The sequence below is a fragment of the Cebidichthys violaceus genome, unplaced genomic scaffold, assembly GCF_023349555.1.
Source record: "Cebidichthys violaceus isolate CVI_PGR_0920_01 unplaced genomic scaffold, fCebVio1.0.p SCAF_39, whole genome shotgun sequence".
NCBI classification, from domain to species: Eukaryota; Metazoa; Chordata; class Actinopteri; order Perciformes; family Stichaeidae; genus Cebidichthys; species Cebidichthys violaceus.
Genome location: NW_027176583.1, coordinates 1,320,148 through 1,602,472, shown reverse-complemented (window position 1 = coordinate 1,602,472; position 282,325 = coordinate 1,320,148). Strand labels below are relative to the sequence as shown.

Here is a 282,325-nt window from a genome sequence, read left to right as displayed (position 1 = left end):
TCTCTCATAGACATGTATTCTGCATCCCAATAAACAGCAGCTTTAAGAAGAACAGGGCTGAAAACAGTGAGGTCAGCAGCTCCTTCTTTGTCACTGTCACTGTTAACAGCAGTGAAAAACAAGCATTTAACAAACAAACAGGTTAAATCACTGAGTGTGGCTCTGACTCTTCTCTCCTACCTTGTCCCTTTTAGCTCGAGCGTATCATTTCATAACATGTTTGAAAGGGTTTATTTGTTGCTATGGTTTTGGCTGTTACTTAAAATTCAGAGGCAGAGTGAAAGTGCTGTTTCCATTCCTGCCTCTGCAGCGACGAGACGAGCCTCGCTAGAGGATAGCATGTACAGATGTCAAACACTTGACAATCCTGCCTTCCTCAAACACGCATATATTACAGTAAAGTAACTGTACTTTACACACACACACACACACACACACACACACACACACACACACACACACAGACACGTATAGCACACCACTTTCAAATATAATTGCATATGTTGCGACATATACTGAATCTCAATAGTTTTGCAGTTGTTCTAGGTGCTTTACTGTACCACAGAAACACTATATGGAAGCAGCAGCACACAGACTGACACAGAGATTAAGACAACATATATTTCATGGCTTTTCATGAGCGCTGGATCAAATCCAGCCTCTCTTAGTTTGCTCTTTCCACTCTGTTACATCTGCTTTTTGTGTCCCTGCGACATGAAATAGACTTCAAATCTTCTTTCTCTATATTTTTAAGATGACTTCCACAATTCTTCGAGCTCAAGAGTTTCTCTCTTTTTTTTTTAGCATGCATGCATAAATCTATATGACGGATATGCTATCTAAAGAGCTATGGCACAGAGCTGTTTGATATCAAAACTAAAATAGATCACAATGAGCGTGTGTTCACAAGATGGGACATTTAAGTGTCAGTACTTCCATTATCACCGTTATTAGTCTGCATGTGGTTTGCTCTTTTTCCAAGAGAGTTTTTATAACGGGGTTTTTTCAGGTGAACCGTCTGAATTTGATGAGTTTTTGGAAAGCCTGTTTGAACTCATCGTTGAATACGGTGTAGATGACAGGATTGATGAGGGAGTTCAGGTATCCCAGCCAGGTAAACACATCAAAAAGCACGGGATCGAACCAGCACTCTTTGCATATGGCCGTGACGAGCGTGCCCACGAAGAACGGCAACCAGCAGACGATGAAGGCGCCCAGGATGATGCCCAGCGTCTTGGTCGCTCTCCTCTCCCGAGCAGCACACAGACGCTTCCTCTCCAACACGCTGTCTGCCAGCTTCACTTTCACACTGTTCATGAACAGAGGCGATCCTCCCGCTCCTCCTCCCCCACCTCCCGCATTGAGGGAGTGTAGGTGTGCTTCCTGGTTGGACGAAGAAGTGAGAGAACAGAGAGAGGAGGCCGCAGAGGTCTGAATGAGCTGCGCCGTGGTGAAACGTTTTCCCGAGGACGACGGCGTCTTGAAGATGCGGGAGCGGGCGGCGACGTAGATCCGTCCGTAGAGGATGATGAGAAGCACCGTGGGGACGTAGAAGGCGCCGAAGGTGGAGTACAGGGTGTAAGAGATCTGATCTGTATTCACCATGCACTCCGTCAGCTCCTCGTGGGCTTTGGCCTGCCGCCAGAAAAGTGGAGGCATGGAAATCGATATGGAGATCACCCACACCACCCCAACCATGATCGCCGCCCGGCGCATGGTGCGGCGTTTTGAGTACTCCAGGGCGTCCGTGATGGCCCAGTAGCGGTCCAACGCGATCACGCACAGGTGCAAGATAGAGGCCGTGCAGAAGGTGATGTCAGACGACAGCCAGATGTCACAAAGGATCTGCCCCAGAGACCAGGTCTTGCTGACGGTGTAGACGATGCTGATCGGCATGACCAGAATAGACACCAGCAGGTCGGTGACGGCGAGGGAGCCGATCAGGAAGTTGGCCGGCGTGTGGAGCTTCCTGGTTAGAAAGATGGTTGCGATGACGAAGGCGTTTGAGAGCACGGTAGCCAGGGTGACGACGGCCAGCAGTGCAGACAGGGAGATCTGGAAGCCGAGCAGCATGGCCTCGCTCCAGGGTGGAGGTGTGGTGTAAGGTGTCTCTGAGTAGTTGCTGGTAAAGTAGTCCAGAGAGCTATTACCCAGCTCCATGTCTCCTCCGCTCCTTCTCAACCGTTCTCCCAGGTCTGAACCGGCCTCACCGCGTCAGCTCAGGCATGGCACTGGGCCGGCTGCACAGTGGCGCGGCACTGCTGGTTGTGGCTGTAGCAAATGCAGAAGCTTGTTTCATATTTATACCATCATTTCATATCAACCTTCAGCAAACATCTAATTCCATCTAACGCTCCTGTAATTGAAGCCGGATAATTTGTCCATCTCTTCCCTCTGATATTGATTTGCCTTACAGTAGTGTAGCTGCAGGAGAGACGAATCCTAATTGGTATTCATACCGGCGCTCCGTTTCTCTCTTCCCAGTGCTCTTATCTCATCTCCAACCAGCAGCACAGCTGGCAGCAGCACCTTCTGACCAAACTTCCTATCAAACGCTTTAATGGGCTCCTCCTTTACGGTGAAGCTAAGCGGGGAGCGGCGAGTAGGACGACGTGACGACGGACACACAAGGTTCGCTCCTATTGTTCACACGTCCACGGGAAGCCGTCTAAATTGAGGTTTTGTGCTGATACTCGGCTGCTTGTCGTGTCTTTGATGATTTGAACGTTGCAGTTACATGATGCAGACGAGGAAAACAACACCAGTTGTATCGAAGTTAAGAATGTCAGTGGTAGCGTCCGTACAGCAGAGCAAAGGTTTCGTCATGAAGCGTCCTCTGCAGCACGTTCAACCTAGGGGAGACAAACGAGAGAGAGAAATATGAAAGAAGATTAGTTATATTCAACTTTAGCATCCTCCCCTCCCCCATACTGAACACATACACAAACAAACCTCCTACATCACAAAGCCCACACACAAGGGGCAATAAATGCAGATGAACAACCCGTAAACGCAGCATTATGACTTGATACACGGACTGAACAGCCACGCGATTTATTAGGTTAAATATAAAACAATTCACCAAACGTTAAGCAGTCAGGTCCCAACAGTTTGCTTTGATGATAACAGAACAGCGGGGCTTTACGGAGGTATATAATGAACATCGACTCTACACATGAAAGCAACTAATACAATAATATCATTCCACATTATGGTGTGAACGAGTATTCAAAGCCCACACAAAGCTCGTTAAACGTGTTTGTCTCATGCAGATGAACACAGATAGACTTTTGGACCGCTGACACATAAACTCAACTTGCTGTTATCGGTGCTCAGAAACACAAAGAGACGCTGAATGTTGTTGCCTCCAGGTAACAGAACAAGATCACAGGTTGGGGAGCTGACTCACTTTGAAGTACAATGAAAAGAGAAACAGTAAGAAGTGAAATGTGGAAATGTGGTATCAGGTCCCAGTGGGGATGAGGACTGTTAATCACCGCATAAGGCAAGTCCTCCCTGCAGCTTTCCATCTATACGTTGCTTTAATGTATTATTTAAGAGCGGCAGCCACTTAAATCTCAAAGGAAGTAGTACAAAATACGTATATATTGAGTGGCAGTATCTCAACCCGCTGACTTTACCCAAAATATGAAGTTTGTGACGAATGGTGAATGCTTTACTGAGTTGTTGTCTATATGTTATATATGTTATGTATGTTATGTGCACTTTTTCACGGGAAGAATTTACACAATTTCATTACTTGAAAAACATTTGTTTGGATGTTAATTATGTCCTCATGACCATTTTGTATTTCACACATCAACACGCTATGAAGTGACGCTGTTTGCCACAGTAATTACAAACGTCTGCTTCTTCACGGTCCACGCGACATTCTGCCGCCGCGTTAAGAGAGTCGAGGCTGATTTCTGTGTGTTTGTTCCTGATACAACTCCGCAAATCACCTCCATTAACTGGGTGTTGATTGGCAGCTGGGCTCTGGAGGGGGATTATTGTGCCTCGGCTGTGACAATAAATATGCTTATTAAATAGTAGAGAGCAGCCTCCGCTCAGCACGCTCATTGACAGACTCTCAGGTGGGCTTGAACATTTCTATGAACCAAACTCAGTTAGGGGGCTTTTGTTCTTAATGTGCAACGTTTGCTCCTAATGACGGTGACTCTTGAGGGTCATAAATTAATCCAGTACAATAAATATATACCATGGGATATGACATGTTTTTAAACTTCAAAAGTTAACAAGACTAAGAGTCTTCAGCCGTTCTAGCAGCTCTTCACGGCTCTTCTTTGACACAGTGGTGATTTGAGCCGATAGAAAACCAACAGAAGTATATATATATATAAAACAGTATATACTGTATATATATATATATATATATATATATATATATATATATATATATATATATATATATATATATATATATGCATATGTTTTGCCTCTGCTTCGTCCAGCACCATGACATTCAAATGGCCGTGAGGTTGGACATACATCGACACTGAGCGCTGGTCTAACTGCTGATCTGCAGTTCAGCTCTCCTGAATTTGAATGACGCTGCAAAACAATCACAGCTTCTACTCGTCAGAGCGCAGCGGTCGTACCGTCGTACAGCGTCTCCTGAACCATGTGCTTCGGTCCCGCACTGCTCGGTGAATGTGTCCAACAACCAGGCCGGGTTCTTACAGAGGATCAAGTCCCTTCCAGTAGGTTAACGTGTGTTTACGGCTCGTTATTTGTGTTGCAGATGGTTATTATTGATCGAAATAAACCGATATGTAACCCAGTCCATAATGAGAGTGATGGGAAGACAAGGCTAATGGCATGAAGGCAATGACGTATGCTAAATGGAGAGTATATATTAGTTGTTTTTCTTCTCCATGGCTCTTCAATTGACTTTTTGTTAGACAACGATGTCAATGGCTGTAAATTGACGTGAATCTTCTGTGCTTTTTTTTCTCCAGATAGAAGTTAAAGTACCACAGCTGCAATTCAGTGCTTACAAGAAACACATTTAAACATGGAACAGCAGCAGTACAGGCCACGCTGTCCTGACCTTTGGCCTCTAGTATTTACACGTTTGAAGCCAAACGGGAGACGACCCTGCTGACATCACAATGACCTCAGACTTTAGAGAGCTCTCTCCAGAACCAAAAATACATCATGCAACTGTTCTTCACAGGCTGTATCGTACATCCACAGCCTGTTTATGATAAGTGGACGTAGTGGTCGTGACAGCGTCCACTTCCACTGGTTTGTGAAGAGCAGCTTTGAAGCCTCTGAAAACACTCCGTGAAAGAGTTAAAGCTGTAAAACAAAAACACGGACAACACCGTGGTAGTGACCCGTAATCACAAGACAGCCCCGCCCTGAAGCTTCATCGTCAAGTTCACAGCTTTCACTAAATCAGAGCATAATGTACTAAATGAACATCATGCTGTATTGAAGAAGACTGTAAACTAGAGATTGAGACCATAAACTCATGTTTACAATGTTTACTGAGGGAATAAATCAAGAGAGAAGTAGAGTCATTTTAGACTAAACTTCTATACAACCAGAGGAGTCGCCCCCTGATGGACACTAGAGAGAATGCAGGTAATAGACACTCCCACATCGACTTCACTTCTTAGAAGTGCCGGTTGGAGTAAACTGAACTTCTTGTGTAGAATCCGTGGAGTGCCCCTTTAAAACTCTAGTGTGTTGTGTTGTAGATTCCAAGAAAAGAAAACTTCAACTGCTGATGTGTTAGAGATGTAGCCACTGATGGGTGAAGCGTTACACAGCGCAGCAACCTCACAGTCCCACTTCACTGCATCGGCGGAGCAGGGATTGGTTCGTGCACAGAGCGCTCAGTCATCGTGTTGTCCGAGTGAGAAGAGTGTCGTGGACGTCGTGGACTCATTCATTCATTCATTCATTCATTCGTCTCTGCAGCAGCATGCTGGATAGATGACAGCTTATCTGTTTACACATCCAACAAGTCAAGGAGAAGGCTTATCTCCTACGGGTCTGGTTTACAGCACAATGAGGTAATGAGCTTCATAATGAATGTTTGAGAGGAAAAAGATTTTCAATCAACAACAGGCCTCGACCGTTTGTGTGAAATATATTAGCTTCTACATCTGGCTTTAAAATTGAAGATCTACAGGGAGGCATCTCTCAGCCCAATGGGGTTTAACATTATTCAAGAACAATGTAAAATAAAGTGGTTATAATGAAGTAAACTCACAATAATAACAAGCACAGAACAATCTGAACTTGTTGATGTAGGTCATGACGAAGGGCAGAAGTGGGCCTCATTGCATCACACATCCATTCACCACAAATCCAATTCAATCCTTTCAGGCTTGGGCCAAATCCGAGCAGATGCTTCGGTGTGAGCGGCAGCCTGTTTGTTGGTCTGGGAGAAACAGTGGGACCCTCTGAACCCAGCAGGCCTGCAAACACCGCATGGCCCCACTGGAGATAGGCTAATTGATTTAGCTCAGAGAGCTACCTCCTCTGTCAGCCAACGTCTGGTGTTTACTCAAGCTCGTACTAAACAGTAGGTGAGCAAGCATGTGTGTGTGTGTTCTGTGAGTGTGTGTGTGTGTGTGTGTGTGTGTGTGTGTGTGTGTGGGTGGAGGAAGTTTACATAGATAGGGAGGTTGGGGATTGATGATGGAGTTAATGGAAGAATCCTTATGGAAGGAGTCGTGGGAGCAGACTGTTGGAGCTCTACAGTGAATCATGTTGTAAACCGTGTTTCTTTTGTCAGATCAGCTTCTAACAGAAACATGACGTTCGTCATTCTTTGTGTCCGCCCCGTTTTTAAAATAGGATTAAGGATCATTTGTGTTTTGAACATAAACTCTTTGATTGATGCTGTTTTAAGTTTGTTTTTAAGTTTGTTGTGTTTTTGTGCGTTTGCCATGTTGACCAGGATGCAAAAGTGATTTAAAGGCTCAATGGGATTGTCCTGATACATAAAGGTTAAATACATTTTTATTTTTTGTATTCTGTCATTGGTGCGAGTGCTTTGAAAAATGTTTCTGCCCTGGGTTTGGCCTCTCAGGCTTCTCACAGGTGGCCTATCGTTTTGATGAATAGTCTTTTCGGCTCAGGACGGTTCCTTACAAAGGCGGCGCCGTGATAAGAGCTGGGTGAATTCTCTAAATGTTAAGGAAAGGTGCTCCGATGCTTCCTTGCTTATCTCCTCCAGCATAGGGAACATGGCATCCTTTATGAAAGGAAAGGAGATGATTCTGCTCCATAATTCCTTATGGCAACAACACTTAAAGCCACACACCATCTACACTCACTGTCTAATTTTACACCGCGGGTAGATTAAAAACATCCTTCTGTTGTTTAAATCAGCAAAAGAAATACATTTGTACAATGCAGTTTGCTCAGAACAACGCAGCTCCTGAATTATAGAGCTGAGCGGCATCATCTGTGGGAAAATGAAATGATGAAATATAGATTAGTAGGAATATTTGAGCAGTCAACATGACTTCAGAAGTAATATCTATCAAAGTGCAGCCTAAAGGTTAAGGTGCATACAATAAATAAAATCAAATAAAAAAGCATCAGCCATTCCTCCATGCTGTGCAGAATAACAGAAACACATTTCATGAATGGTAGTGTGCATGAATCGCAACATGCTGGCATGTCGCGCTGCAGTTCAGGAAGCAGCGAATGTAATCCCATTATTTCCGGAGGGCTCGAGGTTTATCTTATCTCCGCTGTTTGCAGCTGCCTGCGAGCGCAGAGAGTAGGTGTTCTGTTAAAGCTGCGGGGGCTGCACATGTGCACAAGCTTCCACATGTACAATTCCACATGCATGCAGCATCTGCACCACCCTCCAGCAATCTCCTGTCACACACACACACACACACACACACACACACACACACATGAATGTATGCATGGACAAATGTAAAACACCACACAATGAATCCTCACAGGAGACTCGCTCTGGAGGACACTAAAGGAGCGTCACAGGTTCCTGTTGATTGATGGTGACTGATTCCTGTGTCGGCAGAGTGAAGCGTCTCGAGTTACCCAGCGACAGCCACAGCGGTCCGCTCAAACCTCCGCTCACAAACCTCAGGACTCATTACAGAGGCTGGGCAGGATAAGCCCAGATCTCCTGTAAGCCGATAATTAAGAGGTTTCACAGCAGCATGTTTCAAAAGCACATTCCACATCATTTCTGTCTAGAATAAACTTCATGGACACATCAAGGCCTCCTACTGCACGGGAAACCTTCCCACCACTGTTTTTCTGTATTAACATCAGTCCACAGTAATACACTCTTGACCCTGAAGAGGAACAGTCCAGTGCAAATCTAGGACACCTGAGAGGTCCTTCTTTGAGAGTGGGCCTGGGACGAGCTGATGCTGAGCTTATCTGTCACAGCCGGCTGTGTGTGTGTGTGTGTGTGTGTGTGTGTGTGTGTGTGTTAGGAGGTGAGAGAGACACAGACAGGACAAATGAGGATCTGGTTTAGATCTGGGGAGATGATGAAAGAGCTTGTGATGAGTATGGTTTAACAAAACAAAAGATATGTTTTTGGTCGTCTGCTTGGAACCTGTGATCTTGTGCAGGATCATAGTTTTGCAAAATGTACAAAATGACTCCAGTACGATAACATTCTTGTCCTTTTTCCACATAAAGTAATTTGATTTCCACCCACTGTTGACAGCAAAATAAAACCAAACTTCACCCGTAACAAACAATAACAGTAACACTAACGCTGGAAACGTTCTTTCCCCAAACTGACTCACAGGAGATGACTCATTTCAACTCTTGTACCGATATTTAACATTCTAATCTAATCTAAGTAAGACAGCTGGAGTTTTACAATTCTTCCACTTACAAAGTAACTCTATCCACACAAACTTCTTACGTTTATTTGTGGTCTCCCAGGATTTCATTGTGTTAATATGTTCAATGCATTTTGATAGTCAGTTAATGCAAAATGACACAACATGGATGTGAATTGCACATTTTCATTAAAGTTGTTGCAGACTGTTTCATGCTTTCTAGAGCCGGAGCTCCCATCATTAATCCTGTTTACGTGGGGTAATTAAGTTGAAATCAGGGGCATTGACCCAGAATGCACCACTTCAAAAGGAATCACTTCGAGTCATGTCATAACTAAAATCATAATCATTTAGCCGCCACTTTCGGGGGGAAATCTTTTGAGAGTTGCTGCTCTTTTAATATGAAGACACATACTTTTCCTTTAATACCGTCAAACTGCAAATTAGATGAAAACTAGCCTGCATGGCTAAATCTGGCACATTTAAATGATGTTAATTAATGTGCATTTTCCTTTCTTAAATAAATTAAAATAAACATAAACCTGAGAAGAGCTTTCAGAGAGCAAATGCTCTGAACTTAAAATGAGCAGCAGCATATCAATGAATGTATGAAGTGACCTTAATATATTAGGTGTGAACTAATCACATTACGTCACAGTGACTTGATCACTTCATGATGCATCCTGCATTAAAGCAGCATGAGTCACGCATTAGTGAAGTCTGTTATTATAAAGTGTTACCGACTCAAATGTAAAACTGTTGTTTTGTGAATATCGCTGCTGAGCCACAGAAGTACACATTCACACTGAATCACATGAAACTAAAGACGTCCACTCCAGCAGTCTCTGTCCTAAAGCCGACATATGTAAATGACAACACATGGAGTCACCATGCCTAATAGATGCATTAATGCCACACAATGTCTCCGTGGATCAGGGGAATAATGAGGAACATGGTTTCAACAACTATATCAAAATAATTTGAAGAGTGTGAGTGAAGAAGCTCTGCGGTTGGTGTTTATGATTGTCTTCTATGTGTGTGTGTGTGTGTGTGTGTGTGTGTGTGAGTTATGAAGGTGAAGTGGAGGCGGTACGACTGAAGTTGAGAAACAAAGATCCATCCAGGAGACAACAGCAGATGTTTGAGTAGAGCGTTGAAGAGCACGACATTAAATCAGGGTTCAGTTTTCCCAGAATGATGAGAGTGACGATACAAAGATGAGAAACAAAGACACGGTTACTAAAAGCAACAAAGTAGAAACTGTCTGACAAAAAGAGCAACGCATGAAGACAGGGAGCAACGTTTAAGGAAAATAAGCAACAACAACCAGAGTTAAATATAAAAGCCAACACAGGTATGCTGTGAAGTAGTTTGACTAATGTTCTGTTTAATTATAAAGAATATCAGATGTGTTTTCTGGAAGCACAGCCCAGTAGAGATGACACAAGAAACCAAACAATATAAAGTGAAATAAAGAAGATGTCAGTTCAACACAGCGCCTCTTTACAAGACGGGGACACAATATTTTGTGGACTATGATTTGAACATATTTGTAAGTAATCCGTGAGAAAATACCTTTTCCTCGGGACATGATCAACAATGAAGTTTCGGTATTTGGGAATGTAAGTTTCAAGACACCAGGCTGAAAGATACTACAAACCAAAGAGAGCTGTGTTCATAGTCTCTAGATTTAAAAGAAGATGTTCCTCCACTGATGCTTCAGACGTTTGACAGCAGTGTCATTAACATGGCTGAGAACACATTATGCTTGACATGGCCGAGGGTTAGCCTGTACACTGAAATTGGACCGTGGATTGAGCCCTGCAGCTCTGTGCATGTTGTGAGGAAAATGAGCTGCAGCGGCGAGAGATTGTTCTGTAGCAACAGCAGCAGATGATCCGGTTCAGAGTGATCTCAGCAGAGACATTCACATGTGGGTTGATTTGATCTTGTGCAGCTCGTGCACAATCTTATCAACCCACTGTATGGTTTGTGCCAAGGACACACACTTCTGTTTTTTTGTGCGCCGTAAACACGATGGTTATATCTCCAGGCATTCAATTAAACTGGAGCATTGTTAAAGGATTAACATTTAACAGTAAGCCAGCATTTACTGACATCAGAAGGTAATCAGGTACTTTTAAATATATATGCAAAGCTCTAAAGCCAGAATTGAATTACTTATGATGTTATAAAGCAAAAATCAGCTGGAGAAGAAGTGCTCTTGTTATGATTGTTCATTGTCATGATTGTGACAGACGCTGTTATAGATACAGAGATTCATTATTGTGTGCAGGTTGCTGTAACTGGAACGCCTTTATGCACTGTAACCACACTGTAACCATGCTGTAACCACAATGTAACACTGTAACCACACTGTAACACTGTAACCACGCTGTAACCACGCTGTAACCACAATGTAACACTGTAACCACACTGTAACACTGTAACACTGTAACCACACTGTAACACTGTAACACTGTAACCACACTGTAACCACGCTGTAACCACAATGTAACACTGTAACCACACTGTAACACTGTAACCACGCTGTAACCACGCTGTAACCACAATGTAACACTGTAACCACACTGTAACACTGTAACCACGCTGTAACCACGCTGTAACCACAATGTAACACTGTAACCACACTGTAACACTGTAACACTGTAACCACGCTGTAACCACAATGTAACACTGTAACCACACTGTAACACTGTAACCATGCTGTAACCACGCTGTAACCACAATGTAACACTGTAACCACACTGTAACACTGTAACACTGTAACCACACTGTAACACTGTAACACTGTAACCACACTGTAACACACTGTAACACACTGTAACACACTGTAACCACGCTGTAACCACACTGTAACCACGCTGTAACACTGTAACCACACTGCAACCACACTGTAACCACGCTGTAACCACGCTGTAACCACACTGTAACCACACTGTAACCACAATGTAACCATGCTGTAACCATGCTGTAACCACACTGTAACACTGTAACCACGATGTAACACTGTAACCGCGCTGTAACCACACTGCAACCACACTGTAACCACACTGTAACCACACTGTAAGATCAATTAAAAACTACAGTCCTTTTCTGGGACAGGAGTTAATGTTTTAGTTGATTTTATTAAAAATAGTAAAATTATTGCTGTTCTAATAGTGGATTAATGAGAATTTTGAATATCTTCAGCAAGTGGGCAGTACGGGTTCAGGGCTCGTTGGACAGTGTTGCAGACAGCTGCAGTGTTCTCTGAGATGGTGTATTGATTGTATTGTCAATTAAGCAGGACGGATCCATATTGAATCGCAGATCCCCAGAGCAACTGTGAGGAAGTCAATTTGTAAGTAAAGAGAACAGAAACTGACATCTTGACTCTGACTTTGGTCAAGTTTCTGACAGAGAAGAGGAACGTCAATTAACACAAGGAGCTGCTTTTAAAAATGACAGCGGGGCGCTTTCAGCTTTGAGGATTGACTGAAATATAACTATATATATATATATATATATATATATATATATATATATATATATAAATAAATATAACTCCAGACTTTGAAACCTCGGTTTAAACTAAAACAGAACAAATGAAGCGGTCAGACGCATCAAACAACTCTGCAGCTGTCACTGACGTGTGATCGGAGCAGAGCTGTGCACGGTGACACAATGACTTAACATGATTAGTCCATGACTAACAAGAGAGGTGGTCACAGTCACACGGATATTAAACGGATGATATGACAGCCTTCAGGAGGTGAGTCAGATGATGACACGTTCACCAGAAAATCGGGAATGCCACAAATTCTCTGAAGTCACCACTTAACCAATTTGTTGGTGTGAGTGGTTCTGGCCTTTGTCTTAGGTCTTGATGCATCATTGTCGAATCTAATTCTGCATTTATCAAACTTTTATTATATTTTACAACAAAATATAAATATGCATTCTCCCACACAAAAGCAATGATCTCCATGTGGCATCCAAAAGAGATGTTTTGAATAACACTAATGCTTAATGGGAAATATTCTCCTAACCATACAATTTAAAAGTTGTTTAATTACAACGTGTGAATCAGTAGATTGGTTCGTCTACAGTACAGATACCTGTGTGTCTTTTTGTGTTTTACTGCCTTGTGGTACTTTCCTCTCTACAGGGTTCAGTCAGTGAACAGGCTGCTGCATCAGGAGACGCAGCTACGCCTCCCATAACCGGCTTTAAGCGCTGTAATGGAAACAGGCATCTTTCAACAAGTAGTCGATCTTGAAACATTGACCACTAATGGCCGGAGTGGCACAGCTGCTGCTGCTGCTGCTGCTGCAGTAGTGAGGGAGTGAGGAGTACATCATTTTCATGATAATTGCCAAATTGTCATGATCTATAATTACGACTTTCATCTGGAGAGCCCGATCTTCGGATTCAGTGCTAATCATATGGGCGGCCTGCTGTAAATCAGTCAGAGATGGAGGGATAGGGCAATGGAATAGAGATAATGTGAGGAAAGGAAATACAAAGAGGAAGGTAGGAAATGAATTGAGGAATGCTACAACAAATGAGAGAAAATAAGAGAAAATCACAACGGTCCCTCACAGAGGTTAACATCACCCAGAATAGAAACAAAGCAGGACTAACATTATCCTGAGACAATGCTGAAACAATAGAAAAGGAAGAAGAAGAGAGAAAGGGAAGGTTTATTTTGTGAGTGAAAGACTCCAATCCCATGTGAATAATCCTGTAAACCCGATGGGGTTACCACTGATACCGTCTCAACTCTAATGGACTCCTTTAATTCCAGTGTAAAGAAAACTCACAGCAGCATAACGTGTGACAGGAGAGGATTGATGAGAGGAGTGAAGCCCATAGAGACCGGTCTACTGTACTGTACAGAGCTGAGCCAGCGGCACTTTAAAACACCGGAGCTTCCATTTTGAGTATTTTCATATTGTGAAACTCAAACCAAATAACTTTCTCAGTGCACGTGGAAGTCAACATCAAACAAGGTTAACACTGGATTCATAAATCAAAATAATAAAAATAAATATTAGGAGTAGGAGTCATTTTTGAGAGTTCAATGATTCTTCTTACGACTGCACTTTTCTTGCCAAAACTCTCAGATTTCAGGGTTTCCAAAAGCAGCATTTGAATCTGCTGGCTGCCATTGATCTGAACTTCACCTCGCTGCAGTGCACAGCGTGTGATTATAGAGCCAACCTCAGCCTGGAGTTCAGCACAGTGGGAACGTTTTGGACTGTTGGTTGTACATTTTAAAGAAGCCTGTTTAAAGCCTGGTTGAAATGTTTCTCAATTTTCTGACACTTTATAAAAATAACCTTAATTGATAATGCAGCCAGCTGCTGGTGGGACGCCTCCACTGCAGAGCACTGGAGGATGGTGCTGCTGGTATTTCAGGGCTTCGGGTTTAAAGCTGGAGTTCAGTGGAGCGATCTCCTTTTATCAGCAGCTTCCATGACTTCTTGGTTAACTCTCTAAACTAGCTGCTGTGTACACACTACCTCTAGGATGCTACTTAGTTGTTGCTCCCTTCCTTTCCTTCTTCATTACCTTGCCTCCTCATCACTGTTTTCGTGTAGCTCTCCATCCCGTGGTTCCATCAGAACCAGTCTTCCCAATCGGCCCTTCCAGTGAGTTCATTAGGAACTCCCGTCCAGGCAATACTCATTTAGATCTTCAGCAGCTCTTCCCCTGATTCTCCATCGTCTCCAGCTTTAGATGCATCTTCCTTTATCACTCGTTGCATTACTTCCCCCTGAAAATGGTGAGATGGGGTCTAATTACCAACCAACACATACAGTATCTCTGTATCACATGGATTCACATCTTTAAGTAAGACTCTCTATTGATTCCAAGTTATTGGCCAGAGGTTTAATGAGGATTCCCATGATTGTCCTTCCTCGTGTTATCCGGTGTTAATGGACCTTTTCCTTCTGCTTCGTGGTCTTCACCGTCTTTGTTTCTGTACGGATGGCGTGAGGCCTCGGTGCTGCTGGTTTTATGACTCACAGCTGGGTACCTGAGGACGGTGACTGGTCCTCTGGATGCCGCTGATGATCGGTGTTATGTGATGATACTTTCCTCCACTTGTTCTTCTCAGTTCTGTTCAGTTGCAGCTTTTGTTGCCGCTGCTTCCCAAACCTTTTGCATGTTTCCGTTGCCTTCCTTTCATCGGAGCGCGCTGTCTACGGCTCGCCAAGTGCATCCGTTTACCGCGTGTGTTATTGCTGCTACGGCATAATAACACAACGGTTTTAGTTTTAATGGTTGTGGCAACTGTAAGTAATGCTGCGCTGAGACCTGCTGTCACGGTGTCTGATAGCTTCTCACTGAGTTTAGAGCTTTGTCTGATGGTAGTTAGCTCTCTCATGTCAGCAGTTGGGCCAATTAATGAGTACGGTGTCCGTGTTCGTCTCGTCTTCCTCATTGCACTCCCACTACCTCCTGGTCCTTAATGTAATATTGACATTTCCTCGGCACATGATTACAAAGATATGTAGCGAGGCAGAGTGTTTTACAGCCGAACGGTAAAGTCTTCTTCACAGTCGCTGCCCCACCATCTGCTCAGCTTCACATGCTGCACAGCTCTGTAAACAGTAGTGTGCAGAACAAACCGCGCAGTGATGACACTGTTGAATTCACTCGAGTGTTTTACTGCGTTCGCTGTTATGTCTCCCGAAAAAAAAGCAGCATTTCGGTTCAAGTAACAAATGTTGAGATTGTGGAATGAAGCTGTAACTCATCTGCATGCATCTGCTTCTTGTTCTCGTCTCAACACAGTGAAATACCTCCAGTCACGCTAAACTCCCAGCATGCATTGCCAGACCCAAGCAAACATACAATAATTAAGTTGAATGATGACATCACATCTAAATTTAAATCTCCAATGAACACTTCCTTTTATTCCATCCATGGAGACAACATGGAACCTTTTTAAAGAACATGTTCCTCCCACAATCACAGCATAAGTCTGTGTGAAAGCAGCACACAAGAGGTGCGCTATATCTTTATGAAAACGTGCACATCTGAGTTGAAATCATAACCTGTGAACGAGGTAGTTTGGCATGCAGATGAAAGGCGTTTCAACATTTCCAAAAAGCTCTCTTATTGCTGTAGTGCGCCATGCCTGCCCCTGATGTAAACCCACAAAGTAATGGACTCGGGTGTCAGTATGTGTTTCTGTTCATGTCGGTTTTAAAGCGAGGCTGAGAGTTTGTATTGTCCTTCGTCTTATACATCGCTGACTCTCAGTGATTGCCCAACAGTGGGAGTGTTTCCTATAGGAGCAAAAACAATGTGACTCCAGGCAAGTGAACGCGAGAGAGCAAATCAATGGGGATATGATTCGTACCCCTATATCCTCTTCTTAGAGAGAACGGTTGTATTATCATGCTATGCACTCTTGAAACCATCGGGCATAAATTGCTTCTTCCTACATTAATTATTAAACACAAACGTTAGACTTTGCCTAATGAGCTCCGAACCAGTCCTCTTTGTGATGTGCCCCCTCATGCCCCAGATGAGGGCAGAAAAGTCCTCCATCATCATATATAAGAACGTGATATATTCAATAGCACCGTAATGTTTCAGCATCGTTCACGTCTACAATGTTTAATACAGCGTTATTGTTAAGTATAGGGAGAGGGTATGGCATGATAGGATCAGGAGGTGATTTTACATCTTCTGTCTTCAGTCACACCCTGATTGTTAAAGTGCATGTGCAGAGGCATGTGTGTGTGTGTGTGTGTGTGTGTGTGTGTGTGTGTGTGTGTGTGTGTGTGTGTGTGTGTGTGAGAGGGGAGAGAGAGGGAGGGGACGGGAGAGGAAACTGCCTGAGTGAGTCTCCCGACGGACTGGAGGTACATTGTGTGCTCAAAGATGCTTTTCATCACAGCATCGTGATGGTGATTCCCTTTCATTTTGCAGAGCATCTCTCACATCAGTCAGCTACTCAAAGCAAAAATATGCAACACTCCCCCCCCCCCCCCCCCTCTCTCTCTCTCTCTCTGAACACAGCCTGAGGTGGGTTCCTGAAAAGCTGGAGAGCACAGAGGACAGGCCTATTTTTTACAACTTGAAATGGACTTTAATGCTCCTCCTCACCACTCGTGGCAAAAGCAGCATCTTCTCATGTTATTCAAATAATTGAATTCCTTCGAGTGAGGATGGTCAGACAGAAAAAGAAATGATGAAGATTCTGAGAACATGAATGTTATCATACTCTCTTACATCTCCTTAAGCACCACATTGCTACAACATGTTTTTGTATTGCCTCCCACAAAAAGCCCAAAAGGCGTATTACTTATAACCAACATCACCATGTTGCTCCACTCTCCTGCCCTGCGTGTGCTTAATGGATTCAGCTGCTTGTGCCACAACTGTGCTGGGTTGGAAGAAAACAACTGTAATATAATGTGAGCACCATGGCCAGTCACCTCTCCTACCAGCATGTTATACAGTCATATAGGAACTCAAGCCTTATGATTCAATTAAATATGCTTTATCATAATATAAGCTCCTCATCTGCAAAAACATTGAAAAACACCAAGTCAACAAAAAGACCTCGACCTTCATATTATCTTTAGAAATCAGGGAAAGATAAAGAACCAAATTATAAAGCTACATAAAGCTGCAATCAGTGAAGAAGTAACATGAGATAAAATAATGATAATATGGTTACATGATTGTATGTATTGGGTTTTTAAAACATAATGTGATTCCTGCATCCTCTAGCTCTTTACTCACCCTGTAAATCACACACACACACACACACACACACACACACACACACACACACACACACACACACACACACACTGGGGGCTTCATGCAGGTTAAGACGTATTGTTTTCCTCATGTCTTGCACTTCATAACACGTTTGAATCCATGAAGCTTGTGTTGCTTATTCCCCTTCAGGGACTAGTATCGAGTCTACCGTCTCATGTTGTGACATGATGTGTTCTTGTTGTTTGATCTCTCTATAATATATTATAATAGCCCATTTCAACCTGTAATGGTTGCGATAGTTCAGAAAGTGAATTATTAAATTCCACTCCATTGCGCTCTCAGATCCGTGCGTAATGGAAGCGAACACGTACAGATGGTGTTTATTTATTTATCTAAAAGAAGAAAAGATGGATCAAAACTTACCATGTTTTTCCCTCATTTGACGGATTTCTCTCCACTGTTCTTTATTTAGAGGAGCGGAACCCCAGCAGCGGCGTTGCTCCTTTACGCGCGTCCAGTCCAAACAAGCAGCACACAGCCTGGCTCCGTTCAGAGGGAAGCGGCGGGCGATCCGCTTCAGTAGATGCTGCTGCTGTAAGTGCTGAGATTGCTTCACGTCTCATCTGAAAGGTGGAGCGTGTCGGTCTGTGCAGACACACACAGAACAACAAGTTCTCTCAGGTGTCCCGGGAAACTTGAAGCGACTCAAAAACGATGACGTTCTGCTTCAAAAACGTCTTTTTCCAGAGTTCAGCGTGTGGAAGGTGTAACCAGAGTGCTGCCGGAGGAGCTCCATCTGATGAAGCTCATTGTGAGTTTTCTTCAGCAACAATTAAGCCCCCTCCCCTCCCGTCCCCCCCCCTAGGGGATGACATGGGGGCTTCCCGGTGCTGAAGCGATCCGCTCCGCTCCGGAGGAGATCACGGAGTCGTCAACAAGTTGCATTAAAATCTGCGTTTTCTGGGAGGTTGTGATGGGACTGGCTGCTCTGTGCGCACTGCCAGTGGATGCAATGGACGGCGACCACAGGCGTTTGTTTGCAAGTAAGTCAGTGGGAATCTCTGACGGTCCATTTCTGCTTACTGTATACAGGGAAGAGGTTCTCAACATAGGGAGCAGGGATCTCCCGCAGACCAATGGCTGTTTAAAATGGTCCCACAGCAAAATGAGCAGCTTACATTCTGTTTAGGTCACCATTTAAATATGTATGATCATTTCTTAAAGAATATAATACTTCTAGTCCAGTATTTAAAAGGAATTCTGCAGCTGAAATCAGTGTTTAGGGAATCAAACTCTGACCCCATGGAGACTTATGGAGACTTAAAGCTTGGTTGTTAAATGTGGCCGCTGTGATCATCTTGGATTCAAAGCAGGATTTCAAGTTTACAGAAGTACAAAGTATTAAAAAACCATAATGCTCAGACTCGGTATGACTCTTCTGTTCTGTCTAAATCTGCACCAGCAGACCTTTGTTGAGTTTGTTTGCATGCATTGGTTTCATTAAAGTTTCATGACTTCTGAACCCTCGTCCACACACACACACACACGTCACACTGCTATGTCCACGCTGGCTCGATGGGATTCCCGCTGTGATGCTGAAGCTGCATACTTTGGGTTTGTAGTTTTGCATGCGTCAGTAACACACATACTGCAGCATGATTACACATCAGTAGCAGTCTCTCTCTATTGCACCGTAAACAAACATATCAAATGAAGGTTTAGAATAGTATGTTCAGAGGAAGACTAAGTCACAAACGGATGTAGATTAAGATCAATACTTCCCGACACATTAGTCTTTGTATATTTGAAATATTAACTCTGCTCCGGCTGTTTGAGCAGTCTAACTTTTATGCCAAAAATATGCCACAGATTTAAGCAGATATGCGGAAAACTGCAACTTTCAGCTGATATCCCTTCCTGCTCTTCTTGAGGTGGGGGCGGTTCATGAGACTGCAGAAACCCGGTTGTTGACGGCTATTTGCCAGCCCAGCTCGCCACTTATTTCCAAAAGTTGAGGGAAACACCTGCAGCGAGAAACCTTAGACACGTCGTCGATGGTGAACCCACATCTCAGCCTTTCTTATATCAACTGCGCCACACTGCAGATTTCACTGAGATTTCAGCAAATCAGCAACAACAGCAGCTGCCATAAGAAAACCAAAGCCTGACCCCTGGGGAAGAGGCTGACAGAGTGTTCTGAAAAACATGGCTGGAGTTGTGGATTAGAGATCACCCGTTAAACACCTGAGTGGAGCACTTTACAGGACATGTCTCCTACACAGACCGGCAAGAGAGAGACTCCAGGTGAAGCTTGAATGTATTTATTCAGCATTATGTCACCGTGTCTGTTATTGACGACACTGTTAAACAGGAGTCACCACCTTCCTTCAAACGGACATTTCCCATTAACCCTAAGTCATCTTCCTGCTCCGTCATATCAGTGAATTCATCTCAAGAGAGTTCCCTGAAAAGCTCCACTTTCAAGTAAGAACAAAGTGCCTTCAAATTATTTTACATGCTCCACACTGGTTCACATGAAGAGCGCTGCTGTTAGTTCATTAAATGCTTTGATTAAACTACTTTTTCTCTCTCCCATCTTCTGTATGTTTTATCATTAATTGAATCAATAGCAGCTCCTTGAACGCTAATTAACAGGCTCTTCATGTATAGAAAACGCTCATCAAGACATGGAGCACATCACTTTCTCACACACACACACACACACACACACACACACTTTAAGGGCTGTTTTAACTGCTGGACTTAGAATTGACAGATCTGTCTTTGATCCCATCGTCTCCGTCCTCAGGAGACGGAGCGTCCACGAGGGAGTGAAGCACAGTTTAGAGTTTGAAACACGTCTCTCTGAATCGAGGGTCAGAAATGTGTCTGCGTTGAGTTTCTCTTTGCGACGTTCTGATATTTCACTTAAAGGCTCAATCAATGAGTTCTTAAATATTATTTTAGTTTTATTCTTATTCTGCAGACAACTGTGTCGTTTGCAACACTTTGACGAACTGCGACACCAGAAGAGGTCATTTTGAAGATTAGTAAACGCTGGACGGGTCGACTGGAACCGACAGACACAAATACATCACATGATCACATCCTGTTCCACACCTGACAGCGACCTCCAGCTGTGTACGAGACAGAATCACTTTGTTATGAACCATCAGATTATGTGGTACTTCAGTTATGACCAGACAGACTTATAATAATAATATTTAATAATAGCATTATGGACCTGGTAAACATGGATGTCATGTCATTCAGTACCATTCTGTCCAGCCTCAGGTCACAAACCTGTTTACAGTCGTTACACATTCAATAAAGCATATTTACCTCCTCGTCTCTCTGGGTATTCTACACTCTTGATATTGAGTTGACTGAAGAGAGGCGACAGGAGGAAATAGAGACGCAACATGAAGAGCTCCTAAAGCCCGTCGTGAACCAGCATCTCATCCCTCAACAGGGCCGAGTGGGTCGGTCGGTTCTTCCGCTCCACCTTTAGAAGAATGATATTCTGTTTTTATCGTTTCACATTCCAGACCACCGCTGGGACAGTTTAATGAAACTCACTAAAGAACTGAGTAATCTTTGAGAGAAAGAAATGAACGCTTGAAGAATGCAAACACAACGTTCACACTCAAATACCGTAAACGGTGAAAACAGCAGGTGACCGTAAACACTTAGTGGCTTAGTGGGCCGTGAAGCGGGACGAGTGTGCACATTATGGTCCGATTCATCAAGAAGGACCCAGGTATCTTTATGGCCTCTAACTCACAGCCCCTCCCCGTTTGTCAAGCACAGAACAAAGGCCTTATTGTTTCATCTTCATATCCATGAGACAGAAACACACACCTCAGGATTAATAACGCCGTACCTTAAACACATTAAACACATCACAGTTTTGTTTGAAGTAAACTTCAAGCTGACATCCATAACTTTCTAGATGTCGTCTACCTCTGAACCCTGCGGTTCACTACGGATCACTGCAAAAGCATTTTCAACAGCACTGATAGATATTGATATTCAAAACACGGATACCTGCTTTAGAGGATAACTTCGGTATCTTTTAACCTTATTTTACCACGTTTTTGTGTCTAAGTGGGGACAATTATCTGTCACTCAAAAGAGCACAGTCAGCGTGATCCAGTAATGGTTTCCTATTTATTTGAACCCAAACAACCATCTGTTCCCAAACCTAACTCTGTAGTTATGTTTCCTAAACATAACCAAGTTCTGTTGATTCAGCTTAAGTTGAAACTAAGTAGTTTATTTTACAAAGACTGTGTGCGTGTAATGAGCAGAGGTTACCACGCATCGCTGGCTTTAGTAGGAAAACAAAACGAGGAGTAACTTTTCATAATCAGGATCTGAGGACACGTTGTCTCTTTTTCTTAGTGTGTCATGTGACTCGTTGACAGAAGACAGTGAGTGAGAGTTGTCGAGAGTTTGTTGTGTTAAAGTAAAGATAAGATCATAATTATTGTCCTTGTTATGCTTAGACGAAGAAAACAACATGTGGGATTTCTAAAGATCAGTAAAGTGTTTTGATGTTTGTTTGTTTAGGTTCAGATATGAGTGAGAATGATTTCAGTATTCATCGTTTTCACTGGTTCACCTTGAGGCTAACGTGTCAGTTTTACACACAGCCCATCATATCATAAGAGGTAGAATGTGACTTCACTATGTATTTGAGATGTCGTGTATATTCACGTCTTCAGCAGGAGGGAATGAGCTGTGAGTGAACCGTGGTACAGGAGTCATTCACTCAATGAATGACCGCAGTGAGTGCGATGGAGGCTCGACCCTCATCATTCATCATTAAAGTTAATAGAGGGAGAATTACAGCTCACATGCTGCACAGTGTTTTGCTGGATACCCATTTATCCAGCAGTCTGCAGGAACTGAAGCTATAGAGCGAGCGTACAGATCAGGAGCTGCACCGCGAGGAGAGGGTTGATTTTATAGACGGATCTGATCTGAGAAGAATCTCCTCAACAAGTTCAACTTATCCGTCATCATGGGGTTTGCTGCTTTATTCTGTTTATGCATAAGAGACGATGATTGATACACGTTGAGTATTGCGTTGCTGTGAGAAGGTGGAACAACTCATGTAATCCTTCTCTCTGCATGCTTCAACGTGTGCTGCTGCTGAACGTGATAAACAAGCGATTAGTATTAAGAGACACACGTTGTGTCTCTTAATTTTTTGCCTTTTCCTTCTTGCCAGCAAGACAAATTAAAATGTCTCTTTAGCTCCCAGCTCACATGCTTCCTGCTCACTACCTCACAACACAACACAACAGTGATGTTCCTTTAGGAATAAAAACAAAGTTGCTTTTCTTTAGAGATAACCCAGAGGCGATTTGGCTGCAGAGCTGAGTTTTATTTGCTGATTGCTCACCGTGAACAATCTTTGCAGCATTTGTGAGGTACAAAGGCCAAAGTGATGAGATAGAAAGGCAAACATCACAGCAAACAGAGGGAGAGACGCTGAAGAGAGGCACACAATGCAGCAATGCTATGCTCACAGTCAGAGAACAATTATGAGATTATACAAGCGTGTTCATTTCTCTTTAAGCCATAACCTCGGGGATGTTGTGACGTCCAGACTCTGCAGCCTTCACGCGACCATTAGAGGCTCCTGACTGTTTCAGAGCTGCTTTAATGTCGTTATAACGTTGTACAGTTGTTGTCTCTGCAAACCAATTCACTGACATTGAATCGGTGTTCTTTACTTCAGGGTTTTGTCTTGTTTCCAGATATTGACACTCATTTGAAATGCTTGAATAATAATAATTAAGACTAATTCTTGAACAATCATCTCTTTCTGCTGACATCATTATTGTCTTGGTTAAATAAACATATGCTTTGAAGGCTGAATTTCAGACTAAATGACTAAATGACTTCTAAATGTCCGAACAGTGCTGCAACAGAACCTGCTGAGCAACAGAACCTGCTGAGCAACAGAACCTGCTACCAGGTAGCTATGAAAAGTGTAAACAGCCTGCAGGTAAATATATATGCTTATGCATGTTAGTTGCACTGAGTAAACATGTTTATGCAAGCACACTTTTCGAATGACAGTTGAGTGAAGAACAGACATCGCTATATAGTCAGGTACAAACAAGACAGAGCAGGTGAAATGGCGCTTCATCCACACTTTGACTTTGTTGGGTTTTAAAGATTCAGCTGCAGGTCCTCACCCTGAGAGCTGTTTCAGGTCTGACTCGCGAGTCTATCAGAGCTGAGGTCTGTCTCAGGTGTGGCGCTGCAGAACCAGGAACAGATGACATGTTGCCAATACGACGAATGATTGAGAACGTCAGCCGCAATGTGACCTTGTTGCCTGAGACACTTACAGGACAACGTGATGGAATCACAGACGCTGCGACCGCCGTGCAACGACTCCCATCCAAACAGTTGAGGGAGTTTTATGGCAATTGTGAAAACACTGGATTCATATAATACTGACATTTCAACCAAAACTAAATCTTGAAGTCACAAACCGGCTGTCAACAAGAAACGCAGCAAACTCAAGCAGACACCAGTGTACTGATAACTAATTCATCGCAGACTGACTCAGGTGATGTCGATAATGCCCCGACCTGTAGACGCCGTCTTCTTTACCATCTGGTGTATGTGTGACTTGTTTTACCAGGTCGTGACCTTTCATATCGATGGCCTTCAGCCAGCTGTTAAAAACACTCTGCAGGTGATTTTGTGTTTTTTACTGAGCAGGCTTGCTCTGCTAGAATATACGAATATAAAGAAGGTTGATGCACACAAACTGACATTTAAAAAATAACCGCGGCTCAATACAGCTCTGTCTGACTTCAGCAAAAGTCAAACCAGCCAGGTTAACAGAAAACACAACAATGATCCAATGTGATGGATGTTGTGCATGTAAGCAGATCATACTGTGTGTAGTATCATCACTCCATCAGTCATCATTGTAGCAGAGCGTGAAATAAACCACATCTACAGTATGAATGGATGCTCAACCCTTCTAGAAACGGAGTTCATAAGCTGCTGATTTGCAGCAGCAAATATTGTTTTGTGAGAAACATAAAGCCACTTGAATTATGTGTCAATGTGACAAAATGTTCACCGACAACATATTTGTTTTCCTGCAACATCGCAGCAACTGTGACCCACGCGGACCCTCTTCCTGCTCGTGTGCGTATCAAACAAAAGTAGCACCTCCTTCACTACAAAACAAGGTTGCCAGGGAACAGAATCCAGCAATAGTTTATTAACATGATTTCTAGCAAACAGAAGCTGTAAATGTGTGTTGAATTTGTGAACAGGCTGTTTCGTGTGAGGAAGGATTCAGAGAAGGTGGTGAGCATTAATGAATTGTCCAACTAGATCATGTAGTGATGCGACAAAGGTCGGGTTTGACCCAAATACACGACCCAGAAACCAGGCAAATCATAAATAAAGTCAGGAGTTAGTCAGGAAACCAGGTTCAGGCTTCAGAGTAGAGCAGAAACACTCAGAGAGGAAGACAAACGACAAACAGAACAGGTGGAAACGGGCTGCTTTATATACTGCAGGGCTGATGAGGGAAGTGGGAACAGGTGAGCAGGTGATCAGGTGATCAGGTGAACAGGTGATCAGGTGATCAGGTGAACAGGTGATCAGGTGATCAGGTGAACAGGTGATCAGGTGATCAGGTGATCAGGTGAACAGGGTTACAGGGAAACGAGCAGACTGACTAGTGAATGAATGAAGCTGGTGTGACACATCAGTTCTATCTCTTGTTGTAAACCATTACAGGTGAGTCAGTCTAACCGGCTCAGTGTTTTGGTATAATAATACAAACACTTTATCATCAGCTTAAGTGCCTTATAAGCAGCACTTATTCTGCAGCTCGGTGGTCGACCAGCGATCAATAATCAGTTTTCTAAATAATAAAAACTAGAGATCACAGAGTCCCTTAAGAGTTTGTGTGCTGATGAATGCAATCAAAGGGGCCAACGGTGCAATACCTCCACAGTGAACGGAGTCTGGACCCTCCCTGATCTGTTTCCAATGATGTGCCACTAATGAGTATTCTTTCGCCAAATGGATTATAAATAACTGTAGCGGTGTCCCATTAACTAAACCGCTCTGAAGTAATGAATATGTTTTATTAGAGAGCTGGGTGAGAGCCACAGCTGCAGTATTAGTCCACTCCACTCTGCTAGGAAAGCTCCCTCACCACCCTTAAACTAGACACGTCTTCAGATTTTGTGGAAAATAAAGTTGCACACTACGATCTTCTCTGTAGTTTTTTGGGGAGACTCAAACACACAGATGGACACCTGTGTGTGTGTGTGTGTGTGTGTGTGTGTGTGTGTGTGTGTGTGTGTGCTAGAAACCTTCATCTCTAAGTTATGCATGAGTCTAAATCCCAGTGGGATTCTTCCCCCCGTCCTGCCCCAGGATAATGCCGTTTCCACATGACTCACCTGTCCGATGCAGTTAGCGCAGGTGAGTCCACTCGCTCACACACACACACACACACACACACACACACACACACACACACACACCACACTTAGGCATTATTTAAGTCAATCTCTTGCTCTTTCTACAGTCGTGTTGTGGAAATGATGGAATCAGTATCGGCTCGTTAATCCTAACGCCGGTCGCCTCCGACAGCTCCGGGAACTCGGCTCCTCACCCAAAGGTCTGTCAGTTCAAATCCCGCCAAGCAGGCCGACCTTTAAATGCTGACTGTACACCGGAGTGGAGGTTAACGCGGCCAACAGTTCTTGCTAAGATCCGTCCTCGGGGAGTGTGTCGCAGGGAGCCGGAAACCCTGTGAGGGATTGTGAGCCAAAGATACAGGAAGTGTGTGTGTTTGCGCCCGTGCTGCAGCTGTTTACACGGTTGTTATCTCGGAGCGAGTTTGCTTCTTGAATTTCTTCTTAGTGATCAAAAGATGTCGGCGTCAGCATCCTGTACACACTAAATGTACGGTCTTCAGTTATATAACAACTAACAGCAGCAACAACCTGCTGATCTAAACAGCGCTGCTATCGGGCGACTCACCGGGGGCAGCGCGGTCCGTGTGTGTTGACAGTTTGTGTATTGGATTCAATCCTACAGTGACTCACTCTGTCCTCTCGAGGTTAAAGAGGTGTAACGAGACAGGACCTCCGGCAGGCTGGTTAGCGTGCTCGTTTCACTAGATACCGCTGTGACACAATGCAGCGGCATCTAGTGAAACGAGCAACACAATGCAGCGGCATCTAGTGAAACGAGCAACACAATGCAGCGGTATCTAGCGATATATAGCTAACTCCTTCATAATGAAGGCCTTAGATGAGGACTGAAACATCGGTGTTGGTGTCAAAGACAGCGCTCCGCTATAGAGCCACAGAGCTCCTCGACATTTGGCATTTAGATGTTTGTGGATTTTGCACACTAATGCCGAACACAACGTCATATCATATCAACAAACGGCAACACATCGCTCACAAATTCTCGAAAATCCATCCAACCCAGCTGACTGAAAACACAGGCTGAACAGATCAACACACATCTTCCAATTTAGGCTCTCCTGACTGTTTGGAGAGACACAAAACACCGACAGCCGAGTGTTTACCCAGAGCAGATTGTTTCTGTAAATGTCCTGCACTCACCGCTCAGCCCAGTGCTGTTCACTGATATAATGAACAGCTGCTGACACACACACACACACACACACACACACACACACACACACACACACACACACACACACACACACACACAGCAGCAAGGAAGGAAAACAGCCAAAATTACCGTTACATAATTTCAGCTGTGACTAGGTTTTGCAAAAATTCTGGGAATATTCAAAATGTCGTCGTTTCATGTTTCATCCTTGTTTGTCACTGTAGCTTTAGTTCATGTTGTGTTAACAGTCTGTACAAATGTTCATGTCAGCAGAATGAGATTAGTTAAATTAAAAAGGTAATGACAACCTTCTGTTTTCATCAGCAGACCCAACATCCAATGAGTCCGTGTGAGCTCAAATTAATACGATTAACAGCGTCTCTTCATCTTCTCTGCACTGCTTTCCTTTGAGACGGAAACAGGCTTTAATCAGTTTGATTAAGTATTGAGTATTTGTGGAATCCGTGCAGATATTTAGTAATATTCACGTCTGTGAATACTGTGATTATCCTGAATAATACTCAGGATCGCCTGGAGGGAACATTCTCGTGACGTTCTCAAAATGTGGTCCAAGTGTCCGCTTGGACACGAGGGCGAACTGACGTCCATCAAATTCTCATGAACGCGATATCTGAGGAACGCTGTTGTATTTTGATTCTTCAGATTTGGACAGACATGGACGTAAACATGCGGCAGTGAGGCGGTGCCTCTGCTGTAGCTGGATATGGACTTACACTTCTTTGTTGGATCAATCAAGTGTTGGTTTAGTTTTTAATGGGATTTATTGACTATAAGAAATATATGAATCACCAGCTTCACCATTTAATACTAAAAGCAAATATGAACTCTTTATTTAAAGGGCTTTGGAGAAAGGAAAGACAAGCTCACTCCCTGTTTAACACTCAAATTGGTTCCCATAAAGATAGATGAATAAGAGACTCACACACACATACACACACACACACACACACACACACACACACACACACACACACACACACACACTCACACACTCACACACACACTCGGGAACACGTTTCACTGCCTCGGCTTGTGGTGTGTAACCTCCTGTCATGGCGAGTTTGGCTCAGAGCTGAAGATCCGAGTTCAGGAAAGTGTCAAAAGACGTTCACCGTTAAATGTGATATGTGAGCACTTTAGAGATGATCGGTCGTTTTACTTTCTAACCCTCATCAAGATGAAATCACAGATCCGTCGTGACGTTACTGGAACACCTTCCTCTTTTCATCCACTCGTCAGACGCGCTTTGGTTTGAACCATAAGAGCCACTAGTGTTATTAGATAATATGTGTTTGTAGATTTATAATATACAGGTATGGATGCTGGAGCCATTTTGATTGCTTCCTCATTTTAGCTCATGGCTTTAATAAGTAGAGGCTGCAAACCTGAAACAAAAGCCATGCATCCAACCCCTCAACAAGAAACAAGAGGAGGGAGGTCTCCAGGAACGTGCTTCAGTCGTGCTTTCATGTCGGCAGTGTGAGTTATGTTTCATGTTGTCCGGGGAAATATCCGAGAAAATGCTGACAGCAGAATCAGCACATCAGTCATGTGAGTTACAACGTATTAGTTCACATCCTAAAACACCAGCCCAACATGTTTACCTCACAGTGTCGATGTGCAACACGTCCTCCTCCACACTCACAGGGCCGCACGCTCAAACTGAGACTTTATGAATGAGTAATTACCGCTTATTGTAACTCCCTGATAATGTGCTGCTGGCACAGCATGCAGCTGAGAGCATCGAGCGAATAAATCATCATGTGCATCCCGAGATTATTCAGTCTGATCCTGCAAAATACAGGAGAGAGAGAGAGAGAGAGAGAGAGAGAGAGAGAGAGAGAGAGAGGTAGAGAGACGGAGAGAGAGAGGTAGAGAGAGAGAGGTAGAGGGAGGGAGAGAGAGAGAGAGAGAGGGAGAGAGAGAGAGAGAGAGAGAGAGAGAGAGAGGGAGAGAGAGAGAGAGAGAGAGAGAGAGAGGGAGAAAGAGAGAGAGAGAGAGAGAGAGAGAGAGAGAGAGAGAGGGAGAGAGACAGAGAGAGAGAGGTAGAGAGAGAGAGGTAGAGGGAGGGAGAGAGAGAGAGAGAGAGGGAGAGAGAGAGAGAGAGAGAGAGAGAGGGAGAAAGAGAGAGAGAGAGAGAGAGAGAGAGGGAGTGAGACAGAGAGAGAGAGAGAGAGAGAGAGAGAGGGAGAGAGACAGAGAGACACAGAGAGAGAGAGAGAGGTAGAGAGAGGGAGAGAGAGAGAGAGAGAGAGAGACAGAGACAGAGAGAGAGAGAGAGGGAGAGAGACAGAGAGACACAGAGAGAGAGAGAGAGAGGTAGAGAGAGGGAGAGAGAGAGAGAGAGAGAGAGAGAGAGAGAGAGAGACAGAGACAGAGAGAGAGAGAGAGAGAGAGAGAGAGAGAGAGAGACACACACACAGAGAGAGAGAGAGAGAGAGACAGAGAGACACAGAGAGAGAGAGAGACAGAGAGACACAGAGAGAGAGAGAGAGAGAGAGAGACACACACACAGAGAGAGAGAGAGAGAGAGAGAGAGACAGAGAGACAGAGAGACACAGAGAGAGAGAGAGACACACACACACACACACAGAGAGAGAGAGAGAGAGAGAGAGAGAGAGAGAGAGAGAGAGAGAGACACAGAGACACAGAGAGACAGAGAGAGCATAAGAAATATAGAATGCAACAGGAGGTGATGGATTGATGGATGGCATGAGGGAATAACAAACGGCATTTTCCATCAAGGAGCCCAGAGACTTATTATAGAAGCAGTTAAAAGCTAGAGATTGAAATATTAAATAACAAAAGACAGTGTTTAGTTCATAATTATGACAATAACTATCTTCACACCTATGTTTTAAGTGAGGAATACCTCCAGCCTGGCAGGCTGTTTAAATAAAAGATGCATTCTATATTAAAATAGATAGTTTAATATTTCACTTCCTTGCTCTCTGGTGATTGTTTGTCCTCAGCCAGTGAGCATCAGTTCCTGTCTGTCCTGAGCACGTCCCCATGCTGTTTGTGACTGCAGAGGGACATTTACACACATTTACATTCACAACACTTTGTTGAATACTGTAGAAAACTTTATGGTAATAATTCTACATTCGAGCTGTAAAAAGTACCACTAACCACAGTAGGGGAAATAAAACTTTCCACAGAGGCTCACTAGTCAGTGCTTAAATTGGAAATTAGAATGCAGAGTTATATTTTTAGAAAAACATTTTTTTTTATTGGTAACAGAAGAGGTGCCAGATTCTACAAAAATGTTGTTGGTGCTGGTCCCAATCGAGAAAGGTCCAAATCGTGTTCTGGCATGATCCGGCACAGATTAAGTCCTGGTCTCGGTCCACATTATTTCTGAGGAAGTGAGCCACCGCAGGGACCCGGAGAACAAACAGAAATACAGCTTCATCCTCTTCTACTGAAGGCAATATGTCTCTGTGTGTGCCGCGACTCAATCAGACTCCTGGGAATGAAACCATGATGAGAGTTTTCTATTTTTCCTCAAAAACATATTTTTGATCTCAAGGGAAACATGATGTGGTGGAAGTTTCTCCACATGATTCCGATGCAAAACCTCTGAATGAGCAGAATCTGATTAGATTGAAGGCTCAACATACTGAGTGTCATTACTGTGAGGCTTCACTCCCTCGTGTCACGGTTGACTTTTGACTAACAGATCTGAAAAGGTCACATCTCCATCTCATCAGGAAGCGTATTTCTCGTCACACTCTTCAGACGTTACCGCTCTTCTAATGTCTCCATCTCCTTTGACCTCCTTTACTCGTTTCATTTCGTCACGTTTTTTTCTATTTCTTTGATTTCTAATTTTCGGTGTAAATCTCTCTTTTCTCTCTGTCGTCCTCTTCGTTCTGTCTTCCTGCGCTGCATTGAGGCTCGATGCGGCGCGGTGTCACATCACATCGGTGAGTCAGCTCGGTCATGCGCCTCACGTCGGGGATCTCCACGTCTCCCTGCGGTCCCCCATCAGCCGGGCTGTCTTGAAGCTTAGACTTAGAATCACAGCACAATGACGGATGAATTAGTTCAATTCCACCAACAAACTGTCTCCTTCAAACGACTTCAGAAGGTAATCACACTTGTAATTTGGAGTCATACAACGCAAATTACTGGTTTTAGTGCGCAGCGTGTAATTTCAGGCGGTTATATTTGAGCAAATCCCAAAGTGACTTTCATGCTGCTTTGCCTGCTGTGATGGATATTGTGGGATTCACGTCACTGGTCATTTGATTTGGTGCTCTGTGCCGCCAAATACTGTCAGCAACCTAAGAAAGTCCTCCAAGGTGTTATTTGTGTTTTAAAAAACAGCTTTTTACTGTATTTTTCTATTAATTAAACAAGACTAAGGCTGCATTCAAGCATTCAGTGGAGGGTTGTGTGGCAGTGTGGGAGTGTCACTGCAGTGTGGGAGTGTCACTGCATTGTGGGAGTGTCACTGCAGTGTGGGAGTGTCACTGCAGTGTGGGAGTGTCACTGTATTGTGGGAGTGTCACTGTCACTGCAGTGTGGGAGTGTCACTGTATTGTGGGAGTGTCACTGCAGTGTGGGAGTGTCACTGCATTGTGAGAGTGTCACTACAGTTTGGGAGTGTCACTGTATTGTGGGAGTGTCACTGCAGTGTGGGAGTGTCACTGCATTGTGGGAGTGTCACTGTATTGTGGGAGTGTCACTGTATTGTGGGAGTGTCACTGCAGTGTGGGAGTGTCACTGTCACTGCAGTGTGGGAGTGTCACTGCAGTGTGGGAGTGTCACTGTCACTGCAGTGTGGGAGTGTCACTGTCACTGCAGTGTGGGAGTGTCACTGCAGTGTGGGAGTGTCACTGTATTGTGGGAGTGTCACTGTATTGTGGGAGTGTCACACCAGCGTGCAGCTGTGTATGATGTCAAACGTTAGCATGTCAGCATGCTAGCGTTTGTTAATTGCCATTAAATATGTTATCCAAACACACATTTTGAGCTGATCATGGAACTGGATGAAAAGTTGAGGTAAAACCAAAGTAATTAATTCATCCAGTAATCACTGACTGACAAATAGACCACATTTCTATGCGTTGATGCAGACATTCATACATCAGTATATGTGACTCTACTCCTCTCCCTTCATTTCCCCTGAAAACACATTTTCCCACCTTCCGTTCTCACCTTCCCTCCGTTCCTCGGTGTGTGCAGTTGTCGGTGAGATGGTGGGAGGCAGAGTCCTCCGTAGGTGAGCGCTTTGCTCTGTCAGCCTGATCACTAATTCAGTGAGATCAGAGACCAGCGACAGCCTCTGTGTGTCAGCAGCAGGTCAGAGAGCCGGAGAGGCTTTCAACCCATCGCCCGTCCAACAACTGCTATTGTTTTCAGAGAGACTAGTTTGCACACACGATTCATCCGAAACTTACAGAAAGCTCCTGATAGTCATAACCTCCCACGTTTATTCATTATGGTATATACAGTATATATATATATCTATATATATATAGATATATATACCCTGCAATCGAGGTGGTGGGGATAAAGGTTCGTGTTCAGTGTTTGTTGAATATAATCGGTGTAATTAATGACGTGAAAGAACGCAAAGCAGCAGAAGAAAACTGTTATTTACTGTACCTCCATATAGGTGTGATTTAAACCACTACATAAAGTGAGCAAATAAACAGGAGAAGGTCTGAGGGGAAAGACCTAAAAAGCTTCAAAAACTATTTTTTATTTTCATAAATCATTACTCTTAAACTAATTCTGCACCAAATATTCAGGTTGTGCGTCACAGATTCACATCAGGATGGCTGCAGACACAGCTGATTATGTATTCATACTTTATTTTCAGATCATATCTCAAAGATGGACGCAGTGGGACGTTGTTATTGAGCCACAAAGAATGTGTTCCCCTCGTGTCTTTTAACAATGACTGCTATCTTAGCAGTAGTAGTTTACAGTCAGATAACAGTCACATGAATATGTTCTGGCATGCATGAATGCATTGTTTTAGAAGGCAAAATCAAGTTTAAGGCAATAACAATAACTCATTATACTCAAATCTACTTTATCTTATTGTTTCTTTTTAAACAGAGCATGTCAGATGGTTCTTTGTGGGAAGGTATTATCCTGTAGCTCTCAGTCTTTTACGTTTCTTATTCTGACGGCTTGTAACTGTAAGAAACAAAATGTACTTCGGTTCCTTTCTCCTCTCCTCTCCTCTTCCCTTTAGTCTCCACTCTCCTCTTTCTTCCTCCGTCCCCTCAAGACAGAGCTGGAGCGTTAGTGCGAGACAGATCCCCGGTTGATGCTGAGGGCGGTGAAGTCACTTTAGAGGTTACCTCCAGAGACGAGGAGAACAGGGGGAGGTCGGTGTTACTGCTGGCAGGTTGCAGTGGGAGGGATGCGGCTCCCAACATCCCCACTAGAAGCTGACTGAGACCTGGAGCCGTGGCTGAAGGCGGTGAAGACAGCTGACGTCTTCAGGTGACGGGAGACGTGACGGAGCTCCATGTTACTGCCGGCATTCTGCAGGAGGAGGCATGACGGCTCACGATTCATCCTCTCAGTATCATCCCCGGAGTGTGACAGTAAGGCAATGAACGTAGATGTAAGTAACGTCTTTTTGAACCAGCTTATTGAACTGATTGGTGTTCAAGCTGCCGTAATGTCTCTTAAATGATTTAAAGGCAAAAATGCATGTACGGTTGTCTATAAAATAAAAAGTACAAATCCCAGTTGGTTTCGTTTCTCCAGCGTAATCTACAACTCATTGGGACTCGGAGCCTCAGTTCACAGAGCAATGCAGAACAGCTGACTCTGCAGATGACTGTGTGAAAGCGGCTGATGCAGTGAATGCAGTGAACAGCAGAACTTGAATGAAATCAGCCCTCCTTTAGGGGGATTATGTTCACCTGCTGTACAAACAAGGTGTCAACTTTTCTCTTTCATGTCCCAATAGAACAAACAAAGAAAGAACAAGAAGACAATAAGAGACTATGGAACGTTCATGTGGCAACATTAATCATCTTAAACAGAGGAAAAGCACATTTAACTAGCCAACGAATGACTTTCACTCCACAATATTTGCTCCCGCTCCTCAAAGAGATTCAATTTCTTCTGCAGCACTGCAGTGAATCCTTCTTTCGTTGCAGCTTTTGAAGATGCTACTCCTGTAACTGAACGAGAGTCTTTCAGCATATTGTCAAACACACTGAGTGAGAATAAAAGTGACTTTTCTTTCAGTGTAATCGTAGAGCGTCTTTGTTTGCAGCAGAATGGTTTGTCTCTGTTCTCTCCCCAGCAAACACCGACCACACACCAGAAAACACACTTCTTCTTCTTCTTCTTCTTCTTCTTCTTCTACTTCTTCTTCTTCTTCTTCTTCTTCTTCTTCTTCTACTTCTTCTTCTTCTTCTAGTTGCTCTGAGCCGTTCGTAAATCAAGACTTACCAAGATGATTTTTAGATCAACAGCATATGAGTCATTTAGCATCAGGAAGGTTTTCAAGAAGCCACATTACTGATGCATTATTGCAGTGACAGTAGGATTAATAACCAGAGCCTCATACGTATTCTTAACCACACTCTGAGTCAGGACACACAACAGACACAACGCTCCTCGTCGAACACAAGAGCCTCGCTTCTTTTATAAGTTATCTTTCTGAAAATCTTCCCCGCTTTCAGCAGAATTCACACACGTGTGCCGCAACCCTGTGACCTCGCTCCTGCCTTTATCTGTCCGATGAAGGGGTCGATGTGGTTTCTGCTGTCTAAGGCCCCGCCGGGAGCCACTGAGGAATGTCAATAGTAAGCTGTGTTGGAGAGTCACTTCAAGATCAAAAGACTGACCCTGAGCCACACAAGAGCCGTCCCCTCGCCGGCTCTCGGGGACTCCAGTCTTGCGACTCAATGAATACAGATCATTTCGTTGAGCATTGTCCGTTCTTCAACGTATTTAGCCGAGTCCGACGCTCGGCTAAATACTGCAGGCGGTGAGGAGGGAGCTGAGCCGGACATCAAAGCTCTCAATTTCCCGGTCCCGTTGTTCCGACCCTCACCTACGGTGCTGAGCCCGTGGTAGAGACCGAACAAATGAGATTAAGGACACAAGCAGAGTCGCTGCTCCTTCGCGTCAAAAGCGTCCAGCTGAGGAGGTTCGGCGTCTGATTAGGACGCCTCCTGGAAGCCTTCGTTAAGAGGCTTTCTGGGCACGTCCAGCTGGTAGGACGCCAGGCTGTAGACCCGGCCAGGCTGTAGACCGAGGAGATTATATACCTCGTCCGGCCTGGGAAAGCAGCGGGCTGAGGAGAGGGACGTCTAGCAGCCCGCTCAGTTTGCTGACCCCCGTGACCCGGACGGATGAACAATTGTCAACGTGATAGTTTTGCACAAAAAAGCGATCGGCACGTGAGACTCTTTCACGATGGCTGCAGATTAATTATCAGAATCAGTAATTGAGCGTTAACAGTTGACTGAGCCGCAATTATAGTAAGCCGCAAATAATGATCAAAGAGAGAACTGGACGTGGTGTATACTGTAGGTCTGCCAGAAGCTATTAGGTAAACTCTGATTAGATTTCACTGTAATTACTGGTAATTTATTGAGGGACCATCCGACAAATTATGTGCGCTGGTCAAAGTTGCCAAGTCCGCTCAGAAACCACCTCTTTTTATTTGTCTGTACATGTGTGCTGCAGGGACTTCTGCACACGTGTTTGTTGTTCAGTGCTGTCATCTCAGTCACTGTGAAAATGTATGCAAATCAAAGTTATGATTAACCACACACCCTGGAAAATAGCTTTGAGCGAGCAAATAGCCTCTTTGATCCACACATTCAGCTGTAAATCACTGAACGTGCTTCAAGTGTGAAGCTAATCCACCAAGGTTGGGATCCTTGCGGTCTGAAGAGTCCTTTTCAATTTGAGCGTCCTCTGATCTGATCTAACGTAGCGGGATCGAAAAGCCATCTCCTCTGCTTGCTCTCCTAACAATGCCTCCTTTACGGCACAGACGGCTCTCAGCAAGACCCACAGTAATGTGAGCGGTTTTGCTTTGGGAGCAGTCTTAATGTGCTCGTCTTTGCCTTTGAATCAATATTTTGTGAGAAGACTCATGTGACCTTTAAATAAAGGTGCCTACAAGGTTTTATTAATAGAACAACGCTCTAATTTGGTCGCGTCAGTAATATACATTACAGTGGTGTGAGAGAATTGGAAGAAATGCCCCAGTTGCACCAACTTCTTCAGAAGCTGCCCTGAAATGTCTAGTAGAGATAAATCAACTCAAGGTCCACTTACTCTCTCGTTGTTGGAGTTTTTAAACCAGATCTCACGGCCCTCAGAAGCAGAGGGAGTCTGCTCAGTTGACAAAGAACCGTAGATGTTGAACTTCATAATTGAACAAGGACTATTCATCAACGTTGACTTTACGAGCAGTAGTCACTGTGACTACGTCCACTTCTTAAAACCAGAGGAGCTTGAAGAACGCTCTCCACAGAGCTGCAGAGTTGTGTGTTTGTGTTCTTGCTTCGAGCGTCTCCTTTCACATTATATGTGTAGCAATTTGCCATCGTTAACATAAAAATGTTGCTTACAGAAGCTTTAAAGCTTTCTTGCTTTAAACAATCAACGGTCTTCCCTTTTCAGGCGGCCTCTCATAAATCACGAGGAAATGTATCTTCAACTTGTGCGATTTCCCCTCGAACAGAGAATCTCAGCCGTCATCATGTTTGTGGAGTCATCCCACTGGATTAGTGGATTTAAAGGAAAGACGCTCCAGAGGAGTTCAAGCGTCTCTTCCGGTGTGCGTCCTCCTCGAGTGCAGACTGCAGAGTTACACAGCGGTCATAAATCAGTCAGGATGGGAGTGTTAGGAGCCAAGTCAGCAACAAAACCCCTCAGTGCTCCTAGAACACCACATTATATTTACCTCCAGAGCAGAACAGTCTAGTATGTGTAATGGCTATTTTCATAAGATAACAAAAACAGTCTTCAAATCCACACAAAGCCACAGCTTAAAGGCTGTTTTTAGGCCCTAAGAAAGAAGAATACATTTCAGTACATTAGTGTCACATTTATCAGATGTTATTAGTTTTGTATTGAATGATATCTTTGCATTTGAAGTACTTATTGGCTCTTCTGTGGAGCCTGCAGTCATCAGAGACAAAGATGTAAAATCTCAAAAACCTTCCACGGTCATCACGGTGACTCATTAAAGGAATCGATCAGCACAAGAAGTGATAACAGCACTTTTGAGAATTCACTGGTAGACGACAGTTTAGCATAAATATTATATTCCGTATTGATCTAACAGTGTTGTTAGTGTTCAGCACCAAGAAGGAAGCTAACTAAAGTTTCCATATAATAATCCATCAGAAGGTAAGAGTGTTCATTTTGAACACGCGTTTCTGTAAAGTGTACTGGTGGGCCTCAGAGCGCCCTCTAGTGGGCTACGGAGCTACTTAAACATTGATTATCTACATTCTTTTGGTGATATATACAAAAACATGTTTTGATATATACAAACATTATACAAAACATTCAATTAAAACACACAACTATAATGACATGTTTGAATATCACGACACATCGTCGGGTGAAGACGACGTCTGCTCCGATGCAGTTTCACAAAATGGCCACAAAAAATAAAAGACGACTTTTTGCCGTTAAAAGCTCCAAAGCGTGTGTTGGAAACACCTTGAATTCATGGTGGCGGGCGGTGATGGGCGAGAGGAAGACTTCGGTCTGAACAGCTGACTGCGGTACGACACTTTATTTATCTCTGTTCTTTTTCTTTCTCTTATCTTTTTTGGAAAGCTGCAGTCCTCAGAATTCTTCCGACAGTCAGCTTTACGGTTGAGAAGCTCTACGCCGTGAAGAGTTTCTTCACGTCACGGCTGAAGAGGAGGCTGAGCACATCTTAGAGTCACATCACATGTTCAGTGTTTCTGACAAACACGTAGAATCAGAAGAAGGAATGAAACGTTCACTTTTCGTTCACCTTTCTGCGTGTCGATGAGCTCTCCAACCTTCGCTGAGTGGGCAGGAGGCACTTGTTGATCATCTCTACGAGTTAAAATGTTTCTCCCAGACTCGACTACTGCGACGCACTTTATTCTGGCAGCAGCAGGCGAAACATTCAAAGACTGTAATTAATACGGAACGCTGCTGCCAGGCTTCTAACTCGTACCAAGAGAGGTGACCACAGCACAGCATATATGTATATGTATATATATATATATATATACATATACATACATATATAAAGTTATTATTATTCAACCAGAAGACGTCCATGCTATGTAAGTGTTGATTGGGCCGTCCTGAGCCAAGTCATCACCACAGCTGCTGTTCATTCTAACAACCTTCTATCAGAATCTCACCACTGCTCCAACAGCTGATTGCCAAATAGACTAAAACCTGAACTCTCTGTTTGGACACACGTCGTATAATTCATTCTGAGCTGCAGCGCATCAGAAAGACGCTCGTCTCAGCGTCCTGATGAAGTGGAAGTCAGATGTGAGTCACAGACCGTCCGGCTTCACGCGACCTGGTGGGACGACCTCAGAGTATCTGTCACATAACCTCTGCTCTCTCACAGACAACGTCACGGCGTTATGCTTCATCTCGTGTTTGAATCAAGAGCTGCTGCTCCAAGTTTAGACACTTGTAAAGACCAGCGGTGCATCTTTGGGGAGCAGGAGTCTGATGGAGGCGTCATTAGTTGTGCAAGTATTGGTATGAGACAATTCAACCAATAGTTGTTAAAACATTCCACTCAGAACCACACGACCCCGTTGTGTCTCCAGAGGAACAGTCAGGGCATCAGGTCATGAGGAGGCATCCTCTGTGGACCATGAATCTACAATGAAATGGAATGATAAATGATAAGATGGTCTCTTTGGTAGATGGAGCACATCCCATCCTGTAATTGCATTAAAAGATAATTCGACATATTCTCCCCTTCAACACATATTTAAACCTCTTTTGACAGCTGGGAGCTGCTTGTACTGTGTGCTTTCTATGACGGAGGCATGGTGGGAAAAGCATATGCATTATTAATGTGTGAGAGGTGAGAGGGTATAGACACTGCATGAATTATACAAGATGTTATTTGAGCTGCAGTCAATCATGTAAAAGTGGTTCTTTTGAAGCCCACGCTCAGTAACAGTAGCTTTAGACACACATCATCTTCCCTTCATGAGAACATCTCCTCACAAAGATGTATTCAGGAAAAATGGAATATATATATATATATATATATTAGTATTCCATAAGACTTTAATACTCTGGTATTTCCAAGTGTAGTTTAGTTAAGTAGTGCATCAGTTCAAGTGCATCCAGAACATGAAAGCTTCCGAAGAGCAGCTTTTGATTACAACCCAATCAATGAGGTCTATATCTGAAAGATTAAAGAAATCAGAATAAGAGATATCTCCAGTACTGCGTTTGGGTTTTGTTGTTGGTCATATTGGTCATGTGTTCTAAAACACCTCAAACATATCTTTGACATTTCTGTGCTAATTGTCCGTCACACATGGCGTTATCACTGTATTACCGTATACGTGATGAGCTGGAATAGGACCGTGATATCGTCCATGCTGATCCGTGGTTTCTCCTCCACGCGGGGAGGAACGGCATGAGCCGAGACATTATGAGACATTTGGGCAAATCGTGGAACACATTATGCCGGAGAGCAATCAGTGTTCATTCAATGTTAACACTTGAAACCGTCGTGTAACATCTATGTTTTATTGATATCAGCGAATGAGCAGTAATGAGAGCCGGAGGTGAACCGGCTGCTCGTTCTCCTGACAGGCCTGGAGCCTGGGGACATGGAGGAGAGGGAAGCTGCCTCGTTTCCACTTTAAGCCAGAACACGATGTCTGGAGAGTTGGAAAAAAGAACGGGGAGGCCCTATTTCACACTTTCACATAATGTGGCTTCATTCCAGCTCATGCTCCTGTATTTGACAACAAGTAGGGTGAGGAGACGAGTGGTGAGCAAAGGGCAGAACTCCTCCACACATTTCTAATTTTCTCATCCGTACAGTATAATGAATCAGATGCTGCAGCTCTGCGGCGTATATATGTTCACCCACTATACGTCCACTCCTCCACATACAGCACATGCAGTGCTCTGCATGCTTCCATAGAGGACACAATGTACCGTTTCTGTGTGGTCTGCACTTCAGCACAGCACTGGTGTTCCCGTTACGTCAGAAGATCGTCCCCGAGGTGGACCAGCCTCAGCTTGTGTCCAGGTGTCGAGCTGCTCCTCTGGCTGTGCTTCTCTTAACGCCTCAGTCGCCTTTTCTTTTTCCTCTTCCCCACAACACACCGCAGACTGTTCAAGCCTTCGGAGTGGACCGCAGAAGCCCCCTGCATCTAACCCCCACATGGCACGAGTCCACGTCTCCAGCTGCTGCGGTAGCAGTCGCTGTCCAGCAGCTCAGACCGTAATCGTAGTTCACTCAGACGCTTTCTGCTCCAGCAGGACAACTTGCTTCAATCCATCAGAGCTGTGTTTGATGTGGTTGTGAATGATATCTTTTGGGGGAAAAGTGGACCCGATTCCTCCGGCTTATAAATACTTAACAGACTTGGGCAAAAGTCAGGACAGAGACCTTTTTTTTTTTACATTTAGGATTCCATACAACTCAATAATGCAACGACTGACTCCTCAGCGCCGTCAAGATGAAAGTTAATATTTTAAATCTCTGCAATTTCGTGACGTTATACTGGCATCATCTCAGGTGTACCAGGTGTGTGTGTGTGTGTGTGTGTGTAAAGGGTGTAGGCTAAAGCCTGGTTCCCTGCCTTGGCTTGCATCTACGAAATCCTGTCTATTGGATATTGAGTCTGTGTAAGACTTCAGCAGAACACTCGGGCACCAGGTAGACTGGACCCTCCCGGATTGCCACCAGGTATGTTTCGGTAGTTCAACATTCTTAATAACTGAATGAGCCAACATGCGCTCGGAGCAGGTAACAAACACAAGAAGAGGAAGAGACAAACAGTGCTCTCCTGTTGCCAGATGTAAGTCTGCTCTTCGACCTGCGATTTTCCCGCAAACCGCCGTTACTCTCAAGTTGCATTGTTCCGGCCGCTCTGAGAAAACTCTGACCACATCGTGACGTCTCTCCGCTCAACTTCAGCTTGTGGAGTATATGGAGGAAGTGTAGAAGAAGTTCAGAGGTAAAACCAGTCCAGTCCGGTTCCTTCATTTCTTTTCCTGCCAGTAACCACAGTTAGTGCCTCATCAACGCTGATGTGTGTGTTCCTCTTCTTGTTCCCCGCAAACAGAGGAGCCTTCTCCTGATTGATCGCCTTGAGTTTGGGGTTTTACTATATTAAAGGATCAGTCTTTTCTCTCGTCTCTTCCTCCTCTCATCCCTGTCAGAAAGCAAGTTGATTGTGTTTCCCCAGTCCTCCTTTAATCTCCCAGCCATGAGATGGAGGACGTGCTACCGTCTAACACTCTGGAGGCAATCTGTCAATTCAATCCCCACCAACAACCTGTGTCTCTGTGTGTGTGTGTGTGTGTGTGTGTGTGTGTGTGTGTGTGTGTGTGTGTGTGTGTGTGTGTGTGTGTGTGTGCACACTACGTCTGTCACCATTGAAGTGTGTGAGGCCACCCAGGGTGGTTCTCCATCTCCTTTCACGCTTCCGTGGGTTTGTCTGCCGGTGAGGCCGCTTTGCTCCCTGCCTCACTGGTAGAGTACCTGTGATAAGCGTCCCTACAAGAGGTTACCGCTGCAGATCAGGACCAGGATCATTACTCTACACAGAGGGATGACATGGGAGCGGGGAATTAATTCAATCTCAGCAAAGAGAGATCAAAATCTGAAGCTGTAAATGTTGTCGTCAGGATGTCCGGCCCTGTGAGCATCGGCTCCTGACGCGCTGAACCATGGAAGTGAGTGAAACGCTGCTTTTAAAGACATGTTGTCGTGACTGTTGACGTCAAAGGTGAGCATTGTTTCTTAGCATTAGACGAGAGAGCGAGGGCAAGTAGTGAAGGAATCAAGGTAGCAACTAGCATCAACATACTGTAGCATGATGTAGCAGCTAAAAGAATCATCCATGTTCCTCTGGAGACAACACACACCGAGGTGTTTGCCTCATGATAAACCGGAGTTTGAGTCCGTTACGTGTGCCACATGTGTTTAATCCCAGCAGTAATCATCTTCATGTTACTGGTTTATTTTTCCATCCACACAGAATGCTGCACTGTGGACGTTTCATGATAGCATGCTCATCAAATAAGTCCATAAGTCAGCAGCTATTATCTGCTGTGAATGTGCGGCCGGGCGTCCCGCCAACGTGGTTCTGTTCTATTTATCTACGCAGTAATACCGTGCTACTGAGCGGGGGGGGGGTATATATGAGCATCTAAAATTATGCATATACATTATAGATTGTATTCACCGTGAGGCCCATCAGTCCATACAGATTACATTTTAAGCCACACAACGTCGTTGTGCTGTAAGCTCTCACGATGGCGAATAAATTGTTCTGCATCCGTTCACATGAAGGTCCCCCCCCCCCCCGCCCCCGCCTCACTTTCACAAGATTGGTAAATGATTCAGAGCTTAATGTCTGTCATGTGTTCATTTGTGTGTGTCTCCAGGCAGGCATACAGTCTATTTACAGTGGAGTACACCTTTTTATTGTATAGCAGCTGCACAGCAAACCTCTGGCTGTCTTGAGTCTCTTTATTTTATTACAGTTGATTTATCTTCCACTCCTAACAGATTTATAGACGGCAGAGTTTCAGAAATCTGTTACTCCTTTTCAAGAATTACAACCCTTTGAGTACATTTCTGTGTGTTTGAGCGTGCTCATGTATTAAGCTGTCACACACGGGGATTTATGGGTGTGAGGCTCGTACAAAGGCTCCGGCTGAAGATGTAATTCGTGGCGAGCAAGTTTATGAATGACAGCTGAGACACTGTCCTCTGTGCCCGAGTAACACCATGCAGGTTATCGTCCGCTCAACAGTCAACGTTCATGTTTTGATGACGTTGTTACTGATAAACACAATACATTTACAATGTTTAAATTTAACGGGTAAACAGCAGAGCGGGAATGGAGCAGGGACGAGTTCTGGCAGACAGACAGGAAAGTAGAGAAGGACTTAGATACAGGTTCATGTTCAGACAACAGGGTTCAGGTTTCAGGGTTCAGAGGCTGCAAATGAAGACATAAATTATTAAAGGAGTCACTAAAGACTCGAGGCTGACGAGGGAAAGTGGAAACTGAGAGTGGAAGATCAAGTGATGTTAAGGAAGAAACATATTTAATCAGTCCGTCTACAGTACTTCTATGGTCACGTTGTTTCTGATTTATATTTCTTCATATAATGAATACATTCTGTACGATGTCATATAGTTCAAGATACAAACGGTTGCATCTCTGCAGGTGAAAGAAGATCTACAGTCTGAACACATATCATTTCTTTGCAGGCGGATTAGCGAGGAAACGCTGTAATCATACTCTGATCAATAAGACAAACATATATCTGAGGTCAGGACAGCTGCAAAGAGTCTCAGCTGCATGAGCATCTAGACCTGACGGCTGAAATACAGCTTTGTTTGGTGATGTGATTCTATGTGTGTGTGTGTGTGTGTGTGTGTGTGTGTGTGTGTCTTCGCCTGCTACATAACCCACAGACAGGAATAGTAATGAGTGAGTTTGACCTCTCGGCTGACAGGTCAGCATAAAGCCGGCTCAGTAGCGCGAGTTCTGCAATGTACGGTCCTTTGAGCTCCTGTGCAAAAATAAGTTTCTGCTGGAAATGTCACGTCCTGCTGCTGATGTTTATCTCCGGATTGCTCCACAGCAGAACAGCGTGCATCCCCGGCTCTTCTTCTGTCTCGCTCTCTTAATTCAGCTTCGGATGCTCTTCAGTGTTCTCCTCGTGTGTTTGACAGCAGACCAGTGTCACGGAATGAGACAAATAAAGACATGGACATGTCTGTGACTCCTTTATGATGTTCTCATGTACTTTACTTGTTTTACTGTACGCAGCATGACATTCAATGTGCGTCTGCATTTCATGAGTAGTGAATATCTGCAGAAGGGAAAGCAAAGCCCTCCTACAGTTTCACAGACTCATGAACGCCACAGTGAAATGAACTAGAAATAGTTTTTCTGTAAAATAAGTAAACAACAAATATTACTTCATGTCAATTTTCAGCACCTTTTGACATTTCTATACATTCAAAAATGAATTTCATACTCCATACAACACACTCATAGTTTGTATAAAATAATTATTTTACCTATTTTAATGTTGTTTCTTTAAATTGCTGCACTGATCATTCCTTACAGATAGAGAAGCAGAGGAGAGAGTCACCTGTGAATAACGTTTTATTTGATTTATTCTCTATTCATCATCATTTATCATGGATCATCTCTCTTAACTGTTGATCATTGAAACAGGAACTCATCTCCTCTGTTCGGTTCTTTAATAAAGTTGAAGAAGTTTATGGTGAAAGGCTGAATGAATGCAGCGTCGACCTTTATGTTATTAATCGTAATCCCTTCAGGCAGTTGAACTTTTCTCCTGCAGCTGAGTGAAACTTGCTTTAATTATTGCTTTTTTGGGGGGAAATATTTAAACTGTATTTTTGCTGCGACCTCGTCGTTATAACCTTGATTCACAGAGAGAACTTAAAAACAGCATCTCTGCAGATATGTTTGAATTCCTGCTTCGCTTCATGAATGCAAACCCAAACAGTAATGAGTCTCAGCTATTATGCTCCTCTTACGTCCATGTATCTCATAATCAGGGCAATTTCACGCATAACTAACTAGATGCGTCTCCGTCGAGTAGCGCCGTGATATTGATCACAGATTAAGTAGACGTCACCATCGTCACCATCATCACCATCATCACCATCGTCACCATCATCACCATCGTCACCATCATCACCATCGTCACCATCATCACCATCATCACCAGCCATTAGTTTGGTAACAGTGTGTCGGCTCGCCGACCTCCAAATGCTTCTGATTAAGTAAACTAGCGTAGCTAAATGAAAGCAGATGAATCAGTGTTGAACCATGTGACTGTGACTCTCTGAGGCTCACACATAGAAAGCATTTAGCTCAACATGCAAATCACTCTCACTCTCGCTGATAACGCTGTAAGTGCATGCATATCTTGTGCATTACAAAATAAGCATGCACTCTGATGATACTGTATGTTTGTCCCTGTCGTCATGAAGCTCAGACCCCCAACAACCCTCTTCTCCTACAGAGTGTATGACAGCGTCTAAATGGCCCCGCTCAGTTCTATGCAGCAGGAAAGCATTCAGCGCTTTTACATGCAAATTGTACATCGGAGGCATTCCAGCGTTCTGCTTATGAGTTGGCACAAACAAACAGTGTATTCTGTCCACTAGAACCAGGACGAGCCCGGTGCCAAACACGGCAGTCAACACACAGAAGCGAGCTTTGATTTGGCAGAATGAAGAGCTTCCTGTGTGGTTGGCTTCACACCTGGTCGACTGTTGGGGCCGGTCAGCCTCCCAGCTGTGAGCTTGTAAATAAAGGTGATGATAACTATCACTTTATGTTAATTCGTGACAGGTATGCGACGACAAGACAAAGCAACATTCGGACTGTTTAAATGAACCTCTGGTGCGGTTCCTTTGGGCAGTAACGAACGCAGTAATCGTGCTCCGACGCGGACCAGAACCAGTCTGATCCCGCCTGGTCTTGGACCAATTCAAAGCGAAACCCCTTGTGCTGTTCGAATCGCAGTCAGAACATGATCCGACCCAATTGCAGGAAGTGAACCCAAATGCAGGTTATTGCAGGCTGCCTGCGCAGAACATTGTTGATATGGAATCAATCAATGTTCTCAGAGCGGAGCGAGGAGCTCATGCTCACACCGTCGAGACGCCTCAGCGGTGAAATTAATTCACTGCGCATCACATTTGAATGCGGTGGGAAATTAAAGGTTGTACACATCATCTAGCTTCTCGGCTCGTCTTCGCTCTCACGTTAATACAAGAAATTAATTTCTGAAAGCGTGTTTTTCTAATTCCCATCTCAAATTGCTTCGTCTGATTGCTTTCTCTACGTGGAACAGATGCTGACCTGTCGTCACGTGCACAATCATCTCACGACACATGCAGAGCCCCACATGCCTTTGTTCATGGACTCAGCTGTGTGTCGCATCAATACCGGTCCTGATTCTGTTGTTCTGACATGGTCGGACACAGAGGTCCATGTGCAGAACAAAGCTATTAGCTCTGCCTCATGAGTCCACATAGGTGGAGGCAGGAACAGTGGACCTCATACGATGAACATGACCCCTGTGGCAGATAAAGCACCGTTCAGATTGGTACATAGGGAGGTTAGTCGTCTAATGGACTCTGTGTTCAGGTAGTGTTCTGAAGTTCTGATGACAAATGATCGGAGGAATGAAACATCAGAACAGACCAGAGGAGGCCCGTCAGTCTACAGCCAGCAGCAGGTTTGCAGAGAGGTAATATATGGAACATCTTATTAGGAGGAGACGCTCCTCTGGGAAACCTCACTCAGACGCTCGGCGACGGTTTTGAAATGCAGAAATATGGAAGGTTGTAAATTTGCTGACTGGAGTCTGAGCAAAGTAGAGAGGTGCAGGAGAGAGATGGGAACATAAGGGAGAGTGTGATACAGCGAATCCATGAAAGAGTTAATGGATCGTCTTTTGCTTCTTGTCATCTGCCTCACAATTCTATTAAAACACCGTCATACGATCACTTGATGTTTATGTATTTGTTTCTTTGATTTCGGGGCAGATGATCACTTTCATCACTTTCTTAAGTTGGATTGGTGAACATGTAAGCAAAGAGTTGGAAATCCCCAGCTCCTCCAGCCCACGTTGACGCGTCCTTGAGAGAGACTTAACTCGTCACGCTCGTCTTCGATTTCTGCCGATAAGATGAAGAGGTCAAATCCATCAGAGTGAGTTAAGACGCAGCCGCGCGCAGGCGGCCATGAATCAAATCCTGGCCTGTAATTAATAAAACAGGAGGGGTCGTATGTAAACATCACACTGCAGGGAGGTGGGGAGGTGTGTTTAACAGCTGGATCACAGTCGTTAGATCCCCTTTAAATAAAGAAGCCTGAGGGCTAATATGACGTGTTATTACTAAGCTGTCACATTCAGCCTGGAAAACATGAACTACGTTTCTCCTCCTGCTGCGAGGGACGGGCCAACACCAGGGAAGTGATGACAGACAGTAGGTGAAAGAAATTAAAAATGTCTACCGCACAGAATCACGTGGGTGGATTAATGAGCAGATGTACCGGGCCCAGGCCCACATAGGGCCCAAGGGGTCATGAGTGCCCTGGTTCTGAGCCTCTGTTTTAAGGGTCTTCAGGTCTGTTGTTAGAAAGTCAATCAACGACCACAGAGACACAAAACAACCACAAAAAGACACAAAACGACCACAGAGAGATGCAAAATGCTGTGTGTAGTCGTTTTGTGTCTTTTGTAGTCTTTCCCAACCTTCCCATCCTTGGTCTTTGTCTTGACATCAAATGACAGGTGGAGCTGGAGGGAGTTTCCATTTGACTTCCTTGATTTCCACATTCCCTGGGAAGTGTCTCAGTGTTCTCTCTTTTACACATAGTCAGATTTTAAATGTCTCTGCAGGGCTGACCCCTTTTTTTTCCGGCGGGCTTGTCCCACTAATAGAGCGCTACTTCTGGGACCGCCCTGGGACCCGGCTTTTGTTCTGAATCAAGATCTGCACATCACACGAGAGGAGAGAGAAGAAGACAGGAGGAGGAGGAGGAGGAGGAGAGTGGTGGCTCTGTGTTCCTGAATGACTCGTTGATAAAATAGAAGAGCGCTTCTCGTGTCAGAGAGTCAGACAGCCTGGAAGAGAGCAAATCAGTCAGGAGCAAAGCAGCATCCCTGAAATAATGAAAAAGAATGGATGAAGAGGCTCTCCTGTCTTCTTTTCACACACACACACACACACACACACACACACACACACACACATTCTCATTACCTGTTTGCTCTCCAGTCAGACTGAGTAGATGACAGTGAACACATCATGGTTCAGGGTCATGTTGGATGTGGACTCTCATCCTGCAGAGTGTTTCCCTCTCTATGCATGGATACAGTACAGTGACTGAACTGTCCGTCCATCAGTCTGTCTCTCTGCAGGTCCTCGTACTTATTCAGGCTAAACGCTAACAGGCAGCAGCAGATTAAGTGAATTGCATTGGAACAATACTCCATAATAGACTGTAGCTGTATGCCGCCGGTGGGGTAGCACCCCCCCCTACCCCCCCACCCCCCATTATACAGACAAGTGGAGCAAGTCGCAGGGCTGCGTCAGCACCATTCAACCGCTTCAAGGTACAAAGACCTGCCACCACAAACAGAAATAGAGCTGCCGTGAGGAGAGATGTTCCATGCAAATGTGTTTCCTCGGGTGCAGTGAGAGTCCAGGAGGCGTAGAAAAGGACGATTCTTCCTGAAGGAGGAACATTTAAATGGAAAGACATGGTCCAGAGTCATTCATCAGTCTTTTAAATGAAGTATTTTAATGTAATTACAAACCATAATCCTTTTAGTTGCACTGAATGCAAATATGCATCCCTTACATAACTTAAAGTGATGAGCGTGGCCTGAATGGAACATTTATCTCTTTAGTTAGTTAGAGCTTTAACTCCTTTGTTGAGGTTTTAATTAAATCAGAAATAATTATATATCCTTGTCCAAAACGATGGGAGGAGCTTCAGTCCTCCGTGAACCTTGAACGATATTATCACATCAATGAAGGGATGGATGTTCTCACCTACATCTATACTTCTCATGCATGTTCTGGCAGCATATTGCAAATCACACACACAATAAACTTTATTGGTAAGAGCAGTTAGTAATGGGTGATTACCACACAATCATGTGAATATACCAGAGCGGGTATCACTGATATTGATGTCGACACAGATACATATTGATCTACTTCCATACATGCAGTATGTGTGCATAGAAGGAGAGTCCATCTACAGGTGAGATCTGTTTGGTTTAATCCATCTGACTAGATGAGAGAGCTCCGTTCTCCTGCGAGTCGACGTCACTGAACACGTCGTAGACGTTGGAGGTAAGAACTCCGACAGGCTGGTCTTTGTTCCCAGATGGAGGTTGTCTTCACCAGGACACACACACACTACACGGGATGAAACAAAGACATACTGTTGTTCTCAAAGCAGCACATCTCTTCAGGAGATACTTGTTTCACCAAAGCAATACCTCAGATTTCCATTTCAGGTAACAAAGTCAAACCGTCAGCATTAGCTCTAACGAGCGAGGATGCTGATGCTGGATGTCTTCAGATAAAGAGGAACATATAAACCAGACCTCCTCACTAGAGACGTAGGAAGAGGAGCTTTATTGTGAAGGCTCACCACTGTGAATGCAGCTGAGCCAAGTTGGAAACGTGGAGGAGATTTAAGCCCAACGCTTTAAGAAGAAGCTCCGACATCCCTCTGATCCAGTAGGAAGGTGTGGAGCATTTTCCAAGAGCAGTGGAGTCCAAATCAAATTGTAGGAGGATGTTTGCATGAAGGACAGAAAGAGATTCCTGCCAGGTGAAATGATGGGAGGAGCTTTAGATTCATCACATACTGAAGCATGTCTGTCTCGTCAGAAGTGTGTACCTGTGCATGCATGCATTGATGCATGTAAGTGTGTTGTCAGCGCGTGTGTTTAGACGTTCGTTTTTTCACCCTCTCTTCTTGGCAGCGCTTCACCTCGAAATGCTATTAACTTCCTCTGAGCGCAGCTATTCATCATTTGTAAGATTTCCACAGGGTGTGTTCTTTTTACTTTTTAATCAAGGGTTGGATCCCACGCTGAGAAGCTTATTCAGCTGTGAAACAAAAGCCCCGTCGTCCCCGGCTAACGACACACATCCTTAACAGAGAGAGCCGCCCGCTGACGAATGAGCTCAGCTCCAACACCAACAGGACGGACTGCTGACAAATGAGCACAGGGACGGACATGAGAGAGAGAGAGAGAGAGAGAGAGAGAGCAGTGATAGACAAACGCCAGCCGGGTCCAGAAAGACCAGATCATCATCGGCAGTCCCTTCATACACCAATGCTTGTTTCTACTTGTGCTGCAACAGAGTAGCAGGGTTTGCAGATTACTATTTGAATGTAATGGAGTGTTGGAATCGGGGCTGTAACTAACTAATGAAGGAAGATAGTGATCACCATTACCCATCGGTAATGTCTTGAAATGACTTTTCTTCGCCGTCCAACGGTCCGAAACCCAGAAGGTGTTACATGTACGATAACACATTAGCAACACCGCTGTAGGGACGGCCCGAAAAACCCTTGACAAATACTGAATTGGATGGATCGGCATGAAGTTCGGTGCAGAGATTCATGACGCACACATGATGCCCCCTGATGACTTCTCCACGAGCTCAACCATGAAGATAAAAACTAATGTTTGTCCAGTACTTTCACCAACCTGACGATACTTTGTGCTCACGCAAATTTGAATCATCGGCAATGTTCATACGCTAACAAGCTAAACTGAAATACTGACTTTAATATGAAGATTAATAAACCTCTTGATTTCTCATTTAATAACTGGAATCACATTAACCGGATATATCCGACACCACGCTAAGACCACTGAAGATGAAAAGACGAATCGACTATCATTCCTGTTTCTTCATGATTTACAATGAATCAATTTAAATTGTTGACAGTTAATTGATATCAATGTAACAACTAACAGATGTAAACAGTCTGCTGTGGGACCTTAATTCAGTGTTAGCCTCAACCTGAGAAACAAATGTCCGTCATGTTTGAGCTTCACTCGCGTGCGTTCATTGGCTAAATTGATCCGATAAATGGCGGGTCGTTGGTTCCATCCTACCATCAGCCCGATCGATGTCTCCATTTATTCAAGTGTCAATAGGCAGACGATAATAATAGTGTCTCTTGATCATGCATTTCCCTGGTGAATTCATAGATGTACGGCTGTTGATGGAGCACTATAAGAAACTATAAATCCCGTCTTCTGGCTTTGAAAAACGTTACCTCAGCTTCAAGTCATCAAGGCAGTCAGAGGAGCCGTCTGAGCCGGAGTCTGACGAATGGAGCCAAGGCCTCCGGTGGCTGTAAGTCATGTCTCGTGGCAGCTTTGTCGTGCGAGACAGAAGATCTCAACTGCTCGTGAGACGGCGAGACCGATTCACTGAACGAACGCGTCTCAACGTGTCGCCGAGCGCAGCAATCAGCGGTGGCTGGAAATTTACGACACTTGAGAGAAGAAGAAGAAACGAAGGACATAAATGATCATATTTCATGTTGTTCGGGGGACTCGGATCATGGCGATGATATGTTATGGTTTATTTTATCTCAGGATAGCAACTAGTCCTCTAATGTGTTGTAATGGTCCCATGAAGCACATGAGTGGTTAGTGATGTGCAGAGAGAGAAGGGACTAAAGTCTACTATATTCACGTTTTATTTAATACTCGTATTTGTCCTTTACTAAAGGTCCGCCCCAATTCCATTTGATCTTTATGCTTTTATCATTTATCTGACATCATTATTAACAAATTGCAGATTGAGGATTTGATATGAAACACATGCAATCAGCTCTTAATGCATAAAACTATTACTGTATTAAAAATGTGACGTTAGCTTCTCTTCCTCCAGCTACACTCGAGTAATTTATTACTTCAAGAACAAACTGATAATTATGCGTTTAGTGTATGTTGGCTTAAAACTTATACTTGATACTTCTAGTGCATTAACTTAAGTTCAGTGTAGTTCTCCAGTGGACCATTCATCTGAGTTTCTGGCCTCCTGACCATTAGAAATGCTATATTTACTATAATATCAATCCAGAGGAAATATCGCACAGTTTACAGGACGAATAGCTCGTTGCTTGAACTTTTAAGTTACAGTGAAGTTGTTTTTGTAGACCATTGCTACGGACAAACCCTTTAATTTACCTCCTGTGTGAGTTCACTGTTAATAAGAAAGATAAGTAAACCAGTGGACAAACACAGACGCAGCATCACTACAGTGATAAGTGACTGTACGCTAATCTAAAGCTGGAATGATGAAGCAGAAGGTCGTGGAGGGTGGATTGGGTGCAGCAGCAGTAGAAGCTGTGCTCTAAAGGTATTCTATCTTTTTCATATTTTCTGCACCTCGTGCTTTTCTTTCCACTTCGCTTCATGAAATATTTATTAACTTTGAAACAACAAGCAAACTTGATATAAGCACATTCCAAATGGCAACGTGACGGGATGAGAATGAGTGCAGTGTACTGTATATATATATATATATATATATATATATATATATATATATATATATATACACACACACGGCACAGGATGTCTGCATGCAACATTTATCAGTTCATAGAGCCTGAAACTGAAAAATCATTTAAGTAGCTGAAGTTGGAAGTGTATTGCGTAGCGTCAACCCACTGTATGATTAAACTACATTACAGCCGTACTGATGCCTATAGCTGCAGTAATGGACAGACTGCACCAATGTACACAGTCAATAACATCTTACGCCGTGAATAAAAGCCTGCTGGTCCATTTCCTGTATGAGCTATGTTTTATTTAACAACCAGAAGCATAAAGTGAAGCCTCCTGCTGTGCAGACAAAAACATGCAACCGAAGACTACCACTAGAACGAGGGTCGAGTCAAAAGCAATGTGTTGTTTGGACGCAGACCCTGTGAGATGCAGAGTCCTGGTCTTTGATACGAGACACAGTGCTGCAGGACTTGTTGCTGTTTAGTCACGGTGTCTGTTTTTCCAGAGGCGTTGTCTCGTTTGTGTTTAATTCCTTCAGCAGGCAGAAGAGCAATGCTGGAACGCTAGCGCAGCTATATGCTGCTCCACTAATTGGGGAAATGAGCAGCAGGTGAGTGAGTGAGAGTGTGAGTGTGCAGCACAGGTCAGGTGGTGGAAAGAGCAGGAGAGGGGTTACTGCAGAGCAGGGGGGAGGGGCTGGATCTGGATTCAGAGCGACGCGTCGAACAAACAGTCTGTTTTTGTTTCTCACCGAGTGAAACGAGCTAGAAGTGTTTCAGTGGCAGCCATAATAAGAGCTGGTCAAATGATCTAAATGCAAAGGAAAGGTGCTTTAATGCTTCCTTTCCTATGTCTCCTTCAGCATCGGGAACACTGGACCGTCCTGTACTGAAGGAAAGGAGATAAACGCCGTCCCACAATTCCTTGCGGCCACATCTAGGTGTCAATAATCTCCACTGTTGCCGTTTAATTGTACATGATCTCGTGATTGATTCGTGAACGTTATTACAGCTGGCTGTCACGTGTGGTCGATCCACTTGACCTTTTGACAATTCAAGTCAAGCTGAGATTTGAAAGCTTAAATATATAAAAATATGTATTAATGTGACGCTGCAGATATTGTGCATATTTGACCATTATTCAGAGGAGACAAGCTTTAAGCCTCTGGTGACTTGTTAGCTATCAGACTCTGATTCACACCTTTATGTCCCAACTGTAACGCCCTTCTCCTTGGTCCACCCATGGGGGGTTAAAGAGACCACAGTACAGTTTGTCCAGGATCCACATGCGGTCCAGGGAGCACATCACCCCAGTTAAATATCACATTTGTTTTAACGTACTCCTCCCTGTTTATAAATCTCTTCACGGCTACTGTACCAATCCAATCTTCTCCATCACTACACACCTAGTCGCTCCCCCCCCCCCCCTCACACACACACACACACACACACACACACACACACACACACACACACACTTTGAGTGACGGGGCCTTCGGCGTGGCTGGCCCTCACCTCTGGAACACTCTTCTTCAGGGTTGAGCACATCTTAAAACTCACCTTTTTAAATTAGCCTTCCCTGGTGCTTCATAATGTGATATTATCTCCACCAGAGTATAAAGGGATCTGTCGTGCATGTGTGTGTGTGTGTGTGTGTGTGTGTGTGTGTGTGTGTGTGTGCGCACATCTCTTTGTGTTCATTTCTGTCTGCATGCTCAACGACCTCTTGTGGTTGCGATGACTCACACGTTCTCAAAGCACCTTGTTTGATTTATTTCCATTGACTGACCGCTGACTCCTCACTCAGCTGAATCAGCTGAAAGTCAAATCGGACAAATATGCAAATGACGTGTTACGTATTTGCTTCATTCGCGCCGCCCCACGCAAAACTGACATCCACTCGCGTCTTTGCACGGACTTTATATGCAATTGAAAGCGCATGAAAAGTTTGCGTCACGCTTTGGAAACATAATCCTGCATCTGTGTCTCTGAGTTTGGGCAGATTTGGTACAATTACAAGTGTGTGTGTGTGTGTGTGTGTGTGTGTGTGTGTGTGTGTGTGTGTGTGTGTGTGTGTGTGTGTGTGTGTGTGTGTGTGTGTGTGTGTGTGTGTGTGTGTAGTCCCTGTAACACCTTCAGAGCTAGAAGCTGCAGTAAGATGTGCTCGATCTAACTGGTCTTGGTAGCTGCAGCTACCTGTATTATAGCCTCCTAGCACCTCCAAAAGATGTCTGCGGTTTATTAAAATGGTTTAATTTTGAACATTTAATTGAGTGTGTTTGTGAGAGTGCATGCATGAGTGTTCATGAGGAGCTGTTTGTTCCCGCTCCGCTCAATATCACTCTGCTGCTCAACTCAACCATAAAAATAAGTGCGTTGTTTTTTAATTGGGCCGTACCAATTGTCCTTTTATTTACATTTGAAGCTTCTGTTGAGGTTTTTGGATGAATGTCTGTCATCATAAAAGATATCTTCAAACCCATCTCACTATCAACAGAAAACCGTCTGTGTGGACCTGCAGGAGAACGAGGGCTCGTCTGGGAACGGAGAAATGCAGTGAAAATGTGATGCAGGCATACATATTGTAGCAGCGGGCGTCGTCGGTAATCCTTCAATCTAAATCTAAAAGATAAATATTTTCCGAATGGTGCGTCGCCTTTACTCAACAGGCTTAATGCATTTGGCAGATTTACATCAGAATCCAGCGCTGCACATGGAAATGACGTGACTTTTCCTAAAATCATCTCTGCTTTGTAATTAGTGTTTGGATGTTGTCGATGAAAGCCTTTTTCTGGACTCATTTCCAGTGTGTATTGACACGTGTGTGTGTGTGTGTGTGTGTGTGTGTGTGTGTGTGTGTGTGTGTGTGTGTGTGTGTGTGTGTGTGTGTGTGTGTGTGTGTGTGTGTGTGTGTGTGTGTGTGTGTGCAGGTGTGCACATGGATGTGTGTGCATTAGTGTGTGTGGTCTGTTTACTCCACACCGGAAATTAACTGACTGCTGATCAGCGGACCTCCAGGAAAGGGAGAGATGAGCGTCTTATTAAAGATGTGTCAGAGGCTGCAGGTGGTGGATTCAGAAACACGTGAGACTGACGTGTCTTTGCCATTTCAACGTTTAAAAAATACACATTTCTCACCTTTTTTGTTCGTCCACGTTTTTTGTGCGTCACACTGATGTGATCGCCTGTGATCCGATTACCCACCAGGGCAGGAATGAAGTCAGCTATCTGCAGCCTCACTTCACGGCTCGTCTTTCAACAAGGACAGCTGGCTCCTGTTATCAAGCTGGAAATATACTCTCTTCCTCTGGAACCTATACAGCAGCAGCTAATGCAACCCGTTACTGTTAACTCAATGAAAGCAGCTTTGCAGCTCTAGCACCACGTCTATCTATCTTGACTCTACCTCCTCTCCTACTATTATTTTTATCTAACTCTATTACAGGCTTGATTCCTCATGTTGTGTGGAGACTCGGATGCTTCCCAGAGAAACGGTCATGGAAGCAGCTGTGCACTGCTCTTTGGTGAAGTTAACCAAACCGACAGGACTTGAAAGGAAAGGAGAAACCTCGTTGAGTCCTTTGTGAAGGCGCTGATGATGCTCACTACAACTCTTCATCATGAAGCCTTCTGGAAGTCCTACAGCTTCTGCTGGACAAACGCTTATGGATTGTAGCTCAGCATGTAATACCGTACTCCCTCAGACCCGAGCTGAAGCTCTAATCAAATCATGAATTATTCATAAGAAGACAACAGCAAGTGAAGGTTACCTCGGCTCTCCATGACGTACGCGTGATGAGCACCGGAGCTCCTCAAGGCTGCGTCGGCTCTCCTCTTCTTTTCATATAAACGTTTTTAAATGATTCTATAAAAGCAGCACACAAACAACTACACACTATTTTATTATTTATGATACTGCCATGCTCAGTTTAATGACAGAAGGTTTAGACGTGGCTGTGGACAAGTTGTCATGTGTCATGTTACGGTGATGGGAGGATTGACATGGTTAACCCTCTCTCTCCTGGCCACAGGAGTGCGTTTGAATTCAGTGAAGATGGACCTTTATTTCTATGCTTAGTAACATGTGGATAACAGCATGAATACTGTCAATACTGTCAATACGTGAGAGTCGACAGCTTGCACCACATATTTTCTGTACCAAACATGCAGCGGTGCAGGTAGAGCGGATACGTTTTGTTACTATAAAAAAACTGAATAATCCCAAAAAAACAAAAGAGAGCAATGCAAGAGAGCGGATGAAGAAGAAGAAGAAGAAGAAGGTGAAGGATGAAGCCACACAGCCGTGGGGAAGCTCGGTGGTTTCTCTGCGGTTACAACCTTTACGTAGATATAGATCTGGGTAATGACTGAAAGGAAGAGATGGTGAATTTAATGAGCTTTCTTCTCACAGAGACTTGAGCTCAGATATCAGGGGGAACTCTCACCACTCGCTGCATGTTAAACACAACCAGTTGAGACAGTTTGGGAACCTGTCGAGGTATTCCAGGCATGCCCGGCGGAGAGAGAAGACCCCAGGGCACTGTGCACACACTGGAGGGATTTCATATTCCATCTACTTAAGAGCAGCGTAGGATCCACCGAGAGGAGCGGACTTTACATTTACCTCACAGCCGAAGCAGCATAAAGGACAGACGCAGCGACACACAGGTTTAGAAGCATCGCGCTTTAATGTCGAGTTCATACAGTTCATAACATTATCTTTATTTACTGGTTTACTAGCACATAAATGTCTATTTCCATTGATTATTATCTACTGTTTTAAACAAGTAAAGAGTGAACTTGGACACGCTTTGAGACAAGACTAAAAACATTTTAATTTGTCAAAACCAGAATCCGACTTTGTTTCTCTGTTTTATCTTATAAAATATATCATGTCATAGAAATGTGCAGATTTGAAGAGAAACAATATGCAGGAAATACATCCCCCCCCAAAAAAAGGTGCTGTCACAGCCTTAGTGGTTGAGTTTGTTACACCACACAGAGGATCGGTTTGTCAAAACAGGTAAAGTTTAATTTAATCAAATTTTCCTCTATTAGACTCTGAGCAGCCTTGAAACTTTAAACCCTATTTTCTCAAATTCACAGTTTCTTTTGTTTCCTTCGTAAAGCAGAAGAGACACTTCTGAAGGTAAAGGTTTGCGTTTTATAATACGGCTGCAGAGGAAGACACGGCGAGTACCTCTGAAATAGTTATAGCGATAGAATATTTATGTTATGTGTCTGCACTTTTCCTCTTTCCCCTTCTCAACCCTCAAAGCTGCCCCTGGCCTGAACCTCTGATGGCTGGATAATACTCGGAGTAGTTAACCTCGTGCTCTACAGAACAAGAGCACGCCGAGGTATAAACGGTTTTATTATATAGATCATTATTGTTCTCCTGGTGTAGAAAAGTAACTCTCATTGCCTGAAACGATATCCCTGAAGACAAACAAAATAATAATATTCTTATATATTCATTTTATGAACAATATTCTTGAAAATGTGAGTTTGTAAATGTCAGGAGCGACTGCATAATGTTGCACTTCTTTCATCACCTTGCTCTGGCCTTTCACAGCTTCTCCACTTACTATGTATTTTGTGTGAGAGGACGCGATGCCTCGAAACAAGGAAACCAGCGATCCCCTCAGTCACCGGCTCCTGCAGCGCTCTAATTAACCGGCTGATAAACAAGCCGGGGGAATAAATCCTGAAGAAATAAATGCCCACGAGTGTCGACTCTGAATCCCAAAGTATATTTCCAAAGTGATCATTTCAAATCAAACATTTATAAGATTTGATTCAAAAACTGCCCACTTCATTACCGGTAACCTCACAGTCCTGTCACTCAGCTCCCGCTCTGGAACAACGTTTCAGTGGGTGAAGGAGACGGTTACGTAACAGCTGGTTATGGTCACCAAGAGGTGAGTGTAGGCTGCTTCTGCTTCCCACGCTCCTCATCCGCCCGATTATTCGGCCATCGCGGTGACTCAGCGCTGGTTGTACGGCGACTTGGCACAGCGTCACGCCCACACTGCTGTCAGATGAAAGCTTTGTCTTCCGTTCTCAAACTGTAAACTTCTGAAGGGAATTTAGAAAAATCTTAAAATCCACCTTATTTCCGTCAGATTGCCTTCAACAGCGATTAGCATTTTGGAAGCCAGACCTCGAGACTTTGAAGGCCAACATGATGCAATCTGTGAAACACGAGCGCTCAGTGCTCTGCTCCCATCGCACGTACAATCAAGAAGCCTGAACTCACCTCGATAATGGGTTTAAAAGAGCAGGTCTGAACAATTAACGGCTCGATTGTTTGCTTGTTTAAATGCTATATCATGATGGCAGACTTATCCCTGAAGGCTCCAGGCTTTAGGAGGAGAAATGACTCTTAAACCTTTCTCACTGATCAATCGGGCTCATCAGAAAAAGGATCAGCAGGAGATCAAACCTAGAAATGGCCCTTTCCTGTCTTTGCCATTGAAAATCCGGAGGTAAATGATGCAAGCTATGCAAAGGTGTTAACCACCAAAGATCGCAACCTGAACAAATCTACTCTCCAGATCCGCGTGCAGGTAGTGAGCGGGTCGCATTCATTAGCAAGTAGCCGAACATTTAGTGAAACCCGTCTGTATCCATTTTAAGCACAAATCTGTCGTTAAGGTATCAAACAAGCATTTTAATCAGTCCAGTCACCGACGTTTCAGTTTAACATTCAACTCACATTCTTGGGTTGTTTACTGGCGGAAGGAGAGCTCTGAGATTTCTATTTAAACGTTGGACATCATCAGCATAGCAGCTGCTGCAACAACAACAGCTCTGCGTGTGTTTCTGATACGACGTCGTTTTCAAGCACACAATATCTGCACATCATCGCCACAACACAAAGGGCGGCACTGAAGACTTTGGATTGGTTTTTTTTAATCTCTATAAATCGGTCTCAAGTTGAGCGAAATGTTTAGAGACATAATAAAAGTGTCCTCACTACTACTTGTTGTATTTCTCTCTGTACTATGGATGGTTAAAACTGAAGCTCTTATGCTGATAATTCTCCAGAGAAGATGCATAAATCCTCCCAGCACACATGACGTGCTTCATGAGTTGTCAGTCAAGCTTGTTTTCCTCTGTGGGTTTGTGCAGAACAGAATAACAGGTCACCAAACCGTTCCACTGAATGTCCCCAGATGTACAGCTCTTGGTTTGTCTGGTGGTCTACGACCATAAACCGGCTGAGGTTATCATCTGGTGATGTGCATCAAAACACAAAAATAGCAATGCAGATATATTTTCCTTTGGTATACGGATGCCACTGAAAACGTATTTTACAACCAAATAAAGACTGTTTTTTTCGACGGCCTGGCAAAGGCATCGTCTATAAAAGGTTGTTTATGCCGACGTAAAAAGAAACTAAATCCTCGATTGATTTGTCTCGCAAACAGACAAAAATGGGAATTAGAGAAACAGAAAACAAACCATGGAAAATTGATAAATCTGCTGTCATAATTACCACAAGGATCAAACAAATAAAGGTTCCAAAAACGGTTAAAAATGTATCTTAAACAAACATCATGAGAGCGCTGCTGTAGAGCCGGGGCTGGATTCTGCTGCTACTGCAGGCATTGGAAGATGTGCTCAGGGTGTTGGACGGCTTGGTTGAACCGGGATCTTTCTTTGCTCCGCCTTCTTTTTTGCCCTAAATATTGGTGATAATAAGGAGCCAATAACTCGTTGGGCTTCCTGCGCTATCATGAGAAGTCCTAAACTTCAGTGCAGGCGTCACACAGCGGCGGACCGCAATCAAGACCCACCAACATACGAACTAAACTCAAATCAAGCTAAACAACGACGTCTTCACCCAACTCAAATAGAAGAGTCTCACACCGTATGCCAACAAGTCTCTGTCTGTGTGTTCAGGGTTCTGTGTGAGGCTCACTGAATCATGGATGAGGTTCATACTTAGCCAGGTCTGATTGGCAACCCCCCCCCCCCCACATTTTTAATTGCTCTCACAATTTCCGCAGCTCCAGTAAGACGTCGACACCGCTCGTGTAAGACACTGTGGATTGAGCCGTCACATGACAGACATGTAACCAAGTGTCAGCCTCATTAAGGCCTTCATTCACTCACGTTCCAGACACACTGATTATACAAATGTATTCACTGGAAAATTAAGTCTTGCACTCGCGGTGGGAAGTTGTGGAAAGACTCTCCGTCGTCCTCCCGCTCTGCTCCAGTGTCACTCCGTTTCCAGTACCGTCTCCTCCTTCATGGTGCCGAAGCACGATTCTCTTCCTTTCATACACAGAGAACACGATTTGCATTTTAACACTCATTTCATGAGCCTGCAGGCTGTCAGGAGCAGCGAAGAGGAAGACTCCCAGCAATGCAAGCTAATTGGCCAGAGGGGCAAGTATTTCTTTAAATTGCTATGAAGCTCAGACATTTTCTCTTTTTAGTTTTAAGTCCGTGGTTTTGACCTGCTGGTGGAGAGGAACGCGTTTGCTCTCTACAGCGTCTATTCAAGAAAATGTGTGGAAGTAAACGGTAAACGGACTGGACTTGTACAGCGCTTTTCTAGTCTTTCCGACCACTCGGAGCGCTTTCACACTACTAGTCATCATTCACCCGTTCACACACTGATGACAGCCCATCACACTAACTCATTCACACACCGTAGGCACGGCTACGGGAGAGATTTTGGGGGTTGAGTGTCTCGCTCAAGGACACAATCGACACGCGACCAGCGGCTTCTCTGATTGAAGGACGACCCTGCTCTCCACTCTGCCACAGTGCCCTCTAGTGGACACTTCCAGTGCAGAAGAACGTGACGCTGTGCACTACTGAGAGCTCTTAAAATGGTGAAAACTGCATGCAGTGCTACCTAGCTGCTGCTAGGTTTGGAAAAGGTTTGGAACTTTTTCACCCCAAAGAAATATTATCTCATCAAAGTCTATTTTTATTTGCCCCTATAAAAACTATTCTATTTATTGGTGGTTATCAAATAACAACCAATGATAACTAAATATTCACTTGTGCTTCAGCTCATGAACTTTGTTTATATCCGCCGCCATGATCGCAATCAGAGACGAGTATAGTGAGACGGCTCACTACATCATCAGCACCGGGGAAAATAATGGTTCATTCTTTTTTACCACGTGCACAATGCCAGATTTACTAGCCCAACGTGGCATTTTACTTGCCCCAGGCAAGCTGCAATCGTTACTGTTGAGCCTCGAACAATAAAACAAATGTTATGGTGCTATTCCTGTGTCCCTTCATTTTCATAGAAGGGTACAAAGACATGGGATGTATTAAATATGAGTCAAATTCAACCTCCTCAAACGTTTTCCTTTGCCAGCGGTGAACTGAATTACTTTCTTCTTTTCAGTCCTCCCTCCGTCACCGATTCCATCGTTTGAATCGTAAGATAGGAAATGTAGAAATAGGTTTGAGTAAGCAGAGCTGCTGCTCAGCAGGAACACTGCTGGAGTAAAGTGACTGGCAGCGGGTGTCCACGTGTCCCAGGTGGCTCCAATGTGCCGTCCGAGACATCTCGTATATCATTTGTCAAACCTGTGTGTAATGAAATCGATGGTATAGTCACAGTTCGTGCATCTCTAGGTCTCTCAGTTACACATTGGAGTTTAGCAACTCTTAGCTTTGTGTGTCACTTTAGTAGTGACTGCATGTGTGTGTAGTGTGTCCTCTGCACACACACGCATGTGTGATTATACAGGGAGTTCTCCGTCTTACACATCGCAGTACTGCAAAGACAGTATGTCCAGCAGTGAAATCACAGTACGCTTGTGACCATAGAAGGTATGACTAATTCAATATTTCCTAATGAAATTATAAGTAGCCTACAGTAATAGCACAGATATCGTAATCTCAAGTAAAAGGGGAAATATAGAAAAGCTGAAATGAAGCAGGAAGCTCTGCAGGGATTTCAAATTAAAAATGTAAGCAGTCCGAGATCAGGAAGTCTTTCCTATCTGAGGATTCATGTATGTGGAGGAGAAGGTCACAGCTGTAGTTTTCAGTTTCTCTTTCCTCCAACATTTCAGATACAAACAACAGAGCCTGAGAGAGTTTCACCAAATTTGCGCCATCCAAGGTCTGATTAGCGTGACGTAAAGGTCCACAAATCAAACGCCACACTAGCAGCCCATGCAAGAGTCCTCAAGGACACGCGAGTGCATCTGCAGCTCGTATGTGATAAGCATGTAGCGTTAGCCCCTGGAGTTTCGTCACGGACCATTAAGCTGTCCGAGGCTCGTGACGAGAGGAACTAATGCGATTTGTTATTATTCAAGGTCCCCCAGTGATATCTACTCCTTGAGCTCACAAAGTGTTCGCTCTGCTTCCTTTCCAGTCAGCGTTGGGTCCACATTCAACTTGCGCCTTTGGTCACCAAAGATGTGTCGGCGACGCTTAAATGCATTCACTTCAACGCTGCACTGACGACTGTTCTCGCCTCCCGTTTCACAGAGATGAATGAGATCTTTCATTGAAGTTTAAACACATTTTCCTTTCTTATGATTTTACCCTGTCTTGTAAATTGCTGTGTATCTGGGATACGCTGCGTGCGCTTCACAACTTCCAAAGCTTTTGCTTGTTAACACCAACTGTAGCTGCGGTGCTTGGGTCTCCATCGGTTCTGTCAATGTGGATGACAGCACTGTTTAACTACTGCGTTACTGACAGGGATTTATTGTACTGTATTGGGGAAATTGGTGCAATCGCTGCTTACCAAATCAAGTCACATACAGAGAAACTAGGAGAGAGGAAGCAGTGCTAATGAGAATGTCAGAAACAAGGAGGCGATGGGAGATGTTCACAGCTCGGACCAAAATCAGCCGTCATGATTTATGGTCCGAATTCGTTTTTCCTCTCACCTCTTGACTCCTCCCCTTTCTTGTCTACAGGCTTAAATAAATATGTTTAATCACCTATTAGCTCATCCATCCAACCCGTACGCCCACTGCAGCAGTGAAGAAGAAGAAGAAGAAGACTTGACCAAACACCGAGACTACGACATTTTCCATACAGGGAAAAATAACTGGGGAACGTACACTAGGCTCCACCCATCATATGCTGATTAATTTTGCTCATCTAATTAGGAAAATCATAACATTGCCAAATAAAACCCAAACTATCTGCATGGCGAGAAAATAATAAGAAATAGTGTTTTTGTTTTTGTCATTTGAGTGAATAGACGCTTTAAATAAATTATGACCAGTTTCGAAATCCTGTAAACATATTTGCAGTCTGCATTTTTCAATGTGGGTGAAACACATAAACAAAGCATTGCTCTACTGTGACGCTCCTAGTGCTAGCTTGACATTGCTCCAGCAACAAACTCATAATTTATCTATGCACTAAAGTAAAACAACCAACAATGTGTCTCCTTCAGCAGCAGTCTGAGAACAACGAGATGACGCCGAGTGAACCAAACCACCTTCACCTCTATCTACGTCTGTCTCTCAGGACGGAGAGCAAATTCAACAAAGCCAACGAAGAGAACTAACAATGTGAAGAGATTACAGCGTTGACTTTCTGTCAAAACATGTTATATATATAGCGTGCTAACCAGCTCGCTCCGGCTAACTGATGACTGTACATTCAGATTGAATGGACCCAGTTATAATAGTAATGGAGGGGAAATGCTGCCCGCTATGTAGCATGTGGTCAAATCTCACACATTGCATCATTACAGTGACTTCAGATGGAGCTTACCTCTAGGGAGGCCAAACTAAATGTACATTATATAGATTATAATCTAGGATTCTTTTCAAATGCAGATGATAAAGTCGTCAGTAGTTCTTTGACACAGAACTGAAGGAAAAGAAAAACCAAACATCAATATCTCACTTCATCCGAGGAAGGGACAGACCTGAAGTAGGTCTGAAGTTAGTTATGTAGAATCTCAATAATCTAACCCTCTGAGAAGCTTCAGATGAGATTCATTCATGCCAAAGCTGCTGCTGCTGGTTATTTGTGGAGAGTTGAGTTGTTGGCTCTCTCTAGTTCTCAGTGTGTATGTCGCTGGTGCTTGTCAGCATTTTCTACCTTGCAGAGCAATGAAGGTCTGACAAGTGAGTCAGTAAATAAAATAGCTAAAAATAGAAAATGCAGCATCCACACAGGCAACATGTCCGCCATACAGCGATGAGTTCTCCTTCCACACTCCCTCCCTGAGGAAGCCCGGAGACGGACTACCGCTGGTTCCTCTCAAGTCCTCCATTGTTTTGTACCGTGCAGTTTCCACCGATGAAAACGGCAGATTTACTTTGTATGTTGGAAGTAATGGGCGCATGATATCTGACAGACGATAGCAAGCTAACTAATCCACAACACGATGAACTAACTCATGACTCCATGTAAAGGTTTCTTAAATATGCAAAACTGAAGCGTTGCTCTTCTATGGAGAGTTTGAGTCCAGGTTCACCGGGTCCGTGTGACTAAACCAGCCCGACGGCCAACAAAAGCAGTCCAAATGAAACCGCTCAATGCCAGAACTCAAAACACGCCCCTGCCAAGCCAGACACCCTGCTTCTGAAGTCCAGCAGCATCGCCTCCATCGCCAAATGTATTGTAGCCTAATATCTACAAAGTAGCACCGTCAACGTGAACTGTGCCAGTATTTAAAGCAGTGCTTTCACCCAAGACACGTGCATTATGTTATCATAATTCAAATATATTGCTTTCTCTACACCTTTCCTTCCTGGACAATATGACTGTTTTCACTTCTTATGCATTTAATCTGCAACCGTCTTCCGTCAAACAAATCAAAGACGCTTGTTAGACTTCGCTTGCCAGCATGAGCGCCTCATATATGCGATTCAGTCACTGTGACGGACTTGCTCGGTGGTCCTGCTCGTCTTTTTTAAGGCGAAACAAACCTTGATGTCGCTGGTTTCTGACCGTTGGCCCATAGGGAGCGTCAGGCTGGCATCCTGTCCACGCCTTCGTGCTCGTTAGAGTCCAGCATTAGAGTCTCCGTACAGAACAGGCTGGCAGGACAGAAATAACCACATAATGCATGAGAGAAAAGAGAGCAATGGAAAAAGCATTTGAATCTAAACAGTGACAGTTGGAAAGAGTAGAATTCACTTGTGCTTTTTTTTCCATGCATAAATAGCCTGCTGTGCACGCCTGAGAGTGTGGGAAAGACATCGAAGGAGGATGTCAGCATACGAATGAGCATTCCAGCCACATGTGAGACATTCGCATTCTTCTGGGTTCTCGGATACAAGCGCATCCTCTGCCTCCATCTCTCATCCTCACCTGAGCTTTCACTTTCCCACGGGTGTTCCTCGACTTTAAAGATCTACGTTTCATGTCATTAGACTCTCTCAGAATCCACTCACACAGTGACAGAGGAGAGAGTGGAGTGCAGACGGAGAGGAAATGGAAAAGGCAATGGGAATTTTAAGTATTAGACAGGAAACAAGTCACACATTGACACACAGCTGATTATCTGCTCCTACCGTTACCGTGAAGACCTGCGCTACCTTTTCATTTCTGTCTTTCTGTCACCTCCGTGTTTGAACAAAGATACACGACTGGATCCAACAAGGGCTGAGACTGAAGAGGCGGTCACACAGATGGCTTCGCACCAGGGTTTAAGAAGGGGAAACAGGATCCCCACGGAAGAGACATCCAAACTATTGCATGTACTATAAACAAGAAACACCACGTAGGTTCTAGAAATGAACCAAAAAGGCTGATGCATACAACATATGGGCTCAGTATCAATGTAAATACTTCACGCCTGGCTTCAATCACAGAACATGGAGTCTGTCTGAGCTTAATAGAAAAACTCTGAAAACTCTACATTTATGCTTTAACAGATTTGTTTGTTACACAATGAAAAATAATCAAATATCACGTTGATGAGGCCGTTCTCAGCAGACAGATCACTCCACACAACTACAGCGAAGTTCAAGCTGCGTGCTGACCTCAGGTCATCAATCAGTCAGTTTATCAGTTCATGAGTCACACAAAATCACACGGGACAACTTTGCAGACAGCAGAGCAGAGCTGCTGTCCCAGAGATGCCGTGTGCATCTAAGCAGCACAGCTTCACTGATCATTTCAGAATCTAAAACTTTAGTTCTGCTTCTTTTCTTTATGTATTATTCATAATAAGCGCTCGCCGCCTCCTCCTTCCCTTCTGCCACATTCTCCTCTGACAGATTGGTACACAGAGAAAGAGTCACCTGGTTGAACTGCGCTGTCCTCCGGCTCTTCAGGATCCAGAGAAACACTGCAGCTCATTGTTAGGTTGATGAACAAACTACATTATTTTGCCTTTATAATTATTAATACCACCAAAAAAAAAACCCCAGTAGGAGGTTGAAACAATGATCTGGCAGAGAGTGGATGTGGTGGTAGATGTGCTGCTGGGTGATGAGTAGATGGAAGGCAGCTGGGTTGACTGGGCAGGTGAGCTGAATGAATGTAATCAGGAGGGAGACCAGGCCCAAAGCACACACACACACACACACACACACACACACACACACACACACACACAGGAGGCAAACCCTAACCGTGACATGAATTGCCATTCAGTGCTGCAGAAATGAGTCCTAAAAACCCGAAGTGTGAGTTAGCATCTTCCAGTTACCTCGTCTCAAAGTCGATGTGTTTTAGTGTGTGGTTGCTTACAAGTAGCAAGATGAGAATGTAGAGAGACATTACATCATCTGTCCGCCTTCACAGCAACTCAGAACATCAGCTGATGGGGATCCTAATATTTATTAATTTATGTGAGGCATATCTCTAAATATTTTCTCAACCTCAAAAAACAGTTTTCTCGAGAACAGCTCATCCAAACAACGGTACACCTAATTGGAAGAATGGTTGCTGAGAAAATGGAAGGACGAACAGTTAGACGTCCATAATTTATCAAGACGTTCCTCAGTATCTAATGCAGCACTGAGCACACACACACACACACACACACTGTACTTTTGAGTTCTGAACTAATTCCACCTCCGAGGACGATGAGTTCTCTCATTGTCTCTTCCTCAGTGAGTTCCTTCAGAGGGAACGCTCCAGAGAAGTGAGTGGGGACAGAAAGAAGAAGTGATTTATTCCCAGACATTTGCAGGTGAACATCATGAATAAATTCAGGGTGAGGTCAGCGGTGTTACATGCATCAAAAAGCGGGGGAGGGTTTCATGTTTTAATCATGGAGCTTCTGCCGCACTATGGATATTGTATACTGATCATTATTGTTATATTTTTTTATATAACAATAATGGTTCCACTCACCTGCCAACAATGTCTCCAACATAATTACATTGCTATACAACTTAACTGCAGTCTCAGATACATTACGAGGGAAACAATCTTAAACATTAAAGTTGTGAATTGAAACAAGACAAAGACAAAACAAAATGACTTAATAGAGGCTTCAAAACAACGTGGTTAGGTTGAGTAGTTAGTAGAACATTGTGGTTTGGTTAAAAATAAGTATGTTTCTTATGTGATTTAAGTAAAAAAAAAAATCAATATGTTTTCATGTAGGAACATCTTCTGCTAATCCACATTTGATGACGTTCACCTTTTCAAAAACTATTTATTTAAAAAAAGATAGACAAAATATTCAGCTTGAATCCATATTTGTTTGAAAAACAACATACAACCTGTTTACCACCATGACAGGAAATTATATTGATCCCATTTTTCAGGGTGATGACATAATAAAAGATGACAGACATTCAAATCTTCATTAAAAAAAAACCAATAATAGCTTTGAATGTTAAAAAGATGACATTACAACCTTATCCATGCCTGTACATATTCATGAATTATACTTTTGTGCTCAAGGTTTCCATAACGTACTGAAGATTGAAATGTGGATGCATCTAACCGATCAAACAATATTAAGCATTGTCCATATTGACCAACATTTATTTGTCAAAATGTTTAGACACACCCAGCGGACAAAGGGGATTGAGGCTTTAATTGAAGTTTTACGGTATTTTCCGACACTGTCCCGATCTGTTCCACGCATGCAGGATTCTCTACGTTGTTTTGAGAGATATATGTATGTCTAGGCAGGAATGTCTTTGCAAACGTGCAGATGTTTTTCCCTTCAAACATGTGTATGAATGAAATAAAATAAATTGTCCTGGTTCTTGAATTGTTGCTCAAGACGTGTTGCAGTGAAAGCAGTTTTACAACATAGATTCAAACTTTGTTTTGTTCACTAACCTCAACTCAAAGTAATATTAAGATATTCATCCGTTGTGAAAACTTATTTTTGCCAAACAACAAATGGAAAAAACAATGTGCTCCCATCATTTACACTTGAGGGTTAAACCGAGATCATTGCAATAATGGAAACAGTTTGCTTTACAACTTTTGATTTTAATACTATTTTTTTCAGTAGAACACAAGCAAGAATATAGAACAAAAGAGGAAATTGTAGCCATCAAAAGCTCTGACATATTTTGGTATTAATGGTATTTGTGTTGTTCAAAGGAAATAAATCTTATCTGGAAACATTTTCATATATATTTAAGTTACACCATACTTTGTGGAAAACCTCGACAGAGGGAACGTAGTCTCACAAAATCCACTGAACATTTTCTTATTTTGGTTTAAGTGAAAATCTACTTCCATTCAGGGAAAAAGCAAATAGTGTTTAACGATTTGATGTGGGGAGGTAATTGTCTTGCTCAATAACTCACTCACTCACATAGTTCCAATTACCTTTTGAACACTTCAAATATCTCTTCGTCTTTGCCTTTTGCTCACACTCTGTCTCTCTTCATCGTAACAAAAAGTCCAGTGTGTGTCGTTACTCTGCAAACACGTAAAACTGGATTTTAATGAGGTTTGAAGCAGCCAGTAGAACAATTTAGACACCATCATCAAAGAGTAAAGGAGAAAGAAAAGAAGCTAAGAAGTAAAATATTTCATTTTAAAACCCTATTTATACCCTGTCAAAGACAATCAAACAAACAGCACTTTTACAACGGGGACCAGCGTTCGTCACATGATGCTAGGTCACTGAGTCACATGGCCTTACTTTCCCAGCTTGAGTTACATTATGAGTGTTGATGATTTTTAAAACTCTTAACAAAGTTACTTTGTTTTCTAAACCTAACCGCCATCTTTTCACAACGTTAACCACGCGTTACAACGTTAACGTTAACCACGCGTTACAACGTTAACCACGCGTTACAACGTTAACGTTAACCACGCGTTACAACGTTAACCACGCGTTACAACGTTAACGTTAACCACGCGTTACAACGTTAACCACGCGTTACAACGTTAACCACGCGTTACAACGTTAACCACGCATTACAACGTTAACGGTAACCACGGGCTACAACGCTAACCACGCGTCACAACGTTATCCACGCGTTACAACATTAACCACGCGTTACGTTAACACGCGTGCGGTAACCACGCGTTGCAACAGTAACCAGGCATTACAACGTTAACGTTAACATGCTTACGGTAACCACGCATTACAATGTTAACGTTAACACGCGTACAGAGACCACGCGTTACAACGGTAAACACGCGTTACAACAGTAACGTTAACCACGTGTCAAATTGTCAAATGGTATAACTCTAAATCCTCTTGTCTCAATGTTTTAATCATTAAAAAGAAGTAAAAATAAGGAACTTCAAGGAGGATAAAAGGGACGAAGAGAACTGAAGTGGTCTTACAGGCTGTTGCGAGACGAGCCCTATGCTTATGGGAGAATTGATTAATGGAGGTAAAGACAGAACGAGGAAGAAGCAGAGTCCCTTGTGACTGAACTGCAGCACACACCAGCGATAGAGACTCTATTCGCTTGGACAATCATGAATGATTGTCAAAGAGAGGCTTCATTATGACTGGAGTGTGTCACAGGAGAGAAAATCAATACAGAATGCACAACTCAGTGAGGGTCTATTACTGATCATCACGATCATTTTACAATTCTCGGAGCGTGCTGTCGCCCTTCCTCATCTGTGCTTATAGATATCATGTTCCCATTTGTTAGACTCAAGGAAAAATAAACTGGAAAACATACTTTCAGAATCATTTTTGCCAGCTTGCAGGTGGGTATGTGGGAGGATAGCTAGCGCCTTGCTCCGAGGACGAGGGTTCGCCGCTGCTCTGGAAAACAGCCTCATTAGAGATGTTCGTCTCTGTGTGGGTTTCTCGATTCAAACGTCTCTCTTTGCCTCTGTATGTGTCATCTAAGATTCCCTGACAAGTTTTATGCAGTGAGCAGAAATAAAAAGCCAGTTTGTCAGCAGCTTGAAGTCAGTTAAACTCTTCTCATTTAACTGAGAAAGCTCTCGCTGCTATTTTTGGTTTCGTCAATGAAATGTGCCTCTTCTCCTCTGGCGCCTCAGAATCTAATCTAATCTAAACCTCGTACAGGATTTAAATACAGATACAGTTCACTGTCCAGTGAGCTTAAAATGCCTTAAAGTCACAGTTAAACAGCAGGTAGAGCGTCTTTAGCGTCAGTGAAGTGACGTGAATTTGCGTCACCATTAGACACTCGCAGCAACGGACAAAGAAAGTCCGCCAAGGGTGGCAGTAATTAGGCCAAACCAACACAGGACTTTCACCCAGGCTACCGGTGTTAATGTCCTGTGTAAAACCAAACGTTGAGTTATTTTTACGGCCGTTTCACACGTGCAAACCTTCTGAGTCAAGAAACTAAATATTATGAGTAGGATTGAGATCATGTAGTGATATTACAAATTAAAATCTTTCTTTGAAGTTTCAAAAAACGATTACTTTGTGAACACAGAAAAACTCCCATAATAACAAACGTACTCGCTTGTGGACTCGTCTCCATGATGTTCAGCCTGCAAAGGGAAATGTTTTTGGGAAATGTGGTTCATGAAAGGCTAATAAACGAATATATTTATTTTATTTATTATATAACACCGCCATTATCTAAAGATATATTATCTAAAGATATGAAGCAAACCACACATCAGTTTAGGATTTTTAGATGTTAGCGTCTTTACAGATGTTTGTTTCCAACCCACACTACCCGTCAAGTGCGCTTTTATATTGCCCTCCTGCACTGCTTGTTCGCGGCGGCCTCCGGCAGTAAAAGCGAACAGCGGTCGTTTGTTTGTTAAAAATGTTTTCATATTAAACGGGCCGATGTCCAAATTGCACCAATTGCCACTCCCTCGGATCTCCAACAACACAACCAGCAAGTGTGACTGATCGGACGAACAGAGTGGAGAACTCACGGACAGGGTGATGGGCTGGGGCTGGTTTTCATGATCACAATAACAGGATATATTTATGTGACTGAAGATGAGAAAATATTTGTATGATTTACAGGAAAAGAGAGGGTTTTGGAAATAAAATACTACATATTCACATTCAGTGTGTCTTGAAATAGCTTGAGGGATCCTTTCAGCAATTCTGTAATATATAAGCCACATGTAGTATATTCAACACCTGCACACAAATCCATCACACACTTGGGATGTTATGCAAATGACGAGCTTCAAATGAGTGTTTTAGGGATTGAACTTCTTTCTAGGCAGCTTTCAGAAGAAGTCTAACTCTTAATACGTATATAAGCATGAGGACGGTATGGATTGATGTCTGCACAGAAGAACATCTGAAGTCCCCGTCCGTCCAGCGGACACAGATATGAGCCGCCTGAGCGGAAAGCAGATGGCTGGAAGTTATGAGGGAGATCGTTATATTTGCTGTGTCTTATTATGACCTCGGTGAACAGGGAGCGAATAGAAAGAGCTGTTGTGGGGGGTGCGTGCTCCGGCGGTGGAGGATAACCAGCGCACTCGGGGGAATTTGTACATTGACGGATTTCTTTAGAGCAATTCCATATCTTGCTCATATTCCCAAGAGTGTGCATATATGTTGATTAGTTGGGGAGTAGGAGGGGATGACTGCATGTTTGTGCTCGTTGTTTATCCCACAATTCTCTCAAGACTGTCTTTATGTGACACACATACAGTATATATATGTACCACCTGGAAATCCCGCATGTGCTAAAGAGTTACTGGTCGGCACATGTTATCTGAACAATGGTGGGTTTCTAGTGAGTATTGGTGTGAAATGTGTCCCCTGACGTCAACACTCTCATTACAGGTGATGTTTACAGTCCCCGTTGAGCGGGTTCAGAGCGAGTAATTAGAGGTGGACTTGGTTGTGGATGCGCTCCATCAGTCGGGATGGTTCATGTGTGTGTATGTTGATGACTGGCGCTGTGCTGCTGAGAGGTCTGCTGTGCAGGAGGACCAACACATTCCTAACAAGTGTTGTGATGGCAGTTTTAGAGCCCTGTTGGTGCTGGAAGAGACCGAAGCAGGCAGAGGATAGAAGCATTAAGTCCACGTGAAATGCATTCGCTTCACGTCTCTCCGGGGTAAATGCCTTCTCACTTGAAGATCAACCATTTAAGGCTTTACAGAATATACCGGGACATTGATTTGAGCAAAACTCATTAAATGCATCAATTCCTTCAGATGTAATATCGTTATATATGTATATATATATATATATATATTTATATTGCCTCTTTGTTTAGAAGGTATAAACAGAAAGCTGTCCTGTATATACTGTATATACCCAACCAAGAATCAATACGCAGCAATTGATTATTGTACCACAGAGACCGATAATGAAAAATACCTTTTGTCCTTCAACTTTAATAATCCTGCTCTTTACCCTCCTGTGGAAAACCAGGTTACATAATCAGTGGAGCAGCAGAGCAACTCTAACCCTAACCCTAACCCAAATAATCAAATAATCAAATGATTCCAAATGAGGAATTCAGAGACAATCCATGTATTTAGTTCTCATTAGTGATCTTGTCTTTCCTTTGTTCTTGTGTCTGTATTTGACTTGATATGATGTCAGCTAAAACGATGAATCATTCAGCACCAAAGTATCTATCTATCTATCTATCTATCTATCTATCTATCTATCTATCTATCTATCTATCTATCTATCTCTATCTATCTATCTATCTCTATCTATCTCTCTCTCTCTCTCTCTCTCTCTCTCTCTGTCTATCTATCTATCTATCTATCTATCTATCTATCTCTATCTCTCTCTCTCTCTCTCTCTCTCTCTCTCTCTCTCTCTCTGTCTATCTGTCTGTCTATCTATCTCTATCTATCTCTCTCTCTCTCTCTCTCTCTCTCTCTCTGTCTATCTGTCTATCTATCTATCTATCTATCTATCTATCTCTCTCTCTCTCTCTCTCTCTCTCTCTCTGTCTATCTGTCTGTCTATCTATCTCTATCTATCTATCTCTCTCTCTCTCTCGCTCTCTCTCTGTCTATCTATCTATCTATCTATCTATCTATCTCTATCCATCCATCCATCCATCCATCTCTATCTATCTATCTATCTATCTATCTATATCCATCCATCCCTCCCTCCCCCCCTCCCTCCCTCCCTCCCTCTCTCTCTCTCTCTCTCTCTCTGTCTATCTGTCTGTCTATCTATCTCTATCTATCTCTCTCTCTCTCTCTCTCTCTCTCTCTCTGTCTATCTGTCTATCTATCTATCTATCTATCTATCTATCTCTCTCTCTCTCTCTCTCTCTCTCTCTCTGTCTATCTGTCTGTCTATCTATCTCTATCTATCTATCTCTCTCTCTCTCTCGCTCTCTCTCTGTCTATCTATCTATCTATCTATCTATCTATCTCTATCCATCCATCCATCCATCCATCTCTATCTATCTATCTATCTATCTATCTATCTATCTATCTATCTCTCTCTCTCTCTCTCTCTCTCTCTCTCTGTCTATCTGTCTGTCTATCTATATCTATCTATCTATCTCTCTCTCTCTCTCGCTCTCTCTCTGTCTATCTATCTATCTATCTATCTATCTATCTCTATCCATCCATCCATCCATCCATCTCTATCTATCTATCTATCTATCTATCTATATCCATCCATCCCTCCCTCCCCCCCTCCCTCCCTCCCTCCCTCTCTCTCTCTCTCTCTCTCTCTCTCTCTCTGTCTATCTCTCTCTCTCTCTCTCTCTCTCTCTCTCTCTGTCTATCTATCTATCTATCTATCTATCTATCTATCTATCTATCTATCTATCTATCTATCTCTATCCATCCCTCTCTCTCTCTCTCTCTCTCTCTCTCTATCTATCTATCTATCTATCTATCTATCTCTATCCATCCCTCTCTCTCTCTCTCTCTCTCTCTCTCTCTCTCTCTCTCTATCTATCTATCTATCTATCTCTATCTATCTCTCTCTCTCTATCTATCTCTCTCTAGCAACAACCTATTTATAATATTAGACACTCAGAGGTAATATAATTAATGCCCAAATTAGAGTTGCAACACTCAACAAGCTGCTAAATTGCCCACAATTAATGATGAAGACGAAAGCTGCATCCACGTCACTGATGAACACAAAGAACATGATCATAGATCAACAGCACAAAAGAGGACCGGTGAGTTGAATGAAGGTGTGAGACAGACTGCACACTGGGAACTTCACAAAGCGGCTTTTTTTCTGTGAGGCGAACCTCGAATAAGGAGAATAAAAGCTGGAGCCTTGAGCAGCGGAGAAAGAAGTCATTTAGCACAATAACTTATATTTCCTTTTTTCCCCACAATCATAAAGGGTTTACACCGAAAGGCAGCCAAAGGAGGAACCGATCACATGGGAGTCAGTCCGATGTCTCACGATGTTCCCAGAGCAGAAGATGATGATGATGTGTTTGAAACCCACCAGGATGAAGTCGATCATCACATATAGAGAAGAGACGCATTGGTCTATTTGAAGACTTGACCTCCAGGACTCTCTGGTGTTCTCACACATCGGGTGCCACAGAGAGCGGATAGGCCAGCTTCCCCTCGTCGTTGGTTACGAGCTCTTGTGAACGCGTCCGAGATGTTTCATTACAGTGAACTCGATTGAAGGCCTCTGTGATTGGTCGTCACCGCATCTCCATTTCTGAATGCAATCGGTGCGTCCGCGAGCCCAACGGCAATCTGGCGCCACAGCAGTCTTGTCTGAAGCGCACAGCTGCTCTTATCAGTGAATGGATGTAATGACTTCAGCGCGACTGAATGAGTCGAGTCGCACCGCCGTCAGTCTAAATCACTTCAATTCCACTCAGAGGTCAGCGGGTGTGAACGCGCCTCGCTCCGCCTCCTGCTTATGAAAACGCATTACGGCGCATTCATCATGTGAAGAGCTTGTTTGAAAGGTACTCATGACAGCTGCCACCAGCGGCTCTGACAAATGTGTGTTCGTCCATATTGGAGCGATAAGAAATCTCCGTCTTCACATTTTTCAACATATGTAGACGCATCATGTTTGTGGATATGACTACGACTCCCAGCCCAGGTTCTGGCCCAGTTACTGCTTCACTAGCCAGAGGGTACATATTAAAATATATATATCGTAGTAGTACAAATAAACACGATTAAACCAACATTGTAGATTCAATGGTGTGCAAAGAATGTTGTGTAACAGTATCCACTTTGATATACTCAGTGGTATTAAATACATCACTTCAAAAGGAAGGAGCCACAGTTATGGTGGTGTTATTTGTGAAGAGTTTTAGGAAATATAACACTTTAGACATGATGATTGATCTTCATCACATCAAGGCTGAAGATGACAGAGGACTGTACGTCAGCGACCGATGAGGACGCTGCTCTGTCTCTCGACGTGAGACGCTTACAGGACATCAGAGCATGAATGGACTGTGTTGATGTCCAGGACTGAGCAGAGCAGAGGCCGGTCTATCTACGGACTTGAATTCAATCCTCGTGGCAGTTTTTCTTCTTTTGCAGATTTATGGATACCGGACGTTTGCTCCTCAGTCAGGTCTGTGATTCTCTCTTTTCTGAATCTCTTCCTCCTGCTCGTTATCTTTCTGTTAGACTTTCTCAAAGCCGGGCTTCGAGACGTTAGAATAAATTAGTTCTCATTCCAGGGTGAGACCGGAAAAACGTCTCTCTAACTGTTGAAAAGAGGGAGTCAGCTCGTCGTCTTCGCAGACCCACACACAGACGTTCTGCATATTTTCATCAGGAATAAATTAGGTATGATATTCAAACTGTGCACCCCGATGTGCTCCTCTTCATTAATCTGATTTTAAAGCTATCTTTGGTGCCATAATGGCTCAAGAGCATAAGCTTGAGACAGGCTCAGTAGCAATGAGCTGAAACATCAAATAAAGGCTTGTGTGGGAGAGCCTTTACATCTTCCTCATTACTCACACCTTCATGTGTGGAACGTGGTGAAACCTGCTTCAGATGTGATGTAATCTGTCAGGTGTGTCACAACGAGAGCAGCTAGAGAAAGGTTAGACTAAACTGAAGTGAGACCTGGAAGTTAAAATCAGTCTTTGCTTTTCAGTTTGGCTTTTAAATCTCATCCAAATACGAGACTGTTTGTATCTCCCGGACAGATGGACGCTCCCATTCTGGAACGGAACACCAAACACCAGCCAGTCAAAGGACGAGGAAGAGGAGGAGGAGGAGGAGGAGGAGGAGGAGGAGGAGGAGGAGGAGAGCGTCTCTAGCCTGTGATTGTGGGAGCTCATAACAGGCTGGGCCCACGGGACCAGTTTCAGACAATCCCGGTTCTTTTTCAGCCCGTCTCAGATTGTGTGATTGGAGAGCCGTCGACAGAAAGCATCGTCACGGGGATTTCTCCATCAGTGTGCTGAAGACTCAGCTTCCCTCCTTAACGCAGGTAGACAGGCGTCAGATCGGCCTCCCTCCCGATCCTAAGTGGGCCTGCTTTACAGGAAGGCCATGTTTGTATAGTATATGTATATCTACGACACAGAGGGGGGGGACAGACATAGAACGTATGGGATGTCTTGCCAGCTGTGGATAATACCAGTAATCCTCCACACGACACCGGCTTTAATCAGAAGATAGCCAACGTTTCGCCTCAGTTGGAGTCACTCAAAATGAGAAATGCCATATGACATAAACACAATGCCCACACATGCGCAACTAATTACTTTAAGACATCGCAAGATGCTCGGAGGAGGTGCAGAGGCAGGCGCATCGTGAGCGTGTTGTTGAGGGATGTCTGTCGAGCGTTCGTCTCAGGATCAGAATCCAGCTTCAGCGAGCGGAGAGGAGACACGCCGGGTCTGAAGGCGTCACGTTCTGATGCATCGGAACAAGCCTTCACACGTCTTCTGTTGTGTCAAAATGAGATTAAGAGGGAAGAGCAAGAAAGGGAACATGAGGAGGCGACCTCAGAATACTGATCTCCAATAAATAGAAGTCCTCAGAGGTTATTGACATACTGAGCAGTTCTGAAGAACAAGGTAATCCTAAAACATGAGTGCTCTGAAGACTTTCCACCACATGCTAAGCGTAACACTGCTCTCTGCTGGTGGAAAGGTTCCACTGCAGAAGGAAAGAGCTCAGTTCATGTCACCTGGTTTTGGTAAAACAAAATGAAATCAGTGTCATTATCTTGTCAACTGTCTTTGATGTCTGTAAAAGAAAACAATGCAGCAACCGTGTAACAACTGCAACATCAAAACTACATTGAACTCCCATAATCCTATTCTCAGGTTACTCTACATCTGTATTACACTGATCAGAAATCACTCAAGGGTCCTAAAAGAAGGTCATGAACCTCATATTTTACTGGCGTTTAATAAAAAGACTTAAAATCCTCTATGGTTGCTCTTGATATGTTACTGCAATCATTTGAACCGTCAGGTTTCTTAAAGAGCGTCGCTCACAGCTGAGGATTCTTTACTCACAGCCTTGAGGATTCAGTATTCAGTGAATAATTTAATCTGAACATTAAACCCTCTGATGCCTCAGACAATGCTCACACGTCTCAGGATGTACAGGTTCAGTCAGGCTCCTCAGAGAACGCCTCCGGCTGAAACACCATAAACTAATTCTTCCGTTTGCCAAGAGAGCGTTCTAAAGTACTGTTCAGCCGACTCTGGAAATATGCAGCATCTCTCCCATTACATGCACCATGAGGTTCATAGAGTGAAGCGCTGCAGGGTCTCAAAGGTAACGCTGTACATTACAGACACTTTAATGATTCAGACCTATGCATGTGTGATGCGTGTGTAGAACTTAACGGTCTGACGGCATTTTGAGAACTAAACTCATGTTGAGTCCCCACAGCAACTTCTTCATTCATAACAAACTGCTTTTAGCATGTCGGCACTTTATAATCAACTTAAGAAATCCAAAAATAAGAAATCATACACTTTTTATAAACATTTATTTATCTTTATTGGCCAGAGACTCAAACAAGGACTCCATATTGTTTCAGAACGTCTGTGTATTTTGTGATTTTGCTCTCGACGTTCTTCTCCGCCACCTTGGTCAGCTTGATCAGTGTCTTTTTCTTGCCGTAGCGGAGCTTCGCCTTCTCCTTCCTCTTCTCCTCCAGGGTGGCTGTGATGGCCTGGTACTTCCAGCCGACCTCGTGAGCCAGACGGCCGAGGAGGGCGAACTGAGGAACAAGCGTCAAGAGTCAGTAAGAGGCGCGTCAACTGTTGCAGCAGGCGAGTTCAAGCGTCTGACCACATTTGAAAATTCTACAAGCGTGTCCCCCAAAATCATATTTAACAAGTCGGCACTGAAACCAGTTATTTGAGGCTCACCTTGCGAGTGGGTTTCAGACGCACAATCTTAAGAGCAGCAGGAACAACCATGCGCTTCCTCTGTGGAACAAAAGACAAAATCAGACAGAGAAGAAGAAGAAGAAGAAACCGGCGTGTGTGACCATTGAAAGGACCGCATGGCTCAGATAATAGATTTCTTATCAGTGTTATTCAAATAAGGCTGGTAAGGGTAATATGTATCATCACAGACAGCAGAGGTCAACATGTGAGGGACAAACAGGGACACACTGAGGCCCCGTGTGGCTGATGTAGAATCATCACCTTGTCGTAGGGCGGGGGGATCCCGTCAAACACCTTCAGCCTCTCAAGAGCAGCCTGTCCTCTCTTGGTTTTGTGGGGCAGCATACCTGTTAGAGGGAACACTTCATAGTTCAACACATTTTCAAACAGCAGTTGTTTTTTTAAGTTTAATTTGTCAAAGCACAAACATCCCTACTCAACTCAGCAATCAGATCCGAAAAGTTTCTCATCAATAAATGATCAGTTTCGGTTTAAATAGCTCATCACTGTCAAGCAAATGAACTTGTGCCGTTTCAAATTAATCTCTAAGAACGTTTGAGCACAATCTACCGAGTGACGGTAAATTACATTTACACTTTATATGTACGCCACATGCTCTAAAGAATCTTTGGTCAGTATTGCAATGATTTAACTTCCATGCGTCACAAACTGACCTCTTACAGTCCTCCAGAAGATCCTGCTGGGAGCCCTGAAGTGGTACGGTCCACGAGAGGGGTTGGTGTTCATCCTCTTGCGCAGGAAGGCCAGGTACTTCACTGTAGAGGGGCGGATAATGGAGACATTTAATCTGAGTTAAATACATTCAGGCACCGGCTGTCTTTACTTTGGTATGCAGTGTCTCAGATGGTAGTGCATGTGAGGTTGTCTCATGGTCGTTAAACTCGAACAACAGTGATAAAACATCACTGACAAGCATATCAATAGAGGAACAATGAAAGAAGCTTAAACTCTACTTACGCTTGTTACGGTAGAAGTTTCCAGAAATGTTGATTCCTTCACATCTCACCACGACCACTTTGTGTCCTAAAAGACGACATCAGTTTAATGTTTGGACGCCAAACTAATCCGGTCTCATTGGGGACACCTCATCCCGTCTCAGATGGTAGTGCATGAGAGTTTTCTCATGGTCGTTAAACTCAAGCAAAGCTGTAAAAGTTATCATCATTGACAGACTGAGGAGACACAGCGGCTTCTGGTGAATACTGTGCTGCTCAGTTTTATTCAGTGTTCGTATGGCCATTATAAATGGCTTTAGCAAAAACTGTTAACGTTGCACCTAAATATTAACATTTAAAACTTACCCAGCAGAACCTGTTTAGCCACAAGGGCAGCAAGCCGGCCCAGAAGGTGGCCCCTGCCATCAAGTAGCAGAACCTGCAGGTTTAAAAGAAATACAAGTTTAACTGTACAGTTGTAATATTAGCTTTCCTTTCATCTTAACTGAAACCGACGGGTGCTTCACATGTATACCTCACAGTTAAAGTTTCGGGTCACATTTTAAACATAATGCACATTTAAAACAGTTACACGTTCAGGGCCTTAGAGAAACGTGTTTCCTACGAGAGCATTTTAATAACTGCCACATGGAACTTGCCGATGAGGACATAGCATTAGCTTAGCATCAACGTAACAGCACGACACGTTAGCTAGCGCCGTTATTCAGATAACGAGGTTGAGCACAAACGTTCAACTAAATGGTAAACTAAGTTAAGCTTTATAGTTAATGTTACATTAGCGCGTATATCACCCAGAGCTGAACTTCATCAAGACACAAGTTTAAGCTAGCAAGCTAACGACGTTGGCTCGCTAGGGAGGCTGCCATGATGAAGGCATGTACTCAGCTTCGACGAGCCGTCTCAAACAAGTCCTTAAATCTAGTCTCAGGACTAACACCGAAACAAACTAAGATAACACCGAGAAGCACCGTAGTTATCACCTCTAAATTATCTATAAATTACCGGATTAAACTTCCATTAAATAGCATTAAAACACATTATGATTCCGCAGCGGTTGCACACCTTATTGAACCGGTCCGCCATGATGTGCGAAAAGAAAGACAGACGGGGTTGCCCGAGCTAAAAGACAGGGGTAGACGGAAGTGACGACATATATATATATATATTTCTTACTCGTGGGAAGTTTGGACAAACGTTCCACCGCCGCCGTTCGTCTGGAGGCAGAAGTTTACTTACAATAAACCATATTTTAATAATAACGTGATGCTCTATTGATTCCCAACTGAGAATTTATACTTTCTCTCGTTTTTTGTTTGTATTTATTTCTGTATATATTTTCCAGTAATAACAATATTCTCCTAATGTTATTAACAGTTTGATTGCGCAGCCGTCCATCCACTATAGAACGTGTGGACCGCTGGTACCTCTTCATGTATTTTACTTTATTTATTTATTTATTTATTTAAGGCCTTTAGTTATTATTTCATTCTGCAGCCTTCTTCTTCCTCCGTCCAACAATATATTGCCTAAAACACAGTTAGCATATTGTTACAATTTACAATCTAACAGATATTTGGTTCCGTAACCGCTCTATACCCTTCTACCTTATTGTAAAACCATCCCTTCCTTAACCCCCTAACCACTAAACCTTATTTATTCATTGTTTTATACCTGTATATATATATATATATATATATATATATATATATATATATATATATATATATATATATATATATATATATATATATATATATATATATTAGCAACAGTGCATATTAATCAAGATTTCAGTTTCCACATCAAAGTAAATGTGTCGGCTAGTGAGCTCATTTATCCTCTAACACCCTGACCTGAAGGGAGATAAACACTCAGGATGTGGACTGTCTCTTTAAACCTTAAACCAAGTGTTCACCCTAAAAGGAAGGAGAGTCCCCGCACTGTGGCTGTCAACAGATTTATGTCCCAACAACATGAGTGATACATGGACATGATGGACTGACTAACACATGTCTTCTAACCCTGAGGGACCCAGTAGTGGGGCATCGCCTGGCTCTGGAGGAGGGTCTGGACTTGGAGGAAGAGCAGTCCTGGCTCTGTGCTCTCTTCTCTTTCACTGAGGTCTAACACTTTCTTTTTACTTGGTCCTTTCTCCACCTCTCCTCTTTTTTGAGGTATTGCTTCCTTCTTTCAGGGTCTGCATCCTGACGTTCCCTGTAGCGCCGCTGCTGTTCTGCAGCAGACGGAGGCCACAAGCATCCCATGTTTAACTAATACTTTAAAAGTATATAACTAATACATCCATAATCAATGATGAATTCCAACATTTAACGCCCACCCTGTTGCTGTGTCGGTAACAGGAGGGATGTTTTATGCTAAAGTTACTAATCAGGAGATGAAAAACCAGCCTTATCAAGATGCATCATCTCTTTTCTTTGGAAAGATGCTTCTCTTGAAGCCAAATCATTGTTAGTGCTCTCTGTATGTCCTGTTGATTTCACTTCATATTATACTGATACTGTTATAGTTTCTCATTACCAAGCCTGCCTTTAATGTAAAACTATTAAAACATTTAATATTCTTAGTGTTAAACTATAAAGTGACTTTCCTTGCAGTTGCACCTCCTGACTTTTGACTCGGACACTAAAATACGGACGTCATTGACCCACATGATTATTGACATTAAACTAAAATGAATCAAGGCGTAGACCCGTCACTGAAAGGTAAAACCTAAATGATGCAGCAATGCTCCGTCAGGTTTAGACACAAAAGATTACATTTTATTATTATAACAATTTAAAAAGTAAAACCATGAAACAATCAGGAATGCTTTGAAGGATTTTATTCAGTGCAGTAAAGACAGTACACAGTCAACAGTTTTCACATCATACTCCATTACTCAACTCATTTAAGTTACTCTACTCATTTAAGTTACGTTACTCTACTCATTTAAGTTACGTTACTCTACTCATTTAAGTTACATTACTCTACTCATTTAAGTTACATATGTACAGGTGTGGTTGGAACCGTATCGGCAAACGTATGCTTTAGAAAAAATAAAACTATTTCCCCGCAAATCCTATTTAATAAGTCGGCATGGAAACCAGTTATTTGAGGCTCACCTTGCGAGTGGGTTTCAGACGTACAATCTTAAGAGCAGCAGGAACAACCATGCGCTTCCTCTGTGGAACAAAAGACAAAATCAGACAGAGAAGAAGAAGAAACCGGCGTGTGTGACCATTGAAAGGACCGCATGGCTCAGATAATAGATTTCTTATCAGTGTTATTCAAATAAGGCTGGTAAGGGTAATATGTATCATCACAGACAGCAGAGGTCAACATGTGAGGGACAAACAGGGACACACTGAGGCCCCGTGTGGCTGATGTAGAATCATCACCTTGTCGTAGGGCGGGGGGGATCCCGTCAAACACCTTCAGCCTCTCAAGAGCAGCCTGTCCTCTCTTGGTTTTGTGGGGCAGCATACCTGTTAGAGGGAACACTTCATAGTTCAACACATTTTCAAACACAACAACAGCAGTTGTTTTTTTAAGTTTAATTTGTCAAAGCACAAACGTCTCTGCTCAACTCAGCAATCAGATCCGAAAAGTGTCTCATCAAGAGATGATCAGATTCGAGACAAAAGAGCTCATCACTGTCGAGCAAAGAACTTGTGCCGGTTCAAATTAATCTCTCTATACAACAAACTCACCTCTTACAGTCCCCCAGAAGCCCTGAAGTGGTACGGTCCACGAGAGGGGTTGGTGTTCATCCTCTTGGTAGGAGGGCCAGGTACTTCACTGTAGAGGGGCGGATAATGGAGACATTTAATCTGAGTTACAAATACTTCAAGGCACTAGCTGCCATTACTTTAGTATGCAATGTCTCAGATGGTAGTGCATGAGAGTTTTCTCATGGTCGTTAAACTCAAGCAAAGCTGTAAAAGTTATCATCATTGACAGACTGAGGAGACACAGCGGCTTCTGGTGAATACTGTGCTGCTCAGTTTTATTCAGTGTTCGTATGGCCATTATAAATGGCTTTAGCAAAAACTGTTAACGTTGCACCCAATTATTGATATTTAAAACTTACCCAGCAGAACCCGTTTAGCCACAAGGGCAGCAAGCCGGCCCAGAAGGTGGCCCCTGCCATCAAGTAGCAGAACCTGCAGGTTTAAAAGAAATACAAGTTTAACTGTACAGTTGCGTTTAACAACAAGTTAGCTTTCCTCTCATCTTAAATTGGTAACATAATGCACATTTAAAGCAATTACACGTTCAGGGCCTTTCAAAAACGTCTTTCCTACGTGAGCATTTTAATAACTGCCACATGGAACTTCCCAATGAGGACATAGCATTAGCTTAGCATCAACGTAACAGCACGACACGTTAGCTAGCGTCGTTATTTAGATAACGACGTTGAGCTAAATGGTAAAAGGAAAGCTTTACAATTAGTGTTACAATAGCGCGTATATCACCCAGAGCTGAACTTCATCAAGACACAAGTTTAAGCTAGCAAGCTAACGACGGTGGCTCGCTAGGGAGGCTGCCATGATGAAGGCATGTACTCAGTTTCGACGAGCCGTCTCAAGCAAGTCCTTAAATCTAGTCTCAGGACTAACACCGAACCAAACTAAGATAACACCGAGAAGCACCGTAGTTATCACCTCTAAATTATCTATAAATTACCGGATTAAACTTCCACTAAATAGCATTAAAACACATTAATATTCCGCAGCGGTTGCACACCTTGTTGAACCGGTCCGCCATGATGTGCGAAAAGAAAGACAGACGAGGGTTGCTCGTCTTAAAAGGCAGCAGTAGACGGAAGTGACGACATACATATTTCTTACTCGTGGGAAGTTTGGACAAACGTTCCACCGCCGCCGTTCGTCTGGAGGGAGAAGTTTACTTACAATAAACCATATTTTAATAATAATGTGATGCTCTATTGATTCCCAACTGATAATTTATATATTCTACTTTATTTCCAGACACATGAGTCCATACAGCAACAAAAACAAAAACAACAACAAAGTCACTGGTGGTTCAAAAACATACAGACATGTGTTCCAATGTCTCCAGCGCTATAAGGAGACAGGACCACCGAGTCATCAGATGGTTTAATAAAACTTTCCCCCAACATACAGCCTGTCTTACACTAACTTTTTAGAGAGATGCTCCATATATAGATGAAAAGAGCAGGTGATAGTATTCCGCCTTGTTGAACCCCATCGGTCACTAGGAAGGAGATGCACTCTTACCCCATCTAGCTCACATGGTTTGATGAGAATACCAAAAGTGCAAAATCCTCATCAAATAGTGAGGGACCCCTCGCTCTTGTATGACAAGCAATTTAGAATGATTAATTCACATACATATTGTAGTGTTATGTCTCCTACACTTACATATATACATAAGTCTGTACTATGTTTATTTTTAAAACCAAATTGATAGTTATGTATTCTTGAAGACTAAGAGAATGTGTTCTAATACTTTAGAAAGAACTCTAGCCAGAGCAATTGGTCTGTAATTCTCAATGCTGGATATGTTCCCGGTTTTATCTTTGATTAATGGCACGCAATAAATCATTAAATCAACTGATGGTCAGAGCACTAAAAGAAAGCGCTATCAATGCCATTTAAATTTACATATTTATTCATACATCACACAAGGAAATGAGTTGATGAAGCATTCAAATGTTTACTTTTCTTCAATTTGGTGTTTTGCATGCAACCCACATCACACTGACCAGCGACGACCAAAGAGAGAAAAGGCTCCAAGAAGTCGTGCAACTTGATTCTCAGCATGCCTCGGAAACAATAATCACTCTATGAACGGTTTTAATAACCTTCAAGCATTTACAGAACAATTACCCATGAATTCATGACCGTCCTGGTGACACAGTGCATGCAGCAATCTGAGTAAGCAGTGAAGGTGTCTGGCTGGGCGGGCGGGTGGGTGAGCGTGCATTACTGGAGCTTTTCACTCAGTCGTCGTGCTTCAGCTTCCTGATCTTTCCCTTGTGGCGGTCGATCTCGCGCTGCATACGTTCAATCTCCTTCTTGTGGTGGTCGATTTCCTCCTGGTGGTGCTGCTTCAACGCAGCCAGCTGCTCCCGCTCCTTACGCCTGATGTGCAGGTGGACAGGTGTGACAACAGAGGAGCGAAAGAGAGGGAGGGAATGGACAAAGAGACAGAGACAAAGAGACAGAGAGAGACATTAGGTCAGTAAGAGAAGATCTTAATCAACAGACTCTTATAGGGATTCAGAGCTGTCTTAGTCTGCATTTTGTTGCCGTAAAAGAAAGAAGTGCATACTTAAAGTACATCTCCTCCTCGGCCGCCTGCTTCTTCCCCATGGCTCCACCTGCCTCTCTGATGGAGCCTCCGCCGCCACCACCTTTTCCTGCACCTTTACCCAGCTCACCCAGCTGAAACAGGGCGGGGAGAAGTTCAGCACGGAAACCAAATGCTCTGCAGAGATTACTTTTAAGAGACGGTGCCGCTTTCAAATGACACAATCACAAAGTTGATTTTGTTCAGGAGACTTTGTGTGACATTGAGGCAGTTGGAGCGTATGAAAAGGTCAGCAGAGTGACTGATAATAGAGGCACTACAGGAAGAGACCAGCAACTGTTTGTGCAACAATGAGGACAAAAAACAAAACACTAGAGCTGGACTCCTTCGCAAACAAGCTAACGTTAGTTTAACACAGCTACTGGTGGTTTAATCAGACACAACGTGCTAGGATTTGAATAAATCAGTTTTAATTGAGGACATTGTTGTAAATCGGTCCCTGAACTACAAAGTTCTTCTGACCTACAATCATGTCACCAACAGTTGGTTCCAACAAGCTTTCAGTTAGCTGAGACTGTTTCACTTAAAACGGTTCTCACACAGCAGTACAAACATATAAACATATATACATATACACATATACACGTATATAACGTTAGATATGTGTTTCCTGGTCGTAGGTTACCTGGTCGGACATTCTCAGCTGTGAGGTGACAAAAGTCCTGATGCTAGGCCTCAAAAACCTCGCCATGTTTAACACTCACGGGTGAAAACACTTGTGACAGTTATTTGCGGGGGCTCGTGTCCTTGTCCTCAAAATACGCCACAGGACGACGCCATTATTAGCCAGACAGGGGTGGGAGGACGACACCAGCAATAAGTTGTTCTAAGAGGAAATCGAGGGAAGCAACAATTCATATGTTACCACACACACACACACCACGCGACCAGATTCATTTTAATATAAGTAACAAGTCATTTAATATAGTGTAAAGGAAAACACCGTGTCCCCTTTTTAGAAGTGGTATGGTCCCAAAGCGGGTTTCCGTACTTTCGCACTGCTGACGTCACGTTGATTTGACGTTTCGTTTTTTTATGTAGATTTGTTAATTTGTCAACAATAAATTCTTCTTTTTGTCGACATTACGACACTAATAACTGTCAGACGTCTTGTTTTTATTACGTCATTATTTGTTCCAAGCTTCTTTTTTGTATTACTTTTTTTGTTAGTTTATTACATTTTCAAATAGTGAGTGACTCAGGAAGCCTCAGTGTTCTACTGAACCACTCAGAAGCTGTTTTGTTCCAGCAGCAGTCAGATTTTTGAATGTGTTTTTTAGGTTTATCATCTTTCTGATGTCGATCATGTTTCATATGGCATTTCCTGGTGTTATTTATCTGTAATGTGTGTTTTGTCTGTTGTGCGCTGTGGACTGTCTGTGGTCTGTCTGAGTTCTTGGTGGTGAATGAGTTTCCCCTCTGGAGATTAATAAAGTGTTCTAATCTACTGTAACACGGCGTAGGCCTGTTACTGAACATGGTCTTGTCAGACCTAAACGATGCAGCAATGCTCCACCACCTTCAGATCCACAAGATTACTTTCTATTTTTACAACCATTTAAAAGATAACACCATGAAACAATCAGGAATGCTTTGAAGGGTTTTATTCAATGCAGTAAAGACAGTATGCAGTCCCCTCCCTGAACAAACCAAACACCGGCTTATGTGGTGAAAGGACCCTCGCGGACCCCCTTTCCCCCCCAAAGTCCCCTTAAATACTTTGCTTGCCAGGCAACTCTGGGCCCAAAACCAAGAGAAGAAACTAAGAAACACAGCATCAACTTAAAACTTCAAACCACATTCAACATTTTTCACAATTCACGTCGTACGCCATTACTCTAACTCATTAAGTTACATATGTACAGGTGTGGTTGGAACCGGATCGACAAACATATGCTTTAGAAAAAATAAAACTATTTCCCCGCAGAGCGTGTAAAAAAAAAAAAGATGTCTAACCTAAACTCAAATGAAATATTCTGCACCGCTCTGTTCATAACGCGTCCATCGCCTGAACAAACAGACAACCAGAGGCACTCACACGTGTGTCACCATGACTCAGCGTCTGCAGAGTTGAACCTGCGTTTGACGACTAGATTAACGTTTTCGCTCTGGAGCTCGTCCGGAGATTCTTTTAAAAGAAGCGGCGGCTGCACTTGAGAGACGAATCCAACTGTGGCCTGTGTATTTGCAGAAAGCATCGTGTCGAGAGCGTTTGTAGGTTTCATGTCTTTTTGTTTTTCAAATCCACAATAAATAAAATCTGAGAATTCTGTAGGATTAACCACTTAAAATCAAATTAATTAAAAACGGATGACTTTAACAGCTGGATGTCGTGAACACATCACAACAGAAACGCATAATTCTGTTTCAGGTTTTAGAATTAAACTGTCTTTTTTATTCTAAAAAAGGAAATGTAAACAGATTATACAGAAACTAAACCTTCAGGTCAATCTGCAACATGTGACCTGTGCTCCAACAGCAGCTTTTGCTAAACGCACATTGCCCAGATGTATTGCTCTCAGCAAGTGCATATTAGGTGTCTCTATAGAAAGAGTGCAGACTTAAGTTCAGGCTTAAGATTTAGTTTTTTTTAGGCTGGCTTGTGCTGATATGTTTTGGTTTTGTTTAAAACAAAGTTTCAAAAGGGAACAAAACAGAAATCATGGCAAGTAGAGAAATGACTAAAACAAGGTTGGGTGGGGTGGGGTTCGGGTGGGGTTCGGGTGGGCAGACAGTTAGAAAAAGGCCAGGGTGCATCACAGGGCCAGCAGCGGTCTGCGGAGGCCCTTTGGAGGAGGCAGCAGTCGGCCCTCCTCCTTCCGGCCCCGTCAGTCCTGCTTGATCCTGCCCAGCGCTCTGAGGCGCTCCAGGAGGGGAGGGTGGGAATAGTGCCACATGGAGAACAACCAGTCAGCCACGGGGAAGCCCAGGTTGTCCTTGTTGAGCTTGATGAGGGCAGAGCAGAGCTCCGAGGCTTTGCCCATGGCGCGTGCAAAAGCATCCGCCTGGAACTCGAACCTGCGACTCAGGACCGTCAGACAGAAGGACAGGAGCTGCGAAGAAAAACGATATAAAAATCTAAATTTGTGAAACAAACTCGACAAGCTCAGAAGTGGAGACAATGTGAAATCGATCCCACACTCACCTCATTGTACGGGGAGAAGATGAACTGGAAGATAATCATCAAGCCTATTAAAGTGGGCTGGCTGTCATTGAAGCCAAACGCTACAAACAGCTCCTTGCGTCCAATCAGAACAGCAAACAGGGAGAAGCACAAGAAGGAGTTCGTCTGCAGGAACGACAGAGTCAGCGCGTGTTATTTGCGTCTGCATTTGATCGCGTGTGATCAGGCCAACTTGTAATCTTGGCGCAGACATTGTGAAGAAGACGAGTCACCTGACTGATGACGATGTTCTTGACCATGTGGCCGAGCTTCCAGTGGCCGAGCTCGTGACCCAGGACGGCAAGGATCTCAGAGTTGTTGCATCCTTGTTTCTTGTTCTGTAACAAAGTAAAAAGGAACAGCTGTTGAATTACAGACAGACGTTACAACCACATGACTGCCAGCTCACAGGCAGACCGAACATTAATAGGTACATGTGCTGTTGATGTCAATGGTAAATGTAAATTGATACAATGAATTCCTTCGTGTGTGCTTTATTGACAGAGAGAGAGCAGAGTCTGTTGGTCTCTCCACCTCTGGGTGGATGCTCTAGATGGTGCTCAAAAACAGAACTTCCAAACCTGTCCTGAGCTTTAAAAAAAAAACAAACACAACTTCCTTGTTCTCTTCACTTGCATTGCAGAACAGCCAAAATATAATTTTACTTAAAGTCACGAAATGACATGACAAATATCGGATGGAGAAGTCCAAAGAGACGATGCGTGTTGATGACTTTGGGTTCTGTCAACGGAAACCAACACTTCCTAAAAAGCCTTTACAAGGCATGTACAGAACCGTGGTTTGTAACCTTGGGCTTGGCTTTAGGGTCGCTGGACGCGTCCTCTCTCTCCGGCTGCTCGGGCTGCGGCTCCCCAGACTTGTTGAGAGGCGAGTAGTCCTCCAGCAGAGTGTCGAACAGAACAATGCGTTTGTTCTTGAAGAACCCATAGAAGTACGCATTGCTGTGTGACGAACGCTTAGAACCTGGATGTAGGTAGAAACATTCAGGACAATTTAAGAGCGGTTCATCTACGACCAGCGCATATGAAAAACTAAATATAATCATAATGCGATCGTGACAAGTTCTCAAAGAGGTAACAGGAACGTAGCTCCAGATGAAGTCGTCCTACTTTACCTTCAACTACGTAAACCTTAGTGAGGGGGAAGCTGATACTCTTGGCCATGGACTCAATGTCCGTCTTCAGCTCTCCTTCTGGCAAAGGAGCAAACTTGTCAAACAGGGGAGCGATGTAGTCCGCATAGATCGTGACGAGCACCTGAGAAGAAGGAGAAGAGGAGGTTTTAGGACCAAACAACCAGCCAAAGTGCAAATACAGAGCGAGTCCTTCATCACAGAAGAACAACCAGCTGAACACCACTAACCAGAGAAACAGCCAGGGTGAAGAGCCAGGCATAGATGAAGAAGTAGTCTCCACCAATCTTGATGATGTAGAGGAGCAGCGAGGTGACGGGCAGCAGGATGCACTGCGTCACGATGAACTTCTTCACGGCGTCTTTAAGGAAGAAGCCCAGCGTCTGAGAGGAGCACAAGACATTCATATTAAAAAGAGAGAAGAAGATGAAAGAAGAACACAACGTCTATTGCAGCGTTGGAGTTCATGAGAGGAAGATAGTGTGACACATCTCGAATACATGTTACGATATATTATAGCTGATGAAATCAAGACGATCACAGCTGCTGCTCTTCTTCCAGAGGAAGGAAAACTACAAACACTCAACCTCCACACGTCAGGCCCACAGAGAGCGCGTACCTGCTGGTTGAAGCCGTGCTTCTCCTCGATGACGAACGTGTTGTACACGCTCCAGGGAAGTCCGGTGAAGGCGCTGAACAGCGTGGCAAGCGTCAGAAACACGAGCGACTGGGTGATCTCGTACTCTGAACCAAAGCCCACGCGGGTCATCGCGGAACCAGCAACGTCCCACAGGAATGGGATTCCACCCAGGAGTAGGATCAACTGAAACATGAGACGCATCACATCAAACACGCCGCACTGACATCATCAGTGACTACCGACTGTGACGGGACGAGTGAAGCCATCCGACGGCTGCATTACCGTCCCCTCGGTCTCAGAGTAGAGTCCGGACCAAAAGCTGAAGTTGCTTTTATCCAGCTGATACAGACGCGACTTCTCGAACGTCTCAGAGTCCATGATCTTCCAGAGCTCCTGCGGCACGTTTGTTGTCGATCTGTACGTCCTCCTCTGTGAAGGAAGGAGGAGATCAGCACCGGTGTTACACATCAGTGTGTTTACACTGTAGCTCCAGATACACATTACAGACATCATGAGGAAAAATACTGTAAAATGAGCGTAAAATCTTTCTTGATTTTGTACAGATATATGCTCCAGAAAGCACACATTTAATCTATTTGTGTAAATTATTTTTAATCCTAATTTATCAACACATAAAATCCCATGTTTTGACTACAGTAGTTTGTTTGATGGGTTCATCTATTGTTGAAATCATTACCATCTAATATTACTTTGGGAAACATACCTGCCTGCCGTCTACATGTGTAGCTTTGTCTCGTATAGTCACAGTCTATTCACACAGGCTCGTGCACAGGCTAGCTACAAAGCAGGAACTTTTGAGAGTGCTGCTGTCTCACCTGTCTGTAAGAAAGGTAAGCTTCCCATAGATACACCGTCCACGAGAATCCCAAAACGGCATAAAAGATCTGCTTCTCCACCGGCAGGTCCAGTATATGTTCAACCATCGTCGCTGTGTTTCGGCTCTGTGGAGCCGGAAGCAGGGCTGACTAGCTCTCACAGGCTAACGATGAGGTTAACGTCAACCTAGCCTGACTGCTAGTTTTAGTCTAGCAGCTATTTAGCGTCCACACACACACACACACACACACACACACAGAGAGAGAGAGAACACGTTGAAGTTGAATAAAATGAACACCGTGTCCACGTTACATCGACAGATACCGACTCATAGCGCAAACTACGACATCCACACAGTTTCCATTCCTAAATTAAGGCTTTTACAGCTACCATTCCATTCATGCGAGATGCGACTCTGACGGCGAGGTGCGTCAACTAATTCCACCCGTGTGGAAACGACTACTACAGCTTTTAGTTCCGCCACTCGTTTTTTGCCGTTACACATTTGTAAATGAACCACTAGTGTTAATACGAAAGCACGTGAGCGGGTGGTAGTCAAAATACATTTGTGTTTGATACATGGGTGCCTTTAAAAAGACGTTATCCAGAGTCGAATAAATGAAACAAGAGAAGTGTAAACGAGTAGCTCGACATGTCAGTCGCTAAACTTCTCGTGGGACTGAGGCACCAAACCCACGTGTGGTTGTTGTTTTGAGAGTAAATATGGCGTTTAAGTAAATAAGACATTCACTGTTCAAGGCCTCGATCGTTTGGGGGTGAAAACAATCCATGTTGACGTCAGTGAAGGCTGTTAGTACCGCCCCTAGAAATCAATTTATGCAAAAGATAACCTGAACTGAAAGGTTAGTGTGTGTGTGTGTGTGTGTGTGTGTGTGTGTGTGTGTTTTATCAGAAACACTGCAGATGATGTGAAGCCAATCTCCCACTGTGTACATAATTGCACTGCATGGCTCCAGATGTTAATACGTTAAACTTTAAATTCAGCACACTACACTTATGATAACAGCGCCTCACCGTGTACCATTAATAGTGAATACTGTATTCCAGGCAGTGGAGCGACAGACACACAACACAGACGATATTAAATGAATTGAAGGGTGTAGAAGACACTTTGATTATAAAGAGAACGTACACGATTCAGAAAGTAAAGGGCTTTATATTCTTTTCCACATTTATTTATTTAGAAAGTGTTAGATACACGTCTGTCAACATCTGTCCACTGCATCCCAACACTAATTTAATATAAAGTGGAAAACAACCAAACACATTCCTTACTATGCATTTCATAAGGACATGTTTTACTTTTTTTTGTCACATTTTTACACAACTGAGAAGGCCTTGCAGTACGCTACTGACCATTTCTAACCATCTGAAAATCTGTACATTATCTTGATAGCTACAATATGTACAGGTGTGATCATAACAGGTGTTATGTGAACGCTGTCATATAACAGACGTCTAAAAAAAACAATCCACTTGGCTTCAATGTGCACTGCTTAAGCTCGTCATAATGTTAATAACATTTCCATAATTATTCAGTTTGGCAACTTAAAAAAAAACAAAAAACAGCCAATATTAATATTTTGGGAGAAAGAAAAATACTGGTACAGATCGTGAGAATACAAAGTGATTTGACAGAGCCATGATAAAAGGTGCTCAGGTAAACTAGCTTCCAAGAAGCAGTTTGCTGCTGTTGGTGTCTGAGGGGAAGAGGTCCGGCAGGGTGGTGCTGGTGCTGCACACTGGTCTCCCCAGGACCACCACAGGTCTGAGGTACTGAAGCTGCTTAACAGCCAGGTCCCCACACCCGGCCAGGGCTTTGTCCAAGATGGACTTCAAGTTTAGGATTGACGTGAAGTCCCCCGTCATCGCGTGGGGCTTCAGCAGCGGGGAATGCGTGCGCCTGCTGCGGGTGTGAGAGATCCCCAGCAGGTTGTTCTCCTTAACGGAACAACCGCGTCTGAACGAGTCTCGCCGTTTGCCCGACGCCGCGGTTTTGTCTTTCGGATTCGTCTCTTGTATGAACCTCAGGAACGAGGACTCGAAGCCGGTGGGCTTGTAGGCGGCGGTGTCGAAGGGGCTCGGAGAAGGGCTGCGAGGCGGAGCGTCTTTCACGTTCGCAGGCGGTTCGGACAATTCGTTTTTCCGCTTTAACGGCTGGCGAACGGGAGCCGAGCCGTTCGGCATTTTACCGCAGTCCTCCTCCGCAGTGAAGCGCAGTGAGCACGGCGGAGAGAGGTCAACGGTGAGGGGCCGGAGAAGAGGTTTGATTTTATCCAGGCTTAGTCTCTCCTCCGCTTTCTGGCCGTTCTGCGGCGCCGCAGCCGCGTCTTCCGGGTGCCCACCGGTGCTCGGCTCGCCGTAGAGCACCTCATCCGCACCGACGAGGACGCCGTTCCTCTCAGCGGGTGGCGGCTCCTCCTCCTCTTCCTCCTCTGGGAACCCCCGTGGATCGCGACTAGCCTCCGCCTGCGGCTCTGCCTTGATGGAGTGTAGGCTCACGGGTGCGGGCAGCCCCCCTGTGACTCCTGGCTCCGCCTGATACTCCATCTTGCGGACTCCGTTGGGGGAACCCGCTGCCGCGACCGTCGGCCGGGCCGACTTCCTCTGAATCAACTCCTCCAGCTGCTCGGCGTTAAAAACCAGCTCGTCTCCTTTCCTAGAGAGATATTCCCGCTGCATGCGGTGAACCCTCAGGTAGTGACGGTGCAAGCTCTTCAAGTACGTCACGACGGAATCGCAGTCCTGCACCATGCACGGGTAGGCCACGCGCATGCAGCGGTCTTGGCACATCTGCAGCGCTTCCTCGTGAGACCTGAAGACATAACTGATGTAACGACTTCTCCTCTCTATCTTTTTTGCTCCTGACACCTGACCGTTCTCCTCCTCCTCCTCCTCCTCCTCCTCCTCCTCCTCCTCGCCCATTTCCTCTGACTGGGGGGTCACCTCGGGCGTTGGACTCGACCCCTCCGCCTGCATGGCGGCTGAACCGGGTTCTTCTTTCAGAGGACCCTGTGGTGCGACGATGAGCTTCTTTTGGCATCCAGTTATTGACTTTTTGTGAGTGCTCTGCAGACGCACCACCAGCGAATCGTAGTACTCACAGTGACTGTAGAGCGTGTGTTTCTTAAGTGCGTCATGGTGGCTGAACACTCTTGCACATCCTTCAAAGTTGCACCGTATCAGCTCCGGCGGCTGCGAGTGTATATCCCGCGTGTGACGCACCAGGCTGCTTTTCAGGTGGTAGGAGGAGCTGCAGTTGGCAAAGTGACACTTGTACTGGGGCTGGGGTTCATCAAAGTTCGGGAGAGGCCTCTTCTTGGCGGGCTCTTTTCGGACCTCTGGACTGTGATGTGGATCGAAATCTTTTTCCAACAAGAGCTGAGAGCGATTGTAATGATGGGTCAGCTGCAGGTGGCGCACCAGGCCTCCCTGGGTGGAAAAAGCAGCGTCACAGTTTTTCGCTACACAATGAAAGGGTTTATTGAATTTATCCAATATGTAGCAGAGATTACTTTTGGCTACCAGGCGTCTAGTTCTGACCTGTTGCGTGCTCGTATCCTCGCTTCCTTCCTTCTGCTCGGCGTCCTTCTCTTTCCCCTCCGCTTCGTCCTCTCCTTCCTCTTCAGACGGAGAACGATTGTCTGAGTTTTGTCCATTTTCGCTGACCGCGGTTGAGTTTTTCTTCTCCTGTTGGCGTTGCAACTTGGGGATCTCTTTCTTCCATACTTGGTTCACCAAGTGCTGAGACGTATGTTTTTTAGACGCGCAGCTTATTGTGTCCACCAACGTCTCACTCAGGTTGTGCATCTGAATATAGTGAGCCCTCAGCACATGCTTTTCTCTGTGACCCTTGGAACAAAGGTGGCACACGTACGGCTTAAAAGACGTCGTTTTCAAAGACGTCAACGTCCTGGCCTGCTCTACAGTGCAGCCGTGTTTGGTGTTGTAGTGTCGCTGCAAGCTGTAGCTCTGAGCCGTCCTAAAGTCGCACTCTTTCACCTCACAGACGTAGGGCTTAGCCGCGGCTAACGACTCAACGGTGTCTCCTTCGTCGTCCGACGACACTTGTTCCGTTTTGACTTTTACCATCTCCTCGGGAGGGGGCTTCCTCTGAATCAACACGACGGGAGGCTTCGCCATGATGGCCTGATGGAGAGATGTTTGGGACGCGGTGGACTCCGGGTTGGACTGCTCGCGTTTCACACTGTGAGGCGACGAAGAATTCAGGTCCAGTTTACCGAGCCCAACGAGGATCTCACTCAGAGCCTCGTTTTCACTTTGAAGGCTTAAAGAGTCTGCGTCATTATTTTCGGGATGAGTGGCGTCTTTGCCTTCTTTGCCAGCCTCCGGGGGTTCAAACTCCTCTTTTCCCTTCTCCTTACCGTCCGGCTCAGTTTCGGCCTTTATCCCTTTGGACTTGGAGCCCCGCTCTTTGTCGTGCTTGTGCTCTTTGTTCTCCAGTTTAAGGTGTTCTGGGTGGGCACACTTCAGATGCCTCTGGACATCTCTGGCTCTGGAGAAAGTCATGCCGCACTTCTCGAAACCACAGGTGAACTTACTTCCGTCAAAACACACGGCGACCAACGTCACCGTGGCTTTGGGCTCCTTGCTGTCAGGTGCTGGCGGCAAAGATGAGGCACAACTTACTGCAGAAGCACTTCGGTCTTCTCCACTCTCAGTCTCCTCCGTGTCGACGGCCTTATTAGGGCGACTCGTCGCTTCGGTGACCGTCTTATGAAGTTTCCGCTTCGCCTTCCTCTGAGCCTCGAGGTCTTCCTCGGAGAAGGAGATGTTGTGTGTGGATAAATGCTTCGTGAATTCTTTTTTGGATAAATAGTATTTACTACATTCGCCGCTGGAGCAGGTAAACGCTGCGTCTCTGAAATGCTGTGCTTCGTGGTGGTAAATCTGTCCCAGGTCGGAGCAGGTGACGTAACAGTCTTTGAGGCCACACTGGTAGTTCAGGTGGTAGCCATGGATCTGTTTGTGTGTGACAAGTTCATTGGAAGTCCTGAACTGAGCGGCACAGCCCATAACCGCACACGTGTAAGGCCGGTCGCCGTAGTGAACTCTCCGATGTTTGCGGTGATGGTACGCGGAGACAAAATGGCGTCGACAAAAAACGCACTTCTCCCGCTGGTCTCTCACCTGATGAAAGTGTTTCACGTTGTCGTCGCCGTTGTGCTCCGACTTTAAATGGACATACAAGTACTTGGAATGTTTAAAAGTCCGAGTGCAGCCGGTTCCTGGACACGGGTACTCGTCCCGGTTCTGCACGCTGAAGTGTTGGTCGATGTATTCGAAGGTCACGTGCTCGTCGTTGTCCACGTTCTTCTCCTTCACCGTTTTGGCTTGTTGCACGATGTGCTGCAGCACCTCTGGATCATGAGTGGATTTGTAATACTGCATTAAGGAAGGGTCGACGGTGATCTCGCCCGGTTCAACGTCATCGTCCTCGTCCGCCCGCCTCGACCCGTCCTCCGTCTTGATGCTGTTTTGGTGTCGGTGCGCTTCACTCTGCACGTGGTCCCTCAGATGAGGAACGAGATCCTTTCTGCGCCGGAACTTTTCCGAGCACAGAGGGCAGGGGTGTCTGTTGTCCTCCGCGTGTCTTTTGGAGTGGTGAATGATTTGGGCGTCAGTGACCGTCCTCTTACAAATCCGACAGCAGAACCGCTGTTTCTTTGTCTCCGATTGACCCGGGACTTCGGCCCAGTCAGAAGATTGCTCATGACCATCGACGCTTCCATTTATCCTCATTTCATGCTCAGACTCTACTTTCACTGTGACTCTCCGTGGCTCATGCTGTTTAACCTTTTTGTCTATCACCACCTCCTCTTCGTCTTCTTCTTCCCCCTCGGACTCCGGCATCAACCCCAGAAGGGAGACGCAGTGACACTTGAGAGTTTTCCAGTCCCAGAATTCCGGGTCAAAAGGCCAGTATGCTTTCAGAGCGAGTAGCAGCTCGCAGCGGAGCGAGTTGGGAATGACCTCGCTTTCCTGGTCGTACTTTTGGTCCGGGCGTAAGTAAAGCTCCCGGAGGGACCCGAAGACGTCCTGGCTGGGCCCGAGCAGGAACTCTGTGAGCAGGCAGGCACGCAGTACTTCAAGGTCCACTGGGAGTAGGCAGGACACCGTCTTACAGACGGAGATCCTGGATTCTGAGTCGTCCTGCTTTGGAAGTTGAAGGGCTTTGACACAAAGTTCTACTGAGGCAGGTACCCCCATCGCCTCCGTCTGAAAATAAAGAGACATATTATTAGAATTAGTTCCTTTAAATAATCATCGGGTATCTTTTAACGCAGATAATCTATTGTGAAGACAGGCATTAAACAGCAAAGACTCAGATGTAAATTGTGCTTCATTTTCTAAAATAGTTATCAGACAGACATCTTGACATCTTCAGATGTGGTGGAAACACAAACAGGAAGCGCTCGATAAGAAAGCCTTTAGTTCCTGTGGTACGTAGAACTACTGCCCTGTTGGCAGTAAAACATGGCGGGTTTGTGCAGGATGTCTCATCTTAGAGCTTAGAGACAATTCTCTCTGACCAACCAGCTCACTTGGAACCTCAATAGAGTCATTCTATTCGTACATAACCGTTCTGATGAGCAGCGGACTGGACCGACCTGGACGGCCCGGTGGTTAAAAAGGGAACCTTATACAAACAATGCACCGAGTCACATAGACAGCATGGCCGCCGGGCTCACCTCTGTCTGAATGACGCGGACCAAGCAAAGCAAATGGTGGACGGTTTTGGCAATGGCACCTAGCTGAAGGCATCGCTCCAGAAGAGACATGGACGAGGGGTCGATCCTCTTCTGAAGCTTACTCCACAACAGAGTCAACTCCCTGTGGAAAAAACAAGAAAGCAAAGTTATTTCACATTTTTCTTTTTCTTAAAACCACACCCACACAACAACAAAAGAAACGACTCATTTGTTCAGGCACCTTTGACACCCTGCAGGCACTACTCACCAGGAGCAGTAAAGGCTCTGCTGCTGCAGCTGCTGCGTCAGGAAGGTGGTGCACAAGATGAAGGCGGTGTTCTCCTCCCCCTCCGTCTCCAGATTACACGTGATCTCCAGCACATCCTTACAGTCAAGTCTGGATATCTGTTCACGGAGGAAACACAATGCTGACGGCTCAGAAAACAACAGGACAGACAACACACACACACACACACACACACACACACACACACACACACACACACACACACACACACACACACACACACACACACACACACACACACACACACACACACACACACACACACACACACACACACACACCTCCAACGTCAGTCAAGACTCTTCAGAATAAGTAGAACGGACAATATCTAAACAAGAACCAGCGTCTTATATTAGTGCATGTGAATGGTTCCCAAAGTGATTGAAACACTATAAACAAGTGAGGTATAAAGATCAATGCACAGACTAAACACAAGCTTTTATATTTAGATGTATATTTAACTCTTTATAATTCAATATATTGGTCCATTACGTGCTTTAAAAACAAGGAATAGTTAGAGTACGGTGTTGACGTGTGACCCTTCAAATGTTCTGAAAGCTCCATCGTTTGAAACTGGACAAACGAGGTTCTTAACTGACAGCATAGCGAGAAACGTAGGGGAGTGGAGACAGACGTCAATGAGTCAAAGGAGGACTTACATTGTGAGTGTAAGGAGGACTACTGCCTCACAAGTATCTCTGGTTTAATCAACTAAATACTGCACTCCACATTCCTATTTTGTGTGTCTGACTTGTGACAATAGAAGCCGCTTCATCTGGACTCAACATGTCCCGCCAGAACCACGTGTCTCTTCGTGCATGTTGAGCAGAAGACACGAAAAGTAATTTATCTTTGTTTCAAATCAGCTGAGCGTCGCTACAAACGAGTACCAGTCAGTGTTTTAAAGTGTATTTTACTGAGTTACACTGAATCTAGTGCTTTGCTTTTTCTAAATCCTTCAGGTTGGTTTGGCAACTATCCACACACACACACACACACACACACACACACACACACACACACACACACACACACACTAGTGTTGAAGCTAAGCTCTAAACAGCGCCCACATGAGTAGCTGTCAGAACCATCGCTATTATGCAACATTTAATCACAGCTGTCAAAACGTGACAAAGGGAAGTGTTCCTCCCCCCCGTTCACAACCAGAGTGTTGGAATACCTCCATGATGGCCTCTTCGTTGGGCAGCAGGTGACAAAGCAGGGAGACAAATGTTTGACGGAAGGTAGCTTGGTTGGAGATGACGCTGCATTCGGTGCACGCTTTGGCCAGCACCACCGCCTTGGCCACTTCACCCATCTTCTCCAGGTGCTTCACCCGCATCTCCATGAAGCCCTCGCCCTCCAAGCTGATGTAGGCGTCCACTGGCGACAGAAAGCAAAGAGGATCTGATTAGCAGACGACCGTGACAGAGGTCAACGTGACAGAGGTCAACGTGATAGAGGTCAACGTGACAGAGGTCGTGTCCAAAGGAAACGAAAAGCTAACTATAGTCCAACCTTCGTCCAGGATGGTGGGCTGGCCGGTGAGGAGAGCGGTGAGGACGGGGTTGCTCCACGCTCCTCCCTCTCCTGTGATCTGGAGCAAAGCTTGGAGGTCTGTGCTTCCATACTGAAGCAAGGTATCATGGGCAATCTGCAGAGGACAACACAAACAACGGTATTGCTAAATGCAACTATTTGTTTAGCTCCTTCTGGGAAACTAGACAAACAATCCCCAAAATCTAATACATTTAGACATATTTTCCTACACACACTTTCACGACTCCCATGCGATAATGTCACGAGATAAACGTTCTACAAATTAACTGTTTAAAAAGGTTCACATTAGTACATAACACACATTTATCTGTAGGCCAAATGCATTTACTCTAAACAACAAAAATCATTACTGCTTTGAAAAACGCTTTGAACATCACAGACCTGTTTGAGAAAATGGGTTTAGTGAAACTCTGGGGCAACGTAAACTTAAGTAACTTAAGTAAACCCTGAGTTTCTCTGCGTCTTACGGAGTCAGTTTTACTTCATTGATTCCGTCCGTATCAAAGGTTTACTGTATGTCACAATCAAAAGCCTGTTTGAATAGTTTTGTTACTCAGAACCATCTAAAGCTTCTATAAACACAACGCTGTGACTCTGTGTCAGGAGATGTCAGCTGCCAGACGGAACATAACTACTATATTATATGTTCATATTTGTGAGAGAGCAGGATCGTCGTGCAGCTGCAGAATGTAGTTGTGAAGTGAGTTTTTTTTTTAAATATTAATTAGATAAATGTCTGTGTGGCAATGAGTTCACATGTCTCTTCATAGCATGTCAGTTATGTCCAGGAAGAATGTCTTCATATATAACGGTCTACCAAGGAAGCGTTAGATGTTGTAAACACTGGTGGTTTAGACTGAACAAAGGGGAAGTTTGCAGTCTGCACCAGCTCAGGGCATCTCTTCTCAGCCTCCTATCAGGAGGCTTCTGATCTGAGGCCCGAAACTCTGCAACCCAGCAGCAAACCATGTTCTGAAATGAGTTCCTCTACCTGAACAGAGTGGTGAAACTGAACCCAGGCTTCATACGGGATTTCATTCTCAGGCACTGACAGCAGCAGTTCAAAACAGCTCCTACAAGAAACAACAAGATTACAGTCATTTCTATTCATTATCATCATTCTGGACAGTTTTATTCCTAACCCACGAAAAGAAGAAGAAGTGCATCTATGAAGTCTGGACATATTAATGTGACACCACAACAAAGTATCCTCTAGCTCGGTATCAATGTTTCAGAAGAGTCAGTTTTACATATCCAAACATTAAATATGTCAAAAAGGATCGTTTGAAAAATGAATGAACGGTGGTGACAAGTGTTTTTTTTAGGTTGCATCACATATACGTTTCACGCCTGCTACCAGTAGTTAAATTTAACCATTACACAGCAACTATTAAAAGATCCTTTGTGTGAGACTTTAAGCACTAAAACAACCTCCGGTCCTCTCACCAGAACACCTGCATATGGAAGGAGGGTGACGGTAGCAGTAGTGTGGGCTCAGCGATGAACCAATAGACATTATGAGCATCTGCACTTAATAAATACTTGAAGAAGACGATCTTTTATCCAGTATGCATATAAGATAAACAACACTCACTATGACTAATACACTGGTTTTACTGGATCCACTGTTGGGTACTCACAAAGCTAGTCTCTTCAAAACGAGGGCCACTCTGTCCGACTCTGCGGTGAGGTGAGATCGGGCCGCAGCGAAACAGTTTATGGACAGACAGTAGACCTCCAGGAGAGGCAGACCATGCTCCATGGAGTTCCTGCTCCCGGCATAGTGCATCAGTGCCTACGAAACAAACACGGACGTAAACAATGAAGAAAAACAGTAAAATACTCTCAGAACCGCAGTGAGATCAGGCGAGCGGGACATCTGTCTACATAAACGGGGGTTCTCCACCTGAGGGAGGAACCGGTCTGCAGCGGATTGATCCCAGCGGACACTCGGTCTGGTGTGAGACGCTGCTGATTGGGCCTGAGGGGACTCCACTGCACAGCAGGTGACACACCTGCACCTTCAGTAGTGAGCGAACATGCACTAAGAATACTCACCAACACGGAATTAAAAAATATGTTACAGATCACAAGAAATAGTACCGTACAGAACATGTTCTCTTATTGACACTTTACCTTCAACAAGGAGCACAATGTTGTTTGTAGTAAACATCGTCTTTACTGTCACCTGCTGCATCCCACATTGAATCATCATCACTATCAACATCCCTGGAGTCCCGCTTACCAGACAGCAGAGCCCTGGCTGGCTGCTGCTCGTGTCCACAGAGGAACCACATGAACTCCCTTCAGTCTAAATATACAGAGCTCTCTCAGGAGGGAGCCGAGAATAAGGCCTCAACCCCGGAGACCCGGGTCTGTGTACTAATTACATCCAGACTACTTCCGACTTCAGCAGAACACAACACAGTGAGTTACTGAACAATAAGATGTGTCCATTTAAATAGTTACTGCTGTAGAGGTTCCTTTCTAGCGTGACTCCAGTGTAAAATACACTATATATTTGATATTTCTTTGTTTATATCACTGCCAGATATAAATCTAAGCTGCTGTGTGTGCTGAATAAACTGTGTGCGCATGCATATACTGTACATATCCTACTATAAAAGCAACACTAGTCATTCAATGCATATTACTTCTACTTGTTGTGTTGATACAGCTCCACTTCAGCAACAACACACTTCTCAGAAAATTACAACGTGAGAATTATCTCAGTAGAGATCAAGATCTCTCTCAATGACAGCATATTTGTGCAGAAAGTATCAGTTGAGGGAAACTTAAACACAAAGAAACGTGAACGTGTCCTTTAAACAACAGCCACCATCCTAACACAACTACTACAGCAAGATGGCTAATTACTAACTTATCTACTGTCAACTTTGGCTCGTGACCAAGTTGTATTTGGAAGACGCTGTACATCGCCTTGAGCAGTGGAAACGAAAAGAGCTTTGTTCCAGCGAGGTGAGAATGAAGGGAGTTCCCCTGTTTTCAATGGGAATAACATTTGTTTTTGTTTTGACGCTACTCCCGATGAAACGATATGAAGAATAAGAAAGTCTCCATTGTTATCAGGAGGACAATCATGTCAGATCCACTACGTTACACTCTAACGGTTGCCATCGCAGCATTGACACGATGACTGAAGCTACAGAATGCAAATGATTTGGTGACAACTTCTGAAAATTCCCCTTTTTTTTTGCACGTTTGCATAACGTTACGCCGCAACTAGCGAGTTGATTTGGATAAACACGCCGCCCCGCCCCACACACATGCAATCATGCATGATGTACAAACATGTGCACACGACCATCTGTTCGCTTTACGACAGCGTGTTTTGAAATAAGACGAAGCAACGCGAGTTACCGTCGTATCACTTATCTTACCGTAATAACTTAAATCCCAATATACTACTCATCTGACAATGTAACGCTGCATTATCATTAGCCCGATGCTATTAAGTTATAGTGTTGTAGCGTGATGGTACACGCGTACGTGAGTGTGGATAAAAACACACACAGTGCAATAGCTCCACGGTTGTAGACCAAACCCTAAACGTCGCAGATTAGCTGCGATAAAAACACAACCCTGGGTGAGCTAACGCTAAGCTAACGTGAAGCTAACGGTTTAGCTTCGGTGCCGCTTGTATACATTACCTGACAGAAGTTGTCGCAGTACTCCGTGGAAGACGCTACGGATATCTCCTGTTGCCTGAGCACGTCTTCAAAGGCTCTCAGCGTGGCCAGCAGGGTTTCCATTGCGACCAGAGTGTCGTCGGCCGTGTCCAGGGCCCGGTCGCTCCATTCGTGCTCCGGTTCGACGTTACTCTCCGCCATCTTCGCTCTCCGCCACGGCGCGTATGCAGTGCAGCCTGACGCCGCCTTCAGGTGCCGTCGGAATATTTAAAATATGTCAGTTGAACTTCGCTCAAGCATAACTGGGGGAAAGGGGGGCGGGGACTTGTAGAACGGGTTGTGTTGAGTTTATTTGTATTATTTGTTATTTGGTAAACCTTGTTTCTCATTTAACGCAACCAAACAACCATATACAACTTCTGTTACAGATTTATTTCTAACCATAACAACACCTACTTTGGAAAAACTAACAAAGGGAGTTAACAAATCAGAGTTCAGTGAAGACACATACAGAGTAGGCTTATGCAAATGGTAACGTATGTATTTTGTGGTTTAATTTAACCATTAATGGTGTTTACTACTTATATTTCATGATTCTAGCACGATATCGTGTTTCTTTTCTTTTTATTATCTTGTTTACTAAATCGTGGTGTTTGGCGCCCCCCACTGGAAGTTGTTAGTTTTGTACTTTCCTTGACCCGGAAGTACAATTCAGTCCTCTCGGCCACGCGTGTGAAAGGTAAGGAAAGCTGAACTCGATATACGAAGGTGTTTTTTAGAAGGACATCTTCTATATCAACTTGTTTCCTTGAGCTGGTCGTTTCTAACGGACACAGACCTGATTTGATGGCGTTGAATAACAACATGTCGTCTTTAAAAACGTCTACATTGGCTGATATCTGGATGTGTTCTGCTCACCAGGATCTACCATGGGGAAGTCCAGACAAACGGGGAACCACAGCAGTGACAAAAAGAAGCACATTGCGAAGACATGGAAGACCAAACGCAGGACTAAAGACCTGGACCAGATCCACGCAGACCTGAAGCCCGAGACAGCAGCCAAGCTGCTCCGTCAGGAGGTGGACATCGATGTGACGGGATGCGCGCAGCACTACTGCTTACACTGCGCGTACGTTGACATGCATTAGTGTTAACGGAGGGGTTCCCTTGTTGTTATTTTGCAAATGCAACAGTTGCACTGATTCTGATCTGTAACAACAAATGATCAGGATAAGTCTTGTTATTGGTCATTCAGTGTCATCAGTACAAGTTTTAATTTACTCTGCTCCAAGTAAAAGTGCTGCATTCTAAATATTCATAATCTTAATGTACTGAGAGTACTCATTATGCAGAATGGCACAAAATAATGTGTATTATTAGAGTGAATTATTGACGCATTAGTGTGTAAGCATCACGTTTTGCAGCTGGTGCTGATTTTAACTACCGTAGATACTGCAGGGTTGATTAATCCTCACAAATGCATCATAGTTATTAATTAATGTATGTTTTTGTATTAATAAGCAGCACAGATATTGGACATTCTGAAGCGGGACAGAATGCTCGACTGGTTTCTGTGTGACTGGTTGTGATTTGTTGTGTCTTATTTCTCCTGCTGGGCTCATTGACATTACCTTTAACGCTTATAATAAAACTACATGTTGCAGTTATCTTGTAACACTGTGGCACGTCATGTCTTGCAGGAGATATTTCGTGGATTTGAGATCCCTGAAGGAGCACCTCAAAACTAAAGTGCACAAAAGACGGTAAGGCCCCATATTCCACCGGTGCATTCTTGTGCTACACACTCACGTTTCTGGGCGGTAAATGGTTCACCTCATTTCTGTCCCCTGATATCTGTGCAGTGGCCGAGTATCCCTGCGATCTTCAGACATTTCCTCTTCTTCTTTCCTCCATCCAGGCTGAAACAGCTCAGAGAGGCGCCCTACACACAGGCAGAGGCAGAGAGAGCAGCGGGTATGGGCTCCTACATCGCTCCAGAGAAGGTTGAAGTGAAGACACAGACTGTGGAGGAGGACATGGACTGAGAGCTGCTTACTGGAACCAACAGACCGACTCAATTACAGAAGCATTTACAAAATAGAAGATGCTTGTATTACCTCTGGCTGTCACAGATGTTGAGTGCATTATTACATGTTGTTTTTGTGACACACTTCGTTTGTCTGAGTCTTTTCAGCCGTTAGACACCTGGCTACCAACAGAATCAGGAAAGGCTTATCTTAATCTGGTTCATGTAATGCAACATGTGCCTGTGTAAATATTGAGTATTTGTTGAATACTAATAAGCTTTAACATAGAGTAGATTTTGACTGCATTCATATGGGACTACACAGTTTGATTAAAGCATTGCTTCCTGTGACATGACTCCTGTCCACCCTGTGTTCATAACTTTAAATCAAGGCTCACACACAGACTTCATTTCAAGGGATCACAAACCATAAACGGCTGGCACCAACAGGGTTAAAGATAAGTTAGTTGGAGGCCGAGAAAGGGCAAGCTCAAATTGTGGCAGGCACTTCCAAACAGGCACTTCCTGTTGCAAGCTCAGCTGCCGCAGCAAGTTGTGGCAGCTGCATATAAATACCAGTTATTAAGGAGTTGTAGATGATTAAGTCCGCTCCTACAGAGGCCTTGGGTCCATGTTTTGTTATCGGCAGCATCACATGTATGGATATATTCATGTAGCATTGTAATGGCCAAACACACATGCCAGATAACAACAGCAGTCTAAATCTATCCTGGAATTGTTATTGCATATGGCTGATATACCCTTTTTTATGCCCATATTTCTACTGTATGCAGAATAAAAACCTCCAGTAAATATGGAGGTTGTCACTATAACATTATAACATTACAACTATGAAATTATAAAGGCTAGTCTAGCAGAAACGGAGCCTTTACTTCCACTGGTAAACATGACACTACAAAAATAATGGCGGTGTTGGCAGAGAAACATATAATTGAGGCTTTTTAGCAGACATTCCTGGGGCGAACAATGCAACACTGCCTCTTTAAAGGTGGCTTCTGTGCCAGTAACTGTCGCAAAGTTAGAGGGAATGTAAAACCAAAATTTCCGGTTAATACTTTCAAAATAATGTCACAAACGTTGAAACGTCAGAAAGCGGGAAAGCTAAGGAGTATGCCCAGCCAGAAACCAACGTTTACGTCCTTTTATTTTCAAAAAGTGGAGAACATTACAAAGTTGTGAGCTAAGCTATACAGTGTGCGGTAATTTAACCGTTGAATCACGGCGTTCAGTGTGCGGAGTAAAGCGTAGTGCTTTTATTTTGAACCCATATCCGGGAGTGCATCCTGGCTATTCTGCCGTCGCTTGAGCACTTGACGCATTTTAACCACATCCATATGGTTCTAGATTAGATGTGGGAAATAAGAAATCTGTGCTGCTAGCTAACATTTCACAGCTGTTGCCAGCGACTGCAACGGCCGGAGCAGACGCGCGGTCCCCGGTTACAGGACAACAGAAGTGCCGCTAGATTCTCAACACTTTAGGGAGAAAGTTTTATACCGATAACGGTTCCTGCTGGTTGCTTTGTGTCGGACGTTATCCGACGGCCATGTCCTCGTCCAAATAGCCGCGTTGGAGGTCGAGGATGGCCGCAGACGTGGATAAAACGATCCCCGAGGATGGGAGCAAAATGTCACAGCGGAACGGGCATCTGAGTCCGGGCTCTGGATCCTGGATCTCCAGGAGGATCTGGACGCTGCTCATAGTCGCCGCTGTCCCTCTTCTCGCCTTCGGGATCAAGTCTTATCAAGATGCCCAGCTCCTCCAACGTCACGTGAGATCTACATCTGTGATAACGTTACACACGTCTTATCATTTAGCAGGGACCTTAACTTGTAAAGCAACTGAAAGAAAACCTCAGAAACCTTTAACTAATTGTAAAATGCATGCAAGTTTGCATTAACTAACCCTTTAAGGTACATTCTATGACCTATATTACTGTAACACCACTGTAGGCATATTGAGTTGTTGTATTTCAATGCTATTCTCACATAAAGGTGTGTTCACAGTCATTATTTGTGACACAAAACACCACATCTGCAGTTTTCCACCCGTGGTGTTTTATTAGGGGGGGGGGGTGGATGTGAGTCACAGCTGGTGAAACTCAACCCTCTTGTGTAAATCCGCTCTTGTTTGGTTACAGAGGGTCTTCAACCCCCCCCCTCATGAGTCAGACAAACACATACCGAGAATCTGTGGCCTCTGGGCTGATCTTTATCCAGGACACTATAATAACATGGATATATATATATATATATATATATATATATATATATATATATATATATATATATATGTGTGTATGTATTTATAGTGCTCTCAAACAGACCATGCATGAGACGGCTCATTGTCCCCTGAAGCATGTATCACAATAAGGATCGTCTCTGACGCATGTGCTCCTCCAATAGGAGGAGAGTGTTCGGACCCTGGGTGCAGAGGGCCTTTTCCTTTTCTCCTCCCTGGACACTGACCACGATCTTTACCTCAGTCCGGAGGAGTTCAAACCGATCGTCGAGAAGCTCACAGGTAACCCACGTCGTCATTTATTCAATAGCAAACACCTCAAGTCTCACTGGCCACACATAACAACCCCCCCCCCCCCATGATCCCCATTGGCTTCCTCCCAGGAATCACACCCCCGGTGGATTTCGAGGAGGAACTGACCCACGACCCCAATGGAGAGACTTTGACATTAGAGGCCAAAATGCAGCCTCTGCTGCTCGACTCCATGACGAAGAGCAAAGATGGGTTCCTCGGGGTAAGTTTTCTCTCTCTCTCTCTCTCTCTCTCTCTCTCTCTCTCTCTCTCTCTCTCTCTCTCTCTCATATTTCCTGTGTTGTGTCTCTTGGTCCTGCAGGTGTCTCACAGCTCTCTGAGTGGGCTGCGCTCATGGAAGAGTCCAGCAGTGCCTTTTTCCTCCTTCTCCGCCTCCCAGTTCAGGGCCCTCTTGCCCCCGAAGAACAAGGTGGGAGTGGGCGACACGTGGTGGGTGATTCCCAGCGAGCTCAACATCTTCACTGGGTACCTGCCCAACAATCGCTACCACCCTCCGTCACCGAAGGGCAAAGAGGTATAAAAACAACCAATTGTCGTTTAGAGACTCGCGACAATCGGGCTGCATATTGACGGCGGTTCTGTTCCCGCCGCAGGTTCTCATCCACTCCCTGTTGAGTATGTTCCACCCGCGGCCCTTCATCAAATCACGCTTTGCTCCTCAGGGCGCCGTCGCCTGCATTCGTGCCAGCAACGACTTTTATTATGACATCGTGTTCAGGTGAGAAGCAATTTAGGAGGAGACGTAAAAGGCCATGGACTCATTAACTACAACATTATGCATACTGCACATTAGTGCTGGCTGATATCCAGAACATATTATACATTTTAATGTAGTCGCTGGCAGGCGGCCGCTGGTTTCAGCTTAAAACCAGCGTGCTCAGCCTGAGTGCACTTCACTCTCTTGTCAATGTTACATTAGCATTGCATGCTAATGCAGTTCTGAGTACTTTGGTCCTGTATGTTCTGAAAGCTTTAGAGTCGGCTGCTGGAGAGCAACTTTTTTTTTTTAAATGCAAGGAACTTCCAGATCCACACTGCATGCTGTTCACTCTCTGCAGGATTCATGCAGAATTTCAGCTCAACGATGTTCCGGACTTTCCCTTCTGGTTCACCCCGGGGAAGTTCACCGGCCACGTCGTTCTCTCTAAAGATGCATCTCACGTCCGTAACTTTCACCTCTACGTCCCCGGCGACAGGTAAATCCTCCGAACGCGCTCGGGTTTACCTTTGTGCACGCAGTCCCCCGCTCGGCATCGTTTCCCTTTACATCCTGTTGTTGTGTGTCAGGTCTCTGAATGTGGACATGGAGTGGCTGTACGGGGCCAGCGAGAGCAGCAACATGGAGGTGGACATCGGCTATCTGCCACAGGTACAGCTGCAGTGATTCATTGACGCTGTGTCTCTATTTCTTTATTCATGTGGTTCTAGGACGTTAAGGAAGTTTAAAACTCATTCAGCACAAGTGCTCTCCGACTGGGTGTCTCGTTTCAGGACTTCTGTCTCTAAATGTGTCTTTAAATGTTCCCCGTCACTGTTTTGACTTCTTATTCTCATCACAGTGTTTGAGAGAAACTCAAAAAGTTCTGAACGCGTTCACAGTTGGAGCTGCAGTCCACGGGCCCGTCCACTCCCTCCATCGTCACGGACGAGTCGGGCAACATCATCGACAGTCGAGACGGCGGCGATGAGCCGATCCAGTTCGTCTTCGAGGACATCCACTGGACCTCGGAGATAAGTCGGCAGGAAGCCACCCGACGCCTAGAGCTCACCCTCTACCCCTTCAAGAAGGTAACCGTCCACGGAGCATTCACTGCACACGTTCGGTGGTTTCACAGCGCTTACATCGTCCTCGCCTTGCTCCCTCCCAGGTGTCCTACCTGCCTTTCTCAGAAGCCTTCGAGCGAGCTGAAGCAGAAGATAAACTGGTGCACTCCATTCTGCTGTGGGGGGCGTTAGACGACCAGTCCTGCTGAGGTGAGATCATTAACATGTCGATGTACGTGGTTAATAGCTTACAATACTGACTCACTCTGCCGACTTCATGACTCTGTCTCCCCTCCTCACCTCTGCAGGTTCGGGGCGAACTCTCCGGGAGACGGTCCTGGAAAGTTCGCCCGTCCTGGCTCTGCTCAACCAGAGCTTCGTCAGCAGCTGGTCTCTGGTCAGAGAGCTGGAGAACATGCAGGTGAGCGGTTACACGCCTAGGAACTCCGCCAGCGATCGATTAGTCGACTGCACCAAAAAAAAAAAAACACAGTTTAATTCTCCATTTACAGTTTCAAATGTTCTGCTTTCAAACAGGCTGACGAGCAGAACCCTGTGTTGAGTGAAAAGGCCCGATTACACCTGGAGAAGTACAACTTCCCTGTGGAGATGATGGTGGCACTGCCCAATGGAACCATTGTAAATGTTTCACTCTTTTATCAGCATGCAATAATGAAACATTCAGGGTTCTGATACGAGTTCAAAGTCATTGAAGTATAGTTGTGGTTAAAATCTACTTCCTGTGTTCGGCTTTAGGTCCACCACATCAACGCCAACTTCTTCCTGGACCAGACGGCCATGAAGCCGGAGGAGGAAGGAGCGACTTTCAGCTTCTCTGGCGGGTTTGAGGACCCCTCTACGTCCACTTATATCAGCTTCCTCAAGGAGGGGCTGGAGAAAGCCAAGCAGTACTTGGCACAGTAATCTGTGTGTGCGGTGGAGCGAGAGAGACTAAACGGGAGGAAACGATCGTCATTCCTCTGGGTGATGACCGGAGATAAGGGAACGCCTCCAGCAGTAGAGGAGCTTTCTCATCGGTGTTGGCGGCTGAAAAACGATTTTTATTTTGCCTTTTGTTACTATTTATTTGGGCGTCTCTCTCGTCATATCCAGTGACAAACATAACAGGGAAATATTGCTTCTCAAACTTAATGATACTGTCGATATCGTATATATTTTACAGATATGTTAACACACGTAGATCGGCTCTCTAGCTGCCGATTAGTTGACGTAGACAGAAGCTCATCGTAACACACCGAAGACCCTATATTCCTTCTTTTACATCCCAGAGTCTCATGTGCAACATCTAATGACTTGAGTGTGGTTTCCTGCTGCTGAGCGTACCCGGGGGGGGGGGCTGGTGCAGCTGTTGCCTTTAGTTGTTTCAGCAGTTTGTGAAGACGTTGCCTGAAAGCTCTCTTCTGGGCCGGGCGGCGCCTGATGTCGTTGCTGAGGCTGCTGGAGGGAACGCCGCCCTCTGACTCAGGGGACAGCAGCAGCAGCAGGAGACTAGACTGGGCTGTGGCACATACAATTATTCACTTTTATTCTCTTTTATTATATATATATTTGGAAGAATTGTATTTTTTTTTGTTTTTTGAGGAAGTTGTAACCACACCAAAGAGCATTGTTTTTAATATGTACGGAAGCTGTCGAGGTTCATATTTATAGAACTAAATGCTGTTTTCCCGCTTTAAGGATCCAGTCGAAACACGTCTTCAGCTAGACGAGAGGAATCACTGGAAGGTGACGATAACCATTAGACAATAATGTCTCCTAAAACAAACGATGTTTCCTCTTCAGGTCCTAGTCTCTGTTTCTATGGAGGCCCTGAGCACAGGGACCAACAGTCATTTTAAATAGTAACAGAGTAGTTTGATAAATGAGTAACATTAAGTCTGAATGTGAAACATCCGACTCATTGGAGCCTTTAGGCTGCAAACACTTGTTCTGTAACCTACCGGTGCCATTTGTTCCCACAAAGGTGAAACAATTAAAATGATTTTGTACAAACTGAAGTGTGTGTGTGTGTGTGTGTGTGTGTGTGTGTGTGTGTGTGTGTGTGTGTGTGTGTGTGTGTGTGTGTGTGTGTGTGTGTGTGTGTGTGTGTGTGTGTGTTTTCTGTTGGTAACACGCTGCAGTTAAACAAATCATCAAACCTTTTTTAGATGTTTAAATGTTCACTTTGTGCTGATTTTTATTAACTAATCTATAATACTGTACCACCTAAGCAAAGCAGAGTTGCTTTGTTCGAGCGAGTTTATGGGTACAGTTGAGACAACATTGCGTAAAATTCAAAGCTTGTCCAGAAACCACAGCGGCGAATGAGTCAGAACTCTGTGATCCATCACAAGTACAGTGAGAGAGAGAGAGAGAGAGAGAGAGAGAGAGAGAGAGAGAGAGAGAGAGAGAGAGAGAGAGAGAGAGAGAGAGAGAGATTTCAATAGAGGAATCTATTCATAAGAAGACGAATGTGTGTTTCAAGCGTCCAGCATTAATTGAGCACAGTTCCATGAAAGCTTTGGAGGCGTACCGTCACGTTCACGTGATGAATGATGAGACATCGTGAAGTTACTGATTCACATTAAGAGCAAAGTGCAGTTTCTGAGACTCAAAAGAACCCAATTCAGGTCTACTCAGTTCACAGTTGTTGAAACAGTCCACCATGACCACCCCGGGTCAGCAGTTTGTAATAGTTCTTTGTTTTAAACATGGACGTTACCATGAAATGAATGAGCTGAACTCGTCTCTACTCGGCGATGCAGCGAACGCCGTCTGGATGAAGAGAAACTCGCCGCCCTCTTCAGGTGAACGTCCACACCTCCAGCTCCATGACCCGGAAGTCGTTGGTTTCCGAGAGGCAGCAGTTGTTGAAGGTGTAGCAGGGGCTGCTGCGACCCAGGTACAGATTCTCATCCACCCAAAGACCAAAGTGACCGCTGCAGGGAGAGAGACGGAGACTCGTAAAGGGCAAGAAACGACCGCGATGGAAAGGAAGTTGGTTTTCAAAATAGAAAGGGAGTTAAATGCATTACCTGCCTCCACCAATGGCAAAGGAGTCCAAGTCTCCTTTAATGAAAAAGGAGTTCTCTCCAGTCCACCTGAAGCACTGCAGAGAAAACGTTCGCGTGTTACTGTGAGAGACTTCACGCAGGCATCAATACCCGCTATTAATGACCTTCTGACATGTGAGCACACACAAAACATTGGTGATATTTAGCAGGGATTTTACAGATTGTCTGAACTAACAACAGAAGCACTCTGCAGGGCTGATTGTTCGGCACCTTGAAGCGAGGATGCAGCATGAAGAGGAAGGTTTCTCCTGTGCCGTAGAACGTCTCACTGGGCCTCAGAGGGTGAGAGAGGAAGGCCCCGAATACCTGACGAGGAAAGGTCACAAGAGACACAATACATTAAAATAAGACATTACAACATAAATGAATATCAGAGGAAACACGCAGTGTTTTATAACCTCATCGAGCGCATCCTTGATGACAACGAGCACAGGGGAGTCGGTGGTGCTGAGCTTCCTGTAGAGGGACTTGAGGCTGGCGCCGTGACGGGACGTACTGTAAGTCAGCTGCCAGCTGTAGCCGACCGTCCTCGGAGGAAGCTCCTTACAGAGCTGAGAGGAGATTACAGGAGGAAGGAAGGAGGGAAGGAGGGAAGGAGGGAGGGAGGGAAGGAGCGCCGATATGAACAGCGCCAGATGCTGAGATCTAAATCTGTGCAGCAATCAGTGGACTCTTCTAAATACGTCCAAGTGTAGTTTTGAGCACAAGTGTTTACAAACGGAGATCCAGATTACAGATACAAAGGGCTGGTGCATGTGTGTGATGAGTCTGTGTATACTGCTGTGTGTGTGTGTGTGTGTGTGTGTGTGTGTGTGTGTGTGTGTGTGTGTGACCCACCTCTCTGACATGTGAAGCCTCTAAAATGTGGCTGCTCTCGACGATGTCATTGAGCCCGTCGGGGTCCCGGTCGATGACCAGCGTTGGTTTGTCTCCACTCTCTTCCATCAACACCATCTGCAAAAAACAGACAAACATTGATTCATTAAAAACACAGAGAAGGACGGAGCCTGAAACACTCCCACCCTGACTTTGTGATTCTTTTTCCACACAAAAGAATATATATATATATATATATATATATATATATTGCCAAGTTAAAGATAAGTTAGTATAACTATTGCAACAACTCACCTCTACCTGTTTCCTCTTCCCAGGGTGTTCGGGCAAAACAGTTCCCCGGGTTTTCGAGCAACGATTTATAGTTCCGGGACGTACCAACCACAGGAAGTGGGAAGGGGGGGGAAGTAAAGATGTGTGTTGCTTTGTTTATTTAGATACATTGTGTTGATCATTTACTATTTATAGGGAGTGTACATGTTTGTAAATCATTATTGATTTCTTTGGGTTGGTGAAATCATGTAAATATTTATTGTACATATATTGTGATGTGTATATATATATATATATATATATATATATATATATACTTACCCATAGATGGTATGTCTGGGCTAATTAGAGTGATATATAAGGAGCTCATTTTGTTTGGGTAGAGACCGGTGTGATGTTGGAGTATAAAAATAAATGAAGCGTCATCTGAACCCTCTTCTGGACTCCTGATCCGGGCATCCTAACACAAAGTACCCCTACTTCTGCCCCACTGCACACACTGGGCTGAGACGGCCCGGCCGAGGCACTTGAACCTTCCTTGAACCTGTTGTCAGTAAACCTGGGTTGCGTAACAGCCCACTCACCAAACACTCATGAACGAGAACTTTTTCCTCTGCAAGGACTGCAGCGTCGGACAACTTTACAGCTTTCTGCTTCTTCAGGTTTTTAAACTCCTCCATCGGGCCTCAAGAGCTGACAGAATTTCAACCCTGTGTGCCGAGCGCCATCGAGCAAACGATGACTCTTCCTCACGAGAAAACTCAAAATGCTATTGAGATTCCTGCTTTCTCTATTTGCAAAACATTGTGCCGATTAAGCCTCCGGCACAAGCCCCGCATAGAATCAAGGCTAGTTTCAGTTCACTCTCTCCTGAAACTTGCCAGTTAAAGTTGTCCCAACAAGCTCAAAGAGAATTAAATATTAATCCACATCTTCATCACTTAGTCTCTTCTTCAAGCTTTCTCATTTTAAGATTACAGTCAACGTCCTTCTCCTTTAGCTCTAGTGTCCAAGGAACCCAAAAGTGTCCCGTGAGACTGAAATGAGTCTACTCACCTCCCAGTCGTCCCCCGAGCTGCGGTGCCTCTGGAACACCTCCTCGTCCCCTTCCTCCTCTTCTTCCTCCTCTCTGTCCTCAATGAGCACAAACTCCTCTTCATCCCGGTCCGCCTCCCTCTCCTCCTCCCCTCCCTCAAGCAGACACAGGTCTGGTCGACAGTGCGTGAGGTAGGCGTACAGCTCGTCGGAGCTGCGGGTGGAAAACAAAGCAGTCGCTCGAACAAACGATCCCAACAGCTGCGTCAACACAAGAGACATGAGGAGGAGGAGGAGCTTCTGAATGCTTTCAATTAACGTTCATGAATATATTCTCAAATGAGTGATTCTACTTTAACTGAGGGAGAGTTTCTGATCTAAAAAGTTACTGAAGCTGTGAGTTAAAGGAGGTCAAATATGTTCCTGAAATGTAGTGGATTAGCATGAACTACTAGCATTAGTAGCATACTCTATAGATATTCAATACTCAAGTATTTAAGTAACCTCCCAGCAGTGTTAAATAGTGACTTTTTGGACATCCACCCTTTCACTAACCTTTGTACTTTTACTGAAATGTTCAATGAATGACGAGAGAGTAAATATTCAACTGAAGTGATCAGTTTGAGCGTCACAAGTAGACGGAGCGTGTTCATGTCAGGCTGAAGTGGACGGGTTCTGTGGCTCTGGAGGAGCTTTCCCCCCAAAAAATGACCCGGATGATGTCATAGTGATGTCGTCGGGGTTACTTTAGCTCGGGCTTGAGACGCTAAGTTCATAACCAAAACGCTGAGGTAACGACTGGATGTGTGGGGTTTGTATGTAACGGTGGGGGGGATTCTGATGGAAAAATGAAAATGCCACCAGGTTGCATTGTGGGGAATGTAGGATTAAGTGTTTTAGGATACTAGAGGTGTCTCAGTCATGGTTGCAAACAAGAGGAAGAGCAGCCTCAGCTCACTGCACTCAGAATGAGGCTCCTGTGAGTCCCCCGACTCTGATATCAAGTCTCTGGTCCATGTCCATTAGTTACTGTAGTACCTCTCTTGTGAAAGGACAATCCAGGCATCCCTTCTAGGTAGAGGTTTAGACGACCCCAGCTGAAGGCCTCCTGCACCCTTCTTCTTTGCTGCAGACGGCTGAACCCGCAGCCGCACGAACATCAGACTCCCAGGGTTTCCTGCTGAAGACCTCCGAGGCACTGAAAGTAAAAGACTCGTGACGAAGAAGAATAGAAACAGAACCAACGATCCATCTTTGAGACCGATTCACATCCGTACCTGCGGGGCGACTCTCCTCAGAGGACGTCCCCGTTTCATCGGCGTGAGGCGGCTCCGTCTTCACTCGACTCACCGCCTCTTGAGCTCCGCAGCAGAAGGTTGCAGCACCGCTCAGGACGGCCCCACCCAGGTCGCCCCCAGACGCCTCCGACAGCACCTCCAGAGGGCTGCTATCGAGCTCCACCTCAGCCTCCGCCATGTCTCTGCTCTCTGCCTCCTCCTCCTGCTCCTCCCCCTCCACCCCAGAGACCTCTTTGGTCAGGCTCAGAGCCAGACGGGACAAATCCGATGCGGCCACAGACACCCGAGCCGGGAGCGACTCCCCCTTTGGGTTTGGAAACCCGCCTGCTCGGCTTTTGGCGGTTTTCAAACTCTGGAAAATGTTCTTGCCTTTCCTCCTAATAAGAAATGAATAAAAAAATGCTTGCACTGCCTTTTCATGTAATCTGTGTGTGTGTGTGTGTGTGTGTGTGTGTGTGTGTGTGTGTGTGTGTGTGTGGTTTAGGAACAGTGAATCATTGCTGACCTCTGCTGGGACGTGTTGAATCGAACATGTGAGATGTCAGAGAAGAAGGAGATGGATGCCAGGTTGTCCACAGAGCAGGACAGGAGGTATTCCTCACAGCCGTGCTCCTTCACCAGAGCGTGTGTCTTGCATGGGTCAAAGAAGATCTTGTTCGACGTCACCAGCAGGATTCCTGAGACGACACCCTAACCAGAGACACAAAGCGATGACGTTAGCCTACAACAGATGTCTGCTGCCGTAGAGCACTAAGCCGGACAGAAGTGCCGCTCACACCGACCTTACGGTCTGTGATGTAGCGGCAGAAGAGTTTGAGGTACCGCATGGCCTCCGGTCCCTCCCCCTGACAGCACTCTGGAGGCAGAGCCAATAAGCAGAGCTGTCCATCGGGCATCGGCACCGCCTCCACATCCTGTCAGCGCCACAAATCACATCAGGGTTAACAACAACAACAACAACAAACACATGTGCCTTTTCTATATTCTGACATTTTATAGCACATGATTAATCAATTAATGAGGAAAATAATCAGCAAATTAGTCAACAATGAAAACAATTGTTGGTTGCAGTCCTTGATAAAATTGAAATATAAAAATCAAGCTAGTAATACAACTGAATCTATCTATCTCTTTATTAATTCTTGTGACTTTATTTATTCTAACATTGTATTGTTTACTGTTTAGTCTTTATTTTGTCACTTTGAGCTGTTGGATTTAATGAAAGGTGCTATTTAAATGAAGTGGAGTCGTTATTCATAAAGGAGCTCTAACACTTCCATATGTCTGTGCAGAGAAGTTATAACACTAAAGCTAACGTCAACTTCTAACGTCACCTTCATGTATTTAATCACACCTGTGTTTACCCTGCAATTACATGTCAAAATGGCGGCTGTGAGAAGGGGGGGTCTATTAATCCTTGAGTCTGCCTGGATCCTGTGGATCCCTGTGCCTCAGGTCCAGACTCTGGCTGCCTCTCCAGTGTGCTTCCCCTTCCCCGTTCCACCGGATCGACTTTCACCGCTTTTACTCCGATAAAGTTGATTCTCTTGATTCCTAAATCCACTCATTTTTGAATGCATGTTTTTAGGCGCTCTTCACTCCAACTTGAAATGCAGAGCATGCAGTAAAGGAAGACGTTTTTTTTTCTTACCAGTAGTTTGTCATATTCTGCTTCTGGTGAGGAAGGCTGAGGCTGAGCAGCAAGGGTTTCCAAAGACTCTGGATCCGCCTCTCGCTTCGCTTTAGGATCAGATGATCGTTGAGACGATCCTTGACCGGTGGAAGTGTTTCTTTCCTTCGGGACGAGCAGCTGCTTGAGAATGGAAGCCATGATAAGAATAGCTCTGACATTGAAATAAGACTCTGACAGCAGTGACTACTTCCTCTTTCTACAGGCCAGCATTTCCCCACCTCTCTTTGTTTGTAGTCAAATCTTAGCTCCATGTCACACATGAGGGTGGTGGACCAGGGGCTGGAGGCACATGTTTACAGCTAAAGAAGACTTTGCTGACAAGGATATGTTTCGTGGTGAGGTATTGATTTCCTGACTGAGTTACATTACATTACAGTCATTTAGCAGACGCTTTTATCCAAAGCAACTTACAAGAAGTGTATTCAAGAGAACTACTAGTCACCAGAAGTCATAAGTGCATCTCACAAGCATCTAAGAGCATGAAGCAGAGCCAAAGTACAGTGCAGAAACAAACGAATACAATAAGTGCAGCAAACTAGTATGAATACAATAAGTGCTGAGTGGAAGGCTCAGGGTAGCACTTCTTGAAGAGGTGAGTCTTCAGGGTTAAAGATGAAGCAACCCACTTCCTTCCTAAAGCTAAATATTGGCAGCTGAAGTCATAAGACAGACGAGGGAAATGTTTTGTTCTGCATATCCAGTCAGCAACAGCAGGAGAAAAAATATCTATCCTTTTCCACACGTAACATGCACACCGCGCCGTCATCTGCTCACGATTAACTCTCACCTCTCCAGGGACGAGGGCAGCAGACGAGGAGGGAGCATTTGAAGTGCAAGAGGAGGGACGGTGACCAGTGTCGCCGTCTTCTACTGAAGACGTGCCGTTGCTGTTGAACTGAGATGAGACGCTGAACACCATGTCACCGGGGAGACCCTGAAACACAAACGCAGGAGGAGATTCAGATCCGATCACAAACCAGAACTCAAGAAGTTCTTCTCTTCACTCGTGCACAATACGGCCTCCGTCTTTATGCATGCAGCGGTCTGTGGAAGAACTCCTTCAGTTGTGCAGGAGCAAATAACACGGAGGAGCCGTAATAACTCAAATACTCACTGCTATTTGCTTTGCAGACCTCACTGCATGCTCCCACTCTAAGTCAGTTCAAACCTCTATATAGATCAGATCTGAGCTGGTGAGTTGAAGAGTTGAAACGGTGAAAATTCCACAACTGTCACCCACTGACAGATGGACCCATTGACCTAAATCAGATTCCCGGCTCCTGACAGATTACGACCACAGAGAGACTGTTTTCAACGTGGCTGTGATCATGTATACTATATATGAATAAATGGATGAATATCATCTTAAACATGCACCCCCGAGACAACCGACACACACAAGCTGCTCAAGAGTTAAAAAAAGGAGGATTTGCAGCTGTACTCTACTGTCAATCTCAGCATACACTGAATAAACACCTCTCTGGACACTACAGCCTTCATGAAGTTAAGATATACTGCAGGGCTGCTGTGTTACAGTACATCACCTTCAGCTTGGTATACAGTATACAGTGTGTGCTTACTCTTCAGCTCAGGAACTAAATGGAAACCAAGATGTTTAAAAAGGTGAGTTGACTTCAGGGAGAAGAAGAAGTAGAAGAAGAAGAAGAAGAAGAAGAAGAAGAAGAAGAGGAAGAAGAGGGAACACAAAGGAGATTCAGTAAAGAAAGAAAAAGACGATGATGAAGATGTCAAACAAATTAGAGTGGATCACTGAGTCATGAGCATTAGCGCCCGTTCCACATTCATGATCAATACATTGATATTTAGCAGCTCAGCAGAAACATGAATAAACGCAGCAGACGTTTACCTTTGAACAAGCATCTGGATCTACATTCCTCCGTCTGTATTTGTTGTAGAGGCTCTGGAGGAGGCTCTGTTTCCCCATGGCGTTCGAGAACGTCTCCGACAGCTCCGACGCTCAACGCTGAACCTTGGACGCTCTTTATCAAACGTGTTCATGACCATAAATTGTGGAACCAATTACCAGCCGCATAAAGGCTCGCTCCTGCATATCTCATCAGCAGTAAACCCATCATCGGTCTGTCGCTCCCCAACTTCCCAAATTTACGTCTCACTGGTTCCCACAAGCTGTGTTCCTCAACGCACGCAAGAAGTACAACAGCCTGAGACTAAAGTCAAAAACAAAAGCATGTGACTCACCCTGCTGCTGTCGTCTGACGGTGCTCTCGTATGCTCTTGCTTCACTGCAGTGCTGTTAAGGTCCCATGAAGGCCCTGTGAGAGGAGAAACACTATTCCTGTCACACAAAACACCCTGAGCTCCGGTGCCTCATCACCACACAGGATTAATACGCTTCAGCTCATTTCCCTGTATGAAAATAACTGTATGCAAAGATATGAAAACAGACTCAGTATGTGCATCAGACACTGTAAGCGCACCTTGCAGGTAGTACTGCCGCAGTTTGGGGTTTCTGATGTGGGGGGTGTGGTCGAGAGGCCGGCCAGCGGCGGGTCGGTGCCGCCGCTGGCCGCCGGCCGCCGGCTCCTGCGTCACTCGCGCCTGAGGTTGAGTCTCCCAGGGTCGCTTAGCAAACTGAGGAGGCTGAGAGACGCCGGGAGGAAGCTTGGAACCCAGCCTGAGAACCCAAAACCAAACCTGATGACATCACGCTGTGTTTAAGAAGGTTACACGTCTGCTGAATGTATTCTAAAAAACACTGAGAGTATGTCAGAAAATAACCAAGGTCAAAAAATTAACCCTAAAACTGTTCTTGATTCTTGATTATAACTAATAATATATTATAGTTGAATTTACTGTCGATGGACGGATCATTAAATACTCATTTAGACTCTGTTATTAAGATTATTATGATTAATGGCGTCACATTAAAAATACACAGCTGAGGAATATTGCTCAACTTATTGCAAAACATCCCTGAATCACTGACGCGTTCTCCAGAAAAGCTCCTGACTGTTGATCCTCAAAAACCTCTCATGTGACTCCAAACTTGATTACTTGTAACTTTCCATCCAGCTAGTGTTGATTTTATGTAGCAGACAGCCATACATCATAAAAGGTCCTCTTGTTCCAGTCACTGTGTTGCTGCACTGGAACAACGTGGTGACGCTATCACAGGATTTATGAGCTCTGTGTTTGTGTCGTGATCTCTGATACAGGTTCAAACTCACAAAGGGATGTGATCAATTCATCAATTATTAGTTGGTCTGTAAAATAAAATAGTCACAAAAATAGTGAAAAATGGCGACAACGGTACCATGAAACCTAGTAACAACAAGTGAAAGATATTTCAATTTAGCATCGTAGAAGACAGGAAGGCCAGGAAAAATAATCTAAATTCAAAGGTCCTCTTACTTGTGTTTAATCTGCATGATCTTCATTCAGAGTTCATTCATTAGGGTTCCATTATGTTTGAATTGCCACGCTGAAGCATACATATTTCAGGATGGATTCCCCGTTAATAGATTGAGGGATTGATTTGTTTTAAGAATTTGAAGTGTGATTGACGCTCACAGTGTGATCAGGTATTTATAGGTGGAGTTTCCTGTTGATGCTCTTTGATGGAGCGTGGACTCCTCCAGTGACAGAGGATGAAACCAGCTGATGAAAATGTGCATTTTGTGCTAAACAAGCATTACTATTTGTATCGTAGTCTGGCATGACACATTCTTCGTGTTTACCCTTTTTATGAGAATAATGAAAGACTGAATTGTATCGCGCTTAAATCTGAGAAGCAAACGCCAGCCAAACTCGTCACATGTCTGCTCACAGCTTTCCCCTTGTTTCCTCTCCACTAATCCACGTATTTAGAGGCCTGACCTGGTCTTGACGTTGCCAAAGTAGCTGGTCCTGGTCTTGTCCCTCTGAGGCTCACGGTCCATGGCTCCTTGAGTTTCCGGGCCCCTCGTGGACTGAGACTGAGACATGTTCTGTCTTTCTTTTAGTCTGACGCTGGCAGAGGGATGAGGGACTCAGCAGGCATCCTTCCTCCTCCTTTTAGTCCCCATGCCTACCTTTCGCCCCAGTTACACCTACACAAGACAGGAAGTCATATGAGCGTGGAGTCATTTTGCAAATATCCAGGCAGTGGGAGGGAGGAGGGATGGTTAAACTTCTACCTGCAGCCGCATGACCTCATAAGGAAGTGAGCTGTGCATCTTGCAGGGTAATGGAGCCAGGTTGTCAATCAATCCATATAATCAGTGTGTGTGTGTGTGTGTGTGTGTGTGTGTGTTTACAATCAATGTGTTAATGTGAGCTCGTGGTCCAAGGTTGCTGACTAGGTACACTTTACAATAGCTTAATATTTCTGTAATAATGTCTGATATTACACATCAACAGGCCCGGGGTGCTTTAAATAGATACCAGACTGTACTTAGCTCTTAGCAGCGCACAGCTGTGTTTAGACCTAAGACTAAGTTCCTATGAGCACATACAGGAATGCATTCTAGCTGCATTCCTGTTTCGGCATCTCATCCGGCATCACAAGGCTCACACCCTGTTGTCTCTGACTGAACAGCAACGCGCTGTTGTCCTCCATCCTTCACACATTATCACCCATATGGTCATATGATTAAAGAAAAGGACCACAGGCTGCTTCCTGTCAATGCTGGGCGTGCAATAACCGCCGTGAAGTAAGCATTTTAGACGACACATCACAGAATGATCGAGTCTCTAGAAGAACATATGACATCAGCGGCTCAGCGGAGATGAAGGACTCGCGGGAGCGTCATGTGCGGTGAGCGGTGTGCGGTGTGTGTGTGTGCGTACAGACCTGCGCCTTGCCCGGGGATGGAGACGGGTGGCGGTCATACGAGCGTGTCCTCATATTGCAGTGTTGTGATATCACTGCAGACAACAGTTACAAGTTCAATATTCAAGCTCCGCCCACTCAAGATGTATCCCGGTCGGTCTGCCGACAGCAGTGAGGGCGGAAGCAGACGAGGGTGACCCATCTTGAGTTGTATACACTCTCTGTTGAGGAGCTTTTCTCTTTTATGTACTTATTCTGAAGTGAGGGGATGAATCTCTCTCTCTCTCTCTCTCTCTCTCTCTCTCTCTCTCTCTCTCTCTCTCTCTCTCTCTCTCTCTCTCTCAATTACAGAATAAAAAAGTGCTTCTTCTCCACAGAAGTTAGGGAATTTGAGGGTTTACAAACATATAAATAGATATAGTAATATTTTCAGAAGCGGCATCTTATGATGAGGGGTAAAATGGATATTTATTTTTGTTTTACCTATAATAATAATAATAATAATAATAATAGTTGAGCTGTGTATTTCATGTATTAACAATCATTTTCAGTCATATTTAGTGGATCAAAATAACAGATTTTTCAAAGTAAGGTTATAACCTTAAAACTATTTATATTTTATTTTAAATGTGTTATTTACAGTTGTTTATTATTTATCATATAGTATGTGCTCACCTCCACCTCTGGGGGCGCTGTTGTACAGGTTCAGACGAAGGAAGCTCGCGGGGCTCCAGCCAATCAGATCACAGGAAAGGGAGGCACAGGTTTTCCGGCCTGATGAGCGAAAACACACAACTCCGAGCTGAAAGACGAAGAGGAGAAGAAGCGGCTGCTCGTGAATAATCGAACCGCTTAGCGTTCCCATTTTGCGGGCATAATATACCGTAAGTTGCGCTCTTTGCATGTTCGTGAGGGAAAGGGAGACACGTTGAAAAACAGTGACGTAAGGGTCCCGTTGAGGGTCAACCAGGGGTCCGTTATTGGTGCTGCTAAAGCTAGCTAACGGTCACTGTGTTTCTGACACCCGTAACGTTAGCCACCGACTAACGTATAAAAGGTATCCACAAACCACCGCGCTAAAGCTTTCTGTCGACCATCGGTCTCCATCCACGGTGTCGTTGGTCAAATCAGCCAGTAGCGGCACCGTGGATACGACTGAAGCTAACGCTAGCTAGCTATGTTAGCACGGATGCTCGCTAACTTGCTCATTAATGTTTATGTAGCATTAAGTAGTCACGATGAGAGGACTAAATGCTGCCAACACGGTTTAAAGAGTTGGTTTGCCAAACAGTTCAATATCCGCCAATTAGCTAATAATTTAACGTTATTGAAAATATATATTGTTATTTGTTTATCTTCTGAAGTCAAACATAACTGTTTATTTATCTCGTAGTTTGGACACATTTATCATTCTTTTTGTATATATTGTCTTGTCTATTTGTTTATTCAGTGTTCAGGCCTCTTCAATTTATAATAATGTATAACTTTAAAAATAACAACAAGGTGTATCTATCCACCTCGTGCATTTTACTTGAGATATAACCATAAAAAAAAATTACCTGCAACCAGTCATCAAAAAAAAAGTTTTGCAACGCCTAGTTGTAATTTGTAAGCAACTTCCTTCCTGTGGGTGAAATGCTGCAGTGTTGTGTCTCTCAACAGATGCTCTCACTAATCACTCATTTATATCCGTAGAGTTGGCAGCCTCTGTGACATGGCGTCTGTCCTCTGAGCCGCTCTGTGGTCCGCCACCGTCAGCACCGAGCACTGGTGTCCAGCTGAACCGCCGCCATCATGGAAACGGATACGGTGAGTCCTTTTAACACCGTTTGACTCAACACTGCCTTTCTCACTCGTGACTGTGCATGTATGCAAATTACAGACGTAAGAGAATGACATTAAAGTGTAGTACTGTGTGTCGAGACTGTGTTTTTTAAAATATATGCTTTACAGGAAGTTATTCCTATCTGGCAGAATAAGCCTCATGGATCCACCCGCAGTGTTGTGAGACGAATAGGTTCCACTCTGCCGCTCAGACCTCCACAGAGGGCCTGTTTCCAGGTAAATATCACACCCTACAAGTCCTGCGTGTCAGTTTTCAATAATAATCCCCCTTTTCGCAGTAGAAATCCTCGTCGAATGCGACTTTAACTTGTGTACTCGTGCATCAGGAACTACCAGGCATGCCCACTCTTCGGCCCATGGATGGCCCCATTGTTCCCACTTTGGCCGACATAGCCTGGATTGTCGCAGATGAAGAAGAGACGTATGCCAGAGTGCGGTAAATATCCAGTCACGCCCGAAGAGACAACCACTAAGGTTATGGAGAAGTGCCAAGTAACTGATCTATAACTGCATTATTCTATACTCTCTGAGCTGTAGAGTACAGCCTGAAGAAATGCACTATTCAAGTGGTGAAAACTGAACATTATAAATTTAACAAAGAAATGTTTTATTCTAGTTTTGTTGGATTGGGCTGCATCTGTAATCCACTGCTGATAAAGTATCGTTTAGCACTGTGGTCGGTAAAGGAAAAGAGAGACATGAGATGACATTCAACATTCTTCAACATCCGGACTCGGGTAGAATATAGACGAACGCTCATCGCCCACTCGTCTCTTTTCAGGAGCGACAGTCGGCCTCTGAAACACGAATGGCGGCCCACGCCTCTCCTGGTGCTCCACAGGAACTCGTCTGTGCCCAACTTCCGGCGTGAGGGCAAAAGGGTGGAGGGGCTGAGGAAGCCCGGGGTGACGGCGCTGAACCGGACCACCGCCCTGCAGGACGAGCTCGGCAGACTCCGGGCGCAGATCGCCAAGATAGTGGCAACTGATTCCGGTAGGAAACCAAGGCAACAATTAAAGTGTAGCCACGGCATAGATGTGTCCACTGTAGATCTTCAACGTAGAATCTAAAGACTCCGGGACATGAGAACTGGTTTCACACTTAACTTAACTCTTTATTGATACTCCAGGCTGTGATTCCTGAAGATTCATTCATTCAAATTGCTTTATTGAGCCGCTGAGCTACTGTCTTTGTGTGACGGTTGATCCTTTTGTTGCCGAGTCAGCTGCCCTGATTCTCCTAAAGCCCTTTTGTACTGAGATGTCTTGGCATCACTTTGTAGGCCTCTGTGGTTCAGTGGCAGTTGTCACGAGACGGCTTTACATATTCAAAGACATGGTCTTCCCGCTGGTTTTAAACGCTGTCCAACACAAGCTTCATGAAACGACGACAGACTCTTCTTCTCTCCTTCAGGCTCCAACCCCCTGACGCCTGACCTGCTCTCCCCCGACGACACGAGCATGAGCTTCTCCATGGCCCCTTTCGAGACGGTGCCCTACCAGCCGGCCGCCGCAGCCGCCGCTTCCTTCGTCATCAGTGATGTCACGGAGGAGGAGGAAGAGGAGGAGGAGGAGGAGGAGGACGCGGTCTCTGTGGTGTCGGAGCTCGTCCCCGACCCTCTGCCCCCTATCTCCATGACGGCATCGGCCACCTTCGACCTGGACAGACCCAGCATGGACTTCCGGGAGGCGGAGGAGGACACGGTGTCGCTATCGAAGTCTACCAGCTTTGCTGATGTGATGGACATCCTGAAGGACATGAACCGCATGAAGATGAGCAAGGACAGGTAAGAGTTGTCAGTTGGACTTTGGTCACGTTTTCCATACAGACATGAGAGTGGTATCCGTCTCCCTCTCAGACATGGTTTGTGTTTTGTTTTCTTGTGGGTGTCACTGCAGGTACAACAGAGGCTGTACGTCCCTCAGAGAGGAGGACTCCGCTTCTCTAATTTCAGAAGCTCTGAGGAAAAAGTTTGTCCTGAAGGAAGAAGATACTGACGCTGTGAAACGGAAGTAGCCCGGTCGCGTGTTTACCACCAATACCAGATCCCGGTGCTCCATGTAAGTCAGGACAGGGTTGTGGAACGTAGTTTGTTTTTATATTTTGTACAAGGAGCCCTTGAAGGCGTGTGGTGGGTCCTCAGTGGTGATGCGTTCAGTGGCAGAGTGTTTTGGCTCACTTGTGGGTTCTTAGTTGTTGTTTCTCATTATTTTAGGCCTTTGTCTGTGAAATGTGTACCACGGATCCACAGCGTTGCTCCTCAGGCCCAAGGCAGCAGCTGTCGACCAGAGCTAGAACAAAACGCTCGATATCTGCTGGTGAGGCGGAGCCGACGACTCTCGATAACTATAATCTCATATTGCATAACACTTTTGTGTTCAATTTATTTAGAATAAGTTCTCATCAGTACTCTGTGTTAAAGGACGCTGTGGAACAAACATCACAACATTTTAGGACTTAAATTCAGGAACGTCCCTTTATAAAAAGCCCTTTATCCATCAAGTCTTTGTTCCTTTATCATTTTTCACAGAAGAGACTCAAATAAGCCCTCTAACATACTTGAAAATATTTGATCTACAAGTGAAAGGGATCTACTGATCGAGCAGAAACGTACCGTGTCGTATCACGTCGTGTGTGGGGAAACTTCTCATCTTTGCTGTTTGCATTACAGGTGTGAGTTTGCGACTGTGCGCTCATCGTGCACAAGGTGTTGCTTTGCTCCACTGCACCTCTCATGCCCGTCTTCTCTGTTTGTCATTTAATATATAGATCGACAGCCACCAAACCACGGGACTGATTTTGAAACCCAAACTGAAAGGAGAATATATATAAATGAGTTAACTGTGTGTGAAGATCAAAGGTAGTGTGTGTGAATGGAATGTGCACCCGTCATTGTCTGTTGTAGTCTGTGTTTGCAGTAAAGGCAGTGACAGACAGGTCTTTTTAGACATGTTTCTTTTAGCAGTATTAGCTGAAAACCACCTTTTTTATGATGCACCACTATAGAACATTCTGCCTGCAGAGTTTTGACAAACGGGTCAAGTGCTCGCGTGAGTCTGGACGATAACGATGAGTAGTCTCTCATCGACGCCTTACCGCGGATCTGTTGCCTCATTTTATTCCCTTATTAGTTCAAGTGCCATGGGTCTGTTTAAGCAGCGCACCACTCATCACTGGTCCTCTCCTGAATGTGCCCTCCATCCTCACAAACAAACCGTGTGTGTGTGTGTGTGTGTGTGTGTGTGTGTGTGTGTGTGTGTGTGTGTGTGTGTGTGTGTGTGTGTGTGTGTGTGTGTGTGTGTGTGTGTGTGTGTGTGTGTGTGTGTGAGAGATGCTGAATCTTTGTTTAAAATAACCCCGAACAAGCTAGTACTTGCTCTTAGGTCACTTTTACCTCCACACGTCACTCTGTTTTAGTTGTTTTTTGTGTGTCCGTCACGTTGATGCATGACTGGGAGTCCTTTCGTGTCCCGCAGTGAGAGACGATAAGTGTGTGTCGCTGTGGAGTTAAAGTACGTTGTGTCCCGTTAGAGTCGTCCGAGGGGATCGATAGTTCATTCCCTCATTGGACGGAGTGAAGTATAAAGTGACGGGATGAGAAAACTACTATATGCAAGTTTAAATATATTAACCCGTGTGTCTTTACCTAAGATGTTAAACCTTACACAGCATACTCTGCCAACCGCTTCATAGTCCTGATAGTCAATAGTTCAGTTGAGGCTTTTCCACAGAGGAGTTTTGACTGTTTTTTTCTCATGTGCAGGGTTGAACCCACCACCACCTCATGTGTGTTTATTTCATTTTGTCATATTAGGACTTGTAAATAAAGATTGGCTGATGTTTTCAAACTGACCGTGTTTTGTCTGTCGGAGCGCTTCATTCGTCTTTGCGGTGTCAACTGTCACCACACGGGGGTGCTGCAGGTGAACAAGAAGTGTGTGTGTGTGTGTGTGTGTGTGTGTGTGTGTGTGTGTGTGTGTGTGTGTGTGTGTGTGTGTGTGTGTGTGTGTGTGTGTGTGTGTGTGTGTGTGTGTGTGTGTGTGTGTGTGTGTGTGTGTGTGTGTGTGTGTGTGTGTGTGTGTGTGTGTGTGTGTGTGTGGAAAGTGGGACGTGGATGAAGGCTTTTACGTTGACGTTAATTATTGTTAACCCACATCCTCTCCCGTGATGATCTGCCCCTTTAGTGAGTCACAGTCTATTTTCTGTGAGAGTCCTTGGCCTACTTCTTCACTCTTTACCTTCACAAAGGACCTCCTACTTATTTCAGATCCAGAGAGACGTCAATTAATGGAGCGCCTTGTCTTTAACGAGGCTTCGTTACGCCAATCGATCAATGAATGAATGAATGCAGGTGTGTTCCCGAGCTGCTGAACGGCGTCTCACACCTGGTGACGATATTGTTCTGTAACAATGAAAGTCAAATGAAACTCTTTATGGTGATGAGAGTGTGCATTGCTAACATTTAAAATTAGCCCAATTTGTGACTTCATCACTTGAGTTTGAGGGACAGGTGGAGTCTCTGTCGCACTGACTGGTCAGTGGTCGCTCCATTCCCCCCGAGCCTCAGAGCTTTGTTATCGACGTCTCCTCATGTCGCTGGAAGCTCCTCACAAGGAGAACAGAACCTTCCCTCCATGTGTTCTAATGCTGCCCGGAGACTGCCAGCTTTCAAGCCCATTTCTTTCAGAACAGCAAATCTGATCAGAGGAATTGCTTTCTGCTTTCCCTTCGTGGAGGGAGAATCGTCTTGAAGTTTTACTCTGGACAGAACCACTGTTAGGGTTTGAGTGGGCTTTGATTAATCGTGCAGCAGAGCGGGTTGATCGTGAGCTGCAGCACAGATCGCTGCAGCACAGATCGCTGCGTCGCTCTCAGAGCAGGTGTTCCAGGACACGCGTCACGGTAGGTAACCCGTTATTTATTGGCATCCTTCTGGGAGTGACAGGAAACGCCTTCATCCACGGTTCACGTCTCAAAATGCTGCATTAGCATTTTCACATTCAAAGTAAAAGTTGAGAATGTTTATCATCAAAGAGAAGCAACTGAACAAAGCATTATTCAGGAAACACAAATGTGTTTTTAGCTTTCCAGAAAAAAATTAATCACCAGTGAAATATTTTCATAGTTTTAAAGACCGTTAAACAATTTATCATTTCCCTTCATATTAAATATGAATTAATGAAAAAGTTGCATGCATCACAGTACTTTATTTAAAATAGATACCTCCAAACATTCCAAATGTTTTTTATTCTACTGGCAGTGATGACGACTATATATATATTTCAACATTTAACCTGTGACCTCATCATCTGACCTCAATGTTGAATTAAATCATGCTGATATCTGGGTACCAGTTTAGAGTCGGTCTCCTCACTGCGGTTTGTGGTGGAAAAAAAATCCTATACCTGCTTTGCGTGAGTCTTCTAATGCTGAAATACATAATACCAAAAACCAGGTTGTCTTTTAAGTATTTATTCTCTGCGCAGAGAAGGTTCAATCATCACAACAGAATGCGTTCAGTCTCCGTGAGGAAGAACCTCGAAAAAAATGAACAAGCTTTCTTTATACAGAATGAGCAAAGGTGGGGGCCGATGGCCGACGTTACAGACGTCTCGGTCTCAGACTTTTGGTCTCAGACTGATGGAACAACAAGTGAAAACAAACAGCCAGCAACCAAAACAAGCGGCCCAAAGGCCTCGGCATGGAACATTCTCATACAACACAGTTAGTTATCTATGTGAACAGAGAGGGAGAATTATTCTTCTGCACAACAGAGACACGGTGAAGTTCAACAAAGTCCAGAGCAAAATGACTTATGCATGAATACAATATACTGAGTAGAAATATATACTACGTAAAAAATTACCTTTACAGGTTATGAAGTTGTACTTTTTTTTTTTTTTTTTTATGGCACAGAAATAAAGGTTTTATCGACCGAGTGGCCTTCGACTTTGGGAGAGGAAATACCAGAGTGCACTGAGCTTCATGATGGTTACAGCAGCTCCCAAACTCCCGTCCTCCTCCTCCTCCTCCTCCTCCTCCTCCTCCTCCTCATCCACATGAGATGAAGTGAACCCGAGAGCCATGAGCTGCCCCGATCACCCAAAATACAATCATCAAACAAAGGCCATCATAATATGATGACTGCTGCAGCAAGTTGTGAAATGTTCACAGCTAAAGGTTTCAATACATTTCAATAGTTTATAGTTTAAAACCTCAGTGTGTGTGTGTGTGTGTGTGTGTGTGTGTGTGTGTGTGTGTGTGTGTGTGTGTGTGTGTGTGTGTCTTTGAGCGTCATCTCCCATGTTGTATCGTAGCAACAACCGGCTGAATGAAGCAGAGACTGAGAGGATGACAAGAGGGTCTGGGGGAACGCAAGCGATGCATCTGCTGCCCCCCCCCCCCCCCCCCCCCCAACACCCGCCCACCCATCCCTCCCCCACCGTCACCCACGCATTCGTCCGCGTCATCGAGACACAAAACTAACACTTATGACTCACAACAGGAACAGCGCCACAAGAGCGTCTGCAGCCCCATTGAATGCAGCCTGTTGTTTCTATTTCAGGACCTTTGTAGTGTTTCTGTCCTATTAGTGGGCTTGCCCTCTAAACATGATTGCTTTGTGATGCAAAGTAAATTGCGTCCACGAGTGGAGCTGCTGATGGCGCCTAAGTGTGGCTTTGCTCTGCCTCTCACTGTGAACCTGTTGCTGCTGTTTTTAGTGCTTTGTTTTAAGATCAACGCGTTTAAAATGTCTGTAATTCAAACAGGAACACTTTCTAGATCAACTATTACAAGACAGCAGGATTTTAAAAACGTTTAGTGTGACGTTGGCTTTAACTGTGGCCTTTAATATGTACGAGTAGGATGGAAGAAATAGAAGTGAGCGGCGTAATGGAGGGATTACGGACGAGGCTGCTGGGATCCGTGTTGGGACAGCGTTCACATCCGTCATTTGACTTCCTTAATTGGAGCAAGTTATCATCGTGGCCTTGTTTCAGACCGCCAGCTCCTCATGGGTGGCAACTGGCATTCATCAGCTATCGGAAAATATCTCGGAAGATAAAATCGGGAAGGTGGTCGCATTGTAAAACGAGGACCTGAATAGGAAGCGATGAAGGGAAGACAAATGATCCCAGGGTCACGGCAGTGTTCAAGAAATTCACCCAGAATTCTCCTTTCCTCATCTCTCTCTCTCTCTCTCTCTCTCTCTCTCTCTCTCTCTCTCTCTCTCTCTCTCTCTCTCTCTCTCTCTCTCTCTCTCTCAGCTCAGAGTCACGATTTGATAAGAACCAGTTTGTGAGTCCCAGATGGTCCCAGTACCATGGTCTGTGTGTCAGCCATCCATAAATGATGCAGTTATTGTGGGAAACAAAATGACAGAGGCCAGATCGACCCGCCTGCTGTGTGAGCCCCGTTTCAACACGTTTCACTTTATTGTGAATATCACCAAATAAAACCGTGATTAGTCAAAGAACCACGAGTGCTACAAAGACAGCAGGAATCTTAAGACCGTGGTTTGAGGTAGTTGGTTTAAAACCACCAGGTGCATCAAATTCTAACATTATCGGTACATCTGGAATGTGGCGCTCGAATGGTTCCAACCAGAGATGAAACAACTGGTGCCAAATATATGATTAAAACCGATATGATTAAAGGCAAGACCAGAATATTAAAACCAGTACAGAGTCTTCATCGTTTGCACATTTCCCCTCCAAGGCCTGTGGTTGATTTCATCCGACTGGCATCGCTCATACATACACGTGAGGAACGTCCTGAGGCATTTAATAAGAAAAGTGTGAATGTATGTAAGTCAAAGACGGGACAGAAACAGAGAGATCAGAACCGGCTCCCGTCGTTACCACAGGAATCGGCACAGCAGCCAGTAAAGCCGAGCCGCAGCCATGTTTCATGAGGACTAACGTCTTTAATAAATCAGATTGCTTGGCTGAAGCGACCCGTGATATGAATAAAACAGCTCACTACAGGCACACTGTGTGAAGATGGTTCTACGTGATTGAATGTTTGTTGAAGTATGAAGCCATGTGATCATATTTGAGTTGAAATACGACGACTTTTGATCCAGTCAACCGATAACCAAGAATACATTGATCCTGTGCAGTTTATTTCTCTGTGCCGCTGATCTTTATTGTTCACAATAAAACATGATATCACAGACAGAAGTTTAGTCAATCTCATGTTCAACACATACCTGTTGTATACATCTTATTTATAGATGAGTAGTTAGCGGTGACGTCTTCTTTCAGACTACTGGTTAGGAAAAAATCCAAAATTCACATTTAGGTGTTTATTTGTCTTTAGGTTTCTCCCAAATTCACCAAAACTTAGCAATAGATAATGCCTAATTTGCATATTTAAACATGAAGTTTCAGAAAACGTATAATACAAAAAAGATTTGTCTTAATGTCAGTAATCAACAGACACAGTTTCATGATGGTTGTTTCTTCTTACCCTACAGTCAGTACATTTGAGGAATTTGAGGAATTTGTGTCGCAAACTATGTTGTGACCACAAACAATCGTGCCGCATGTTGAAAACTAAAACTATCAAAACCAAACCCTCTGCAGGCCTGACATCAGGCCCACCTGTCTGAGATGTGATGCTCCCAGCGAGGCGGAGGATCAGCTGCTGCTCTCTGCTGTTTTTAGCCTCTGCTGTCTCATTTGCTGTGACCAGCTGGAGACCGGCTACACGGTCCGATCGTAGGGGCGTCGGCGTCGTGTCGTACGGAGCGAGAACGAAGCTCCAATCCGAACAGCTGCCCTCACTGAGATCAGCGTCCAGTGAGATAAAGAGACAGTTCAACATGTCGGCGTTAAACGATGAAGAATCATCTATTTAATGAATCTAGAAAAGTTCTATCATGCAGCCATGATTTCACTTTTTAACTCTAAAGTGAAATCTCTCTCCCTCAAACACACACACACACACACACACACACACACACACACACACACACAGCACACTTCCATCACTCATTACTTGTTGTGTACCCTGCAGAGACTATTCCTGGGATGTCTCATAATAAGATGGGCTAATTAGCTTTGGTTCTTAGGGAATCCATTTGCCCATTACTGTAACACATGCTGGGAGGTTTGTGTGTGTGTGTGTGTGTGTGTGTGTGTGTGTATAATGTCAGGCTGGGTCATTGGTAATTGATTAAACATTTTTAGATGTCAGGCGTTAAAGGGCAATCTGTACCACTTAATATGGTCTTTCTCTTCGCACACCTCCGTCTCTTTGTAGGACACACGATCACAGTTTTCATTCTCATGCTTCATCTGTTTGCTGTTTGTTCTGAAAACATTCCATCGACAAACAGAAATGCTTTGCAGAGCCTTATGAACCGTATCAGTTATAGAAGTGCTGCAGTGTTAAATTAGAAAGCTCCACGCTGCAGAAGCTCCACTGATACAAGAAGAATTATCATAAGCTCCCAAAGGAGAAAGTTACCTTCTCGTCAATCCCCCACGGAGTCCATAAGAAGTCAGTGTTGTGTTAAATCTTTGGTTGGTTGGTGTTCAGACACTCATGATTCCCAGAGGATGAACCCTAACGACGTTCGTGATCCCCTGACTTTTCCTCCAATGCCAAACTGTTAATTGTCCAAAACTTTGGTTTATGATCAAATACCTTCAACACTACATCCTCATCACCCTTAAATCTGAGTTTAGGCTGAACTGGCTGATGTTAGCACGCTAGATACCAATCTAAGTAATTAACGCTTTAATCCAGAACATTGCTACAATTGTTACCTGAAAAACAAAGGGCAAGATTAAATTAATATCTTTTTTTAATTTAGACTGGACATGCTGAATCCAGTTTAAGTCCAACCCAGCTGGAGATCTTTCTGATCTTCCAAAGGCAGGAATAATCTCCAGTAACATGTTTTTTATTCTTCTGTAAATCAATGCAACACCTTTACATGTGAAATCATTTCATATGCAGCGAGGCACTCAAACAACCATCTACAACTCTGTGGAAGCGACCTGCAAACAGCTGGTGAAGCACTTACTGCAGAGCATTAATCACACAAAGACACATTTCATATTTCATATTTCAGCACATCCTAATATACACGACCTCATCAACCAGTCTGACGACACACCTGCTAATCCACTGCACACAATAGACATTGTTTTATTATATGTTACATTTCTACATTATTATTGACGTTATCGATGATCAAGTTCAGCTCCTGCTTAAATATGAAAAACAGCAAGTTTTAGATTAATCGATCATCAAACAATAGAGAACTTCCTCACAGTCTGCACTCTACTGACGAAGAGACGCATGAAAACAAGCGGAGCAGGTTGTAAGAACACAACAGAACGCTGTTTCTGGAAAGTTTGACGAAGATCCTCCAAACGGAAACGTCTGCAGGAATGGAATGTACTTTCTGATATGATCTGCTAAACATTTCAAATAAAACATTTTTTTTTTTACAGACTGTGTCATCAGGCGGCAGGTAAACAAGAAGAAATACCTCCAAGTTAGAACAAATGGAGGTCATAGGTCACACCGGGGGCTTTGAGAGTTGTGTTGTATGTAAACATGAATAATTATAAATAATCTCCTCCATCGCTCTCGTCCGTCCATACCCTCCCTCCACTATGATGGTCCAGCAGCTGAGAGGATGTTAGAACGTTCTCTCAGTCTGTCATCCCCTCTTTTCACACCTCTCTCTCTCTCTCTCTCTCTCTCTCTCTCTCTCTCTCTCTCTCTGTCTCTCTCGCTCTCTCTCTCTCTTCTGGCTTCCTGGCACAACTGTTCATGCATTTCTGCTGACATGATTCACAGGAACCACATGCACACACCCCGTGGACATACATGCACAAATGCAACATTGACTCATGTTCTGGTAGTCTGGCTCTCTGACTGCATCGGGGGATTTTCTTGTGCAACGCTCCAGGTGGTGGATGCCTACAACCTCAGCTCGTTTGTGGTCTCTCAAAGTTTCATCTCCACACCAGCCTCAGAAAACTCAAACATGTTAAACAAATTAAAAAGTCAAAGGCAGACCCAACTAAGAATCATTTAGACTGAATTTTAACAGGTGTAAACATGACAGCTCACTGTGGGTTAATAAAACCTCAGCCAAGCCGTCTGAACTAAGCAGGGTAAACAACCTGTAGCTTAAAATGACTTCACTGATTTACTGTGGCTATAAACACGCCATCGCCCATACATCTCTGCGCTTCAGTCAGTCCGCCTCTCCTCCTCTGATTTATGGCTCCATATAACACTGAATGCATCATCGGCCTCTGAATACTTGTCGTTCAGGTGATGCTTCTTTCTAAATTGTAGTGAGCTCGTTAATCACAAGCGGCCGAGGAGTGTCAAATTAACAGAAATGATAGTTCTTTAGATTATACAAGCTGTGAGTCTGGAGTCAGGGGGTGCAGCTGAGGTGTTGGGGGGGGGGGGGGGGGGGGGGGGGGGAGGTGAATCCCTTCTGACTTCTAGCAGACGCTGAGCTGAGTCTCTACAGCGGGCTTCACATCCAATCTGAGGCCGGTGAGACGCCTCGTATTTCAACTGTCATGACAGTGTTTGTGTCCTAAAGAATGGCTAATTGATGTGTTAATAAATAATATATATATATATATATATATATATATATATATATATATATATATATATATATATATATATATATGACAGTGTCATTGGCTGACTCTTGAGAAAAAGAACACATAGCCACACCTTCCAGTACATTTATTGATTAACAATCATTTACTTCTTACCGTTGACAAGAAAGTATATTTTCCCAAATGTCAAAATATTGTTATTATAATATATAGTTTGTGTACTTTCTCACTTTATATTTCCTTTAACGGGTCTTGTGGGTCTCTTCTCTCTAGATAGACAGGGTTAGCCTAGCATAGCACAAAAACAAAACCATTGTATTGGTCTTTTGGTTTGTTGTCGTCGTTTTACTTTGTATCCGTTTCACCATATGGCTGTTTTACACTGAGCGTTTCTTCCATCTGAATGTTGGCAGGACGGAGCCGTTGTGTCACATCTCTCCTCCTTCCCTCCTTCCCTCCTTCCCTCCCTTGCTCGCTTTCAGCTCTCCTCCCATCGGAGAGTATTGGCTACGCGCGCGCGCGCGTGTGTGTGGAGCGCAGCGTGGACGCGTGGAAGTGTCTTGGCAGCATTACGCACGACCACCCGATAAACGCGACAGCCTCATTCAGGAGGACAGGGCACTTTAAAGCTGGACCGGACTGACGTTCAACTTTTGATTTGGTCAGCTCTTCTTCCAGCCTCCTCATCTTCTCGTGGCGGCGGATGGAACTCGGATCTGTCCCTTCGCGACAGCCGCCGCGGGTCTGAATGACTTCCCGTCTTCTGATGCGCAGGTCACGGTGACTACAGAGGAACGGACAATATGTAAAGAGATTTTTTTTTTTTTGGGGGGGGGAAACAAAAACTCTACAGAGCAACAGTTTTAAAGATCGCAAAAAGAGAGGATGATCCCACCGGCCAACATGATCCAGGACGAAAGTGGGGGCAAAGAGGAGGACCAGGACCACAATGAGACACCCAAATCCCCGTCGGCGAACGCCAGCCAGCAGGAAACCAAGGTAGGACGACCCTGTTGTTCTTTATTACCCGTCAGATAGACTGAGGGCTCCGAACCGTTCATCGGTCCAACAACTCTTATTAATAGAGCTGCGCAAACAAACTCTTATCTGACATCGACTCAACAGAGAGAGAGACACGCGTGTGAACTATGTCTTCTTTTCTGTCAGTGACTCAGACCGATCGTCCTGTTAACACAGCTGCACGAGCCTAAGCTGAATATACCTTTAGGGACAAAACCACCAGCTGTACAAATAAACCCGTTTAAAGTGTCACTGCAGACTCATTATGAGTACAACAGACCTCAGTGTGAAAGAATACCGTTAGAACAACATCACGATCATGAAAACCTTTAGATAAATCAGGTTACACTCTCAATCGAGCCCCACACACACTCTTCAGTATAAATAGTGTGTGTTTTCATGACTAATAGAGATTTATGGTATTTAAATTCCTTGTTGCTGGATCAATGAACGGCTTTTTAAAGCTCTTGAGAACCTAAAAACATGTTCACATGTGTGCTGTAGTGGTAAAAGAAGAAATATAGTGTAACTGTTATGTGCATATTAATAAATAAGTGCAATATGGTTTTGTAATTTCAACTTGTGGCTGAGTGGAAAGGAGGCTGTGCGGACAGAGATCCACAGCCGCGGCCTCCGGCGTTTTGCCATCTATGTCGGTCACATGTTACCCAGACTACTACAGAATGTTGGACCAGCGCATACAAAAAGGACAGATGAGACACATACTTCAGAGACAAAGTGGAATCTTTCATGGAGATCATAGAGATGCCCTCCTCTCTGTATTGAGTCTTTTAAAGCTCGTGCATGTGAGCTCTTGCTTTGGCACATCTGGTCACTGTGTATTTCAAGAGTCTTTCAACAACCACGCTCCCTCCCAGCATCTCACTTTGGTAGCAGAACACGTCCCAACACGGAGGTGACGATAGAAGCCTTTAATGGTCCTTACAGACAGCACAGGTAGACCTAGCTCCACGCTAGGCTGAGCACATGTTCCACCATCAAGTGAAGCTTTCTTTGTGTTTTTATTCCTCCTTTAAGAATACTGTGAGGCCTGAACATCACAAGCGCAAGGTGAGCCTCCACTCTTGTGTAAACTGTAGCGCACTGCTGATTTGAGTCCATTGTAACGTAACAGCATAGAGCTGCATGTACATAAAGATAACAAGAGTTCTGCTGCTCTGTGAGGTAGACCACTGTAGTGACATCCACGTCAGGTTCCATCCACCGTCACTCATGTCTCCTGAGGACACTGTCTTTGTTTAGAGACTGCGTCATGAACTTTATTCATTAACAATGATTAATATATCATCTTAATGCGTAGCCCCCATTAACCCTCTCTGCTCCCACAGATATGGTGCCATCAAACACAGCATGAGCTCCTCAATGCATGCACACATTGCTTCACTTTGTCTATTTAATATAGCTGTTGTTTTTTAAAGTTTAGATATATTAAACCATCATTGACCATTACAGCCTTTTTTAAATAAGTGCGACACATGCCGAATGTGCAGACAAAAATTGCTTATGTATATAATGTACTTATGAAGACCTAACTGTGTTAACGTCATTGTCATGTGTCACCACCTACTTCACTTTTCAGGGTGTGTGAAAGCCATGCGAGTGAGGAACAAGAGGCTGCAGTAGAATGATGTGTGCTGTCTGCTGTGTGTTCCTGTGTGTGGGTGGAAATGGGAGAGAAAGGGTCCATATTGATTTTTTCCAGAGTGACCCGTACAATTGATTGATCCTCGCCGCCATACCAAAGCTTCAATGATGAGCTGGACAACATCATCAGCTTGTTTTTTCCCCTTAATTGTATTGTATACTTTAAGTCTGGGATTCCATGTTAGTATCTCAACATCTGTTCTAAGTTATCGTATATAAACTGTGTCTGTGCGTACATGACTGATGCTCTGGAACAAGCTTAGAGGAGGACGGACTGTGTGCTAAGATATGATATGATCCTTAGGAGTCCTTCCTTCCCCATCAGTCAAATGAAACATAATCTATTTCTTCAATCAGAGACCTGCAGCCACACACCAGCCAGAAACCACAACCATAAAAATCACTCAAATGCGGCAGCTTACAGATTCTTTATTGCACGTTTGAGTGCAGGATTAAGTTGGTTTCACGGAGGAGGAAGTACACACTGAGAGGTTAAATGAGGGGCTGTCAGCGTGGAGTGTTATGAATAGCATTACTGTAAAAGAGGAGCCTGAGGAGATTGATAGAGGCTGCAGCCAGAAATGGCAGCACAGCGTGTGAGAAATAGTGTTGATGCGACGCATCGCTCTGACCAGGAAATCACATTACCTTCCAGGTAGGGAATCTGGAAGGTTTTTCACTGCGCCGTGATAAGTTGCCCCTCTTAATGGTCTTTTATCGGCCGTCGGACACTGAGATATTTGCCAGAAGGAATTGATTTACGCCACTGACTCCTTCTATGTCCTCTGTCATCCCTCCTTTTCATTGTCTGTCTGTCTCTCTCCCTTTGCCCCATTTCACTTCAACTTCTTTTTAAATCTCTTTTCCAGCTGCAGAGACTCAAGCGCTCCTTATCCTTCAAGACCAAGAGCATCCGCAGCAAGAGCGCGGACAACTTCTTCCGAACGAGCGGCGACAACAAGACGGAGCTTCTGTCGGATGTGAGCAGCAGCACGGGCCATCTCTGCAACATCGGGATGGCCCCGCCGCACACCGCCAACCTCCCCATCCCTCCGGTGCCTCCGGCCATCCCCTCCGCACCTCCGCCCACGTCGCGCTCCCAGTCACGCAACCCGCTGCAGGTAGACTCGGCGGGACACTGCTTCATGGAGCACATCTTCAAGAAGCCCACGTTCTGTGACGTCTGCAACCACATGATCGTAGGTACGGTTTACGGTGCCGAACGTTTGCAATCACAGCACTGAGAATTACCTTTTCATAATGAGGCCTTCGTCAGAGAACCTGATGGATGTTATCAGTACGTATCTGAACGCTCTCCGACGTTTAGGCTCCTGACACTGAACCTGACCCGACTGACGGGACCAAAGGGTCTCAGTCGAGCCAGGTCCCTCCATCTGTCCGCCGGGGTGTCAGATAGCCAACACCAGTGCCAGCTCCTCTTCCTGGTCTCCCCTCGCCAGATGTTCCGGTTTCTCTGGCTGCTCCCCTCCGTGTTAACCATCATTACCGAGGGACCACTTAGTCTTTATATCTCAGGGCCTCTGCAGCACCACAATGACGAGGGCTGCCCGTACCATCTGCTCAACAATCAATGCAGTGTTGTGCTTATATGGCTGATTTTTGTGGCCAAAAGAAATCAGTTAATGCTGTTTTTGATGTTGGTTGGTAAACCCCGTCCACTTACAAGTTTACAGAGAAGCACACTTGTTCCCCGGGTATCTGTGCTTCTCACCTTTGTTGATCGAATGAGGCGTTCCACCACATTTGACCTCCCCGCCACACCCAATGACTACAAGAAACAGAGATGAATGCAGTTCAGAGGCGTGGTGAAGTTCATCCCACCATAAAACATATTTCTACATATTTATGACCATTGTTTCGTTGCTGGTGTGGCCAGTGACACGCATCCACTGGCCGAAGCCTTGCATGGGCCTCTGGTGGCCTGTTAACAGTGGAAGTATGATGTCAGGCCTCCCTGGCTCTGTGATAGGTGCTGAGCCCTCCGGTCCACTCGTGAAGAAAGATGCTGCCCTCTTCTTCATTTGTCCTGCTGTAATGAGAACACAGCAGAGAGACGGGGAGTGGAGGTGGTTGTTCTCTGTGTGTGTGTCTGTGTGTGTGTGTGTGTGTGTGTGTGTGTGTGTCTGTGTAATGAGCTTCGATGGTGCTGTCACAGTCTGACTCTGTGTCTCAGAGTCAAAGGGCAGCACACAGGAGAGAGAGAGAGAGAGAGAGAGAGAGAGAGAGAGAGAGAGAGAGAGAGAGAGAGAGAGACAGAGAGACAGAGAGACAGAGAGAGAGCAAGACAGAGAGAGAGCAAGAGAGAGAGAAAGCGAGAAAGGGAGAGAGAGAGAGAGAGAGAGAGAGAGAGTTGAAAAGATAAATAATATAGTATAGAATCTGGTGTGGTGTTCTTTAATTGGATTCAATTAAATATACACTCATTTTTCCTCAAGGGGTAATCTCATAATTAATGTCACTATTTGAGTCAAAAGGTTTTTCTAATGCGCAGATTAATACCAATATGCTAACATTGCAAAAGGAAGCATTAAACACCCACCGTGTTCCGTATATACGAGGATCCTCTATTGTACAAATGAACTGTGTCATCCATAACCAAAACGGCTGAATTATATTAAAGTGCTCACTGACTCATTCATCAGGTTTACTAGATGAAGCAGAACTAGATTATGAATATTTGATGGAGCGATACATATATTACCGGTTGTTCTGTAGGCGTTGGTCTTTGTTTTAAAAGCTCTTGTTTATGGGAGACCGGCTCACTTTTCTTTCACACACTTCCCTCGGCCTCCTGTTAGTTTACCTGTTGGGGCGCTACGTCGTCATCGCTGTTATTAGGTCATGAAGTTAAGCACAGCTCCACCCAACTTCAACCCGAGTAGCCGTCTGATCGGCCAGAGTGATTTCAAACACCCGTGTGGAAGAAGCTGAGAGTACTATTGCATCTTAACTGAAAAGGTGTCTTCAGTGTGTCCGTCTCTCCACATCTTCCTCTATTTATTCCAAGGTTTCTCTCGCCGCTGCAGCGTTTCACTTCATTACGCGGGCTAAGTTCCACATGCGGTGTTCGGCTTGTGTCCATAAAAGCGAGTGTCCTTATTGTGAGGCCCGCGGTGAATTTGTTTCACTGGAACATAAAAAGTGCTCTTGATAGAGTACAGGCCGATGATGAGATATCGATTCCAGGTCTCTGCAGCGAATGGCTTATTAAATAAATGTCTACATGAGTGAATGGGAGAGTTACCTGTGGCTGACAGAGGGTAAAACATCATTATTAGGGAAGGCTTGAAAACATCGAATTTGCACTCCTTTTAGGGAGCTTGTACTATACTTTGTACAGTGTGACTACATACTGTATGAGGGATGTATGCAGATGGAGAATACAGAAATGCAAACTAGTGTCGCTGTCAGTAATCACTGATATCCTGCTTCAACATTTAGGGATCAGGCCGTGATGGAGTTACACGATCCCTTAAATGCCTCAAATCAAGGCATCCAAATTCCTGGATTAATTAATGAGACAAGTTGAGAACCTAATCTCCCTCTATAACACGCACTAATCTGTGCCATGAAATCCCCGACATGCACACGACAGGTTTGGTGGACCCTAGAGAGAAATAAACTGTGTGGGGGGGGGGGGGGGGGGGGGGGGGGGGGGGGGGGGTGAGAGGTCAAGGTGGGGTAGTAGACAGATATGACTGCGATGCTAACCGAGGCTTTACTACTTGTCGCTGCATTGAAAACACACGATGCACAAACATGTCAGACACACACTTTACTGTGAAATAGGTGTGTGTGTGTGTGTGTGTGTGTGTGTGTGTGTGTGTGTGTGTGTGTGTGTGTGCTAGCGGGTGTCAGCCACGCGTTGTGACGATTGTGACCCCATTGATTCATTTCAGCGTTACAACCGACGGCCGACATTGTCTGCCGCGTCTTGATGATTTGGCTCTCAGCAGTGCATTATTAAACTGAGGTAAAGAATGTCAAACTGCGTCGGAAAGTGTCAGCCGAAAAGAGCCCGTTCATAAAAAAAGATAAAAGAAAGTGACGTGGTTCAGATGGAAACAACAACAAATGTTAGCGTGTAGTTCTGACGATCGTCTCACAGAGATGCTAGCGTGATTGTAGACTTGTAGCCTGTGTTACATCCGTACCTCTGAACACACAACTCCACCTCTGTGCTCAGCATTCTTAGGCCTCTTCATCCTTCATCTTCGTCCGCTTATCCGGGATCGGGTCGCGGGGGCAACAGCTCCAGCAGGTGGACCCCAAACTTCCCTTTCCCGAGCCACATCAGCCAGCTCTGACTGGGGGATCCCGAGGCGCTCCCAGGCCAGTTTGGAGATATAGTCCCTCCACCTGGTCCTGGGCCTCCCTCGGGGTCTCCTCCCAGCCGGTCGTGCCTGGAACACCTCCCTAGGGAGGCGCCCAGGTGGCATCCTCACCAGATGCCCGAACCGCCTCAACTGGCTCCGTTCCACGCAAAGAAGCAGCGGCTCTACTCCGGCCTCATAGTTCTCTAATTCTCTAGATGTTTAAATGGGATATTATGTGGTTAAAAATGGTCGTGGGAGGAACTAATTAAAGTATGCAAATGAACCAAAGACTGCTGCTCAGGTCAGTGTTTTGGAGGAGCTTAATAAGAGCAGGAGGTGGAGGAGTTTTTGTCATGATGAAGGTTATTTGCAGGAAAAATCAGGGGGCGTGAAGTAAGAACAGTGGCTTAATGGATCAATGTGTGTCTGTTGGAAAGCGAGTGTGCAGCGTGAGAGAGATACTGTAGGGAGAACGATTGAGAAAGACTGTGTGGGAACATTTTTTGAGGCAGGAGGTATGAGAACTCTGGCAGGAGTCTCGTCCTTTACTGTTTAAAAGTAGAGTAGCCAAGAAAGAGCACATGCCACAGAGAGCCTCACAGCTGTAACGCCCTGGCCTCCTCTCCAAGCCTGCAGGAAAACGCACACACACACACACACACACACACACACACACACACACACACACACACACACACACACACACACACACACACGTGCACTAACGTCATTATCGCTGAAGGAAGTCGACAATGTCAGTTTCTTGTATCGGCCTGTGGAAACACAGCGGTTAGTTCCCTTCTTAGCTGTTCCTCCATGTTGGAGGGAGTAAGCTCAAAGGAGCTCAAAGGAGCTCCTCGTCGACGGCTTCATTCGCTTCTCTGCATTCAGAGACACAGACAAGAACTTGAGTCAGGGCGTCTTAAAGATGACTTAGAATGAAGCGTTCATTGAACATCATCAGTCGACCTGATTTAGAGTGAACTAAATATCGCTGCCTCTGTTCCTGCTGACTGTTTTTCTGTCGATCTGGGGCTGACTGATGAGAGGATCACGTTTCTCTCGGTTTTTGTCTCAGGTTCTCTGAGTCCGCCAGCTCTGTGGCAGTCAGGCTCGGCCAAGCAACACAAGAGCTTAAAATGGGGGGGGGGGGGGGGGGGGTACAGATCCAGTTTTCCACCCATTACTGCGTTCCTGTCACTGCTGCCCAGCTCCAGATAGCCGTGACACCAGTTCACATTGCAGCACATGAAAGGGCGAGCAGAGACTTTTCCCCCCGCTGTTGGCTAAGTAAACTACACGAAGGGCTTTGTACCTTAAGCACACAGCGTCTTGTGTTTGCTGTCTTGTTCGGGGATCAGGTGTTCTGCTTGGTTCCATAGCTACAGTGTTATCTCTGCTCACTAAACTCAACATGCTGACAGTGTGTGCTTGCCCCAACGCACAAAAACACTGTGCAAAACTGTACAACAGCGAACGACGTTCCTAATCTTTCAGTGATGATGACTCTCTGATTATCCTCTCTGCGCTCTCAACGCGTACCGATGAAGATCGATGAATCCTTTGCATGCATGCAGAGAGTAGGCCAGGCCGGGGCTCATGCTCACTGACTGATCGATGAAGAGCCGGAGGTGCATTTCTGCCAGACTACAACTAATAACAGCACTGGGACTCGTTAACACTGTCGTCTCTCGTTGATGCGGAATGGCTGACTGATGCAGATTCACATATTGTCCTGTTATGTGTAAGTCAAAGTCAGCCAAACGTAATGTTATTTCAATGCAGAATATTGTTTATGCTTTAAATTCTGGCCACATCACTCCCTCCGAGCGTTGACAAATTGCTTAAATGCAATTAAATGTAAGATGACCAGTGAAAAGAAGGGAAAGTACTCTCCCTGTTTACTACCCAATCATGGCTGTTTTACACACTTACCTCATGCTCTACCTGCTCATTCATCCTTCACCCTTTTGTTGTATTTCGTTCTGTCTCACAAACACACACAATGACAGAGCCCCAGCCCAGTGATCCCCATTAAAGATTGCATTGATGCAATGTGTTGTGGTTGCCATGTGAGCTTTTATTCTCTTCACAATCTCCACGAACCTATCTTCCTCATTCTTGTCCCCTCATCTACCTCTCTGTCCATATTCCATATCTGTTGCTCATTCACACACACACCTCTGTGCATTAATGCGCGCAAGCATGCTGAATGTCTCCCGCTGCAGTGTTGCGTAACTTCGGCTCACAGATAAGTCAGATTAATCTTCATTTATTCCAGAAACTGTGAGTCACGTGTTAATAAGTGAGGGTGAGCCTCACGCAGGCAGCAGTTTGAAATGGGTTCTCATGGTGTTGATCTCACCGGCTCACTTACACTCTGTTTGTTTGAAATGGTTTTGCAGAAACGCACATCATGCGTCGCGTTCGCTACATTTTTTCCCTGTTAAAATGTTCCATATGTTGTCTTCACAGGCTTGCCTCAGTGCATAGACCCTAGGCTACGAATAAGCGCGTAAAGACAACACGTGGTTCGCTTCGGGACACTATTTGAATCCCTGTTGCCTCTTTTTCTGTGTGTGTATCAGGCACGACGGCCAAGCATGTGGTGTTCCTGGCGGGAAACACGGCAAAGCATGGCCTCCGCTGCAAAGCCTGCAAGATGAGCCTCCATCACAAATGTGAGAATGGAGTGGGACAGCAGCGCTGCATGGGCAAACTGGTAAGAAGCACGACACCGAATAACACACACACACAAAGACAGGATATAGACAGAGCATGTTTCTCTTTGCTGTCAACAGTTTGGGAGCATTTCATTACTATGTCGGTATGATAGAAACCAAAACAGACATATTAAAATTGGCTTTCTGACCGTTTCCCACTAGAATGTGCTTATTCAGAAATCACACTTTATGTGCGAGTGCGCCGGTACATCTGTCACCAGCATCCATCCTCGTCATCGTCCTCATAATCGTTATATCATCACTCTGTCCGTCTAAGTGTTAGATAATAGCAATGCAACTCACTATTTACAAAAATCGCTGACCTCCTCCTCCCCTCTGGTGAGTCCTGTCGTGCTGCTGTCAGCAGTAACCGTTGAAACAGAATCAATGCAATCTCCCCGAAGCGACTTCATTACCTCTATTGAAAGATGTCACATGTCAGAGTGTTATGATGTGTTTGGCATTTCACAGTCCCAGCCTCCGTGTCTGCTTTTTAATATGCCAGTCGAGCACGGGTTGTATGTGAAACGAGGGGGCGTAAAATAATATTTGGAACAATTATCGCATCATTAATTATTCAATTTCAGCTTTTAAATCACCAGCAGAGGCGACTGTGAAAACCGTTCAGTATCACAGAAATGGGAAAGCTGGCGGTATTGATCGGTGATCAACTGATTTTAAATGTTGACGTAAAGAACTCATTACCTCATGATCTGTAATAACCGCCTCACGTAAACATCATCGACCGAGAGATCGAGCCTCGCCGTCATCGTCGTAAATCATCTTCCCTCCCGGCAACAGACTTTCTCGGGGGCCTCTCCTCATTTTTGGGTGATGATAATGGAAATCGTGTGATTCACGATCATCGTCGTCTCACATGTGAACCTGCAGCATCATGAGACCATTTGGTTCTGGACTCGGTCTGCTGGGAAGCGCTGAGCGTGTTTACTGGGGAGGATTCAGTTACACCAGCGAAGGCCAGCTCCAAGAACGTTGTTTTTTTAACTTTGATGTCAGTCCAGCAAACTGGCAGTCAGGGCTGGACTGGGACTCTTTAGTCATCCGCACAGATCCCACTCTGAGGAGAGGCAGACTGTAACAGTCAGGCCATGCTATGAGGGATTTCATACCTTTTCTTACCTTGCTCCCCGCAGTGTTTGGCTGCACCTCTACTGAGACAATGTGGCTGGAATTAGTTGAGGAAATTGGAGGAAAAAAAAGCTGAGTTTGTGATAATCAGCAAGAATAAAGTGCATGCATGTCATATGGACATGATATGGAAGTAGTACTAACTGTACAGGCAGGTCCTGTGACCTCCCTCCGCTAGATGACGGAGGGATGAGGCTTGAAGATATGATCGGCTCTTAGGAGTGGAAAATGAGGCTGAGAGGTCAACAGATAAAAAGAGACGTTCCCCCAGTGGAGTGCAGCTCTAAATTCAACTTACTCTAAACTTGGAGACTTCAGCGGCCATGCTTGTTTCTCTTGGCTTGAGAACTCTTTAGCATAGAAATCAAGTTAGCTCATGCTCCGAATCTTTATAAAGCATGAAACCAGTGTTTCACCGTTTGCTCACTAGGTTTCTGTACTTACTGAAACAGTGACAGTGAATTCATAACACACATAGTTCACACATGGTGGTAGTCACAGTCAGGCCTTTGTGCTTCAGCTATTTGCTTACATAGCATTACTTCACCTTTAGCTTTGGCAAGAATCAGCTAATGATGCTAATGTTTTATGATTTTCAAAGACTATGCACCGTTTCCTCTAAAATCCCATCTTTAATTTTGGGCTTTAATTTTGAAATGCTACATCAGCATGTCCTGGTTCTCTCTGAGTGACACCTTGAGGTGGTCTGCTATCAACCTGAGGTGAAATGATTTTGTAACTATGCACCATTTCCTCTAAAATCTAATCTGAATTTAGACAAATTGTCTCATGAATGTGATTTGAAGTTTGCTCATGCATGAGATTTTGAAGGGCTTTAATTTTGAAATGCTACATCAGAATGTCCTGGTTCTGTTTTTATGGTCGTGTTTTCATCTTGCAGATATAGGATGTAGGTCACTAAGCTGACCATTCAGTAAAGTAAGTTGCTTTAGTTCCTCCTGACACACAGTTATGGTTTAGATTCATTCATTCCAGTAGCACTTTTTCCATTTTCCAGTTTGCAGCCACAGCTTCCTCCAGATTCCTTCGTGTTTCCAAGATGTGGAATGGAAACATCTCAAGAAGAAGACAGCTCAGCATGCACAGATTCAGGCAGATCTCTGTTCCCTAAAATGCAAACTGATAACAGTGTTTTTGTACAACTTTCATACGTATGGTTGTAACATTATTCTGCGCTGCCTGAAACATCTGTGCATGAATAAATAATTCATGCACGGTTCTCTTCTTCCAGTGACTTTTTAATGAACAGAAAACAGCATATTGTGAATTAAAGACACAGTAGAAAAGCCACCGTGACTCTTCCCCAGATTTCCCCAAAACCTGCGATCGTTGGCGTCACAGCATCGGTGAACCGAGTGAAGTCACTGACAGTGAGCGGTGTCTTTTACATTGAATGTAGATAAAGAGATAAACAGGCAGTCCTATGAGACGTAGGTCTCCAGAGCTGATCCTCACGTCCGGTAAAGAACTGAAATGCACAAATAATTATCCAGGACAATCTCTGAAAGCTGAAGATATATAAATGATTAATCACCCAGCGATTGAGGCGTCTTTCAGTCTCTCGTCTTTCTTCTTTACTTAAGGATTCAAAACAGATGGGGAAGTATTGACTGGATAGGATTCAGGTTGATGATGGATATATAAATGATAAATGTGTTAGGGCCTTCAGAGATGGAGGCAGGACACGATGAACAAAGATAAATTAAGACTTTAATACCATTTGTTTCAGGTACATGTCAGTGGAGCGCCTGACGTCCAACACGTTCAACTCTGTGTGTAACAAATCAGTTATTATTCATGATGGCCGTGCACGATTTAAAACTAGTCCTTCATATGTTTTTACAGTGATGTCCGACATCCAGTGTGGCAGAACCTCATCTCTGTCAGCTGTGCTCAGAAGCGTCAGACTTCACAGAGTCGTGTGCGGTCGTTCAGCGTCGGGCTGCATGTCGATCCGTCCGTCACTTAGCTCTCTTTTTTCCCCTCTCTGCCTTTCAGCCGAAGGGCTTTCGACGTTACTACAGCTCTCCATTACTGATCCAGGAACAGTATGGCTGCATCAAAGAAGTCATGCCCATCGGTGAGCAGAAACACTCTACTAGAAACACTTGAGCTGGTTTTCGTATAGTTTTGTAAAGCACCACGCGGCTAACTTAAAAGCTTAACATTTGTTTGTCGTCATTCTGTTCTGAAGCCTGTGGCAACAAGGTGGACCCTGTGTATGAGGCCTTGAGGTTCGGGACGTCGCTGGCACAGAAGGCCAAGCGGGCCAGTGGCTCTGAGTCCCCGCACAGGAACTCGGTAAGAAACGGACAATTCATCATATTCGCTTAGGGTTCGTTTTCACCCTGTCAGCACAAAATACCGGTCACGAAAAAACGTTCCGTTTCATTTATCCTGTTTCCTATCTCAATATTTTCTTTCACCAAGCTATAATGCACATACAGCTTTATACATTATACTTGTTATGTTTTGTCCAACTGCAACAGACATACTGTAGCTGATGGTCTAAATAGATACTGCCACTGCAGGGCTGTAAACACTACCAATAAAGGCAGTCTGGTTCAGGCAGTAATGAAGGGAGACGTCGGGGAAAACACTCATGTTACAACTCTGAAGATGGACCGGACCGATAGTGCTGTACGGCTACACTCTCCAGCCTCCTGTCTGTCCCTGTGTGACACACAAGGAAATCTGTTTTTCATAGCGTATCACTTTGAATGTAATCTAAACTGTGTATGCAGTCTGGGTACGAGGACACGTGAACGCTGTTGGGTTTGGGCCGTCCTGTCCCGCACAGCTGTTAGTGAATGGACACGTGTGTCGGTGGAGGCTCACGGAGACAATGTGATCTCATCAGGGGTTATGATAATAGTTTCCAAATGCGGACTTCAAAACAGCATGTTTGCTACACTGCAGTTTTCTCCAAAACAGCTGTTTAGACTGTGAAAGAGAATATGCATTTTCTAGCTATTTTAAACCGAATTACTGAACGGAATCTCTGTCTTCATACCTCTCTATCTATCTGATCTGTTTGATCTCTTCCATCTGCACTCAAATCTTCTCTGCAGACCAGCGACTTGGATAAGGTTCCAGAGGAAGTGGTGGCTCACAGCAGTAGGCAGGAGCTGTCGAGAAAACACAGCGACGATGGTGAGTATCTTCTGCGGTACACTGTGTGCATCTGGACTACAGCCATGTAGTGACACAGGACACACACACACACACACACACACACACACACACACACACACACACACACATACACTGCCATTGCTCTCGCCACAAGAGAGTCTGAGAAAAAGTTGCAACATTGAATTTTCCCTCTTCTGAACCATCAAAGATTCGTTTTCCACAGAAGTGCAGTGGCTCTATTTGCTCGCTCACTCTGACCCTGCTGTAGAACACCCTGTAGAAACATTTGGACCTCTCTGTCTTTAATCTGCATTGTGTGTAGCTCTTGATTTAGTGGCTGAGTGGTTTCATCTTTACAATAGTCTCTGTAGTGACGGACAAGGCACTGACCTTTTACAACCTGGAGCATTCGCTGAGCAGTGAAGGCAGAACTACGTACAAGCAGCATGGTGGAGCGCACCAAGGAACGCCCTAGCATCTGAAACATGCTATGTGGAGCGTGGATACAATGCTGCTGAACAGTTCCCTTCAGAGAATAGCAGCTAGTGCAACAACTAAAGAAATGAATGTGACCTTAGCCTGGGCCACGTGTCGGACACGACACTGCTCCTGTTTCTTGAGAGTGCTTGGAGCCATTATTGATCCCCAGAAGGGGAATCTTGGTGTGACAGCAGCACAAAAGTAGAATAAAATGTAAAAATATACAACTGATATAAGTAGAAACGATACAAAACGATACAAGAATGAACGAGAGCAACTAAAGACAAACTTGCGATGTAGTGACAAGTTAGATTGACAAGTTACACGTTAAAGTGACACGGTGTAAGTCAAGTACGTTAGCAGAATAATATGCACTGTGATTATGTAACGATACTTTGTGTTGTCTGTATTAATGTAGCAAATAGAACTGTAGTATATGATGTGGTAAAACAGTATATTAACATGGTAGATATGATATAGTACAGTATGAAGTATAAGAGACAGTATAAGGTGCAATGTGATAGTAGTAATAATAACACATTATAGTATACTGCATGGATATACATGATATAACATACTGCAGCAGTGTGACAGGGTTGGTGACTCTGATTTACCAGGCTGGTGTTTCCAGCTGCAGACGAGTCGTCTCACCAGTTAATTGCTGTGAAATTTGCCTTTTTGATTTGGTAGTAATTATTCATGCAAAAACATTATAATTTTTGCCACTTTTCTGGCAAAGTTCTTAAAGTAGCGAAGAACCACTATGTTTATCTGTGTCCAACATATAATCTAACAGCTTTTAGAGGCTGCAAGCTTTAGACACATTTATCATGTTTATTCAAATGGTTGTTGATTTCTTTTATCTTTCAGTTTTCACAGTTATTGAGAACGGGACAGATTATTACCTCCAGCCAGAGAGAAAACCTGACGATTTGCTGGTAAGAAATGAATCTATCTAATTGTGTTTCATAATAAATATCTAAATCTGTCACATGTGTGTGAGTGGGTACGTTATAGGTGCCTGAGCAGCACTGTTCTTCTGACATACAGACAACATGTGTAAATAAAAAAGGGTTTGGAACTGGAAGAATAAGAAAAAGAAAGCTGAACGTACCGAATATTATTTTAGAGGAATGGCTTAAAGTGCACTGTCAGCAGCTCTGGGCGTTCCCGTTTCACACTGACTGTCGTCGTGCTGCTCAGAGTTTTACGGTAACGTGTATTTTTGGTTTCTCTGGAACCCTCTGAGAGCAGACGTCGTCCGCTGACCAGCGGCTGAACTCTTTGCGGTCTCTCTGAGAACCGATACCCAGCCGCTCCGCTCTGTGTCCATGAAGCACGCTGCACTTTGCCCTTGGCCTCCATCGTCACTGCTGAATTTCCCAGGACTCTGAGGGAAAACTTCTCTTCCTGCTGCAACAAATCAGACCCGATTTGACAGGACCACTGGCCCGCACTACTAAAGAGAGAAGACCTTCTGGTTTGGATCTGCAGCTCTGTGCTTCTGTTGGGATTCTGCACAGTGAAGATGCAGTGCTGATGGTGCACAATGCACGTGAGAGGAAACAGGTGGTAAACCTCTGAATATCCTGCAGAGTAACCATGAATATTTCATGGGCAGATTTCAAAACTGCTCCTTAACTTTCTATCTTCCATGAAGCGGTTTATCGTCTGAATGCTGTTTGAACCCATTTTCTTTGTGCAGCCATCTATTGTGTACACATTTATAGTTGAACATGTTTATCTCCATTGTCAACAATGGAAAAAGACCACAGATACTTGGGACAAACACAAAAATGAACAAATAACCATACAAGGCAAAAAACACACTCACACACACATGCACACACCTATCTTCTGCAGTACAATCTAGCGGGCCAGCTGTCCATTTCGGGGAAGAGACCTGAAGTGCATTGTGCTGCGTTATCAGGCTGGACCGAGCACAGCTGGCAACAGGCTGTTTGTCTGTCAGCCGACGGGTCCATTAGCTCAGGCCGGCGGACGGACAGATGGAGGCTCTGCAGGGTAATGAGCAGAGAGAAACGCTCGGAAACAGCTTCGCCAAAGAAGGAGCCTCCGATTTGAGACGAGAGGCTCGCACGCACAAATGGAACACATGCAGTCACACACACACAGGATCCCCATCTGTTCACGCTTTTCAGGTTTCGTGTTAAACAACCGGAGATCAATTGACGGTAAAACAGTCTGGCTCATGCTGTGCTTTCTTTCTGGTTGGAGTCTCTGTTTGGGAAGTTTGATTTTGTTGTTTCGTTTTGTTTGTCTGTTCATATGAGGCAGCTTCTGCTTAACAAACCAACGTCTGTTGTTGTTGCAGGAAATGTCAAATGTGTAACTTCCAAAACAGCAAAACGAAATTATCGCTTCTCTGATCAATATTTTTATAAAACAGTGGATCAAATGACTGCGTGCAGCGTTAGTGTTCATACAGCAAGATATTCTCTGACTATTGGACTTGCAATCACCAGTTGGCCAGAAACATGAGTCCAAATGAAAGCAGTACAGCACAGTGTTACTGTAGATTTAAAGGAATGAACACTGCTCTTCCGTTTCCCTTTTCTTGTTTTTCCTTCACCTCTCTTTAAATACTGCCTTCTTTTCCGATAGCTCAGTCACACAGTGATCTCGACCTGCCCGACCTCTCGCTCAGTGTTCCAGGCTCCCACAGCACCAGGAGCCTCTCGAGGCAGTGAGCAGCTCTTAGTTAGCGCCCGATGGATCGCCGCTGCTCGATGTTGTTGTTTTCACCCAGAGGCCACAGAGGCAGTCTGCCTCGCGGCTGCTTTTAACTCAACTCATCCATCAGGAACATTGGCCGTCCACACGGAGGATGCTCGGAGAGCCGCAGAGGACCACAAACACTTCTCTTCATTAACGACACCGTGCCACACACACAGACATTAGTGTGTCTTAAAAAGTCTTTCTCACATCTTTTGGCAAAATGTCCATGCAGGCATTGTGCAGGGACAAGTGATCGTTCCAGGGACACGGCAGGCAGGATTCAGAGGTATTAGTGATGAAATAAGACGACGCCCACCGGCTTTGTGAGCAGGTGTGAAGAGCCCCAGAATGGCGGCTCATCTCCCTGCTAATTGTGCTAACACCTCTCTGACAACTTCCTCTCCACCCACACCCCGGTCCTGTTTTAACTTCCTGAGCGTTGACAACCTGATCCTGGTTCTCCCACTCGTGTTGACGGCGGATTAAGAGGAACAGATTGCAGAAGAACTTAAGCTGCTCCCCGGTCCAGCAGTGTGTTCTGTAAACAAGGGCTTCTCCCGCCTATGTGAATGCCAAAAAGACTATTTTGAGATACGAGAAAATTGACAATAGAGAATATGTTGTTGTTTTTTTTGTACGTGTGACTATGAGCTTTGTTTAAATTGTCAGCAATGTTTCCCTTTTCCCAAGAGACTTCTTTAAAACCAGATGTGCGTTCATGTCGTTTGTGTCTCGTCTAGTTGGAGCAGAGCCAACTGCAGAAGGACGTCCTTAAACTCAACACCTACGTGGCCTTGTTCAGCTTCACTCCCCAAGACAGCCATGACCTGGACATGAGGTTAGTTTAGCACTCGGCATCAATGACACAGAACCACAGAACCAGAATCTCATGTGACCGGTTTATCAGATTAAATGAATGGACTCCTTTAGTCGCCTTAACAAGAACACACTTCATGCAGGTTGCACCTGTCGTTTGCAGTTGCTCTGAACTTGCCTCGTATGCTCTGCAGCATACAAAAAGAACGGTGGAATACAATCCTGCTGCACCTCGTGCTCGTTTACAGCCATGCACAATCACAAACACACGACGTACACGTGTGCACGCAGTGTTTCCTTCATGCTGGTGAAGAGCTGTCGACTCTTAGTCGATGCTTTTTAATGCCAAGAAACTCTGTTTTCTGTTAATTACTGCGTCTGTGTTTTATCTTATGTAATCAGTGTACAAAATGAAAAGAATAGATTCAGAACATGAACTAATTAGCTTCCTCTTTGTAGGTAATGTTCCTCGAAGATTAATTTCTCTGGAGTGGCCTCATTAATAGTACCTGTGTGTGTGTGTGTGTGTGTGTGTGTGTGTGTGTGTGTGTGTGTGTCATAATGCTCTATTAATATCAGTCAATCTCATGTATTCTTGGATTTATCTTGAGAGTCTTTGGAAAGTCTATTCATAGCTCCCATGAGGCGTACACAGTGTACCAGTGGATAAGCGGGGAAATATTATTTTTGAATTCTGGTAAAAGAAACAAACACATTAAAGTTTTGGCCGCTGTGATAACGAGTCGGAGACATCTGGAATTTCTTACAGCATCAACACAATAAATTCAGTGAGTTCAGAGAAGCTATGCCGACTGTGTTTGTATGAGGTTTGACTAAGGAAACACCTTATTTTATACGCTCCGTGGCAACGGCGCCAAAGAAGTAAAGCTGAGGGAGAGGGTAGCCATCATAGAGTACACATAGTACACACTTAACCTGCAGCATGGACTTGAGTCTGTGTTATTATCTCAGGCTACAGATAGCGTCCCGTTCATACCTGTGCTTGAGTAGACCTCGCCTGTAGCACGCTTTAAAACGAGTCCTCAAGGAGAGAGAGTTCATCAGGAGCCGAGGCGTCCATTCGCTCCTGGTTCTCCTCGAGGATTTGAGGATATGAGAGTGCACTTGTTCTCTTCCTCTTTCTCCTTCTCACACACACACACACACACACACACACACACACACACACACACACACACACACACACACACACACACACACACATCGTCCGGCATAGTTTATCATTCACTGACTCCTCCTCTTGGACTCTCTTGTCCACTGACGCTAAATTCGCCACGTTTTGTTTGAATGTATTTCTCTTCTGAAAGCTTTCATCAGTGTTTTTCTACTCTGGGTTCCGCTGCAGACAGTAATCAACACGTAAAGCACAAATGATGGCAGGAATGGAATCTTTAATCAAAAAGCTTCGGTTTTCATTTTAAGTGAGAGGATCCGGTTTGTGATTAGTTTCGGCTGTGTGGTGATTGTAACGATGATGAGTTCTGCACTTCTGGAATACAGAATTAGGAAAGCCACTCTTTCTTTTTGTTGTTAAATAGAAAATCATTTTACCAATCACTTCGTCTCACTTTCATGGCTCTCGTTCTCATAATTCACTTGATTTGAAAGCACAGTCCTTCCTGTTGTTCTTTAAAGCAGCATGTGTCTACTTTGTTTTCATCTTAGAGGGTTTTTACGACGTCAGGCGCTTGTTTCTCACCTGCAATAAAACTCTGATCACACCGAGCAAAGGACGGTCGAGGTTTAGCTGAACCACGAGAAGAAGACAAAAGGGAAATTGCGTAAAACAACATTTGGCTCGACTGTGTGGCCCCTTTTGATTTTTATTGGTCAAATTAGCCAAACTATGACAGATGCTAGTGATTACAGTGCATGCGGCAATGGGGTAAAATGAGTCATTAGTTTCCTGGACAAAGAAGAATTACTCACAGCAAACATTTAGGTGTATTCAATCAGAAGAAAACACACAAACGCCTTCTCTACTGCTCGACTATACGAGGGCATCTTAAAGAGATCCAGTGGACAGGCAGAGCTCCCCTCGTTGTCGGCACTATAAACATGTGGTTTTGAGTATTCTCTCCTTTGTTTTGCTCTATGATGCAGAGCTGGAGACAGAATCTTGTTGGCCGATGACTCCAACGACGACTGGTGGAAGGTAGGTACGAAACCCGACACATTACCCCACGTAAAAAAGAAAAGAAAAGATGGATTGATAAATTACAGGAAGTGGAGCCGTAAATTATAGGAGCGAGGCAACAGGCCGCCTCGGGACACGACTGTGCGGAGGACAAATTAGGGAGACAAAAGGGCCGAACCGTGACCGCACAGAGGCAGCCGGCTGCCACCAGACCATGAAGACACTCATTGCGCATTTGAACTCGGTCGCTGCTCTCTGCAGGCTGTAGATAAACAAAGACATCTGGAACTGTTTGGTCTTTGAGCAGTGACTCTTTACCTGATTTAACACATGCATATACAGTAGATCTTCTTCATGTCTATGAATCGGCTATAAGTTACAGAATAAAACGTCATACATGCACTGTAACCGACCCCCTCTCTGTAATCCTCTTGTGTATTGTGCAACTCCAACAACATGTGTCAGCTGTTTGCTGTTTTTTTTTCTTTTTTTTCCAGGGGGTAATTGAGGACAGGATCGGTTTCTTCCCAGCAGCCTTTGCTCATCAGCTGCAGGTTGAGGACCAAGTGTTCAGGTGTAGCAGGACGTTCATTGGCTGTAAAGAACAAGGCCAGATCACCCTGAAGGAGGGACAGGTACTGTACGCACCTGATGAAGATGAGGAGGAGGAGGAGGAGGAGGAGGAGGAGTGATATTTTAAGTGAAAAGTCTTCATGTACAGTCAGGCTGAACAGGATGCTTCCCTTAAAATGTCAACGCCTGCATCTGCGACGACTTGTTGTGGAATTGTTCAGGAAGATAAAGACAACATGTGTAGAATGCTTATATTTTAAATGATGTTTTCTTGCTTTTAAATTATGAGTTCTTGTAAAGGTTTTTTCACAAATAGTTAAAACAACGCTCGCTGGATAACTGCCTGGATGTGAACAGTGTCTCTCTTGATGCTGCCAAAGGCAGAAATTACACAAAATGTCTTTGAAGGGATTTTTGCAAGAAACTTCTGAAAGTACCTGACAATCAGAAGGACTAACAACAAGGCCTCAGTTAGACCAGACATTAGCGAGCTTCATCACGCCAGCGTCCTCTTCATCGTGGGCTGGAGAAGCAGTGACCTCGAACATTAAAAGGTCCACATCACACCTGTGTCTAATTCACGACGGCACCTCATTACCCTGCTGCAGCTCCCACGCTGCCTCTCACCTCCAGAGACTCTGGCCTCACACGCGCTCCTTCACTGGAACGCTCGACAGAGGATCCTTCCGAGGAGTCGCCATTAGATTAGCATTTCTTTTTGGGGGGTATATTGGCCGCACTTAGATCCTTTTTCCACAATGCTTTCCAGGGCATGTTGGAACTCATTGGAGACTTAAAGCAAGAAACCCCCAGTGGAGATGAAACCACCAAAAAACAAGAGGAGCCTGTGACCCGCTGCCTTTCTTTTCCTGTCACAGCATGGAGATACAAAATGTTCTGGTCCGTCACGAGGCTCAGTGACTGAGACGTTTGATCACTTAATTAGTGAGACATCCCAAACCTAATAATGACCACATAATCACCGCAGTATCATCAACAGGCATGATTACAACTAGAGCATCTTCACTGCCGGTAAACATATAACTAACGCACATAAAAACAGATGAGACACAAAGATAGAAATGGACATTTGTTAGTGTTTAAGGAGGACTTCATGTACTATCTTTAAACAACTTCTCTCACAGTTATAATTCTCTTTCCCTCAGATCTGTGTGAGCAGTGAGGGCGAACGCAGCGGCTTTCTCAGAGTGGCGAGTGGAAAGAAGAGAGGCTTCGTGCCCTGTGACGTCCTGGAAATCATCTGAGACCAACGGACAAATAGAGAGAGACAGAGACAGAGACAGAGACGGAGAGAGAGAGAGAGAGAGAGGTCAGAGGTCAGAGGAGGCTACAAGGAACCAGTGAGGGCGTTCTCCTCGTCACACGTGTGGAGCTGGACGTAGACATGCTGATGGTTTTTGCCAATGAGAAGACTTTGTAGCAGCGCAGACACAGGCTGTTCGTTGTCAGCAGAGAGACTTGAGATTCCACTGGATGTGATTTAATTTATGGAGCCCATGTGTGTCTTTTCTTCCCCCCTTCGTTGTGTTCTGCGATACGAGCTGTTTGTTTCTTTAGAGGGGAACTGCTGTCTGGCCGTCGAAGCCAAAGAAAAGGAAACAAGCACTTACTACGATGATTATTTTTCAAGGTTCCAGCGCACACAACGGCATTCCTCATGCAAATAGTTTAGTTTCTCATGCTTTTACATTACGTTCCAAGACAGAGTTGAGCTTTTAATGCAAACTACATTTCAATGGAGTCCAGAATGTCTGATTATTGTGGAGAAAATCCTTTAATGCCAGAAGAGGATGAAAACATTAGATCAGAATAAACAATATATACGAATGAAAGAAGAACATTTACTTCCTTTGAAGCCTCAAATCTCCCTCAAAATCCATTAACAAATATAACTTCAGCCTCACGTTCCAAAGGTTTAGAATCAGAAACAAAGACAAGAATTAAAATCCGTGTGTCGGTGGACACAACATGTAACGCGTTGCATTGTGTCCCAATCTATTAGATTCTATTAGATTCATCTGTTCAGGCTTATCTTTGATGTTCTCTACTTTAAGTTGTCTTTGTTGCTATAGCAGTGAACGAGAAGGAGGGACCGCTCTGTGAACGCGTGATGTTAGAAAATGATACACTTCTAGTTTGCGTGTTGACTTTAAATGTGATCGCTCTCGTGCACAGACGGATCTGAACGGCGCTTTCTGCACAGATTCCAGTTCCTCTGCGTTCCCATGCAGAGGTGTTGCATCATAGTAGATATAGTATATCTCTTGAAGGTTGTTCTGCACTGAAACTTGGCTTTATTGAATGTCCAATAACTCCACATTGTATATACTGTACATACAAAATTAAAATCTCTTCTTTATCACAACACCCATACGTTTATTATGATGTTTGTTTGTCTCCCTTCTTCTCTTCTGTCTGCAACACAGAATTAATTCTATAAAAACATATTAGAATATTTCACATATCTCACCCTACGTCTCTCAGAATGATTCCTAATGGTTCTCTCTCCTCTCTTGGGCATGAATTAGTTATCAATAACAAGCTCATCATTCACTCAAGGTGGCCCCCAGAAAATGATGCGTCGTGCAATTATGCACATTATGATGTTATTTAGTTGACAGAGAAAACAGCTGGTGTGATTGAGTTCTTCACAGTGCATAAAGACCAGAGTGGGGAGAAGAGGAGTCAAACATTTTGCTGTAATTCACAGAGATGCACAACGATTCCTCTGTCTCAGTTTAAAACACTTTATCATCTCACAGTTCAGTAATGCTGATTTCACCCTTTTGATCTGCAGCTAGACCTTCTGACCAGACAGTCTGCACCCTGCAGTCCACCATGACAGAGGTCACGCTGCAGAGGCTTCAGCAGCTCCGCTAAACAACTCTGTGCATCGTTAAACTGTCTCTTGTGTCACAGCCAAAGTGGAGACAATCACAGACACTTTGATATTTCAGAGTCTGCCCGTTTTCCTGTTCTGTGTCTGTGTAATGACAAACACCAGGCCCAGGTCTCCAGTACTTGACTCTAGCACCGCCTGTTGGTTCGTTAGAGTAATGGCAACATCCCGTTACCTGCGTGGAGATGACCTAGTGAGACACACTTAGTGACTCCTGTGACTTTGTGACACTTTCCCACACATGTTGGAGTTGTGAGCGATCCAAAGTTGGAGGCTACTTTTTGCAAACTCTCATTATTGTATTGCACAGCTGTTTCTCTACAGACACAAGAATATACAGTCCATTTTAAGTCAGTCATTTTTCATTTTTCTTACAGAACAAACTAACAACAGAGGTACTACTTCTTAATGTACCAGATATCACATCATGATTGACACACGTGTGTCTTTTGTCACTTCTGGTCCCATGACGGCAGGACTCAAGGACACATTCTGTCTCTGCAAAAGCTCAACTTAAAGCTGCAATAATCACTGTTTGTATACGAATAATGGATTTAAGTGACCCACAGATTATGATCACCCATTTCTGCAGTTCCTCTCTGCTCTACAGAGCACTACGGCGTCTTCCATCTCATGGATCTGGTTGCACGCTCCACTCAGCCAACAGCTGTTTCCAGTGAGAAAGCTCTAAAAACACCACTGTACACCACGCAGCTACAGCCACTAGCTGCTGAACGTTGTTGAGCATTTTGGAAGTTAAAGTTTCCCTGTGGAGCTAAAAGAGAGTGAATTAAACTTACATTTGCCAGAAACAAGAGGCCAAATGAACCTTAATGCTGCTCCGTGGATGCTCGATGGGTAAAAAGGCAATTGTTTGCCAACACATAACAGCTTTATAAGGTGGTAATATGTTTGTTTTATAAGGTGGTAATATGTCTGTTTACAGCTTTGCTGCACTGCCATCAAGAAGCCGCCCAGAAAAAGGATACTTCAGCAGGTGTTTCTATAAAACGTGACACACAAAGCGTATTTATCTACTGAATTAAACAATGAAGTTTACATTTTAATAAAGACATGTTCCTTACTGTGAGTAAGAAAGACTAACTGTGAGTGTTAAATATGATGGAGGGTGAAACAGGAAGATGTTGGCTCATAGTTGTTTGTGGTTTCACGCTGAACTGCAAACAAAGAGAGAAAGGTAACAAGCAACCCTGAAGAGGAACCTGTTCTCATTCTGCTGCACACGTGGACAGAACAGCCACTTGTGCTACTTTAAAGTGAGCTGAATGGCAGCAGTTTTGTGATGCCGTGTGTTTGGTTTCTCACTGGGTGGACCCGTGTGTGGGACAGCACATGTGGGCGAAGTAACACCTAGCCTGCTGCACAGCTGCGGTGAGACCAACGTTTGTACGTCAAGCTGAATTCATAAAGCATATTTAATGAATGCAGGCCAGTGGTCTGCTTTAAACACTATGATATACATATATGATATACATAAATGATATACAGTTAGAGACGCTAATAAAAAACAAGAATGACAGAAACGTATCTTTTATTTCATTGTCAGTCACGTCAACACTCTTTTTGGGCTCTTTCTAACCGGGCTTTCTAAAAATGAATTATTGAAATGATGTTAATATTACACATGACAATATCTTGCAAATACTCTTAAATCATTTTATATATACAGCTATGGTTACTCTCCTCTCCTCACCTCTCAATTGTATTTGTGTGAAGTTTTCTTTTAGTGTGAAACCATTTATGAGATTGGGTGTACTTGGTGTACTTGGTGCTGAATTATGTTTTAAAATATGACTCAAAGAGCGCTGGTGAAACAGAGAGCAGCGTTATTCTCCTGCTCTCTGCAAATAAAAGCGACGTCATTCATCCACTTCTGTCTTATGATTGAAGTTTTCATTGATAAAACGATTTTCTTTCATGTAAGTTGTGAAGTTGTGGAAGTCTCTAAAGGTCAAAACTGAAGAGGAGAATATTCCACACATTTAAAATATGATGCGAGGGAGAGAGCCGACCTCATCATTTTAATACAATCAAGCTTGTGTGCAAGTTTGTTTTTAGGACAATAAATGATACAATGTTACAAAACAACACGTTTTTGCCTTGAATTTGACTGCTGGATGGGTTTCTTAACGCTACAATAGGCTAACGTTAGCATGCTGACTTTAGCTCAAAGCATGTGTGATCACAGTCTCACAGGTTGAAAGATTGTTGTGTGACCGGTGTGTGAAATAGAGGGGGTCTCTCTGGGGGACCGAGACCCTTTGATAGACAACTCAGACCCCCTGAAAGCCTCAACAGTCTCTACAATCACAAGACTAAATAGTTTGTCACTAAAATGTATTTTAAAAGCGTACTAATGCTCAACAGTTTTCATTATTCAAACAGCAAAACATATTTTGAGAGCAAGAGAGGTTATTTTGCGGGACCCCCAGAGTGACAGCAGGTATTTCACACACTGTGCCACCATAGAAATAACATAGAATATATTCTATTTCTATGGGTGCAGCGCAATATTTCATTTCACGCCAAACACAGTCAGTGCATTGACTGGAAGACATGTTTCGATGAGTGGGAGGTGTGAAGGTTTCATGTGATGGTGGTTTCAACAAACACCACAAGTTGGAGACAAACTGCTGGTTGTAGTTTGAATTTCTATCTCGGGGGGGGAGTGTTGTTCTGCAGCCCCTCACCTCTGTTGGGTATAAAAGGTGTGCTATCACCAGACACACACACTCACACACACTCAGAGGTCACCGCTCACTGCCAGCAATGGAAGCATCTTCAGTCCTCCTCGTGTGCGTTCTGGTGACATGTTCAGGTGAGCTGATGTGTTGTTGGATCGTAACATCGTCTTCATCACGTGACGTGTTCTTCACCACTGCTTGCTCTGTCTCTTCACAGTTTGGACGGTCCACGGGAGAAGCTTCGAGGTCAACATTGACGATCAGAAGCAGGTGGAGGTGGATATCTCCGTGAAGGCCGGCAAGGTAATGTTCAAACACTCCGACGGTCCTGCATTCCTTGATGTGATCCACAAAGCGTCTCTGCAGACTGTGTGACTGAAAAACAACACTTCAAAATGACCCAATATGGGCTCACAGCTATATTCAAAGTGTGTCTCTTTCATCTGCAGCTTCCAGGAGTGTGCTGGGCGTGCAAGTGGGCTTTAAAGAAGGTGAAGAAAGTCATCGGGCGCAACGCCACTGCAGAGGTAACATTCGGTCTGAAGGTCTGACGGCTCAGGGAAGCTTTGTGTCATGAACGGTGTTGATCTTCTTCTTCTTCTTCTCTCGCAGATCCTGACGGCGAAGTTGAATTCCGTCTGCAAGGAAATCGGCTTCTTAAGACCTCTGTGCAGCAAGTTTGTGAAGACGCACCTCGGAGAGTTAATCGAGGAGCTCAGTACCACCGACGACGTGAGGACGATCTGCGTCAACACCGGAGCCTGCAAGTGAGTCACCGGCTCCATTATTCTGCTGTTACAACTATTCACAAATGCTCTTCTTTGAACCCTGAAAAGGAGCATAATAGGTACATTTGAATCACTTTGTATCTCTCCCTGTTCTTCTGATGTGCTCTCTGTAGGCCAAAGGAGCTGTTGGACCTGCTCCTCATTGCAGTGGACGAGGAGTCTTCAACTGAAATGAATGAATATCGCAAATGAACAATTATTAAGACGCACTTAATTAGTTTGACTGATACTCCGTGCATAAACAGTATGTGATCAAGAATCTCTACGATGTCTGTAACATTTCTGTTTCTGTGCACAGATGATATCAATAAAGATTTGCATTTCAAACTTTTAAGAATATTCTTTGTCGGACGAGACTCTGTGTCATCTTCACCTTTAAACCTCGTTAAGATCTGATTACTGTCACTTCAGTGGAAAGATTACATCTGAACGGTTTAGAACATTTACAGAGAATAAACTGGGCTTTGAAACTTTCTTAAAAACAATTTAAAACTTAATTTACAGTAAGTTACAGTATTCAAGCTGCATTTCAAGTTCAAAATGACCAAAACAATATCAAGAGTGTGATTACAAAGCTGTGTTTTGAGGTGAAGCTTTAGTTTCTATACTTGAACACTTTTACAAACATTAGATGCATTTTATCAGCAAATTAAAGAAAAGGGGAGGAGCAAATATAAGCTGCACCTTATGGCAAAAAACAAGCAACCCTAACCCACCAACCTTCCTCTGACAGGATGTGGTTAATACCTCGCTCTCACCACAGCTCATCATCCTCACCGATCCACAGGTCCGTCTTTAAACTTTGCATTAGTGTGTGTGTGTGTGTGTGTGTGTGAGTACAGCAGGTTTAATGTTCAACCTCTTCAGACTAACGAGTCAAACGTGTTGCTGTTCAGGATCTATATGAACCAGAAAGAATCCCTCAAGAGTCACTTTAATAGTTTTTTTATATTAAATCATACAATCCAGTCTCCAGCAGTGTGTTACGACACAAACACACTGCTGCTAACACAACCTGAAGACCTTCACAGACACACATACATGAGGACTACAACGTAGAGACACACAGGACAAACCATTCACACAGAATGTCCGTGTCCCTCTCTTCACGAGACGGTGCCAGCAGAGAGCAGACACAAACCGCTCCGGTCAATGAAGCGTCCGCGGGACCGACCCGCGTCCCAGCTCTGCTTTAAGGCCTGCCGGTCCAGTTTGTTGAGTCCCTGGGAGCAGAGACGGAGGTCCTGGACCAGATCCGACAAGCCATCCAGACCCGCGCTGTCCCAGGGGCCGGACACCTCGCAACCTGAGGGAGACGGAGCGTATATTAGCTCACCCTGGTGTTAAACTAATATTCTGAATATTACACACATCTTACTTTTAGGCAAATTATACTGAACACATTTTTCACATTTGGTATAATTGCTAGCAAGCAAACATGGATGTGAACAACAATAAATGGTTCTGTAAAATGTTTTATGAGGAAGACATTTTTAGGCCTCAAGGAAACACATGTATCAATAATCCTGTAGGTTATGACCAGAACACAATAACACACATCAGCACCTTGAAGGTTTAGAAGGACCAGATGTCGACGGGCCTCTCTGAGTGAGGTCAGGATGCTGTGAAGTGCCGCCGAGGTAACGGACGGATTTCCCGACAGGTTCAGGCTCACCAGAGTCGGACATGACGGCAGGCACCTGGGAGGAGAAACCCAAAACGTTTAATAAGAGAAACTGATGATTGCAGACAGAAGCAATCAAAGGCTGACAGACCAGACTGTTCACAGTGAAGAAGAGGAGGAAGAAGAGGAGGCCTCTGCTTTGTAGTTAATCGTAACTCTGAACACATGTTCACAGACGTTTGGCCGCAAACTTCAAAGACGTGATCAAACTGTAATTATGATTCAAATGATGCACGTTCATCATCTCACAGAAATGAAGGGACATGCACTCACCTGGCCAAGGTGGCTACGCTGCCGTCCGTCAACCCGTTTGCTGCCAGACTCAGGTGGGTCAGTGAACACTCATCCTGGCACAAAGACCAACGATTTGATTTGATCTGACGTTCCACACGTGAATGACGGCTGTGTATTAAACTGTTTGCTCTGTGTGTGTGTGTGTGTGTGTGTGTGTGTGTACCTGTGACAGGATGTTGGTGAGGTGCTCCAGCGCTGGGTAATCAGCCGGACCCCTGCAGACAGCAGACAGGTCCAGGTGTGTGAGACAGTGGAGAGGCAGAGTCTTCAACACGAGCTCAAAGCCAGTGGAGCCCAGTGCATTGTGGGAAAGACACACTGATCTCAGATGGCCGGTTCCTGAAAGATCAAAAGGATATTAATCTATAAACTCATTGTAAAGCTGAAGGAGATTATACGTTTAAATGCTAAGCTAACAACAAGTCGCGGGTTGATCCATCGCTGGAGTCGGAGACATAACGTGTTGTGGGCTGATCCCTACAGTAATATTAATAATAATAATAATAATAATAATAATAATAATAATAACGTCACTCATTCACAACGCAGTGTTTGGACGGTCACCTGTCAGCGCGTTGGCCAGCAGCAGTCGATGCTGCTGTAGGAAGCGGGCGGTGAGGCCACAGGCCTGCAGAGACAGCTTGGCTAACAGAGGGCAGCAGGACAGCAGGCGGGACAGCGTCTCGGACACACCGTCCCCCACCTGGTTCATGCTGAGGTCCAGCTCCTCCAGGCACTGTACCAGGACACAACCACGAACAGCATTCTGTTTGTAGTACTGAGTGCACGCTTTAAAGTTACTATGACATAAATGTAAATAATGTAATCAAACTACAACGTCAACTTTCATCACCGAGGACCAGCCTGGCTCTTTACCGGAAACGCAGGACGAATCTGTCCCTTCAAAGCGTTCACCGCCTTCTCCAGCCCTTCCCCCGTGATGCCGTTGGCAGAAACGTCCAACAGCCGAAGCCGGGGCATGGTTATCGTAGCGGCAACCAGCTCGGGAAGAAGGTCGCCGTTCAGACGGTTGCCGGAAATCCGCAGCTCGGTGAGGCTGGCCTGCAGCTTCAGGGCACGGAGCAGCGGGTTGAGGGAGGAGGCGGCCAGGCTGAGGCCGCACAGCGACACGGAGGAGCTCCCGTCCTGCACCTCGCACAGCCGGGTGACACGCGTGTTCTCATCTGCAGGGAGACAAACAGATGCTCCAGGACGGGTTAGCAAAATGTGTGTGTGTGTGTGTGTGTGTGTGTGTGTGTGTGTGTGTGTGTGTGTGTGTGTTGCTCACCCACTGCCAGGCTGCTACAGGCGTTCTTATAGCGCTCAGGGAGAGGAGGAAGAACCCAGGAGGAAACCTCAGCCAGAACCTACAACAGAACACAACATAAGTCATAAGTAACATTAAAAAGATACTTTCTCTTAAAGCCGGCCCTCTCACTGGCCTTACCTCTTCGTTGGTGTGTAGGACGGCCAGCAGCGGGTCCTGCGGGGAGAGCAGAGCGCCTTCCTTCTGCAGTGAGAGGCGAGGCAGGAGGCCACACTTCTGGTAATAACGCTGAGCGGCCTGCTCACACAGCCACCGCACAGTGCAGGAGTCCGCCTCACTGCAACACAGTGGAGCCAGGATGTGGGTCAAACACCGGCATGCGCCTCAAGAGTCAACGCCAACGTTAAATCCACAAAACTACATCACTGGTGTCTTTTAAATCACTTCTTAAAACCCATTTCTACAGACTGTCGTCGCTTTATTTTGTATTATTGTTATTATTCAAAAGTTACATATACACCAACCTTTGTGGAACTGGGATGAGGAAGACATCTTCCTGAACTCTGACCCTCATTCTGATCGGTGGAGGCAGTGATCTCGTTAGAGGAGCAGCAAAACTCTGAGCTGGAAGCTGAGACAAATAAAAAAACAAGACAATGGAAATCAGATCCAGATCAGGATCTGTGCAGCGTGACTCATGTCACTCATACACAGTGAGTTCAGAAGGTGTCCGTCTGAATTGTACTTCATTCTTGTTGTTCTATAGTAGAACTGACACAGGGTTTGATACAGAGATCTATTTTCTCACCTGCATGATTATTTGCGGCGGTGGCGTTTCAGGTCTCAGGTCCTCGTCGTCTGTAACTGTGGGGCTGTGTGACCTGTTCACCTCTCGTCTGCCCAGCCTGACCATCCCGGGCATCTGGGTCATCTTGACCTGGTGAGGCTTCAGAGAGCCGCTCTTGTTCACAGAGAGACTCCTGCTGGAGGACGAGGGAACTGCAGAAACACGAAAGAAAAAGACGGTAAAAAAAAAAAAAAAAAAAAATAAGCAAAGAGATGTAGAGCAAAATAAAATGAGTAGTGAAGTCATTACCTCGGCAGGCTGTGTCGGAGTTGAAGAGCCTGTTTTGGCCTCTCGCTGATGAGGACGAGGCTGCGTCCTCCCCTCTCAGCTCACTCTGATCCACTCCAAGCCTCCTCTTCTTCTTCGGCTGGATTTCCCCCAAGTCATCCTCCAGCCAGTCGTCAGCCAGATACTCCTCCTCTGGAACCAGGGCTGATTTGTTGCTGGATGAAACAGCTGGTGTGCTGGAGAACTGAGGCTGGGACAGACCCTGGAGGAGAGTTTTGGCGCTGCCTAAGCCTCGGATGGCGCTGTGGTACTCCTCTCGGGCAAAGACAGATGGCGCCGGAGCCTCCCTGAGACTTTCCAGACCGGAGTTGGAGATCGGGTCGGTCTCCCTGTTTGCGGGGACTTCCTTTTGACTCGGGGCTGCTGGGAAACTGCGTCGAGGTCGGACGGCATGGAGAGGACTCAGCCGGGAGTCAGAGTCGCCGTCTTCTGAGGAGCTGCTGTTATCCTGAGGACGACAAACATACGAGTCACGTACTTGATCTAAAGAATTCAGTTTCAGGGTTTCTGCAGGGGCAACCGAGTCAATCCAAGACTTTTCCTTACATCACACAGTAGGCTGTAGTGATGGCCTAAAATTATATCAGATCATTATTTTCAGTACATACCATAACTCCTAATTAATTATGAATAGATAATCCAATTAAAAAGTATGAATTATTTAAGTTTTTGCTTAACTCGCCCATTAATAGACAATGAGCTTCCTAGCTACTGCGGCTGGCGGTGGTGACAGATGCTCCAGGGTCAAACAGCCTCCTGCAGCACAACTTTTATTTTGAAGAGGTGTCCAAAGTCTCCTGACAGGTCGTAATCAGATACATTATAGTAGTAAGTATTTCTATCTTCACATAAAAGAGGCGTTTGGCAGACATTACCCCGTACAAGACAGCAGCCTCTGTTCCTCTGGCTCGGTGCCGCTGTGAGGAGCCGTTGCTCTTCCACCGTTTGGGGCTGGCAGGTACCGCCTTCACCTCTGAGCTCCTGCTGGTCCGGGGCCTGTCTTGGCTGGAGGAGCAGCCCCTTTCAGAGGACAGCAGCGGCTCTGAGAACTCGGCATCAAACAGCTGGCTGTCCTGCAGCTCATCGAAAGCCTTGGCTGGTGCCGGAGCAGCGGGGACTGTGTTAGACAGAGATAGGAGGGGGGGAAAAAAACCTGTGCCTGAAAGGATGTTTTTTTAAAAAGGTAACCCGAGGCTAAACCGCTGCGATGATGCAAAAGGCCTCACCTCCCCCTGCAAGAGCCTTCCTCAGCAGTCTCTCTGTGGCGACGCACTCCTGCTTGGCGTCCTTGTCCAACTCCCTGCTGTACGTCCTCTGCCACTGGCGCAGGGTGTCCGTGGCGGTGTCACCCTGACAGAGGACGGCGGAAGCATGAGACGGATGCGCACACACACACACGAGACCCATCAGAAAACAGATTTGGTTGGTGGGACCCCCGTTACCAGCGGCAACAATGCAACGCAGCGGGGCGGCAACTCACACGCCTCCACGACTGGAAAGTCATGATATTTTGCTACATATATTTAAACCAGTTCCACTGTTCCTTAAAAGCAGTCTCATTCAAAAAGATTGAAGTAGTTTTTGTCTTGTGATATACAATTTGTACACACACACACACACACACACACACACACCTTAGAGTTGCGTTGGGTGACAGAAGCCCCTCGTTCCACCAAGAGTCTCGCAACTTTGAAATTGCCACAGGAGAGGGCGTCGTGTAGAGGCGTCACTCCTTCACACGAGGGTCCACCGGGATCGTTGACGTTGGCGCCGTGCTGCAGAAGCACGGATACAATGTCTGCACGAGAGACAGGGTCGATCTTTTGGATTGTTTTTCATAAAAGCGACATTTAAACCAGGTTATATCAAGTTAATATGAAATCAGTTACCATAGTGGCCGTGGTTGCAGGCCTCGTGAAGAGGAGTCCAGCCACAATAGTCTCTGGGGTTCACTGGGTGACCCTGACAGCAAGCAGAGCATCATTAATCATCAGACAAGTGAGATATTTTACTGTTAACTGTGGATTTTACTGCCATTTGTCTGGATGACAATTTCGCTTTTTTTGGCCACATTTAACATGCATTATTTCTTGAAACAAATAATCACAAATGTTGTTGTTCTCACCTGTTCCACCAGATACTGGACCTGCTTCAGGTTTCCGTCAATACAAGCTCTGTGCAGAGTCGTCTCGCCCTTCTCGTTCCTCTTGTTCCACTAAAGCAGGAGAGCGGATGGTAAAACACTGAAGAGGGCGGACACATAGTACGAAGACGAGACGACTGCCGGGGAACATGACAGCGGATGTGATCACTCACCCTTCCCGTCTTCCTCCTTCCTGACACCATCTTGTCATAACCTTCCAAATCATCGTCTAAAATCCACACGAAGAGTCACACGACACACATATCAACAAACGGAAACACATAATAACTTTGGGAAATATTGTAATTCGTCTAGAGACGTTGTACCCGAGTCTGAGAGAACGACATCACTGTCATCCAGAGCTTCGCTGTTGTCCATCTCCTCCTCTTCATCGTCCTCACCATCGCTCCCGTCTGGACTCCAGCCCTCTGCGGCGCACAGCTCCCGCAGCCTCGCCTCGGTGTCCTCGGTCTGTGACGAGGCGTGTCGCCTCTGCGACGCCAGCCAGAGCCTCAACACGCGTTTCTGTTGGAGAGGAGTGAGTGTTCATCCACAGCATCTGCTTGTAGAACCTTTAGAAAGCATCATTCCACTGTGTATGCATCGGCCTTTCAAATCCAGCTGGACCGTCTTCTCTTATCCTCGTTCCAGCTCACCTGCAGTCTGGTCTGGCCAGACTTGTGAGCGCAGAGGGCGGCTGCTCTGTAGCTGCCGTCTACTTCCTCAAAGCCACAGCCGCTCTCCTCCTGAGCCGCCGCGATGTTCAGCCAGGTACTGCACTCCTGATCCAGACACAGACGAGTGAGTAAAGCGCTGAAAGATTCTCATAATGTTATGAATTATGTGGACAGTCTGAAGTAGCACTAACGATCAATAAGTAAGCATCTCCTTTTATGTACTTAAACAATATACTGTATATTAAATAAAACCCAGATGACATCACTACGATCAGAGAATGTCAGAAAAAGAGAGTACTACATATACATACATATACATGTATACCTCAGTGGCGGTGCCGTGGCGTAAAGCCAGCTCCTGTCTGTAGTGCTGCGCTGCCTTGCTGTGCTGCCTCAGGTCGGTGTAGGTTGCAGCCAGAGACACGTGGATGACAGCCAGCTCTCTTGCAGGCTTTCCCAAAACTTCAGCGCCCTTTAACTGCAACACGCAGCAAACACAGCTTAACACACCTCGTCATGCATCGTGTGAACACACTTGACCGGAGACAGAACGGGTGCTGAGGTAAACACTAACGCGTTCTTTACCTGAGCTTGATACGCATCCACAGCTTTGCCGTAGCAGCCGAGCTTACAGTAAAGGTCCCCCAGCTGCTCCGCCAGCCCCACGGCCTGATGGGAGCTCGGCCCTTTGCCCGGATCCTCCCCCAACTCCTCCTCCAGTTTACAACCCTGGTCCGCTGTGAAATTCAAACAAACCACGACATCAACTCAGCTATCTTTGTAGAATAAACTATAATAATAATAATGATCAAGAAGACCGCGTGGATAAACAAACCATATTTAAAAGCCTTCTTCACTGTTTGCCGGTCCAGTGGCTGCTGGGAACCCAGAGAGAGAGCCTTCTTCAGAGATCGCCTAGCTGCTACAAAATCAGCCAGAGACAGCTGCACCTGTGGGTGGATGTCATGGAGATGCACTGGTTACCGAATGTACAGCCACAATAACAGAACACGGGTAGTTTCACTACAAAGCTTTCTCACAAATGTTTTTTTGTTTTTTGTACCTTGCCAATGCAGTGGAAGCACTCGCTCTCACTGAACTTGTCTTTCATCTTCCTCGCACACTCTTTGGCCTGTTCAAGGCAGCGCACTGCATTAGACTGCTGACCGTGGCGGAAGTAGATGTTGCCCAGGTTGAAGTTTGCGCGGTAGAGATCCTCCAGCAGATGACTCTTCCTTTACAGGACAAGAATGGAGGAAGCAGAATGAACAATGATTTATGGTCATCTTTAAATCCCTGTTGTACCCGGTCAGTGAAGAGTTCTACATTATTATAGTTCAGGATGTTCTTACTCTGCAATAAAGACACTTCGTCTGATGAACTCGCTGCAACGTTTGTGTTCCCCTAGATGATCACAGACCAGACCAAGATTGAGGAAGAGGCGTGCCTTCATCTCTTTAATCTCCCGCTCTGGCACAGTCCCTGAAAGAAAGAAAAACATTGGAAGAGACAAACGTTACAAAACGATGGGCACCAGATCATTGAACAGGCTCCATATAACCCCAGAGGATTGAAAACAAGTTCATAAAAACCGTGCAGACCTTCAAGACGGTCATCCACAATGGCCAGGCTCTTCCTGAAGGCATCCTCTGCTTGCTCCAGGCTGCTCCTCGATTGGTCCGATTCATAACGGAAGAGGTAGGTTCGACCAATCGTGGCGAGCGCCCTTTGCTCCTCAGCATGATCTCTGACAGAGCGAGCTAGGTCCAGGTGACATCGCTGGTGCTAAAGAAGCAAAATGCATGCGGCGTATGAGCCGGCCCGTCTGTCTCACTGCAGCACTAACCCAAATAGTCTCAAGTGTTCTGTAGGAGGCGGAGCAATCTACTCACTTTCAGAGCAGCTTCAATGTTCCCCATCTCTGCGTAGCATTCTCCTATCTTACGGTGGGCCACAGCTCGTCCAATCACATCCTTTAGCGCCTCGGAGAGAGACAGCTCCTGCTGGTGCTCCCTGATGGCCGCCTCGTGATCACCTGAGAGGCACACAAACAAAGGGAGGAGGGAGGAGGAAGGAGGAACGAGCAGAATAAGAACAGGACACAGTGACACTTTACATTACTGGAAATGTGACAGAGACACAGGACATGATTGCAGGGATTAGGACTAAAATAAAAGACAACTGAATTGATTAAACTAGTAGTAATGTCACACTGGGAGCAGTTTCATTATTAAAGAGGCAGAAGAAGAAGAAGAAGAAGACAGTGGTGAGTAGGACTATGAAGCTCATGCAGAGATGATGGCTCAAAACTGCTGATTGAAAACAACTTAAAACTCATCAGAAGGACCAATACTTAGTGAAGGTATTGTGAATTAATTGACGTTTATAATAAGCCGAGTTTGCAAATTAGGAGTTGTGTATTTATGAGTAACTGTATAATCAGCATTATTTAGACACTGCTATCAACTGTGTCTGCTCTATGTCTATATCATTATGCCTGTATTATATATCATAAATGCCATCTGCACAGATTCCTATTACTGTCATACATACATCGACAGTGATCTTAATGTTGTGACCGCTATGAACCACTTACCAGTCCTGGACAGCAGCTCTCCCAGCTGATTGCAGATGTTCGCTTCCTCTCGTAGATTGCTGCTGTTCTGCGCTTTGCTCTTTGCTTTCTGCAGCTCTGCGGAGAAACATCCCACAAATGAGCAAATGTCCCACGTCCACAGTGTAAACGGTCAACGCGAAGGACGTGCTTCATCAACACTTACGTTTCATCTCCCGTGAAGAGCTCATCTTGGGTAAAAGCTGTGTTAGCTAACGACAACGCAACGCCATCCACGTTAGCTTAGCTATCCGGATGACACCCAACTGGCGAATTAAAAACAACTTTTTTTTAAACTTAATTTTCACTTTTACTTGTCAATTAAAGTCCTCGTTGTCAGTTTATTATCCGATCGTGTTCAACATCTCATCAAACAGCGCTAGCTAGAAAACCTCTCAGTAAACATCTTTACAATAACCCGCCAGTTTGCGCGAGCCAATCACGACACTGTGTCGCACTCATGTGAGTAACCCCCGATCGTTGCCTCTCAGGTACAAACCCCGCCTGGCTCAACAGGGTTATAGAATGTAGTGTTCTACACTGCCCTCAACATGAATCATCGCTGTAACTCAGCACGTAACAATAACGTACATGATTTGTAAACGTGTCTGTGGATGGTGTACAGTAAGACAACTGAGTGTGTGTGTCTGACAGACTAAACTCAGGGCAGAAAACAACAAACATTCATATGACTACCGTTCATTGGCTAACGCCAGAGCGTGACGTGTTTCTACACGGAAACAAAGAGAAGGGTTAGTTCAAGAGAAACCTTCTGGTGACTTGACGTGACAGTTTGACAACTAGCGATCGTCGATGCACTCAAATCACACACACACACACACACACACACCACGCTATGGTGCGAAACTATAGGAGTGTATTAAAGTCGTGTGAGGGGACATGACGCACACAGACGTCACAAAGGGCCCAGGAGCTCGTGCTGATGAGTAGCTGGCGTCTGCTTCCTGGTCGAACTGTTCTTTATGTGGGTCAAGCGAAGTCACGTCTGTCACAAAGGTTAGGAGTGACATTACTTCCGGAGCCAGTTTTGACCTAAATTGTCACATAAACCTGATGTCACTGCTGGTCCGTCCATAGCGAGGGAGATCATGAGATCTGTTTTGTTTATTGGTATAATAGTAATTATGGTTCCATTCTGCTAGGGAGATAAAAAAAAAAAAATAGATATATTGTAGTATTTGAATATGTAGGAAAAAATATTGAAATGAAGTTGTTAGACAGAATTATGTTCTATGTCTTACTTGTATATTCTGGAGAGGTTTCATTTAATTCCTTATCATATTATATCTGACCACCACAGTGCAATAACAAAAAGACCGGCGTATGAATCATACATTGTTTGTTAGTTTGTGTCATTTTTTGGTAGCTTGTTATTTGCTCGGTCAGCAGAACTTCTGATCCGCAAATCTGAAACACAAACAATGCCCGACGTTACTTACACCAATTTTCAGATTGACGTCCATGGAGCTAACCCAAATTCATGATCTTGTAATCCAACTGTTCAGACTACTAAAAAAAAAAAGAAAAAAAAAAGGAGGCCACATGGCTGGTGACGCGCTGAGACGTTTTTTGTATTGGCTCATGCAGATGGACAGCACGCCTTGACAGACAGATAGTGGTGCAGCCTCTAACACACCCGCTGGTTCTCCTCTTGAGTTTGTTAAAGCAGCTTGATATGTGTGTGATGATCAAATGCAGCTAGTCCTGTCTTTATTCATCAATCCTCTGACAAAACAGAGGAACAAAGCATTGTTGAAAATGATTAAGCAAATATTAATTAAAGTGCTGTTGCTTTAATGGCTTAATATTCCATATTATATATCCTCTAAATGATGTATTTCTAGGTCTATTGTTTGAAGAATTCAGTTGTCCTTATTTATGCAGGATTTGCCAACACATCAACCTGTGTAATACATTTTTTTTGGAGCATCCAAAAATATTCCCCAGAGGAAAAAACAGTAGGCAGACATGAAAATACATCCACACTCAGAACAGCCTCCATTCACAGTCGAGGCACAGATTCATTTTGACATGCCAGACACAAGACTCCTGCATCAGAAGGAGCCCAGAAGCCTTTCACTTCAGACAAAGAGCTCCCTCTCAGCCTGTGCGAGTCTGCGTCTCTAAACCGTTGACCTTACAAATGAGTGCGCCGCATCATTGTGAGAATTGGTGTTTCTGGGCGGTGCGAAGTGGAGAAGAGCGCATCAGAGTGCAGGATATCTGAGCAGAGCAGAGCGCAGAGAGGCAGGCACATCCGCCGCTGGAGGGATCAAATCTGTACCATCTGACGCTCAAGGATTTATGGGTTTAGTCAAAATTGCTTTTCCCACTGTGGAGATTAAGCACCGTAGGATGTTTTCCACTCAGGCCGTAGAATAGCTCAGTGCTGCTGCTGTTTTCTTTATCGGCTCCAGCGCTGGAGAAGGGAATGTCTCAGCAAGGCAGAGAGCTCCGAACCCTTGAGGGGAGCAGATTCTGACTGACAGGAGAGGTCCGTCCTCTGGGGAATGTGAACCATGCAGGTGGACGCCGTCCTTGTTCTCTTCTGTGTTTGGCTCGCAGGTGCAGCTGGGAGGATGGCCCAGTCGAGGGGTCACAGGCTGGAGTCCTACAAGCAGAGCAGGTAACGTCAAAGGAGTCACTAACACTGGGATGCCTGTTTTCATTGTCTCCACGGTGTTTTAAATGGAACATTTATTGCACATGTTCTTTTTGTTTTGAAGCTCTGTTCCCCACAATGGCTTCACTGTGTTCTTATAGATGTTTTTGGAGGTTTACACGATGTTGTCCCGTGTTTCCTGAGTCACCTGTGCTGATCCCTACCCTTCTGAAAACACACTCATTCAGATGGCAGATTGGAGAGAGAGCGGAGAGAGAGAGAGAGAGAGCGAGAGAGAGAGAGGGAGACCTAAATCCTCACATCTATTTATGCTCTACTCGTGAATGTTGTGTTCTCTTGCCCCACAAATGCTGCAGGCCAGTTATTGACTCTTCTCCCCGCTGGCAGCAGTCATTTCCAGGTGACTATTTAGGCTAATTGCTGCCTTGTTAATGCGTCCAGTGGATTAGATGTTTTAGTCGGTGACTGAACTAGATCTGGGAATCGTTAAAGAACCCTCAATTCTACACACTATCGACTGAATTCAACATGGGACGGGATTGAAATAGAAAGGTTCATGTTTGTTAAAGTTGTATCACTGCTGTGAAGTGCAGGGAGCAGGTTGTGGAGGGGCGGTCTGACACGTCTCTGGTGGAAGAAATGTCACATTAGCACTTCAAAACGGGCTGTTGGCTTCTTAGTCTTCTTGCAGTCACATTAGAAATGTCGATAACTTGATGCTGGTTATTTAAAATGAATTATATTAATGATTCAGTTGAATTTGGGGCACATAATGAAGTATGAAATTTATATTTTGTGTGTAAATATTTTTAGAAAGGTTGAATGCTTAGCTACATAGCAAAATTGTCAGAAATAATTATATCTGAATTATCATAATATTAAATACAGATATGTACAAAGGGATGAAAGTACCAATTATTTTCACAATTGATGAATCTGCTGATTGCTTCCCCGATTAATCTTTTGGTTTATAAAACTTTGCCTTGTTTATCCTAAACCCAAAGATATTCAGTGCATCATCATATTAGACACAGAAAACCAGCAAATATTCACATTTATGAAGCTAGAAACTAGTGATTGTTTGTCATGTCTGATTAAATTGGAATTGACGATATGATGAAGTGTAGGGAGCCGTATGTGGAGGAGCAGTTTCACGTATCGCATATTGTCTTTTACTCTACGAAACAAAATGAAGCATCTTCGTCTGACGTACATTAGAAATGCAAATGTGATCATTTCAGTGAGTCAGTTACATTTGGATAAAGAACAGCTGCGAGGTATTCAAAAGATGAACGTTTGCATGCACAACTAAATTGTCAGAATGAATATAAATAACACCGCACATGTCTTTGAACACCTGTCAAGTGCTGTGAGCAGAGAAATCACTCTTATTACAGACACATCTGAAGCCTTCAAATGTCTTGTTTTATTCAAACAACAGTGCAAAACCCAAAGTTATTTCATTTACCGTCACAAAAGACAAAGAAAAGCAACTCATTTTGACATTTGATGAGATGGAACCAGCAAATGTTTTCTGTCAGCACTTCTAGAAGTCTTTGGAACTCTTACTGAGAGCAATGTGGGAACATTTGCATTCATCTGAAAAACGCCAATCATCTGTTCAAATAAAAAGCATAGCTTGGACTCTTTTCCACCATTTATATCTCTACACACATTCAAATATTCTCTTGTAGCAAATATCAGCGAATAGCTGAACTATGTCCTGAGGTCCTCCAGTGAGACGCGATAAGATTTCCCCCAAGCAGGCAAAGTGTAGCGGCGTTCGCCTCGTGATGCAGTCTGCGTTAAATAATTTGCATCCACTTAATATACTCAACTAACCCTGTCAAATCATATAATCCCTCTGCCTTTAGATACAGTATCACTGCTCCTGCTGCAACTGTTGTTATTTATAGGACAGAGGAGACGTCAAACAGCAGTGCATTATTAACACTCTCATCCAGTTGAGTGAAATAAACGTGTTTGACGTTACACACTTGCTGGTTCTTCAGTGCTTCACATCAAACCGTCAGAGCGCTCGACGGGGCGAATCTGATTTTATTGAATACTCGTTAAAGGATTCAAGCTGTCTTTCTTAAATCCAAACAATCCTCGTTTAAAGTGATCACCGCAGCCCTGAGGTGATTAAGATGATCGTTAAGCAGACGAGGAGCACAATCGTAATCATCTGTGGGAAATCTTCAAAAGACAGAAAGCACAAGTGGCTCAAAGCTGTGTTGTAATCTCTGAGCACCAGTGTTGCCTTGTTATCAAATCTGTGTTTTTCCCCCCGACCAGTTAAAAGTCCTCTCACGTTACGTCTCTGCTGACACACAGGCTGAGAATACAAATCCAATGCAACTATTTCATTCCTATTCCAGCAGGAGGGGAACAAAAAGAATCTCATATACTTAAGTCAAACACTTCCTCTCCCTGTTTCTCATCACAGCCCTCCTCTTTCTCTCTGAGTGTGAAATTGTGAAAGCGGCTGGATGCTGCTGGCATGTGCAGTGGGAGTTCTCTCTATATTACTTACAATTTCCATTTCTCTGCTGCCGTGAGGAGGAAGCATGAGAGGGGGATGAGCGTAGGACAGCAGAGTCCCACACAAGAAAACATCTGAGCAGAAACCCCTCGTGAGGTTTGAGTGGTGGCTGGATGATTATCAAAAAACACATTATGATGAAAACCTACACATAAACAATCTGAAGCAGGGATTCGTCAGGACTGACTGTTGTGTTTCACGATCAGCTGTTCAACGTGATGTTTGTGCTCTTCATCTGTGAACCTCTCGTGGGATTTGTTATTGGTCTCATAATGGCATTAAATCATTTTATTTTGATATATATACACAGTGTATATTTATTTACATGGCTGTTATTAGTACTCACAGATGTAAATGTAGTTTGTGGAAGACTCCGGATGACGCCCAATGAATGCACGAGCAGAGTGTGTGCAGACAGGTAGACAGACAGGTAGACAGACAGGTAGACAGGTAGACAGACATAGACAGGCAGGTAGACAGACATAGACAGGCAGGTAGATAGACAAGTAGACAGGTAGGTAGACAGACAGGTAGATAGACAGACAGGTAGCCCGGCCAATCAGATTGGACGGTTACAGTCGGTGGAGGTTTTGTTTGTCAGAGCATTTGATTTATTGATTGCTGGGGGGATTTATTGAGAATATTTTTGAGCAACTGTGAAACTGTGAAACTGTGAGCCACAGTGTTTGAGTACAAGTGTTGCATTCAAAACCTCAAGTCCAACCAGCCTGTTAGGTAGCTAATGTTGGAGTAAAAAGTGTAGGTAGCATGAAATGGAAATACTCAAATAAAGCACAAGTACCTCAAAATTGAGTAAGTGTACTAAGTTACTTTCCACCACCATGACTGTAGTAAAATAAGTCTGAAAATACATAAATCTAAACTTAACACCCTCTTCATCTGTTGTACCCAGGCAGCCTATAGACTTCAGTGTAGTCTGCCTGCATCCATTAATGTGTCCAGAATGATCACGGTATTCGGGCCCATCAGCCCCCTGCAGCGATGTGTGCATGCGAGTCCTGCAGCCGCAGAGCAGGAGCAGCGAGCAGACAGGCGGCCTGCTGCGTGGCGTAGGCGGGGGGGGGGGGGGGGTTGGAGAGGCATTCCTGCCAAGAGGATTAGGAACCAGCTGCTGGATGGACACAGACGAGTAGCACCCACTGCCCAGCACAGCTCTGCAGCCAGAGAAACCCTCTTCTTACCGTCTCATTCTGCATGTTTGTTTTCTTCTGCATTCGTAAACACCCCCCCCCTCCCTCTATCTCTCTCTTCCTCTGTGGTATTTCCTTAATGCATGTCTGTGGTTGTCGTAGGGATTTGTCCCTGTCTGTCACAGCATGCTCTACTCTAATAATCCATTTTAGGGTTTTAGGGAAATCTTCTTTTTTTCTCTCTCCCCTTCTTTCTCTGTTCGTGAAGTGAAAAGACTTCCTGAAAGACGAGCACAAAGTGACACCAGAGGAGAGCTGGCTCCTCTCAATGCGATGAGGAGAGGACATGCTCTCTTGTCCTTGTGATAAAGTGTGTTATTTAACCGGATGTACACCTTGAGAAGCATTGCAGAAGCAGGAACCAGAACATGTTTGGCTTTTTTTTGCTTAAAACGTTTGTAAAATGATCATTTAATTATGAAAATAGTGGCATATTTCATTTCTGTGGATCGACTAATGAATTAATTCGCTAAATAGTTGGATGTTACATATATTACAACTGAAAATAAAACAAACGAACGAAAGAAATGAACAAAATACGGACAATTTGATTTGACTGTGAAATGTCAGCAAGCTTAGCTGCTTGCTGTGATGTCGCTGCCGTGTGACACATGTTCTCTCCTCAGGTCACGGAGAGAGACCAGCATGGATGGAGGTGGAGGTCAGAAAACTGGAAAGTGAGTTATTTTTTTTAAATCTTTGATTTGAACAGTATCAAAGCTATTCTGATTCTTTGGCGAATTAATTTGGACTTTTTTTGTTTGTTTTACAGCCCAATTTACAAACGAAGTCCGGACATGACCAAATCTCTCATGACCAAATCTGAGCAGCTCCTGAGAATTGACGACCACGATTTCACCATGAGGCCGGCGTTCGGAGGTGAGAAAGTACATCTCACATTTGAAATGAAAGGCTTTTGTTTGTAGCTCAGAGTGTTCGGTCCACGCCGTAGAGGCTGCTGAGGAAAAGACCTGCGCAGCGTTCATTGGGCCCAGCGGTCCTATGAGCATTAAGCTCATGGAGATCTTAATGACGCAATCAGTGCAAGCTGTGCCGGGGTTTCCAGTCGCAGCTCAGTTCTTTACACGTTAATTCACCTCTTTTGCATCATCGTCGCTGAGGGATTTGATGTCAGAAAGGTTGTTTTACTTTGATTGTAATGAATTAACAATCCTTTTAGCTGTCTTTATCTTTTTTATTCCTCATTTAAAAAACACGAGAGCTGTATTTAAGTACAAAACAAATCAGCCGTGGCACGTGCTGTTTTCACCAGACCACGACTTCTTTTAATCACACGGTAATCTGCTGCTGAACACACACCAAGTGACCCGCAGAATCCTTTAGCTGGGTTTGATTTCCAACATCAAGTGTGTCTCAGCTGGAAGTGGAAAAAGAGAGCTAGGTTTCATCCATCGCTGCGTCGTCTTTGATCCATTATTGTGACCTAATTGTAGTTTTGTACTATTAGCGGATGATGATGCAGAGTGGAAAGGCTGAAATAGGTCAAAAGTAGAATCCGACCCAGTCGCTCTGTATTTGTGTTAGTCATTGTTCTTTTTGGAAACGTGATTTTCAAAACAAAAAGGTTCAAGCGGTCTCTGTTGGCCACCTCCAAAAATCAGGCAGAGCTCAACAAGCTTCTACGCAGAACAGAACACATTTCTGACACGAGTCCATTTTCTTTCAGGTCCTCCTATTCCTGTTGGAGTGGATGTTCAGGTTGAAAGTCTGGACACCATCTCCGAGGTGGATATGGTGAGTATGGAACGATGTAGTACAGATTACAATGTGAAACACCGTGCTCTTATTTCACTTCATTCAGTTGTCAGATTATACTTTAAAGACTTGTAATGGAGTATTGTGCATCGCTGCATTGAGCACCAGCTTCTTGTCTTCCTACAGGACTTCACCATGACTCTGTACCTGCGTCACTACTGGAAGGACGAGCGGCTGTCATTCCCGAGCACCAACAACCAGAGCATGACCTTTGACAGTCGCCTGGTGAAGAAGATTTGGGTTCCCGACATGTTCTTCGTCCACTCCAAGCGCTCTTTCATCCACGACACCACCACCGACAACGTCATGCTGAGGGTCTACCCTGACGGCAACGTCCTCTACAGCCTCAGGTAAACACGTGGACGGGAGCCTCAACTTAGCCAAGGAGGACTGAGTCACACGAGGAGATCCAGATCCTTCCGCATACAGAAAACAACACGATACATGCAATAAAAAACACATCTTCTTCTATTTCTTTTGTTTTGGGTCGACTAACAAAGCAGCCAATATACAGAAATGAGTAAATTTACCATTGCTGTTACTTGAGGAAGTTGAATTACAGTGTTTTTTTGCTTGGGGTCACTGCAGAGTCACTGTCACCGCCATGTGCAACATGGACCTCAGTCGCTTCCCTCTGGACACTCAAACCTGCTCGCTGGAGATCGAGAGCTGTAAGTAGAAGTTCCCGTCAGCGGTGCTTCGGTCTTGTTAAATCGTCACGCATTTCGTTCACACTAACACCCAACAGTGTTCATACTGAATCTGTCCCGATGTGGTTTGTTACAGATGTGCTCACTTCTGCTTCTTTCCCCTCCAGATGCGTACACAGACGACGACCTGATGCTCTACTGGAAGAAAGGCAACGAATCCCTGAACACGGACGACAGGATATCCCTGTCCCAGTTCCTCATCCAGAAGTTTCACACCACCACCAAGCTGGCTTTCTACAGCAGCACAGGTACTGCAGTCCACAACACGTGCAGTGAAGTAAACCGATTATGCAAATGAGCCAAATGTGTGCGTCATGCATGGGAAATCTAGATCACAATTGAACTACAACTTCAATGAATATGATTTTATTTTATAAATTTCCAACTAAAGGATCAAGTCTTCCTTAAACGTCCTTTGAACGTCACACCAAGAAGAATGTACTAATATTTAATCCTTACAGCGAAACAAAGTGACTCAAACTGCTGCCAACCACTTGTAAGCTGCTGGAAAGCCAGTGTGACCGCCCTGCAGCCTCCTCATAACCACACGCCACTTTCTAGCTCCCAAGAGGAACCTCAAGCACAAGAAGGATTCGGTGTCTTATCTCTCCCTGCCACAAACACTGGGAACCTCGGCTCCCAGTGTTTGTACAGAGTATCGGCAGCTAGCATGCGACAAAGTAACGGTGATATTTCTTCTTCCCAGGCTGGTACAATCGTTTGTACATCCACTTCACCCTGCGGCGCCACATCTTCTTCTTCCTGCTGCAGACCTACTTCCCTGCTACTCTGATGGTCATGCTGTCCTGGGTGTCCTTCTGGATTGACCGCAGGGCCGTCCCCGCCAGGGTGCCACTAGGTGGGAAGGTTTGCTTTGCAGGGCGACGGCCTTAGAGAAGAAATCGAGCTTTGCAAAAAAGATTATGTAGGACGAGAATTAAAGACTTAAACCGGGTAATAGTGCAGTGGTTCCCAACCTCTTAGTGAACCCAAGTTGTGGAAAAGTCTCTACACTGTTTTCTTGTCGAGAGTTCGATGAGAAGATTGACACGACTCTCCTGGGACTCGTTCATGTGTTCCCGACCTGCTTGTGTATTAAAACAAAATAATAAATGTCCTTTCTATGCATGACTAAACCGTTTGTGTTCTCCCCTCCAGGCATCACCACAGTGCTGACCATGTCCACCATCATCACCGGGGTCAACGCCTCCATGCCGCGGGTCTCCTACATCAAGGCAGTGGACATTTACCTCTGGGTCAGTTTCGTCTTTGTCTTCCTGTCGGTGATCGAGTACGCGGCAGTCAACTACCTCTCCACCGTACAGGAGAGGAAAGAGAGGAAGCTGAGGGAGCGAGTAAGTGTTATTTAATGTGACTCCTCTTCGTGGTTGTTCATCGCCTGCAGCTAAAAGCACAGTTAACCTCGGAAATGTTGATTTACAACACAAAGGAACGGCTTTATTCTTACCGAGTGATGAAATCACATTTCAACTCATTCTCCTACTTTTTTTTAGTTTGGCAATAAAAATAAGCGAGCAAACATTTTGATGTTTTCATAAATGATTAATTACGACTGTTTGACTGTGAAACAAACATCTCGGTCTTGTTTCCAGCTGTTTTAACCCTCAGCCACACAGATCTGGATCTGTGCAGAGGACATCGTGACTGTTACAGCTCTAAGTGGTTTAACCCTTTAACACCCACCCCGTGCCCATGCCATGTGTACGGTTTGAGTTGTATAGTCCCCAACGCATTGATAGTTGTTCTTGGAAGCTTGCAAATTGTCAGTGTGACTCTTCTTTTTCTTCAGGACGTTATATTTGTAAATGTGACCAGACATGCGAGAGTCTCAATGATCATGACTTAAGTTCATGTACTAATGTAAAATGTGTCCCACGGGTGAAACAGGAGTTGTTAAAGGTTAGAAGTCAATTAAAACTGCTTCATATCCAAATTGACCATGAAGCTTATATGATTTAAATCTCCTGATGGCATTATTTGACTTAGTGTTTACTGATAGAAGTCTAGTTACACCCTGAAACAGCTGCAGATACGATGTTTATTAAAAGTAAGGAAGCAGACAACTGAGGTGAAACAGACACATTCATATCTCTCTCTGAGGCGACACAGGACAAGGCTGACCTGATTCTACGTTCAAATATTTTACACATTAATACATTTCTAAACTGGTAGAAACGTGGATTAATACTTAATGCGCATTTCCAATAAGCAGATAAATATTTTTCTAAATTGGCTCCCTTAAAATTGCTCCCGAGGCTTTGGCATATTATTTCTGGGACTGCAGCTTGCGTACTATATTGCCATTCTTCATCTGCCAAATGCTGCAGCATATGGAGCCAAATTGCCCACATACCCCGAGGAACATTTCTAGCACAAACATCCTTCCATAAATGTTTCATGCAGAAGTTATTTAAAGGCCCTGAGTGTGCGGCAACATGCTAAACATTTAACAATCTAATGTATTTATAATCTTGTTTAAATTTATAATTCAAAACAGCGTTTAACAATAAACAGCGTAACAATTACTTTGCCTCCGTTACGCCGCTCTAGCTGCCGTGTACATGCGGCATCGGCAACCCAGACGACATGATGATCGACCCCCAGATCACTGGCTACGGGTCCATGGACGTCAACACCACGGGGAATTATGGGATGCCGGAGAACGGCGGTCGCCAGGATCGAATGTTGGCCCAGGTTTCCCTGAATGACCCGCAGATCACAGGCCAGGTTAGGCCGTCCAGAGGCTACGTGAACGTCTGGATAGACACCCACGCCATAGACAAGTACTCCAGGGTTGTGTTTCCTGGTGCGTACATCCTCTTTAACATCATCTATTGGTCCATCTACTCGTAACCCGGGATGAAGAAGTACACTCGAGGAGCTCGGCTCATTTGGGAAAGAGCAGGAAAGAAAAGTAAACATTGCATGTGATGCTTTTCAGACAGAGAAAGTGCATTTAGGATGCATGGGGACCTTTGACCATTGCCTTCTCGACCCAGCCACTTAAAACCGAAGAGTTTAGAAATGAGCTACTGACAAACGGGACAATCATTGCTGTCGCTGGTTTTGCCAATGGATCAAATCGATGTTTCATATTGTACCTTTAATGCTGTTGATGCAAAGATTGGACTGACTGCACAGAGAGATATAAACCTGAGTTCAGTTCCCGATGCAGCGACTCTCACCACGTTTCAAAATGAGAACTGAGAACGGATTCCCGACCTTGCCAGGGTATGGACAGACTCCTTCTTCTTTGCATATGAACTATACTTGACAATCAAACTTAAAATACTTTAATAGTTCGGCTTATTTGCTTTCTGGTGGAAGTCGACACCATTTCCCAAAATGTGGGACTATTTCTTTAAAAAACCTGCTGATCTGACTTTTCTTTCGCAGCACGTTCGTACGATTCAGTGTGCGTTACATTCTTCTTGTGATCTTTGTATCGATGCGATTGTTTAGCTCTCAAGCTACTTCCTGCGTTGCATTTGTGATTTGATAAAGCAAAGATAATGCCGTCTATTAAAAACACAAATGTAAAAAATAGATGTTAAGTGAATCCCAAACACTGATTATGATATTGACTTTTTAAAAATGTCCCTTTTTCTTCTTTTTTTGATACAACTGAAGCTCGTCTCCTGTTTGCTGTTGTGGGGCTTTGAGGTTCTCTGTGACCCGGTAGTTGATAGTTTTATCGTCTTTTTCAGCTTAAAACAACTTTATACTTTGTTAGGCAAACGATATATTACAATATATTTTGGTGGTTAATGAAGAAACACATGTTAAACTAAACTCTGGAAAAAATGTTATATATGGGGAAAATGTTTAATAAATGTTTTGTTTTCTGAAAATGTGAAAATTATTTGAGCAGAGCTTAGGTGCTGAACAACACAATCACAATACTGTACATTTTAAATCTCCATGTAATACAGTTAGTATGTACAAATATAAATGGATTGAAATGCATGGCTGAATATTGCTTTTTCTGAATATTGCTTCTGCAGACATCAATTAAAATCTGCTAAAACATTATTCTGGTGCGACCTCTGAAGTCTTGGTGGCAGATGTTCCTCCTCTGTTCCTGCTCTCTCACACAGAGACTTTAAACAGTGCAGAGAATACGCTTTCACAGCTATTAGGATCTCTTTCTGCAGCACAGGTCTGATTGCTGATGAGCTTTCATACCAAATCATATAAACTGCATTTTCTGTAACACCATTATCTGCTCACATGTGTCGTGAAGGGATATGTTAAGCCAATTTTCAGATTTCTCCCAGCCAAATGTGTGGATTATGTTGAAGAACGTTTCCTTTTCTTTGCATCAAAGTCCTAAAGGGAAAGTTGACAACTCAACCTTTGTGCACCATCATCCCTCAACAACGAGAATAACTTGAAGAAAGGCATCCCTGCAGATGAAAGACATGAGAAGAATAAAGCATCAGAAAGATTCCCAGAACCTGATGTGCCACCACACCTGTGACCTCTCAAGGGAAGCCGGAGGTCACAAACCATAGTATTGGACAAGATGTCAACCTGATGGTGGCTGTTGAAACACTTCAGTGTGGACTTCACATCCCCAGAGTCACGGCTAAACAATGATAACTAGAAGCTAACGTGCTTTCACTTCTTAGTTTCACACAAGCTGTAATCTATTTAAGATGTAAGCGTTAATCATGTACTATGTTCTCATTTCAATGTGAGAACGTAACTATTTTTCCAGTTCCTGTCACCTCACAACCCTAAATACATGTCCTTGAATTATTATTAAATGAATCGTAGTTATGGAGCCGTCAAAGGTGTATCGCTGCCTTTCAGTTGCTTCTTCTGGTTCAGTTTGGCCCGGCTGAAGTCCTCCCTCACTTGCTTCAGCAGAACAGGGCAGCACACCACATCCACAGCTGTCATAGCCAGAGCTTTGGCTGTCCTCAGGGTGAACAACTGGGCCTTTTCAGCTCCTGGCACGGGGGGGGGGGGGGGGGGAGAGAGCAGAGGGGGAAAATAAAGCGTCTAAGCAAATAGAAACAAACCAAGTGACCTGGAAAGAGTCTGAAATCGTCTGATCGTAGTACAATCCGATCTCATCACAAGAAAACAACATCTGTTCCCAGCGGACATGCGCTGCCGTGTACCTGCAGCTTCGGTGTACTCCTCTGTGTGGTTAAAGGCGTCGCTGCCGATGTAGAAGAAAGGATGGATGCCGGGGACTATGAATGATACGTTGCCAAAGTCTGTAGAACCTGCCAAAATAATTAGAAATACACTGTGATGACGATGCTTTGTTAATTAAGTGGAAAGAACACACAAGATCGCTGTTCTCTTCACATTTCTTCTGCACAAAGCAGGTAAAGAAAGATCTTCTGACGTGTAAATAATGTCCGTTTCCGTAACGTCTTTATTTTCACGTACCAGAGAAGTTGGCTGGCTGCTCTGGAAACTGAATCCCCAAAGCTTTTCCATTATTTTCATACAGGTTTGCCAGTGTGGCATTCGGCAGAATGTTATGATAGCCATGGCTCGGGTAGATTATCTCCACCTGAAGGAAACGCAAGCAGGCAGTCATCCATAAAACCACAAAGATTACCATAACACATCAACAGCATACAGAGCGCCGTGCACGCTCTGGAGAGTGAGTTTAACCCGCCTGAAGCAAGTGCAGACGTAGGAGAGAAGCAGCCTGGAGAGGAGCATTATGTTACAGTAGAACACTCGGAGCATAATAAACAGTTCTATGTTATATAACGGAGTCAACTCCAGCGTCGCGTCGCTCAGCTACAGCGACGTACAACGTTCGTTCTCACAGCGGCGCTAGAGGGAAGGCAACACTTTTAGGAGAGCTTACTCGGCAGCCGGTGGCGACAGCAGCTGCCCTGAAGCAGGCCTCCGCTCTGGCCTTCAGGTCACAAAGATCCTGAACCTGCGGCGTGCGCAGATAAAAATCTAACTCCGTGTAGACGGGGATGATGTTGGGCTTCTCCCCTCCATGTTTGATGATGCCTGTAGTGGAGCAAAGGGAAACGATAGACATCCTTTAGTTGCTATCCTCGTTGAATTAGTGTTCAACTGTTAGTGCATCACGTCCCTGCAGCATGAAGACAACACACAGACTGCAGATGTTTTCCTGAGGACATTAAGGACTTCTCGTCCGTGTCGGTTTAAGCAGTAAATGGACTTTGAGGCGAGATTGTTTTTGAATGAACGTTGAAGCTCAGCTGATCACAGTTCCCCTCACCGTGAAGCCTCCACTCCGGCTTGAGTTGCTGCCTGAGTGCAGAGAGATTGTTGTAGGCCAGCACAGCAGCATCCAGCGCGTTTATTCCCTCCCAAGGGTACGCAGAGGCGTGAGATGCCTTCCCGTGGTACTTCACCGACACCCTGCGGAACAATCGACGGCGTAAGGGTGATCTGAACTACGTAGAGCTGAGGGGACACAGAACACGGAAACGCTGCAAACAGGAACTTACTCATCGAGTGCGACACCGGGCAGGAACGACGCATCTTGCTGAGCCGGGTGAGCCATGAAGACGAGGTCGACGTCAGCGAAGGCTCCCGCCTCCATCAAGTCAATCTTTCCTCCGATGTCTTCCTCTGCGGGAGTTCCCAAAACCGTTATCTGCAATAAAAAGTGATTCATTTAGTCATTTGACGTCATCGTGTGAGCTCATGTGTGTCAGTCAGCCTCACTGGACAATAAGGCGGACGTTCAGTCTGTCCCGTTCCTCTCAGTGGATGGAGTCTGCTTCAAAGACGACTAAAGACGGCCATCTTTAAGCAGAGACGGGACCGCATGTCGTCACCGTACCTGAGCCGTCTCCCAAACAGCTGACTCAGCAAACACCCGTCAACTGAGGAAGACTGCAAGATGCATCTGGAAAGCTCCAAAAAAAAGACAGAAACACTTGAATCAGAATCTTAATGTATGCGCGCACCAGCAAGGAATATGACTCTGGAAAGATTCTGGAGCTTTCAACTGCATCTTGAGTGTCTTCCTCAAGTTGATGGGTTTAGTAATATGTTTATGATTTGGACATATTACACATAGAGTTGTGTTTTACACATACGTCAGAACAATGTACACACTTTTGTACAAACTAAAAGTAATACACTCACGTATATAATCACAACAGATAACTTTGTTTTAAAGAGTAATTACTGGAAGTCATTGAGATGTTGAAAAATATAAAAGATGAATGAATAAATTAAAAACATGCATATCTTCCCATTAGAAAACCTCTTGTAGACGATGTAGGTCATCTATGAAATAAATACATGTATGTAGAATACATGTTCTACTATTATATGGGCAATAACATGTGATTTGCTGAGGGGGGGGTTCTGGCCGTCTTTCATTGCTTGGAGGAACAAAGTTAATCTTCAGGTGTTGACAGAAGAAGTTATGGAAATGTTAAATCATTACAAACACACACAGTGAGCTGTCGGTGTTTCACTGCTGGCTCGTTACCTTCACCGGCTGACGGAGTTCAGTCCGGATCTCTAAAGCGGCTTTCAGCCCCACCGCGGCGGCGGCTCCCACCTCCGCTATCAGGTTGTGACCGCACGCGTGCCCGATGCCCGGGAGCGCGTCGTACTCGCACAGGAACCCCACGTTCAGCACCGGCTCTCCCTCTCCGCTACCTCCGCCGCCGCCGACCGGGCCCCAGCTGGCCCGGAATGCGGTCGGTAATCTGTAGTGAGCTTCGACCGTCCACGTGTCGTCCTGAGAGAAGAACCGGACCAGCCGGTCGTGCGCGTGCGTCTCGTTACCGGCGAGTTCAGGACGGCTCCAAATGTCCCGACTCAGGCTGTGCAGCTCGTCTGCACGCCCGTCTATGCACCGCTGCGCGGCGTCTTTCAGCTGCTGCGGGGTCTCCATGTTGCGCGTGATGTCTCACCGGGCAGTGCGCGGAGCTCCTGGAATAAACTACCGTGCAGGACACGTCACGTGGTTCTGCTTTGGATCAAAGATTGTTTTATTCTTATTCTTATTATCTGTCGTCCTGTGGACACTGTGCACCGTCCAGACCACCGGAGCAGTGGGTGGAACCGGAAGTGGGTTTACATACACGTGCATTTGAAAGCTGTGTTAATCGGGGTCGGTACCTATGGTCGGTGATAGATTGACCCAGAACTGGGTACTACGACTGACCCAGTATTTATTAAGACACCATTAAGAGCAAGATAATGAGCACAAAACTATACAATACTGCTGAGAAGTGTAATCTCTAACAGTCTGTCATAATGCATTAGTTTATTTAAGTATCGTGTTAACAATATATAAATATATAACTACATCTGTCACATACATGTAGTGGAATAAAAAGTACAATATTTGCCTCCAAATTAAAAGCAGTACATTTTAGAAGCAGCACAGAGTATCCTAACAAGTACAACCTCAAAACTGTACTTAAGAACAGTACTTGAGTAAATATATACTTGTTACATCATTGCCTGTAATAAATCCCTTCATAGAGTCCAGCTTTAGTTGAAATGGTAACTGTATCGATCCCATTGATGGTCCTCCACTGAGGTTAATCAGGAGCCTTCCATCAGGCCGCTGTGCTGAGCTGTATCCAATGACAGTGAACGTAGGCCGGGACTAAAATCCACACTAGAGGGACCCAGAGTGACATAGAAGGCTCCTGCTGCACGTTCTGCATTTAATTAGCAGTGGAAAATAAATCTGTATTCTGCCGTGTTTCACATGTTAACCTTGGAGATTTGAATGAATAGAAAAACCGTGACAATATTCTATTACTATTCTATTTATTAATTAAATGATTGCCTTCAGCTATGCTCAGATAGCTGTACACATGCAGCACTCACACAATGCTGCCCTGCCCAGGAGGGACTAACTGAGAGCCCTGTAGAATAAGGTCAATTAGCGCTGAATGAATAAAGACAAAGCTCCGCAGCTGTCACACACACACACACATACAGTGAGTGAGTGTGTGTGTGTGTGTGTGTGTGTGTGTGTGTGTGTGTGTGTGTGTGTGTGTGAGAGAGAGAGCAGGTGTACTTATATGTGTTTTTCTGTCTGTGTTTGAGTTGGAGGTTAATTGGGGGCGGTTGTCAGTCACAGGAGGAGACATGTTGAACAGCGCTGAGCAAGCTGACATCTGACATGGCCTGTCTGTCAGCTTACTCTACGGCCCGCCGGTGATGCCGACACTCTCCATTGTGTATCAATTAAGTGACATCGAAGGGAGGCATCCATGTGTCACTCCATTGTCTTATTTGGGGGATTTGCCCTGTGAGCATGTGTTTGATTTCACATGATTACGCATGTTTTGGAGCAGTGTTGTGTAAATCTTTCTGTTTTTATTTATTGCGAGATAATTGCCTCAAATAGTGCATCACATATGATAAAACAGTTGCAGGGAGAAAACCAACTGCCCTGCAGACACAAGTAAAAGCGATCGCATCCCCTGAGTGATGCAATAAATAAAACCTCGCATGTCACCCTAAGCTCATGATGCACGCATTAACACGCGTTCAATTTTTCAGCCAGCATAGATATTTTAGGTTGAGCACACTTGGCATCACACCCTGCCGGAGCGATGCATGAGTTGTGATATATATGCGTCACAACAGCAGGAAGGCTGGTCCTGGTGGATGTGCTCCCGATGACAGAACTCAGGCTCTGAACTGGGAGATGAAACACACGACGGGCTTTGCTCGGGTGTGTTTGCATGTCTGTGGCCACATATTAATGTGTGTGTGTGTGTGTGTGTGTGTGTGTGTGTGTGTGTGTGTGTGTGTGTGTGTGTGTGTGTGTGTGTGTGTGTGTGCCTCTGCTCCATGTATGGAAGCCCAACAGAATACAATGAATAAAATAAAAATGCATGAATATATATATTTTTAAATTATTATTATTATTTTGAGAAAGAGAGCTGTGGTGACCATCTGTACAGAAACCGTTTCAACCTATTGATAGTCTGATATTGGACATCATGGCATAACAACCCCCAATTCAATATTGTTGCACCAGGAACGTGCTGTGTGGCTCTTTGAGAAGTGTTTTCCAGGAGCGCTATGGATTTGAATGAGCTCATCTGAGTCCCTTCTGTCTGAAATGTACCAGTTTGCCCACAGTTGCACATCATGCGGTCATGTGTGACTCCAGATGAAGATGGAACAAAACCTGTGAGCCTTTTAACCTGGTGGTGCATTTTAAAACAAAGCGTTTTCTCCTTGCAACTCATCACTGGTTACATTCAAATTGCATTTCGAGGCAACAACAAAGAAATCATTTTGAAGCCAGTTTGGGAACAACTGTTGTAGCCATTAACTGCAAGGTACAGCTAACTATAGTGAACACAATGAGCTGCTGTATTTTAAAAACTAGACATTTTGATACACCGTGAGCATCTACATTTTTTCATGAAACCTTGTCATCTCCGTTCTTTTCCCCGCATAAATCGGCCTCAAATGTATCCGTTCATTTTCTTTCCACCAGACAACTATGAACCCTGACAAGTCATTGATGAGCCTGATTTTAAACATGAGGTTCCAGCTGACTGAAGGGAACTGACAACGTGTCAGTCGTGCTTGCTCTGTCCTGTCAGCATCACTACCTAACAAAATGCACCCTCAGAGGAGTCCCCCGGAAATCCAGCATGCAGCGTTTCGATGTCGCACAGCGAGCTGCTCGCTAGTTGGAGGATATATCACCCGAGGGCCTCGGGAAAATAGGAGCGTGCATGTGTGTGGGTTCATGTGCTACTCGACAGTCCCGTTTCTGTCATTAATGTCACATCAGTGCACACAGTGTGCCTCTGCGTTCTGCGAGCTGGAATACATTAACACCTCGGTTTATCAAGTCGTCCCGCGTCTTCAGGCGGCGGAGTGGGGGTGGGATGGTGCCGCACAACATTTGTTCTTGTTTTTGTGATGGTTTGTGATTGAATGTAGGCTCAGCGTGCTCTCAACATAGAACTACTGTCAGGGCATGTGCATTCTCTAAAACAGTGGCTTATTGAGAGCCGTAATCCGCATTATTGTCTTTGTTGATTGTAAATTAAACAGTTTATAACTGCTTCAAGTCATTTCCAGTGAATAGAGGCGTATACATGTGGTGTTCCTAACACCCTTGTAAGAAGAAATCCTCTGGCACACTGATAGTGACACGTTCTCTCATCTCGGGTTGCAACAGGAAGTGATTTGTTTGTAATGGATGGAGGATGAAGTTAACAGTCTGCATAGGCAGGAGAAGCCAGACAAAAGAAAGGAGCACAAAACACAATGGCAGATTTGGATGAAGAGCTGTCATGGCGACACACAGTGCAAAGAGAAAAGGTCTCATTAAAATACAAAAACCTAGATTGCTGTTTTAGAACAGAACACATTTCGCCCGTCTTCAGTCTGAATCGTATGTTTTCTCGTCTGTCTGCGCAGCTAGCGGTGCCCTTTCTTTGTGGGACAACGCCCGAAAAGGCTGCTGTCTGCCCCCGTGACATCAACCTTTGTGGGCAGTGTGTAGAACAGCGGGAGTGCGAGGAGTCCCTCCACAGAGGGGCTGCAGTCAGACGGCAGGGTGTGGGCGAAGTGGAGCCGAAGCGCCGACTACAACTCTGACTACACTGTTGTGCTGGAGGGTCTTTTATGACCACAGCAAATAAATAAGTGGTAAGAAAATGACACTTACTGTACACCGAGCAGATACATCTATGTTCAGGCTTTCTTGTAAGTTGCCCCTCTTTTTACATCAGCAACAGGAAGCTGAACAGGAGGAGACTTGTTGAAAATAATTGCTAAGCTCAGAGACAGTTGACATATTGATTGTGCAGAACAGACCACATCTCAGCCTGATTTTCATGCGCCCCACATGCATTGCGTTTGAAAGGTTTCATGCTCTCCTTGGTGCACTATAAGCTGAACGTCTTCAAAATTCACTCTGTGAGTTCCTGAGGGGGAAGGATTAACTTCAGTCTTCTGCTCCAGAGGAGGGAAGAAACACCTCCTTCACTCTGATAGTTTCCACAAGCGCAAACCGTTTAAATAAAACATCGACTGGTTGGATGCCAGACAACAGGAGGGGGGGGGGGACTGTGGGATCAATTAGGGTTCAGTGTTCGTCTCTAATAGTGAAACGGTCTGAAACTGCTGCGTCAGAACACACCGGCCCACCGTCAGGTTCCAGTCTCTGTGAAGCAGAACTCAAGAGGAGCTGCTGTTGAGGAGATCCAGCAGAGGAAGAGGAGCCAGACCACGAGAATCATTAAGACCAACAAATACAACACAATGTATTACAACTGTCTAAGAACTATATTAAGTCAGTGCACAACCATGACTTAATACATTCTAATATTGGTCAGAAAGAATATTACAGTGATTGTCTCTCATTCTTGACTTGCTTGATTTAAACTTGTGGCATCTGTGAGGGTCGAGAGTATATGTTTTAATGCACATATTCAACTACTATTTAAAATATGACACTATTCAGAATTTGATATGCCTCATGTAAACATCATATTCCTTTTGGGTATTTCAAATTAGGTCTTATTGCGAAAGGAGCGTTTTCCGATTAAGGCGTGTGGGATTTGCTGATATTGTTCAGGTTTTAGGAGCGTTCTCTGGAGGAATCCGGGTTTTCACAATTAACAACAGCTTATGTTTCCGCAAGCGTCACTGCAGAAAGTGTAACCGAGGCTGAAGAGTGTGCGGCCGTGTTAGCAGCGGTGGTCCGAGCTCATGGCGGGGTCTGCAAGCTAGAGCATGCTCACGGTTCTGTGTGCAGGTAATATGAAGAACACTTTGAACATCTCAAGAGACAGGTGTGAGAGGGACAAGAGGAGGACTCCTGCACACTGTCTGACATACAAAAATACATTTATTTGTGACGTTGCATGAAATCTAGCAGATTAACATTCGCTAATAAGCGCTAAACACAGTTTTTGTGTCGGCCAAATTAAAACGTTGACCTGATGATGTCGGTAAACTAAAAGTTAAGGAGTCATGAAACTTATAAGAATTCATCCTGAGGGGTTGTGCTCCTCCAAAGTAATTAGGGTTCATCCTCTGGGGACCATAAAGGTCTGTACTAAACTGCAGACAATCAAACTAATAGTCGTTGAGATATGTCGGTCTTGAACCCTAGAGCCAGGCTGCAAGCAAGACTAGTGAAAAAACACTTAGCTGTAGAAATGGAGAAAAGGTTAATAAAGTCATGTAAATAATTATTTTTCATTTCAAAGAAAAGATTCACGGTGCGCACTAGTTTTCTAAAGACCATAAATCTCTCAGAGTACATATCTTTGGCCTTTACAAATGGATGTTTTCTCTCTCTCTTTCTTTCTCTCTCTCTCTCTCTCTCTCTCTCTCTCTCTCTCTCTCTCTCTCTCTCTCTCTGTCTCTCTCTCTCTCTCTCTCTCTCTCTCCGCATGTCCTTCCATCTCTTCACATTCTTGAGCCAGCCGTCGCCGTCAGAGAGAAAGCTCGAGTGTTAATTGGAAGCTCTCCCACGGGAACTTGTAGGCGTCTTCCTTGTCCTCTGTGTTTATCGGCTAATGTGATTGCCACGGCTCTCTCGGATTCATAGCCGCTCCTGAATAATGAACACGTTTAGTATTCCTTTCAGACTCGTGTGACCTGTTTGTGCGTGAATGATACTTTAGCACTGAACAAATCTAACCCCGGCTGACACAACTGGATGTATTGTTCTACAACCGACACAGTGGAATGTTGTGTTTCTGTCGCAGGGTTAAATGGACCCGGCCTTGATGCATGCATGCCCTCTTCTGAGTTGCAGAGAGGTAGATGAAAGATTGACGCCACCCTCATGTCTGCATAGTGCATAATATCAAACCTTATATTTTCAAAATGTTCCTTTTAAATGGGCTCATTCAGTAAAGGCTGATCTTGATAATATCATCATACCGGCGAGCACGAGATTAATATTTGAGACTGAGCTGACTGTAAGACGACACACTTCAGTTGCTGTTTTAACCTCAATCTCATCGATCAAGCTCTCAGTGGTGTGATTTGCATTCGACTGTAACGGTTTAAAAATTCGATTAATTCCCTGTACAAAGATTTTACTTAATTTATAATATCTCTCTCGCTGCCTGCGGGTCCAGAGGTCCTACTTCTGAAGCTGAGAAGTGAAATCTGTGCACGTGTGAATTACACACCCATAGCTACAGTGAGATAATATGCGCTCGTGAAATTGCTTTTGTCTAATTTGATTTTGTCAAAGATTAGCGTCACGAGAGGCTGATCCTCACAAGACTGTTTTATTTGTTTTGTAACGTTTGATGGAGAATAACCCTGATGTGTGTGAGTGATATGGTGCATCAACGGAGGAATTACTCTGATTGTTATTTTCAAACAGCATGAATCAATTACATTCTTCAAACAGACCGTGATTTTAATATGCACTCCACACCCCCGCTATTGATTTTTCACCTCACAAGCACGACTTCAGTTTGTATGAAGTGAATGTACGGATGTTGACCCCTGTGTAATTATAGGTGCTGTCATGAGGGCTTTAAATGGTTGATAATGCTGTTTAAATTGCGATAGATTACCTGAAGTGTAATACAGATGAAGACAACAATAATTAAAATGTAAGTTTCTGCAGCTGTAAATTACACAAAGTCTCTTTCAGCAGCCGTTTGATTACCGTCTAAACAATCAGACCATCATCATCACGCAGGATGTGAAGAAGGGATTGCTCACCCCGGGACGCCGCGTACAGCCTGATTAAAATGGGAAGCAGCAGATTCAGATACGGAGCCTATTGCGAAAAAGAGTTTCCTGCTTTAAAATCACTGATTATCGCTCCAAAGAAATATAGTAAGAACAGCTTGCTTTATAAACAACGACAACAACAACACAGAATGTGTCCAGATGAAACCCTCAGCTTGGCTCATTTATCTTCTTTTTCATGCTCTCTCTATTATTTACGATTGTCTTTATATCTGCTTTGTTGTTGAGGTATTGTCACCACAGTGAAGTCATAATTCCTCTTGCAAAAAGTTTGGTTTTAAAGTGCAAGAGATCGGGTGCATTTCGATTGACTCTCAACGGTTCTCAACATATCGATGGCGAACGGCGCTAACGCCGCTAACGGTGCAAAATGTGCTGACAGAGCTAACAGTGTTTACCGGAGGGACACGCTCAAACACGCTCAAACACGCTCTAACATGCTCTAACATGCACTAACATGCACTAACATGCTCTAACATGCACTTGAAGCATGCGCGAGCGATCAGCAGATGAAACACTTACAACACTGACGCTGCGTTCTATCGCCATGCTTCTTAAATCTAGCTTGAATCTATACGACTAAACATCAGACGGCGGCTGACGGAGCACATTCAGATGAATCCTTTTGATTTGAATGATAACCCTCTCAATGTGAGTCTGTCTTGGCTCGTAGAACAGCATCACCGTGTTCTTTGTGTTCTGGTGTGGAATGAACATTCTTGTGTGGGGTTGTGTTTTTTTTTTTTTTTTAGATAAGTGCATTTTGCATTTTTAGGTGGCTGTCCCACATTTCCTGTTTGCTTTCAGCTTCAAGGTAAAACCACTTACTAAACAAAAAAGAGAGCAACAGAACAGACACTACCTTTCATTACACCACTGCCTCCGCTGTATCTCTTCAATACCACTGCGACTATTCGTCAGGAGAGAGATAGGGGTCCAATTTTCTGGATGTAATACTGTTGGCATATCTGTTCGTTTGCATTTTACCAACACAAAAATAAACTCTTTGGGAGAAGTAAAATGTAATTCTGATCCAAATAGAAGCATTGTTGATGCTAGCAGAGGTATAGCATGCAAAGTCACACAGGCACTAATAAAAACAGAGGAGGACAGGAAGAGGACGGGAAGAGGACAGGAAGAGGACAGGAAGAGGACAGGAAGAAGAGGACGGGAAGAGGACAGGAAGAGGACAGGAAGAAGAGGACGGGAAGAGGACAGGAAGAAGAGCACAGGAAGAGGACGGGAAGAAGAGCACAGGAAGAGGACAGGAAGAAGAGGACAGGAAGAGGACAGGAAGAAGAGGACAGGAAGAAAAGGACAGGAAGAAGAGCACAGGAAGAGGACGGGAAGAAGAGCACAGGAAGAGGACAGGAAGAAGAGGACAGGAAGAAGAGGACAGGAAGAAGAGCACAGGAAGAGGACAGGAAGAAGAGGACAGGAAGAGGACAGGAAGCTTTTGAAGCTCTTTTGTAGATGCCTCTGATATTTTATGGAAATGAAAGACATACTTTATCCTTTAATAAAGTCCTTTAATACGTCAACGGTGTTAATGTTAGCGTTCTTGAACAGAACCAGATGGCTGTTCGGACAGTGATGACACCTCAAAGACAAGATCAAAAACAAATCGCTACTAATACATTTACTTCTTCAAATGATTATAGCCAAAACCTTTCGGCTTTAATAATGTAATATCAGGCTGTCTGTCCCAAGCTCCCAGAGCTCATACATCAAAGAAATAATCTAGACACCTCCTCTGACGCCACAGACCACTAACACTCTCTCTCTCTCACACACACACACACACACACACACGCGCACACACACACACACACACACACACACACACACACACACACACACACACACACACACACGGCAAAGCAAACTGTGAAATGCACAGAAAGCTTCACATTCAGCGAATCCGAATTTGGGAATGATTAGAAAATGAAATTGATAAAATGCTGATTTCTTTGTAGGAACAGGTGTCGCTGCGTGACACGTCATCAATCAATCACAACTTAACAATGAACTCCCGACTCTGGTGGTCGTGATCTTTCACCTCATCCACAAAACATGGATGTGAGAAAGACTGATGAGGGTTGAACCTGCGTGAACCTCAGCCCGAACTGATGCAACACGTCTGTCAATGCTTCTCATACTCTGAAAGGAGGTGCAAGAGTGTATTTATATTTGAGAAACACGTTTTGTGTTGTGACTTATAATACAAATGAAAAGATAAGTGTGTTACAATTGTCTTATTGTCAACAAACGCCATGAATAGAAGAAGCACTGAATCGATCACGAGTACACAGCCACTTAGAAACACAACAATGAACCACAAAGTTCCACTGTGTGGCTCTTTATTTAATGAATGAACGTGGGTACTGTTACCTGCATTTTATTCCACGTGATGCTACTCACTAGAGCACCAAATGAGTTGCTGAAAATAGTCCCCAACAAATGTTCTCCTGTTGGCTAAACGTCACCGTCTCTTTGAACCAGATGTGTCTTTTTGTCTGCCCGGGGAGCCAAACCTGAAGTTCTGTTCACCCGGTGAATGTAAGACCTCAACACAACATTCGTCCTCCATTTCAGCTCTGATCTGGTCTTCAGGAGGAAACGTGTCTGGCTCTTCTCTAGCTGCTAAATGTTCTGCTGTGTTAACCAGCTGGTCTCTAACTGTGTCTGTCTGCTGTTTGGTGCTGAGCAGGTTTTTAGACACTAGAGCGGTGAGAGTGAATCAAAACAATGAGCTGAAAGATATTCTAAAAAGGTTCTGAGGTGAGCCGCAGAGTGGTGTGATAGTTCTCTGTGGCGTTATGTTCACGTTACACTAATCATGTTTCAGAAAGCATGGAGAGTTCAGAAACAGTATGTATCGAGAGAATGACGAACGCTTTGTTTTCTTCTTCCCTGGGTTGGTCCTGTGAATACTAACCACTGCTGCAGATTTAGAACCGTTTCCCTCAGACGCTCACGCTGACAATATTGGGATCCATTTTCTTGCGAGCACGTTTTTTAAAGCAGTGAGTCACCGTGACCACACGGGCCGACACAATGGCAGAAACATAATAATTTGATCTGTCACTCTCATGCACCCCGAAAAGTAGAAGCAGCGTAGCCTGAAGGACCACAACAAGCCTGACGTGATGATAGACCCGAGCAACAAACAGAACCCAACGTGACACGCTGCTCTTCACACATACGCTATCATCACACCAACTTTGGATTACTTCTTTTGTGTCGTCTCAAAGTCCCTGCAGAGTTAAACACACACACACACACACACACACACACACACACACACACACACACACTGGTGTAAGCCAGGCGACCTTGTGCAGTCATGGCGCAGCAGTGTCTCCATGGTGATGCACCTGAAATGCCTACAAAGACGCGGTACACTTTATATAATCCTCTCGGCTTGTAAATCAGAAAGAGTATCGATGATTGTCGTCGTCTAGACGCAGAAGAGTTGTCTTCTGCGGGGCGTCACTGTTATTACTTGAGGGATGGATGAGAATACACACAAATAGCAAATGCAAGAAAGAAAACTAATCAGTGAAAGGAAAGAAAAATCCAAATTTTCCAGCAGCCTGAAGAATATTCATTCCATTTGGCAAAAGTCACTGCAGACAAATTACATTTCAGAACCAGTGGAGGAGAGTGAAAAGGTAAATTGCTGAAATAAAAAAAGTTTCTTTGCTTAATATTCATGGCTGATGCTTGTTCTGTAATGCAGGGCTGTCTCAGTGCATAATAGCAGCAGATGATTCAGGGTTCAGCCACATACGTGTACGTCTGAAGTCCATCGGGCCACAAGCTGTGAAGCGATAAGAAGTGGAGGGTTGTAAAGGTATGAAGTGAAGGAATCGTCTCCGCTCGCCAAGTTCGGCGTGACGGCGGATGGCTGGCCGCCAGCCGGGCTGTTTGCGCTCTGCAGCCATCAATCTATCCTCCAGCCCAGATGGCTGTGATCGCTGTAGGAGGGGGAGACGTGAGCTCTACCTGACGGGGATTATGATCAAATCTGTCTTCATGGGCTTTTACTTTGTAAAAAATCTGACGTCTTTACAGACACGGTCACACAGAGAGCGTGTTTTGGTGATAATCTGCTCATGTTCAACTGTTGACCCTGCGATACACCAGGACATGGGGACATGTCAATAACACACAAACAATCGTTATAGACCTGCATGGATCCTCTGTCTCCACGACTACAATAAACTGAGACACAACAAATCAATCACAACCTGGCTTTAGTTCAAACATGAGTCAGCAGAGCCTCCCACAACGCCCTCGATTTGTTAACATTGATGATTTTGTGGGCAGCTACAAAATTGCATAAAGATATTCAAGATATTCCTGATATTTTTTAAATACTTTCCAGGTAAAGGAGTACATTGATGTAACATGTAACTGTGCGTACATGTTGGGATGCAAGGAGCAGCACCGGCAGGTACGTCCCAATGGGCCGATTCAAGGAAAACACTTTCATTCAATAATTTAATAAAGCAGAAAAACGTACAAACCAAGAGTCCAGGACAGCCTGCAGAGACTAAATACACGAGGAAAGGAGTGAGGAAACGAGAGGGAGAGGAGACGACAGTGAGGGTGAGGCAGACAATCACACGGGGGGGAGACGAACAGACGAGAGCCAAGAGGAGAATGACTTTCAGAATAAAATAGGAAACAAACTATAAAACAAATCCCAGGACCGTGACAGAAACATGGAAAATGAGTTTATTCCACTGAAATGCTAAACTAGAACAACCAAGAGTCTTTTAGCATGAAATTCAACTTTTAGATTTAAAGTAAGAGTAAAGATTTCAGTAATAAATAAATGATGTTGAATAAGATATCCCTATTATTAGTAGCATTACATTTCATTGCTCTAAAGGACCCGTAAAATAAATACCCCAAAATTATAATTTACACTTATCATATACTCACTTCATGCTTTTACATGCACTAGCTCTGCTTTAAAGACCACCAGGCCCGCATACTTTACACTCTGCTCTTTGCACTCTAAGACTTTCTGTGATACTTTCCTGACCTGATTTGGATGTTTCACTTGTGCAACAACAATGTAAGGTATCTTGTCGCAGCAATTAAATGTCAGTGGGAGTTAAAATGTCATCCGTCACTAACGTTCACCTTTGACCCAAGCCTTTTATGAGGAAGGTCTTGGCATACAGTGTGTGATACTGCCATCATGACCCTCTGAGGCTCTGTTCCCGTGGATATGCTGCGTTGCCCGGAAGATTGTGCTCTAATAAAACGTTATTGGATCAAAGGGTTTTCATAATTGAGTGCACGATAAATCTAAATTTATCTGTTTGCCAGACACGCGCTTTTAAGTATGAAAGTGGGCAGGCAGTGGTAGAAAGTTGGAGGGAGAGAGAAGAACAACTTTCATCAGCATCAGATGGAGCCTTTTTTTTCTCCTTTTATTAGTCAATTTAGGTTTTGTTCTCTCAATGCTGATGAGTTCACACACAACCCACACCCTACCAACGGTCAATACAACAGCAATGCCTCATGTTCACATGAATGCAAAACACTCGCTAACATCCATCAAGAACAGTCAACTATAAGTCAAACTGCTCTGTACTGCCCACCACAAATAGACTAGACTAGAAATATCTCGCTTTTCCTGCAAAATGCAAGCAAATGCACACTCACACCCAGAACAGAAGCCTCTTTTTATGATAAACCTTTATGCTGCATTTAAATTCCTCTGTGAATTCAGTTTTAGATGCCATTACTCGGCGCTAAACGAGGAACACGGTAAAACACATCTCAGACCCATTTGAAACTCTTTGTCCTTTGATGTCGCCGTGTTTCGTGTTGGAGTCTCTTCATCTTGTGATGAAGCTAAAAGCTGCGATGAAAGAACTTCCTCTGGGATGTGAGCACACTCTCAAATCATTTGCTGGATGCATTTGCCAGTAATGGGTGAATAACCATGACGGAGTGAGCAGAACATGATGCAGAATGTGAGCGTTAGCCCGACCACTGTGCTGCTCTCTGAATATCATGCAGCCTGTAAACCAGCAGTGCGTTATCTGAAGTAAGGATTTAAAGGAGCTAATCAATAGTTGATATCAGCATTGGATCACGTGTCATGATTTTTATTCCCCTCGGTGTCTTCGCATCCTTCAGCTCGTAGTTTTGGTTTTTGGAAACTTTAACTCCTCAAGCAACGGGTGGCAGACAAAGTCAGACAAACGTCGGTGAACATAGTGGAGCATTTAGCGGCTAATGAGCCACATCCCTCAGGAGGTGGAGGAGACCAAAGCAGAGCTAAGAGGAGACTAAATACTGCACTTCAATTCATCTAGTGGCCAGAGACACAACTCCAAATGAAAGCTTATGTCGCTGATCATCTGCTGGACGTAAAAATAGGCAACTGTCAAACAACAAACGTAGTAAAATGTCTAAGCTGTGTTCACGGCTTGTTTCCAAAGCCCTCAAGTGGCCAAAAGACCAGATATTGCAGGTTTGAATATTAAATGACTGACGTTAACGTATTTCAAATACTGACTGTGAGCATCAATTTCAGATGTGTATAAAAGGAATGAGTGGGTGAACGGCTGAAAACACATTTCATTTCACAACTCGTCTCCCTCATGACAGAAACGGGCCATGTGATTACAGGTGACTGTTGGTCTCATGGCAGTCAGGTCCATTCGGGGTTCTCGTCAGTCTCTGCAGCTCTGCAGCTGGACGTCGAGCAAACAAATTATTCTCTGGCTCTGAATCAGCCAATGACACTGCAGGGCGAGTCCAACACGTGCTCTCACTATTTGGGCTTTGTTTGAAGCCATGGGGCTGCTGATGGAAGCAGCAAAATCACTCTTCCTCCTGAAAACCAGGAGAAACAACAGTGAGAAAAACAGTCCGGCCGGGCTGCGAGTTGTAGCTCTGCTGCCGGAGTAAGTCGTCTGTGCCTGTAGCGCTCATTTGCATAGTGTTTGCGCAAGTGAGCACTCACTGAACCACCTGCTAAATCTTTGTGATTACCACTGTGTTCTACTGAGATAGGCTGAAAAAGGTCTTTATGTGATTAAATGGTGCATGAAGGGGATTCCACCCACTGACCATTACGCCGCTGGTCCGTCTATTCTAAGAATAAACACTTCTGCGACAGGAAGTCGTGCATTTCCGCTGATCAACAATCTTGAGTTGTTTATCGGAAGAAAGTGCATTGAACGTTGACAATCTATATGTTTTCATCGTGCCGGTTTTGGTGTTTTGATGCAGACAGTCAAAAACTCAGCCACAGAAGACATGAAGTAAAAACGTTGTCATCCTCTCTGCTGTGCATTTATTCACTGCAACTGACAATCTGATGCAGGATAGGAACATTATGGGGATCTTCTCCTCAACATTCATTCCTCTGATGTCGCTTCTTCTTCAATTAGAAGTGTTGTGAAAAATACATCAGCGTATCCCTGTGATTTGCAGCCAAGTTGATTCATATAAATTGTTTGATGAAGCGGTTAATGAGGATCAGACAGCTGATGACGTAAAGGATAAAGGAAATGATGCACGTGAGAAACACATTGAATACATGTAGTAAACACTATATTTGTGTCTCTTTCTTGTTGCTGAAACGATCTGAATTCAGAGTGGCTACAGGATGAAGTGTCTCCAGCTGGGGAGGAACAGAATATAGAAGTGGCAGTTTAGGCAACTGTCAATGTTCAGCCACAACCTCCTCCCCTTCTCTATTTGTGCATCTTTTTCTCCTCACCCTCCCTCCCTCCCTCTCCTCCCTCTCCTCCCTCTCCTCCCTCTCTCCCATCCTCCAACCCTTCGATACGCATCAGAGACAGCCTGCTCTAGAGGCTCGTCATGCTGCGTGAGTAAAAGACTTCTTGCGCCCTGAGTTCACCAAACAAGTACAGAACGGTCTGGTGCAGTAGCCTAAACAGAATCGAATAAAAATGTACTTTAATTCACATGTTTGCGCGTGCAAGTATATTGCTTGAATGTGTCTATTTTGGAGGAATGGAGCCTGTGTGGAGTCAAAGTAATGATTTTCTAATGAAGGCAGCCACTCAAATAACAACTGACTGTAAGTGGAGAAGGATCAATATTAAATGAGATGCATTATGGTGCTTTTCGTGAGGAATACTGCTAAAAAAAATCAATCGCTGTAAATCACTTGCAATATTCACCACCAAGACAGATGGACGTGAAACAACAGCAGCAGCCTCCCATCACTGCAGGGCCACATGCAGAAGAACTGGACTCCTACAAATCGCTGTAGCGGCCGCGTTGGGGCCTTTTGTCATCGCAGACAGCTTCGTCTTTGAAATCTCTCCCTCGCTCACTGGTGTCTTGGTGAGGATGACACTGAAATATTGATGATAATTATTATGATGGATGCGGATTGCAATGCCCCCCCCTCCCCCTTGCTTCGAGAGATAATAGATGCAGCTTTCAAGCCAAAAAGCACATTAAAACTTTATCCTGATGAAAAGAAAGAGTGGATTTACACACGTATCTAAATGAAATTCATCAAGGAGACGTCTCACTCTGTCTGGGTAAACTAGCTTCATGTTGGATGCACTGCTCTGCCACAAGTAATCAATAGCTGCTCGAATGTGCTTCAAACGCAGCATAACAAGTGTTCAGTAATTAGTTGGATGACTCCTCAGCCTCTTCTGTTCTGCCAAAACTGGATGCACTGGCATCATGTGCGCAGTCTTTCATTGTTTTCCCATGATGTTGCATCGCCAAATGTCATGTATTTTCCACAACAAGATACATGTAATTTGGGAGATCGCTCTGCCGGGAGTGCAGAGTGGAAATAATTGCCCAGCTGCGCAGGACAGGAAAAGGACCCTTCATGGTGTGCATGTGACCCCCGAGTGTAGTAAAAGAAAACGGATTAATGGTGCAGGAAATTCAACGAGGACGTTTAACAGCACGAACATGACGCTGCACGGTGTCTTTACTGTCAGATTATGTAACATTCATTATTAATATGGAGGAGGTATTCATACTTAATGAATGATCAATACGACAATGTAAAGATACTGTGTGACAAGTTACAGTATCAGCAACTCTTCTCTGACTGATGCTATGATGTGTTTCATATCACTGGTGTATTAATACTGATAATAAAGAGTTCATGTTGTCACGTTAGAGCTATTTGTAATACACTTTTGGTATAGTTTATAAACTCATTTGTATTTTCATTATTGATGTGAGGTGACTGTAGTTGCTTAATAAGTTAACGTTAATAAGGCAGAGAAACCATTAAATGGACAACAAAGAGCAAGTAACTTAAAAAGGACAATTTGTGAGTAAATGTGCCGTGTTTGTATCAATAATCTGAATTTATTGAGATTGTCGTTTTTCTTTACAGCTCAAAAACATGCATGAATTGTGTCTTCATATTGATATTTGATATGTATTTTCTGATTTGAGCAGAATGAAGATTGCATTATGTATGTTTGTTGTGTTTATTAAAACATTGTTGATGTTGGAATGCTCTCTATCTGTGACTGATTTTGACAGCCCTGCTCCTCCCAAATCCCAAATAAGTGTATTTGTATTTCAGTTATTGGATATCTATAATATTTAGTTTGTTAAAAGATCAAACGGGGAGTTAAAGTGTGCTTCTTAGTTTGTCACTTCAGTGGTTTTTAGAACATCTCACCAAAGGACTGCAGTGGAGAATGAACCAGCTGGCTGACGCTGGCACGTTTACAGAAACGTTGATTCATGTGTGATGTTCTTACAAATGAAGAAATGAGATCAAACTGACATCTAAGTGATCCAGAACATGAATAATGTGACTGTGTGGGACTACATACTGTACATTTACCTGACTGTGGATGACACAATAAGTATGTATTCAATCATAGCCCATACATCATATAGAGACCATGAAATATGTCCTGTTTGGTGTAAAAAACAAAAGACTGAGAGGAGTATTTAACATTAGGATAATGTTAAACCCTGAGGTATTTCAACATATTGGGGTTTAATCAGGTCAAAAGACAAGCAAAACGGCATTAAAAGAGAAATAGTCGACATTGTAACTATGGTTATTATTATTATTATTAATATTCTATTTGGGACACTGGACTATGAAACGCGAGATGAAGGCTGGTCTTCGTGTGCTGCCTGCAGCAGCTGTTCTGCTCCTGTATAAATACGTGCGGATGATGCTCAGGGACGCACTTTCGACGGCGCTCAAACACCTCCGACCACGTGACCAGCAGGCGCACAAAAAGGAGCCTTAACACCGCCCGCTCCCACAAACACACGCGCACACACACACACACACACACTCACACACACACACACTCACACACACACTCACACACTCTCTCTCTCTCTCTCTCTCTGTCTCTCTACCAGCTGCCTGCCCGGCTTCACTGTATTTGACATTTTGTCAGCAAACGATAATTCCCCCGACAAATCAGAAAAACAACAACATTTGTACTTCTTCACCTTCCAGTTATTTGCGGAGTTGCTGCAACTGTTTGTGAAGAGAGTGAAGATAACAGACTGGTTTACTCCCAGTTTCATTTTTTTTAAAAATCGTCATGGATCGTGGAAAGATGCTTGTTCTTACAAAAAGGTACGTTTTTATTTTTTCATTATTTCTATTTTACTTTCTTTGTCGGTGGTTATTTGTTTTATTTGTATTATTGCTCAATATATTCGCAAAGATTTGATCCAAAACTGGTTTTAGACACATTAAAAAAACCGCATTTCATTCTCATCGGGTCATGCAAACGTTGTTTCTGCTCTTTTAATAACGTCTTATTCATGCAAACTTCACTGCTGATAAGTGATCGCATCATGACTGGCATCAACATGTAAACGGATCGTTGGACAGATACGCGCGCTCTTTATCTTGTTTCTCCTTTGATGTCTAATTAATCCAATGATTATTCTTAATGACCTGCTTTAATTAATAAGAGAGCCTGTCCGTCCTGCGTTCTGAATTCAATGATTTCCCCTGAGGCTGCACAGGTTTGTCATCAACTGTTCAGATTCCCACTATTGTCTGGGATGCATCTGTTCTGGAGTCAGCTGGCTGATAGGAATATTCCCCCAATATCTCCCAGCAACTAATATACATTCTACTTTAATAACCATTGATGTTATGTATTCAAGTAGATCTATCATGTTATTGTTAGAAGATGTATTAAGTAATTTAATGGATGAAGTATGGTATTCCTTATGGAAGAAAAATCTCATTTTTTCTTCATAGATGTCCTTTTGCATGGATCTAATGCTGTTGCGCCGCACTCGTCTCCACTGAGCATCTCTACAGCCACACAGCAGCCATGAAGCTGGCTCTGGACCGGATAGCAGGCACCGCGATGAGCACGTTAACAACAGGTGTCCAGTATCTCGGCTCCAACGACGCCAGCTACGACGACGCCTCCATTGACTCGACTCTAATCAAGAACCGGGTCCACTTTGAGAAGCCTCACTCTGCCTCCATCAGTAACTCTTTCCCCGGACTCGTCCCTGTAAATAAGGAGGTCATTTACGGCGGCCTCGCTCCCATCTTCCCCACCAACGTATCGGACTTTCTGTTGAGCAATAGCACATCTGCGACACAGTGCGGGGAGGACTTTGTGGACAACATGGAGTGTTTTATGATTCTGACTCCTAGTCAGCAGCTTGCAGTCGCCATCTTGGCTCTCACCCTGGGAACATTCACGGTGCTGGAGAACCTCATGGTGCTGTGCGTGATCCTGCACTCCCAGACGCTCCGATCTCGGCCTTCCTACCACTTCATAGGCAGCCTGGCTGTGGCTGATCTGATAGGCAGCATCATTTTTGTCTACAGCTTCCTGGATTTCCACGTCCTCCACAGGAAGGACAGCCCCAATATTTTCCTGTTCAAGCTGGCCGGGGTCATCGCCTCCTTCACCGCCTCTGTAGGCAGTCTGTTTCTCACCGCGATCGACCGCTACATCTCCATCCACAGGCCCATGGCGTACAAACGCATCGTCACGAAGACTAAAGCGGTGATTGCCTTCAGCGTGATGTGGGCCATCTCCATCGTCTTCTCTCTGCTGCCGCTGCTGGGGTGGAACTGCAAGCGTCTCAACTCTGTCTGCTCTGACATTTTCCCTCTAATCGACCAGAAGTACTTGATGTTCTGGATCGGGATGACAAGCATCTTGGTCCTTTTCATTATCTACGCCTACATGTTCATCCTCTGGAAATCCCACCACCATGCCGTCCGCATGCTGAGCCGCAGCTCCCAAAGAAGCGTGATTGTCTACACCGCAGAGGGGACTAAAGTGCAGACGGTGAGGCCCGAGCAGGCCCGGATGGACCTCCGCCTGGCTAAAACCCTGGTTCTGATCCTGGTGGCCCTCATCATCTGTTGGGGCCCACTTCTAGCCATCATGGTTTATGACCTCTTTGGGAAGGTGAACGACTTCATCAAGACCGTGTTTGCCTTTTGCAGCATGCTCACCCTGCTCAACTCCACCGTGAACCCTGTGATCTACGCCATGAGGAGCAAGGACCTGCGCAGGGCCTTCCTCAACATCTGCCACCTGTGCTGGGGAGCGACGCAGCCTCTGGACGGCAGCGCCGAGAGTGACTGGAACAGCAGGAGTGTGAGGGGCACAGCGGGCGGGGCGGGGAAAGATGGAGCCGGCTGTGGAAAGCCTCGAGTAAAAGTAGCCCAGGTTACTGTTTCTGGAATGACTGAGACTTCTACCGCAGAGCCAGTCTAGAAGAGAAGCCGCCTCGCTCTCATACGACTGTGAAGTTATTGTAGAATAGTCCCAGTCCTCATAGTGCGCTGCTCTGTAACTGTGAAATGTGCCAAAAATAATAACTGAAAAACAAGTTTCTGTTGCTTTCAAGCTGAAATCTGTAATTATTATTATTGTTATTATCGCTGTATGGTGGAGTGCAATGGGACTCTAAAAACTGTGCATCATCGCTCTACTCTGCTATTGAAACATGATTTGTCTGATGATGATGATGATGATGATGATGATGATAATGATGATGATGATGAGGCCATATGGATCAAATGTTTTTCAGTAAACACTATAGTGGTATTCACAAGAACCGCCTGCATCAACCGTTACAAACCCAACAGTTTGAATATGCACTAAGTTACAGATTTCAGCTTTTAGGTCGACAAATATGGCGTTCCATTTAGTTCTTTGTTCTTTCACACGTCGTAGTGGCATTAATGCAAGGTGAAACTGAGTCTGCCTTCATGCAACGTGTCAGTTTTCAATGACAGCACACCGCTTGTAAGTACAATTAGCATCGTGATTTGAAATCAGCTATCGATGAAGATCATAGTATCGTGAAATATGGCAATTTATTGTTATTTTACTTTATTTATTGCATATTTGTTAAACTATTACTTTGCAAAGCAAAACGGCGAGTCACACTTTGAAATATGAAACAGCTTTTTGATCAAATCAAAACTTTAGTCTGTCGTGATTTGAGAATGTAACATACTTATAACATGTGTGCTTTTGAAACAGTTGCAGCATCTTGTGAGGAGCTACACTTTGGTATTTCCGTGAAGCATCCATTGTGCCATTGTGTCTCATAACAGTGTGTATAAGCAGAGACATGACTTCAATAAATATATGAAATTTGTCTATTCTTAATAATAATTTTGTCAACATACCAGGTGCCTTTTTCCCCCAATAAAACAATGAACTCTCAGCAAAACGTCACATCCGCACCTGCGGCAAATATTACATGACTATGTGTTTATAGCTGTAGGCCGGACCTTTGAGGCTTGTTTGATCAGATCAGAGTACAAGTACTGAGACAGCGATGTGTGTTTCAGCATCAAGCAGAAGTGCAAAAAGCAGTGAAGTGCAGAGTAATGTACAAATATATATATATATATATATATATATATATATATATATATATATATATATATATATATATATATATATATAATAAGCAGCAGGCTAAGGGGTAGATATGAATACGTTAAAATAGATTCAGTAATAAGGAATAAGTACAAGCTGTGGCAATTATTTGTGACTCCGCAATGGTCATAATGTTTTTTATGTAACACTGCCCCCCCGTGGACACAAAAGAGACACCAGCTGTCCATTGTCTGTATTATTTCCATGTATCATACTGATGAATGGTGTTACAGTGTAACGAGGCTCAAACACAACTAGATTAAATTAAACTAGATTAAATTCAACACGCGCACTGTGCACGATGTGGGGGAGCCCGCGTCGAGGAGGCTGTAACGGTAACCTTCCATTTCTCATTATTTACTTCTTCAAACTACACGACCCAGAATGCCTTGTGGCGCATTTCGCACGTGACGTCACGAGCCAGAGAAGCCGACAGCCCACAGCAGCCCCCATATCAAAAACAAGCAGCTAAGTTGCGTTGGCTAGCTCCCCTCTGTAGCGGCAGACAGTTGGCCCGCAGCCGGCGGATCGTCACCTCAACTTTTGGGAAGCAACTTTTAGAACAACGCGAGTTGTCAACCGCAGTTTTTGACGGACTAACTTCCGCCCAACAGGTAAGAAACAGTTTTATTCAAATGTACACCGGAGCGCACTGTTCTTAACCAGCGGCAGCCAAAGCTAACGTTAGCTTTGTTTTCTTTTTGATTATTTGCTAGCAAAGCACGGCTAGCGTTAGCTGGCTAGCAAATATTAAAAACAGCCTCAGCTGCGCAGTACTGTTAGCATGTATCGCTCAGCGAAGGCATCTGGTTTTAGCCGAACAACTCTCACTGTAGTCAGCCAGGCGTGTTAAAGCGAAGCCGTGGTTAGCAACTTAACAGATGTTATCGCTTCATTAATGTTCTGTTTCGTTGTTTTTGCCCCCCCCCTCTTTTTAAAACCCTGAAGTCATGGCGTGTGGAGCCACCCTGAAGAGGACCATGGATTTCGATCCTCTGATGAGTCCTACGTCCCCTAAAAGACGAAGATGTATCCCCGTGTCCCAGTCGTCCTCGTCCTCATCCTCATCCCCTAGGAAGTACCTTAGCATGGAGCCCTCGCCATTCGGGGAATCGTCGTCACGGCTCAGTGCAGGTAATGTTACCACATGTTGACCAGCCAGGGGGGCTGGAGAGGCATCGGCAGCGCGTTGAACCACGTTCTAACTTGCTGTTGTCCCACTAGAACAAATCCTCAACAGCATCAAGCAGGAGTACAAACGCATCCAGAAGAGGAAGCATCTAGATGCAGGCTACCCACAGCCAGAGTGCTGCTACTCTCCAGAGTCCCCATCCCAGTCGTCTACTATGAATGTTTCCAGCATGCCAGGTTGGTAGAGGAGCCCACTGCCTACAGGAGACACACGTGACATGTACTCAGGGCAACTAGAAAACACACACACACACACACACACACACACACACACACACACACACCTTAATAATTAGGTTTTTATTTGTTTGATTTGCACAGGAACGTCCTCTGGAGGCGTTTCTCCTACTAGAAAAGAACAGCCATTATTCACCCTCAGACAAGTTGGAATGATCTGCGAGCGCCTGCTGAAAGAAAAGGAGGAGAAGGTGCGGGAGGAGTACGAGGAGACCATGACTTCAAAACTGGCAGGTCGGTGCAAGTCCTCATGACACAGATCCACCGGGCCGTCCAAAGACCCGGAGGCATCCGATTTCAAATGGTCACATGTCAAAAACAAGTTATTACATTACTGCGTATAAAGTAAACAAATCCTCAAATCTGTGACACAGCAGGCAGATGTTTTCACTTCACAAAGCCAGCATTGATTCCTGACCCGCACCATAGTTAAGACAATAATGTACGCACGTCTTCACGCAATATTAACTCTTCTCTCCGGTTATTTCAGAACAATATGACACCTTTGTGAAGTTCACACACGATCAGTTGATGCGACGATTCGGCGAGCAACCTGCGAGCTGTGAGTTATTTCATGTCATCATTTCCACATTCCCGCCTCGCTGGCGACACTTTGTGAGGAGAGTGTTGGATCTGGGTTTGAGCTCCGCCGCCGTCTGAACTTTAAAGTCTGGTTTCTGTGTTTCGTTTCATCTCCCTCTTCACCAGATGTTTCCTGAGTGTGGCCCAGAAATCTTTTGCAAGACGTCCTTCTCTTGCTGCAAGCTATCATGTGATATCTCAAGAAAGAAGAAGAAAAAAGAAAAAGCTCATCATTGTAAGAGGTTCAGTTTAGCTAGTTTAAATGAAACGTTTCTTACTGTGCCATATTTCTGTCTTTGGGCAAAGGTTTATATGAAGCTGTTGTCAGTTGTTACCACTCTGTTAGCAACTAGGTGCTTCCTTATGTAAATGAATGGACCCTATCTCTACCAGTGGCCTCTGTTCCTCCTGCTGTACGTGTTCCTACAGTTATCTCACTTTTGTAATGATTCCCAGCATTCCAGGCTTTGTCACTTGTTTTCTGTTTGTTACATGTAAATATGATAAAAGCAGTGCAAGAGTTTTACTTACGGTTTGCTGGTCAATCTGAGAGGAAGGGGAAGAAACAGCAGTTTGTCCTCCTGTTCATTGCTTTTTAAATTGAGCATAAAGTGGGCTAATTAGACTTTTTGGTTTTTGTTCTCCCTACCAGTGTTTTATTTATTTTGACTTTTGTTTTGCTGGTATTACTTTGAAACCAATGTACTTATTGGAAAAAATAAAACATCTTAAGAGTTGAACATTGTTTTGATGCATGTTAACACATTTCTCTGGTATCTTTTGTAAGAAAATTGGATCAAAATAAGTCCAGTTAACTTCTATGCGTCTGTATCTGAGCCGTGTGCTCAGCCTGTCTAAGATAAGCGTGTAGAGACTCGTACTACTGTAAACAGCCCGATATCACCTCTGTACTATATCGATGTTTCACTTAATACACAGCGAGGAGTAAAAATAAACATGGCACCATGGTTATCAGACGCTACTCATATTTTATTAGAGGGAACAGTGCAACATATAAATCCAGTTTGTTTCTTCTGGGAGGCCGATGTGCTTCGTCGGTCAGCAGCCTCCCCAGCTGAGTCGGGCCACGTGGTCGGTCTTCTGTCTGGTGGACTTTATGAAGCCCAGGAACTCGAGCTCAGACACGGCTCGGATGAAACGGGCACTGGAGGAGATGCTGAGGAACACAAGTTCTCAGGTGTGGATTGTACGTTTTGTCAGTTAGAATGGTTTGTAGATGAAGGATACTGTTTGACGTCGTCCACTTTCCCAAAATCGTCAGAATCTGGTTCATGACCCTCGGCAGCAGAAACCACAGTGGCAAAGGCCTGAAAACAAAAACACAGGTTCTCCTTCACGTCAGTATCATGTCATTCTGAACCAATAATGTGAAACATTGATCCCTGAGATCAATACTGACTCCTCAAGAGAATGAAAAACAAACTTCCAACCATCAAAGTTTGGAGGGCAGAAGGAACTGAAACGCCGTGTGAACATTTTGTTTGTTCCTTGAAGGTGTTGGTTGGTGGAGTAGAATTAGCTCATCAAACAAATGTCACATTATTCTGTAGACAAACTGACCTCCAGCCAGTCGTAGAGGTTTATCAGCCGGCCGCACTCCAGGTGGAGTTTGTACACGATGCAGATATCAGGAGCAGCATTAGAGACGACCCCATCCTCGGTCTTTAGGCGCTCGTTCTGGAGGAAGAAGAAGATGATGAAGATGATGATGAGTACTTCCATTGCTCATGTTATGAATGCTGCACACTTGATAGTACGGAGAGGCCGTGTACCTGGAGGTAGTAGACGGGACTGTTGAGTGCAGCCTGAATGGAGGTGCGAGGCGTTGCGTTGAGGTGGCGTCTCACAGTGGCAGAAGAAGCGTAGTAGCAGACTTCATTCAGCGGCTGAGACTCTGGAGGAGACAGGTGGCTCCTGGGTGGGAGGGAGGGAGGATGAATTTCTATCATAGTTATGGAATTAAATAATTGTGACACTTTCAGCAGAGCAAGAAGGTAATGCGTCTGACTTCACTAAGCTGTCGATGAACTCCAGGGCTTCGTTTCGCAGAACCTCGAACGGACTCAGTTTCTTGGATCTCCGAGACTCGTTCATCTCCAGCAGCGCCTAGAACGCGAGAGGATCGACGGCCGGTCGGTTTAGGAATCAAAGACATCAGCGAGGTGGAAAACGTGTTCACAGAAATGCCATAAAAACCTTCTGCAGCTGGAACAGATCCGTCTTCTTTTGAAGATCTTTCACTGGAGAGATGATACCGTCCTCCACACCGGGGGGAGGCTCAGCAGCTCCTGCTGTGAAGAGAACATGTTCATTAACTAGTGATACTTAAGTGAGAACAGAAGCTATCTCAGGGTGAGCGCGAGGAAGAATCTCTGCTTCAGTTTGACTGCTTACTGTCCAACTGCTTTAATCTGGCGAGCAGGTCTTCCAGCTGGACAACAGCGCTCTTCATCTTCTTGGACTTGGCCGGCTGCAGAGTCTCCTCACACCTCTGGAGCAAAGCAATCAGCTGATCTTTAGCCAGCATCCTGGAGGGAACAGCACAGCAGGTGTACAAACGAGAGGCAATACAGTTCTGTATTCAAATGTGTGTTAACGGCTATTTGGCCACCAGGAGGAGCAGCAATAATCCAAATATCCTTGAATATGTTATCTAGTACATTACTACGAATGAGACATGGTTATGATAACACATCAAAGTGCCTACAGCCTACAGCGAGGACTGATGATCGTCCATCGTTGGTCCTACAGGTTAAAGGTCCAGACTTACTTCAGAAGCTTCATGGCTGACTGGTAGTCCTCATTCTCCCATATGTTCTTCTCCAGACATATTAAATGAAGCTCTCTGATCTGTAACACACAGGTGATGCTGTGATACATCAAGACACTTTGGAACAACAACAACAACAACAACAACAACCCGACACCTTCACTTCATTCCTTGCCTGTTTTCCGAGGGGATACCGAGGTAACGACGAGGTCAGAGCGTGGAGACATCTCAGGACGGGATAATAGTTCTTGTGATATTTGCGAAGGTCTTTTATCAGCTTCTGACACACCTCCTTAAAAACAAACAACAACACACGTACGCGTTAGATTATGCGCACTCATTGGCTACGGCGTCAGGTGCAGAGATAAACCAAAGAATGCACCTTTAAATGAGCGTCATCCGTCAACAGATGCACCTGTTCCTGAGCTTCCTGCTTCTCTACATACCTGGAGAAACACACAGGTTAGACTTGATTTAAAGGTTCAGTTTTACATTTGAAAAGGTAGGATATTGTGTCAAACTGTGACAAGCTACCGACCCACATGAACAACCGAGTTACCCGTGTGTTCACTGCTTGCAGCCAAACTAAAATGGTATTTTTACACATGTTGTCTCTGACAAGTCCACTTGGAGTCGATGCACATGTGAAAACCAATTGTGAGCATGTGTGCTTGTGTGTGTGTGTGTGTGTGTGTGTGTGCGCGCACCTCTTGAACGACTGCAGCTGCCTGATCCTCTCCGAGTCTTGGTGACCGAGCTGCATCACATGGAGCAGAGCCGCCTTCTTCTCACAGCACAGCACACTGAGAGGCTGAGAGTGAAAGTGCTCCAGCAGGGCCAGCTGCACCGAGACGAGCACGACGTGTGTTTAGCGCACGTGATCAGACACACACACACGCACACGCACACGCACACGCACACGCACACGCACACGCACACGCACACGTGTTTAAAGAAAGGCAACTCTGTACCTGAATGCCCTTGATGAAGTTTCTCACGGAGAAGTCGTGGTAGAGGAAGATGCTGATCAGCACCTGCATCACTTTACCGTTGAGCTTAAACGGGAACTGAGGCGTCAGGATCAACTGGAAACAGACGAGACAAAAACAATTCTAAAGATTTGATTGAAAAAACGAGCAACTTGGATTACATTTTAAATGGTGCAGCGGATCATAATTACTATTAATCAATTACACAATGTGACACGTTCTTTAAAGCCTCTGAACGCCCACGCAGGTGTTTTCAGTTATTCTGTCAGATCAGACCTCTGCTCAGGTTTACGGTGGGCCGCATCTAAACGGATAATAAAACAGGCGAACCGGTTACGGTGCGAGACTCAGGAAGACGTCTGTACAGTCCTGAGCACCTGTGTCACTTTCCACCACGTTTCCTTGAATGCATGCGTTCTGTACTGCGTGAGAGGGAAACACTACCGTGTCTATGACTGTGGCCAGGTGCTGCGTGCAGGAGAGGGACTGGAAGAGCTCTATGCACAGCAGGGAGGACACAGAGTGGGGCAGCATGCGCTGGATGGTGCTGGGCGACGTGGCGACGCCGAAGATGAACATCAGCGGGAGACGTTCAACGTACCGGCTGTGGAACCGAGAACACGTTGGTGGAAATAGTGTTTCTCAGCAGGTCGCTTCGTTTAACTCTAGTTTAGGTGCATCAGCAGACTTACTTCACAGTCTCTAGTTACCTGCAGATGAGTATGAAGTCCTGAAGAACTTTTGGGTTGAAAGCCTCCAAATCTTTGAAAATGATCACAACGGGCGGCTGCTGCGGATCATCTCTGACAGTAGAACTGCGCTTCTTTCCAGGAGTGCCCGTGTTGGATTTCTGAAATACACATTATTATTTTTTACGCACCTAAAATTGCAAACGCTAACTAAACGTCCTTTAGTTCTGCTTCGTGGTCCCCACCTTCGTATTTGTATTGTACCAAGCACAGAGCGTACCGAGGGAGCAGTGCATGCCGCTGTTGAGCCGAGCACTCGTCTGCTCCTCTTCCTCCTCCTCCTCCTCATCATCCACAGTCACAACCGTGTCCATTAACCTCTCCAGGACCCTCTTCATCAAGTGCTTCAACGCTGAAACGCAAACAACATAAGGGCTTGAAAGCGGGAAAACCATAGCGATGGACAAAGTAAATGATGAAGCCGCCGCCATTACTATCTAAGTGGGCTGACCTCCGCACTCTTTGGCCTGAACCGACGCCACATGAGGAGTGACGGACTGCTGCAGCAGCTCAGACAGACTCTGGAAGGTGATGTCATGGTCCGGGACGTTCACACCTATGGAGGTTAATCGGAGAAAAAAAAAAGGGAAATTCAAGTATTCTAAACTGGCTTTTTTTTTTTGGATAATCAATAAGGAGATCTCAAGACAACACACCGAGCACGAGAGCCGCCGTGGGGATCTCGCTGGCCCTCATCCGTGAGGCCCAGTCACCGTGCTGGCGAGTGGAAGAGCACCTCCTGGTGAAGTCCAGCAGGCTGTCCAAGATGTTCCTGTTGAGTTCCTCCTGGAGAGCCTGACAGCAGAACATACATTGAGAGTTCTTCTCTGACACATTCATGAGACCCTGCGGAGGGCTGACACTGTGAGGCTGTATTGTTTTACGTCACATTGTGCCATCACGTCACAGCAGGGTGAACACAGGTGTGTTTACCCTGCTGTGACGTGTCAAGATGGCTGCTGTACGTCCTGTTGTTGTGACACCACCATATTTGAGATGACAGGTATTTTCTGAATGGGTTTCACTGTACGTCGGATGAGCATCAGGGTTGACTATCTGTCCCTACCTCTGTGTCTGTCTTCATTTTGTCCCACAGGTCGCGACAGAGTCTGAATCGTACGTCACTGTTCTCAGCATCGTCACAGCCACGGGTGAAATGATCCTCTGTGGAGAAACAACAACAACAACAACAACAACGTTGAGTTCAAAACATCTCAAGTTAGAGGTGCTTTGAGTTGAAACACGAACAGAACTCACCCGGACTGAGCGTCTTCTTCTTCTTCTTCTCACTCGGTTTGAAAACAAAGCAGCCCTGAACACACCGACGGACATTAAGTTACAAACAGTTCACTATGAACTCAAACAAGGACGCGGCCATGTTGTGTCACGGCTGCCCTGCTAGTTTCAAGAGGTTTGTTAACGTTTACATGCAACATCACGTTACCTTGGACACGGATGAAGTAGACATCTTAGCTTCGGAATTCTGCTTGTTGTGCTCGTCTTTAACAAACCGGCTGCTACTTCCCGCCACTGTGACGTTTACGGAAAGCGTTGCGTTCAGCTGATAAACGGTCACGCGCGTGTTGTTCATACGTTTTAACTTCTTCAGGCATGTTTTTAAAGCTGTCTGTGAACACTTTTAAATGACTAATGCGACCGTTAAGATTCACTATGATTTTGGTTCACCTGCGTTGTTCCTCACGGTGGTTTTAACTGCGGTGGAGTTTCTTTTAAACAGTGCTGGTCTTGAACACCCCCGACCCTTTACAGACCACCTGGTGTTGAGGTCTTCTCTGCCTGCAGGTCCAAATCTGAGTCCTGCAGCAGTTTAATATTCATTTTTAGGGATGACGAGCATGTACACATGATGCTCCATAACACTACTAATAAGGTAATTATATACACAATAGTTTAAGTAATAGTATTTCATTTTAAAGAGTTCTATCAGGATGCAAAGTCTATTTAGCATGTTTGTAGTTATTAAAACAGGGACTGTTTAAATCTTTAGTTAGCATTATGCATATTGTATACTGTTGGTCTATACCTCTATACTTACACCATGTCAGACATCTTTTTATCTTTATGTGAACACAAATTATATGTTTTTACTTTGAACAGAAAATGCTCTGGTGAAAGAATTTCTTTGTATACATTTCTGGTGGTTCCTATGCAGATGACAAAAATAAAAAAAAACGAAATGGTACAAAAAAGGCATTTATTTTTATGCAAATTAAGTCCAGTAAATGTGTAATTTGTATTAGGAAACTCAGCAGACAAGAAGATTATATTGAAATGATCTTGCTCTAACGTTTTGTCTGAAATTCAACAATGATCAAGCTTATTATGACATGCTGGGTATTAAGTTTCTATTTTCCATATACGAAAAACTGTGCGTTAAATCCAGGAAGAATATGTATGAACTATATATATATATATATATATATATATAAACTGCAACACAAAAACGTCTGCAGGCAATATTTTACAAAAAGAAACAGTAACATTTTATTGAACACTTTGTGGAAGACATGTAAATATTACAGATAGGTCTACTAGTGTTGAAAAAGGATGAAATAAATACAAACATAACTTGAAATCCCATAGGGATATATAAAAACATAGTTTTTCTTTAAAAGTCTCCATTTAGCAAAAGGAAAAAAAAAAAAAAACATCTTCAGTACTAAGCATAAATACAAACATGTTTCTAAAATCTATGCCCTATAGATTACCTGGTTATTATAACTAACATACATACTTAAAATCATCCAAGACATTTTTTCATTAAGTACAAAATAGGCCATTTCATCATTAACTGCGACCATTACTGTTACCAGTTGGAAATCTGATGCGTTAACAAACCATTCTGCAGCATAACTTCTCAAATCCTGAGTGAGATCGAGTTGAAAACAAAGCATCGCTAGGATCCGCTGTAAAGCCACTTCTTTATTATGACTATGGGCTTCATGTCTTGAAGCTGTTTTAGCAAAAGATCAGCACCGTCTGAAAACGCTTTATCGACGACAATCTTGACATTGCTCACTGATTTGAGATTAAGGGGATTTCTGAAGTCTACTAGATTCTCACAGCCCGTTATTTTACCTTTCATTGCAGATTTCTGCCTGTGAGTTTGTTGTCTTTTGGACGGCAGTTCAGCACTAGATCTGTCATTTAATTTGCGTTTGGAAGAGTGGGTCGACTCCGAGGTTTCCAAGAACTTAAGGAAAGAGTCCTCAAGTCCTAAAGGCTTGAAAGACCCCGGCATAACCCCGTCGTCGCGTTGTTCTTGGGCTGTAGGGGTCCCAGGATTTGAGTTCTCTCTTGAACTGTTAACAGTCGAGCGCGTCCTCAGCGTCTGCATCCTCTCCAGACACGCAGGTGTAGGATGAGCAGGCTTCCTGGGACGGCCTCTTTTAGTTCCTCCTTCTGTCCCGGTGGAAGCTTGCGATTCTGCGCTATCGTCGTTGGACAGCTTGCTGTCGTCGTGGCCTATTCGATCCTCCAGCTCATCGGATTTCTGGTCACCGGCTTTTTCGCCGTCATCTGCCTCCGTCTCCTCGGAAGAGGAGCTCGACGCGCCCTCAGATTTGCTCGAGTCTTTGAATCTGGAGCGCGAGTACTTTTTGCAGAAAATGAACTGGCTCCTGTGGTCTTCAATGTATCTCTCTGTGAGACCGTGAGTCGTGTAATGCTTGAATATACTTCTTTCAGCCCGCTCCACTGCATCGCAGCCTATGATCATGCATGGGTACTGCAGCGCAGACTTCTTGGTGCACATGGCCGATGCCTCATCGTGTGACTTTAGTGTCGGCTTTCCAAAACTAGTCCAGTGTTCAATGGACTTCCCATCTTTCTTTTTAGCGTTTTTCTTCTTCCCTTTGAACTTGTTTTCAACATTTTCTTTCCCATTAGCCCCCGGGAAGAGCCCCATGGATTTAGTCCGCCTGCCGTCACTCGTTTTGGGATCATAAACGTACTCGTGCTTCTTTATTAGGTGACGTAGGAGGTTTGATTTCGTAGTGTAAACGCGATCGCATTCCTCAAACTCGCACCTGAAAGTCTGATCGACCAAGCCGCTCTCGGAGATGGCGATTTCCTTGTGGTAATTCTTAATGTGCTCGATGTACTTTTCCACCGAGTTGAAGGGGAGAGCGCACTCCGGCCGGTCGCAGTTGAACGTCCCTATGGACATGCTGGCCATCATGGCGGTGGCTTTGTCCCGACTGAACTTGTGGAGTAAGAGGTAATGCTGCACTAGCCTTGTGATTCCCATGAACACCCGTGAACAGTTTTTCACTTGACACCTGACTTCATCTTCTTTGTCGACGCTCTGATGGCTCTCCTGTCCGTTTTCAACACCGGTGTTCTCGACGTCGGGTTCGGGTTTGCTCGCGGGCAGCGATGACTGATGCATGGCCCTGTAATGCAGAATCAGATTTTGCTGGATGGTGAACGCAGCGGTGCATCCTTCATGAACACAGCGATATGGTCTATATGGACTGTAGGCGTTGTCTGTTTCACACATTTTGAGGCTCAGCCTCTTCTGAGCTTTCTCCTTCCTCTGGGATTCATCCTTCGTTGGTGTGTTTTTGGAGCTGCTGGGTTTCTCCGGGGAGGATGAAGCAGACGCACTCGAAGGGCTGGACATCGGATCGGATCGTCCGTGCTGCTTCTTTGTTTTGCCGACCGGACTGAGTTTCTCTTGGGCGCCGAATTTCTGCTTCGCATCTGGACTCTTGTTTAACACAGCCACTCCAGGTTGCTCTGGGGCTCCTTCGTGAACCGGCGATTCCGCCTCACAGAGCGACCTCTCCGTCATGTAGTGTTGAGGTGGTGGTAGTTGTGCGACAATTGATACCTCGGGCATGAAGCCCTCTTTAACCGCATCTCCTGGTGAAGTGATTTGAGGGACTTCTGGATTGTTGTCATTGTCCGTTTGAGGCGCAATTGCAATGTCAAGCGGTTCTTGTTTGATGGCGGGTATCACCACTGCCGACTGTGCCGTGTGACTGGTGTTGGCGTCCGCGGTCGCACGGCTAATGAACACGTCATCTTTGTTCAGTCTGAAGGAGCGCCTGTTTCGAGCGCTGATCTTTAGCTTCTGGATGTCGGCCTTTGACAACCGGTGCACTTTTTCGTAGTGGATTCTCAAACCCGTCGTTCTCGTGAACGTCTTGGGGCAAATCTGACAAGGATACGGAGAGAGTTTGGCCGGGGTTTTTTTCAGATCTTCTATCATTTCATGAGAGTAATCGTGCATTTTAGTCAAGTGTTTGAACAGCGCCTCCTTTGTCATGAACGAGTACTCGCACTCTTCCTGGTCACATTTGAAAGGCTTGGGGATCTTTTCGGGGGGCCTGTCATCACTTTTACTCAGTATCTTACTCTTTTCAATGCCCTGGGCCGTATCGCAACGACTGGCATTTTGCTCCAACAGCAGAGCACTCCGCATCTTCACTTGCGCAGCCTCGATCAAATCCAACTTTTGAAAGGCATGCGAAATTTCCATCAAGTGATCCTCTTGGTGATGCACAGCGAGGGCTGGATGAGCCAACTCTCCGGCCTTCTGCTGCTGGTTGTCAGGGGAAACGCATACAGAGTTTGAATAGTCCATTATATTTGTATTTTGGGGCTCCTGTTTCAACACCATGGGTGAAGTCAAAGTGGTCAGGCTACAAGATTCCTGTGAGAAATCACCGTTTGACATGTTGTATATTGCTCCGTTATTATCAGGGACGCTGGGGTCATTGAGAAAATCAAGGAAAGATGTCGGCAGATCAGCGGTTAGGTCGATTTCATCTACAGGTCTGCACTGGGAGCGTTTGGACAAGTGACCTCCGAGAGACTTGGTGCTCGTGAACTCTCTGAAGCATCTCCTGCAGATGACTTTGCCATCCTTGATGATGGCCGGCCATTTGGTCCTCTTGCTCAACCTGCCGCGTTTTCCTTTCTGAATGTCGGGATCGCCGGCCTTCTCGTCTGCGAGGGTGGCCTCGCAGTCGGCACTGGGACAGTCCTCTTCGTAAGGGAAGTCTGTGTGAATGACACTGTTCGGACTGAGCATGCCGTCCACAGAGTTGTCCATCTGTTCATAACAAGGAGTGGACACGTTCTCTGTTTTGATTATTTCATGTGGAGCTTTTAACGCGACCTGGGCCTCTGGGCTCAGACATTTTATGGGAACATCGACTGACGAGTCTTGAGTAAGACAAGAGTTTTCACTCTGGGCATATGGAGTGTGGTAACCTCCGTCAGGGAGGCTGTCAAATGTTGAGATACTGTTTCCATTATCTAACTGGCTAGTCACACTGCCACCGCTTTTCCCCACATCCCCGCGGTCTCCGCTGCCCTCCGGATGCATTAGTCCATACTGATGCCCTCCGTTGTGTATTTGCCCTCCGTTGTCCAGCATCAGAGAACTGGACACGTACTGAGACATCAAACTTGAGACTGAAGGAGCGTGTGACCCAGAGGGCCCATGTGTAGCTGCCATTGAATGATCTCTATCGGACGGGAGGGATGCGGTGGTTTGATAGGCGTCTGCCTGCCATTGAGGATAGCTCCGAGGGGGGTACTCGTTCACGTTGAAGCCATCTGGATAGCAGCTGTTCATCAGAGGTGAAGACCACGACTGCGACATGTCTGACTGCATCATTTCGGAAGGATTATTTGGGTTTCCCCACGATGGGTACACTGTGGGGTTCACCATTGGAGTGATAGGCACAGGCTCCATTGATCCAGGGTAACACTGGGCAGGTGAGGTTGAAGATCCCATTGAGTAATCCACTTGCTGCATCCCAGGTTTGTTGCATAGTATTCCCGGCTGATTTGACGGCCTGGTACCCTGGTTCTGAGACGGACTTGGTGAAGCGGGCCCACTTGGTGCCTTTTTTGCTGTAATTTTGGCCACTTTGTTATATTTCTTTGCCAACTTCCAATCTTCGAATATTTCCGGGTGTTGCTTCTTCACATGCCGAGACAGACTTTTGTTTGTACTGTACGCCCTTGTGCAGTCATTGTACGGGCAGCAATGCAGGTTCTCGTCGTTGCCGGCAGTAACAGCAGGCGAGCTGGAAGGATATCCTTGCAGCGAACAAGGAATTTCTGTCTTGATTTGACTCGGAGAAATTATTTGCGGAATCGCTTTTGTGAGTTCATGACCTTGTACATTATTGAGCCCCTCTCCCTGTTGACCCGCCAAAGGGTTTGTTGCACTCGGTGCAGGATTTACTGGAGGGATCTCACCTTGCCCAGCAACCTTATGGTGTGCATGAGGAGCCTCCGGTGTGGGTTTCGCATCAGAAGCTGCTGGAGTGGGGTTTGTTAGCGGAGTGTAGCATTTCTCTGGTTCTGCGAGTTCCCCGTCTGCTGCAGAATTCAGCATGCTTTCAATCGAGTGTTTCACTCTCACAGGAAGAGGTTCTTTAGCAAGCTCAGGTAACTCGCACGGTGATGAGTCTGACTTTGATGCCTCCATCACGTACACACTTGTATTAATCCTTTCAATGCAGACCACTGAACCGGTGTTTTCATTGCTCTGGGTGCCCTCGGGTGTTGGCTCTACTTTCAGAGGGTTTTGGTTTGGGATGGGCAAACTGTTCACTGCATTGTTTGTACTATGAATCTCTTGGTGGGACAAGAACTGAGACTGGGAGTAGAATATTTTGCCACAGTTTTCTGTTTGGCAGGTGTAAGTAAGGTAATGCTGGGCCTCGTGATCGTACAACAGGTAGGCCTCACTGAAAACTTGGCCGCAGTTGGGGAACATGCACTGGGCCTTAAATTCAGGGTGTGTTTTTCGATGCATTAGAAGCTCAGAATTGGAGTTAAAGTTGGCCTTGCAATCCAACTGTATGCAGATGTACGGCTTGCTGCCACAGTGCATCTGCAAATGATCGTTAAGATGTCTGACGTTTACAAATTGCCTTCTGCAATACTGGCACACCACTTTCTGCTTTTGTATCTCTAGAAACCTCATGGCCTCTTCGTCGTCCTTGTGGGATCTGACGTGAGCCATGAGGTTGCGGAAAAACTTGAAAGCCTTGGAACAGTTTTTGACAGGACAGAAACAGTCTTGACTTATGTGTGTGTCCGACGTGGTTTGTTCTATCTTAACAGGAGACGCCAATTGGTCGCCAATATGAGATTCAATTTTAACAGGACTAATGCTCACCTTGGCAGCAACCTTTGACATTTTCGATGGACTTTTCGGGGACTGAGGTGGTTTGGTTACCTTCCTAGCAGCTTTCATCGCAGCTAGTCTCTCTTTGCAAGATTGCTTTACATGTGATGCTACATGTGGCTCTAAAATCTCCCTAGTTTCAAAACTGTCAGCACAAATTGGACAAAGATACACTCCGTCTTTGAAGTGCTTCTGCGCATGGCGAACAATTCTGTGACCCAGGAACTCCTTGTCACACAGAACACAATACTGCATGTAGGCTCGCCAGTTTCTGAAGCGGGCCGACACAAAACCCTGCTCCCGGAGTTTTTTAGCTTCTCTGTTTTTCTCTCTTTCATCCGTGATTTCATTGAGTTCATTTGTAGTGGTTAGCAGAAAATCCTCCAAGTCTCTGTATTCAGGGAGTTTGCCAAGTGCACTTTCCACCTCCTGTTCATCTGTGTCATTCAGCGTGTCGATGGATGACACAATAGCTGCCTCCTCTCCCATCAGTGCCAAACAGTTGCGTTTCAGTGTTTTCCAGTCCCAGAACTCCGGATCAAAAGGCCACTGTGTCTTGAAGGCCAGCAGTAACTCGCAACGTAATGAATTGGGCACCGGTAGACTCTCGTCCTCCTCGGGCTTTTGGTCGGGCTCGTTGTACAGTGACTCCACAGCATAATAGGAGTCAACGGTAGGCTGGAGGAGGAACTCTGTCAACTGGCATGCACGCTTAACCTCTAGATCGGTTGGCAAGAGGCAGGAAATGGTCTTGCACATGGTGGACTTGCTATCTTTATGGTCACTGGATGTCATTTTCAGAGCTTGAATGCACATTTCCACGCACACCGGAAGCCCCACCTCTCCAACCTACGGAAATACAAAAAAGGAAACATAAATGCCATGGGGTTTTATTTTAACAGATCTAGTTTCAGAGAGTCATTGTTGGTGGGGATGGTTTATGTGTATACAAATGTGTAAATATTTCTCTTACCTCGTTTTGGATTACTTTGATCAGGAACAGAATATGACAGAGGCTTCTACAGAGAAGAGCCATCGCTTTGCTGTGTCCGAGAAATGCATCGGATGACGACTCTAAGCGCATTAGTAGCTTACTCCAGAACAGCGTGAGTTCCCTGCAAAACATCACAAACACAACTGTTAGAAACAACTAACAAGTGTTTTCACTACCGATGAACCTTTTGATTTGTTTTCCGATTGCTCTGTACTGAGAGTAGTCGTGTAAGGACTGATTGAACCAAACAGGAACACTCACCAGGCACAATAAACGTCTCCTTGAAGTAGCTGTCGCTTGAGAAAGGCCGAACACAAGCAGAGAGCTCCTTTCTCGTCTCCCTCTGACTCCAGGTTGCAGATCATTTCGAGAGCATCTTTGCAGTCTATTGATGCAATCTGTCGGGAATAAAGAGAGAAAAGAAAATCAAAGAAACTGTACATTTAAATGGAATCCAATGGCCATCTGTTGGGATATTTTGTGATAAAGTATCAAACAAATGTTGCTTGTTTGATTCAAGTTCAGTCCGTCTTCAGTCCAATTGTTGGTTTGTTTAAATGATCATGCTACACAAAAGAAAACACTTCGTCGCTGTGAGTCTTCTCTTACCTCGTCCATCAGCTGCTCCTGACTTTTGGTCATGCAGATGCAAAGCAAGTAGGTTTGCTTGAAGTTTCCTTTTCCTTCATATCCCGGATACTCTGAGCACATTTTTGCGAGTACGGCAGCTTTATCAACACTGTCCACTTTGATTAGATGCTTTATTCTCATATTCAGGAGCGTGGCACCTTCCAACTCCAGATACTCATGAACTGTGAAAGAAAAAGACGGGAGGCAAAGGGTAAGAAACTGCTCACAGGTGTAATACACACATGGAACAACTTCATGTAACTACAGCTGTGCGAGTCAGCGCATCCTCAAAGCCAATAAGGACTGACCTTGCTCGGTTTGAGGGATTTGATTGGACAGGATGCTGCTTAGTGTGTTGTTGGACCAGACGCCGTCCTGTTGCGCTAGAATCGAGAGCAGGCAGAGCTGTGTGCTCCCACTTTCCTGCAAGAGGCTGTGTGCCAACTGCGAAAAGAAGATGAATAGAGATGTAGTAACCTCATTACTAAAACCTCAGTGAGTCATACGTACCGTCAGACAGTCTACGCTCTAAAATAACTGTTCAGATGACGTCACCGTAGCGAACGGGTCGCCATTCAACAGTTTACATTTCTTGAAACGGAACATTTCACGTCAAGACATTCCCACAGATCCAAACATTTAGCTTGTGTGTTTTTATTACCTTTCAGTGATGAGCTAAGCCAAATGCATTCTAATAACTAAAACAACTTTCAGCGCTTATCGCTGCAGAGATAAGCCGCAGAAACAGTCCCTGGGAATACTGACCTTCATGGAGGACTGGAACTCCTCCCATAAGGCACCAGGGACATGCTGGGGCATTAAGAGCAGCAGCTCCGCACAGCTCCTGCGAATCCAACACAGTTATTTGTTAAAGCCACATTTAGGTCAAGGCTGTGCACACACGCTCCCCAAATGAAGGGGAGACGTACAAGAATAACTATTCACCAAGTGTCGGGGCTGTAAAGTGTCAGCGTGGCATTTTGGAAGTATAACAAAAATGACGAACGGGAAAACGAGGGGAGTGAATCCACAGGATCGATAGAGGTGTAGGTGTTATTAGTCCCTGTTGTTTTTCATATGGCAGGAATGGAAACAGCTCAAAGTGGGCAGATCAGGACTTACAAAAGTAACAAGCTTGACATTATTAATTCTTGCGTCTGTATTGGTGCATTCACCGCATCTCCATGAGCAAAGTATCGCCTGTAGCTTATCCCAAATATGTCAACGCTCCCAAAGAGCTAGCCTACATTTCTATTCCAATTACAGCCTCAAGGACTTTGCCTTCAAAGCTACTTCGAGAGCACATTGTGTGAGAAGCGGACTACTTCCCGTAACGGTATTTTCAAAACTTTTCATATCTAAATGTACTTTGGGATTTGTGTTTTTGTTTTATTCTTATTGTCAAATATTGTGGAAGATCGCCGTCTGTCCTTGCATTCCCCATTGAGGAGCCAGACAAAGACCAAACCACATCAGTGGAACAGCAGAGCAAACGTTTAATGTCACACAAACCAAACCAGCGACCCATCCTCTGCCACATGGACTCACACCACTACAGGAGAGACTCAATGGAGATGGTTTCCCATACGTGCAATCTGAGCATTTATGTGTCATTAATGTGTAACGCATATCAAGTTCATGAGGACGATGCCGTCAGAAAGAACAAGAAAAATACAGGATTATGGGAAATCTCGTGTCCAGTAACAGCCGTGTCAGAGCTCCTACTCACAGTGCTAACTTTTCAAGTAGGAGTGGCACGTTTTCACATTCGGAGGAGAGACAGGAAGCGGCCTTAGCGAAGCTGAGGATGGCCACAGTGTAGACCTCCAGTAAAGGCAGCGGATCCTCATCGGTCTTCCAACGGCCAGCGTTTTCCACAAGGACCTGGGAAACAGAAAAACACTATAATTAAAAAAAAAATACCCGGATAATGAAAATCATGTTTGTAAAATCAAACAACGTGTATTTAAATCCCTGATATATTTATTTAACACGAAAACAATGTGTCCTTCATCAAGCAAAACATTCTCTGTTTCTCTTCAAATACTTTCCAATATTTTATAATCATTTCAAATTATATTTTGGGTTTTCTTTGGCAACGGTCTGGGGAAAGACATTACTTTACCTTTCACACTGGAAAAAATGTCAATCCCAATTGATAGGCACTATTCTCTATTGTCTTATATTTAGTAAATAATCAATTCATCTTTAAACCGGCAGATTTATCAATATTGGAAATAATGTTTAGTGTTTCAGGTCTATATTGCTTCTTTGTTCTTCTGTTTTTGTCCTCATTAAAGATGTTTTATACGTTCTAAACTCAGCAGTTGTGTAATTACATAAAGGCCCATAATGCTTAGTGATGCTCCTTGATTATTAAAAAAGAGACAAAACGTATGCTTCATAATCGTGACCGTATAGAATAGAACGACATCATTCTTCTGAATACAAAGACGTGAAGACAATTTAGATTAAATGCAAAAAAAGGTCAACTTTTAAATTTGTGCTTTAATTTCAAAAAGCCACGACTAACTTTTGGATGAAGAAACCTCACAAACTATCACACAAATCCCGTTATTACACAGTTATTACATAACACAGCCGGGATGGAGACACCTAAGACAACAAAGCAGCAAAGTTGTGTGCAGCTCGGCTGACTTCTGCATCCTCCCCTTTCCTCCCTCATGACCCAGCTCGAGTAACGCCTCACCTTCATCAATGAGAACTCCCTCCATTTCTCTCACACACACACACACACACACACACACACACACACACACACACACACACACACACACACACACACGCATCCATTACTGCCTCCATCATGACCTGACTGATCAGAACCACAGCAAGCAGCCCGGGGCTCGTCCCCCCCCCCCCCCCTTTCCGTTCGTTTTTTTGCTCAAATAACGGTTAAGTTCAATGCATTCCTGCGTAAATGTTGATATAATAAACAAACCCCCCAAAAAACCCTATATTTGGTGCAGTGAGAGCAGCCCGTGCAGGATCAGTGGGATTGTCAGCTAAATGTAGAACCTCGCGTGATATTTTTTTTCGTGGCCAGGGCAAATTAATGAGGAGGATGTGTAATGGAGTCAGTGACCACTGCCACACTTTCCCTTTTTTAAATCACTGCCTCAGTCAGCTGCAGGCGGCTCGGTCGCTCTAACGCTGGCATCAATCTAACGTCGTTAGCCGGTGCTGGCTATATCGCTGTAATAAACATTGATGTGGTTCGCTGGATTAATTAGTGCAAAAAAAAGGGCCTCTGCTAGCACCTTGGAAAGGAGAAAAAAAAAGCATTGATCTTTCCGTACGATCAAGCAGCTTTACCAAAGTAGCCCCGTTTTACACCAAGCGGAGCCCTAAACCGAAGGAGATGCACGCGCTGTAAAGTTTGAATGGTATTTTCCACGGGGAACGTTTAATTCAGTGCACATCAATGCAATCGCCCTGAAAAATCTCGCTAACGTAGCTACCCCTTTTTTTTTTTTTTTTTTGCACAGCATGACCACTGCACAGGACAGGGGGACCCTGCATACCAGCTAGCAACATTCATCTGCCATTAGCTATCTGGCCTGGAAAATACGAGTAATGCAATGCACGGCGCGCACACATTGGCGTGGCTTGTCGCCGCGCGGATGGCGAGACTTTGCGAATAAGTTCACGCCACGGACGAACATCCTTGAGAGGACGGCTGAAAATCACCGAGGAGTTTTTTTCCCCATCTTGAAATGCCAGAAAACGGCTAGCCAGGCAGCTAGCTCCTTAGCTACATTGTTGTAGCAAACGTAGACGCGCATCCTCGGCCAGGAAGCCAGAGGGGCTGCAGGCTGCCCGGGATGAGCAGCAGGAGGACGGGCTAACCTGGCAAAACTCCTGGCAGAAATGCAGAGAGGCTTCCAACGGAGACCGCGAGCTCTCTTTCAAAGCCGTGGTCAGACCCTGGAACCGCTCTCGGAGCTCCTCGAGAGCTTTCCGTGTGTCATATTCCTTCTCTGTCTCCCCCTCCGCCATCTTCACAACAATCACGACCGCGTACGCACAGATGTTACGCTGCCAGACCCCGCACACGCACGCGCACGCAGAGGGGGGAAGGGAGAGCACACAGTGTGCTCCACATACACATACCCCTGATGTCAACAAAGCATCCGTGGCCTTACAGTGATCACACTCTGCACACAGACTGGACGTGAAATGTTTACTCAGCAGCTAGTCCAAGAAGGAGTGGACCGCTGGATCCCCCTGACTCCATGCTAGTGCCATCCATGCAAAGACCTCCAGGCACAGCATCCTCACACAAACAGCCTCCACCATCAAGCACAATCTATCATATATTCACACACGTTTTTATTCAATATCTCCAAGGTACGATTATTCAGAGTGGTCACACACTCAATGGTCAGCTTCATCAGCTTCATCCCCGGTGTGCAGTGTGACCTCGTCAGGGACTCTTGAGCAGGGCACGTGTTCTTCTAGCGTCAGTCGGTTGAAAGACGCCTGGTTATTAATCACCGGGGCCTAAAAAGGCAGCATGTAACTTTTAGCGTGTTGCTTATTAAGTGGCGTTAATGCGTTATGATTATGTAAATTATAAGGAGCGTTAAAAAAAGAGTGAGGCAGAAACACCCCTGGTTATTGCATAGTACCTACAATTAATTCTTGTTTTGTATTAAATAATGTGGCTAAAATTATTTCCACAACAACAAAGTGATTGGTTTGCCTTTTCTACACATCACACACACACACACACACACACACACACACACACTGTGAATTAATTAAGCATTTAGTTTAAAAAGGATTTGAATTCTGAGTTTTTTGTCATTTCACATAATCTCCAGCAAATGAGATTTTCTCAGGTTAAAATTACCAAAACTTTTTCCTTTTTTGGGGCTTTTCAATTGTCCAAAGTCACTCAGTGATTTGCAGTGCGCACACACACACACACACACACACACACACACACACACACACACACCACAATCCCATGAATTTCACTCTAAGAGACGTTCATGAAAATGCAACATCTGGGCTGCACATTTTAATTGCTTTTTCAATCTACAATTAATCATATACATCTATCAATGCAAATATAGGTTAATTACACAAACACACAGTTGCTACAAAAATATGATCTGGCATCATATGAACAGACGTTTAAAACAGAACTGAGCTCGTGCAAATTAGAAGAAACACAATTTGTTGCCAAGCTGAGCGCTGCAGAAAGGGTCTCCGGTTCCCGTCTTCATATCTTGTGAAAATAGCAGGTGCTGCAGTGGCACTCTGTGTGGTTTCTCACCGGTATGTTGGCCACCTCCGTCTGAAAGAGGCACAGATGAGGAGGAAGACACACGAGAGTAATTATTAACAATCAGTGTGTGTGTATCATCAAAATGCTCCTTTTAGCAGAGTGAGCTGTCGAACAACAGAGCCCAGAATTAAACTGCAAACCCAATTAAAACCAAACATCTGGAGAATTAATACAAGTTCTCAGGTCCTTTGAATGTAAATATATATATATATATATACAGATGTAAATATATGTAGAATTAAAGTAGAAAAGAAACTACTCAAATCTCTATAAACATCTTTGTTTTTTGGTGAAGTATTGGATATTTTTTACCTCTTTGAACCTCAATCAGTGAACCATTGTAGAAGAATAAAACATACAATTGAATTATTTAAGTTATACCTCAAAATTGTACTCGGTTAAATGTACTTTCCACTACTGCTGACCTAACGTCACCAAATCCACTGAAATATCCCCAAATTAATCTGAACACAAATCTAAAAACTATAGCTCTATAAAACAGAATTCAGACTAAAAGTACAACAGTAATATTCTAGACTATTTCCCACATGGAGCATTTTGTTTCAGAGTATTTCATCTGCAGATTTGGGGAACTATTTAGTCAGCATAGGTCTGTAGTTTCCCACTTAGGCTCATTTCAATCTTACTGTAGCCTCCACAGTGTGTCGTCAACAGGCACAGCATCTAAGGAACGTTTGCCTGACAAGCCTTTCGTCTGTACCTGTACTTGTACCTCGTAGCTGTGCTTTGCCACACAGCATGTTGCCTCCGAGGTGATGTTCTTCGGGATCATCATTGTCTTCATGGCCTTGAGAGGTGTCGGGTACGCTCTGGAGAAGCAGCAGCCCATGCACTGGTAGATCGGACGTTCCCTCGAGAAAAAATTGTTCCTCCTCAGCGTGCACTCCCCACAGCCCACTGGAGAAAGACGAGACATTGATCATCCACAGCTTGTTACAGGGACATCTAAAAACACAGCGTACAGTCTTTGTGAACAGAGAGGAACTAAATCAAATGGTGCTAATTTACTGAAGTAAATCCTTGGTTTGTGTACTAGACTTCAGAGGAGAGTACTCAGTACTTGTATTAAAGTGACATCTTACTGTTTGATAAGTCGAGGTTGGGGTAAGAATCTGCTATGTAAATAAGAAAGGACAGCAGAAGAAGAGACAGTCCAGCTGATTTCACTGAGCCCATGGTTACCTAACGAGACAGAGACAAGAGAAAACGGTCAATCAGTGGTCTTTTGAATGGAAGCATGAGTCACTCAGAGACAGAGTATTACCGTGTTGAAAGAAAGTTCCCTCTTCATCGTGCGCCTGTGCAGGAGGGCTTTTTATTGAGGACCTCTGCCTCCCTTCAGTGTGGTTTTATATCGCGTCCCTCAGTCTGGGGCCACTTCCTGGATTAGGTGAACCCTACCAACCTTATCAGCGATCGCAGTGACTCACTGGCCACTTCGCTACCTTTCTCATAATCCCTTTAAAGGACAAAATGATAAGAACAAATCATGGAAAGTCAAAACATACTTCCATCAACCTTCCATCCTGACTATGGATGCTGCATGTAATCCCTGGGTTTTTGTTAACCTGGGGGGGGGGGTGTTATTATTTGTCATGTCACAGCAAAGGGAGGGTCATGAGTTGAGTTTCGCTTTAATGCAGAAAGACCAACTGTTGGCTGTATTATAAAGAGTGTAAAAGTGCGAAGCTGACATTTTTAAAGCATCTTCACTCAGTTGTTGGATCCATTTGTCTCTTCAGTGTTCATAATGGCATCATTTCCTATATTGTCAATATATTTTATTATATTTCCCATGACATTAACCTGTATTTTCCTTCCATTTTCAAACATTCATTGCCCCAATTTATTCATTAGTAATTGATTAGTCAAAACAATTATGATAATTGATACATTGACAATACATTTGAGGTGAAACCTGTCAAACATCCTGCGGTTCCAGCTTCTCAAATGTGATCATTTGCTTATTTTCTTCGTCATATATGAATCTAAATTGAATATGGTTTGGTTTTGACATTTGATGTGATTTTTCACATCAAGCTTTTCATTGTTTAGTCTATGCTTTGATATTTCATAGACTAAACAATGAATCAGTTAATTGCAATCATAGTGAAAGTTATTCTTTCATGTTATCATTGCCCTACATGCAGTTTGACGTTGGATACTGCAGATATATTATGTAATACATATTACTGCCCTGTTATCTGATCACTGAGTTTTAAAGTGGAACGCTGCCATACGTCTTATTTCTTAACAAAATGTCATTAAAACAAATATTGATAATAAATCTAAAACTTCAATAAAACATAACAGCAATATTTTGGGTGTATTCTTTTCATCCATAGTTTTATATTGAGGCAAAACTCCTTTGGATGGAAGAAGTTATGAATAAATGGAAAGATATCTGATAGTTGTTAAAGAGGCTCCATCTGTCCGCCTCCCACATCCGAAATGTCAAGGATGAATATGAATTTATTTTGTATTTCATCTGTGTGTTTACTTAAGTATCCATGTCCTGTGTCCTTGGTCGTGCTGGTGATAAATCCGTGGCCTACGAGTCGTAATTCAATAAGCGTTGAAGACGAGATGTTTAAAATCACTGACATGTTTAAAGCACTTTTTTTGGCTTCTATCGCAGCATTTATAACATTGTGTTTTACATAATAGTGTAACAATTACTATTACATAACAAGCAATATCTTGGGCATACGCATGTACGTTTATTAACAACAAAGAAAATGTACTGTCAATCAGATATACCCTCGTGAAAGTATTTGAGTACATGAGAAATAAACATTCAGACATAAAAATAGAATCTCAAACACCAACATATGCCAAGATCTGACACGTTCTGATCATATCTTTCATAAAAATCACACGTGGCTGTTTGCAGAAGTGTCTAAAATAATCACGGAGCTGACTGAGGAACTAGTTGAGCTGGGTAAGTATGTTTAAGACGTACGAGAGATGAGATGTTGTGAGAAATGTGAGACACCTGGAAGCAGTGCTGCTGTACATTAAAGCCCGACAACAGTTCACTGAGAAAAGGCAGCCAGCACAGAGGGTTAGTTTGAGGACATGTGCAACTTCCATCTCCTGAATTCTCGCATTGGCCTGCTTCATGGCCTCCTGATTTATGAAACAAGGAGCGGTGCTGAGTTCCTTATGCTCTGCAGGCGACTCACACACTCTCTCTCTCTCTCTCTCTCTCTCTCTCTCTCTCTCTCTCTCTCCCCCTGTGTGTGTGTGTGTGTGTGTGTGTGTGTGTGTGTGTGTGTGTGTGTGTGTAAGGCACATTGATATGACTGGATGAGGATGAGAATCACAGAGATGTGGAAAGCCCCCGGTTGTGGAGTAAATTGTGCAGCCTTATACACGGTCACGCTCGGTGAAACCCTAGTCAGACGTATTCTCAGGGGCTCCGGTGTCGACGGCGTCACCGTTGCTGTGGAGGAGAGAGCGAGGGTGACACGGTGAGGTCAGCGGGTCACGTCTCAGACAGGCTCAACTCAAAGCCACGGTGAGCTAGATGCTGTTGATAAGACAGGGACAACAACTGAACGAACTAGCGGCGACCTGTAGTTTTCTTGGCTTATGACGCAAATGAGGATATTTGATGTAGCAGTAAAAAGAATGATGATTGAAATCAAATCCAAGCATGTTAACGGCTCATTAACCGAGGGCTGACTGAAAGTAGTCATTAAATGAAAATGTCATAAAGCCGAGAATCACAGCAGGCTGACTTCAGTATATTTAAAGTAGATTACGTCTGTTAAATTAACCAGAAGATTTATTTTTGCTTGCCTTTGCAAATGTTTAAATGTTACACTCTGAACCAGAGCAACAATTCAACTATCAATCTCATTTGCTGCATCAATACTAAATCATTTTCTATTATTTTTCTCCAAGCAAAGCACCAGTTTGAGGGAATATAACTGTACGAATGTGTCTGAGTAAATACACAGCGTGCAGGTGGGCATACATACAGTATACATCCTCTTTTATAGACATCAGTGCACGGATGCTGCATCGCTAAAAGGAATACAAAAGACTGAAAGGGATGAAGTGAGGTTTTGCTAAGTTGTTTAGGAGCCAGATCCTTTTGCGTGGTAAACTCTCTCCACACGGTGGCATGAGAGATCTGTAATAGGCCTGTAGGTACAATTATGTCTATTTATCTCATTCAAGAGCCATGAAATTGTGTCTCTGCTCATTGTCAGAGACACACTAACGTGACCATAATGTGTCATCCTTCTGATATACAGTTTCATATTAACGAAATATACAAGAACAACAACAATACACACAAACAGACGACCTCTTCCACAGTCTTCACACGTCGTTATGAATCTGATTACAAAACTTTATGAACCAATCGTTCTGTTCATCAAATATCCGTCTGAGCGTTGTTTGTTCTCTGAGGAGTCTTCAGGAGGTTTTATGGGTCTGTAACAACCTGTGGATAAGACGAGGAAGACGAAGCTCATTAGTGTCAAAGTGTCTCTGGAGGGATTGAATACTTTTGATAATATTGAACTTTTATTTGTTATGCTTTATCTTTATCTTATCTCGTGTTGCTGGATAAGTTGCATATCTTTGTGAAACATTATGACTGATTGGGAATATGCACCAAATCATTATGTTGCTCTTGTCCTCAACAGCTGCGTAAGTTATTCCTCCAAATGTTCCAGCCATCCTCATCCAGCTGTTAGTGTCCTACCTGTGGGAGCTGTTGGAGTCAGTTACCTGCTAACGTTTTACTGTTCCAGCCATGAGCCGAACATTACATCCATGATTCACTTGAGCTGTGATGAAAACAGCAGATAGATGAATCCCAAATTCATACTGTGCGTTGTATTGTCACAAAACAATTGTCGTGGATCAACACTGACACAGGTACTATTCATTGCTCAGAGTAAGTCATGCATCGACCTTGACTGTCAAAAGATTGCAATTTTTGCGATTGACTCTCACTTTCAACCCCATCTTAAGATATTGAGAGCAAATAGCATTGTCTACAAACTGGATTTCCTGCAACAAACATCTACGCAAGAAACAACTTTTAAATCGGATTGTAATGCACAAACAACAACAAGTACAACTTTTCTACCCTATGATAATGTTGCAGAGAATCTTTCACCAAACCAATACAAATTGATACGCAGTTTTGGCATAAATAAACATAAATAAAGAACTCTTCGGTTGTGCAAACCACTGCACCTGATGCTGTATCAAACACATACTCCCATAGGTGTCTATATACTCTGACCTATTCTTTTGTTCATGGAGCAGATGAGTGTTTAATCAATGGGAAGAGTGACACAGTGTGGTGGAAGGTGGGATCACCCTCCCTGCTTCCAGTCGAGCACTCTGCTCGAATATTGTCAGAGTTGTTCTGTTAATGTCACACATCTTGTTTCAGACTTAAATACACGAGGACTGGCGTTTGGTACAATTTCACTGATCATCTCTAAAACACGTTGTTATTATTATTAGGAGAAGTAGCGGTAGTAGTATCGGTGGTGGAAGATTATCAGTGAATTATTAATAATAGACTAATTTATTTCATTGTTAGACTTCCTTGTTTTATTTCGTTGGTGTTTGCTCACATATTTGAGTTCAATGTGTAGTTTCTGTACCTAATCTGTCCACTGTTCTATTAGTCACTTGTCTAACTAACCCCTTACAGCAGCAGCGCTGCCGTCGGCGGTGAGTTTACTCGTCGTTAGCGGTCGTTAGTAGTTATGATGGATGCTTTGAATGACCTGCTGCTCCTCTGTGAAATGCATACAAGGCAAGCCCGTGCAGGGCTGTCCAAGAAACCCCTTCGACGAGACAAAACTCGAGGCGTGAACGTGGCAGCCATTTTACATCATCAAGAGTGAATGACTGAAGCCGGATCAGTGCCGGGAGTTTTACACTTTTTCTGTCTTTTAAATATCACATTTATCTTCCTAAATAATCAACACCATACACGTTGGTGATCCAGCGGCAGGTAGGGCGAATGCTACTATTTTGGTCACGTTATTGTTGCTTAATTTATTGGTAAAAAGTCTGAATCGTGCGGTGCTGTTTCAAACAATGTGGAAACTGGTGTTGGTTGGGAACGACTTCTCCAGACCGGCTTTTTGAAAATGGACTCTTCCTATATGGCGGCACGTTGACAAACCACGCATCCAGCAGTCTAAACCTCTAGGCCTCGGTGAATCTAATTACTTATTAAAACAAGCTACACTTGAGTCAATTGTTGAAGTCCTCACTGGCAAATGTCGTTGTAACAATGGCCTCACTGAAATGCCGTTCGAATTAGCATGCTAGCCCAAGCTAGCCTATTTTGACAGATCATAGAATTGACATGCTCATTGTCATCGTGTGCTAACAGCAGCTAGCTGGTTCAAGCCTGTTATATTAGCAATAAATTGCTTTCCCGCGTAACCACCGTACCAACGGACAAACCACTTGCCTACTGTTTTACGACATATAACGCAGACGCACTCGTAGAAAAGGCATATTAGCGCGTCATGTTATTGTGACGGTTCGTGGTTAACTCGATAGCTCTAGCGTTAGCTGTGCTAACTAGCCCGCTAGCTAGCTAGCTAGCTAGCCTCAACGTGTGCGAGCCAGTCCCCCGCTAACGTTGAATCTAACGTTACCACACACACCGTTTGGAAATAATTTATTCATAGTTATTTTGTTTTAACGTTTCAAATTTTAAAACCCCGGATTGATTTGCACGTTCACGTTACAGTTACTTTTAACGTTGCAGAAATGTTTTTAACCACAGAAAGCACGTGCTTGGCGATACGAGCTTGATTAGCAGCCGCTGCAATGTGTTGGTTGTGTGATTTATTTAAGCCCACATTGGCTAAAGGGTAACGTTAGCGAAGTTATCGAGAGGCCGAAGCAGAAGCTCGCTGTCCACGTTTTGCTCAGTCCAGCGTTGGCGGATATAGTAATGTGCTCAGAGAGCAGTTGGATTGTTGTTTGCCTCGGTATCTGTCGATTCAAACTAAACAAAATGGTTGGATTTGATCATTGAAGTACTTAGTGTCACAATATGTGCTGCCGAAGTGTCAAACATAAATGCTAAGGGGTGCATACTTGCTCTTTGGTCAGCTACCGGAAACTGGGTCTCACTCTCTGATGGAACACGTGTATCAGCTATCTAGCCTGTGCTGAAGTCAGCAGTGAGAAGGTAAGTTAACATGTAATTTAGAGCCCAAAGCAGACGAGGCGTCTGCTCCAGCAGTGACCAAGAGGACTGCGATAGAAGCGTTAACAAGTGAACTTGCAAACAAACTTCTTAACCCAGAATGAAAAGAAGAAGAAGAAAAGAAAAAAAACTGCCACATGGGCACAAACTCAGTCGTTAAACCGTCTTTACAAGATGTCATTCAGTGGGTTTTTGGTGGGAATTTTCGGTATGTGGATTGTCTTGCTTGCAAATGTTCAAACATCTGTCAACTGCCTATACAGGTTTTCTGGGCTTCTACCTCATGCAAGCTGAAAGCTGCGAGTCTTATGTCAGGATAGTGAAAAGTCTACTGACTGTACGGGACCACACGACTATAATAACTTGTTTTGTACACAGCGACTCCCCTGTTTATTGATAGTTTGTGCGTATTTGATACAAAAGACACTCTGTATCCAAGATCAGAAATGGTCAAACCCATTTCTTTCCCCCTGACAAGTCTGAGACTTTGCACTCTTCTGAACACATCCCAAGTCTTTTGCCCTTGACCCAGGATTAATTTGGCTCATTGCATTTACACAGATTTCTGGAGACATGGCCACAGAACATATTAATGGAAATGGTCCAGAAGAACCAATGGACACCTCTGCTGCAGTTACCCATTCTGAGCACTTCCAGACTTTATTAGAAGCTGGTTTACCACAGAAAGTTGCTGAAAAACTAGATGAAATTTACATAGCAGGTAAGGCACAAAGAATATACTTGCATATTCAAATATGCAATTTTTTTTTATATGTTTATCAATTTCTTGCATGTACTGTCATTTTATCACCTTTTTGAATGGGGGAATTGGGATCATGAAGCAACTTTTTGTGGTTTCCTACCAAAATGGGTACTGCAGTGCTACAAAATATAAAATTACACATTACCAATGTGAAAATGTGTAAATGATTGCAGCATTTGCATTCCCAACATGGTTGCATGATCACTGGTGTCAGGGCGAATTAGCTGTCCTCTCCCTGGGAGTGTCTTGGTAAGCCTGTCCAGTCTCTCCATTCATCTCCATGATGTTTCTCTCACATCCCATAAAATAATTGCTGATGGATAAACTGGCGTAAGTATGTCAGTCGCAGCTTAGATATCTGTTGCTTCGGTTAGAGCTTTACCGGTCTGCGTGGGGTGAGCTGCAGTGCACAGTTTTGGGGGGGGGGGGGGGGTCATTTTAGGACTTAGTTTGGGTCGGTCAGATCTGAAAAAAATTCTTGGTCTGGCCTCTTCAGCCAGATGGAAGCGAGACAGAAACAATGGCGGCAGCTGTCTGGTGTGTGGCTGCCTCGGACAGGTGACGGCCCCTCCATAGAGGAGAATGCAGACCGGCTCATTAGAAGCTCCCAGCTACAGTATAGAGGGGCACGGGCAGATCAAGTTGCATTGTCACATCTGTTGTGATTAGTTCTGCAAAGACTTGCTGGTTTTGGAGAGTAAAGTGCACACTACTGAATACAGCACTATTAGACACCCCCCCCCCCCCCCCCCCCCCCCTTCTATTTGTAGTGATCATTATTTATCCATCAAAATATTTGTTATGCAGAAATGACTTGCATGCAAATATTTCTCTTTAATCCTTTCAGTTGTACTTACATGCTGTACTTGAATGATAAGGTAGTAATGAAGTAAGTACAGACTTCCTCAGCCTGGTTAGTCGCTCACTGTTTCTCCCTCTTGCCCCCCTCCCCCCCCCTCCCTCCCTCCCTCCAGGTTTGGTGTCACATAGTGACTTAGATGATCGAGCGATTGAGGCTCTGAAAGAATTCAACGAGGAAGGTGCTCTGCAAGTCCTTTTGCAATTTAAGGACAGCGACCTCTCACATGTTCAGGTAGGCCTGTGGGTTGTTCAGATGACCGTTTGTAGTTTCTGATGTCTTCATACAAAGGGAAGGATTGTCCTCTGTCCAGTGTGATGTAGTAAAATAGTCCTTAGCTGTCAGTATCTATGAGACAGATTGTTGCTGTGTTGTGTAACGGCTTCAGAAGGTGTCCTGGTGATCATGACACATATCATTTACATAATTATAGTTTGATAGTATTCAGTAGTTGTGTTTCTTTTTCCCTTCTTCCAGAACAAAAGTGCCTTTCTTTGTGGCGTGATGAAGACGTACAGACAGAGAGAGAAACAAGGGACCAAAGTGTCAGACACCAATAAAGGACCAGATGAAGCCAAAATCAAAGTGAGAACTAATCCTGAATTCAGTTAGTTGTCCGATTTAATGCTATGAATGCTGATGCAATGCTTATAGTTAACTTCTTTAACCAGCATGCTGTTTGAATAAAGGACTCGTTTTAAATACGGATGTTTTGCATGCATCTGTAATGTGCTTGATCTTCTGTGGAGCTTGTTTTTTTTTTTTTTTTTTTATCTATGACTGTCAGTCAGTGTCCTCCTCTCTTTTCCGTGTTTTGTTGTGATCAGGCTTTGCTGGAGAGGACTGGCTACACGCTTGATGTAACAACAGGCCAGAGGAAGTATGGAGGGCCCCCACCAGAGTCCGCTCACTCAGGGGCCCAGCCCACCATCGGCACAGAGGTACACAACACGTCTCCTTTTTAAAGTTGCACTATCATGCACATGGTGTCTAAATGATGACATTTTATCCTCTGTAGTAACCTCGTTACACTGATGTTTCACCGCTAAGAGCTGAACAGACACCTTTTCCCTAAATGCCATCTGTGTTTTATCCTCGCGTGACGAGTCACTGAGTTGCTCTCACAGTGTCCTCTTCCTCTCTCAACCCGACAGATATTTGTAGGCAAAATCCCCAGAGACCTCTTCGAGGACGAGCTGGTTCCGCTGTTTGAGAAAGCCGGCCCCATCTGGGATTTGCGCCTGATGATGGATCCTCTCAGTGGCCTGAACAGAGGATATGCCTTTGTCACTTTCTGCACTAAAGAAGCTGCACAGCAGGCGGTCAAATTGGTACGTTTATTCCCCTGAAAGAGGGAGGGGTCTGGTGGAAGTGTTTTAGTTTCTTCCTCTCTTACCATGTCCTCCGTTCCTCCGCAGTGCAACAACAATGAAATTCGACCGGGTAAACACATCGGCGTGTGCATCTCTGTGGCCAATAATAGACTGTTTGTTGGCTCGATCCCCAAGAGTAAAACAAAAGAGCAGATCGTTGAAGAATTTGCAAAAGTCACAGGTGAGTCGGCACCGTCCTTTGATCCACCTTTCTGAATAATATTCAGTGAAATATTAATTCCACAGCTTCATTCTTTTATTTTGAACTTATCTACTTTTTTGACAGTTTTGATTAGATTTGCTGCGCATTTAAGATCTGTAATGAAAAGAAGCTTTGACAATTAGTGTCAAGCATTTCCTGTTCATGTCCAAATGATGACCTTTATGTACTACACTGGAGTGACTCGCGTCACCGTGATGGTTTACCGCTAAGATCTGACTGGACACCAAACAGACTGACGTCACTAGTTTGGTGGTTCATTGATCTCACTGTTGAATGAAGCTATTTAACCCTTGCTGCCTTTTCTCCTCCCTCCCTCCCTCCCTCCCTCCCCCCCTCCCTCCCTCCCCCTCTCTCTCTCTCTCTCTCTCTCTCTCTCTTCTCTCTCTCTCACTCTCTCTCTCTCTCTCTCTCTCTCTCTCTCTCTCCCCCGTTCTCGTCTCTGCAGAGGTCTAATGATGTCATATTGTACCACCAGCCGGACGACAAGAAGAAGAATCGGGGCTTTTGCTTCCTCGAGTACGAAGACCACAAGACGGCAGCTCAGGCCCGCCGCCGACTGATGAGCGGAAAGGTGAAGGTGTGGGGAAACGTGGTCACCGTGGAGTGGGCTGACCGATCGAGGACCCGGACCCCCGAGGTCATGGCCAAGGTAAGGCTCGGGGCCGCAGGTCGTCGCTAGCGTACCGTTTGCTTTCTGTGACTGTCCGCTGCAATCCTATTGGAACCTCTTTTTGTTTTCCGTTTCCAGGTCAAGGTGCTGTTTGTGAGGAACTTGGCGAGCACCGTCACAGAAGAGATACTTGAAAAGTCCTTCAGTCAGTTTGGCAAGCTGGAGCGGGTGAAAAAATTGAAAGACTATGCCTTCATCCACTTCGAGGAGAGAGATGGTGCTGTGAAGGTATGGAAGAAAAACCGCCCGTCACCGGACTGACGCGCATCAGCTAAATCTTTCGTTTGGTGTTGCAGTGAAAACGTACTTTCATTGATGCATTTCACAGGCGTTGGCTGATCTCAACGGCAAAGACCTCGAGGGAGAGAACATTGAAATAGTCTTCGCCAAGCCCCCCCGACCAGAAGAGGAAAGAGCGCAAAGCCCAGAGGCAAGCCGCTAAAACACACATGTAAGAGGGAACAATGCGACCGTCGGCACATTTTGATTTTGATATTAAGCAGAATGCAGCGCTTACATTGAGTCTGTATCATCTTTCAGGTATGATGAATACTATTATTACGGGCCTCCCCACATGCCCCCACCCACGAGAGGCAAGGGGCCGAGGCGGGAGGGGAGGCTATTCTTACCCCCCCGACTATTACGGCTATGAAGACTATTACGATTACTATGGATACGACTACCACAACTACCGGGGCGGCTACGACGACCCGTACTACGGCTACGACGACTTCCAGGGGTCTGGGAGAGTACGAGGAGCTAGGGGAGGAGTCCGCGGCGGCGCCAGTCAGACCAGGGGCCGCGGTGGCGTCACACCGAGGGGCCGAGTGGGCTTCTCCCAGCGAGGAGGCCCTGGAACGAGCAGAGGTAACTTTTAGTTTGTTTGATTCAAAGTGGGTCAAATTTAAAAGAGGTCACACCGATAATTCCTGCTCACTTGTGGGAAGTACTTTGCCCCACGTGGCTTCAGTCTTGAATATCACAGGAAAACCGACCACTGAGCTCAGCGTCGACATAGTTTCTGTCTGTGGTCAGGTGAGGTAGAGTAGCAGCTGAGGACGATCTGCAGCGCAGGTATCGATCCGCCTAAAATGATGTCGGTCGTAGTTATAAGACGGCACTTGAACTTACAGTTACACCTGCTTACTGGCCTCATAACTAATCCCAGACAGGCGTCGTCTTTCAGAGCAGTTTGTCTGCCAGCAGACGGAGGACACTCACAACCTGCTGTACTGAGCCACAGAACACCGTCTTCAGTCTACATTTTGCGGGGTTCCCTCGGTCCGTCGGTGTGCCGATTTTTGAAGTGGAATGTGTTCAACGCGGACGTCTGGATTCTCTTTTCAAAGCTCTGTACTAATTCTGATCTTTCCTCTCATTGGACCAGCAGGAAAACGGGGCCGAGGGCGTTCCTGACCTGTCACTGTGGCTACTGACTTGATGTGTGGGGTTACACCGTTAGCTGCAATGGATGTTGAAACAAAAAAAGAGCACGACAAAAAGGTCCAATGATATTCCAGCCTTACAGAAGAAGCATCTCTCCCCCCCCTCCCCCCCCCCCCCCCCATGTTTTTATTTTTTATTTTCATTTGTTTCTAAAACTGCCACCTTAAAAAGATGACTGGAGGATTCTAAATACTCTCCACACCCTCTTTGCCCCGAGCCCCTGTACCCAGCCCTGGTTTACAGGGCACTGTGTATTGCCCTTACAATCTACCCCTTCCCTGTCCCTGAACATGCCATTTTTAATAATTATTGAAGAAATTGCACTTTTTTAAGTTCTTGGGTTTGAAGTGGCTCAAAGGAGCTTGATGCTATTGTATATTTTTGTGCTAATCGCAATTTTTACTGTCGGAATATCCATGTTCTTAATCGTTTGATCTGGATGTTTGACAGAGAACATTTGCAGGTTTTTAGGGTGTACCCACCTGGCATGGATAAGTCAGGCATTCCAGGAAAGTGGTTCTTTTCAGAACTTGTCTTTAAAGGGTTGGTTGACTACCTCAGTACAGAGGACTAAACTACCCGGCCTGTACTGTAAATAGGGAAACTATATTGATGAAAGCAGGGCTTGTTTTCATACAAAATATGCACAAGAGCTGCAGCGCAAAAAAAACAATGTACTTAATGTAATATAGTCATTTTAGCTGCAGCTCTGACACTGCAAACAGTCAAACTGGGCATGCAAACAATCTCATATGATGAGTCTGAACAAGCCCTGCTTCTATCCTATTTTGAACTGAAGTAGCCGCCTTGCTTCTTCAGAGTATGTAGTTACTGGTTGTATAGTTTTTCGGATAAAATGTTACTTTTGTAAAGGCTTCAACATCACAGGCATCCAACTGCCTTTGATTTAAGAAAAAAAAAAAAAAATTAAACAAAAATAAAGCCCTGCAGTGTCCCTTTTGTGCCACTGTATTATTCCAGTGGGGTTGGTTTTTATATTGATGCCAATGGATTTTCAAACATCGTCAGAATCATGTAAAAACAGCCGAATCCAGTTCTTCATCATATAAGATCATGTTCGTCTTCAATGATCTCTTCCCAAGCTCCCAAAACAGCAACTTTTGTAAAAGGTATTTCGGGTTAATCTTTGACGGATGACTGAATTGCCATATTGCCCCGCCGGTGAGCCTCATCATCACACACACACACACACACACACACACACACACACACACACACACACACACACACACACACACACACACACACACACACACACACACACACACACACACACACACACACACACTCACAGACACTCACACACACTCACACTCTCTCACAGACACACTCACACTCTCTCTCACAGACACACACACACACACACAGTGGTAGAAGGGACGCTGCAGTGAAGGATTTCTACTTCCCGGGTACAGCAAAAAGGAAACTGCTCTTCAATCCCAGTTTTCTACAGTTAACTCCCTCAATAAAATCATAACAACCACCTTTTGAAAAAAAGATGTTAGCAGTTTTAAACTATTGTTGGTGGCCAACAACGTTTTTTGCATTCCTGCAAATAAATTGTTTTATACTGTAAAATGGAGGTGAGTGTAACTTATTTTTGTAATAAAGTTTTTGATTTCTATCCGTGTCTTTAGTCTTTGGATAAAAGCTTCATGCGAAAAAGCTTCATGCGATGCAAGCTGTGCTAAATATAAAGCACACGTTATATCAGTTATATCTAATAAACAGACCAGGATGTGTTTTATTATTTATTGTATGAAACCATATAGACTTCACACATATATATATATAGATAGATAGATCTCTATATATATATATATATATATATATATATAGATAGATAGATAGATAGATAGATAGATAGATATATAGTGTTTTCAATTACACCATTGAGGAAACTCTACTTCCTCCTCTGTCTCGACCTGAAACGCGTCTTCAGGCGTGTTTATCTGAGGTAGTAACGTGTAACGTCAGCTGGTGTAACGTCAGTTTACGTTACAGTGCAGCCGGTACGTTGTGAGCGCAGCGGAGGTGACATCATGCGTCCGCCGCGCTGACAGCCAGCGTCGCCCCCTCAAATGGACAGTAAGTGACAGCTATAGAGCAGCACAGCGTCGGCGGTTCTAGCGCAGCCCGGCACACACGGATGTTGCGGTGTAATTTCCCTCTAATCCTGCTGCGGTGCACAGCTGTGTGCGGGAGGCGCCCTCTCCTATAAACAAGGCGACCTGCGCATTTATTCTGCAAATTCACGATGGTGTCGCAGCTGGACTACAATGAAGACTGGCCCTTAACATCCACCGTACATTTACAGTAAGTGCAAACACTACCGAGCTCGGTGTGTAAACGGGATAAACAGCACATCAGTACACGGGTTTGGAGCGTGACGCTGTTATGTATCGCTGCTGCGCGCCGTTACGTGTTCGCAGACGGTGGCTGCATGCTGTCTTCTTTATTTTGCAGTAACATGCAGTAAGTAGGCTGCGGGTGAAGAGGCTCCCCAAAGCGACGACGATGGGATGCATCAGGGCTGGTCTGCAGAGACTGAGACGCACGGTGAAGCTGGAGCGGTTCAGGGAGCTGGGTCGACAGTACCCGGTCTTCTGCTTTCTGCTGCTGGTCCTGCTGCTGTCCACTGTGCTTCTAAACAGGCAAGCAGGCCTACAAGAGTGACTATTACCCCCATCAACGTTACTCCATATATGACTATCTCTTCCCTCTATCTCCTGACATGTTGTTGTTATGTCTCTTCTGTTTTGACAGGTATATTCACATTATGATGGTGTTCTGGTCCTTTTTGGCCGGAGTCGTCACTTTCTACTGCTCTCTGGGACCCGAGTCTCTGCTGCCCAACGTCCTGAGCTCCATCAAACCAAAAACCAAGGTAAGACCTGCTGAACAGAGTCATCTGATCCTGACGGAATGTAATGTCACAGCAGCTGTAACAATTTGAAAATGTAATTGTGTCTTTTTAAAGACTACATCTATAAGGTTTGTATTGATTTCTGAAGATATTTTTGAATTGATTGGACACAATATTCGCTGTGCTCTTTGCAGTTGTACCAACAGGAGCTGTTTCCACTGGGCCACAGCTGTGCTGTGTGTGGAAAAATCAAATGCAAAAGGCACAGGTGAGATATGTGGTTATTGTGTTTCAGTGGGAGTCGAGGAAGTGTTTTACGACCTTATCATTTGCGTCAACGTGAGAAGGTAAACTTTTAATTATTAACACTAAAGGGCACGCCATAGACTTGACTTTGTACGTGGCGCTCCTGCATATCTTGTGCCAGTAAAGGATACAAATCCAGTTCAGTTAATTTGGAAGCAGACAGTAAAGTGAGACGAGTCATCTGGATTAATTAACGAGACTCTTTACATAATTCTTTATTGTACTGGGTTTGCCAACATGATACACAATAATACAGTGTTGTTTATCATCAGGTTATGGAAGATGCTCCACTGCCCTCTAGTGGTCACACAGCATTCCCGTGATATTTTTGTTTTTTCAATGACTATAGACCGACTTTATTACTGGAAAACTATCAACCGTGGCTCGACCTGAAGGTTCCTTCTAAGGTGGACGCTTCTCTGTCAGAGGTGATGCATGCATGGATTAAACACGTTTTTCTTAAAGTTATTGTTAAATAAATAGACAACATGATCTCATAGTCCAGTTCTGTTTTATTCTTTTCCAGATTCTGGAGCTGGTTCTGGAAAATTTTGTGTATCCTTGGTATAGGTAAGCCATTCATCGTGTGAGGTGGTACAATGTGTTGCATGTAGAGGCAGATGTGACGGTGCTGCGTTCCTCTTCAGGGACATCACGGATGATGAGGCGTTCGTCGACGAGCTCAGAGAGACTTTGCGCTTCTTTGCGGCCGTCTTGGTTCGCCGAACCCAGAAGGTGACGCATTCCACCGCATGGAGCTCAGATCTGACTGAACATCAATTATTTTAAATCTAAATTGTTTGTTTTTCCCCCGCTCAGGTGGAAGTGGCATCCCTTATCACACAAAAGCTTCTGAAAGTTTCCATGAAGCACATTGAAATAATAAGCCAAGCCAGACAGAAAGGTATCGCTCGTATGCATCACCCGTCAACTCTTTCCTGTGCGTTCACCGTGAAAAGCAAACGATAACCGTCTCCCCTCTGCAGTGAAGAACGCAGAGTATCTCCAACAGGCCGCCCTGGAGGAGTACGGCCCCGACCTCCACGTTGCCCTCCGCAGCCGCAGAGACGAGCTGCTCTACCTCAGGAAGCTCACTGAGATGCTCTTCCCCTACATTCTGCCACCCAAGGCTACAGACTGCAGGTAACTCAGCGCTGTGACAATAGAAGCGGCGCGAAACGTCACGGCATCCATGTCCCCCAAAGAGACAGTCTGCCGGCATTGACACTGTACCAAAGTAAATACAGAGCAGTCTTTACTCTCTCATTTCCTTATTTCCTGCTGCCTTCTCTCAGATCTCTTACTCTCCTGATAAGAGAAGTATTGGCTGGTTCTGTCTTCCTTCCTTCAATGGACTACTTGGCTGATCCTGTGAGTGTAGACGCATTAAGGCCCGATTCTCTGAATCCAAATCTGTTGTGACTTGAAATCGTCTTCTGATGCAGTTTGTCAGTCTAAGACTCTGCTAAGCATGTCACATTATTTACCATGAGGACTAATGGTGGACAAAGATCATCTTTTTCAGAACATCAAAAGTACTTCTACGTTTTTGTGAGCTTACTGTCTGCTTCTTCTTCTCTTTGTTTCAGGACACAGTGAATCATTTACTTTTGATATTTATCAACAACTCCCCTGTAAGTACGTGTTGAATTGTGAGCTTGTGTGCACGGGCAGTTCCGTTTACGTTGTGTGCATGAAGCCGTGTCGCTGCAGGGTGTGTGCGTAGTTCATGGGTGAATGAGATAAACAGGTTTTCAATCTGCTTCTTGTCCCCCGAGCCTGAAGAAGCCACAGAGCCCTCTTCAACGTCGGTTCCTTTCCTGCAAAAGTACTCTGACATTCGCAGCAGAAAGCCCTCTGTGAGTGAAAACACGTAACCAACAAGCCACCAGATACTGTATGTACTGTATGTTATGATCACAACATGCAGACTGTGAGTGTGTTTCAGCCTCAGCACCAAGTTAGAAGACTGTCTGTAAGACTGCCTGTGTTAACCGTGGCTTCCGCTCTCTCTTCGACTACTGCTCTCTCTCACCAGGTGCTGAAGTTGGAGTTGAAAGAAATCAGGGAACAGCAAGACCTTCTCTTCCGCTTCATGAACTTCCTGAAGCAAGAGGGGGCTGTTCATGTGCTCCAGTTCTGTCTCGCCGTCGGTAAGCATGTCCCCGAACCTTTTTTTTTTTTTTAAAGATGGTTTCATGCATGGAATAACCATAACCTCTCAGCCTCACGCAGTCGGTCTGAAAAGCATCAGCAAAACTCCCTAGAGACTGACGCTGGACTCTTTTAACTTCTCAGAGGAATTCAACGACAGGATCCTGTGCCCCGAGCTGTCCGACACCGAGAAGACGCTGCTTCACGAGGAGGTGAAGAAGATCTATGAGACGTACTGTTTGGACGAGAGCGTTGACAAGATCCGCTTCGACCCCTTCATAGTGGAGGAAATACGCAACAGTATGTCGATCGCAATCTCTCAAAGAAGGGCGTGTAATTACCTACTTGAGGAAGTGTGTGTGTGTGTGTGTGTGTGTGTGTGTGTGTGTGTGTGTGTGTGTGTGTGTGTGTGTGTGTGTGTGTGTGATAAACATGTATGCGTTCTTTGCTCTCCCAGTTGCAGAGGGCCCATATGCAGAGGTGGTGAAGCTGCAGACCATGAGGTGTCTGTTCGAAGCCTACGAACACGTCCTGTCCCTCCTGGAGAATGTCTTCACCCCCATGTTCTGTCACAGCGACGAGGTTAGCCCAGCTCGACGACGCACGCCCCAGGCTCAACCCGACTAACGAATCCCCTCCTTCAGATCTGCGTGGCGTCTGTCTGTCATGCTCCTGGTTTCTAATTGCAGTCCTTGAATGTTAATCTCCTCTACCACTTTCAATTTTGTTTGTGTCAGATTTATCCAAAAAACAGGTCTGCCAAATGCTGGAAATAGAGATTTGATTTTGAATTTACTGATTCTCTTGCGTTTATCCTCTTCCGAGCTCTCGGCCACCAACCGCTGTCGGCCGTGTCATCGAAACCAGACGCGCGGCTGGCCAATGAGCCGACGCCGACGCCGGCGCTGGCGCTATGCCAAGCCGCCGAGCCGAATTTCACCCCTCAGAGCTGTTTCATTGAATACAGCAGGGCGGACCAGAGCTCGGCCATTGTTCACAGCAGGCCGCTGCCTCGCATGAATAGTGTGTCTACAAAATAATAATATTATTTGATATTTTGTCGCCACTCCTGTTCCTGCTCCAAAAACAAACATTGTTATTATTACTATTAAGGCATAAAGAGGTCACTTGATTCACACATCAGTATCTTCCTTTAGCGTTGTTTATGCTGTTTATGAATTTTCACATGTTGTGTTTGGTTGACCTGGAGTTTAATCCTCCATTGGCTCTTTGCGTGTCCTTCTCCAGTACTTCCGCCAGCTTCTGAGAGGAGCAGAGTCCCCGGCCAGGAATTCCAGGATGAGCAGGTAGGTCTCATTTGACCAATATTTGTGTTTTTTGCGTAACAGTATAAGCTTAACCGTAATGTTTCCCAGTGTTTTTGTTCATCGGTTAGTATTTGACACACGGCACGCATCACTTTTGACGATCTAGTTGGAACGCAGATCACGGGGGTGCGGTGTGGATGTGGCCGTGAGGCCCTGCCACTAACTCCTTGTGCATATTGTTGCAGAAATAGCCTCAGTTTGGATGACATCCGGTGAGTATGAGGCATCGGTGTGCTGATCGATACAGTGGCTGGCTGAGCGGTGCTGCTGCACGCAAGATGCAAACGACACTTCATTCTTGCCTGTCTGGCCTACAGAGAAACACGCTGCCTCTTTAAACAGAGTCTCTGAGCTCTGAGCCCACTGCAAGCAGGGCCTCAGTACTGAGCGCTAGTCGATAATATGATAATGATATATCATTTTAATGATGATCTAATGTCACCCATAAATACGTGTTTTATTGAGAAGATTGAAAAAAGTGACCTTAATCGTGTTAATCGTAGCAGGAGTCATCCTTTATCATGTTTTTCAAGCTAATCCAGAGTGTTGCTGCTGCACACATGCAATATCAAATCTTACTTTTGGAAGGTTAAGCTTAGGTTTGCTCGATTCCAAAACGACAGAATTAATCTGAGAAACTTCAGGAGGGACGTTGGTTGACTTTATGTTTATGAAAGCAATCTTTGTATGAAGGCACTTTTCAAAGCAGCATGAATTATGCCACTTAAAGAAGATGAAGTTTGAGATAACGGCTCTCACTGGCACTCCATTCGTGTACAAGTCTTAACTCCTCCCATGTCTGCAATTCAGTAACCCCCCCCCCCCCCTTCCACTCTGCCTGTCTGTCCGCCTGTTACTCCATGTATGTATTGCTACCACCATGCTGTGTCTGTGACTGTATGTCCAATCTGATTCTGTGACCACCATACTGCCTGCCCTGGTATGATCCACGGTCCTCTCCCGCCACTTGCCTGTGGGGACGCGACCGTGTTCTGCTTGTAGTTCCTGGGACTGGAGCCCCGAGTCCCCGTCCTCACTGTTCACCGCCTCTGGCAGCTCTTCACCCGCATCCTTTAACTCCCTCCATGCCCAGCCCACGTTCACAACTCTCCCATACGGCTCGCTATCCCACCGCCACTCATCACCCAAGTAAGTCGGGCTCCATCTGCGTGTCACAGGTCGCTCAGTGTGATGATGTCATGCTGTCCCACCTTCCCCTTTGTGACCCCCCCCCCCCCCGTCCCAGTCCCAGCCCCAGTCCCAGCCCGACGCCTGCATGGTGGGACCGATGCATGGAACCCTGCTTTTATTTGCTTTGTTGTGTAGTTTAGGCCTGTTGTTGTTTCTAAATCATTCAAATTTGTGATCCCCGTCAAACTAGACCTCTGTTCATGAAATCACTGCGGTGTCGTGTGTTTGCAGCACTTTAACAACAAACCGGGCATTTCATTGTGAGGTGGCTGTGACGTGACATTGTGGCTGTGGGTTTGGCTACCTTCTTAGCTTTTTGTCCCCGTTGTACAGTCATGATACCGATGCGGTGCTTTTTGCTCCTCGTTTCGCCTCCTGTCCGCCGCGGTTCCTTCCGTGTCATTTCTCTCAAGCCGCATGCAGCTTTGCTGAAGCCGTGCACATCTCCTCCGTTACGCATCGTTTCAGTGACCTCCCTGTTTGGCCTGTAGGAACACATCAAAGAGGGGCGAGTCCTTCGGGATCAGCCGCATCGGCAGCAAGATCAAGGGAGTGTTCAAGAGCACGACGATGGAGGGAGCCATGCTGCCGTCCTATGGCCTGGTGGAGGGAGAGGACGATATGGTGAGGCTGATCTTAAGTTGTTGTTGTTGTTGTTGTTATAATGCTAACACGATGATTGTTTAGATTCAAACACAAATCAAAATGTTCCTGCATGTGTTCATTCTTTGGGATGAACTTTAAAGCAAACAAAAAGTAAGGAAGAAGAAGCTCACCTCTACAACAGGGGTTCTCAACCTTTAGTTGGATATAGAATGAACTAGCGCTGTACATTTGCAGTATCTCCGTGGCCCACTAGATGGCACTCTGAGGCCCACTAATGGGCCCTGGCCCAGTGGTTGAGAATCGCTGCTCTACACCAACACTAGTGACCACTTGGCGGTGTTCTAGTTATACTGTCGTTGGGGAGTTTTCCATGTTCATGATATCAGAGCTTTTAGTCTTGGATCACTGCTGTCTGGATTCCCAAGACATTTGCATGATTCCAGAGAGCCAGTGTTCTCTTCTTTGTGGAAATGTTCCGAGTACTTCCCAGAAGTTATTATCAGTAAACACGTTTCCTGCACACAGTCAAAAGCATGACGTGTGCAGTATCTAGCCATCTGAAGCTCTCTCATTAGATTCAGCTGCTTGTCTGCACGGCATGAGTTTGCATGTTCAATTTACAAACGGTTGTGTGGATTTCAAGGAAAACACACATGAGAGTCATGACACTCGCTAACCCGTGTGTGTTTTACTCATATTACGTATAGGAAAGTCAACACGTGTGTACATACATACATACATAATAGCTCGTGCAGTAACACAGGACCTGCTAGCTGAACGTCTGGACATGCTTCTTCCTGTAGTGTAAGGGGATGTGCTGTGTTTGCTTTTGCATCTCCTTTATTTGTGAGTGAGTCCCAGAGGACCTTGTTGTTTTTCCCCTTCATAGTAAATTTGATTGGTGCACACTGAATCTTAAATGAGTTACAAAGTTCAAACGGATGAACGCACTTGAACAAAATATACAAACAAAATAAATCAGTGTTTTGCACCTCAATAGAATCAGTTTTGAAGACGCGTACTCTACCTGACCGTAACCTCTCTCTGTCTCGCTCTCACTTCCATTAAAGGTGGAGGAAGCCATGATGGTGCTGGAAGATGACTCCCCCATGGAGGCAGCGTCCACCCCGAGCACCCCCCGAAACCTCTCGGCCTGGAGCATCACCATCCCGTACATTGACTTCTATGACGACGATGTGAAGAGGGAGAGGATCCCCGTGTTCTGCATCGACGTGGAACGCAACGACCGGAAGGCAGGTGAGGCTCAGCGGACTCGTCCTCGCCGTCCTCCTTCTGCCGGCTGCATGGCGTTTCAGAAGGCGCCGTGGCGTCACGTTCTGTCGGATATAGTTTTGCATTCAGATTAAGAATTTGACCAATAAAGTGTGACGGTGCTGTAAGTTCTTGTTCAAAGAAATCTTACTGTGTGTTTTGTGTTTTCTGCAGTGGGACATGAGACTGAGCACTGGTCCGTGTACAGAAGATATCTGGAGTTCTACGTCTTTGAGTCAAAGCTCACTGAGTTTCACGGTAAGGTTTCTGTTCGCACTAGAGGGCCTGTGTGTTATCCTTTCTTCATTTATCGTCATATAGAAAGAATTTCCCACCAAAAAGTTCTCACAGATTCCAGACGGTTCACACGTTACCTCCATGTGAACCGTAGCTTTAGAGGTCAAGTATGTTTAATGGCCCGGTTGCATAATTTAGGAAACCATACAAAGTAAAAGGAGGCTTGTTATTGCATTTCTTTCATATTTCTGTAGGCTCATTTCCAGATGCGCAGTTGCCTTCGAAGAGAATCCTCGGTCCCAAGAATTACGAGTTCCTCACGTCGAAGCGGGAGGAGTTCCAGGAGTACCTTCAGGTAGATGTCTGAGAAGATGGGACACTTAAGACTTACTGAAGTTTAGTAGACGTGTATACAAAGTACAGGTTGTGTTTGACGGGTCAGGAGATAAGTCTCAACCTTTCCTGCAGACAGAGAGCTTACAGCTCAGAACACGAGCTGAGGCTGATGGGATGTCATTAGTTTTGCAGCAATTTGGTCATAAACCAAAGTACTGGAAAAACACAAAGTTGACCTCATGATGGCCCCTAGACGACAAAGAAATGCAGATTGTAAATTAAAACAAAGTAATTACAATTCACCCTGAGGGGGACATGAACGTCAATCTCGTCGTTGAGACAAACCGACGTTGCCGTCCTTGGCGTCGAGCTGTTCACTGCGATGCCTTAAAGAAAGTCTTTGCATGTTGATTTTTAGAGCATGCTGACATTAATGGACCGAAGAGGCTTCTTTGAGGACTGGAAATTAATTAAAAACCATATTATATTTTCTGGAAAATGTTCGACAATGATATAAACTCTGTGAATGAAACGTACGAAACCCGTGTCCCCACGGCAACCTGAGTATCAATCTGCACCCGCTCGAACTCAACCTTGCTTCTATTGTTTCATATATTCAAAAGCCACAGTTATGGTCCTCTGTTGTTTATCTTGCAGAAACTTCTGCAGCACCCGGAGCTGAGCAACAGTCAGCTCCTCGCCGACTTCCTGTCCCCTTACAGTATGGAGTCTCAGTTCCTGGACAAGATGTTGCCTGACGTGAACCTGGGTACAGTATGACCGCGACGAAGCGCAGTGAGACGCATTACGTTTGGACAGCAGAGCACGTCAAATGGACCGACCTTGGGTCGCAGTGAAAAGATATTTGAGTTTCAGTGACAGAAGCATGCATCACTGAGATAACGTGTTTGTGTTTCACAGGGAAAATCATTAAGTCCGTTCCCAGCAAGCTGATAAAAGAGGTAAGCAGTGCGTTCCCATTGGTCCGATTCATCTCTCTCTATCTCATCTTTCTACAGTACAGATGTCTCCCATCACGGCTAACTTAAGCAGTCACTTCTGTAGTTCTTTTAGATCCTTAACAGTGCACTAAACATTTTCATAAGACGAGTTGTATCCTGTGCTTTCTCTGTCAGAAAGGGCAGCATCTGGAGCCTTTCATCCAGTCCTTCTTCAACTCCTGTGAATCTCCCAAACCCAAACCCAGCCGTCCCGAGCTCACGATCCTGAGCCCCACCTCGGAAAATGATAAGAAGGTGCCGGATTCAAATGTTCCAACTCCCTTCCTTTTGACTTTATACTAAACTTACTGGTCTATGAACCCACAATCCAGTTGAGCCTCTCAGCTCACTGTTCTAGAGAGTTTTCAGAACACCGTTATGGTTTGCATCTATCACTGTAGGAACTGTAGGAACTGTGACTTTGTGTCTTTGTTGTTGTCATGGTTATGACCGTTTTAAATGTAGTCTATTCTCCCAGCTGTCTTCAAACAAAAGACTGAAACTGGACCTTAAAGAAGTAAAGATAGAAATTCAACTTCACATCTTACCACTTGAGCTTCATTGTTCACATCATTGTTAGCTGATCTGCCATCTCTGCATCCCACCAAATGAAGTGAAAACTTGCCAGAGGCTGAATCTATTGGATCGTAAAATGCTTCAACACAATTCAGCCCATTTATGCCCGATTTTTAATATAAATGTCTACTTAAATAGAGCTCCATCCAGTGTCATCGCAGGGCAGTTAACCTGATGTCATTCAGTCTGAAATAAAGACAGATTTGACAACAGGCTGTTGAAACAGGAAGTCAGGATTGTGATGTTAGGGTTTTGAACTGGCTTCAGTCTGATGTAAACCCCAACGTTCCCCAGCTCTTCAACGACCTCTTCAAGAACAACGCCAACCGATCGGAGATGACTGAGAAGAGACACAATCAGAACTACTTCCTGGAAATGATCAATGTGGAAGGGCTGTACGACTACTTGATGTTTTTGGGTAAGTGACTTCTCCTGGAGGTGTTATGAGCCGCCGTTACAGCAAAAACAAGAGCAGATGTCACAAACACACAGCTTTATGACAGCAGCTAGTTAAACTAACATCAGTAACCTTATGGGACATCTGCATCGGGGTGATGATAACGTGTTTGTAAGGTGTTAATGGACTCACTCACTCGCTGTCTGTCTTTCTTCTCCTCTCCGTCCTCCTTCCTCGCGGTCGTCAGGCCGAGTCGTCTTCCGCATTCCCGACTGGCTGCACCACCTGCTGATGGCGGGCAGGATCCTGCTCAAGAACACCCTGGAAGCCTACACGGATTACTACCTCCAGCACAAACTGAACCAGGTGGTCCAGGAGCACCGGCTAGTCTCGCTCATCACCCTGCTAAGAGGTAAGAAAATCAATGTGTGTGTATTTTCCAAACATGCTATTTTAATGAGGTAAATGATTTACCGGTGTTTTCCATTCTAGACACGGTGTTCTGTGAGAGCAGTGCACCCCGCTCCCCTCAGGACAAGCAGAGGAGGGCCAAGAAGACGTTTGAGGAGATGATGACCTACATTCCAGGTATTCAGTCACTTCTTCAGTGTTTGGTCATCTGTAGACAGACTTACTGTTGACATTTCAACTCACAAGACGAGTGGGTTCACGAGGAACTCACACGCCACTTATCTTTCAGACTTTCTGGGGAAATGTATCGGAGAAGAGGCCAAGTATGAAGGGGTGCGTCTTCTCTTTGATGGACTGCAACAGCCGGTTCTCAACAAACAGGTTGTCACTCACACACACACACACACACACACACACACACACACACACACACACACACACACACACACACACACACTATATGCAAACCACAATCCCAAATCTTTTGTATAATATAATTGTTATATCAAATTTCCTGCAGTTTATCATTTGCATATTGTTTTAAAATGCGTCTGCTGTTCGTATTCAAAGGTCACTGCTGTTAAAGGAATACTTCACCCACATAATGACCATTTTGTACATCACTTACTCAACCTGTGTTACCTTGAAGTCTTGAAGAAAACTGTGTTTTTCTTGATGTTGAAAAGGTGAAAGGATTCCTTTAATGCTCTCTGCTTTTGGCCTTCCTCAGCTGACGTATGTGCTGTTGGACATCGCCATTCAAGAACTTTTCCCTGAGCTAAACAAGGTAAACGGATGTTCGCCTTGGTTTCTAAAGAACATAGAGTCTGAACATCCACCCATCACCTGTACTGGATTTACCTCTGCAGGGTTGCAGGTTGGAATCTGAGGATGTTTGACTCATGTCCAAATCCCTAAAAGTAGCTGCAGAGAGATCGTATCATGGCATGAGTATTATTATAATAAAAAGTATACTTGATGATAAAAATATAAGTATTTAAAACTCAGTTTATAACTCGCTGCAGTTCAATTCTGTTATACACTTTAAAGTGTTTAAATGTCTGCATATTTATAGTTATATGGACTTATGGAGTATTGTTTTTGATGTACAGTGTTAATGTTTTTAATTAATAAGATCTGTTTTCTACATACTCATTGCGTAGTTAATAGCAGAATAATGCTACCATGCATTGTGTGTGTTTAAACCTGTAGGCTGTGTTTCTGCTTCCTCAGCAGGTACAGAAGGAGGCCGCTGTGATGGCTCCGTGGATGTGAAGTGGACTTCGGTGGACGTGAGCCGACATGCTTTCTAGGCGTTAAACTAAGGCTGAAGGGCCTGAAGAGACTTGTGTTGGTTTGGTTACCTGAAGCTAACATGTAGATCACATGTACAGTGTCTGACCTGGATACATGAAGAAGAAGAAGAAGAGGAAGAGGAAACACGAGGCTTCTCCTGCTGTCTGTATCGTTTATTTTACAAAATAAATTATAGAAACAAAGGACACGACAGTGTAAAGTCTTAACTCTCGAAGCCAACGGTGTAAAAGTGTGCATCTGTTCGACAGCTGCAGCTGACCGTAGTAAAACCTGAAATGAATTACTTTATAATCTACGATTATAGTGTTGAGCACATTGTGGTAAGGCCACAGATGTGGACTGCTATAAATCTATCGCCCCACATTAATGCTCCTGAAAACAAACAAAACCTGTGGTTTATTACTAGAATGTTATTAGAATATAGTGAAGCTTTGTCTTGAATTTTAGACATTCATAGAACATGCATGAATTGTTACATTCATGTTGGTAATATCCAATACATTTTTACCATTTTCATATTTAATTTGTTTGTTAAAGTCATGCGTGACGGGCGTCATTAGAACTGACTTCATCTGGATCTTAATCCAGAGGTTGAACCTGGAATCCCGTTGTCCTCCAGTTAGCCTTGAAGGCAGTCGACCGAGTCCCCGAGGAGTTTACAAGCAGCGCTTCAGTTTATCACCGCTCCACAGTCAGGGACAGACACAAACTCAGCAGCAGCAAACCGAGGCTGCGAGCTGTGAGGACGGCCGAGTTCCTGAAGGTGATCCGACCCTCCACCGCTGGGTAGACGCGCTTCATGTCCGAGATGTATTTGGAGAACACGGAAACGTCCATGTCACCTGCGAGAGGCGGGAAAAGGACGACTCGGTTAATATTTGATGATATTTTAATAATAGAATGTTGTTGCCTGTTCCTGAAACCACCTGTTCTTTACTACACCAGTGGTGTGAGATCTCTGAGACAGCTGCAGAGCAATCTATAAAGTATGCATCAGCTTTAAATAATCCCCCCCCCCCCCCCCCCCCCCCCCCCCCAAATCTCAAATGAGTGGACAGGGACCTGGATGCATTGCACCCTGCTGTGTCTTGCTTATGAGACAGCTGCAGTCCTAATGTCCTGAGTGAAACACAGTGAGACATTTAAATGAGTGTGAATGAGGGGAAGACAGAGACGGAGTCCACAGCCATGAAGACGTCTCTGTGAGGTTGTATTTAGCACTGCTTTGAGCTAGTGCTTACATCAGCATGTTAACGTGACATGAGGTGCCAAGTCTTGAGAAAGCCAGAGAACCCGAAACATGCAAGCAAATTAAACTAGCTTCTCTCCGGCTGTTTATACATTAAAGTGACCTCATTTAAATGCTCATCTTATCTTCGAGAACTGCACCACCTCTGCTGCCCACCTGTGTTGTGCTTCAGTAACTCCTCCTTGATCATGGTAAAGCCGTCACCTCCGCCCACCATGTATGAAGGCATGACCACGGTGTAATTCTTCTCCGGGTCCAGCGGCTCGTACTTGGGCACGCGGCACTTGGTGCAGAGCGCGGACACGGACACGACGCGCTGGTTCACCGGTTTGGAGAGGTCGTACTGAACGTGAATGCCTAGAAATGAGAGGAAATAAAGATGTGTTATGTTTTGCTTTGTTGTCCCCAAATGGACATCAGCAACACATAAAACCTGACTGGAAACATCTCCGTCCAAAGCTAACAAAAATGCCTACCAGTATCTTGCATTACTAGTACTACGGATAGAAAATCAGAATAACGGTTAATATTATTCTAGGAGACTCGGGATGGAACAGGAGCACAGGGACCAGAAGACAGACCTGACACTTGAAGAAATTCTCCAGACATGCTTCCATATCTATGAATGGAGTGTTCGAATGCTTTCTTCACCGTCGATCCCTTTATCTGGACCAAGTCGACGGTTCCTCCAAAAGGTAAGACGGTGAGGATCTCCTCCATAGTTATGGAACCTGAGTGGAAGGGCAAACACTGGTGCATTAAATATATTTTAAAAAAATACAACTGCAGCCAGTGCAAAGCGGCCTTTGTAATTAAGTAGCCGGTAATTCTGTAGACAAAAAGTACCGTTTCTGTGTCGCTCGTTTATGGCTGACCTTACGGAGCCACTATTCAGCATACACAAGCCCACATGATTCCACTGCAGCTCACTTGAAACCCTGATATTGTGATAAATCTGGGAACAAGAAAAAAGGTTGTTATGCAGCAGTCAAGCTCTACTTCTGGGAGCCTAAAGATGAGTTCAGTGGTGTTTACGTCCTCCAAACCTCCAAAATGTCTCTCCTTTGTCTCATGAACTGAACAGAGTGAAGGAGCAACTAAAGCTTTCTGGATGAATACTGTAAATGAGCGAAGGAATAAACTACACCTGTAGTTATTACCATAGCGTCACAGATCAGGTTTCCGAGGTTACATTCCCGAAACCGACACTCTTCAAACGTCCCGTTGAGGTAGACGACGGTCTGTCCTACACGCTGTGAGGAGTACTGAGCCAAGCTTTCCTTCCACTTCTCGATGTCGGCCAGGACATCTGGGTCTTAAGAGTGACACGTTGAGCAAAGCTTGTGATTCATTGTGAACATGAAAAGTCACTGAAAAGTCCAATATGGGCCGTACCTTGAGGTATGCTGCTGTCCATGAGGATTGGGTTTCCAACAGCTTTTACCACATTCCCAACTTTGTCAAAGGTGACTTTCAAGTATCCAAGGTACTTCCCAAAGGCAAAGGCCTGGACCACCGGCACGTCCCTCCCGTCGTCGGACCTCACCATGAACGGGTACGGCCCTGCTGGCACTTCAGTGGACGGGGGCTTACCTGCCGAGACAGTTTTGCAGTGCACCGTTACTCACTTCCTGTTACGGTGGAGGTCAAACCACGCCTTTTGATCTTGCAGTTTTGAACTTATTTGATGCATCTATGAAGCACAGTTTAATGTGAGCGTAGTGTAAATGCTTAAAAACAACAACTTGTGTCGCTGAGTTGAGTATAAACAAGCTAAAAGATACAACACAGCTGGTCTTTTGTAAACCGGCGCCACTAGACCTGAATGGAGCAAGATATAATTAAAAATAATTACCAGTGTAGAGGAATGTGTTGGTGTGTCCTCCAACAACAACATCAACCCCGCTCACACGCTTGGCGATGTCTTGATCAATGCCAAAGCCAGAGTGGCCCAGAGCGATGATCTTATTGTAGCCCAAAGTTTTCAGCTTATCCACCTGAACCTGAAGTGCCTCCACCTCATCCTCAAACTTTAGGTGCTGGCCTAACACACAGAGGGGGGGGGGGGGGGGGGGGGGGGGGGGCAGGAGAGACACACCACTTGACGAGACACTCCAGAGAGTGTCTTCAATGCAGGCTAACTGTACACATGGACTGCAATATGTGCCAGTAACACTTCAGGAATCAAACAACGTTCTTGTGCGTTTACCTGGCATGGATAAGAAGGGGGTCTCTGCAGTGGTGTAGCCGACCACAGCCACTCTCTCCGAGCCCACACGTATGACCGTGTAGGGCTGGTAGTAGCCGCTGAGTCTGTCGGCCAGAGTCTGATCAGGTTTTATGTTAGCACTCACCACAGAGCAGTTTACCGTTTGGAGGAAGGGCTGGATCAGACCCTCCACTCCATTGTCAAACTCATGGTTTCCAAAAGCCTGAATTACAAAAGAGCATGGATTGTATTCACTAATAAACTCCAGTAATTTTTTAAAATCAAAAATGATCTTATAGGAAAACGACAGCCAAACATTAAGCATATTTAGCCGTGTGGTTAATTAAACGAGTATTTACCATAGCATCATAACCGAGTTTGTTCATGAAGTACGCTGCTTCGGCACCTTTATAGTAGTTGAACCAGACAGTTCCCTGAAACTGGTCTCCAGCATCCAGAAACAACACGTTCTTCTCCTTCTCCCGGATCTCCTTCACTTTAGTGAACCTCCTGGCCACCCCGGCGAAGCAAGGCTCCCCGTCTGAACACTTCCCCGAGTCCCCGCTGGTCTCCTCGATCCGGGCATGGTTGTCGTTGGTGTGAAGCAGCGTCACCTCGAAAGTCGACACGGTGACCGAGCAGTTAAGAAAAAGGCAGAGCGAAGTCAAAAGAGCGCACCGAGGAGTCCAGAGCCGCATCGTGTCGCTATGCGTAAAAACGCACCAGTGACCAACAGAGCGCATAAACAAGGCGTGGGCCTTTTCCTGAAGAAGGATGTGTTTAAGAACACGGGGGGATTGGGGGTCTCAACATGTTTGAAAATGACCGTCTGGACATGAAAACAAATAAAGACAGGAGAAGTTAGAGTATTATATGTGAAGAGTTTATTATCTGTAACCGACGAGGTTTACATGAATACACTCTATTCCTAAACTGTTAATAAGAACAACTTTGAGGTTGCCTGGTTGTAAATATCATTTACTTATGATTCCAAAATATACAGATACCACAAACACTTTAAATCTGTTTTTATTAGAGACTGTAAGAACCTGGGGAGGGGGACTCCACCTAGTATTTGACTTTAAGAAAAGCAACTTCCCCCGGGTAATTCATATGTAGACCCTCCCTTTGACTTGGAAAACATGTCACTACCCCCCCCCCCCCCTTCTTTCAACCCAGAGATGTTCATGGAACAATCATTGGTTTTAGGTCCTTTTCAACTGCTACTAAAGATACTAAAAGCATGACGCAGTCTTTAGAGAGATGATAAACTCACATCATAAAAAGACAAAAAGAAAGGGACACGCGTAGACAGACAGGTCTAATACAAGACAGTGTGACATTGTCATGAGAAGGTTTTAACCTGCCAAGAGCTCCTAAAGTTACAAACTAACGGTAAGTCAGACTCTTCAAGATTCATGTTTCAATGTGAATTTGAAATGTCATCTGTATTTCTTTACACACATATATAAGAGAACTTCTGGGTGTATTGGATAGAACACATGGGAGTCACACTGAATCAGATTTATGTTATTTAGTAGCCATAGATGAATCTTGTACAAAAGCATCTCTTCTCAGCCTCTGACAAGTAAGTAATAAAGATATAACGTTATGAATTGACTAAGAAAGTCACTGTTATTATTTAGTATCTCATAATGTATATCTCACTGTTGTCTTAGTGTGTGATCATTCTAATCAGCAGCTCATAGTTCAGACTTTTACCGTCAGTGTTCATTTCATCCCTGATCGTTCATGCATTTCATTTGGTATTTTTCCTGAGTTCCAGATGTGGAAAACCTTCTCCTTTCCATAAAAATCCTAACAATAGGTCACATACAATAATGCACAACATCTCCACCATCTGATGTTACATGTGTTGTATTTATTAATGGAGTTCCGAAGTTCATGAATGAATGCATGAATCACCACACTATACAATCTGTCTTATCTGTTGAGTACAGTAACCCTCACCCAGCAGCACCCCTTAGTGGAGAGACTGTGACCAAAACACTGAAAGGTAAATCTGAAATGTTTTATCCTCAGAAATGAAATATTCAAAATCTCTATTTAAAAAAAAGGCGTTTGGTGTACAACAGTTCACACAACTGCTGAAGGTTGCATCTGGTGCAGTTTGACACAGGAGTTGACACAGTTACAGAGATGGCTTCGTACTCGTGAGGCCATAGCGTGAAAACACACACGCACACACACACACACACACACACACACACACACACACACACACACAGACACACACACACACACACACACACACAGACACACACACACACACACACACACAGACAGACAGACAGACACACACACACACACACACACACACACACACACACACACACACACACACACACACACAGACAGACACACACACACACACACACACACACACACACAGACAGACAGTGATATTGGGTTTCTGAATCTCCCTGTTCTCTTACTTCTCCTGGTCAGAGTTCACCGGGGCTCACAGCACTTTATCACACAGACAAGACAACGTTTTAATGTCAAGTAAACTTTCAGTAAATGCAGCTGTGATAAAGCCGGCTCACTTTCTCATATCCTTGATAGACGTCTTCATGGGAAGTGAGGCGAGAAGTGTTTACCCAATAAATCATCTGTTTCATTCCTAACATTTACATGTACATTACTTACGTTTCCATATATGATGTTTCTCCAGGACCATCCACAGCCTTGATTTTTCACGTATCGCTGACAGGATGATGGATTTCAGTGACGCTTGCTCCTGACTTCCACCCCGTGCCCGTCCTGCTCAGTCACCCTCTTCTTTTCACACTCCACGAGGCGTCACCCACACCAGAGCTGATGTGTGCTGTTAGCGCTCGTCTGGCCGCCTCCTCTCGTTATCGTCCTCTGTCTCTTCCTTCACACATACAGTATATACGTAAACACACAATCTGACAGCTCGTACCTCCGGGAGCAGTAAATCAATCTCATGCTCACATAATCAAGTCCCATTCTCCTCATATCACAGAGGACCATATCAATTACAATGTTTGCAATCTATACCGCCGGGTAATCTTCCTTTGATTGTTAAAATGAGGCCATCTGTGATACTGTAGCAGCATGCTGTGAATATTTACAGAGCGAATGATGTGCATTATGCAACAGAACCTCTGTGACTGACACAATGGTATCACTGCAGCATCACTGCCAGGGCTTAATAAATCAATGATATGCTTCTCTTTTTCCTCCTCAAAGTGTGGACCAGTTCCAGCTCTTAAAAAATGCTGATGAAGCTCATAACTGCCTGCAGCCAGTCTCCCATCTGACCGTGCAGTCTCCAAATGGACTCGGCCACTTCCACTCAAGCAGAAAGGAGTCCGACCGCACTAAGAACAGGCCTGCTACCAATCAGTCATCATCACCACTTAGCTCATTTCCTGTCACGTGTTCTGTTCCAGGGAGTATAATCTGCCCTACATGGTGCATTTAAGTGAACACTTTCCCCCCCCCTCTCCTTCCCGGTAGCTGTGTGCTGAAATGCGTGAGCAGCCCTGTGACCCACACAATACTCCCAGAAAGGGTCTCAAACAGTGGCTCAGTGGTGGCACCAGCTCCTTTGTACGATCGTCACATTTTGGAAAGTTAGAACCCCAGAAAGCCTCCAGTTGTAAATAGAAGCTCACGTCTCTCTCGGCTCATTTTTAGCAGGGGGCCTTCGAGGGCTGATTGGTTGGCATATGGTTGCAGAAGGCACCATATGCCATCAGACCAGGCTGGGGCGCACCGCAGCTTAACATGTGTCCTATATTTGATTCTCTCATTGTACGCAGCAGCTTCAGATGGTAGAGCTGAAGTCCTGCATTAAAATGCCACTAAAGTAGTACACAAGTGTTAACTGCAAAGTGTATTTAAATATATAAAAAGTAAAGTAAGTGAGGACCCTAAACCCAGAGAAAGGGACTTTTCCTCTTTACTTTCCGTACACACTGCAGCTGCCCTAACAAAGGAACATACTGTTGCATGCAGTTTGCATTCAATTGGGACATCCTACTTCCTCATTACGTTGCGTCTTGAACTCAGACCATTTTGCTCATGTATCTGCTGCAGAGGATTATGGGTCAGGATAGACAGAAAGCATGCAACCGGATGCAGTAGGACATCCACACTATGTATTAGGAATCTTTTAGTGTGGGTGTTGGAATGCACAGGTTGGACGATGTAGATGTAGACGGGGGAATGTCTGGAGGTATGTCGGAGGGAATGAGGGTAGTGGAGGAGCGGCAGGGCGAGGAGGAAGAGGAGGAAGAGGAGGGAGGCAGAGGTATAAGGTTGACTGTGGAGCTGATGAGTAGAAGATGGAGGGCAGCTGCTCTGACTGGACAGGTGAGGTGAATGAGCCGTGATCAGGAGCTGGGTGAGCGCCAGGAAGGGAGCCGCGACCACGACACATACAGACAGACAGGAGAGAGAAACAGGTGCACGGCTGTGTCAGTTGTGTATTATGGGATGGCGATTAAAAATGCATTGATTTGTAAGCAGCAATTTAAAAGAGTAGTCTACGAAATTGAATCAGAGATATCGTCTTATTTATTCCTCTTCCTTCTCAAAACCATGTGTCTACATTACCCACAATGCAATGTGACTATACAGAGGCTACAGAGGTCTTGTAAACTCACTGCTTTCTAAATTTTGATCATCCTTCAATGTTATATTTGAACTTTCTTGAAAAAATCTCTAACATCTTAACTGTAATCTGTACTCCTAAAATGAGAAACCAGATTGTATCAGGAGGTCTATTGTAAATAAACAGAGAAGTGTTTAACTCAAACTATGTAGAGCTAACCTATGGACACACTGTCAGTGAGGTGTTTTAACATGCAGCCTTCAAGAAACAGATTCAATGCTTTTTAACTGCAGGCTTCCTGCAGCGACACAGCTGTGCACACGAGACGCTTTTAGCTTCCAGGTTCCAAACATGGCTGACCTCGCTGCTCCGCGTCGTCACTTCTCCCGCGTCTCGTCACGTGAACGCTGGGGTAAGAAGGAGCCGCTCCCTGCAGTGCTGCTTTTTGGTAGGTGGAGTGCGACGGTTGATTCTCTTAACAAGGGATCTGCCCTGATTTTCTGTTTGCCCTATTTGGTCTCAGTCTCTCCAGCTGTCGGTTAAGGATAGAAATAGATGACCACAATAACTAAAAGGTCGTTGCAGAAATGTGCTGAAAGTGGCGCTGATTAAACTTCAGTCAGAGACAATGTCACAGCGTAAACAAGAGTTTTCAGAAACTGTTCATTTCTTGTTAATGTAACTAAATTGTAAGTGACAAACCCACAGAGAATTATCACCTGACTCTGCAGTTTGTTGAGTTTTAACATCTTTCAACTTGTTTTGGTTCAGATTGTTGAGCAGAACATCCTATAATGCAGACCCACTACAGCTTATTCTCAATGCCAACTATTCTTGACAAGAACCTGATCCATTTAGTAACCGACAGATAACCAGCATAAAGAGGCAACTAAGTTATAGTTATAATCTGAATCAAAAGGGTGAATTCAAATACAAGTGAGCTTCTTATTCTTCTTAATTATTGTTTCTAATTTATGTCAAGTTACACAGTTTCACTGCGAGGTTTAATTGTAAAACAAAAGTTAATTTTTCATGACGCTATCTGGGGAACTCTTTGGGCATGACACGAACAAACAATTAGTCTGCACGCCGCAGGCCTCCAACTGGTTTATTACATCTGGAGCTAATTATGTGTTCATTTCATAATCTGCTCACTTTCGGCTCAGCACCTGTTAGTTTGAGTGTGCCTGCATACTCCTACCTGAATGCTCTGAACGCCCATTTGTTTCAATATTCATGGAACATTCATCACATACCAAAAAAGAAAGAGAAATGCCCCCGTGCTTGTAGGTGGTGTAATGTATCGCCTTTAAGGCTCGCTGGATACCTTATTACCTGACTAAAAATAGGACTTTGATGGCCGGTGTGAGATGGGATGTAGCCAGCTACTGAGGCTGTGCTGCAATGTGTTGTGTGATGAGGGGAGATAACAGAAACACAGTCACAGAAATTGCCCCCATGCCGCTGCTGCTGCCGCTGCCGCTGCTGCTGCTGCTGCTGCTGAACTGGGTCACTCACACTGCAACCTTTCTACACAGAGAACTACAACCAGGAAACCACACACTCTGCCACATTAGGACGACAGAAAAGAGCATGTGTGTGTTTGGTGTAAACGGTGGTAATGGTGGCTGCGTTGTGCCCAGTTCTGATGCATTAGCGGTGCCATGGTGGTCCCGGTCCGTCAAGGGGTGCAGCGGTGAACTCACAGGAGGGCAGTAGACCGAGTGCTGCCTCACTACTGCTCTCTGCTGAGCTCGGATACAAACAGACGTCTGATGTTCGTCACTGTCACTGGAATTCAAGTGCAAAACACAGAATAACCTCACTGAAGTTTTTGTTGACTTGACATTTTGGGATGGTCAACGTGACCAAAATATACGACGTAATCAAGTTACGATGAGGTTCATGACAGCTGTCTCCCCTCAAAAGCAATGATCTGAGATCAGAGAGAAAGTTATGGATTATTTTAGTGTTTGTGTCAATAAAAGAGTCTGTATGATGTGCTCCACGTGCACAAGGGCAGGTGTAAACTGCTCATATACATGGAAATACAGGGAAACTGACAGACATCAGTCAAAGACCTGCATCTGCGGTCACCACTTTTACTCCAGGGTGACGTTAACTCGATGGGCCCAGCGGCACACGTTGTCCCGAGGTGTTGACGGTCTGCTGCCTTGTCGTGCCGTAGATTGTTCATTAAAAGTCCAACCGCTCCAGATGAACGCATCGTTAATCTGCACCTCGGCGAGATACCTTCATGCTACATCAAACTCTAAACGATGCTCAGCTGTTTGACACAAACGCTCTTGCCAGTTGTTTATTACCATGTGCTCGTCTGAAGTTCACCACGAAAGCGAATGTAGCTGCTGAGAACACCAGCAAGCAGAGCCAGAGCCAAGGGTGGTTCGGTGTACTTTCTGGGCTCTTATTTCACTATTTTAAACATTTATTGTAACTCTATAAATCTACATTTGTTTACATATATGTAAACATATAAACAACACAAAGACAATATGATGCCGTTGTAAGCAGACACACGTGTTATTAATAACAACTCCTCCCATAAGTCGAGGTCGTTGTATAAATGAGTAATGAGTCACAATAGTATGGAGAGTGTCACCTTAAGAGAAAACATAACTATTGACAAAGACTGTATATTAATAAACAATTACATCCTTTATTAATCCTTAACTAACATTAATAACAAGAGACCTGATGGCTTATTAAAAAGGTAGAACGTGTTGATGCTTTATTCATGACTTGTCTCAATAGTTGTTCTCCCCAATAACTCTTAAAGAATATATAAGCCATTAATTACAGCTTATAAACCCGTTAGAAAGGCTGACTTATTAGAAAGCGATAGTTGCATGTTTCGCATGCTGTGATATAAAAGACATGTGACATATGAGCCACTGGGCACTATGACCCAGCAGATAGCCTACTCTTCACGGAGAGAGAGGAAACAAGGCTGTGATGATCAGTGCTGCTTGTTGATGTCAGAGTCTGTATAAAACGGAGACTTAGGGTTGGCTCACCATTCAACCACAGGGGGTCTGGGGAGAAACAGCTCTGGAGAACTTCTGCCCTACATGCGGATTATCTGTGACATCCTCCCAGATGTTGGGACATCAGCACGCTCTGCTCATCCTCTATATCTACACACAAAGCTTCTCCGTCTTATATTTTGGTTACAACAGTTGAGAAGTTTCTTTTTTATGGCTACAAAAAGGAAAAGTTTGAATAGCGGGCAATGGATATTTGCTTCCACGATGTGGCATCTGCACATTCAGACCTGATGTAGAAGAAGAGCATGAGATTGACAGGAATCTATTTGTATGTTTCAGACTGATTGTGCCAGTTACCTGAGTGGATGGCGCGCTTAAGGAGACGTCCGTCGGGAGGAAGGACACCCTAAATGTCAGACATCTCAGAGGGCGACATAAAATATGAGAACAAAGTGACTAAAAGTGATGGAGCGCTCCGATCAAGTCGAGCCAACTCCGCCGGTGAACGCCACGAACGACAGTTTTATTACAGATGCATCAGTTGTGCATGTGGGCGCAGAGAGTCTCGCCTCTCAGATCAGTCTGGCGGTGGTTCTCTCCGTCATCACACTCGCCACCACTTTATCTAACGCGTTCGTCATAGCAACCATCTCCCAGTCGAAGAAATTGCAAACTCCTGCGAACTTTCTGATCGCCTCTCTGGCCATCACCGACCTGCTGGTGTCTATTCTGGTGATGCCCATCTGCGTCCTGTACACAGTCATCCACACCTGGACGCTGGGGCAAATTGTGTGCGACATCTGGCTCTCCTCGGACATAACGTGTTGCACGGCGTCTATCCTGCACCTGTGCGTAATCGCTTTGGATAGGTTCTGGGCCATCACGGACGCTGTGGAGTACTCCAAAAAGCGCACGCCGGGGCGCGCAGCCGGGATGGTGGCCACAGCCTGGGTCATCGCCATCTCCATCTCCCTGCCACCTCTCTTCTGGAGGCAGGTGAAGGCGGAGGAACTGACCAGCTGCAGCGTCAACACGGATCACATTTTCTACACCATCTACTCCACCTTTGGGGCTTTCTACATCCCCACCTTGCTGCTTATTGTCCTCTACGGACGGATATACGTCGAGGCCCGGAAACGGATCCTGAAGCAGTCCCCCAAGAAGTTGGGGAAGAGACTCACCTCGGCGCACCTGGTCACCAACTCCCCTGGGTCCGTGGCTTCCACAACCTCTCTGCAGTGCGGGAGACACGACACCCCGTCCAGCGACACCGGGTCCTCCACAAGCGAGAACCAGGTGAAAGTGACGGTGTCAGATGCGCTTTTGGAGAAAAAGCGCATCTCAGCAGCCAGAGAGAGAAAAGCGACCAAGACTTTGGGGATAATCCTTGGTGCTTACATCGTTTGCTGGCTGCCGTTTTTCATTTACACGCTGGTGGTGGCCACGTGCGACACCTGTTTTAACCCCGAGTTATTTGACTTTTTCACGTGGTTGGGATATCTGAACTCTCTCATCAACCCGATCATATACACGATGTCCAACGAGGACTTCAAGAAAGCTTTCCATAAACTTGTGCGCTTCAGATGCTGCCGGTCGTAAACGAATGTTCCTTCAGTCTCCAATAAGATTGATTTATGTATTTTTGGATATGGAGTTCTAAAAATGTAAAAAAGAGTAAAAAGAATATAGAATAGTAAGAGTGCAATAAACATTATAATTTCTGGGACTCATATGATATGCATAAAAAAGTAAAAAATTGGTCCAGATTTAAAATGACAACTTTAAGTAAATATATTAAGTAAATTGTTCAACATAATTCCCATGGATTTAAAGCTAAAACCAAGGCATGGCAAAATTATATAATTATATAAAAAGCTTATTTTAATTATAATTCAAGATTTTATTTTGGAAAAAGTGGCGGAGAAGAAATCCAACTTTACGCACACCTCACACAATCACTGACACGTGTCGTAAAAGCTCCTCCTGATGAGCAGATTGAATACACCGTAGGGTAGATCCAGTGATGGGTTGTTAGCGTGGATTCCTGTTTGGATGCTATTTAATAGTGCGTATTCCCACGCGACGACTGACACATTAATGCGAGCAGCAGCAGAGATCATGTTGAAATGAAAAGTCAAGAATATATATTTTTAAACCACCCAGAATCCTGTTTGTCATTATGTGTTACAGTATGGAAGTTTTATTTTTCATCAATATGTGTGTTCTGAATAAATGAAACCAGTGGCGTACATCTGTATTATGGTCATGGGTCGCTGCCACCCGATGGTCGTCTTTTGTCATCTAGAGAGGCAATGCAGATTCATATCAGTGTCAAACAAAGAAACTGCAGCGTATATTTACCCAGAGCTGAAAGCTGATCAGAAGTTCAATTTTGCTGAACAAACACCACCTTGTTTTACTGTGTGTGTGTGTGTGTGTGTGTGTGTGTGTGTGTGTGTGTGTGTGTGTGTGTGTGTGTGTGTGGGTCTGTTTGCTGCTACATTAAATCTGTATCTACAGCATGTTGTGTTCATGTGTGAAATGGTTTGCCACCTCCTGGCTATAGAGACTGGCCTGCAGAGCTCCAACAAAATAATGCTGAGGATTTGTCAGCATTACATGAAATACAAGTATGTTGTTCTAGGAATGTATCTGTTCAGAGATGCTGTGCAATAAAGGCTTTAACCTATTTTCTTTTTGTTCTATGAGTTTTAATGCAGTAAAAACATTTCCGTCATTGTTGTTGGCATGTTGAAAGCAGCACAGATATTGTGACAGGCGACTTGTGGTTTTGAAAAGTGTTACTCTGAAATGAAATGAGACTTTAGATTAACGCTCCTACGGTATCACGACGATGTCAACATGAAATCCAACAACCTCTTGAGGCACTTGCGGAACGTGTCAGAGCATTAAACAATCCAGATTCATTTGGATGAATGCGCGTCGTGTCAGTTCCTCTCTAACGTCTCACGGTCGGCGTTGAGATTGAGATTCTGAGGTTCTCGCCGAGGTTTGAACCCTCCACCGGCCTCCTGCCCTCTCCGGCTCTCTGCGGTCTCCCCGCAGCCGGAGGAGGACACGGTTTGCTTGGTGACCGGCTGCCGCGGTTCAATAAGTCATGAGAGTGACAGCGGGCTGTGCTCTTCTGGTGCGCTTCACGCACACAGAAGGGGCCACTCACATTGTCAACACGCATGCAAACGCACACGTCTTTCCATATATGAATTTTCATATGACTCGTCATGCATGAAAGATGAGTGCACCTGAGTAGGCATTCGAAGCGCTTCCTGGATTCTCTGCATCAGTTAACAACATGTTGAAAGACTGACGAGATTGAACCTTATGATATTTATAAAATATACATCTTTCCCCAGGAGTACTGGACTTAAATAAGGAAACTTCTGCTGTACAATGAGCGATAACGAGCCCTTTGGATTTGAAGTTCCAGGTTCAAACTCCTTGCAGATCATCCACGTATACAAGCATGTAAACAGGAGCATAACTATAAAGTTTATGTTTAATTATCTGCTGTATTATTGAGAAAAGTATTTGTAAAGACTCACAAGAAACACATTTTCCCCCAGTGACACGACACGATAATAAGAAAAGGTAAACAACATAAAAACACTTGAAATTGCCTGACAAGAGTGGATCAGCGGGGACACGATTCACAGCTTGACCTCCTTCATAAGGAGTTCACATGGTTTTCTGCTTAAAGAAGGTGGATCGTGACGATGCACATCCAGTTGCGGGGCAACAATAAAACCCAGCAAACAAAGGAAAAGAAGACGGCGTCCGCAACACTAAAGGCTTCAAGCTCACAACATCTGAATGCAGTGTTTTGACCTGCAGCGTGACGTCTTCGTCAGGCAAACGTCCGTCTGAGGAAGAAGGTGTTCACAGACTCACAGTACGTAATGTAACATGTCAGTAACCGTAACTAACTGTAGCTGTAGCGCATACAGGCCAGATGTGATGAGAGGAAGAACGGGAATGTTGAGATTATACATAAGACCCAAATCAGTAAGTGGTGATGTCACACAGGCCGTCTAAATGCGTGCAGAGATTGATAGCGGATCCACCATGAAGCAGCTAAATGTTTAATGCTGCAGACACTGTCGATGTTTAGCAATAGGGTTTATGATTTTGTGCATCCAAAGGAGGATTGCATGAGCTCATGATGGTGCCAGTGCTTTACCTCCAGCTGCAAAGCGGTACACATTACCCTTTTGTTGACATGGGATGATTGCTTTGTGCGAGCAAATACATTAACTCGACAACCACTTTCTTTCTATTAGCTGAATGTTCTGCACTGCTGGTTTGCCACAGGTCTGCCGTGGAGTGAAGGACATTGCTGATGTAACGGCTAGTGAGGCCGAACACATGGATAATGAACCTATAAAATATTCTGTCGCTGAATGTAGTTTTGGCGAACAGCTTTATTGTTTCACCCTTTCTGGTTGAAGAAGGCTCGGAGCATTCGGCGCCTGAAAAACGGAGGCACTGTGGCCCATCTGCTTCTGATAGATTACCGTACCAAGGTGATAACCATTGGCCTTTGACAGCAAGAAAAACGAGTCGCCGAGGCTCCTAACAGGCAACACGAGGAGGGGAGGAGATCGAGGGGGAATAACTATTAGATATCAGATTTCTGACATTCTTACTCTGTGCACAGAAAACGTGCTGTTTTGGCAACATGTGGCTAAGAACCAGAATGGTTTTCTTGTAAAAATGTACCTTTTTGTGATTTGTTTTTCTTACATATAGTTTTGCACATTATGGTGTGATTTTCACATCAACTCTATGGCTAAACCCATCCATTTGTAGGCATGCTAATTGCACAGATATAACAGACAATAACATTTATTCATCGTGTAAAAACAATTGTAATCCCAATTGGCAGAAAATCCATCTTCTACTTTCATCAATAACAAGATGATATAAAGCTAGACTCGGTTAGTGGAGTGAAAGCTGCAGCGATTGACTCCCTTATTTATACACACCAACACTAAACACACCTCAGCTGACTGAGAAGTGCACGCTGTGTGTTACTGTGAATCTGTGTGTGTGTGTGTGTGTGTGTGTGTGTGTGTGTGTGTGTTAAATCACAGCCTTTAGTCATGCGTGTTCTTTCCGTGCTTCACAGCAGATCCGTTGCCACGAGCAGTTTCAACGAAGTAGGTTAGTGTAAAGGCTCACAGCGCTTCACGGTAGCTTCTGCTCCAGCTCACCTACACGTCTAATAACATCTCTCTCTGAATCATGAAAATGGGATTTCCCTGCAAACCAAATAGTGTTTTCATTTTGCTAGAAAATCCTAGAAAGTGAGTGAAACACTCTCACCATGTGGTCCGATGGGCTGACTGTGGTTACACCTGTGGGACTGGCACTAGTGGGGCTTGGTGAATCTATCACACTTAACATCTATAGCGGCCTGACAAGCAATATATCACCAAATTAAGCAGCTATATGCTGTGGTAGAGGACGTGTGTATGCTGCTAAATGATCCATCCATACTGCATGTGCATTAAGGGCCCTCAATTAACGACCAGAGAGAGAGGAAGGAGGGCGTCCTCTGTTCTCCTGGTCATGAAAACCTCACTTTTAGTGTGTTTAATCATGAATCTACACAGAAAATATGATCACTTGGATTTGTTAAACCAAACCAAAGTCAGTGTCACCTGCTGTGATTGGTCGTAGGTCAGGCAGAGGCCGCTAGAAAAAGAAAAAAAAAAACAGACTATATAAGAATTTATTGCATACGGTCATTCTATTGCCTTGACTTTTATTTTGAAATATTCTTACTTCCGGGTTACCTGTCGTTCTTTGCGTCTCTTTTTAAAGGCGAAAAACAAAATCGGCTCGTTATTCGACTTTGGTTCTCTCAGTATTTAGTTTTTGGATTCAGACGACAAACGAATAAAACATAGAATTTATGTTTTATCAAAACGTACACGGATGTCATCTTCCTATCCACGAGCACACCTGACGGTGAGTGAGACTTCCTGTCCTTCTGGTCTGTTGGGGAGAAGCAATCTGTCGACCATATTACAGGCAGCAACTTTTATTGTTGTTTCTTATTGATGTGCGTGTGCGTGTGTGTGCGTGTGTGTGTGTGCGTGTGTGTGTGTGTGTGTGTGTGCGTGTGGCCCCACTGCTGGTTAGAATCTTGTAGTTTGGAGGCTGTTTGAACTCAGTTAGGAGAGTAGTGCTCAAAGGAATGAGGAATGAGGAATAGGGATTTTGCTAATTAACAAAAGTTAGAGGTTATTTTGTTTAGTATTATTTTAAATAGCTTAAATTTGGGATATTTGTGTTTTGTTCTTTCTTCAACCTAAAGGGTAAATGTCATTTTCAGTAAACTATTACTCCTTTTCACTCCAAATACTTGTTTGGTGTCAGTTATTTTAAATACAGCAGATCCTCTTGAATATATATATATATATATATATATACATATATATATATATATATATATACATATATATATATATATATATATATACATATATATATATATATATATATATATACATATATATATATATATATATATATATATATGTAGGGTATTATAAGTTTTACCCAAATCAGCTAATCTAAACCTTAGGAAACCAAACTCAAACAATCATTTCAGTCTAAAATTGGTTACAGCAACTTGGGCTTTATATTGAGTGTTGGAGTTCCACAAATATACATGTTTGAAATCAAAATGCATGTTTTGTTGAGTGCTGTCAGCCTCCACTGTCTGTCAGAGCGTTGAATATAAACGGTTGAAGCCTCTCACACCTCTGTGGTTGACTTTAGAGGTGCTGGTCGGTGGATCTGTTACTTTCTGAAGTATTGTCCCTGTTCTCAGTCGGTATGATGAGCTAAGCTAACCAGCTGCTCGTTGCAGCTTAATATCTAAGGGACTGATATGAGAGTGGTGTCCATCTTTTCATCTAACTTGACAGGATGTATAAACATTATATAAACCGAGATGTTGTTCCAAAACTATACCTTTTTGTAGGACTATTCTGTGAATTGTAAACCTTACTTCTCTGTGTATCTCACCTTCTCTTAGAGTTTTCTAAGTGATCGTTGCACATACAGCCACATGCATTTGAGTCGTAGCTATTTGACAATAGCAACGTATCCATGAATTAAAACCGCCACACACAGATGGGTTCCTGTTTCGTTAAGAGCCTTGAACGAATATAAATGAGGTTTCTACCTCACCTCGGGGATACTTTACATATTGTCCATTAACCTTTTGATATTAAGCACGAGACGGTGCATTGAGACGGAAACACGGCTAGCATGTTTGTAATTTCCCATTTTCACAAGCAATAACAACACAAAATGTCACTGAAGCTATTAGCATGAAATTTGCCTGACACCACCTAATTCAGCCTCTTTCTTCCTCGTCTACAAAGCCCCGAGCTTCTCGTCACTCTGAGAAGAAACTTTCTCCTCACGTACACCCCCCCCCCCCCCAACCCCCACCCCCCCCACCTCGACCTGGCTTTAAAACGAGCTTCCTGCTCGCGTCACTCATTTTAACACAGGTTGAGTGTTTAGGCTCAGGATCAGGAATAACTTACCTTCAGTATGCTAATGTTAACCTTAAACGTTCACCACCAAACTTTTAGTTTCTTGATCTGCTTCGGTGAGAGGACGAGGAGGCTCTGAAGCTGTCGCTCAGCTCCTGGGATGAAAGGGGAAGAGCGACATTTATTTTCCTTCTCGGGACAAAGACGTGGAGCGACGTGTCCACGCTTCAGAACAAAGCTCCAAGGTGACCGAGGCCAAGCGTGTCTTCACCTCCTGGAGAATCCAGTTCTCCCCAGCTCAGGCAGAAATCAATGACTCCGCAAAGACAACATGCAGCAACGCATTCAGTCAAAGTTAAGACCACAGTGTGACTGGTTGACATTTATTTTGCAGTCGGTCTATTCATATTTCTTTCATGGCATAGAAATGTATGAATTCAAAGAAAACGTCAAAACAGATAAAACCAAAAAATTCCAGTCCCAGAGAATAAGAATACAGCCAGACTAATTCATTCAAATAAAAAAGTCAATTGACTAGCTAGGCATAATGTCACCTCAGCTTCTGACTGGTGCGTTTAAAGGTACTTTTAATTTACACTTAAATACCTTTAGATGTATAAATCATTTAATTATGAACCGTACCTCTAATCAATTACCCTAAAATGATGGATTTATTGACATAGTTTCTTCCTGTATTCGTTCTATTGGTATTGAAATACGTTTCTCGGTGTCAAACGTTTTTTCATTGAAAGAGATCATCAGCCATGTTTATTTTAATTTTTGTTGCATTTTATTCCACTTTTGTAAGTGTGCAATGGGATTTATCTTAACTTCTACTATTTGATATTGAGATTTAATGTAATACAACACAATGAAATGTATGCTGAGCATAACCGTGTGACGTTACTGGAAGAGGAAGTTGTAATATTGACTCTTTTCTGAGCGATGCAGTCAAATCACAAGAGTTGAGTCCGTTTTCCTGCAGCTATGCCATGTGGCGCCAACTTAATGGACTATTGGGGGAATCATTAAGTGAAGCATGACTTATAGCTGTCGGTGTGAGATCATATGGAAATTGTGGATCTGTTGAGGCAAGTGCAGCTGCATGGACTAAATCTGGAGTTCACAGCCTGGTGACTGTGACTGAACCGGAGATTTCACAACCCACCATGCCACCACCTCCAATTTTCTTCATTGTAATATTAAAGGAAATCTGTGATGTCGGTGTCTTCGTGCATACAGTGAGGCTGGTTTATGAACCTGCAGCTGCATATGCGGGTCAACTGCCTCTCGTTCCCAAAGTCCACAAAGTCGTCCCTACCAGATGCAGCAGCATCCTAAATTGCGTGTCTCACTTTGGAGGTGCAGGTCACCCCACATTAGGAGGAGGCGAGCTCACCTTGCAGAGAAAACTCATTTCAGCCCCAATTTAGCGGCGGGGGTGGTGTCCTGGGGGGTCGGAGGTGTTACCGGCCTCACCGCAATCTTAACCGGCCGACCTTGGCGCTCCTCCGTAACACGTTTTCTGACTATGACCGGCGACTCGGTAATCAATTTGTCATTACTGGAATGGGCGGGATGAACGGAGTTGGCCCGAGAAGAAATGACCTAAAATGGAGCAGAAGCACGGATGTATTAAGAGAACTGGGTACAGCACTGGAAGCTCCCGTTGCTCAGCGGCTCATGGAGCCGAAGGGGCTTGACTGCCGAGTGATACAAATCTGGATTTGGCTATTAGTGTATCTTACTAATTGTAGGATTTATTGATTTAAAGAAGGGCTACTGAACTATTGATACCGAGAAGTTGATTTACCTCAACAACAAAAATATTCCGCTGATTTACAGACGTCTCTTTCCCAACAGAAGTCTAGTAAAGGTCTTTAGTTTGGGGCTTTGTAAGTCCACGTTTCGGCTTCAAAGCCCAGAACTCTCCCTGAGGGCTTGAGTTGAAGTCGCATATCTTAAAACAGTTGGAGGTCAACATGTGACTCCTCCTGATTGAAAGGTCATCATCCAAACCTCACGACTGCCAGATCGACCAGTAAACCCAACAGCTTTGAGAAACGCAGATGAGCGAGGTTGGTCAACTTAGTCCAAAGCTGAATTTAAAACCGCTCTCTTTTCATCACGGAGCTCGAGGCTCTCTGTGGATAATCGGCACGCTTCTCGATGAAACGCGGTTTAAACGCTCAGCGAGAGGTTACGACGTGGGGCGCCGTTATTTCTGCATTCTGACAGGTTCGAGTGTTTCTCTCCGCTTATCTGCAGTTTTCCATTAAATGAGGAATTCCAAGGTTCGCCGTTTCATCTTTCAGAATTTAAATGCAGGGAGAACGCCGAGCATCTTCAGACAAAGCCAGAGCTCTGTGCTCTCAGTGAAGCCGCCCTGACATGATTAAAAACGTCTGATCCACTTACCCTCAAAGTAAGCACACAAACAGGCAAACGCACACGAGAACAGAAGTGCAGAGAGCCTTGATGGCGTTATACGCTACATCGTCTGCTCGTTGAGGTACTTTTGACAGGATTGTGCTCTGTGGATTCTGTAAACAGGTGTAGATTAATGCATCCCTGATGGGCTGTCAATTGACCTGACCTCCTTCTCACCCTCTTTGTTCCCCTGCCATGCAGCGCTGTTCCTCCCTCCATCATCACGCCTTCACTCTTGTCTTCCTCAGCCTCGCTCTCTCTCTTGCCCTCCATCACTGTCTCTCGCGCTGCTTTGCTCTGCCCACGGGGAACACGATATAAACAGGCTCCATTTCAATGGAGACCAGGAGTCACGGCTCCGTCTTCTCTCCACCGGCAGAGGAACGCAGCCTTTTAACTTCCCTTCAGCTCGGACAGCTGGAGGAAACCCTCCCGGGCGTCCACGCCTCCCCATCTCACGCAGAACAAAAGACGAGGGCGATTAATCTTTACTTCCACCTGTCAACTACAGAGAGCTTTGGATAGAATTTCTCACCACGGGCCTTTTTAAGCTCTGATCGCATGTGACGTCTTTAATAGGTCATCTGCCTCAGTCTCACATGCATGAGGCGCTGATATCTCCTCAGAAGAGAGACACGACTTCAGTCATCAGCCTTTCAATATTTAATCTAATCAGTGATCGTTGTTCTCCACCTTCAAGGTTGTCGTCTCCCCCTATGTGGTTTGTCCTTGTGCAACATTATGCTATGAGGGGTTCCCTGTTGTTCTCAACAGGCTTGTGTTGTCTGTCTCTTGATGAAGTTTGATGTGATTTTGAGACCTATAAGTGAGTTTAGGGTCACGTAACACACACATGTAGGTGAAAGCAGTGTTTAGAGGGACATTCGTCCAATAAAAGGAATTATTTAGTTGAGCTGTTTTCTGTTGTGTTCCTTGTCCCTGTGTGTTTGTACGTTGTATGCATCACGGCGGCAGAACCCTCACAGCTGTCCATAAAACAGAATATATTGCGTTCATTATTTACACTGAGATCACCTGCATGAAGAGTCGTGTTCAGCTACTCTCCATTAAAGTGAAGAGTGCGTTGTAG

At 44.6% G+C, this 282,325-nt stretch overlaps 22 protein-coding genes, 3 non-coding genes and 1 pseudogene across 41 annotated transcripts in view; 11 read left to right on the top strand and 15 right to left on the bottom strand.

Annotated features, from left to right (window-relative positions):
- The window catches only part of htr1d (5-hydroxytryptamine (serotonin) receptor 1D, G protein-coupled), a 19,323-nt gene extending 721 nt beyond the window's left edge, over nt 1-18,602 (bottom strand). Inside the window, exons 1-2 of the mRNA XM_068726475.1 lie at nt 18,000-18,602; nt 1-2,852 (exon numbers count right to left, since the gene is read on the bottom strand). The exon at nt 1-2,852 is cut by the window's left edge and continues 721 nt beyond it. Coding sequence (XP_068582576.1) covers nt 1,006-2,160 — 1,155 coding nt within the window. The 5' untranslated portion in view covers nt 2,161-2,852; nt 18,000-18,602 and the 3' untranslated portion in view covers nt 1-1,005. The remainder of the gene's footprint in view (nt 2,853-17,999) is intronic.
- Nucleotides 18,603-78,762: 60,160 nt separating this feature from the next.
- On the bottom strand, nt 78,763-81,268 carry rpl13a (ribosomal protein L13a). The gene is made up of 7 exons (XM_068726284.1): nt 81,225-81,268; nt 80,508-80,580; nt 80,164-80,229; nt 79,860-79,961; nt 79,447-79,532; nt 79,165-79,224; nt 78,763-79,013 (listed from the first exon to the last, which is right to left on the bottom strand). Exons 1-7 carry the CDS (start codon nt 81,243-81,245, stop codon nt 78,804-78,806), a joined length of 618 nt encoding a protein of 205 aa, XP_068582385.1. The 5' UTR covers nt 81,246-81,268; the 3' UTR covers nt 78,763-78,803.
- On the bottom strand, nt 80,040-80,119 carry LOC137884636 (small nucleolar RNA Z195/SNORD33/SNORD32 family). Its single transcript, XR_011104753.1, has one exon. It is a non-coding gene; the product is annotated as a small nucleolar RNA Z195/SNORD33/SNORD32 family (small nucleolar RNA).
- LOC137884634 (small nucleolar RNA Z195/SNORD33/SNORD32 family) lies at nt 80,296-80,378 on the bottom strand. The gene has a single exon (XR_011104751.1). It is a non-coding gene; the product is annotated as a small nucleolar RNA Z195/SNORD33/SNORD32 family (small nucleolar RNA).
- A 2,772-nt stretch (nt 81,269-84,040) lies between the features above and the next one.
- LOC137884635 (small nucleolar RNA Z195/SNORD33/SNORD32 family) lies at nt 84,041-84,123 on the bottom strand. Its single transcript, XR_011104752.1, has one exon. It is a non-coding gene; the product is annotated as a small nucleolar RNA Z195/SNORD33/SNORD32 family (small nucleolar RNA).
- A 1,676-nt stretch (nt 84,124-85,799) lies between these two features.
- On the bottom strand, nt 85,800-87,254 carry atp5if1b (ATP synthase inhibitory factor subunit 1b). Its single transcript, XM_068726285.1, has 3 exons — nt 87,145-87,254; nt 86,481-86,593; nt 85,800-86,290 (listed from the first exon to the last, which is right to left on the bottom strand). The coding sequence occupies exons 1-3, from the start codon at nt 87,208-87,210 to the stop codon at nt 86,149-86,151; spliced, it is 321 nt and encodes a 106-aa protein (XP_068582386.1). The 5' UTR covers nt 87,211-87,254; the 3' UTR covers nt 85,800-86,148.
- An 852-nt stretch (nt 87,255-88,106) lies between these two features.
- On the bottom strand, nt 88,107-92,764 carry zmpste24 (zinc metallopeptidase, STE24 homolog). The gene is made up of 9 exons (XM_068726459.1): nt 92,312-92,764; nt 91,758-91,904; nt 91,455-91,658; nt 91,066-91,218; nt 90,818-90,959; nt 90,491-90,666; nt 89,916-90,020; nt 89,665-89,808; nt 88,107-89,572 (listed from the first exon to the last, which is right to left on the bottom strand). The coding sequence occupies exons 1-9, from the start codon at nt 92,417-92,419 to the stop codon at nt 89,348-89,350; spliced, it is 1,404 nt and encodes a 467-aa protein (XP_068582560.1). The 5' UTR covers nt 92,420-92,764; the 3' UTR covers nt 88,107-89,347.
- Nucleotides 92,765-93,470: 706 nt separating this feature from the next.
- rlf (RLF zinc finger) lies at nt 93,471-104,811 on the bottom strand. 2 transcript variants are annotated; one of them, XM_068726290.1, is made up of 9 exons: nt 104,585-104,810; nt 102,554-102,708; nt 101,905-101,986; nt 100,872-101,007; nt 100,534-100,736; nt 99,315-99,451; nt 99,047-99,188; nt 95,877-98,573; nt 93,471-95,765 (listed from the first exon to the last, which is right to left on the bottom strand). In XM_068726290.1, the coding sequence occupies exons 1-9, from the start codon at nt 104,762-104,764 to the stop codon at nt 93,999-94,001; spliced, it is 5,499 nt and encodes a 1,832-aa protein (XP_068582391.1). In that variant the 5' UTR covers nt 104,765-104,810; the 3' UTR covers nt 93,471-93,998. The 2 variants fall into 2 exon arrangements, with proteins under 2 accessions (XP_068582391.1, XP_068582392.1); XM_068726291.1 differs by having other exon boundaries at nt 93,471-98,573; nt 104,585-104,811.
- A 425-nt stretch (nt 104,812-105,236) lies between these two features.
- znf593 (zinc finger protein 593) lies at nt 105,237-106,940 on the top strand. Its single transcript, XM_068726292.1, has 4 exons — nt 105,237-105,302; nt 105,485-105,692; nt 106,264-106,326; nt 106,482-106,940. Exons 2-4 carry the CDS (start codon nt 105,493-105,495, stop codon nt 106,606-106,608), a joined length of 390 nt encoding a protein of 129 aa, XP_068582393.1. The 5' UTR covers nt 105,237-105,302; nt 105,485-105,492; the 3' UTR covers nt 106,609-106,940.
- A 987-nt stretch (nt 106,941-107,927) lies between these two features.
- selenon (selenoprotein N) lies at nt 107,928-112,945 on the top strand. The gene is made up of 12 exons (XM_068726322.1): nt 107,928-108,381; nt 109,016-109,133; nt 109,235-109,365; nt 109,465-109,677; nt 109,757-109,881; nt 110,222-110,359; nt 110,451-110,532; nt 110,763-110,951; nt 111,032-111,137; nt 111,236-111,348; nt 111,465-111,566; nt 111,684-112,945. Exons 1-12 carry the CDS (start codon nt 108,193-108,195, stop codon nt 111,849-111,851), a joined length of 1,674 nt encoding a protein of 557 aa, XP_068582423.1. The 5' UTR covers nt 107,928-108,192; the 3' UTR covers nt 111,852-112,945.
- Nucleotide 112,946: 1 nt separating this feature from the next.
- On the bottom strand, nt 112,947-124,027 carry si:ch211-15d5.11 (oxidation resistance protein 1). 3 transcript variants are annotated; one of them, XM_068726319.1, is made up of 16 exons: nt 123,951-124,027; nt 122,996-123,207; nt 121,597-121,793; nt 121,358-121,431; nt 119,925-120,071; nt 119,096-119,257; nt 118,227-118,358; nt 117,950-118,134; nt 117,424-117,821; nt 117,185-117,344; nt 116,168-116,360; nt 114,839-114,955; nt 114,400-114,552; nt 114,212-114,307; nt 113,963-114,036; nt 112,947-113,866 (listed from the first exon to the last, which is right to left on the bottom strand). In XM_068726319.1, exons 2-16 carry the CDS (start codon nt 123,100-123,102, stop codon nt 113,731-113,733), a joined length of 2,331 nt encoding a protein of 776 aa, XP_068582420.1. In that variant the 5' UTR covers nt 123,103-123,207; nt 123,951-124,027; the 3' UTR covers nt 112,947-113,730. The 3 variants fall into 3 exon arrangements, with proteins under 3 accessions (XP_068582420.1, XP_068582421.1, XP_068582422.1); XM_068726320.1 differs by having other exon boundaries at nt 119,096-119,254; XM_068726321.1 differs by lacking the exons at nt 121,358-121,431; nt 121,597-121,793; nt 122,996-123,207; nt 123,951-124,027 and adding an exon at nt 121,005-121,333.
- A 653-nt stretch (nt 124,028-124,680) lies between these two features.
- Nucleotides 124,681-132,149, top strand: mtfr1l (mitochondrial fission regulator 1-like). Of its 5 annotated transcripts, none has more exons than XM_068726388.1 (8): nt 124,681-124,813; nt 125,625-125,738; nt 125,883-125,990; nt 126,101-126,210; nt 126,556-126,767; nt 127,188-127,560; nt 127,673-127,834; nt 131,691-132,149. In XM_068726388.1, the coding sequence occupies exons 2-7, from the start codon at nt 125,724-125,726 to the stop codon at nt 127,788-127,790; spliced, it is 936 nt and encodes a 311-aa protein (XP_068582489.1). In that variant the 5' UTR covers nt 124,681-124,813; nt 125,625-125,723; the 3' UTR covers nt 127,791-127,834; nt 131,691-132,149. The 5 variants fall into 5 exon arrangements, with proteins under 5 accessions (XP_068582489.1, XP_068582488.1, XP_068582487.1 ...); XM_068726387.1 differs by lacking the exon at nt 131,691-132,149 and adding an exon at nt 128,544-129,626; XM_068726386.1 differs by lacking the exon at nt 131,691-132,149 and adding an exon at nt 127,990-129,626.
- A 5,401-nt stretch (nt 132,150-137,550) lies between these two features.
- On the top strand, nt 137,551-160,582 carry stac (SH3 and cysteine rich domain). Of its 2 annotated transcripts, XM_068726470.1 has the most exons (12): nt 137,551-138,385; nt 139,445-139,477; nt 140,941-141,274; nt 146,997-147,130; nt 150,300-150,381; nt 150,496-150,602; nt 151,373-151,454; nt 152,787-152,854; nt 155,396-155,493; nt 157,596-157,647; nt 158,127-158,264; nt 159,369-160,582. In XM_068726470.1, exons 1-12 carry the CDS (start codon nt 138,272-138,274, stop codon nt 159,465-159,467), a joined length of 1,341 nt encoding a protein of 446 aa, XP_068582571.1. In that variant the 5' UTR covers nt 137,551-138,271; the 3' UTR covers nt 159,468-160,582. The 2 variants fall into 2 exon arrangements, with proteins under 2 accessions (XP_068582571.1, XP_068582572.1); XM_068726471.1 differs by lacking the exon at nt 139,445-139,477 and having other exon boundaries at nt 137,552-138,385.
- Nucleotides 160,583-163,852: 3,270 nt separating this feature from the next.
- Nucleotides 163,853-164,942, top strand: LOC137884564 (antimicrobial peptide NK-lysin-like). The gene is made up of 5 exons (XM_068726400.1): nt 163,853-163,961; nt 164,045-164,130; nt 164,277-164,354; nt 164,440-164,594; nt 164,729-164,942. The coding sequence occupies exons 1-5, from the start codon at nt 163,913-163,915 to the stop codon at nt 164,805-164,807; spliced, it is 447 nt and encodes a 148-aa protein (XP_068582501.1). The 5' UTR covers nt 163,853-163,912; the 3' UTR covers nt 164,808-164,942.
- A 602-nt stretch (nt 164,943-165,544) lies between these two features.
- tonsl (tonsoku-like, DNA repair protein) lies at nt 165,545-174,739 on the bottom strand. The gene is made up of 28 exons (XM_068726472.1): nt 174,596-174,739; nt 174,412-174,507; nt 173,708-173,850; nt 173,417-173,600; nt 173,168-173,297; nt 172,879-173,050; nt 172,651-172,765; nt 172,401-172,552; nt 172,141-172,293; nt 171,795-171,920; nt 171,465-171,663; nt 171,312-171,367; nt 171,121-171,210; nt 170,885-170,957; nt 170,630-170,793; nt 170,222-170,345; nt 169,871-170,112; nt 168,957-169,443; nt 168,669-168,859; nt 168,385-168,491; nt 168,041-168,197; nt 167,882-167,960; nt 167,470-167,777; nt 167,158-167,329; nt 166,757-166,932; nt 166,573-166,646; nt 166,182-166,315; nt 165,545-165,921 (listed from the first exon to the last, which is right to left on the bottom strand). The coding sequence occupies exons 1-28, from the start codon at nt 174,618-174,620 to the stop codon at nt 165,722-165,724; spliced, it is 4,329 nt and encodes a 1,442-aa protein (XP_068582573.1). The 5' UTR covers nt 174,621-174,739; the 3' UTR covers nt 165,545-165,721.
- Nucleotides 174,740-176,308: 1,569 nt separating this feature from the next.
- Nucleotides 176,309-187,090, top strand: LOC137884580 (gamma-aminobutyric acid receptor subunit rho-1-like). The gene is made up of 10 exons (XM_068726423.1): nt 176,309-177,076; nt 181,456-181,506; nt 181,602-181,708; nt 182,517-182,584; nt 182,732-182,955; nt 183,194-183,276; nt 183,423-183,563; nt 184,022-184,174; nt 184,474-184,670; nt 185,887-187,090. The coding sequence occupies exons 1-10, from the start codon at nt 176,970-176,972 to the stop codon at nt 186,187-186,189; spliced, it is 1,434 nt and encodes a 477-aa protein (XP_068582524.1). The 5' UTR covers nt 176,309-176,969; the 3' UTR covers nt 186,190-187,090.
- Nucleotides 187,091-187,373: 283 nt separating this feature from the next.
- Nucleotides 187,374-191,356, bottom strand: LOC137884582 (peptidase M20 domain-containing protein 2-like). Its single transcript, XM_068726424.1, has 7 exons — nt 190,796-191,356; nt 189,798-189,946; nt 189,566-189,708; nt 189,176-189,330; nt 188,743-188,869; nt 188,466-188,573; nt 187,374-188,291 (listed from the first exon to the last, which is right to left on the bottom strand). Exons 1-7 carry the CDS (start codon nt 191,204-191,206, stop codon nt 188,116-188,118), a joined length of 1,269 nt encoding a protein of 422 aa, XP_068582525.1. The 5' UTR covers nt 191,207-191,356; the 3' UTR covers nt 187,374-188,115.
- A 16,919-nt stretch (nt 191,357-208,275) lies between these two features.
- On the top strand, nt 208,276-211,640 carry LOC137884536 (cannabinoid receptor type 1B-like). The gene is made up of 2 exons (XM_068726359.1): nt 208,276-208,645; nt 209,285-211,640. Exon 2 carries the CDS (start codon nt 209,361-209,363, stop codon nt 210,774-210,776), a length of 1,416 nt encoding a protein of 471 aa, XP_068582460.1. The 5' UTR covers nt 208,276-208,645; nt 209,285-209,360; the 3' UTR covers nt 210,777-211,640.
- Nucleotides 211,641-212,398: 758 nt separating this feature from the next.
- Nucleotides 212,399-214,705, top strand: LOC137884537 (akirin-2-like). Its single transcript, XM_068726360.1, has 6 exons — nt 212,399-212,569; nt 212,904-213,089; nt 213,180-213,323; nt 213,468-213,617; nt 213,874-213,945; nt 214,092-214,705. The coding sequence occupies exons 2-6, from the start codon at nt 212,906-212,908 to the stop codon at nt 214,100-214,102; spliced, it is 561 nt and encodes a 186-aa protein (XP_068582461.1). The 5' UTR covers nt 212,399-212,569; nt 212,904-212,905; the 3' UTR covers nt 214,103-214,705.
- Nucleotides 214,706-214,934: 229 nt separating this feature from the next.
- On the bottom strand, nt 214,935-220,014 carry orc3 (origin recognition complex, subunit 3). 2 transcript variants are annotated; one of them, XM_068726357.1, is made up of 20 exons: nt 219,939-220,014; nt 219,752-219,806; nt 219,561-219,658; nt 219,151-219,289; nt 218,946-219,050; nt 218,680-218,846; nt 218,456-218,595; nt 218,190-218,349; nt 217,728-217,841; nt 217,464-217,597; nt 217,139-217,202; nt 216,932-217,048; nt 216,757-216,836; nt 216,381-216,514; nt 216,183-216,277; nt 215,995-216,092; nt 215,759-215,900; nt 215,547-215,663; nt 215,214-215,293; nt 214,935-215,130 (listed from the first exon to the last, which is right to left on the bottom strand). In XM_068726357.1, exons 1-20 carry the CDS (start codon nt 219,960-219,962, stop codon nt 215,025-215,027), a joined length of 2,169 nt encoding a protein of 722 aa, XP_068582458.1. In that variant the 5' UTR covers nt 219,963-220,014; the 3' UTR covers nt 214,935-215,024. The 2 variants fall into 2 exon arrangements, with proteins under 2 accessions (XP_068582458.1, XP_068582459.1); XM_068726358.1 differs by having other exon boundaries at nt 216,183-216,274.
- A 704-nt stretch (nt 220,015-220,718) lies between these two features.
- znf292a (zinc finger protein 292a) lies at nt 220,719-232,350 on the bottom strand. Its single transcript, XM_068726378.1, has 8 exons — nt 232,168-232,350; nt 230,027-230,181; nt 229,063-229,141; nt 228,606-228,741; nt 228,277-228,479; nt 227,929-228,065; nt 227,647-227,788; nt 220,719-227,522 (listed from the first exon to the last, which is right to left on the bottom strand). The coding sequence occupies exons 1-8, from the start codon at nt 232,315-232,317 to the stop codon at nt 221,412-221,414; spliced, it is 7,113 nt and encodes a 2,370-aa protein (XP_068582479.1). The 5' UTR covers nt 232,318-232,350; the 3' UTR covers nt 220,719-221,411.
- A 1,120-nt stretch (nt 232,351-233,470) lies between these two features.
- On the bottom strand, nt 233,471-234,987 carry cga (glycoprotein hormones, alpha polypeptide). The gene is made up of 4 exons (XM_068726362.1): nt 234,900-234,987; nt 234,718-234,817; nt 234,348-234,532; nt 233,471-233,623 (listed from the first exon to the last, which is right to left on the bottom strand). The coding sequence occupies exons 1-4, from the start codon at nt 234,924-234,926 to the stop codon at nt 233,549-233,551; spliced, it is 387 nt and encodes a 128-aa protein (XP_068582463.1). The 5' UTR covers nt 234,927-234,987; the 3' UTR covers nt 233,471-233,548.
- Nucleotides 234,988-241,349: 6,362 nt separating this feature from the next.
- On the top strand, nt 241,350-247,827 carry LOC137884517 (heterogeneous nuclear ribonucleoprotein Q-like; annotated as a pseudogene).
- A 445-nt stretch (nt 247,828-248,272) lies between these two features.
- Nucleotides 248,273-260,386, top strand: LOC137884513 (sorting nexin-14-like). 8 transcript variants are annotated; one of them, XM_068726310.1, is made up of 31 exons: nt 248,273-248,519; nt 248,670-248,857; nt 248,970-249,090; nt 249,264-249,337; nt 249,725-249,803; nt 249,902-249,945; nt 250,023-250,110; nt 250,195-250,279; nt 250,362-250,518; nt 250,671-250,746; nt 250,965-251,009; nt 251,154-251,234; nt 251,414-251,528; nt 251,674-251,829; nt 251,987-252,111; nt 252,778-252,836; nt 253,043-253,069; nt 253,860-254,006; nt 254,540-254,672; nt 255,725-255,911; nt 256,101-256,184; nt 256,418-256,518; nt 257,157-257,268; nt 257,421-257,461; nt 257,636-257,755; nt 258,371-258,494; nt 258,721-258,885; nt 258,966-259,061; nt 259,174-259,265; nt 259,615-259,671; nt 260,121-260,386. In XM_068726310.1, exons 2-31 carry the CDS (start codon nt 248,721-248,723, stop codon nt 260,157-260,159), a joined length of 2,967 nt encoding a protein of 988 aa, XP_068582411.1. In that variant the 5' UTR covers nt 248,273-248,519; nt 248,670-248,720; the 3' UTR covers nt 260,160-260,386. The 8 variants fall into 8 exon arrangements, with proteins under 8 accessions (XP_068582411.1, XP_068582409.1, XP_068582410.1 ...); XM_068726308.1 differs by having other exon boundaries at nt 248,274-248,519; nt 260,118-260,386; XM_068726309.1 differs by having other exon boundaries at nt 248,274-248,519; nt 248,636-248,857; nt 260,118-260,386.
- Nucleotides 260,339-264,422, bottom strand: LOC137884515 (snake venom 5'-nucleotidase-like). Its single transcript, XM_068726316.1, has 9 exons — nt 264,019-264,422; nt 263,660-263,882; nt 263,306-263,494; nt 262,846-263,043; nt 262,611-262,765; nt 262,297-262,405; nt 262,032-262,181; nt 261,607-261,807; nt 260,339-261,043 (listed from the first exon to the last, which is right to left on the bottom strand). Exons 1-9 carry the CDS (start codon nt 264,400-264,402, stop codon nt 260,880-260,882), a joined length of 1,773 nt encoding a protein of 590 aa, XP_068582417.1. The 5' UTR covers nt 264,403-264,422; the 3' UTR covers nt 260,339-260,879.
- A 6,905-nt stretch (nt 264,423-271,327) lies between these two features.
- htr1b (5-hydroxytryptamine (serotonin) receptor 1B) lies at nt 271,328-273,960 on the top strand. The gene is made up of 2 exons (XM_068726317.1): nt 271,328-271,461; nt 271,610-273,960. The coding sequence occupies exon 2, from the start codon at nt 271,736-271,738 to the stop codon at nt 272,867-272,869; it is 1,134 nt and encodes a 377-aa protein (XP_068582418.1). The 5' UTR covers nt 271,328-271,461; nt 271,610-271,735; the 3' UTR covers nt 272,870-273,960.
- Nucleotides 273,961-282,325: the final 8,365 nt, after the last annotated feature.

Coding starts and splice junctions, on each gene's coding strand:
- rpl13a (XM_068726284.1), bottom strand. CDS start 81,245: ATGGCGGACCGGTTCAATAAG. Junction 80,230..80,507: donor GGCTAAACAGGTTCTGCTGG/GTAAGTTTTAAA, acceptor GTCGTCTTTTAG/GACACAAAGTGGTCGTGGTG. Junction 79,225..79,446: donor TCCCCCCGCCCTACGACAAG/GTGATGATTCTA, acceptor TTTGTTCCACAG/AGGAAGCGCATGGTTGTTCC.
- atp5if1b (XM_068726285.1), bottom strand. CDS start 87,210: ATGGCGAGGTTTTTGAGGCCTAGCATCAGGACTTTTGTCACCTCACAG. Junction 86,594..87,144: donor AGCTGAGAATGTCCGACCAG/GTAACCTACGAC, acceptor GCCCTGTTTCAG/CTGGGTGAGCTGGGTAAAGG. Junction 86,291..86,480: donor GAGGAGGAGATGTACTTTAA/GTATGCACTTCT, acceptor CCTGCACATCAG/GCGTAAGGAGCGGGAGCAGC.
- zmpste24 (XM_068726459.1), bottom strand. CDS start 92,419: ATGGTTGAACATATACTGGACCTGCCGGTGGAGAAGCAGATCTTTTAT. Junction 91,905..92,311: donor CTTACCTTTCTTACAGACAG/GTGAGACAGCAG, acceptor CTTCCTTCACAG/AGGAGGACGTACAGATCGAC. Junction 91,659..91,757: donor ACTCTGAGACCGAGGGGACG/GTAATGCAGCCG, acceptor CTCATGTTTCAG/TTGATCCTACTCCTGGGTGG.
- rlf (XM_068726291.1), bottom strand. CDS start 104,764: ATGGCGGAGAGTAACGTCGAACCGGAGCACGAATGGAGCGACCGGGCC. Junction 102,709..104,584: donor ACTGCGACAACTTCTGTCAG/GTAATGTATACA, acceptor TTTGTTTCGTAG/GCACTGATGCACTATGCCGG. Junction 100,737..100,871: donor GCCCACCATCCTGGACGAAG/GTTGGACTATAG, acceptor TTCTGTCGCCAG/TGGACGCCTACATCAGCTTG.
- znf593 (XM_068726292.1), top strand. CDS start 105,493: ATGGGGAAGTCCAGACAAACGGGGAACCACAGCAGTGACAAAAAGAAG. Junction 105,693..106,263: donor CACTACTGCTTACACTGCGC/GTACGTTGACAT, acceptor CATGTCTTGCAG/GAGATATTTCGTGGATTTGA. Junction 106,327..106,481: donor ACTAAAGTGCACAAAAGACG/GTAAGGCCCCAT, acceptor TCCTCCATCCAG/GCTGAAACAGCTCAGAGAGG.
- si:ch211-15d5.11 (XM_068726319.1), bottom strand. CDS start 123,102: ATGTCTCAGTCTCAGTCCACGAGGGGCCCGGAAACTCAAGGAGCCATG. Junction 118,135..118,226: donor GCTACATCACAGACCGTAAG/GTCGGTGTGAGC, acceptor GTCTCTGGTTAG/GGTGTCGTCTCAGGAATCCT. Junction 114,037..114,211: donor TGCTGCATCCTCGCTTCAAG/GTGCCGAACAAT, acceptor TTTTCTCTGCAG/TGCTTCAGGTGGACTGGAGA.
- mtfr1l (XM_068726388.1), top strand. Junction 125,991..126,100: donor CACAGAGGGCCTGTTTCCAG/GTAAATATCACA, acceptor CTCGTGCATCAG/GAACTACCAGGCATGCCCAC. Junction 127,561..127,672: donor ATGAAGATGAGCAAGGACAG/GTAAGAGTTGTC, acceptor GTGTCACTGCAG/GTACAACAGAGGCTGTACGT.
- stac (XM_068726470.1), top strand. CDS start 138,272: ATGATCCCACCGGCCAACATGATCCAGGACGAAAGTGGGGGCAAAGAG. Junction 138,386..139,444: donor CCAGCCAGCAGGAAACCAAG/GTAGGACGACCC, acceptor TCCTCCTTTAAG/AATACTGTGAGGCCTGAACA. Junction 141,275..146,996: donor CTGCAACCACATGATCGTAG/GTACGGTTTACG, acceptor TGTGTGTATCAG/GCACGACGGCCAAGCATGTG.
- LOC137884564 (XM_068726400.1), top strand. CDS start 163,913: ATGGAAGCATCTTCAGTCCTCCTCGTGTGCGTTCTGGTGACATGTTCA. Junction 163,962..164,044: donor CGTTCTGGTGACATGTTCAG/GTGAGCTGATGT, acceptor GTCTCTTCACAG/TTTGGACGGTCCACGGGAGA. Junction 164,595..164,728: donor GTCAACACCGGAGCCTGCAA/GTGAGTCACCGG, acceptor TGCTCTCTGTAG/GCCAAAGGAGCTGTTGGACC.
- tonsl (XM_068726472.1), bottom strand. CDS start 174,620: ATGAGCTCTTCACGGGAGATGAAAC. Junction 168,492..168,668: donor CGCCGCAAATAATCATGCAG/GTGAGAAAATAG, acceptor TATTTGTCTCAG/CTTCCAGCTCAGAGTTTTGC. Junction 168,198..168,384: donor CTCATCCCAGTTCCACAAAG/GTTGGTGTATAT, acceptor ACTGTGTTGCAG/TGAGGCGGACTCCTGCACTG.
- LOC137884580 (XM_068726423.1), top strand. CDS start 176,970: ATGCAGGTGGACGCCGTCCTTGTTCTCTTCTGTGTTTGGCTCGCAGGT. Junction 181,507..181,601: donor GGAGGTCAGAAAACTGGAAA/GTGAGTTATTTT, acceptor TTTGTTTTACAG/CCCAATTTACAAACGAAGTC. Junction 183,277..183,422: donor CTCGCTGGAGATCGAGAGCT/GTAAGTAGAAGT, acceptor TTTCCCCTCCAG/ATGCGTACACAGACGACGAC.
- LOC137884582 (XM_068726424.1), bottom strand. CDS start 191,206: ATGGAGACCCCGCAGCAGCTGAAAGACGCCGCGCAGCGGTGCATAGAC. Junction 189,947..190,795: donor AACTCCGTCAGCCGGTGAAG/GTAACGAGCCAG, acceptor TTTTTATTGCAG/ATAACGGTTTTGGGAACTCC. Junction 188,292..188,465: donor GGAGTACACCGAAGCTGCAG/GTACACGGCAGC, acceptor CCCCCGTGCCAG/GAGCTGAAAAGGCCCAGTTG.
- LOC137884536 (XM_068726359.1), top strand. CDS start 209,361: ATGAAGCTGGCTCTGGACCGGATAGCAGGCACCGCGATGAGCACGTTA.
- LOC137884537 (XM_068726360.1), top strand. CDS start 212,906: ATGGCGTGTGGAGCCACCCTGAAGAGGACCATGGATTTCGATCCTCTG. Junction 213,090..213,179: donor GTCGTCACGGCTCAGTGCAG/GTAATGTTACCA, acceptor TTGTCCCACTAG/AACAAATCCTCAACAGCATC. Junction 213,618..213,873: donor CATGACTTCAAAACTGGCAG/GTCGGTGCAAGT, acceptor CGGTTATTTCAG/AACAATATGACACCTTTGTG.
- orc3 (XM_068726357.1), bottom strand. CDS start 219,962: ATGTCTACTTCATCCGTGTCCAAG. Junction 219,659..219,751: donor GAAGAAGACGCTCAGTCCGG/GTGAGTTCTGTT, acceptor GTTTCTCCACAG/AGGATCATTTCACCCGTGGC. Junction 215,131..215,213: donor AAAGTGGACGACGTCAAACA/GTATCCTTCATC, acceptor CATCTCCTCCAG/TGCCCGTTTCATCCGAGCCG.
- znf292a (XM_068726378.1), bottom strand. CDS start 232,317: ATGGCGGAGGGGGAGACAGAGAAGGAATATGACACACGGAAAGCTCTC. Junction 230,182..232,167: donor TCTGCCAGGAGTTTTGCCAG/GTTAGCCCGTCC, acceptor TCTGTTTCCCAG/GTCCTTGTGGAAAACGCTGG. Junction 228,066..228,276: donor AGGAGCAGCTGATGGACGAG/GTAAGAGAAGAC, acceptor TATTCCCGACAG/ATTGCATCAATAGACTGCAA.
- cga (XM_068726362.1), bottom strand. CDS start 234,926: ATGAAGAGGGAACTTTCTTTCAACACG. Junction 234,533..234,717: donor CAACCTCGACTTATCAAACA/GTAAGATGTCAC, acceptor GTCTTTCTCCAG/TGGGCTGTGGGGAGTGCACG. Junction 233,624..234,347: donor TGGCAAAGCACAGCTACGAG/GTACAAGTACAG, acceptor TGCCTCTTTCAG/ACGGAGGTGGCCAACATACC.
- LOC137884513 (XM_068726308.1), top strand. CDS start 248,721: ATGGGATGCATCAGGGCTGGTCTGCAGAGACTGAGACGCACGGTGAAG. Junction 256,519..257,156: donor AGTTCCAGGAGTACCTTCAG/GTAGATGTCTGA, acceptor TTTATCTTGCAG/AAACTTCTGCAGCACCCGGA. Junction 259,062..259,173: donor GATGATGACCTACATTCCAG/GTATTCAGTCAC, acceptor CTTATCTTTCAG/ACTTTCTGGGGAAATGTATC.
- LOC137884515 (XM_068726316.1), bottom strand. CDS start 264,402: ATGCGCTCTGTTGGTCACTGGTGCGTTTTTACGCATAGCGACACGATG. Junction 263,044..263,305: donor CAACACATTCCTCTACACTG/GTAATTATTTTT, acceptor CTGTCTCGGCAG/GTAAGCCCCCGTCCACTGAA. Junction 261,044..261,606: donor GTTACTGAAGCACAACACAG/GTGGGCAGCAGA, acceptor CGCCTCTCGCAG/GTGACATGGACGTTTCCGTG.
- htr1b (XM_068726317.1), top strand. CDS start 271,736: ATGGAGCGCTCCGATCAAGTCGAGCCAACTCCGCCGGTGAACGCCACG.